Source organism: Dryobates pubescens, chromosome 14, assembly GCF_014839835.1.
Source record: "Dryobates pubescens isolate bDryPub1 chromosome 14, bDryPub1.pri, whole genome shotgun sequence".
Lineage (NCBI taxonomy): Eukaryota > Metazoa > Chordata > Aves > Piciformes > Picidae > Dryobates > Dryobates pubescens.
Window position 1 is genome coordinate 3,861,438 of NC_071625.1, and position 231,117 is coordinate 4,092,554.

At 52.6% G+C, this 231,117-nt stretch overlaps 16 protein-coding genes across 17 annotated transcripts; 6 read left to right on the forward strand and 10 right to left on the reverse strand.

Annotated features, from left to right (window-relative positions):
* Nucleotides 1-8,408: 8,408 nt before the first annotated feature.
* On the reverse strand, nt 8,409-23,493 carry MAL2 (mal, T cell differentiation protein 2). The gene is made up of 4 exons (XM_054167440.1): nt 23,234-23,493; nt 20,514-20,684; nt 13,345-13,503; nt 8,409-8,848 (listed from the first exon to the last, which is right to left on the reverse strand). Exons 1-4 carry the CDS (start codon nt 23,366-23,368, stop codon nt 8,777-8,779), a joined length of 537 nt encoding a protein of 178 aa, XP_054023415.1. The 5' UTR covers nt 23,369-23,493; the 3' UTR covers nt 8,409-8,776.
* Nucleotides 23,494-40,641: 17,148 nt separating this feature from the next.
* On the reverse strand, nt 40,642-57,381 carry COLEC10 (collectin subfamily member 10). The gene is made up of 6 exons (XM_009901010.2): nt 57,123-57,381; nt 49,583-49,654; nt 48,109-48,180; nt 44,623-44,676; nt 43,207-43,302; nt 40,642-41,153 (listed from the first exon to the last, which is right to left on the reverse strand). Exons 1-6 carry the CDS (start codon nt 57,265-57,267, stop codon nt 40,762-40,764), a joined length of 831 nt encoding a protein of 276 aa, XP_009899312.1. The 5' UTR covers nt 57,268-57,381; the 3' UTR covers nt 40,642-40,761.
* A 7,956-nt stretch (nt 57,382-65,337) lies between these two features.
* On the reverse strand, nt 65,338-65,728 carry LOC128897797 (feather beta keratin-like). The gene has a single exon (XM_054167331.1). It carries the CDS (start codon nt 65,705-65,707, stop codon nt 65,384-65,386), a length of 324 nt encoding a protein of 107 aa, XP_054023306.1. The 5' UTR covers nt 65,708-65,728; the 3' UTR covers nt 65,338-65,383.
* Nucleotides 65,729-68,991: 3,263 nt separating this feature from the next.
* On the reverse strand, nt 68,992-69,354 carry LOC128897795 (feather beta keratin-like). The gene has a single exon (XM_054167327.1). The coding sequence runs from the start codon at nt 69,331-69,333 to the stop codon at nt 69,016-69,018; it is 318 nt and encodes a 105-aa protein (XP_054023302.1). The 5' UTR covers nt 69,334-69,354; the 3' UTR covers nt 68,992-69,015.
* Nucleotides 69,355-71,730: 2,376 nt separating this feature from the next.
* Nucleotides 71,731-72,099, reverse strand: LOC128897793 (feather beta keratin-like). The gene has a single exon (XM_054167322.1). The coding sequence runs from the start codon at nt 72,070-72,072 to the stop codon at nt 71,755-71,757; it is 318 nt and encodes a 105-aa protein (XP_054023297.1). The 5' UTR covers nt 72,073-72,099; the 3' UTR covers nt 71,731-71,754.
* A 2,633-nt stretch (nt 72,100-74,732) lies between these two features.
* LOC128897794 (feather beta keratin-like) lies at nt 74,733-75,129 on the reverse strand. Its single transcript, XM_054167324.1, has one exon. The coding sequence runs from the start codon at nt 75,106-75,108 to the stop codon at nt 74,791-74,793; it is 318 nt and encodes a 105-aa protein (XP_054023299.1). The 5' UTR covers nt 75,109-75,129; the 3' UTR covers nt 74,733-74,790.
* A 2,346-nt stretch (nt 75,130-77,475) lies between these two features.
* LOC128897792 (feather beta keratin-like) lies at nt 77,476-77,878 on the reverse strand. The gene has a single exon (XM_054167321.1). It carries the CDS (start codon nt 77,849-77,851, stop codon nt 77,534-77,536), a length of 318 nt encoding a protein of 105 aa, XP_054023296.1. The 5' UTR covers nt 77,852-77,878; the 3' UTR covers nt 77,476-77,533.
* Nucleotides 77,879-79,096: 1,218 nt separating this feature from the next.
* LOC128897796 (feather beta keratin-like) lies at nt 79,097-79,498 on the forward strand. The gene has a single exon (XM_054167328.1). It carries the CDS (start codon nt 79,124-79,126, stop codon nt 79,439-79,441), a length of 318 nt encoding a protein of 105 aa, XP_054023303.1. The 5' UTR covers nt 79,097-79,123; the 3' UTR covers nt 79,442-79,498.
* Nucleotides 79,499-83,360: 3,862 nt separating this feature from the next.
* ARHGAP39 (Rho GTPase activating protein 39) lies at nt 83,361-179,587 on the forward strand. Its single transcript, XM_054167201.1, has 11 exons — nt 83,361-83,507; nt 152,722-153,153; nt 165,118-165,198; nt 166,372-167,779; nt 169,577-170,138; nt 173,631-173,723; nt 175,460-175,533; nt 176,507-176,706; nt 177,150-177,241; nt 177,328-177,497; nt 178,279-179,587. Exons 1-11 carry the CDS (start codon nt 83,497-83,499, stop codon nt 178,471-178,473), a joined length of 3,318 nt encoding a protein of 1,105 aa, XP_054023176.1. The 5' UTR covers nt 83,361-83,496; the 3' UTR covers nt 178,474-179,587.
* Nucleotides 179,588-182,402: 2,815 nt separating this feature from the next.
* On the forward strand, nt 182,403-184,276 carry C14H8orf82 (chromosome 14 C8orf82 homolog). The gene is made up of 3 exons (XM_009901020.2): nt 182,403-182,564; nt 182,727-182,775; nt 183,705-184,276. The coding sequence occupies exons 1-3, from the start codon at nt 182,424-182,426 to the stop codon at nt 184,184-184,186; spliced, it is 672 nt and encodes a 223-aa protein (XP_009899322.2). The 5' UTR covers nt 182,403-182,423; the 3' UTR covers nt 184,187-184,276.
* Nucleotides 184,277-185,009: 733 nt separating this feature from the next.
* Nucleotides 185,010-187,467, reverse strand: LRRC14 (leucine rich repeat containing 14). The gene is made up of 3 exons (XM_054167329.1): nt 187,070-187,467; nt 186,246-186,875; nt 185,010-185,632 (listed from the first exon to the last, which is right to left on the reverse strand). The coding sequence occupies exons 1-3, from the start codon at nt 187,390-187,392 to the stop codon at nt 185,059-185,061; spliced, it is 1,527 nt and encodes a 508-aa protein (XP_054023304.1). The 5' UTR covers nt 187,393-187,467; the 3' UTR covers nt 185,010-185,058.
* Nucleotides 187,468-188,193: 726 nt separating this feature from the next.
* Nucleotides 188,194-199,843, forward strand: RECQL4 (RecQ like helicase 4). Its single transcript, XM_054167529.1, has 24 exons — nt 188,194-188,328; nt 189,087-189,120; nt 189,333-189,442; nt 190,231-190,374; nt 190,945-191,630; nt 192,536-192,635; nt 193,051-193,168; nt 193,259-193,390; nt 194,099-194,221; nt 194,294-194,386; nt 194,483-194,619; nt 194,718-194,801; nt 194,890-195,078; nt 195,888-196,070; nt 196,271-196,460; nt 197,137-197,405; nt 197,505-197,642; nt 198,011-198,143; nt 198,384-198,513; nt 198,623-198,795; nt 198,968-199,154; nt 199,260-199,402; nt 199,505-199,609; nt 199,698-199,843. The coding sequence occupies exons 1-24, from the start codon at nt 188,236-188,238 to the stop codon at nt 199,817-199,819; spliced, it is 3,816 nt and encodes a 1,271-aa protein (XP_054023504.1). The 5' UTR covers nt 188,194-188,235; the 3' UTR covers nt 199,820-199,843.
* Nucleotides 199,844-201,292: 1,449 nt separating this feature from the next.
* Nucleotides 201,293-206,785, forward strand: LOC104300699 (uncharacterized). Its single transcript, XM_054167531.1, has 11 exons — nt 201,293-201,377; nt 201,476-201,761; nt 202,169-202,350; nt 202,401-202,686; nt 203,215-203,375; nt 203,598-203,883; nt 204,420-204,580; nt 204,655-204,940; nt 205,121-205,281; nt 205,654-205,939; nt 206,530-206,785. The coding sequence occupies exons 1-11, from the start codon at nt 201,293-201,295 to the stop codon at nt 206,681-206,683; spliced, it is 2,334 nt and encodes a 777-aa protein (XP_054023506.1). The 3' UTR covers nt 206,684-206,785.
* LOC128897788 (alanine aminotransferase 1-like) lies at nt 206,736-209,585 on the reverse strand. Its single transcript, XM_054167221.1, has 7 exons — nt 209,323-209,585; nt 209,057-209,136; nt 208,845-208,981; nt 208,591-208,762; nt 207,850-208,002; nt 207,391-207,503; nt 206,736-206,928 (listed from the first exon to the last, which is right to left on the reverse strand). Exons 1-7 carry the CDS (start codon nt 209,558-209,560, stop codon nt 206,838-206,840), a joined length of 984 nt encoding a protein of 327 aa, XP_054023196.1. The 5' UTR covers nt 209,561-209,585; the 3' UTR covers nt 206,736-206,837.
* Nucleotides 209,586-212,518: 2,933 nt separating this feature from the next.
* LOC128897810 (alanine aminotransferase 1-like) lies at nt 212,519-218,725 on the forward strand. The gene is made up of 12 exons (XM_054167532.1): nt 212,519-212,841; nt 213,605-213,694; nt 213,867-213,975; nt 214,181-214,314; nt 215,065-215,308; nt 216,455-216,534; nt 216,602-216,735; nt 216,815-216,986; nt 217,137-217,196; nt 217,540-217,707; nt 218,057-218,169; nt 218,538-218,725. Exons 1-12 carry the CDS (start codon nt 212,668-212,670, stop codon nt 218,626-218,628), a joined length of 1,569 nt encoding a protein of 522 aa, XP_054023507.1. The 5' UTR covers nt 212,519-212,667; the 3' UTR covers nt 218,629-218,725.
* An 8-nt stretch (nt 218,726-218,733) lies between these two features.
* On the reverse strand, nt 218,734-226,404 carry LOC104300691 (alanine aminotransferase 2). Of its 2 annotated transcripts, XM_054167341.1 has the most exons (12): nt 226,298-226,404; nt 226,024-226,222; nt 223,771-223,860; nt 223,570-223,678; nt 223,338-223,468; nt 222,275-222,518; nt 221,728-221,807; nt 221,510-221,646; nt 220,815-220,989; nt 220,073-220,228; nt 219,531-219,643; nt 218,734-219,128 (listed from the first exon to the last, which is right to left on the reverse strand). In XM_054167341.1, the coding sequence occupies exons 2-12, from the start codon at nt 226,201-226,203 to the stop codon at nt 219,038-219,040; spliced, it is 1,506 nt and encodes a 501-aa protein (XP_054023316.1). In that variant the 5' UTR covers nt 226,204-226,222; nt 226,298-226,404; the 3' UTR covers nt 218,734-219,037. The 2 variants fall into 2 exon arrangements, with proteins under 2 accessions (XP_054023316.1, XP_054023317.1); XM_054167342.1 differs by lacking the exon at nt 226,298-226,404 and having other exon boundaries at nt 226,024-226,244.
* Nucleotides 226,405-231,117: the final 4,713 nt, after the last annotated feature.

The window sequence follows — 231,117 nt, forward strand, 5'->3', positions numbered from 1 at the left end:
AGGATAAGTGTAACTAGAGAACTAAGCCTAAATAGTCTAATTGTAAGGAGGTTTTTAAACTGCCCATGAAGGCTAATTCTGGCAAGCATTTAAAACCTTGCCCTTTTCCTCTAAATATCTCTCTATCCCAGATGGAGAAGCCCTTTCAAAGGCCCCCACTTCCCCTTTTCCCCTCCCGATCTGGAACTGATTGCCCCAAACGGCACTTTCCCCTTGCAGGCGTCGGTACAGCCCCGCGCGTTGCTATGGACGCCGCGCACACGGCCCTGGGTAGCGCGTTGTGCTCACTGCTGCCGCCGTGTGGGCATGGGGAGGAACTGCTCTGCTTTTGGTGGCTGCAGGGCAGTAGATGGAATGGAATGGAACGGAATGGAACGGAACGGAACGGAATGGAATGGAATGGAATGGAATGGAATGGAATGGAATGGAATGGGATGGAATGGAGTGGAGTGGAATGGGATGGAATGGAATGGGATGGGATGGGATGGGATGGGATGGGATGGGATGGGATGGGATGGGATGGAGTGGAGTGGAGTGGAGTGGAGTGGAGTGGAGTGGAGTGGAATGGAATGGAATGGAGTGGAGTGGAGTGGAGTAGAATGGAATGGAATACAATAGAATAGAATCAACCAGGCTGGAAAAGACCTTTGAGTCCGACCTATCATCCAACGCTATCTAAGCAACTAAAGCAGACTGGTGCCTTACTTTATGTTCCACAGCTCTTGGCCAACCAGGAACCACAGGGGAAGGGGCAATGAGTGGAAGATGAAGCATAGGAAGTTCCATGGAAACACAAGGAATTTTTTTTTCCCTGTAAGGGTGATGGAACACTGGAACTTGCTGCCCAGAGAGGTTGTGGATCTCCCTCTCTGGAGATACTCAAAACCTGCCTGGATGCGTTCCTTTGTGACCTGGTATAGGTGATCCTGCTCTGGCAGGAGGGTTGGACTGGATGATCTTTTGAAGTCCCTTCCAGCCCCTGACATTCTGTGATTCTATGATCAGTGTCTCTTTGGCCCTTTGGCCGTGGAAGCAAGCAGAGCTGCTTTTCAGAGGGGGGTGGCTGCTTTTGAGCTGGTGACATATTGAAACCCAAACGCTCTGCGTCATACGCCTAGAGGGAAAGAAGAGCATGAGCTTCCATTATTCCAGAGTGCTTGCAAAATATATTTGGAAAGGTGAGCAGAGTGTTATTTAAGCCAAGGGAGCCAGGGCTGCTTGTTCTGTCCTGTCTTCCAACACTGCTGGAGTGCTTCTGAGAGTAAAAGGCAGGGTGTGAGTGCTAGTAGAAAACTCTGCTGGTACAGCGGTGTGTACACTCCGAGTAGCTGTGGGCAGCATCAGCAGTGTTTCCACAGACGAGGACGAGGGATTCAAACACAGCAGAGGAGAAGACACAGCTGAGGGTTTCTGAGGGTATTTAGAGCCCTTTGTGAGAGACGATGAAGCTGTATCCATCTCCTCCTTCCGGCGTGCAGGTGCGCAGGAGCGGTCGGGAAAGGCTGGGCTGGGCGGGAGGGGCCGAGCGCAGGGACTGCGGGGAAATGCAGTCCCCGGCCGGTGACCGGCGGCCGTGGAGCGCATTGCCCGCGGAGCAGCGCGCCGGACCGGCCGCCACAGCCCCGCTCCCCGGCCCGTGCCGGCGCCCTGGGCACGCCGGAGCCCCTATGAGCCATGGGGTTTGGCTTTGCGGCCCCCGCTGAGCGTGAGAGAGAGTGAGAACTGTAGAGATTGCTTTAAACATGCAGGAAAAAAGGTGTTAACTTCAGCTCTCAGAAGCTCTACTAACACTCCTGTCCTTACCTTGATCTCTCCTTCCCAGGTTTGTCTCTGACAACTTTTATCGAAGACCCCAGAGAATGGGAGCAGTATTTGTTGGAGTGGATGTAAATCCTTCAAACACTGATAGCTTTGAAGTAGTTTATTGCTGTCTGACCGTCCAGTGGTCAGATCAACTCTGCCTCTCAACCTCTCTGGAGCATCTGAAGTATCTGAGGAAAATGGGCTGAGCAACATGGTCAAAAATAGGGATGTGCATGTAAGTCTGGGTACTGGTAGCTTGGCACTCCATGCTCAGATCAGACCCTCTAAGTTTTCAGTTGTAGATGCAGCTCCTGGATGTCTCTACATTTTCCCCAAAGATTCCTTCTTTTCATAACCAAACAAACAGAACTTTAGGAATCAGAGCCTGAGCTGGCTCTTAAGAGCTGTAGGTGTTCTGGCTCCGTCTCTACCCAAAGATACACTGCTATATGGCTGGCTCAGGTTACAGTTAGAAGCTGCGGTAGTTTGAGCTGATGCCAAGGAATTTGTAATACCATTTGTTCCAAAGGTTGGGTCTGTTCAGTGATGAGGGAAAATTCTGCTCTTACTCCCATTAGTGACATTCCTCACTGGCAACTGCACCTCAAAAGAAATTGCATTGATATAACTGAAAGAAAAATGTGGCCTCTTGTCCATTGTGAAATTTCTCTCTGAAGGAGCTCTGGCTTTTGCTAAGAGCACTTGCACCAGGGAAGGCTCAGGCTTGTTTGAAACTTTCATTATCAAACCTATTTAATTCTTCTTGCAAGTCATGGTCTGAACCTTGGACTGGGCCCAGGAATAGCTGTCACTGCAGTGGGTGGATCAGACTTGTCTTAAACTCAGATTACATCCCTGTCCAAGCGCTCCTCCTTCCTATATGCAGCTCATCCAGGGCCCATGGTGACTGGAGCCAGGGAATGCACAGGAAGAGAACTACTCCTGCCTGCTCTTAATGCTGGTATCGCGTTGGGAAGTGGACCTGGGAAGTGGAGAACGTTTCCCCTTCTCCTCTCTTCTGGGTTTTGACTTCAGGCCTCTGGTGATGATTCACCTCGTTCTTATTTCAACAGCCCAAGGCTCTAAGCTGGCCCTACAGGTTCTCCAGAGCTTCAGATCTCAGGCCAAGGTATTTCCACTTTGAAAAACAAGCGTATTAAAGAGTCCCAGTTCTGGATTCAATGTCAGATCTTACACAGGGGAAAATGTGACCAAGTAGTAAAGTCTTAATCTTCTTTTCTAATCAGTAGGCCTCTCGCTTTGTTTCCCCATTTGCCACAATTTTGTGTGTTACCTTGGTGGAACCATGTGAGACTATTTGTGTCCTTTGGTGCTACTGAACAGTGAATCACATCCCAATACACCACATGGGTTTCTGGGTTATCCAGCCTGCACAGACCATGCTGCACCTCCCTGCTTCCCTTTCAAAACCAGGGGAAAGGCAGGGAGAAGATGCTCATTCAGGTCTTAATGTGGCATAAGGCTGTGACCCAGTTGGGGTGCTCTGGGAATACTTCCACATCATGCAGTTTGGGAATAGTACAACCTGTGATACCATCACAGTATCAATTCACACTAAAGTCCATTTTTCACTTGAAATGTAATCACAAAAGGAAAATGGCTATGGTCCTTGTGTGGGACAACAAAGAGGCAGTGTGTTGTTTATAGAAACAAAACACTTTTTGCCTCATTAGTTTCTCTCATAAAGCTTACTGAACCTAAATCAACATCTGTTACACAGTTGTATTAAAAGCCAATCGTTCATGAGCACTGCAAGTAGAACTGCCCAAGCATGTAATCAGATCACTAGGAAGCCCTGGCACCTTTGGACAGGGCAACAGGGCTGTGTGAGGTCCTGACTCTGCAGCAGGAGGAGGGCAGAAGGGACGCTTTTCTCTACAAGGAAGCCCTTGGGGCTCGTTCTGCTCTGCTGTTTATTGTGCCATGCCACTGGTCCAGTGACAAAGGCCACACTTTGCTGAGACAGCCAGGAAAAATTGTTTGGATGAGATCAGCATCTCCAATAGTTCCTTTTAAAAGTACCACTAATGCTGCAATTGTGTGTGGATCCACGGGGCTCAGTCCTTGCACAGGAGCCTCTCTGGAGCCAGGCAGAAGAAGTCTGACAGTGCACATGCTGGACTGAAGTGTGTGAATATTTTCTCCACAATCTTCAGAACCCTTACAGATTTCTTGTAATAATCCCACAGCAAGAAAGCTGTTAAAACCACACCTAGACATAATCAGACTTGATCATTGTGTTCCCTTGAAAAGTAGCTTGACAAGTCTGTTGCCAAAACTTAGCTCAGGTTTCTGAACTGAAAGGTGCTGTGTCCTGGCAGGCTTAAAGCAGGTCAAGAATTTAGGGCTTGAACATGTTGTATAGGAGGAAGCAGATGAAGCCTGCAGATTCCTGAGGACCTTGTCCCTCCTTCAGGATGCAGGAGGTAGATCAGCACCTCAAACAGGAACTCTCTGTCACCTATTTACAAATGAATAATCGAAATTCAAGATCACTGCACCCAGAAATTAGGCTGTTTGATCTAGGAACTGCCACTGTGGCATGTTAAACCTCCCTTTGACTCATAACCCTTCACAACCAACCATTCTACCTTTTAACCCTAACTCATTGCCAGAGTAACACCATCAGGACAGAGAGACAGGTCACATACAATCAACTTTGCACTGCTTCCCCTTGCCCACAGCTGGCAGCAGTAAGGGCTGCTGGGCAGGGAAGGCACTGACCTTTCACCAGAGAAACCAGGCTTCACCACAGATCTCCCATGCAAGGCCTTTGGCAAACAAGTTGCTGCAGGGTCTGTGTGTGTGAGTTTTCCACACAGAAATAAGAATGGCAGTTCTCTTTCAAGGGGCACCCTGTGGATAAATGCAGTAAAATCTGAGCTGCTCAGGCTAGGAAGAGGTTTAGATAAGCACTGTACTGGACTGAAAGTTAACCTGGAGGGAGAGAAGGGAACAGTCATGCTGAACTCAACTAATAAAAAATGAAATAGAATACTTTCCCTTGCTGTTTACTGATCTAATACATCAGATTTGCTTCTTCTGATAATGGTTTTCTTTGTGTCTCAATGAGGACCCATGTCTCATGACCAACTGGACAAATTACAGCTAGGGAAGACACACCAAGCTCTCACTTTCAAGTTCTCTTCTGTCAAGACTGAAAAGAGCAATGTCCTATTTGCATCTCAGATTGAGAACTTGTGGTTCATCATTATCCACAGACAGGACCCAAGAAGCCTTTCCATATGGCTTGGCAAAGGAGTATGAAGTGCATCAGGTCACTAGTGTTCAGAGACCGGTTTCAGAGGACAGAAATGAAACCAGCTCTCAGACTTTTAGGCCCTCAACTGTATTTTTTTCCAATTCAGTGGGGCAAATGGTGACTGCAGACACCACGATTTGAAGTTACAAAGCACAATCAAAAATACAATGATTAGAGGGAGGGCAGTGGGAAGCTGTATTGACACCTGGCTTTAGAAGCTAAAGAAAAGGAGGCACTCTTCCACTGCTTTTTCTTCTGCTTCCTCCAAAGGGCAGAGGTCTGTGTCATCTCTGACTCTCTCACCTTTTACAGCTATGATTTACAGCTGCATTTCAAGGCAGGACTTCACAGCAGTGTAACTTTACTCACATCAGGAGATATAACCAAGGTAGGCAGCCAGAGAAAGGATGAGAATCCAAACAGACTAATCCCTTACCTGCCTCAATAATGACTGAAGGACCTGTGGCACTTTGAGCTATTTCCAGGCATTCAGCAAGACAGAAGCAGAGCCAGGGCTTCTGCAAGGCACTTGCCATGCATATTTTCTGAGCAAGCTGTAGCAAAGTTTTCGCTTTCTAAACTGTCCTTTAGCTTTCTAAACTGTCCTCGTTTCTCTTTAGTAATGAGTTACAAACTGTTGATTGCACTTTTTGAAGGGAAGTCTCCTTGGAGAGGTGATTTACTGGCAGCTACTACACAGCAGGACCCAACATGAGGGATTTTCTAAGTAGGGACCTGCATGGTATCTTAGAAATTCCTGCACTGCAGCTTCACTCAAATTGAGATCTCTGATAAAAAAGCTACTTGGAATCTGTGGCCTCATTCCTTCCACCTTAAATTCATTAAGTTACTTCTCTATGTCCTCCTCTACTCCTTCCATAGGTCTGAGCTTGTGTTCTTCAAGGTCATAGGCTCAGGGGAATTTTTGTACAGGGCAGAATGAGATTGATTTGAAGCAGCCTGCATGCAGCACCTATAGTACCTATCACAAGGACTGCACGTTGTTCCCATATCAGTACCTGCACACAGACATCCCAGCATGCACATACCACTTCTGAGTCACACACAGCTTTCCAGCTCCCTGGATGAAGTAATACAAATCCAAACACTGCCTTTTTTTACCCTTTTCTTTCCCTGTTGGAAGAATGTAGCTGCTTATTCTGGCATGTCCTTCCTTAGATCTTCCTCCATGGACAGCAAAATTCCTTGCATAGTAAGAGAATGTTTCCATGCTTTCACTCCTTTTTAGCTATGAAAGCCATTTTTCACTGCTGCAGTTTGTAGCTTTATCTCTTCTCTGCCTTTTGTTTGTCTTTGATACTTCAGAGGGAAACTTTGGCCTTTCCTCGCTGCACAAACATTTTCCATGCCATGCTAGCCACACTCTGCTGCCTGCACTTAAGTAGCTTAAGAGCCTTGAACAGCACCCATCAGTCATCATCTTTACACCTTGGCTTTGAACTCAGAGGTTAGAGACAAATTCCAGCTAAACTTGAACAGCTTTTTAATTGACACCAAGTGTGGGATTCATACTCTGTAGGCTTAACTAGGCAAAGAGTTAAGTTCTTTCCCCCATCATCCCAGCTGGCTGCAGAGATTAGCTGGGACATGCACAGTCTGTGGTGTGCACTGCACATCCAGGTTGCAGGAGAAACCACACCAAAGATCAGCACCCATCTGCAATGTTGTTGCAGCTGACTGTACTCTTTTCCTCTTTCATGTTCATGCTGTGTCACAAAACCAGCATCTTCTCATGAAATCTTAGCCTTAATTCTATATGCCTAGCACCAGGTCAAAGTTCCCAGGTAGTTTCTTGCCTTTATGAAGCCAGAATTAATAACCAGACTACTGCCATAAATATATTAAGTAACTTTAATGCTGCTTAGCATAAGTCTTTGTTATATACTTTCCTCCATATGCTCCAGTGCATTTCATACAATATGAAGCAGTTTTAAAGGTATATAGCTCTAGACAAAATGTTCATAAAACAAGTTTCAATGCAAATAGAGAATCAGGCTGGGGGAAGGAAAATCAGCCAGAGTACAAAATCTTTGGAAGATAAGACTTTCAGCAAACAAGATAGAGGAAAACATCCATTGTGGTAGCTCAGGATGCCCAAGAGGTTCCAGGAGTCAGAAGGGCTGCCACTCACTGCTATGTCATCCACAAGAACCTGTCCTGGGTCAGCAGGGACTGCAGGGCACTACTGATGGTGGGTGGCTCTCAGTGATCCTTGTACCTGACAAGGTTGGTAAAGCAACCTTCACAGCAGGCACCCTTGTTGGCTCAAGGAGTTGGCCTGGGAATGAAGAAAGTCCTGCCTTCCCTAACCCAAGCATCACTCATCTCTGCAGAATCCTCAGGTGCACTGACAAGATGTGGTGAGCAAGATGATTTACCAGTGACAGGGAGCCTTTATTCTCCCAGGTTATTAATTATGGCACTATTCACAAGAGCAGAAATGATTTGCTAGCATTATTTCAAAAGACCCAAACATTTCATCACCTGCACAACAGCAGGAGTGCTGGGGAGCACAGCACAATGCCATCATGTTGTTTTCTTACACTGGTTTTTCTATACATCATTTTGCATCTCATTATTCCATGGAGATATGCAAGGGAGGCTGAATTAAACTTCATTCATGCCAAAAGCAAATGCTGTAGTGGGTGGCCGACTTTGCATTCCACTGCTTTCAGCAAGATGTTGCACAGGCATCTGTCCAAACAAAAACACCTTTACAGCACCGCAGGCTGAGAATGCAACAAATAACAAGCTGCAAGAATGGAGGTCAGACATTATTCACCGCTGGGTAACATTCCATTCAAATGATAATGACTCACATCAGAAGTAACAAATGCAGCAGGTGAGGTTAACAAAAATCAAAGCTCCACTCCACCAAAGTGAAAGGGTGCACAAAGAGTCTGGTTAAAAATACACCATCTATATACACACACACAACACAAATGCACTGCTCTGGTTTTGCACTATAAATAGATCTGATTAAGCTGAACACCTAAAACTAATGAGCTGCTGACTGACAGTCCCAAACAGTTTCCACCTACTAAGGGAAACAGTCAGCTGTAAGGATCAGCTGACCACAGCTGGATATGGCTATAGAAGAGTATCAAAAGATTTCACTGGATGGCTATTAAAAATATTTTCTCTGTACACCAAAGTTAACAATATATATATATATATACTAAGCTGGTATGATGAAGTCAGCTTGGGCTTTGATCATGCAAGGAGCAGCACAAAGAAAACCCATGACTCTACAAGGAGCCTCAAGGCTCTAGCTGTACCTGTGTGGAATGCACTGTAAGGCTCAACGACTTGACAAGATGGGTGCTTTTTAGCTGCCTATGCTCTTAACATGTTGGTTGAGCTTCCATTTCCTTCCTCTTCTGATTTAACACAAAGAATTCTGTGATCTGCTAATGACACAGCTGTTCATCCCTGTGCCCTGTGGAGCATCCTTCCAATGAGTACACAGTAAGGTAAAAAAAAAAATCAGGAAACAAAGAGATGGAAACTTCTGTTAAGGAGATCCTGGTCAGGGGTTATTTGCAATTCAGCACTTTTCAAACAGATTTTAAGCAAAGTCTCTTTTGGAATTAGATTACAGTAAAACAGACAAGTAGCACTTAATTGGATCTGAAGTGGAACACTCAGCCATTAACCTCTCTTCAACTGCTATAGCCTCCATCTCCTCAAGGCCAGGGCTGTGCTGCAGCCATAACAAATAGCTGTTGCAAAGGCAAAAATCTAGAGGAGAAGGAAAAAGAAAAACAAAAGTGAATCACAGATTAGAGTATTCTACTTTTGGGTTTTTTTTCCCTCATCTAAACAAATACAGGAACACAAATCATTCAGAAGTTACCTCCCCCCAGCCCAAATGCTTAAGGTAAAGATAGCTTTGGGATCTTCTGACATTTTAGAATGGAATGGAATGGAATGGAATGGAATGGAATGGAATGGAATGGAATGGAATGGAATAGACCAGACCAGGTTGGAAGAGACCTCTAAGATCATCACATCCAACCTATCAACCCATCCAACCCACCTAACCAACTAAGCCATGGCACCAAGCACCCCATCAAGTCTCCTCCTGAACCCCTCCAGTGATGGTGACTCCACCACCTCCCCAGGCAGCCCATTCCAATGGGCAATCACTCTTTCTGTATAGAACTTCATCCTAACATCCAGCCTAAACCTCCCCTGGCGCAGCCTGAGACTGTGTCCTCTTGTTCTGGTGCTGGCTGCCTGGGAGAAGAGACCAACCTCTGCCTGTCTACAACCTCCCTTCAGATAGTTGTAGAGATCAAGAAGGTCTCCCCTGAGTCTCCTCCTCTCCAGGCTAAGCAACCCCAGCTCTCTCAGCCTCTCCTCACAGGGCTGTGTTCCAAACCCCTCACCAACTTTGTTGCTCTTCTCTGGACTCGTTCCAGCAAGTCAACATCCTTCCTAAACTGAGGGGCCCAGAACTGGACACAGGACTCAAGGTGTGGCCTAACCAGTGCAGTGTCCAGGGGCAGAATGACCTCCCTGCTCCTGCTGGCCACACTGTTCCTGATGCAGGCCAGGATGCCATTGGCCCTCCTGGATGCCTGGGCACACTGTAGACTCATGTTCAGCCTACCATCCACCAGCACCCCCAGGTCCCTCTCTGTCTGGCTGCTTTCCAGCCACTCTGGCCCCAGCCTGTAGCTCTGCATGGGGTTGCTGTGGCCAATGTGCAACCCAGCACTTGGATGTGTTCAATCTCATGCCCTTGGCCTCTGCCCATCTCCAGCCTGTCCAGGTCCCTCTGCAGAGCCTCTCTATCCTCCAGCAGATCAACTCCTGCCCCCAGCTTGGAGTCATCAGCAAATCTACTGCTGATGGACTCGATGCCCTCCTCCAGATCATCAATGAAGATGTTAAAGAGCACAGGGCCCAGCACTGATCCTTGGGGCACACCTCTGGTGCCAGGCTGCCAGCTGGCTGTGGCACCATTTTCTCACAAACCTCTCTGTTATAACCCCATGTTACTGCTTTGCATGCACTTGCCTGAAACACAATATGGAACAGAATGTCTGTGTAAGTTATGGACAAAGTAATCCTGTGTGTATGCACACCATGTGGTTCAGGGTTATCTAGACTGATCAAACATTAATCTCAGCTTCATTTCCAAGTGAATGCCTTTACCAGCAGACAACTCAGAAGCCATTGCTGTACACAGAGCTCTTTTACTTGCAGAAACAGAGACTGCTTCAAATGCAGGCTCCTTGACCAGATAGCCAGCCATCAGATCAACTTCCTGAGACATGCCAGAAGCTGTTACTGCTCAAGAAGTGGACTGAATAGATTTGAACTGAAGGTCATGACACAGGAAACTTGAATGTAAACCAGAAGGAAGAAATGAGAAACTGAACTGCTGAAAAAACCCACTATGGATTGTGTCTCAGAACTGAAACCCATTTAAAGTGAAGATACACATTTGGAATCACAGTATACAAAAGTAAATTTTAGATGGCAGCAATGTTTTATTTTCCCCTAAGTGTGGCCTTCCAGGATCTGAAGGGGGCTCCAAGAAAGCTGGGAAGGGACTTTTGAGGGTGTCAGGGAGTGACAGGACTGGGGGGGGGATGGAGCAAAACTAGAAATGGGTAGATTCAGATTGGATGTTAGGAAGAAGTTGTTCCCCATGAGGGTGGTGAGAGCCTGGCACAGGTTGCCCAGGGAGGTGGTGGAAGCCTCATCCCTGGAGGTTTTTGCAGCCAGGCTGGATGTGGCTGTGAGCAACCTGATCTAGTGTGAGGTGTCCCTGGCCATGGCAGGGGGGTTGGAACTGGCTGATCCTTGAGGTCCCTTCCAACCCTGACAATTCTATGATTCTAGGTAGATTATGGGGCCACTTGAATGAAGTGTTTCACAGGATTACAGTTCTTTTTCCCAGTGTCCTGACTTCCTAATTATATACATTTGGAAAAAGTGCAAAGCCACTACAGTCTGATTATCTGATTTACCATTTCCCAGCATCTCTTCATCAAAAATACTGAGGCAAATTACAAAAGAGCTTCCTCCTGCCCCATTTTAGGCCCCTGAAGAACTGAATTCTGTGGGAAAACAGAATGGAAGGGCAAAATGGTCTCTGGAGAGTCCTCAGTATCCTGTCTGTTGTCAGACAGAATGACTGCAGTGACCATATATTCACAGGGCTCTAAACACATTGAACATGGATTGAAGAGTTACACTTAAGGGTAGAACCTGTGACACCTGCTTAGTATAAAGCCCTTCCTTAATTCAAGCACAGCTGTGACACACTACCACTGTCCTTGTGCCATGTGGCCATGCATATGGGAGCAGATGTGCCTCAGTGTGGTACTGGCAAGTGGATAATGGTGAGGCACTCTGCACTTGGAGACTTGTGCCCACCTCACTGCTTCAGAGATTTACCTGCCAAAGCAAAAGGCTCTTCCTTTGTATTCTCCTCTTGCAGAGACAACATGAATCTTACACCTTACATTCACCTGTTTTTTTTTACCTTAAGCTGAGCTGCAGGTGTTTATATTGTGCAAACTGTATGGCCTGTTTAGTTTTAAGGAGACCTGATACCCACAGAAGGTTTCAGGAGCTCCATAAATATATTCCCTTCTGTAAGGTATGCTCTGGATGGTACCAAAAAAACATCAGAGCAGCAGTTTCATTTAAGTTATGCCTACTGGCACACCTCTGCTTGCCCTTCAGGAGGCCAGCCAGGGAGAAAGATAGAGCCTGGCATATTTTCTGACTCAGCTATGCCCACCCACATCACCAGATACAGTGATTCAGTGGTGATGCAACTACAGTGAGAAAAATGCAGCCTGAGTTTAGGCCTATCAAGAAAAGTGCTCTAATCCTTGCCATAAGTGACAGCAAGGTCCCTTACACATAACTTTTATGCCTGATATAGTAAGCACACATTTAGAGCTTCACAAGGAGATAGGCCAAGGTTTTTTTGCCCCCATGGTATGTTCAGGGCTATCTAAATGGTACCAAAAAAGCAACTTGAGAGTTTGAGCACAGGCATGAAATTCACACCTGAAGCTTTGATGAAGGCCCAGTTGCTATCTTTTTCTTCCAATAACCAACAGTGCTTTTAAAAAGTATCTCCTCTAAACATTATAAGCTGTGGTGATCTTGTGTTTAAAAGCACTACAGTGAAGAGTACCAACTCAGTACCTATCACATGAGCATACTCCAGTATTTTTTGCATGTCACTGCTACAGACACTATTAGCTGCTCTTCTCTTCTCTCACAGCTCCTCCTCCTATTCCAGCTTGCTATTAAGTTCCCAAGTTGAAGTTAAGTTCCAAGTTGTGTGGTGCAGCAGACAGGCTGGAAGGAAGGGATGCCATCCAGAGGGACCTGGACAGGCTGGAGAGGTGGGCACAAGCCAACCTCATGAGGTTCAACAAGACCAAGGGCAGGGTCCTGCATCTGGGTTGAGGCAATCCCAGGCACTAATGTAGGCTGGGCAGGGACTGGCTGGCAAGCAGCCCTGAGAGACTTGGGGGTGCTGGTGGACAAGAAGTTCAACATGAGCTCTCAGTGTGCACTTGCAGCCTGGAAAGCCAATCAGATCCTGGGCTGCAGCAAGAGAAGTGTGGCCAGCAGGTCAAGGGAGGTGATTCTCCCCCTCTACTCAGCTCTGGTGAGACCCCACCTGGAGTACTGCATCCAGTTCTGGAGCCTCTATTACAAGAGGGATCTGGAGGTGCTGGAAGGTGTCCAGAGAAGGGCCATGAGGATGAGCAGAGGGCTGGAGCACCTCTCCTATGAGGACAGACTGAAGGAGTTGGGGCTGTTCAGTCTGCAGAAGAGAAGGCTCCAAGGTGACCTAATTGTGGCCTTCCAGTATCTGAAGGGGGCTACAAGAAGGCTGGGGAGGGACTGCTCAGGATATCAGGTAGGGATAGGACTAGGGGGAATGGAATGAAGCTGGAGGTGGGGAGATTCAGGCTGAAGGTGAGGAGGAAGTTCTTCCTCATGAGAGTGGTGAAGCCCTGGAATGGGTTGTCCAGGGAGGTGGTTGAGGCCCCAGCCCTGAAGGTGTTTAAGGCCAGGCTGGCTGAGGCTCTGGCCAGCCTGATCTAGCGTGGGGTGTCCCTGCCTGTGGCAGGGGGGTTGGAGCTAGATGATCCTTGTGGTCCTTTCCAACCCTGACTATGATACCATGCTAGTACTATGAATGGTTGGCTACAGGGGGTTTACAACAGCCTGCTGTCTGGCATACATACCGAGGCTGCTATGCTGATGTTATATTCATGGTCAGACAGAATCTTCTCTTGAGCAGTAGAATTGAATTTGCGAGGAAAGTGATGCAGAGATGTGGTTGCTGCTTGCAGCAGGAAAGCTCCAAAGTAACAGACAAAAGTAGTCCCATGGAAAAGAAAGTCCTGAAAAGCAAGTAACAGCATCAGTCAGGGCTGCAATACATTTCTAATCCTTCTAGTCCAGGTACAAAGGAAACATTAATGGAGCACTGATAATAGCTTTAGATGAGCAGTGTCAAATCCGTCTGAGCGTTTAAGCTGGATGTGTTTTCACAGCTGCCTGCAATCACAAGCAACCCACTAACATAATTAGTGATAAAGGGCAACTCTCCCTTGCCCCAAACCTTGTATTCTTTCAAATCAACACATGCACACATGTAAATCTGCATGTACATATGCTGACCTTTAAACAAGGTCCCACATTAAAGCTTGTTAGAGTTTACAGAGCTCTCCCTTCAAGTGGCTTAGATGAAAAAGAAGAGATATACAGGCTAACTTCATCACAATTTAATCAGTACAACACAAGCCTGCCAAATGCCTTCTCAGCTATAATATAAGCTCCAGAAGTTCCCCCTCCATGCCTGAATTTTGCTTCTGTAGATGCCCAGAAACACCTTGGCCTTGACACAACTGAAGAGTACTTCCCAATGCAGTAAGAATCCAAGAACTGAGGCATTTCCTCAGCTCTCTCTGACTGGGCTCTACCCACAATACAATCAATTGGGATTACTTCATCATACTGTGGAAAAAAATGCCTGAGACTTGAGAGGATTTATTTCAAACATGCTTCTCTAGGTGATTCCATTCTCTGTGGTGACTGCTAGCTGAACACAGGGTTTAAACATCTTACACTCATTCCTGGATTCCATTAGTAGAGCAGATGAAAAAGCAGCTCTTGTGCCTGAATCTCTTAGTGAGCTGCATTTCAGAGTCACGTTCCACATGTTCCAATAAAGTTGTAAAAGGTCTAAAATGTTCTTCCAACATCTTCCCTTGTCAAGCCTGCAAAGCTGGCATCTGCACTGCACTCAGTTCCTTCATCTATCACAGTATCACAGTATCACCAAGGTTGGAAGAGACCTCAAAGATCATCGAGTCCAACCTGTCACCACAGACCTCATGACTAGACCATGGCACCAAGTGCCACATCCAATCCCCTCTTGAACCCCTCCAGGGATGGTGACTCCACCACCTCCCTGGGCAGCACATTCCAATGGCTAACAACTCTCTCTGTGAAGAACTTTCTCCTCACCTCCAGCCTAAACTTCCCCTGGTGCAGCTTGAGACTGTGTCTTGTTCTGGTGCTGGTTGCCTGAGAGAAGAGACCAACTCCCTCCTGGTTACAACCACCCTTTAGGTAGTTGTAGAGAGCAAGAAGGTCTCCCCTGAGCCTCCTCCTCTCCAGGCTAAACAATCCCAGCTCCCTCAGCCTCTCCTCGTAGGGCTGTGCTCAAGGCCTTTCACCAGCCTCACTGCCCTTCTCCAGACACGTTCATGCTCTTTGTGCCTACACCTATGCAGCTCTGCAAAAGCCATGGACACAAGTTTTAAAACAATACAAAAGTACATGCATGCTTTTTTGATGCTACCCACATTATGCAGTCTGTCTCCAGCACTAATGAACTCTTTATGCACTTTAAATTCTTCCCAGTGCAACGGACTATCAGGACGCCAAGAGTGAGAACCCAGGCTGCTCCATGTGCAAGGCCATCACAACAGCAGACAGCATGCACATGCACTGGCAATTACTGTGCAGCATCCTCACCAGCTGCCATGGTTTGAGTTAGAACAGAGCTAGTTCTGTTCAGTGATGTTACTTTTCAGCTCAGTCTCTTCTAAGGAACTGCCCTTTCTGAAATCAACAGCATGTTTTCACAGACAGCATCTGCTTCTAGCAGTGATAAGGCTCGATGCTTCCAAGTTTGGCATGCAGACCTACATCACTGCTAAATCTTGTGTTCCATTCTGGAGGTGCAGGAAGTGAAAGGCCACACCTGCAGGGAGAAGTGGATGGGACAGGTGACCCTGAACTGATCAGCAAGGGATAGTTGATACAAAGCTGAGAGATCACAAGGTCAAGTTCTCTTCTTCAATAGCTGGTGTCCAAGGAGGACTCCATCTGTCCTGCCTTTGATCTTGATCCACTTCCTGAGTCTGCTTCCAGAACTCAGCTCCTGAAGCAAGCTCTCAGTCCAGTCTGGGAATTCCCCAGGGCCTGCTACAGCATCAGCAATGACAGTGACTACATGTCATCAGGCAGGCTGGGTTTGATACTGGTTTTGTATATATTTATGTGCATTTCCTTTTATTGTCATTATTTTCATTAAAACTGTTCTCTTTTTCTAGTCAGTCTCTCACTTACTCCCTTTCCCTTCCTAAGGGAAGGGAGAGGGGTTGACAGAGAGTATTTGTCACCTGTTTAGTGGCTGTGTCAGCCTAACCCCTCTCTGGTATCAAAGAGAGGATGTGCTGCACTTCCCTGTTTAGAGAATTGCTGCTTTTTGTTGAAATAGTTTTATTTTCAAGCTCCTGAGTTGTTCCACATTTGCCAGCAGCTAAAGCTACTCAAATCACACCTAGGCAGTTTTGACATATTACAGTATCATCTGCTACTACAATTTCCCATTCCACTTGGATCAGGAAATAATTTTAGCTTAATTAGGAATCATTTGAGGTTAGGTATTAATGACTGCTAATTACTGGGAACCCAGGGTTTGGCAAAACAGCTGCAGTAGTTCTGAGCATCTGGTTTTCCATCCTGCCTGGGTGGTTGGTTTTGTCTTCCTCTTGGAGTACTACCAGGAGGCTCCACTGACATCAGCAGAACTAAGATAAAGGGGTAGAGGGTGGCTCTCTGAGCTACCTGGATAGCTTCTATGTGCTAAGGTTGCTAGATCTCAAGCTTTAGGTGTTCAGACACATTCCCCAAGTCTCAAGCCCTGCTGTAGCATCTGTACTGCACAGAAAAAAGATAGTAGGGACCTACTCCAGCATGAGAGTGCTAAAGCACTGGGGAAGGGGAGGCCTTTCTTCCCACCACTTACTGTTGTGGCTTCCTCCTGCTCCCTCAAGCTGGCAGACAGACACATACACCTTCCATGCTACCACCTACGTGCCACGTCAGACCACGCACAGGCACGCGTTCCATGTGAGACCAACACTGAGCCCCCTGTGGCAGCCTGACAGAGTGTTTCATAGCACAGGGTTCCAGCAACTCAGAAGATCTGTGTGAGCCCACAGGTAATCAAGGACATGCATTGTTCTTGGCCTGCTAAATACCAGGAGCACCAACTTCATGCTTTTGACATCATTGCTCATCAAGGAGCACAAATAGCTCTGTGAGGAAGACAGTGCTGACTGCATACAGGAGAGGGATACTCAGTGGACAAACTCTTTCATTTCCTTCATTCTCCTGCCAAGCCCTTCATTTGTTTCTCCTGGCAGCAATTATGGTGAAGCTACATAGCATCAGTAAGGTTTCACATTTGTGTGGTTAGGGTTTCTGTGACCAAAAGCCCCAGGATTTTATGAGAGTGTGCTCTTTGTCTAGCAGGAGCTGCCAGCACGGTGTCTAACTCTCCCTTGCCTGCACGCTTGAAACCTCATGCGCTGCCAGATCCGTACGCCGTGTTCGTTCAAGCCACAGAGTGTGCTGTGAGTCAGGCTGTGACACTATTTGTCATGCTATCTGGTTTAATACAGAAGATCCATAGTTTCCCTCATCTTGTCACTGTGCAGCATCTCATCTGTGAAAGGTTTGTACTGGTATCAGTGGAGCTACTTATGACATAAGGTGCTCCTGAATGCAGGGCTGTCAGAATGCCTTGCTGTTTTTCAAGCTTCACATATAAACTCCTGGAGTTGTAAACTACATTTGTTCATGAACATCTCTGTGAAGCCATAGAGCTCCAGTATAACTAAGCCATGACTCTTTCCATTTTTAACCTGATCAAATGAACTGTAGCTTCTGAGACCTACTATAAATGTACTGTGTCCAGTTCTGGGGCCCTCGGTTCAAGAGAGATGTTGAGGTACTGGAATGTGTCCAGAGAAGGGCAAGGAAACTGGTGAGGGGCCTGGAACACAAGCCCTATGAGGAAAGGTTGGGGGAGCTGGAGTTGTTTAGCCTGGAGAAAAGGAGGCTGTCTGTAACTACCTGAAGGGAGGTTGTAGCCAGGTGGAGGGCGGTCTGTTCTCCCAGGCAACCAGGAACAGAACGAGGGGACACAGTCTCAAGTTGTGCAGGGGAGGTTCAAGCTGGATGTTAGGAAGGAATTCTTCACAGAGAGAGTGATTTGCCATTGGAATGTGCTGCCCCAGGGGGTGGTGGTGTTGCCATCCCTGGAGATCTTCAAGAAAAGCCTGGATGAGGCACTTAGTGCCATGGTCTAGTTGATTGGATAGGGCTGGCTGATAGGTTGGACTGGATGATCTTGGAGGTCTCTTCCAACTTGGTTGATTCTATGATTCTATGTGGTTGCTGTGTATTTCATAGAATCAGTCAGGTTGGAAAAGACCTCAGAGATCACCCAGTCCAATCTATCTATCTAAATACATGCAACCTTAACCAAACAGGTACACCCTATTATTATGTAGTAATAAAAAAACAGTTTTAGTGTTTCTGGTGTTATTTATTTGCAACAGAAGGTTAAAAAAAAAAGTCCTTATGAAGTGCTGCTCATGAGTGTAGTGCCAACAAATTTCAGAACCCCTGGGTACCTGAAAACAGTGCTCAGAGTGATTGTCCTGGTTTGGGCTTGAATAAAGTTAGTTTTCTTCCCACCAGCTGGTACAGTCTGCAGTTAGGCTTTAGAATGAAAATACTGTTGGTAACACACTGATGTTTTACTTGCTGCTGAGCAGTGCTTTTATCAGGTCAAGGACTTTTCAGCTTTTCATGCTGCCCTGCCAGTGGAGGCTGGGGGTGCACAAGAAGCTGGAACAGGCCACAAGCAGGACAGCTGACTCAAACAAGCATCACGCCCAGTATATAAAGCAGGGGGAGGGTGCACAGGGGCAGTGTGGCTTGAGGACTGGCTGCTTATTGGCCAGCAGTTGCTAGTAGTATTATTATTATCCCTTCCTCTACTAAACTCTCTTTATCTCAACCCCTAAGTTTCACTTTTTTTTAACCCCCAGTTCTCACCCACATCCCATTTTGGTGGGGGAGAGTAAGAGAGCAGCTGTGTGGTGCTTAATTGCTGGCTAGGGTTAAACCACAACACGAGCTGTGTGGTGGTGTTTTTCTTGACAGCTGGAGAGGGCTGCCAGCTACCATGTTAGAGATAAAATTATTCACTCTGCATTTTATTTTTATCATTATTATTATTATTATTATTACTACTACTATTGTTGTTGTTGATTTAGTTATGCCAGCTTTTCAGATTACATTACAGAGTCCCCACAGGTGTAGCTTCTATGCAAGTCCTGCAGCAATTTCCTGAAGATTTTTCATTCATGTATCACATACAAAGGGACAAAATTAACAGCACAACACACTTAAACTATTGTTATAAATGAGTATTTGTATGGCATTTCCAATCTGTAAAAGGCTACACCCTCAGCCAGCAGCTCCTACACAGATGCATGGTTGTAAATGGGCAAATAGTTTCAATGAAACCCAGGACACTATTAATTTACTTAAGTTATGCACAGGCTCAAGAGCTTTGTTGCATCATAACTTGCAATGATGTTGCAGCATAACCCCCTGTAAAGGTCTCTGTAATTGTAACTCACGATGAGTCTGATTAGTGCCTGTATTGTGCTGGCAAGCTGATACTATGTATGTGCATTTAAAGTGCTAGAGCTTGTTCGAAGAGAATCCAGTCTGCTACCACTGACAGGCTTTAAAGGTATCAATTAGAGCTCCAAACTCAGGAAGCTCTCTCATTTGCTTTGAAGACTTTCTGTTTTAAGGTCTCTCATTTGCTTTGAAGACTTTTTGTTTTAAGGGTCTGTCTGTGAATACCTTGAACAGAAAAATAACCACAGATGTTGATACTGAAGCACACGATTCCAGCTACGGTAAGAAGAATGTCAATACGAAAACTAAGCCACGTAGGAGGAAGGTAGCGGTGAGAAGCAGCTACTAGCAGCCAAACTTTTAATACTTGAGAAGTTCTAGTCTTTTCAGATGATGTTTTTGGCACTCCCATTCCACTCATGGTTTTGTCACCTCTTATTATTCATTTCCATTGACATAAGAGAGAGGGATGCCATCTTATGCTTAACTACTTGAGCACCAAAACCTCAAGTAATAAAAGAGTGCATAAATCAGCAGCCAATGACCTGAGGTAGCCATATGGTTGGTAGAAAGTGGGGCCAACAGCTCCCCTGGATAGGCAGTTACAGTGTGAGAACTACTGGCACAAGCCATAACAATCCATTACAGCAAGAAACAAGTCTTATCTTCACAATGAAGAAACGCTGAGAAGAGTGTAATGATACATCAAGTCTCACCAGGCTTCCTCCAAAGTAAACACTGTCTCCTAAAAGGATGTTAAGCTCTATCATACTGCAGGTTATGCTCTCTTTGACTACCTAAGGTCAGTTGCCCGTGATGCCCTTCCTTCTTTAAGGAATAGACCCAAAAGTCAGCAGAAGGCTTTCTTAGGAGCTGAAGGAAACTTTTAGTGGAGTCTGTGCTATCACAAGCCACCATATCACACAATGTGTTCACAAATATTAACACTTCCTTTACACTATTAGATGCATCTCTACCCTTCATTACTCACAGGGTGTTACTACCACCTCTCTAACAGTCAGAAAATATTGTCTGATTTCCAGTCCACAATAATTTCTGGCCACTTAAACCAATCTGTGGTCATGCTTTGTTAAGCTAGCCTTCTTCCTGCTGCTCAGGCATTTTATGTGCTCAAACAAGGAAAAGAATACTCCTTCCATCAGTTTCAAAAGCTAGGCTCTTTCAGCCTCCATCAAAAAGCAGGTCCTGTATTTTTTCCTTCATCCTTGTAGCCCTGCTCTTCCATTTTTTCCAGTTCTGAATTCTGTTTTAGCTGAAAGTTTTTCAAGACACAGGGCCAGGCACTAAGGCTTAGGATCAGTACATCCCATGAAACGATCTTCACTTTACAAAACAAAGGGAATCCTTACATAAAGGGGGAAAATCTTACCGTCTGGTTCCAGTTGACAGCAATCCTATTTGCATAACCAAAGAGGAACACACACAGGAACACAATGGACAGGAACCACGAAGTCACCGCTACAAACATTACCCATCCCTGCAGCAGCGGCAGGGGAATTCGTGTAGCAGCCACCAAAATCCAGACCAGAGTTCCAAACAGCTGCAAGTAAAAGAGTAGTGATGATGAGCTGAGAAATGACTTTTATTCAGTCCATTCTGCCTAAGAACAAATATCACATATCAACGTGTCCTCAGGTTGTGATAGGACTAGGGGGAATGGAATGAAGCTGGAAGTGGGGAGATTCATGCTGGAGGTGAGGAGGAAGTTCTTCCCCATGAGAGTGGTGAAGCCCTGGAATGGGTTGTCCAGGGAGGTGGTTGAGGCCCCAGCCCTGGAGGTGTTTAAGCCCAGGCTGGATGAGGCTCTGGCCAGCCTGACCTAGGGTGGGGTGTCCCTGCCCACGGCAGGGGAGTTGGAACTAGATAATCCTTGTGGTCCCTTCCAACCCTGACTGATACTATGATACTACACTACTACTTTCAGGAACTGAGAGGAAACACTTCAAAAGCACTCAGAGAACCCAAGGGTTCTCAGACACGATAGGAACTAACAGGCAGCAAAGATAAAGCCATTCTGAAGTTCCTAAAAGATCTTAAAACAGTCCTGAAAATGGGATTTACAAATCCAGGTGTCATGCATGCCGCTGCTGAAAATGCCACCTTAACTCTCATTTTAAGGGAACTACCAGAAACGTGAAACTGTGTGTCACACACAAACATATACAAATGTATATGTACTTCAGCTAGCATGAGAAGGATGTACACCATGCTTGGATTCAATCTCATACTGTTTAGCTTTTTTTGTCCTAATCAGGTGGGATACCAAAAGAAAACAACCTGCACCATCTATTTTTTTTTTCAATTAGTTTGTAATAAAAAGATGGAAAAAAGCCTCATTAAGCAATAAAATAAAAGAGAAAGAACCCAGGATAAGGTGAGTTGTAAATTGAGTCGTTAATGACCAGGAAAACACACAGCTTTCCAGGATTGTCAGGGCCAAGGGAAGAATTCAGCACTGCCAATACCAGGTCTCCTCCAACCTTAGTGATACTGTGCTTTTAAGACTTCTCTGGTTTAATCAGCCTGTGGAAGAGTACTGTTTCTCCCTGCAAATCCTGCCTCTTTAAAATAGAATAACTGGAGAAAAAAATCACACTTGCCATCTGAAATATGTTAATTATGGCAAGATTGAACTTCATAATCCGACCTGCTGTGCAGTGACAGTAACAATCAATTCCCAAGCAGGTTTCTGCTCTCCTGGTTTAAGTCCTACAGATTTACAGCTCCAGAGCTCACATTTTCGCAATCAAAGAACTTTCTTTTGAATCAAGGTTGGAGGAGAGATACCTTTCAAAAGATGACTACCATAAAATTAGTTGGTTCCTCTGTCATGTCACATTGCAGCAGCACATATGTAAAGATGCACTGCTAGTCTCTGTCCAAAGCTCCCAAGGATTTAAGCACTAGCCTTAGAGTTGTTCTCTAGGGTTCTTTTTTCAGCTAATGTGAAGAACCAATCTTTCTCTACTTCCACAAGCCTGGAGGTGCGAGTCTGTACCTCAGTGACCTTATAGTGATGGGCAATGGGGAAGCAGAAGGGACAGCACAAAACATCTCTTAAACTAAAAGCAGAGACACATGAAGTGTTTTCAGTATTCTGAATGTGCAACCTTTCAGCCTTCTTTTGGAAACCCTTGGAGAGGTTTCTACCCTCAGCACCCACTGTTGTGTTATTTCCCTTGTGCTATTTCCACTTCAGCACGGCTGTCAGATGCATGATAGGGTTGGCCAACCTCTTAACAGTGATCCTTTTGCCCCTCCTGACTGGGGCCCCGATTTTAGTGCCGGGATTCGTGCTCTGAGCTCGTTGCTCAGGTGCGATTTTACAGCTTGCAGACTAGGATCCATTTCACAGACTGGGATCCAAACAGCATTCTGCTCCAACCCCAGGGTAAACAACAACAACCAAAATCAAACGAGTTCTGGCAAGGCTTGTTGTTGATTTGCTGTTTATTTTCTCCCTTGTACTGAAGGGTCCCCGCGGCTCTGTGGACCCTCATTACTTAGCCTTAGCTCAAAGGACCTCAGCCCTGTCTGCATCGGCAAGGTCTCACACGCACATGAAACTAAACACACTCGTGGGAGTTTGCATGGAACCTGTAGCATGCACACGGTGGCGGCTTGGGTATGGGGCTCAAAATCCTCGACAGCTCAAACAGCCCCTGCGAAACCCCTCTCCACAGGCCTCCCGGTACCGCATGAACCAGGGCCGGGGAAAGTCCCGTGCCGCCGGCGGATCCTGACGATCGAACGTGCCAGGGCAGGCTGGAGGAAGCTAAGACGGGTCCTGCTGCCCTTCCCCGCATAGCCTCGCGTCCCAGACCCCAGCCCCGGGGCCAGAGCGGGGCAGCCGGCGACTCCCCCCCGCCGCAGCCTCGGCCGCCCGCACCTTCCCCACTCAAAATGGCAGGTGAGGAGCGCGGGCGACGCGGGGCTGCCGCTCGGCGATCCCCGGGCACAGGCACGTCCCCTCTGGCTCCGGGCACCGCCGCTTAGGGGGAAAGGAGACGGGCGCAGGGCAGCGGGGTGCTGAAGGGAGGGAAAAGCGCGGGAAGGCCGGTGGATGCCCGCCTCCCGCCCCGCACTCACGATTTCCAGGAAGATGACGGCTCCCGAGTAGGTGCGCAGGATCTCCAGGCCGGAGGGCAAAGTAACTCGGGGGGGCGGGAAGTAGGCAGCGGGGTTGGGAGGCGGCGGCATGGACGAGGATTCCCTGGGCAACATGTTGCTGTGCGCTGCGGCTGCTGCTACCGCTGCCAAAGGCGGCGGGGACGGCCGAGCGGCAGCTAGGTGGGCGACGAGGAGGAGGAGGTGAAGGAGGGAACAGGTGCGGGCAGCGCTGTACGCACCGCCCCAGCTCCCTCCCTCATGCCCGCCCCAGTGCCGGGCCCGCCCCACCTCGCCTCGCCCGGACTTGGGTGGACATCCCCGGGGTGCCAGGGACTGGATCCGCGCCGTTTCACCACGCCCGGCCGTGCCCCCGCGCCGCCCCGAACGGAGGCCATGGCGGTGCGGGCGGCCGGGAGCGCTTTGTTCCGGGCGAGGCTGTGCCCGCTGCTGGGGTGGGCTGGGGGGGTGCCGCGCTTTGGCCTCCCGAGTCCCCGGAGGAGCCGCGCCGCGCCCCGCCGGTGCCTTGCGGCTTCCCCGGGGCGCGGTGAGTGTGTGCACTGGAGCGCAGCGCTTCACGGTCACAGGTCCTGAGTCAGATCCAGCCCGGGTTCAGGGCGTTGTTTCCTAATGCCAGTTTGAAAAAGATTGTTAATTACTTTCTGGTTACAGATATTCGATGCTTTAAAATGACGAAGTTGCACCTTCCCACCCCCCCACCCCGGAACCTACTAGGTTGCCCATTCAAGATACTGAAAACATTATATAAATATGTATATATATATATTTTCGTTCATATATATATATATATATATATATATATATATATATTCGTTCATGCTGACTCAATCACGCACAACTACTTAAACAGCGTTTGATGTGAAAGTTTTGGGTAGGTGAAGGTCTAAATATGTGTTCATGACGCCCCTTAAAATGCATTTTCACAGAATCACAGAATGCTAGGGGTTGGAAGGAACCTCCACAGATCAGCAGGTCCAACCTCCCTGCAGGATCACCTAGGGCAAGCCACACAGGAACACGTCCAGGCTGACTTGGAAAGTCTCCAGAAAAGTCTCCACAACCTCTCTGGGCAGGCTGTTCCAGTGCTCCATCACCCTCAACGGTAAAGAAGTTTCTCCCCATGTTGTCACACTTCTTAGTACAAATATTTCTCCCAAATGAGGGATCTGGCATCAGCCAGCTTTTTTATTATTATTATTTCTCCTTGTATGGCTTAGGATGGAGTGGCTTGTCACTGGCATGATGTAGCACTCTTTCACCCAGTGTTAACCCAGGCAGTGTGGCATGGTGGTTAACCTCAATCTGTGATGTTAGATTACATTTTAAGAAGGTTTCATGCAAGTGTCTGCAGCTGCTCCAGAGATTGAACCAGCTAGGGTGTTTGTGTTGCTTTGTTGGGGTTTTTTGAGATGCATGATGTTTCTCAGTTGTGCATTCACGCTGACAGGCAATGCCTCAGCCTGAGATGCATGTCTTCCTCACCTCAATCCAAACTCTTAGGTGGGGAGCAGTTGGCTCCTTTAAACACAACTTATCCATGCTTCCAGCATACCTAGTACATAAATAGGGTTGGCACACTTCTAAAATGCAGTACTAGCCACTTAGCTCTGAAATCATGGCTGCTAAAGGAGGAAGAAGCAATAATTTGTATTCTTTCTTGTGCTCTCTCCCCATCCTGACAACCTTCATGGCCCGATGCTTCTTGCACTCTTAAGAAGTGGAAGTTAAAAGATTGAATCTCCATTAGGCTAAGGAAGACACTGAGCCTGGCCTTCCTCTTTTCTGAGTACTATACCCCATTGGTTATCAGGTAAGATAATATTCCTCCTTTAGACCATTTTTTTTTAAAGTGAATTTTGTGTGCCATCTGTTTATCTTCAGGAAAGGGCTCCAGGCTTTGGAGGCACGTGTCTACAGGTCCTTATCTGAATGTGCTGTGGATTCAGCCTTGTGCCTGATTAGGTGTAGGTGGTTTGCTCTTGAGGTTGCATTCTGGAGACCGTATGTTCAATTCATTTCACAGTCTGGCCCTAAATCTGTGGAGACTGTGCTGTGGAGGGAGAAATCTGAGTGGGTGGAAAACTGGATTGATCAGTTTATGATTTGGAACAAGACATGTGATTCTCCTCACCTTATACAGAGGAAGTGCAACTGACACTTGGTCGTAACATTCCCAGTTTTGTTATTCAGCCACAGAATAACTTTCTGTAAGCTCCAACAGCAAGGAACTTTAGTGATGATTATATAATGTGTGCAGTCATTCTTTTCTTGCCTGTAAATACCATTCATTCTAACCTGCATATTCCTTTCAGCACAGAGTTCCTTGAAACTGAATAGCTTTTCACCACGAAGTCTGAATGTCACTGTTTGGTACAGATAATGCACCACAGATTTGGGGCTGTTCTTCTTTCCCCCTTAAATCCTAATCATTTAACTGCAAGTAGCTGTTTAAATTAATATTACTGTGTTTGAGCAGGATGTGCTGCAGTGCCATATATACTGATTCCTGTAGTGTTTGGGTCTTTAAAAACCTGGGTTCTTCAAGAGATTAGTAATGGGATTGCATATTTAGGTTTCCATGGCAAAACCACGTTTGTGTTGGACTGCTTTTAATAGCATTTTTATGTAACTAATTGCATCTTTGCATGTTACATCTTGGCTGCTTTAAGTGCACCACTCAACAGGAAGCAGAATTACACTGATTCACTGTACCTAGGAAGGTCTGGCTATACAACCAAAAGGTCTAAAAACTTCTCTTAAGTAACTGTTACAGAATCACAGAATTTCAGGGGCTGGAAGGGACCTCAAAAGCTCATCCAGTCCAACTCCCCTGCCAGAGCAGGATCACCTACACCAGATTACACAGGAATGCATCCAGGTGGGTTCTGAATATCCCCAGAGAGGAAGACTCCACAACCTCCCTGGGCAGCCTGTCCCAGTGCTCTGTCACCCTCACAGGGAAAAAATTTTTCCTCATATTTACATGAAACTTCCTATGCCTCAGCTTCCACCCATTGCCCCTTGTGCTGTCATTGGGCACCACTGAGCAGAGCCTGGCTCCAGCCTCTCAGCACTCACCCTTTACATATTTATAACCATTGATGAGGTCACCTCTCAGTCTCCTCTTCTCCAAGCTAAAGAGCCCTCAGCTCTCTCAGTCTCTCCTCATATGGAAGATGTTCCACTCCCTTCATCATCCTCGTGGCTCTGTGCTGGACTCTCTCAAGCAGCTCACTGCCTTTCTTGAACTGAGGGGCCCAGAACTGGACACAATAGTCCAGATGTGGCCTCACCAGCACAGAGTAGAGGGGAAGGAGAAACCTCTCTTGACCTACTGGTCACACCCCTTCTAATCCACCCCAGAATTGCATTGGCCTTCCTGGCCACCAGAGCACATTGCTGGCTCATGGTCAACCTGCCATCCATCAGGACCCCCAGGTCCCTTTCACCTTCACTGCTCTCCAGCAGGGCCATCCCCAACCTATACTGGTGTACGGAGTTGTTCCATCCCAGGTGCAAGACTCTACACTTGCCCTTGTTGAACTTCATCAGGTTTCTCCCTGCCCAGCAATCCAGCCTGTCCAAGTCTTGCTGAACGGCAGCACAACCTTCTGTTACATAAAGTCCAGACTCTTTCCCCTTTGTGTTCTCATGCTTATGATAGCCTAATGTAAAGTTGATATGGTCACAGCAGTGTAAAACCACTTGCTGTCACTTTTAGATGATGAAAATTGTCGATGATTTGAGTGCCAAGTTTAGTGATGTATTATGTGCATATCTTTAATTCATATATAGAAATCAAAGTATCTGGTGCACTAATTCTCCCCCTGATGCTCTAATTCTCCCCCTCCCCCAAGTGGCCAACCATTAGAAAAAGACTTTGAAAATCTGTGGTTGACTATTAAGCATCACATTTAAGCTTTAGGCATTAGAAAAGATAAATTAATGGGGTTGAGGGGTGAAAAACAAACAACCTGTAGAAATACATCATGCCAAAATGACTTACACAGCAAGATTCAGGCTACCTTTTGTGAGGTATGGCATGACACTTCTGGAAGAGCTGTGTATTGTTAAGGATACTGGAGTAACAGGTGAAAGGAGTGTCAATAGGAGAATTCAGGGTTCTTGGCACCTTATCTGAGTGCATTATCAGAAGCACCTCTGGTGCTGGCAGCAGATGTAACTCTGCTAATCCTGCATCTCATCTTGATGTGTGCTTAAGGGTCATCTGCCAGTATGGCCAAAGGTGTGGATACTTTAAACCCAGCAAATGACAGCCACGTGGCTCAGTTTACACACAGGTAGATCTGCATAAACAGATCTCAAGCTGGAGTGGAACTGAGGTCTTGGGTACAGGTTGGACTTGATGATCTGTGAGGTCTTTTCCAACCTTATTGGTTCTATGATTGAGGGTTTTCTGATGGTATAAGGACCTGCTGCTTTCTTCCACTCACTTTTTGATCTGGAGGATGCCCTCTTTTAGATTTGAAAAGCTGGGGTTTTTTTCTTAAGGAAGAATGCAGACTCTCTTAATCTTACAGTTATATATCAAAAATAGAGAGCTCAAGGTTAATGGTATAAAATGTAGACTTTTTGGTTTGTGGGTGAGTTCATTTAATGTGCTCCTGGAAATTTCACACAGGATACTGATCTCATACTGGTGCAAAGTCAGGAGTCGTTCCCCTTTAGCCAGTGAAATTAAACAGGTCTAAAACTGGTTTGCATGAGGTAAATGATAAGGAAACCCTTTAGTGTCATTTGCATAGTGTGTTTGCTCAGTGGTAACAGAACTTCAGTGTCATGGTTGGACCAGTGCATACTATGAATTAGTGTGCAAATACCACCGCATAGTTGAGGTATCGTGGGAGGCAGTGTGACAGCTCCTAAGAATGCCAACATTTAATTTGTTTGACTTGGTGGCACTGAGTTCCCTAGTGCTGTAGTGTGATGTGCTGTCACAGGGCCAATTCTCCTTTCATTTACACTGAGAAATTCCTCTTAGATGTTTGAGGGTGCAGAAAGTGTAAAAATGTGAAATCTCATCACAGCAGAGAGGAGGATCCTGAGCTCCTATGGAATGGGAAGCTGGGTGGCTGGATAAAGAGGGGCATGACAGAGCAGGGCAAAGTTTCCAAGCAGAAAAATGTTTTGAGATGTCAATGTGATACTCTTGGCATAGGTGAGCCAGCAGAAGGGAAAAAGGGTTTCATGGATTGCCCCCAGCAGGGCATGGGAACTTTTGGAGGTGCAAACTGGAGCATGACGTTCTGGTAGGTGAAGGATGACTAAATGGCACTGGTTGGTTGAAACAGAACTGCCCAGGGAAACCAGTAGACAACAGCAACAGTACTTCAAAGTTTTTTATCCTCTGTCCTCATCCTGCTGCATGATGTAAAAGAGGAACAGTTCAGCTGGTGGCAGGGGAACCTGAATTCAGCAGCATGTGCTGCTTAAGTGCTGCTGATGCAGGATGCAGCACAGTGCTGTGCCATTAACACTGCTGGTACCTTGGGGCTCTTCTCACTTTGTCATCAGTCACAGATTGATGTACTAATCTTTAATCATACCATGTTGGCCTCCAATCTTACCTGTCATTACTCAGGAGTATGTATCTATTGTTTTGGTGAGCTATTAGCACTGACACAGAGTCACTTTTTTCGCTCAGTTGCAGTTTGTTTGCTTTTTGGAGACTGTTTTATAGAGCTAAAAGGCCAATAGGAGGCAAAGGATAATTAAGCAAAAGACACTGGTGGCTTCAGTTTGTGATGAATGAATTCAGGAAGGAGAAGCAAGAAGACATATTAAAAGATGCTTCTATAAAAAAGCTCTGTAGTGTTTTGAAAGGGATTTAAAAGGCTGCTACAAAAGGAATTAACCTACAGATTTGAAAGCACTCTGAGTTTCTTCAGTTGCAATGAAAAGGATTTATCACAGTGTTAGAATGTATACACATAATTAGGCCTTATCTGATGACTGTTAGTGGGATGGTAAAGAGCTATTTGAATGGTTAAGATTATAGATGAAAGGACATTATGATGATTTTTCTTTTAGATTAGAAATGCTGCTGCAACCTCCAGAAGCCTTCACATGGACTGGGCCATGTGTGAGGTGTCCCTGCCCATGGCAGAGGGGTTGGAACTAGATGATCCTTGAGGTCCCTTCCAACCCTAACAATTCTGTGAGTCTGCACCTCCAGATGCTGGGTGCTGCTGTGCTCATGTTTAGAGAACAATCAATCAGTCACTGTGATCTGTTTTACTGAAAGAATATTGATTTTGATTATGAAATTCAAATTCTTCATAGAGAGGTGTTTGAATGTGTTTGTCTACAGCTGAAAGGAAATTAGGAGCTGAAGTGCATTTTCTTGACTGAAGCTTGCCATGGTTTACATCCTGCTCTCAACAGAGATTAATGGGTCACAACACATCAGCATTTGTCTCATTTTATTACCTAAAGTAAACACAAATAGATGTTCTGTAACCTTGAACTTTAGATTGTAGGTTGCATGTTAACTCTTGTCTTGTGGGGAAGTGGCTGGAGGAATCTCAGCTGCAAATGCACCGAACTGACAAGTATTTATAGTTAGGGAATTACAGGATCACAAGATGTTAGGGGTTGGAAAGGACCTCCAACAAGTCCAACCCCTCTGCCAGAGCAGCACCACAGAATCCAGCACAGGTCACACAGGAACACATCCAGACAGGGCTGGAAAGGCTCCAGAGGAGACTCCACAACCTTTCTGGGCAGCCTGTTCCAGTGCTCTGTGACCTTAGAGTGAAGAAATTCTTCCTCATGTTGAGGTGGAACCTCCTGTGCTGTAGTTTGTATCCATTGTCCCTTGTCCTATCCACTACTGTGGATCTGTTTCTTCTATCTCAGCTACTCAATTCCTGCCCAGCCCCAGGTTCTTTCACAATGTTTTGGTAAGTTGAAGCATTCGATCAGGTAGGTTTTGATTCATAAGAAAGCAAACAGGTTTCAGGGATTTTTTCCTTTCTTTCACAAATCCTAAACCAGTCAAACTGCATTCCTGTTAGCCTGGCATTCTTCATGAAGTAAATATCACACACAGTACCTGTGCAATTTCTAGCTAGAAAACAACCTGTGGTTCCACCAGCATCCTTTAACTTATGAATCATTAAGGAAGGTGGAGTGGTTTGTGCTGTCCTCACCCTGAGATGTGCTCTACTAAGATGTGGTTTAGGCTGTGAAAAATAAGTTAAAGACCAACTATCTCACTTTCCCTTTGTGATTTGCAATATGACAACCACAGAATTTACTGGCAAAGATAATGAATATTTTTATTCACTCACAGCTGCTAAGAGTTGCTTGTATTCATTAGTGTCTGACATTGTGCTTTGTTTCCTGACGTCTTCCCACTTCATCTGCATGTTCCTTCTATATAGTGAATGTTTTCTTCCTCCACAGTAAATAACTCCTCACAGTGGACTTGCACATTGTTCTCAGAGATGGTGGATGAGGAGAGAGAAAGGGACAACAAACTAGCTACCCAGAAAATGCTGTCATTTATCTGCAAGTATACTCCAAACAGCAGCCTCCATACACCTTTAAACAGAATCCCTCTCCTACTCCCGAATCTGACTCTGAATGGGATCTTATGTTCACATATTTTTCTGAGTCTTTACAGTCTGTCACAGTGCATTTCAAATACTTGCCTGGCCACTTCTGCCTACCAGTAATTTTGTGGAGCTGTTCAAGTAGTTAAAACTTAAATCCCCAGGTATTTGGAGGAAGGATGAATGCCTGGGCAGAAAACACAGGCCATTAATTTTGCATAATAGCAAAAGAATAAATAGGTCACTATTCTGTGCTTTATTTGACTAATAGGATAGTCTAATTGCTGTGTAGTTAGAGTTTACAGGGTACTTCAAAGATATAATTTGTTGTTCAGGACTAATGTTGCATTCATACACTTCTACATCTAGCTGTGCTTGGAAAGAAGGAATTAAACCGCACCTGAAGTCATTTTGGGGTTCTGGTGCACAGTGAAAGAAACCAGGGTGGGATTCAGCTAACCAACTGCCTCTGTGTATCTCTGAGCTTCCTGGGTAGACCCCCCACCTGGCTAGACCCCCCACTACAAACAAAAAACCCCCAGCCCCATTTGAGGAACAATTTGTTTCATGCTACAGTAGGTGTCTGAAAATGGATCATATGAATCCTATGTGTCTGCTTCTCAGCTGCAGAGCACATTTTTGGTGTCTGGGCCTGATACAGACATTTACCTTGCAGGTAACTAAAGCTGGGTGAGAGGAACAAACTAGTTCAGTGTTTTCTACAGTGATTCTGTGTGAAATGTAAAGGCTGCTTAAAATGGGTGAGATCAAAGCCTGAGCTGATGGGTTGAGGGGACTAACTGACTCAATGTAACGTAAAGGGGCTGTGCGTGCCCTGTGCACACATACTCAGTTCCAAGCATGTGTCACCTAGTGAATGGACAATGTTATGCTCTTTCCTTTGCTCTCAAAGTCTCCCTTTTCTTTCCTGTCAATGTCTAGCACAGTAAGTTCCTAGAGCAAACCCATCCATGCCTGAAGCTGTATCAGCCTGCCTTAACTTCCTTCCAGACAGTTCTGTGCTTCTCAGCCTCTCATAGGGTCAGCAATACAAGTGGTATCTCTGAGGCTGAGTCACAGTCTTATGTGGTCTGTGGTAAGGTGCATGCAAGTTAAATATAAGACCCTTCTTCTTTCCAGGATCTGTGGCAGACACAAAGCTCTCCCCAGCTTCCCACACACCAAACTGATTGTCTTCTGCCAAGTGTGTTTCCAGCCCCCCCAGAAGCATTTGTTCAGGTATCAGTGGAATCCACATCTACCCACATTCTGAGTGCCCAGTACTGAATGGTACACTTTGCCTCAGACATAAAAAACATCTTTTCTTCCAGGGGTATCTCAGCATATCTCAGGCTCTCTCTTCTTGGTGAAATCTTCATTTTCAGATTTTTGCTAAACTTATTAGCAAAAATGAAGACAATTCCTTTCTCAGGGTAGGATTGCTTTGTGTTCCTACAAGGCTTTCCGAAGCTCCTTGCCCCACAATTGGTCTTCCAAGTGGACCGATGCAGGACTGTGCTTCTGTGGTGGTCTTTAAAAGCTTTTACAAATCTCTTCACTATTTCCCATTTTTTGCTGACCATACAAGCCCTAATTTCCAGCTTTTCCAGGAAGCCTCACCTCCATTAGAATAGAAACTAGCTAGTACTCTCATCCATGCACAGGGAAAATTAACCTACCTGCCATGACCCAAAGGAGATGAATATAGGGACTGATGATAGCATATGCAGTGTGACATCTCTGAGTTACAAATCAGATCCTTGTATGTTGGGAGAAACCATGGTCTGAATCCTCAGAAGGTAATGAAATATAAGCAATTAGAACAATTAGAGAGGATAAGCAGTGTTGCCTATCTTTGTTCCATAACTTTCCCTCCTCTGCTTCTCAAACTCTCATGACTACTTTGATAGTTTTGATGCAGAGTTCTTCTGATGTTATGTTATGTTGTGTTGTGTTGTGTTATGTTGTGTTATGTTGTGTTAGAGAATAGAATAGAATAGAATAGAATAGAGTAGAATAGAGTAGAATAGAGTAGAATAGAATAGACCAGTTTGGAAGAGACCTTCAAGATCATTGCGTCCAACCTATTAACCAATCCAACACCACCTAATCAACTAAACCGTGCAACCCAGCACCCTATCAAGTCTCCTCCTGAACACCTCTAGTGATGGTGACTCCACCACCTCCCCAGGCAGCCCATTCCAATGGGCAATCACTCTCTCTGTGTAAAACTTCCTCTTAACCTCCAGCCTAAACCTCCCCTGGCGCAGCCTGAGACTGTGTCCTCTTGTTCTGGTACTGGCTGCCTGGGAGAAGAGACCAACTCCCACCTGGCTACAACCTCCCTTCAGGTAGTTGTAGAGAGCAAGAAGGTCACCCCTGAGTCTCCTCCTCTCCAGGCTAAGCAACCCCAGCTCCCTCAGTCTCTCCTCATAGGGCTGTTTTCCAAACCCTTCACCAACTTTGTTGCCCTTCTCTGGACACCTTCCAGCAGGTCAACCTCCTTCCTAAACTGAGGGGCCCAGAACTGGACACAGGACTTGAGGTGCAGCCTAACCAGTGCAGTGTCCAGGGGCAGAATGACCTCCCTGCTCTTGCTGGCCACACTGTTCCTGATGCAGGCCAGGATGCCATTGGCCCTCTTAGCTGCCTGGGCACACTGCAGGCTCATGTTCAGCCTACCATCAACCAGTTAGGTTATGTTACATTATGTTACGTTGTGTTACGTTGTGTTGTGTTCTGTTCTGTTCTGTTATGTTATGGTTATTATCTTATTTTCTCTTTTATGAGAGTCATTTAGTGGCACTGGCATGCACTGTCACTACCACCTGTCACACACTGTCCTGTCCAAGAAGAAAACAGTGCAGTGAAATCATAAACATTCCTTGCTTTAACCTTAATGGGTTCACTGGTATGTATCTACACTGGAAAATGTTTGTATCTGAGAATGCAGGACTGGGGAAAAAGAAGAGTGCCTTTTGCATGCTTTTACTTGCCCTTGGTTTTGCAGAAAATGCCTTTCTGCTTCTTAGGTGCTCTTTCTGTTGCAAGGGCCTCTCTCTTGCATCTTTCAACATGCAGAAAGCTCTGGGATTCCTGAGCTGTGTAAGTGAGACTTCTTTTTGGAGCTACTGACAGCCTTTTCAATTTCCTCTGACAAGCTCTAAAGCAGTTTCAAGACCTAGAAACTGGCTCTGAGTGCAAAATAAATGCCTCAGTTCACATGCTGAGCATCCGCCAACTCTGTATTCACATTTTGCTGCAGCTTTACTTCATTTCCCACTAACTGACTGATATCATTGTTACTCCTTCCCCCTCCACATGGTAGGATGCCACTGATACAAAGACTTCTATTGTGTAGGGTTGGGAAAATTAGCATCTCTTGCTCTAGACAATTCACTGCTGAGAGGTTAACAGGATAGCAAAGGCTTGAAACATCTGGTAAGGTGGGGGGGGAAATGCACAGGGAATTAATGACTGAAATCTGTTTCCAAGAAGATATGTTGCTAATTACACAAAACTCTCCATGGCCAGGAGATGTCTGCAATGGGAAGACCAAAGTAATAACTGGCATCTGGCTACTTTAAATGAGTTATACTTGTTTTGTAAAGAATAGAATAGAATAGAATAGAATAGAATAGAATAGAATAGAATAGAATAGAATAGAATAGACCAGGTTGGAAGAGACCTTCAAGATCATTGCATCCAACCTATCATCCAACACCACCTAATCAACTAAACCATGCAACCAAGCAGCCTATCAAGTCTCCTCCTGAACACCTCCAATGATGGTGACTCCACCACCTCCCCAGGCAGCCCATTCCACATGAGCAAAGACAAATGCTATGAAACATGAGATGTATATACTGAAATTGCATTGCATGAGAAGGTCATGGCTCTGCAGATGCAGCCATGCTCTCCTACATCATACCAACAAGGAGCTACAGCCCCTTTACTGCCCCAACATCTGCAGATCTGCACTTGATTAGGCACAGGACTTCCATGAGATTTAAGCGTACATATAGCACTGAGGATGTTAAGGGATACAGGACTCGGAAATGCACAGGATCCAGCCAGAGAGCTTGGTGTAATTAGGGCCTATGCTTTGGTAGGCTGCCACTGCTGTCTGCAGAACAGTGTGATGCAAGTTCCTGGTCCTACCCACCCAATGAAAATTCAACTCTTCCACCTTGTGTTGAAATGCATTTCCAGGCCAGGAGCAGGTGGAGCCCCAGGGCTGCAGTCAGATGCACTGCAACGCAGCAGGTAGGTAGAGAATTCTTCTACCATTTGCTGTTCTCCCTTACCACTCAAGGATAAAGCAAGTCAGGTTAAACTATTGCTTTAATCCTGCTCATTCTTTCTTACACCTGACTCAAAGAAAAGAGAGGCAAAAAAGAAGTGACACATGACTCAGGGAAAAGAAAGGCAAAGTGACAATCCATGTCTTTTGTTACCTCTGCAAACATATCCAAACAAGACAATCCAGAGCAATGCCTTCCAAACAGTCACAAATTAATCCCTCACTCTGTGACACATTTACAGCTTTTGTCATCACACCCCGTGTCAAACTGCATCTCTTAATAACCATTTGAGCCAGCTGAACTCCAAATGAAATGTACTGTTTAAGGCTGTATGTGGAACTGAATGGATGCCTATATATTCTTGTGGCTGTGGTTAAGAATGTGGCACTCCATTGCTCTAGGTGATAATCATGGAATCATAGAATCAGTCAGGGTTGGAAGGGACCACAAGGATCATCTAGTTCCAACCCCCCTGCCATGGGCAGGGACAACCCACACTAGATCAGGCTGGCCAGAGCCTCATCCAGCCTGGCCTTAAACACCTCCAGGGATGGGGCCTCAACCACCTCCCTGGACAACCCATTCCAGGGCTTCACCACTCTCATGGGGAAGAACTTCCTCCTCACCTCCAGTCTGAATCTCCCCACCTCCAGCTTCATTCCATTCCCCCTAGTCCTATCACTACCTGATATCTTGAGAAGTCCCTCCCCAGCCTTCTTGTAGGCCCCCTTCAGATACTGGAAGGCCACAATTAGGTCACCTCGGAGCCTTCTCTTCTCCAGACTGAACAGCCCCAACTCCTTCAGTCTGTCCTCACAGGAGAGGTGCTCCAGCCCTCTGCTCATCCTCGTGGCCCTTCTCTGGACACCTTCCAGCACCTCCAGATCCCTCTTGTAATAGGGGCTCCAGAACTGGAGGCAGTACTCCAGGTGGGGTCTCACCAGAGCTGAATATAATAATAATAATGCTGGGGGGGGTTAATTTCAGGTGACTGAACAGATTAAAGGCCACAAAGTGTTTCTTGTGAGACTGAAAGTTTTGAAGACTTTTTTTGTTTTAATGGGATATATTGATTCTGTGGTAATTTGTGTTAGGAATAGTTTTACAAGCATTTTATTTACCATGCATATCTGTATCTTATGTCCATTCTGCACCTGAAGAGAGAAGGAGTTAATGTTTGCACTGAGTAAGGTGGCTGTCTTGAGAATACAAGAGACCTTAAAAAACTGGCTCTCCAAGAGCAGGGACAGCACTGTAGTTACTCTTGCTATTGAGGTAGCAAGATCTTAGGCAGCTGTCTTGCACAGCTGTATGTCTGCAAGCAGATGTATCAGTAGACTGGTGTGCCTAACCAGGGAGCTTGGTGGAGTTCCAGTGCAAAAAGACACACTAGAAGAGATGGAAGCAGGGATAGGCTACAGTGCTAGAATCTAGAAACATTGCTTGAGTATGGAGGGGTAGCTTCAGGAGATAGAAAGTTTAAATGCAGTTGAGACTTGCATGGGAAATGCACTTGAGACTTGCATGGGAATGATAACAAAAAGAGCTTCTACTGGAATCTTAGTGTAGAAAGACTGAGGCAGGAAAATGTGGGACCATTGCACATGGAGGAGGTGATACAGTGACAGCAGGAGCAGATAAAGCTGAGGTATTAAATGGTTTCTTTGCCTTCTTTACCAACAAGATCTCCTCATTACTCTGTGCTTAGGCCAAGGGCTCAGAGAGAGCAACCAGGAGCAGCTGAGGGTTGAGTCAGGGATCACTTGAGTGAGTTTGACTGGAAGTGTCCATAGACCACATCCAAAGTGCTGAAAAAAACTGATGGATGTCTCTGCAAGGCCACTCTGTTACCTTTGAAAAGTTATGCAGATCCTGGAAGGTGCCTGGTGATTTGAAATAGGTGAACATTGCAGCCTTCAAAAAGGTCAAAACGACAGTCTAGGGAGCTGTGAGCTAACCAGCATCACTTCCAACCTTTGCTTTGCAGAAACCCAGCACAAGTTCCTCAGTGCTTCCCTCAACCATACAGCCAGTGATTGCAACAGTCATTCCTTCTATCCATGGAGCATGCTCCAGGATTACTTGTAACTCAGGGTCTCCAAAAAGAACCCAAAGACCAGAGCTTCCATTTAGACACGATTTTGTACATGAAGAAGTGTGTCTGGCCCAGCCTCAGGCAAAGCTTGATCCTGCAGCTAAGTGTTGCTCCTCTTTTACTTTCTCCCAGCTCTGAGTCTCCTCCTGAAGAACAGGAAAATGGCCTGCTCATGAGGATTGTAGCATGAGGGGCTTGGAACACAAGCCCTATGAGGAGAGACTGAGGGAGCTGGGATTGATTAGCCTGGAGAAGAGGAGACTCAGGGGTGACTTCTTTGCTCTCTACAACTACCTTAAGGGGTGGTTGTAGACAGGCAGAAGTTGGTCTCTTCTCCCAGGCAGCCAGCACCAGAACAAGAGGACACAGTCTCAGGCTTCACCGGGGGAGGTTTAGGCTGGAGGTTAGGAGGAAGTTTTACACAGAGAGAGTGATTGCCCATTGGAATGGGCTGGCTGAGGAGGTGGTGGAGTCCATCACTGGAGGTGTTCAGGAGGAGACTTGATAGGATGCTTGGTTGCATGGTTTAGTTGATTAGGTGGTGTTGGATGATAGGTTGGACACGATGATCTTGAAGGTCTCTTCCAATCTGGTCTGGTCTGGTCTATGCTATGCTATGCTATGCTATGCTATGCTATGCTATTCTACTCTACTCTATTCTATTCTACTCTATTCTATTCTATTCTATTCTGGACACTTCTGTGTTTTGTCAACCAGGGTTTCAAAGTTTGGGCCTCCAGTCTGGCAAGGATATTTTGGTGACTTTTTGGGTCAGAAGTAAAGATGAGTTGTGAAGAGGATATGGGTGCAATTATGCCTACCCACAGGGATGTTTTACTGTGCCACTTCTGCGTGACTAGTTAGAGCTGACCTGCTGGGGGTGAGACTGGCAGCCCTGGGCTTGAACTTCTAAAAGGCATTACTTTTTCCCAAGAAACTCTAGCTTGAATTAGCTGTAAATTCTTTTTGGTTACCCATTAATGATTCTAAACACAAAGTGCTTAGCTTTATGAATTTATTCCTGTGGCTCCTAAAAAGTGTGTCTCTGCTTAATTTGGGGGAATATCAATACCTAGGGATCATAGAATAGAATCATAGAATCAATAAGGTTGGAAAAGACCTCAGAGATCATCAAGTCCAACCTGTCGCCCAAGACCTCATGACCACTAAACCATGGCACCAAGTGCCACATCCAGTCCCCTCTCGAACACATCTTGAAGGGATTCAAGATGAGTTATGTTGTGCTTAGCGAGCTTGTTAGCCAAATATTCTCACAGCATAATAGAGGAGCAATGATCAAAACAAAACAAAACTGTGGTCCCACAGAGGAAGGGTGGAGGGTGTATATTTACACAGGTAATTACTGCTGGTAGCAACATGTGGTTTTCTGGAGGAACAAATGGCAGAGAAACTGGATTACAAGGGTGGTGCTGAGTCACAGAGCCTCCTGTGATGCTCCTGCATTTGTTGGTCAGAGATGAGCTTGGAGTCAAACTAACAAGCCAGTAAATGGCTTGGAAATTCCTGTTGAGGGTGAGGTTGAGGGAGTATGACTGTTGTGGGGTTGCTATTGTAGTGCTGTACACCGCAGCAGAAGGAGGACTCTGAGCTGACCCGCTGCAAAAGTAGCTGGTTGCCTGTCCATCTCTTCATATATCAAGAGCAGAAGACTACATGCAACTGGTGAGCAGCAGGGTACATTACTGCCCTGTGCCTAGTATCTAGCATTCCTCTTAGCCTCCAGATACTGTTCCTTCACGTTTCATGTCAAGTGGGAAAGAAAATCTACAGACTGCCATTGCAGAGGCCATCTTTCCTCAGCTCTGCTGGGAGAAAAGGTGAGCCATGACTGAAAACAGGCACGCTTCTGGGGGCAAAATTCTTGTTGTGTCTTCAGAAAAGATCCCCTCCAGTATTGCCAAATAAATGAGAAGGTGATCCATTGTGGGCATACTGACAGGGACAAAATGAGTAGCCAGGCACTGCCTGCAAAGCCTTCACACTTACTGTTCATCACTTGTGAAGAGTGCTGCTAAGTTGCTCAACCACAGCTGAACCTGGCTTCTTGGGGTTTAATAAAGCCTGATCTATTGCTGCTTCCTGTGTTGCAAGGGCACAGGTGATTTTAGCATTAGACATGAAACACCACTGGCTGCTGAGCTAGGGAGCTAACAGCTGATTGCAGGGATGTGTCAAACCAGCAATGTACTTTGGCACATCTGATACTACCGTGTGCCTGCTTACAGCCTACAGCAGTGGTGTTGCTTCCTTTGCAGTGTTCTCTTTGTACTAGACTTCCCTATGCCTTTCACAGATTTTGGGGCACATCAGAGGCTAGAACTGCTCCCTTTCTTCTCAGGTTACCTACAAGCTGAGCAGGCTTGCATGCAGAAGTGTCATTTCTAAGTTAATTCATTACACCTCAGACCACCCTGATGGAAGCAAAGATGGTTCCAATATGGTTGGAAGCAAAGACAAACAGCACACACCACTCCCCCCCCCAATATCAGGCAATATAATTGTGCAGCCAAATTAAGGAGAGTATAACAACTTCTACTCTCAGTGTGAAATTGGCCCTGCTTTGCATGGAAGATTCAACCAGATAACCTCCAGAGATCCATTCCAACTTAAATTACTCTATGATTGTAACAAAAGAAGGACTTTTTCCAGAGAAACTGCAAATCTGTTCTTCCAGCTCTGAAGTCACCAGGGAAATTACTGAGACTCCCTGTGCAGGGCAAAGAGGAGTAAAGATCACACGCTTTCCCTCCGTGGACTTTGGGAAGCATATCAGTAGTTAATGTGCCATCAAGTTTACTGTTTCTGGAACTAGTGAAATCACATTCACCTCTGCATGCTTCATATTTGTCACTAAATTACACATGGAAATGCCCACCTGTAATTGCACACAGAAATGGCATAAAAGATCCCAGCTGGCTGGATACCAGCTGGGATTGTTTAGCATGGAGAAGAGAAGGATCAGGGGTGACCTCATTGCCCTCTACAACTACCTGAAAGGTGGTTGTAGACAGGAAGGGGTTGGTCTCTTCTCCCAGGCAACCAGCACCAGAACAAGAGGACACAGTCTCAAGCTGTGCCAGGGGAGGTTTAGACTCGAGGTGAGGAAAAAGTTCTTCACTGAGCGAGTCGTTCGTCATTGGGATGTGCTGCCCAGGGAGGTGGTGGAGTCACCGTCCCTGGAGGTGTTCAAGGGGAGATTGGACGTGGCACTTGGTGCCATGGTCTAGTCGTGAGGTCTGTCGGGACAGGTTGGACTTGATGATCCTTGGGGTCTCTTCCAACCTTAGTTATACTGTGATACTGTGATACTGTGATACCCCCTGCAGGCCTCTGCTGCCTTTATGGTCAAAGCCATCCTAACAGTAGTTGCTTAACCCAGTGAGGTGAAGGCAGGATTGAGCCCTGTCCCTGGTTGTCTGCTCTCCCTTTGGTGCATGAATGAAGAGGGATTATGGTATGTACAGGAGGTGCCAGGCACACTCTGCAGGGCTTTCATTTCCTCCTCTTCAGGAATTCACAGACAAAGTAGATGGTGACCTGGCACTCAGAGTCATTCCACTCTCCTGTGCTGAGCATCTCCACACAGTCCTCGCGGCCAGCTGGGTCGTGAGGCTCCCCTGCCTTCCAGTGGCTGTAGTTCTGCAGTGGGCTGTTGTCTGCATACACAAACTGTCCTTCTTTTTCCATGTCATTCAGCCCAATGAAGGCTCGGAAGAGGCCACTGCTGGAGATGTAGTCAGCAAGCAGGGTGTTGGTCGCCTCGTCTTTAGGCATGGCCAGTGTTCCTCCTCTGTCCCTGCAGTGAAGCAAGGCTTCTCTGTAATTCTTCTCTTCTTTCACAATGTAATAGAATTTCTCATCTGTCTCTCTGATACCTGCTATAACTTTAAAGGGAAAGGAAAAAAGAAAAGCTTAATGGCATGTCAACAGATCATAGAATCATAGAATCAATAAGGTTGGAAAAGACCTCAAAGATCATCAAGTCCAACCTGTCACCCAAGACCTCATGACTACTAAACCATGGCACCAAGTGCCACATCCAATCCCCTTTTGAACACCTCCAGGGATGGTGACTCTACCACCTCCCTGGGCAGTCCATTCCAACAGCTAACAACTCACTCTGTGAAGAACTTTCTCCTCACCTCCAGCCTAAACTTCCCCTGGCACAGCTTGAGACTGAAGGTGCTTCTGTTCCAGTACCACAATTAGATTAATTTTGCATCAGAATTCTTAAAAGGGGTGCTTGGTGCCATGGTTTGGTTGATTAGATAGTGCTGGATGGTAGGTTGGACTCAATGATCTCAAAGGTATTTTCCAACCTGGTTAATTCTATTCTATTCTATTCTATTCTATTCTATTCTATTCTATTCTATTCTATTCTATTCTATTCTATTCTATTCTATTCCATTCCATTCCATTCCATTCCATTCCCTTCCATTCCATTCCATTCCATTCCCCACCACTGAACTCACAGTGAGTGATGGAGTTGTGACAGAGGCTGATGCCACTAAGGGGACTAACAAGCACCTTGCACATATTAGAAGAAGAACTGTTCAGTCCTGATTGGCATGTGCCTCTTGTGGCATGTTTTCCTTCGTGGATATCCAGTACTAATCAAATTAAAGCATGCTACGTGGTCAAATGGCAGTGTCTGACTCTGCACCACCCCTGATGCTTTGCATATTGTGGAATACAGACTGTGAAAGAGTGCCCTGGGATACAAACACAGGGCTATAGGTAACTTTTCAGCCTCTTTCCATGGAGAGGAAAATCCATGTGACTGCTAAAATAAGGTATTTAAAATACAACCTTCAGAGCTGCTGTAGCCACTAAGTGACTGACTGGGAAGAAAACTTGGGCTGCTCAGCAGCTTTAAAAGGCAAACTTCTCCTAGTGAATTCTAGTGAGTTAAGCAGTGCCAAAGAGCATGCCTGAGCAGCTGGAAGTTGATTCTCCCTTCTGGTGGATTGCTGGAATGGTCCAGTCCAGAGCTTTGGCCTGGAGCAACTAACACTCTCCCACACAATTCAGGAGTTACTCCAGGCACAGTTGTGGCATTCAGGTTCATAGGATTTGTGATAATAGACGAATGCTGTTCTGCACTGGTTGCCCACAGTGCCAGAGAACCATCTCATACACATCTAATTTAATGATACAGAAGCAGTGGTGGAGCCTTCTCAAAGCCTCTGCTTTGCCAGGGAATGTGCTCCCATCCTTTTGGTGGGGCAGTTTGCACTGTTTGCCTGACAGCCTGCAGATGTGACTTCTTGTAACCAGTGTCTTTGAGTGCTGGTCCTTTGTTACAGGATTATGATGCTTGCAGAGGGGGGCACTAGGAGTAACATGCCTGCAGCCTTCCTGTTCAGCAAGGAGATCAAGAGGTTCCTGTTGCTTTTCCTGCCTTTCTGCAGCAGATTGGCACAAACTTTTTGCTTTCACTGCCTGAGTGGCTGCTAAGCCTGAGCAGATTGGCAGTGCAGAAGTGGTCCTAACTTGGTGAAATCTGCAGACTTACTGCTGATGGACTCAATCCCATCATCCAGATCATCAATAAAGATATTGAACAGGATGGGGCCCAGCACTGATCCCTGGGGGACACCACTAGTGACTGGCTGCCAACTGGATGTGGTACCATTCACCACCACTCTCTGGGCCTGGCCCTTCAGCCAGCTCTTGACCCATTTCAGAGTGAATCTGTCCAAGCCACGAGCTGCCAGCTTCTCCAGGACTTTGTTGTGGCAGATGGTGCCAAAGGCTTTGCTGAAGTCCAGGTAGACTACATCCACAGCCTTGCCCACATCCCCACATGTCTGTATGTTTTTGGAATGGGACCCTCTCCCTGGCTCATCTATGAATATTGCCACAGAGAGGCAGTGGTGGGAAAGAGCAGTGCTACAGGAGCCAAAGAGAGCCCCTGGAATCCATCAGGATCCTTACCATTCTTGACGAATTTGATGGAGGCGTTGAGACGAGCGACGTTGAGATTCAGCTGTCCGACAACTCTGCGGTACCTCCCACAGTCACACACTGTCCCTGGTGCAATACAAAGGATGGAGGGTTTGTCTGTTTAGAAGCATGGGAGTGGGTGGAGGGTCATCTGTAGCCCACTTCCAAACCTTCTGAAGACTTGGCCTCCACTTGTGGAGTCTTAGTTATACTGTGATACTGTCTAGTCATGAGGTCTGTGGAGACAGGTTGGACTCGATGATCCTCGAGGTCTCTTCCAACCTTACTGTGATATTGTCTCACCCTGCAAGCTGGCCATACTGCCACTGATCAGAGCATGTTCCCATGCCAACTGACTTAAGGATCTCTGCTTTTGAAAATGCAGAGAGAAGAATGTGCCATCTTCTTTCCACCCATATATGTATGGGATTTGCACATCCTCTGTCCCTCTCGTTATCAACTCCATCTAGCTGTAGAGGTGTGGCTTGTCACGGTGGTTACTACTGCGTTATATCTGAATGCTAAAGATCTACCTTTGTGTCTATAAACAGCACAGGTTCCTCAGCCTTCTAGCAGAAACAACATCATCCATGAAATGGGGAACTGCAGGCTTCCCAGGGAAGGAGCTGCAGTGAGCATGCACAGAGGTGGGATTGGCAACACTTGTGAATGGCTGCACAGGGTTGTAGTACAGCAGAAATAGTCAATACCAGCTGAAATAACTGATAACTTTCAAGCACTGAGGTCTCAGTTGTATTTTTGTTGGCAAACTGAAATTTGGCTTGGTATAGGTTTTGGTTCTTCCTCTGTTATTCTCAGGAAGAAAATAAGTTGTCAGTGCTTTCCCCGTAAGAACCAAACTATGAGATCTCATAGGAATGAACACAACTGTACATTCAAAGTGGGCAAATATTTGACTGTAGCAGGACAGAGATGAACTTTCTGGGCCTGCAGATCCCAGTTCTCCTCCTGTAAGCAAATGCATTGTGTTCATTTACCAACAGATTATGCTTTGTCTAAAATCACTCAGGTTTTTTTCCATTGGCATGCTCCAATTAAGAAGCTCTTAAAGGATATCATTCCTTTGGTATTCAGAAACTAGCTTCCAGCATAAATATACTGCTGGCCTGTCTATGTGTTAGTTTCCATGCTATCAAACACTGCCCATCAATTTAGATATCTCTTCTCCATGCTTTGTGTATCTCTTTATTTTCATAGGAGTCAGTCATGCCCCTGCCCAGGCCTTCATTTTGCTAAACAAAACCTTTTCGGTCTCTTCCTATTTGTTTCATCTATTCTCAGATGTTTTCATGGGCCTCAAAATGTTATGAAACTCCAGACAAACCAACCCTGAAGTCAAAGACCCAGCAGATGTGACCATTTTGCAGAGAGGGATACATAGCATACCTGCTTTCCCCTTTTTTCCAGAAACCCCTGATAAGCCTTTGGCTCCTTTGTCACCTGAATAAAGAGGAAAACATATTCTCAGATCTCAGATTCTCAGACAGTGCCCATGTAAGAGAAGTGTATATGAAAAACCTCTTCAATGATATATTACTGGTGTGTGTTGGGATAGGAAGCCCTGATGTAGTGTACTGACAGATGTGCCAAGTCAAACAAACCATGATTAATTCTGGGGTATGGAAATCAGGAGAGCCCTTTAATAGCTAACTCACTGATAAGATAGGCATCTTGTGTGCTGCTGGTTCCTGGTACTACTTACTTTAAATAACCACTGCAAAATGATCCTGAGAGGCTGGAGGCACTCAAGAAATCTGCAAAAGGCAAGACCTGAGTTCACTCAATGCCTCACAGAACAGAGCCCTTCCCTGGGTTCAGTAGCTTCAGGATGGGCTGAGGCACCCAATGAGGCTGCTGTGCACTCAAGTCACTGATGGGCTGAGGCACCCAATGAGGCTGCTGTGCACTCAAGTCACTGATGGAATGAGGCACCCAATGAGGCTGCTGTGCACTCAAGTCACTGATGGAATGAGGCACCCAATGAGGCTGCTGTGCACTCAAGTCACTGATGGAATGAGGCACCCAATGAGGCTGCTGTGCACTCAAGTCACTGATGGAATGAGGCACCCAATGAGGCTGCTGTGCACTCAAGTCACTGATGGAATGAGGCACCCAATGAGGCTGCTGTGCACTCAAGTCACTGATGGAATGAGGCACCCAATGAGGCTGCTGTGCACTCAAGTCACTGATGGGCTGAGGCACCCAATGAGGCTGTTGTGCACTCAAGTCACTGATGGGCTGAGGCACCCAATGAGGCTGCTGTGCACTCAAGTCACTGATGGGCTGAGGCACCCAATGAGGCTGCTGTGCACTCAAGTCACTGATGGGCTGAGGCACCCAATGAGGCTGCTGTGCACTCAAGTCACTGAATTCAGGTGCAGCAGATGATGTGCAGGCAGCACTTAGCACCTGCACAAAATGAGGTCAGTGAGGATCGGTGTTTCCTTTCAGATGTAGTTCATGGAAATGTGATTTCATCCAACTGCTTTTGTCCTCTTCAGTAAATCATGAAAGTGATAGAAATAGTCCCACAAATGCTGTGCAACTGTGTAAGTGGAGATGACTACCTCTTGAGAAAATCTCAGCTGTAATTTAGATCAGGAACAGCTGAACTTTATCTGAAATTCAGGTCAGCTCTTCTTTTGTGAGGTAAAGCCTCCCTCAGTCAAAAATACTACTACTTGCTCTGCCTTGCTGATGGCTATGATTTGTTGTGCCTTTGCCTTTATGTGGTGGGGGTTTTAAAAGGAAATGGGGAGTTGTCAGTCAGTTTAATTAGCGTTGCTCGGCGCTGCCCAGGTACAAGCTGCCTTTTCAGGGTTGCTTCATTAAGAACTTGAATGTTTAATGGTATATTTAAACAGTGACTTAGTGACCTTTGCTTCTTCAAATAAAGAAGCTAAGGAAAACTAGAAGGGGAGAATGAGTTGTGCATTGAGATTGAGAGAGAGCTTGAGTTAAAGGCTCAGAGCATTGCTTCACTTACAGATAAAGATAAGCAATTTGTGGGATTCTTGAATCCTAGCCTCCTTTGGTGACTGAAGACATCTCAGAATCATAAAATCAGTCAGGGTTGGAAGGGGACCACAAAGATCATCCAGTTCCAACCTCCCTGCCATGGGCAGGGACACCTCACACTAGATCAGGCTGGCCAGAGCCTCATCCAGCCTGGGCTTAAACACCTCCAGGGACAGGGCCTCAACCACCTCCCTGGACAACCCATTCCAGGGCTTCACCACTCTCATGGGGAAGAACTTCCTCCTCATGTCTGGGCTGAATCTCCCCACCTCCAGCTTCATTCCATTCCCCCTAGTCTTATCACTACCTGATATCCTAAGAAGTCCCTCCCCAGCCTTCTTTTAGGCCCCCTTCAGACACTGCAAGGCCACAATAAGGTCACCTCAGAGCTTTCTTTTCTCCAGACTGAACAGCCCCAACTCCTTCAGTCTGTCCTCATAGGAGAGGTGCTCCAACCCTCTGCTCATCCTCTTGGGAGATAACTATTTGTGTTTCCAGTTGTCTAGGTACTTCTGAAAATTCATCCCTCAGGGCAAATTCTTTTGTTGTTCTCTGATATTGAGGCTGGCTAGAGGCCATTCAAGGTTTATTCAAAGCATTGGCTTTGGGAGAGATTGTTCCACCCACTCACCCATACACCTGGGTTAATGTGCTGGTAGAGACCACAGAGTTCCCCTGGGCATGACAGAGTCTCTGCTCAGCTTTCAAGGCAGGTTTCCTTATGGCAGGTGGCAGATGTAATATTCCTTCTTAAGTATCTCTCTAGGAACACCAGAAAGGAATGCCACTTCTCAGATGACTAGAGCATCATGTAATGAAATGACTGCCCAGGCAGACTTGGAGCCTACTTTGATTTGCAAGTAGTTGTTGTCCCTGGTTATGTGAGGCCTTTCTTAAAGCTCCTAAAATCTTCTCCTTGCCAAGCTGTCCTGTGCATTGTTTGGTCATGTGTCCCACAGCAGTGCTGGTGACAAGGTGTGGCATCCATCTGGAGTGTGTCCAGAGAAGGGCAACAAAGTTGGTGAGGGGCTTGGAACACAAGCCCTGTGAGGAGAGACTGAGGGAGCTGGGGTTGCTTAGCCTGGAGGAGGCTCAGTGGTGACCTTATTGCTCTCTACAACTACCTGAAGGGAGGTTGTAGACAGGCATAGGTTGGTCTCTTCTCCCAGGCAACCAATACCAGAACAAGAGGACACAGTCTCAGGCTGTGCCAGGGGAGGTTTAGGCTGGAGGTTAGGAGGAAGTTTTACACAGAGAGAGTGATTGCCCATTGGAATGGGCTGCCTGGGGAGGTGGTGGAGTCACCATCACTGGAGGTGTTCAGGAGGAGACTTGATAAAGTGCTTGGTTGCATGGTTTAGTTGATTAGGTGGTGTTGGATGATAGGTTGGACACGATGATCTTGAAGGTCTCTTCCAACCTGGTCTGGTCTATTCTATTCTATTCTATTCTATTCTTAGCAGCAGCAGAATATTGCTTTAGGCCCTCGGTGTCCAAAGCAGAGGCAAAAATTCGGCTTTCTCCTTTAGAGCATTCAGAGGATTCTCTTAACAAGGGCTGGAATTTCTCCCTGCCTCTTTCACAGTCAAAGAGGATTGATTGCTGAATTCATAAGGCAAATCATTTTAGCCAAGTTAATCAGATATATTGCATGTGGGAAATAACCCAAGAATATCTCCTTTAGGTCTCCTCACCAATCTCTGTGCAGGACTTTCTTTGGAGAGCATTGGTCACACATGTTATTTGACATTACTCCATACCTGGAACTCTCACAAAACACATATTTACCTTCAGGGGGCAAAAAAAAAATCCCCAACCAAACAAACCCAACAAAATTCCCAGAGCAGAGCTTACCCTTTCCACCGATTGGGCCAATTTTCCCAAGCATTCCCTGGTCACCAACATCCCCTACAGGTCCTTCATTTCCTAAGAGCAGAAATGAAGAGGAAAAGAGTGTAGATGGTTTCTGTGATTTCTTTCCCAAGGCACCATTTAGGGCTCCACTGCCACTGTTTCTCCTGTGTGGCCAGCCCACATGTGCCAAAGTCAAACCAAGTGGAGCCCCAGGGACGGTGCAGGTCTCTGCTACTGTAGAACACAACAGTAGGACATTGAAAGGCACCTTAGTAGAACTGCCTGTTCAAAAGCCCAGAAACTGCTTGTGAGTATTCAAATATTGATTTTAGTTCACAACCAAGCCAGGCTGAAGCAGGGTGTTTGGTTGTTGGGTTTTTTTTCCCTCCACCCCAGACAAAAGCTTTTCCTTCTTCCTTGAGGTAAAGTCCTCCAGACTTTGCTGGAGTCCTTCTTGAAGCAGGACTGCATTAGGGAGATAGTAGTTTTGCTGTATCTGTATCAGAGCACCAAAATAATGATGCCTTTTAAACTGATTAGTACTTAGAGTAGGCAAACAACTCTGACACCATCACATCTGGTGCCTCCAAATCTCTGCCCAGCTCACACTGCAGATGTAGGATATGCCTCTGTTTTCTTTTTGGCAAAACAGGCAACTGAGACCAAATTTTGTTGAGCATCTGGATGAGACTCTTGAACATGTCCAGAGAGGGGCAACAAGGCTGGGCAGAGGCTTCAAGCACAAGCTCTGCAAGGAGAGACTAAGGGAGCTGGGGTTGCTTAGCCTGGAGAAGAGGAGGCTCAGGGGAGACCTCATTGCTCTCTACAACTACCTGAAGAAGGGGTGTAGCCAGGAGGGGTTTGGCCTCTTCTGCCAGGCAACCATCACCAGAACAAGAGGACACAGTCTCAAACTGCTCCAGAGGAAGTTTAGGCTGGAGGTGAGGAGAAAGTTCTTCACTGAGAGAGTCGTTGGCCATTGGAATGTGCTGCCCAGGGAGGTGGTGGAGTCTCCATCCCTGGAGGTGTTCAAGAGGGGATTGGATGTGGCACTTGAAGCCATGGTTCAGTAGTCATGAGTCTTGGGTGATAGGTTGGACTTGATGACCTCTGAGGTCTTTTCCAACCTTATTGATTCTATACCCTCAAAATAAGATCAGAGTAATCCTTCTGATTTCACATACATTGAGTCCTGTGGATTGTCCTCATGACAGCCCCTTGGGAGAGCAGCAGTGAATGTGCAGGTTTCTTGCACACCTCTTTAAATGTATTGCCATATGTAGCTGCCTGTCTTATGTGTCAGTAGGAATTCCACCTCGCTCTCCAAGTATTGTTAGGTTAACTGATTAATGTTTGACAGGATTGTGAAATCCACTGGTGCAGCAGGAATGAAAAGCATGATGATATGCACCAGTACAGTGGTGTGTAGTGATAGTCATATAGCAGTAAGAGCCAACAAGCAAGCCAGAAATACCTTTTAGTCCTTTTGGTCCAAGCTTTCCTTGTTTGCCTACTTCTCCTCTATCTCCCTTTTCGCCTTCATCCCCTTCCAAAGAAACAAAATAAAGCATCATGTTACATTTTGCTCAGTGCAGTAAGTGGAACTATACACACTTAGAAAGTAAAGTTCACAGGGTTGGTTGGTTGTTTTCCTTACTAATTTATTTCTTATTGAAGGCACAGCAGCCATGGGAGAAATGTCCAGAGAGTGGCTTAGGAATCTAACCACCATTAGGAAAAGCTAAGCACTTTCCCTTTCAGAGACACTACTCCAACATGAGTATTCTACAACAGTAATTTCTCCTCCTACCTTTAAGCCTTAGTAGCTATAAAGCAGATAAGTGAGTTAATCTTTCTGTGTTGGGAAACCTGCACACACAGGGAAGAACTGCCAGGGGAGGCAGCAGGAATTGTTAATTGTTCCTGGTGACTGAGTGTTCAAGGTGTGCAGATCCTTTCGGAGTGAGAGCAACTCAAATGTGTTGCAGCTGACCTAGCCACAGCCCTTAGCACTTGGGGTGACAGAAGTTGGGCCTGCAGTTTTTGACATTTGGATGTTGACATCACAATCATGCTTTGCAATTACTCCCGTGCTTTCCTTTGAAAGTGGCACAGCCAGGGGACTTGTGAGAGGTACAATCACAGCATTTAGTGCAGCACTGAAGAGATTTCTCCAAATGAGATTAAGACCCTATTGCAGAGGTTCCTATTTGGTACAGTGGAAATACTCTTACTGTGGTTAAGAGAAGCCTCTCCCTGAGCAGTTTGCTGTCTAAAGGAGTAAGACAGCAATTAGTAGGCAGCAGTGTTACTTCTTTCCTCAGGTAGCATGCAATTTCTGTCCACATTATGCAGTGGAATGGAAGTACAAGTGGAGCTGATTATCTTCTCCTTAGTTTTGATCCAAATCCCAAGAACATCTTTCCTTTTCCTTTTCCTTTTCCTTTTCCTTTTCCTTTTCCTTTTCCTTTTCCTTTTCCTTTTCCTTTTCCTTTTCCTTTTCCTTTTCCTTTTATTCTTCCTTTTCCTTTTCCTTTTCCTTTTCCTTTTCCTTTTCCTTTTCCTTTTCCTTTTCCTTTTCCTTTTCCTTTTCCTTTTCCGTTTCCTTCTTCCTTTTCCTTTTCCTTTTATTTTTCTTTTTTCCTTCTTTTTTCCTTTTCCTTTTCCTTTCCCTTTCCCTTTCCCTTTTCCTTTTCCTTTTCTCCTGCGCGGGCAATGACAACCCCTGCACCAAATGACCAGCAGTGAGTGCAGGCAGTGATCTCAAGGGTTTGGGCAGGACCATGAACTCCTGGATTCTGCTCCCCTCTTGTGGTGTCTCTGTGATCTGCAGCCAGGTAGGAGGCATTGTGAGCGCTTGGTTGGCTTCTCTTCGGGCAGCCGTCGTGCTGGCTTTCTCTCTAATTTATAATCAGCATCTTTCCCCCTTTCCTCTGGGGCTTAACGTGGACAGGCCACCCCACTCTTTAGCCACTTTTTGTGGCTAGAAAACTGAACCTAACTCTCGCCAGTACTCTGGACGAGGTTTGGGGATTTTGTACTACTGTGCTTTGTGCAATGTGAGTTTTCTTACAGGAAAGAAACCCATTCTGATACCTGGTCTCACATGCTTGTAGTTTATACCTAGAGTTTACACTCTTCTTCGTGCTGCTTTTACTTGGGGCAATGCCACACTGAATTTTAACCTAATCAGTTGATTGTCACCTTAAAACTGTGCTTGCAAGTATGCCAGATGAAGCACTGCACTGGCTTCTGAAGCATGGGTGAAGTACTTGGAGCCAGTATCTGAAACAAGACCATTTCTCATCCTTGTTAGTATTCCCTCAGGATGATAAATTTCTTCTGTGTCATGGATTTTAAAACACCAGACAATTAAGCTGAACACATGAAACTAGAGGACACAGTCTCAAGCTGTGCCAGGGGAGGTTTAGACTGGATGTTAGGAAGAAATTCTTCATAGAGTGATTGGCCATTGGAATGGGCTGCCCAGGGAGGTGGTGGAGGTGTTTAGGAGACTGGATGGGGTGCTTGGTGCCATGGTTTAGTTGATTAGATAGTGCTGGATGATGGGTTGGACATGATGATCTCAAAGGTCTCTTCCAACCTGGTCTGGTCTATTCTATTCTATTCTATTCTATTCTATTCTATTCTATTCTATTCTACTCTTCCAGGTTGTCATTGTGTGAGACAGAAGGACAGCAGAAGCTGTGAGCAGTAAATTACTTGCAGCCATTGAAAAATTGGAATTGTAATTGAAAGGGAACCCCAGTCCTTCCTTTCCCTACAAAGAAACTGAGGAAAATGTTGGAGTTGTATAAAACAGCAGGAGTTTTAGGCCCTTGAAAGGCTGTCTGCCTGCTTAGCAGCTTCACTAAATAACACAATGTTGTGAGGTTATGTTTGGTGTTTAATAAAGCATTTGACAGTCTCCCACAGCATCCTCCTGGAGAAACTGGCTGCTCCTGGCTTGGATGGGTGGACACTTCATTGGGTTCAAGACTGGCTGGATGGTCAGGCCCAAAGACTGGTGGTGAATGCAGTTAAGTCCAGCTGGCAGGCGGTCACAAGTGGTGTTCCCCAGGGCTCAGTATTTGGGCCAGTTCTCTTGAATATCTTTATCAATGATCTGAACAAGGGGATTGAGTGCACCCTGAGGTGCAGATGACACTAAACTAGGAGGAAGTGTTGATTTGCTTGGGGGAGGAAGGCTCTACAGAAGCACCATGACAGGCTGGATTGGTAGGCCAATGCCAATTGCATGAGATTCAACAAGGCCAAGTGCTGGGTCCTGCACTTGGGTCACAACAACCTCAAGCAATGCTACGGGCTTGAGGAATAATGGCTGGAAAGGTGGCAGCAGAGAAAGACCTGGAGGTGTTGACTGGCAGGCAGATGAACATGATCCAGCAGTGTGCTCAGCTGGCCAAGATGACCAGCAGCATCCTGGCCTGTATCAGAATCTGTGATTCTATGATTTAACTAGTAAGAATTTGCTGACCTTTAAATTGCTTCAGATTTCCTGCTGAGTCTTCAGTAGTCAATTTATCAGGTTTTTATTCACAAATAGAGGAAGTTTTCAGGCTCAATAGTGGATACTCCATGCTTTACCACCACCCCTGTGGGATTAGCACACACCACAGCCTCATGTACCTTCTTACACCCATACCAAGGACATGCTCACCCTTCCATATGACAGAAACACAACTCTTGCACCATTGTCCTCCTACATCAGATGCTCTGGATCAAAAAAAGTCCACCACCAGCCAAAAAGTCCTTGAAACACTGTGAGGGCATGAGTGATGTGCTGTGAGGAGGGGAAGGGTGGTTAACCATGATTAGTCTGGGCACGGCCTCACTGCTTGTTTTGGACGCACTCAGCATTTCTAGGCACAGGCAGCATCCCACCGCAAGGGCTTTGGATGGAATCTGCTATGTGGTTTTACCCTTCAATCATGCAAGACAATGCTCTGCTGAGTTCCATGTTTCATGCTCAACAGTCCCACCTGAGGTGGCATAAGGACCCTCCTCTCCTCCACAGAGTATGAAGAACACAGGTGGTGTATGCCTGCCCCGAGTGCTAAACTAAAGGGATAACAAGATGTGCAGCGTTCTGAAGCCTCGAGCCTGCAGGAGCCACTCAATGCCCTGCCCTCTGAAGAGCCACGCAGAGAGCCCAGAACTGGCTCTCAGCATAACTCAGTCTGCAGCCTAGGGACACCGAGTGACCCTGACCGTGCAGTGAACCTGCGCGGCACTCGCACATGCACAATCTCTGTGAGAGGTTTTGTCGGCAGAGGGAGTCGCAGGCTCCCGGCAGTAAGCAAACACAGCCCCGTTTGTCTTTCCAGTGGGAGAGCACGTCACAGCCGCGTCAATGGAAAGCCTCAAGATTTCCTCCAATTCCACTCTCTTAGATCCTTACAAAATTTCTCATAGCAGTGGGAATTCCTGCTTTCAACCTTGGCTAGTGAGGACAGGATTTCTTGACATCTTCTGCCTGTCTGACATGATGTCCTCTTCCCTGCCCTTTCTCCTGGCTTCAGTCCCCAGCCTGCATGCCTCGCTCCCCTCTGCCTGGTGTTGAAGGAATTCCACTCACTGAACGGAGGAATATCAATACAGCAAATGGAAGCCATTTGTAGGAGTGAGCTGGACCAGTTCAGTGAGAAGTCTGACAAGTAAACAGCTGAGCCAGCACAAGGTGAAGGTTAGACCTGGGAAGGAGTAAGATTTTGACAGATGAGTGCAGAGGTGGTGTGCAGCTGCACCTGTAGTCACTCTCCCAGGGCTCCTACAGCAACATTCAGGGCTTCCACAGATTCCATATCCAGATTCAAGTTCTTAAGCTTGTCTGGTTTCACCCAGCTCCAAATTAGACAAGGGGGGCCCTTTGCTGGTGAAACAGAGAGAACCTTCAAGAACAAACTCGATTTTCTGCCTTCCATTTATAACCACCCACCAACTTCAGTGGGAATACTCTCTTCAGTGGCATTGCATGGGCCAGACCCAAGCCATCAGCAGGCTTTCTGGTTGGTTTTTTGTTTTGTTTGCCAGCTCTTGCTTTTCTCCTATTCTTTTTTCCCCTTTATTCTGGAGTGCTTGCTTAGAAAATCTCTTTGCATCATTCTTTACAGACTTCATCCTTTCTTTGCCTGCACTAGTGAAGGAAAAACAGCAGACAGATGGAGGCGATTGCCAGGCGTCTGGCTTGCATCACGCAAAGCCACCAGAGGTCAGAGTTAAACTCCCATTCGTTTCTATTGTTGAGCCGTTTAATTCAGGCTGACTTCTACCATTGCAAGAGAAAAGCTTACAGGACATTTACTGCAGGTCTGTTCCTGAGAGACTGCATCCTTCCAGGGTATTTTTTAGCTCTTGGTGTTACACACAATTGCCTCTGGTTTTGCCCAATGCTATTTGGGAACTGGAGGAATTGTCACAACCAGTTCAAAGACTTTCCTGACAAGCAGACTGGAATTACCCTGTCTTTTCATCCCATCACTCAGAACTTCTCCTGTGACATCTCAGGTACCAGCACAACACAGAGTTGAAAGGGAAGAATTTTCCTTGCATGAAGTAACTTGAACAAGTGACACTTGGCCTGTACAAGAAGTGGCCATTTTTCACAACACTAATGACCCTTTTGAGCAGGTGATTTTCATAGTGAGCATGCAGGGAGCTCAGGTCCTTGCTCCTGTAGCAGTTACAAATGCCTAGGTTATGAAGTGGGTAATGCAACCTTCACTAGTGCAAGAACTACCTTTTAATTCCTTGCAATTCTAGTTCCTTTGGCCCATTAGAAGCCCCTGCATCACATGGAAGGAGGAAGTTGCCACAACAAGAATGTAGCCTCTGGTCACAGAGCTAAACACCTCTGCCTTGTGGGACCACTGCTGTGTTCTACCATAGCCAAAAAAATGTGGAGGAGATGAAAATAAGGGGGTGAAATTTGTGCAGGGTTGGTCAAAACCCCTTTTGGGATAGAATTAGACAAAGAGGCACAGCAGATGTGGCACAGACATTTTACAGCAGCAAAAGTCAGAGGCTTCTCCATTGTTAGGGTTAAAGTTTGAGCATCAGTGTGTTGCCTGTGGCTATGAGGTGGTTAGCCTGGGTGTCCTGCTCTGAGTCTGTAGACTTAAGAAGGATAGAGGAAAACTGGCAACAGGATAGACTTTCTTATGCCATATTAGGTCAGGATGCTTCATCCTTGACTGCAAGGGATGCCTGAGGGTTAGCAGGATGGTTCAAACCCCCAGCCTCCTCAGTCTTGAATTGCCCAGCTGACCGCCATTCAAAACAACCAGTGCCACTGAGAGCTATTGCAACTGTCCTGGATGAGCTCAGCTCTGGTGGGGAACTGAAATTAGTCTATAGGATCATATCACATTGATGGCAAAATGTATTTGATGACCTTCAAGGGAGGTGAGCCAGTAATTTGGAGGTGATTTAATTGATTCTCCTTTTACCAGTCATGGATCAAGGGCATGGTAGTCTAATTTTCAAGTGGTGGTGGTGACCATGACAATATACTGTTTGGCACCTCGTTTGCCTTGGTGTCAGCCAGCAACCAGCAGGATGAGTGCTAGTAATGACTGGAGGTGTTCAGGAGGAGACTTGATAGGGTGCTTGGTTGTATGGTTTAGTTGGTTGGGTGGTGTTGGATGATAGATTGGACACGATGATCTTGAAGATCTCTTCCAACCTGGTCTATTCTATTCTATTCTATTCTATTCTATTCTATTCTATTCTATTCTATTCTAAATCCTGACTTTTGCAGTATCACCTTTGCAAAGAACCATAATATCTAACCTCTAAGTGCTCCATATACAAGCTAGACCACAGAAAGCAGCTGGACTCCCAGCTGCCTTGTGCTGCCACCAGACCACCTCATAAGCCTTGTGACTTGTTAAACACAATTCTGTCAAACTTTGCTCCCCAGCCTGCCATTATTCAGATGCTAACTAAACAAACTCCCACCAGCTCCCTTGGGGATCATGACAGCTGTCTGCATTTGTGCTGTGGCAGCAAAAGTTTAACCTTGGACTGTAATCATAAAGGAATTAACTTGCTGTTTAAAACGGTCCTTTAAGTAACATGCATTTGAACAATCCATCATAAGAACAAATGAGCTTTGTAGCAGTGCTTTTGACTTGATAATCTTGTTCTTTTCCTGCTTCAAATTGAAATCAGTTGCATTTTTTTTCCTCTCAGTCTGTAGCCTATAGAAAAATACAATGAATTGCTAAAAAGAAAGCAATAGCTCAGACTGCAATAGCTGTAGTGTGTGGAATGGATATGTTAGATCTGTCACTGCAAGATAGATTTGGATGCCAGGGACCTCATTTTTGACTGATACACCCTCCAGGCAATCCCACTGACGTTTTCTGTGTTTCACAAAAAGTAAGTTAATGCAGAAAATTGGGTTTCAGGTATTTGCAAAGGGGTTTGAAGATAAAAGACTTGCACATGCCGGAGCTGATCGAGTTCATGTTGAACTAAACATCCTGCTTAGTTCAGCAAGAGCTGCTGGATCAGGTCTGATGAATGCAGCAGAGCTGTGTTTGTAAGTAAACATTTGGAAATGATGACAGTTCAGTCATTTGAACCATTGTGTGTCTCTCCCCTACCTGTAGGTGCAAGGCGACCCGTTAGCAGTTTGCAATAGGTGCCTGCTTTTAGACCCAAGTCACTCAGATTGTGGCTGTTAGCTGCACGGGTTGTGTGATGAATAGAAGTAAAAGAAGATGTACATGGTGCAAAAGGACAGCCCTAGCTTGTATGAGACTATGTGACACAGTTCCTGAAGCTGAAGAAAAGCCATTTCAAGTCTCCTTGCTCATCACTATCCCCATCACAGTTCCACTTTCCTAGGTGTTCGTACAGTCTGCAGTAATTCACATCACGCACTCCCATACACTCCCAGCCCCTGCCACAAGCCCTCCACATCTCTATTTTAAAAAGTCAGCCTTTACCAGTCCTGGTCTCAGCATTAGCAGCCTGATTTTTCTCACCTTTTGGTCCAGGTAAGATTGTGTGTGTCGAGCAGAGATCTGTTGTAGGTCGATTGCCAACATCGAACCCAAAAATCTGAGCTTGGAAGATAAAAATCACTACCAGGGTCCCGGATTTCCTTAGCTGTTCTTTCTTGCTGCTCATCCTTGCAGAATCTCAGGAAATGCCTTTCGTTGTTACAGTCTTAACAAATGCAGCTGACTTAAAAATAAATGCTCCTCTGACTGAGGCAGTGCAAAGATTGGGAGCCACGTGCAAGCACAGCTAAATAAAGGGAAGAAAAGAGTTCAGCAGTGCTGTAGTTATTTCTGTCCTGCACATTATCCAGGGTATTTACTTAACACTGACAGCTGTTTACTCCAATTTATCTCCTATCTGTGAGATGCTTAGCTGCTTTTGCCATGGAAAACTTCTTCAATATATGGGAATATCTCTATTGTCATTCCCCCCACCCCTTTCCCCACTGACTCTTCACACACAGCTTTTAACTTGCTCAAGAGACATCGAGTCTCTCGTATCCAAGTGAGGTCCTCATTGTATCCAAGTGAGATCTAATTAGTTATAGGATAGTTGTGGCAAGTTGTGTGCTGGCAGAGTAATGCAGACTCCACAGAACATTTGGAGAGAGTTTTCCATAAAAGCTCTCCTCTGAGGAGACTTTGTGACAATGCCAGGGACAATCTGCCAGTCTGCTGTGGGTAGAAGTCACTGCTGCCATTTCACCTCTTTTGGGTGTCACACATACATAGGAGCAAATGAAGAGCTCGTGTTATCAAGGGGTGTTTGAGCCCAAAAGCCACCAATGATGTTTTGATGTTTACCAGTTACTCCACAACACTTACTTCAAAGCCCAGATTGTGCCACTAGGCACAGCACGGAGCTACAGAGAGGATGAGCTTGAATGACTGCAGTATCTCCTCCCATGTCACCTTTCTCTAGCACTGGGAGAGGCCATATATCAGGACAGGGATATAGCACAGGTCCAACCAGAATGTCTTCTTCAGGTTGTGCAGGAAGCTGCTGGTGGTTCAAATCTCCATGAAGGAGCACTCAGGTTTTCAGCTGGGTGCTGGGACTGGGAAACCAGATATCATAGGGTCTCTTGGATGAAGAAAGGTAGTGTGCAGAACAGCTGCATATTCTCTTGGAAGGAACTGTGGCAGATCCATCCATGTGCAATCCATTCCTAGGAGGAAACCTCCAGATTTCTTGTAGGGAGAGCACAGTAACCAAAGACAGCAGACTGTTTGAGGTAGCCTGGCAGGGAAAAAAAGGGGAGGTGAGTATCTGTAATCTTTCCAGGAATTGTGTTGAATTCTGGTACCTCACACAACAAAGGAGACAGCTACTCAAAAAGCTGAACTATACTTTGGAACTGCCTAGTGTCTGAGGGCATGTTTGTTTTCCATACTAGGCAAAAAAATGTGTTTCCTACGCTAATAACATTTCAGATGCTTTCCTCATTATTTAAGAATATTAGTTCCTTAGTCCTACAATCTTTCAGCCTTTTGGTAGACAGAAGAAGTAGCAGCACCAATGTGAAAGTGAATACCTTTTCTTAAAGGCTGAAGGAGGGCTTTGATTTCAAGCTTTCATCTGGGATGAACTATTGGCCAAAGTCCCAAGAGGGGTCAAGACATTCCTCTCCCTCCCTTTCTCTAGCCTGGTCACAGACTGTCCCACTTTCCAAAGCACTTTTCTGTTTTGTTGAAGTGTATACAGTACTTTTCAGAAATAAGCAGTGGTCTCTGTCCTAAAGATGCCATCTAACAAACACCCTCAAACGTGGCCTTCATAGCAGATATGCCACAGCTAGAGGGGGAGGAAGGAAAAAGCTGGATTACAGATGGATAGTGGTACCAGGAATAAACTTGTTCCTCTGTGATTTGTATTGGGCACTGTGCCTATGACTTGTACACTCTGAATCTGGTTTATTTATCTTTTTCTTCTCATCACTTTCCATTTTGTGAGCAGAAAGTCAATGTAGGAGCAAGAATAGAGAGCATAGGAGGGGGAAGCTAGCTTCGGAGGAGGCATTTTGGGAAGGGTTGCCAAACTGATGTCAGTGATGCTATCTGCTCCACAGTACTGAGAGACTTACAGTGACTTCTTTGTTATTTATCAGGGATAAGGAGGGGTAAATGTGAGAGAGGAAACCATTTGTTTAACCACTTCATTACTGACCAGGACTAAGCAGGGAGCATATTTTTCCTGATACTACTATTGCTGTGGTAATTTACAAGCATTCTAATTCCACACTGGAAAATAATTTAAGACCCTGCTTCTATGGTTTTTTTGCTTCCTTTTTTTTTTTCCCCTTTGCTCCACGACAGACACAAACCCCCTAAACACACTGAGAAATGAAGTTTAATATATGTTTAAGCCCAGGCTGGATGAGGCTCTGGCCAGCCTGATCTAGTGTGAGGTGTCCCTGCCCATGGCAGGGGGGTTGGAACTAGATGATCCTTGTGGTCCCTTCCAACCCTGACTGATTCTATGATACTATATCCAAGAATCTGGTAATGAAGGCACTTACTTAACATGTAAGAGATCCAGATTCAAATTCTTTCTCTACCTAAATTAAACCAGTGTTTGCACTGGAGCCTTAAGGTTGTATTGCCTTATTATAAGGCTGTTTGCTAATAAATTATGTCTTTCAGAATGTTGGACCAAAAAAACATGTCCTGGAGCTAGGAAACCTGCCTTAACCATCAAAACTGATACACTTGCACAAAAAGCTTGGGTTTGGGCAAATTGGTATTTAGCAAACCAATTTCACTGAAAACTCTTCAAGCAGCTTCCTTGCTGATGGAGATTTAGCAAGGTGCAGTGCCTGTTGTGCAGTTAATTCTCATGGAATCAGGCTTAGGAAAATGGCTGTAGGCAAGAGAGAAAAACAAACCAGGTACTGTTGTCCAGACATAAAAGGCACACAACAACTATTTCCTGAGGCATGAATGGTTTGCATGGAAACCCTGAGAATACACAAAAGACAATCCTGAGAGATTCTGTTCCTTTGAGATAAGCACTAATAAGGTAAGCTTCACCTCTTTGGACTCCCAAGTGCTTCATTGGTAATCGATGTTGCCCTCACTTACTTACTCTTCAGACTTTGGCAGTTGAGTGTCAGCAGACTGTAAGGAGTACAGGCCACATGCTGAAAGAGTGTTCAGCAAAATGTGGCCCAGATATGCAGCCAATTTTAATACTTTGTAGAGTCCCAGATCCTGTGGTTGGACTCCAGGTTAATACTTCCTGCTTATAACCATGGGCTGATTCAGCCAGAACTGCTGAGCGTCCACTGGCATCCTTTCTAACCCCAATTTACTATTTAGGAGAACTTTCCTCTTCAGTACTTTACTGTACTGAATCAATCTGGAGCCATCAGAAAAAGAAGAAGAAAAAAGCAGTACAAGAATTGTCCACTTCTGGAGCCTAGATGGTTTCAGTTCTCCAGGTATCAGAGGTCACGGTGATTTGGAGTGTTTCATCCTATTGTGCTGGGTACATTAATCACAATGGCAAAGCAGCAGAGGAAAAGCAGTAATGTGGTTTGCCAAGTGTAGGGAGGAAAGTAGTTCTAGAGCTGTCTGTGTCCAGTTCTGAGCCCCTCAGTTTAAGAAGGACATCGAGACACTGGAACGTGGCCAGAGAAGGGCAGTGAGGCTGGGGAGAGACTTTGAGCACAGCCCTGTGAGGAGAGACTGAGGGAGCTGGGGTTGTTTAGCCTGGAGAAGAGGAGGCTCAGGGGAGACCTCATTGCTCTCTACAACTACCTGAAGGGGGGGTGTAGCCAGGAGGGGGTTGTCTCTTCTCTCAGACAACCAGCACCAGAACAAGGGGACACAGTCTCAAGCTGCACCAGGGGAAGTTTAGGCTGGAGGTGAGGAGAAAGTTCTTCACAGAGAGAGTTGTTAGCCATTGGAATGTGCTGCCCAGGGAGGTGGTGGAGTCACCATCCCTGGAGGTGTTCAAGAGGGGATTGGATGTGGCACTTGGTGCCATGGTCTAGTCATGAGGTCTGTGGTGACAGGTTGGGCTTGATGGTCTTTGAGGTCTCTTCCAGCCTTGGTGATACTGTGAAATGTGATTTTGGGGTTTGACGCCATGCAGTGATTACTGGAGACTCTAAACACAGTCCTTACAGTTGTTGTTCCTCTGAGTTAGATATAAATAATGGCTAGACCTTGACGTGCCTGCAAATAACTGACCAAAAACCCCCCAACAAACCACATTCCCCAAAATCTCCTTGTTTCTACATTCTGTAAACAGCTTGTAGGACTCTCATGATCTTAAGTAATTCTTGTTGGCTATTTGAGTGGCTTAATCAGCCCCAGCAGTGTAGAAATATATGTTCTCCTGTCAATTATGATCTCCCTGGCTTCCTGCTAGTGAGTCTGACTCTTGGTTGAGTTAGGGTACCTTGAGGGAAGGGTTTGAGCATCTGACACAGAGATGGTGCTCTAGGAGAACCTTAGGTCAGCTTTAGAGCTTTAAACCCCTTTTTGACTTACTGTACCCCTCCTTTCCTGCTCCTGTGCCCTCAGTTCTGAGCCCTTAAACACAAAAGCTGACCCAGATTCCAGATGGAATTATCTGCTGCAAAGCAGGAGGGATTTGGAGACAGCTGGTGTCCAGGGAGCAGAGTGGCTGGTCAGCACCAGAATCTGAGGAGCTTGAGCTGCAGACCACAGGTTCAGAGAGCTGCTGGACACATCGTGAGGTGCAGTACTCAACCCTGTATCCCATTGTTCAGCAGACCTCAGTTGTGTGTAACTCCCACTCTGCATTTGCAACTATTTCTAGCTTTTTGCTTTGCAAGAGCAGAGCAGCTTAGCCTGAATGTGTTACAAGCACTTTGATTGTGAGCCTTCAGCTTTCAGTTCTGCTGCAGACGCTTTTGACGCTTTCCTGAGAGGCCTGAGACGGATACCTATTGCTGTTGGCTTCCATGCCATCATTTGGAGAAGCTGTCCAAAAGAGTAAGGCATTCACATGTGTATTCAGAGATGTGATAGAAAGTGAAATCCTCAGTGTGGTTTGTAATTGTGTTTATCTAAGTGCAGCCTCTTCCTGTGTCAGAGCAGATTTTTTGCAAACCAGAGGGCAATGATTCAGTTCCAGGGGAAGGCTGACAAAATAAACCACGGCTTCTGCTGACCTGATGCAGAGCTGAACAGTGTCCTACCCTGGGAAAATATTTCCTGCTTCATTTTCATAAATATTTATGTAATTCCTTCTGGGAAACATGTCTTCTTCAGAAAACTGAACATGCTGCTCCCTGACACAAATTTAACTGTTTGTTTACACATGAGAGCTTGTGGGCATGCATCCAGCCTCAGACTTCTGCATTCTTATCTCAGGCATTTCTGTCTTTTAGAGTTCTCCTTCACCCTCCTCCTAGAGATCACAGAGCTTAGTTCTGCCATTGGAATGTGAACATCCCTGATACTCTTTGGAGAGTTGTTATTTGGGGCTGCTGAAATAGGGAATAATGTTCTGCCTGGAATCACACTTCTCCCCTGCTTAGTTGTGTTCTTCCCCATTCCAGTTTGAGGTTCCTCTCTAAAAAAAACCCCATAATAATCATCTAAATAATTAAACAGAGGGTAGCAGAGCTAATGAAATGCTTTATGTTTAGAAACAGCCTAAACACACTGCTGTGAACCAAAATAGAACTGTTGTGCAGTCTTTTGAGCTTGCTTTCTAAGTTTGTAGTGGGGCCTAGCAGCAAAGTTGTGTACAAGTTGCCCCAGGAGAATAGGTAAACTCTCTCTGTGACAGACTGGTAAAGGCTGATCCTTCTCTCTGGAACTTCTGATAGCAGAGCAAAACAGTCACTGATCTTGCAGTACAAATGGACAGAATCTTGCACAAAGCCTTTCATTTGTGCAAAGCTGAGCCTTCCTTACCAACACACTCACAACCCTCCCATGAAGTGGTGAACTGTGTGCCATGCTCTGGCACATGCTCTGTGTGATGGGTGGAAGACATAGAGGAGACAGCAGACACTAAGCTTGTGCCACGGGTAAAGCATGGGAATGAGTAAGTTGCACCTAGGTGATGTGCTGATTTTATATGAAACCTGTTTGTCATGCAGAGCAGTGATAAACCTTCAGAGCACAAGCTCTGTCAGTCCTACACACAGTCCTACACACTCCTGATCACAGTATCACCAAGGTTGGAAGAGACCTCAAAGATCATCGAGTCCAACCTGTCACCCAAGACCTCGTGACTGATGCCAGCATTCATCTGCTGTGCCTTATATTACCCATTTGACCTTCTTGTTGAACACATGTATTTATAGATTATATACATTTAGAATTGTTTAGTTTCTCTATTTTTCCTTCTTTTTCAAACTCTGCTGCACATTTTCCAAACAGAGCCAGAGCCAAACAGCTTTTAGCACTTCCTTCAGCACTTTGCAAAAGAAAAGCCAACAAGCTAGGAGGCAGCTGGAAGATTTATGATCTTATCCAGCAAAAGGGGAAGGCAAGGGTGCAAAGAAGATGAGAGAGAGGTCTTGGTCACTGCCTGAACCCTGCTACTACACTTGCACCACATAGTGGACTCTCTCTTACCTCCTGAGTTATTTCCTTGGTGTTTGAGGATGCAGAGTGTTGTATAATGTATGTGGTAACGCTGATTTCACACCTGTGTGGGTGCCTTTCTGCCAGACTGTTTGCTAGTGAAGGGGATGCAGGGTGATGGTGGTAGTGTATTTTCTTCTTGACAGCCTAAAAGCAAAGGAAAAGAACCCTTCACTTGGTCTGTGCTCAGGAAGCTGTTTGTTTGGATTTCTGTTCAACATACTAATGAATTAGACTTTTTGTTACTCCAAGTTTTGTGTGATGAAGGAAAATTAAAAATTGAAGCTATTTTCTGCCCAACTCTGATTATTGCTGGGAGCTCTGGAGCTTTTGAACTCTGCTTTGGAAACTGGCAGGCTGAATTCCAGTCCCTACTTCCTATGCCTGTCTCTGAATTGTGAATATTGGCTTAGTTATATAATGTAGTGCCATTATGGCTGGGGTTCAGTTTAGCAGTACTTTAACATGCAAAGTGAAGCACTAGCACAGACTGCATAAAAGGGCTGCTGTGACTTCTGTCATTTGGACTAATTCACATCACTTGGAACTACTGCTGAGCCATTCCTGGCAAGGAAAAAAAATACAGCCACAGGGCTTATAAAAAAGCTTCTGCATAGTAATTACTTTGCCATTGATAGGAACTGTTTGGAACCACTGAGTTTGCAGTGGTTTTTCCCTAAGGCAAGGTTCCCCCAGACTTCAAATTTTTGTTTGCCTCATCCCCACACAAGAGGTGACACTTTCTTGAATGCTTTGCTTTGCAGTCTACTGGAATGGAATGGAATGGAATGGAATGGAATGGAATGGAATGGAATGGAATGGAATAGAATAGAATAGAATAGACCAGGTTGGAAGAGACCTTCAAGATCATCGTGTCCAACCTATCACCCAACACCACCTAATCAACTAAACCATGGCACCAAGCACCCTATCAAGTCTCCTCCTGAACACCTCCAGTGATGGTGACTCCACCACCTGCCCAGGCAGCACATTCCAATGGGCAATCACTATGTAGAACTTCTTCCTAACATCCAGCCTAAACCTCCCCTGGCCTTTTGAGAAGCCTGGTGTACAAGAGTCCCTTTGGAGTCAGACATGAGGGTCAAAAGTGCCCAGAAGGGTGAGCAACCTTTACGTTGGAAGTCCTGGGGATTCAAGAGCAGACTGTCCCCATGTTCCTAAAGGGAGGCAGGCTCTGAAGAAGAGCAGCCTGGCTCAACAGAGAAAATGAGACTTAGCCAGGCTCAGGTGCAGCTGAGCCTGTGTGCAGCTCTGGTGTTTCTCCCTGGTGGGCAGCATGCAGCATGTGGCTGCAGAGCCCAGGCCCTGGTGCTGGGGGCTTCCTGCCAAGGGTTGGGCAGTGCCCATGAGCCCAGGTGAGCATTACCAGGCTGTTTGTCAGGCAAACAGTGCTGGATGATGAAGGGCGGTGGGAAGGAGTGGTGTGGGACTGGGTGTCAGAGGCTTGGGAGAAGAAATTCAGAGGAGGCATCCGGGTCAGGTCTGCAGGGGAAGTTTATTGAGGGCAAAGCAGAGGGCAGAGGCAGGAGCAGCAAGGGCCAGGAAGGGAGGCGGTGTGAGGGGCAAGCAGGGCGAGCATGGGGCCAGGGGCTCGTGCTGCAGGAGCTGTTGCAGGCTGTGTGTGGTGTCAGGGGGGGTGTGCAGGGCCCTCAGCAGAGGTAGCCGCCTCTTGCGGCGCCGCAGCCATAGCCCAGGCCAGCCAAGCCGTAGCCGTAGCCGTAGCCGTAGCCGAAGGCGCCGGAGGAGATGGGCTGTCCCTGGGCGTTGAGCTCGGTGCCCAGGGCAGCCCCTGAGGAGGATCCGACGGCGGTGCTCTGGGGGAAGGAGGTGAGGATGGGTCCTGGCAGGGTGACCAGCACGGGGGAAGGCTGGATGAAGACGCGGGAGTCCTGGCACTGCCTGACGCAGGGCTCGTTGCAGCTGTTGGCCAGCGGGGTGGGTCCGCAGGGGCGGCAGCGGTCGTAGCAGGCCATGGGTGCGGGGTGGAGGGGCCCTGGAAGAGAGAGAGGGTGTGGAGGGAGCGCAGGGGCTCGGGGCTGTGAGAGAGGGGGGCTCGTAGGGGCAGGAGCAGGAGGCTGAGGGGCTGGAGGCTGACCTGGTGGAGGGAGCAGAGCGCAGGAGAAGGCGTCAGGAGGCGTCTGTGAGGGAGAGAGGCGCTGGGCCGGCTTTATGCTGGCAGGGCTGGCAGCAGAGCTGAGCCCAGCCCAGCAGAGGTGGGGTGTCAGCAGTGAGCTCACGGCGTGGCACTGGGGTGCTGTGGTTTGTGGCTGCCTTGTGGCCAGGGGGTCTCATTTCCTGGCGGCCCTGCAATGGCTCCTCTGGCCCTGTTGGCTGTGAGCAAAGAGGGAGCTGTGTGTCAGCTGGAGCCTGGAGGCCATCCTGGGCACAGCAGTTCCTCAATGGTGGAGCCTTCTGTTCTGAGAGGAGTAAGCTGTGCAGTCAGCAGCTCTGCCACCCTGCATTTTGGGAGGATAGATTTTGACCTTTAGATGAGCCTGTAAGGCAGAGTCCCTTTGTAGACAGCCCTGAACTAGTGGAGGCTCAAGAGCATCTGCCTGCATCTGCCATGAGAGTAGCAGGTGGGAAGTAGAGCAACCTGCCTGAACAGAGAGCTTCATCTGGACCTCGGCAAGAAAAAAAGAGTTTATCTGCTTTGGATTATGGGGCAGGCAACTCAGGAGGACTCCAAGGCTGTTGTGAAGTTCTGCAGGGACAAAGTGAGACGTAGGCAGTCTCAGGTGCAGCTGAGCCTGTGTGCAGCTCTGGTGTTTCTCCCTGGTGGGCAGCGTGCAGCATGTGGCTGCAGAGCCCAGGCCCTGGTGCTGGAGGCATCCTGCCAAGGGTTGGGGCAATGGCCACGAGCCCAGGTGAGCATTTCCAGGCTGTTTGCCAGGCAAGCAGTGCTGGATGCTGAGGAGGATGAAGGGAGGTGGGAAGGAGTGGTGTGGGACTGGGTGTGGGCAGGAATGCTGAGGGAGCTGACTGCTGACCTTGGGAGGACACTGTGCCTGAGCTTGGGATGGCCATGGTGCCTTGGGGCAATTCTTGAGGACTTGAAGAGTGCTCATAGCTCTTGTCTTTTGAAGATGAGTCTTGAGGTTTCAGGGCCAAATGGATGGTGAGCCTGACCTTGTTGTCAGGACAGAGGATGGAATTGTTCATGCAGACAAGCACTGCCAGCCTCTGGAGGACAAAAAGGTGATGGGGAGTGCCTGGTAGGAACTTACAAAGAAGAAGAAATCAGGTTTGAGCAACCATTGTGTCTGCTGCATTGGAGTGACTCATTGTTTGGAAGAGGAGAAACCAAGGTTGATGTTGACCTTGAGTTACAATCAAGCCTTTGATGCTGCCTCCATTGCATGCCCCTGGACAGTCCCTCATGTGGGGGGTGTGTCAGGGTCCAGTGAGGTGACTGGAAAGCAGTTGAAGGTCTGGGCCTGGAGGTTTGTGATGAGTGGCCCAAAGTCCAGTTGAGGAGAGCTGCCAGCAGGCTGTGGGAGGTGATCTTATTCTCTCTGCAGCACTGGTGAGACTCCCATATGCCACAGGAGCGTTTCCAGCTACTTAGAGTAGCCCTGCCAAAGGGGTTAGCCACAAGAGGTATGAATGTGACATTGGCAAGGTGCCCCTGAAGTGAGGTCATGGAAGGGTCTCCTGTTCCTGACTACATGGAAGGAACACAACAAGGGACATGGAGCTGGAGATGATTTAGGATGATTCCCACAGAGAGCAGAGACACAAAAGCTACTGCAGAGCCTCCTGCTGAGTCATGAGGTTCCAAGGGCACCTCCTTGCTCTCGAAACTCCTGATGGTGCTCAGGTGCTGCTAGAGACACTCCTAGTCCCCAACTTGGCCAAGGGGTGATGCCTAATGGAAGGGATACAAAGGTTAAGGGAGAGCCTGCCCTTGAGGTTCAGAATGGAGCCTCCTGCTTCTGAACTTCTCAGGAGACCTGGTGGGACTGGATGCAAATGGAGTCCCAAGCCAAGTCAGTGCTTTAGGTCTGCTGGAATCAATGGTGAGGGAAAGGAACCGCTCCCTTGGGACTGGTGTTTGGAGTACCAGAAGGTGATGGCCTGTGGTCAGTGCATTTCTGTTGTGGCCACCATTCACGTCAGGTGATTCTGAGATCTTGGAGGGCCAGGATCCAGGCAGCAGCAGTTGCAGGAACAATTGGGGAGTCTCTCCCATCCCCATCAGCAGGACAAGATTGTCCCAGAGGTGCCACCTCAGTGCACTTGCAGCCAGAACCAGAAGACAATGTTGGGTGGCCCTGCCAGAGCAGTGTGGCCCACTGGATCTGCACCAGCAGAGCTGTGTGGAGTCCTGTGTGCAGCTGAGCACTCCCCCGTGGCAGGAGGCCACAGACTCAGCAGAGGGAGTCAGTGCAGGGCCACAAGGCACTGAAGGGACTGGAGAGTCCTTCCTGTGAGGGGAAGCTAAGAGAGCTGGGAGGCTTTTCAGGCAGGAGGAAAGGCCACGCAGGGCAGATGCCATCAATGTGTCTAAAGTGCCTGATGGGAGGGCATGGCAAGAGAGCAGCCAGACTGTGCCCATGAGTGCACATGGACAGGCATGCAGAAAGCTGTCATGAGATGCCATTGCCTTGGCAGACAAGGCAACAGCTTTCCAGTGTGAGGGTGGCACCAGCTGTATAGGGAGGGGTTGGGGAATCCATCCTGGAGATACTGAAAACCTAACTGGAGATGGTCAAGGATGGCCTTCTTGAGCTGGGCCTGACTGAGCACTTGAGCCTGTAGGAGATCTGCAGAGGCAGGAAGTCTGCTAAAGATTCTGTTTGGTGTAATGGGCAGGGAGTGGTGCTGGGGAGGAGTTGGTGAGGAGTGTGGTGCCATGGGGAGCTTCTGAGAGAGGTGCTGGCAGAAGGGCCTTGGTGTGTCCAAGCCTGGCTTTGACCATGGGAGTGGTTACAGTTATGCTGAGGAAGCCTCCCTCTGCTACTCTCTGTTGTTGTTGCTGGGGCTCTAGTATATGAGAGAGATCATGTGGCCCTTTCCTACCCACCCCCATGGGCTCTTGAGCCCAGACACTGTCCCCTGTGAGGCTATCAGAGCTTGGGAGAAGAAATTCAGAGGAGGCATCCGGGTCAGGTCTGCAGGAGAAGTTTATTGAGGGCAAAGCAGAGGGCAGAGGCAGGAGCAGCAAGGGCCAGGAAGGGAGGCGGTGTGAGGGGCAAGCAGGGCGAGCATGAGGCCAGGGGCTCGTGCTGCAGGAGCTGTTGCAGGCTGTGTGTGGTGTCAGGGGGGGTGTGCAGGGCCCTCAGCAGAGGTAGCCGCCTCTTGCGGCGCCGCAGCCATAGCCCAGGCCAGCCAAGCCGTAGCCGTAGCCGTAGCCGAAGGCGCCGGAGGAGATGGGCTGTCCCTGGGCGTTGAGCTCGGTGCCCAGGGCAGCCCCTGAGGAGGATCCGACGGCGGTGCTCTGGGGGAAGGAGGTGAGGATGGGTCCTGGCAGGGTGACCAGCACGGGGGAAGGCTGGATGAAGACGCGGGAGTCCTGGCACTGCCTGACGCAGGGCTCGTTGCAGCTGTTGGCCAGCGGGGTGGGTCCGCAGGGGCGGCAGCGGTCGTAGCAGGCCATGGGTGCGGGGTGGAGGGGCCCTGGAAGAGAGAGAGGGTGTGGAGGGAGCGCAGGGGCTCGGGGCTGTGAGAGAGGGGGGCTCGTAGGGGCAGGAGCAGGAGGCTGAGGGGCTGGAGGCTGACCTGGTGGAGGGAGCAGAGCGCAGGAGAAGGCGTCAGGAGGCGTCTGTGAGGGAGAGAGGCGCTGGGCCGGCTTTATGCTGGCAGGGCTGGCAGCAGAGCTGAGCCCAGCCCAGCAGAGGTGGGGTGTCAGCAGTGAGCTCACGGCATGGCACTGGGGTGCTGTGGTTTGTGGCTGCCTTGTGGCCAGGGGGTCTCATTTCCTGGCGGCCCTGCAATGGCTCCTCTGGCCCTGTTGGCTGTGAGCAAGGGGGAGCTGTGTGTCAGCTGGAGCCTGGAGGCCGTCTTGGGTACCACAGTCACACAGGGATGGTGTTTTCACTTCCTAGGGAATCTGGGAGTGGCAGAGCTGGACCTCCAGTGGACAGGCCTTGCCCTCTTTAGCAGCCTGTCTGACAGAGTCTCTTGGGACTGGCTGGCAGAGTCCCTCCTGAAGAACAAAGGACTCCATGAAGGTTGGATGTGCTTCAAAAGCAACACTTGAAGGCTCTGCAGCAAGCACTTCTCTTTGTGCCTTCAGGGGAGCTGCTGCAGAAGCAGCCAGGTCTGGCTGAACAGAGTGATGGAGTGATGGAGAAAAGGAGAGTTGGTGACCTTGGGATGACAGGACAGGCGACTCAGGAGGCCTACAAAGATGGTGTGAGGCTGTGCAGGGAGAAACTGAGCAGGGCCAAAGGTCAGCTCGGACTGAATGTGGCTGCTGCTGTAAAGGCCAGTGCAAAATCCTTCTCTGCTGCCAACAGCCAAAGCAGCACTAAGGATCTGTTTCCTTTGTTGGATCTGTGGGGAAGACCGTGACCACGGATGAGGAAGCGGCTGAGGCACTTGATGCCTTCCTTGCCTCAGGCTGTAACCATAGAGCAGTTGTCCTGTGGGTACCCAGCTCCTGGAGCTGGAAGACAGGGATGGGAGCAGAATGAATCCCCCAGAGTTGAAGAGGAAATGCTCAGTACCCTCCTGACACAGTCAGACACACACAAGTCTGTAGGACCTCCTGGAGTGCCCCCCAGGGGACTCCTGAGAGAGCTGGCAGCAGTTCTCTCCAAGCCACTCTCCATCATTTCTCAGCACTTCACAGTGACTGAGCAGGTCCCAGCTGACGGAGGTGAATAAATGTGGTGCCCACGTGGAAGAAGGGCTGGGCTGAGCATCTGGGGAGCTACAGGGCTGTTGGTCTGACCCTGGATCCGTGGAAGGTCATGCAGCAGATCATCTTGAGTGCCGTCACTCAGCACACACTGCACAACTGCCAATCCGGCTCGCTCAGCAAGGCTCTCTGAAAGCCAAGTGCTGCCTGCCTGACCTGATCTCCTTGTGTGACAGGGTGGCCCAGGTCGTGGATGAGGGAGAAGCTTTGGATGTCCTCTACCTAGGCTTTAGTCAACTCTTAGCCACTGTGTCCACAGGACTCTCCTGGAGGACGTGGCTGCTGCTCCTGGATTGGGCAGAAGTACTCTGAGCGGGGTAAAGAAATGGCTGTGTGGCTGGGGTGAGTGAGTGGTGGAGAGTGGAGCTCAATGCAGTTGGTGGCCAGACTCAAGAGGTGTTGTGCAGGGCTGAGTGCTGGGCCCTGCTGTCATTAACCTCTTTTCTTGCTGTTCAGGAGAAGAGGATCAAGGCACCCTCCTTCAGTGCGCAGATGACACCATGTGGGCAGAGTGTGGACATGCTGATGGTAGGGAGGCTCTACAGAGGGACATGGGCAGACTGGATTGGTGAGCTGAGGCCAATAGGAAGAGGTTCAAGCAGAACCTTTCTGACCTTTGTGGAGTCTGGGGCCATGGCTTAGTGCTGGGCTTGTTAGTCTTGGCTTGATGGTTGGCCTCGAGAAGAAAAAGGAACTTTTCCAACCAAAGTGACTTTGTGATTCCAGTGTCTGCTGCCCTGGCAGCTTGTGTCAGATGCCTGTGTAGAAAGAAGCTGCTGGGCATGGGTGAGCTGCTCTGTGGGCAAGGGATAGGGCATCATGGAAGCCCCTTTGGGGCTGCTAGCACTGTGTAGTTGTGCAGGACATATTGTCTAGGAGAGACCTTGTGGCCCTTTCCCACCCACCCCCATGGGCTCTTGAGCCCAGACACTGTCCCCTGTGAGGGGAGCTTGGGAGAAGAAATTCAGAGGAGGCATCCGGGTCAGGTCTGCAGGAGAAGTTTATTGAGGGCAAAGCAGAGGGCAGAGGCAGGAGCAGCAAGGGCCAGGAAGGGAGGCGGTGTGAGGGGCAAGCAGGGCGAGCATGAGGCCAGGGGCTCGTGCTGCAGGAGCTGTTGCAGGCTGTGTGTGGTGTCAGGGGGGGTGTGCAGGGCCCTCAGCAGAGGTAGCCGCCTCTTGCGGCGCCGCAGCCATAGCCCAGGCCAGCCAAGCCGTAGCCGTAGCCGTAGCCGAAGGCGCCGGAGGAGATGGGCTGTCCCTGGGCGTTGAGCTCGGTGCCCAGGGCAGCCCCTGAGGAGGATCCGACGGCGGTGCTCTGGGGGAAGGAGGTGAGGATGGGTCCTGGCAGGGTGACCAGCACGGGGGAAGGCTGGATGAAGACGCGGGAGTCCTGGCACTGCCTGACGCAGGGCTCGTTGCAGCTGTTGGCCAGCGGGGTGGGTCCGCAGGGGCGGCAGCGGTCGTAGCAGGCCATGGGTGCGGGGTGGAGGGGCCCTGGAAGAGAGAGAGGGTGTGGAGGGAGCGCAGGGGCTCGGGGCTGTGAGAGAGGGGGGCTCGTAGGGGCAGGAGCAGGAGGCTGAGGGGCTGGAGGCTGACCTGGTGGAGGGAGCAGAGCGCAGGAGAAGGCGTCAGGAGGCGTCTGTGAGGGAGAGAGGCGCTGGGCCGGCTTTATGCTGGCAGGGCTGGCAGCAGAGCTGAGCCCAGCCCAGCAGAGGTGGGGTGTCAGCAGTGAGCTCACGGCGTGGCACTGGGGTGCTGTGGTTTGTGGCTGCCTTGTGGCCAGGGGGTCTCATTTCCTGGCGGCCCTGCAATGGCTCCTCTGGCCCTGTTGGCTGTGAGCAAAGAGGGAGCTGTGTGTCAGCTGGAGCCTGGAGGCCGTCTTGGGCACAGCAGTTCCTCAATGGTGGAGCCTTCTGTTCTGAGAGGAGTAAGCTGTGAGGTCAGCAGCTCTGCCACCCTGCACTTTCAGAACACAGATGATGGCCTTGTGAGGAGCCTGGTGTACAAGAGTCCCTTTGGAGTCAGACATGAGGGTCAAAAGTGCCCAGAAGGGCGAGCAACCTTTACGTTGGAAGTGCTGGAGATTCAAGAGCAGACTGTCCCCATGTTCCTAAAGGGAAGCAGGCTCTGAAGAAGAGCAGCCTGGCTCAACAGGGAAACTGAGACTTAGCCAGGCTCAGGTGTAGCTGAGCCTGTGTGCTGCTCTGGTGTTTCTCCCTGGTGGGCAGCGTGCAGCATGTGGCTGCAGAGCCCAGGGCCTGGTGCTGGAGGCATCCTGCCAAGGGTTGGGGCAATGGCCATGAGCCCAGGTGAGCATTTCCAGGCTGTTTGTCTGGCAAGCAGTGCTGGATGCTGAGGAGGATGAAGGGAGGTGGGAAGGAGTGGTGTGGGACTGGGTGTGGGCAGGAATGCTGAGGGAGCTGACTGCTGACCTTGGGAGGACACTGTGCCTGAGCTTGGGATGGCCATGGTGCCTTGGAGCTGTTCCTGAGGAGTTTGAGACATCTCAGAGCCCTCCTGTGTTTGAGGCTTCAGTAGGAAGATCTGAGAGGTCAGACCCTGGCGAGGCTGACGTTGTCTCTAGGGCAGGTTCTCCAGAAAATCCTCCTGGCAAGCTCTGCCAGGCTCCTGAAATCCCAGAAGGGGATGGGCAGTTGTCAGCCTGGATTCTAGAAGGGAAGCTGTCCTTGGCCATCCTCCACGTGTTCTGCGTTGAACTGAGTGGCTCTGTGGATGGGCAGAGAGTTGTGGCTGATGTTGCACTCTGTAAAGCTGTGACCCTTGCTGCAGTGCATGCTCCTACAGAAGCTGGCCAGGAGCATGCTGTGTAAGTGGCCACTGAGGTGGACTGCAGAGTGCTTAAGCTCTGGGCCCTGAGGCTTCTGATGAGTGCCCCAAAATCTGGCTGGGGAAGTCTCAAGTGGTGGAGCCCAGAACTCGTATCCATGGGGCCCACTGTTGGCCATCCTCCTCCATCCCCTGGGTAATGTGAAAGAGTGGCCAGCAGCCAGGTGGCAGCAGGTGGTGGCCATGTGGGGAGGCTAAAGAGGAAGACTGAGCTTGACTGCAGGCCTGACAGCGTCACCCCTGTGCCCAGCAACACCAGGGAGAAGATCTTCCTGGAGACTGTGGCAGGATGGGCAGAGGACAGAGAGGTGCTCAGTGACAACCAGCATGGCTTCAAGAAGGTCTCAGTGTGCCTTCTGCAAGAGGGTTGGAGTGCTGGTGGGTAAGGGCAGAGCACCTGATGTCGGCTACCTGGACGTGTGCAAAGCGTTTGTCAGTGTCCTGCACAACAGCCAAGTCTCTTGCTGGACTTGCTGGGTGGAGAGGTTGGTGGATAAGGAATAGTCTGGATGGCCACTCAAAGAGTTGTGGTCCAAGGTTTGATGTACAAGTGGAGGCCGGTAACGAGTGGTGTCCCTCAGAGGGGCAGCTTGGGAGCAGGATTAATTAAGGTCTTTGTTGGTGACATGGGATCCAGGCACCCTCAGCAAGTCTGTGGATGACAGCAAGCTGTGTGGTGTGGCTGACAGGCTGGAGGGACGAGATGCTGCATGAGCAGCAGGTCAAGGGAGGTGATGCTCCATGGTTACTCAACTGTACTGAGACCTCAGCTGTACTGTGGGATTGAGCTGTGGGGCCCCCAGGCCAGGAAGGACATGGAGGTGTTGGAGTGGATCGAGAGGAGGCCAAGAAGATGAGGCCAAGCAGAGAGTTGTGTTTGTCCAGCCTGGCTTGTGGGAAGAGATTCAGCCCAGTGTCCCTGGAGCAGGCTGAACTCATTGGAAGGGAGTGCAGGAGAGTGCTTGAAGGCTGCGAGCAAGTGGTGGACTTGTGGCCCATTTGGGAAGAGTCCAGGTGCTAGACTGAGTGTCTAGCAGTGATAATGGTCACTCCTTCCTATGAGAGCTCTTGTGGCCCTTTCCCACCCACCCCCATGGGCTCTTGAGCCCAGACACTGTCCCCTGTGAGGCTGTCAGAGGCTTGGGAGAAGAAATTCAGAGGAGGCATCCGGGTCAGGTCTGCAGGAGAAGTTTATTGAGGGCAAAGCAGAGGGCAGAGGCAGGAGCAGCAAGGGCCAGGAAGGGAGGCGGTGTGAGGGGCAAGCAGGGCGAGCATGAGGCCAGGGGCTCGTGCTGCAGGAGCTGTTGCAGGCTGTGTGTGGTGTCAGGGGGGGTGTGCAGGGCCCTCAGCAGAGGTAGCCGCCTCTTGCGGCGCCGCAGCCATAGCCCAGGCCAGCCAAGCCGTAGCCGTAGCCGTAGCCGAAGGCGCCGGAGGAGATGGGCTGTCCCTGGGCGTTGAGCTCGGTGCCCAGGGCAGCCCCTGAGGAGGATCCGACGGCGGTGCTCTGGGGGAAGGAGGTGAGGATGGGTCCTGGCAGGGTGACCAGCACGGGGGAAGGCTGGATGAAGACGCGGGAGTCCTGGCACTGCCTGACGCAGGGCTCGTTGCAGCTGTTGGCCAGCGGGGTGGGTCCGCAGGGGCGGCAGCGGTCGTAGCAGGCCATGGGTGCGGGGTGGAGGGGCCCTGGAAGAGAGAGAGGGTGTGGAGGGAGCGCAGGGGCTCGGGGCTGTGAGAGAGGGGGGCTCGTAGGGGCAGGAGCAGGAGGCTGAGGGGCTGGAGGCTGACCTGGTGGAGGGAGCAGAGCGCAGGAGAAGGCGTCAGGAGGCGTCTGTGAGGGAGAGAGGCGCTGGGCCGGCTTTATGCTGGCAGGGCTGGCAGCAGAGCTGAGCCCAGCCCAGCAGAGGTGGGGTGTCAGCAGTGAGCTCACGGCGTGGCACTGGGGTGCTGTGGTTTGTGGCTGCCTTGTGGCCAGGGGGTCTCATTTCCTGGCGGCCCTGCAATGGCTCCTCTGGTCCTGTTGGCTGTGAGCAAAGAGGGAGCTGTGTGTCAGCTGGAGCCTGGAGGCCGTCTTGGGTACCACAGTCACACAGGGATGATGTTTTCACTTCCTAGGGAATTTGGGAGTGGCAGAGCTGGACCTCCAGTGGACGGGCCTTGCCCTCTTTAGCAGCCTGTCTGACAGAGTCTCTTGGGACTGGCTGGCAGAGTCCCTCCTGAAGAACAAAGGACTCCATGAAGGTTGGATGTGCTTCAAAAACAACACTTGAAGGCTCTGCAGCAAGCACTTCTCTTTGTGCCTTCAGGGGAGCTGCCGCAGAAGCAGCCAGGTCTGGCTGAACAGAGTGATGGAGTGATGGAGAAAAGGAGAGTTGGTGACCTTGGGATGACAGGACAGGCGACTCAGGAGGCCTACAAAGATGGTGTGAGGCTGTGCAGGGAGAAACTGAGCAGGGCCAAAGGTCAGCTCGGACTGAATGTGGCTGCTGCTGTAAAGGCCAGTGCAAAATCCTTCTCTGCTGCCAACAGCCAAAGCAGCACTAAGGATCTGTTTCCTTTGTTGGATCTGTGGGGAAGACCGTGACCACGGATGAGGAAGCGGCTGAGGCACTTGATGCCTTCCTTGCCTCAGGCTGTAACCATAGAGCAGTTGTCCTGTGGGTACCCAGCTCCTGGAGCTGGAAGACAGGGATGGGAGCAGAATGACTCCCCCAGAGTTGAAGAGGAAATGCTCAGTACCCTCCTGACACAGTCAGACACACACAAGTCTGTAGGACCTCCTGGAGTGCCCCCCAGGGGACTCCTGACAGAGCTGGCAGCAGTTCTCTCCAAGCCACTCTCCATCATTTCTCAGCACTTCACAGTGACTGAGCAGGTCCCAGCTGACTGGAGGTGAATAAATGTGGTGCCCACGTGGAAGAAGGGCTGGGCTGAGCATCTGGGGAGCTACAGGGCTGTTGGTCTGACCCTGGATCCGTGGAAGGTCATGCAGCAGATCATCTTGAGTGCCGTCACTCAGCACACACTGCACAACTGCCAATCCGGCTCGCTCAGCAAGGCTCTCTGAAAGCCAAGTGCTGCCTGCCTGACCTGATCTCCTTGTGTGACAGGGTGGCCCAGTTAGTGGATGAGGGAGAAGCTTTGGATGTCCTCTACCTAGGCTTTAGTCAACTCTTAGCCACTGTGTCCACAGGACTCTCCTGGAGGACGTGGCTGCTGCTCCTGGCTTGGGCAGAAGTACTCTGCGCGGGGTAAAGAAATGGCTGTGTGGCTGGGGTGAGTGAGTGGTGGAGAGTGGAGCTCAATGCAGTTGGTGGCCAGACTCAAGAGGTGTTGTGCAGGGCTGAGTGCTGGGGCCTGCTCTCTTTAACCTCTTTTCTTGCTGTTCAGGAGAAGAGGATCAAGGCACCCTCCTTCAGTGTGCAGATGACACCATGTGGGCAGAGTGTGGACATGCTGATGGTAGGGAGGCTCTACAGAGGGACATGGGCAGACTGGATTGGTGAGCTGAGGCCAATGGGAAGAGGTTCAAGCAGAACCTTTCTGACCTTTGTGGAGTCTGGGGCCATGGCTTAGTGCTGGGCTTGTTAGTCTTGGCTTGATGGTTGGCCTCGAGAAGAAAAAGGAACTTTTCCAACCAAAGTGACTTTGTGATTCCAGTGTCTACTGCCCTGGCAGCTTGTGTCAGATGCCTGTATAGAAGCTGCTGGGCATGGGTGAGCTGCTCTGTGGGCAAGGGATAGGGCATCATGGAAGCCCCTTTGGGGCTGCTAGCACTGTGTAGTTGTGCAGGACATATTGTCTAGGAGAGACCTTGTGGCCCTTTCCCACCCACCCCCGTGGGCTCTTGAGCCCAGACACTGTCCCCTGTGAGGCTGTCAGAGGCTTGGGAGAAGAAATTCAGAGGAGGCATCCGGGTCAGGTCTGCAGGAGAAGTTTATTGAGGGCAAAGCAGAGGGCAGAGGCAGGAGCAGCAAGGGCCAGGAAGGGAGGCGGTGTGAGGGGCAAGCAGGGCGAGCATGAGGCCAGGGGCTCGTGCTGCAGGAGCTGTTGCAGGCTGTGTGTGGTGTCAGGGGGGGTGTGCAGGGCCCTCAGCAGAGGTAGCCGCCTCTTGCGGCGCCGCAGCCATAGCCCAGGCCAGCCAAGCCGTAGCCGTAGCCGTAGCCGAAGGCGCCGGAGGAGATGGGCTGTCCCTGGGCGTTGAGCTCGGTGCCCAGGGCAGCCCCTGAGGAGGATCCGACGGCGGTGCTCTGGGGGAAGGAGGTGAGGATGGGTCCTGGCAGGGTGACCAGCACGGGGGAAGGCTGGATGAAGACGCGGGAGTCCTGGCACTGCCTGACGCAGGGCTCGTTGCAGCTGTTGGCCAGCGGGGTGGGTCCGCAGGGGCGGCAGCGGTCGTAGCAGGCCATGGGTGCGGGGTGGAGGGGCCCTGGAAGAGAGAGAGGGTGTGGAGGGAGCGCAGGGGCTCGGGGCTGTGAGAGAGGGGGGCTCGTAGGGGCAGGAGCAGGAGGCTGAGGGGCTGGAGGCTGACCTGGTGGAGGGAGCAGAGCGCAGGAGAAGGCGTCAGGAGGCGTCTGTGAGGGAGAGAGGCGCTGGGCCGGCTTTATGCTGGCAGGGCTGGCAGCAGAGCTGAGCCCAGCCCAGCAGAGGTGGGGTGTCAGCAGTGAGCTCACGGCGTGGCACTGGGGTGCTGTGGTTTGTGGCTGCCTTGTGGCCAGGGGGTCTCATTTCCTGGCGGCCCTGCAATGGCTCCTCTGGCCCTGTTGGCTGTGAGCAAAGAGGGAGCTGTGTGTCAGCTGGAGCCTGGAGGCCGTCTTGGGCACAGCAGTTCCTCAATGGTGGAGCCTTCTGTTCTGAGAGCAGTATGCTGTGAGGTCAGCAGGTCTGCCACCCTGGAGTTGCAGAGGGCACACTTGGCCTTGTTTAGTAACCTGCTTGACAAAGTATCTTGGGGGCCATCCTGAAGGGCACAGGAGTCCAGGATGACCAGGCATGAGGAGACATTCTTCAAGCAGGACCTCTTGGTGGCTCAGCAGCAGGTCATAGAGTCACAGAATCAGAGAATTGTTTTGATTGGAAAGGACATCTAAGAGCATCAATTCCAACCACTGACCTAGCCCCACCATGGGCATTAAATCACATCCCAAAGTGCCATGTGCACAGGTTTCTTGAACACTTCCTGGAGAAAAAGAAGGCATTGGGAAGGGGAAGGCTGGCAGCACAGAGACCTTTGGCTGAAGCTCTTGCACCATCCCTGTGTGATTGCTGTACCCAAGACGGCCTCCAAGCTCCAGCTGACACACAGCTCCCTCTTTGCTCACAGCCAACAGGGCCAGAGGAGCCATTGCAGGGCCGCCAGGAAATGAGACCCCCTGGCCACAAGGCAGCCACAAACCACAGCACCCCAGTGCCACGCCGTGAGCTCACTGCTGACACCCCACCTCTGCTGGGCTGGGCTCAGCTCTGCTGCCAGCCCTGCCAGCATAAAGCCGGCCCAGCGCCTCTCTCCCTCACAGACGCCTCCTGACGCCTTCTCCTGCGCTCTGCTCCCTCCACCAGGTCAGCCTCCAGCCCCTCAGCCTCCTGCTCCTGCCCCTACGAGCCCCCCTCTCTCACAGCCCCGAGCCCCTGCGCTCCCTCCACACCCTCTCTCTCTTCCAGGGCCCCTCCACCCCGCACCCATGGCCTGCTACGACCGCTGCCGCCCCTGCGGACCCACCCCGCTGGCCAACAGCTGCAACGAGCCCTGCGTCAGGCAGTGCCAGGACTCCCGCGTCTTCATCCAGCCTTCCCCCGTGCTGGTCACCCTGCCAGGACCCATCCTCACCTCCTTCCCCCAGAGCACCGCCGTCGGATCCTCCTCAGGGGCTGCCCTGGGCACCGAGCTCAACGCCCAGGGACAGCCCATCTCCTCCGGCGCCTTCGGCTACGGCTACGGCTACGGCTTGGCTGGCCTGGGCTATGGCTGCGGCGCCGCAAGAGGCGGCTACCTCTGCTGAGGGCCCTGCACACCCCCCCTGACACCACACACAGCCTGCAACAGCTCCTGCAGCACGAGCCCCTGGCCTCATGCTCGCCCTGCTTGCCCCTCACACCGCCTCCCTTCCTGGCCCTTGCTGCTCCTGCCTCTGCCCTCTGCTTTGCCCTCAATAAACTTCTCCTGCAGACCAGACCCGGATGCCTCCTCTGAATTACTTTTCAAGGCCTGGGCTCACCAGGCCTTTGCAGTGGATCAAAAAGGTCCACAAGAGCTCTCCTCAGAAATATGCTACCACAACACCCCACAGTGGTACCTTGGGAGTGTCAGGATTTTGACACAGCCCCAGCAGTGCCTCACAGAAAGGCTCCAACACAACAACTTTCCTCTGCAATGCCTCTGGCCACGTCTCTCTACAGGCTACCTAGCTGAACACCAGCCTTGATTTGGAACCTTCAGGTCATGCAGGGCTGGGTCCTTACTGGGCCATCTGCCTGGCCAGTGTCATTCCACCCGGGTGATTGTCCCTGAGCCATGCTCTTACCTTCCTATGGCATCCTCAACTCATCCCCTGGGGAGAAGCCTCAGGACACCATCTCTTTCTTCACTGCAGGGTCTGGACTAGCTTACTTTTTGCTGCAAGGTCTCTAGAGCACTTGTGAGTGGTCTCCAAGCAACCATCTCTCTGATCTGAGGTCACACAGAAAGCCCCCTCTCTAAGGTCAGCTGCCTGCTTAGTGTGGGCTCCCTGAGGTCTTTAGGACCAGAAGCAGGAGCAGGCCCTTGGCCCTGCTTGGCTGGGCTGGTGAAGCTCCTGTGGGGCTGCGTGGCCACAAAGGTAGCAGTTTGGGCACATTCCCCTCTGCCACCCTTTTAGCTCTCTGCCTTCTCAGCCTGGGCACTTAAACCTTGACCTCTGGCCACTGAAGATCTTTGGTTGCTCCCCCACTTGCTTATCACCAAGGAAAAGGACCTAGAGACGTTGCTCAATATCCAGCTGGAGATGAGCCAGCTTGTGCTCAGGTTGCCAAGGCAGACTCCAGCCTCCTGGCTTGGATCAGCAAGAGTGTCACCAGCAGGACCAGGACAGTGACCATGCCCTGACACCATGGGGCACTGTGAAGGCCACACCTCCCATCCTCTGTTCACTTTTCAGGCCACTCACTCCCAGAAGGACACTGAGGTGCTGGAGCAGGTTCAGAAAAGGGCGATGAAGCTGGTGAGGGGTTTGGAGCACAAGTCTGGTGAGGAGCAGCTGGGGGACCTGGGCTTGTTCAGTCTGGAAAATGGGAGGCTGAGGGAAGACCTTTGAATGTGTGCAAGTCTCAGAAAGGAGGTTGGAGACTGGTAGAGGTTGGTCTCTTCTCCCAAGGAACAAGGCATAGGGCAAGAGCAAATGGCCTCAATTTGCACCAGGGGAGCTTTAAGTTGGATATGAGGAAGAATTTCTTAATGGAAAGGGTTATTGAGCCCTGGAGCAGGCTGTCCAGGGCTGGAGGGATGGGGAAGCTGTGCAGATGTGGTGCCAAGGGACATGTTTTAGTGGTGGCCTTGGCACCACAAGGATGCTGCTTCTGAGTGCTTCTTGGCGGCGAGAAACTATCCTGGTCGCCAGGTTAGAGGTGGACAAAGCTGTCCCTGGGCTTGCCTTCAAGGTCATGTCCATTAATTCATGCCCCAGCAACCCCTGGGGGATCCCAGAACATCTCAGCACAATGCAACACCATGTTTGACACAGATGTGGGAAATCTAAAGGAGGTGGAGCTGTCAAGGTTGATGCTGCTGCAGCTTTTCAGACCTGCCTTCATGGAAGGTTCCTTCTCTTGTTTAATCATTGAGAGATCATTGAAGTCTGTATATAGCTTGTGAAAATGAAAACATAATAGTCTTCTGTTTCCATGGCAACAGAGACAGCAGATATTCATAGGCTTGAGATTTTGGCATCTTGCCTTCATCACAAGACAAAGCAAATTGCTTCAAGGTTCTCAGAAAACAAGACACAGAGTTGAAGGTAGGCCTTGGTCTGGAAGAGACAAGCAGAGAACAATGCCTGCTCTCAGAACTCAGGTCTGTGAGCTTCAGTGAGCTCCAGGTTAGGGAGCTGAGGTTCTGTAACTGGTTTTCCTGCCTGGATAGCTGTCTGTGACTGATGGAGTTGGCATCATCTAGAAGAGGACCATTCTGGGACTGAGGATATGTCTCTGCCATTCTCCCCCACACAGAATAATCAAATGGGTTCAGAGGGACCTTAAAGGTCATCCAGTCCAACCCCTCTGCAGTCAGCAGGGATATCCCCACCTAAAACAAGTTGCTCATAGCCCCAAACAAACAGACCTGGAATGGTTCCAGCAATGGAGCATCTACCTGCTCTCTGGGCAACCTGGGCCAGGGTCTCACCACCCTCACAGTGAAGAATTTCACTTTTGTATCTCATCAAAATCTTGGGTTTAGTTTGAAAACATCACCCCTGATCCTATCTCTGCACTCCCAATCAAGTCCCTCCCCAATCTTCCTGTAGCCCCCTTTAAGTCCTAAGTGGCCACCAGAAAGTCTCCCTGGACCCTTCCCCAGGCGTAACAATCTCAACTCTCTCAGCCTGGCCTTACACCACAGGGGTTCCAGCCCTTGGATCATCTCCATGTCCTCCTCTGGCCCAGCTCTGACAAGCCCATTTCTCTCCTCTGGTGAGGACTCCAGAACTGGATGAAGGGCTCCAGGTGGGATCTCAGGGTGGTTTTCCAAGCAAGGGTGGTGTAGGACATTGCAATTACATATGGACAGTCAGGTCCCTGCAGTTACTTTCCTTGACCTCGGGAAAGCTGAGAGAATCATCAACTGGGTTGGGTTGGAAGGGATCTTTGCAGGCCATCTAGTGCAACTCCCCTGCTGTCAGCAGGGACATCTGCAGCCAGAGGGGGCTGCTCAGAGCCCCAAACAATCTGACTTGGAATGGTTCCAGGGATGGGGCATCTCCCACCACACTTACGCCTGCATGCATGCACATGCAGCCACGAACATAGTGTGCACACACGTGCAGACGTGCATACAGATGTGCCCTGTGCGCATGCCTGTACTGGCCATGCACATGTGGACAGCTGTCTGCAGCATGTGTGCACTGCCCATGCACACACATGCAGCCTACACACATGCACTGCCCATGCACACACATGCAGCCTTCACGCACATACATGTACTGCCCATGCACACATGCATGCGTCTCGTACTCCCCCTAGACAACAGACAGAACGTAAGTTAATGTTGGTTGCACATGCGTACGGCAATCTTCGTTGCACATGCGTACGGCGCTTTACGCACACCCTCCTCTACGCATGCGTGCGGTGCCCTCCGTGTGCTAAGCGTACGTTAGCGTTCGGTACGCCTACGTAACGCGATGTACGCACACGCGTTCGGTACGCATACGTACCTCACTCTCTTTATATAGCGTGCAGCGTAGATGTTAACCTTCCCTACGCATGCGTAACGCGCCTTTCCATTCCATGCTGCTTCCCCTACGCACGCGCACCGCACTCTCTGTACGCAAGCGTACAGAGCGTACGTCAAGCTCGCTATACGCTTGCCTACAGCGGTTACGTAACACCCTCGACTTACGTTTGCGTATTCCCTCCCCCCCCTCCCCCCCCCCCCCCCCCCCCCGCTATTCCATGCGCATGCGCACTATGCGCTCACAGCCGAACTACCGCTCCCATCAGTCTAACGAGGAGGGGGTGGACCTTAAGGCGGGGCTTAAAATGAATAGGCGTGTTCCTTTGCCGGTTCCGCCCCCTCCTTAGTTCCCTATTGGTTGAGCCGCCTTCGTCGCCGGGTGACGGCGGGACGCGGTGCGCGCGCGGGGAGGGGTTCGAGGGGGGGGAGGGGGGTGGGGGTGTGCGCGAGCGTCGGGCTCGAGTCAGCGGCGGGAGCGGCCGCGGGGTTCAAGTCGTGAGGTTGCGCGGGGGGGGTGGTGGTGGTTTTGGATCGATTAATCGATTATTGAAAGGGGGAATGCAGCGATGATCACCATGGGAGATCTAACCGGGCTTGGGATCACCGCCTACGAGCGGTAGGACCGGCGGGAACATGGCGGAGAGGTAAGAACCGGCATCGGGGGGGGGGTGGGAATTGAGGTTTCGGGGGGGGGGCTGAGGCCTGCAAGGGGCTGCACCTCCAGTTCGAAGCGGCCTAGACCGCCCTCAGCGGCACCGGGGGGGGACGGGGGGCTGTGCCCCCCCCGTGGGAGCTGAGGGGGTGGTCTAGGCTGCTTTCTCTAGCCCTTGGGGGACTTTGCCTTCCCGCTCCCTTATAGCTGATCCCTGTAGCGATTTACAGGGGTGTCACCCCCGCTTTGGGGTGTTTGTGACCCCCTACCCCTCACCTTCAGGTGTTTCCATGCCCCTCTTGGAGGAGGGAGATGTTTCCTTCTCTTTCTTTTGCCTTCTGGGTGCTTAGGGGGGGTTAGAATTTTATGAGGGGGGGTGTCAGCAGCGCCCTGGATTCTTCTTGGGCTGTTCATGGGGGGAGACTTGCATCTGGACCCCACCCTGCGCTCTCTGGGTGGGTATGGGGGAATGTGAGTCTCACCCCCCAGTCTCTTTTTTGGTGCATGAGGAGGGGGCTGGATGCAGGAAGGGGGGGGGAGGGAGGAGGGATCCCGACCCGAAAGGATCCCAACCCCACCCTGCTTTCCAAGGGGGTATTGGTAAAAGGGAGGCTGGATTCTACCCTGCTGCTTATGGAGGGGTTGGATCCCACCTTCTTCCTTCTGAAGGGGTTGTATCCCACCCTTCTCTCCCCCTTCTCTCTATGGAAGGGGTTTTGAAGGGGCTGGATCCCACCTTGCTCCTTATGGAAGGCGTTCTGGAGGGGCTGGATCCCACCCTGCTGCCTACGAAAGGGGTTCTGGAGAGGCTGGGTGCATCCTGTACCCTACAGAGGGTCTGGATTCCCCTGTTCTCGTTATGGAATGGGTTCTGGAGGGGCTGGATCCCACCTTGCTCCCCTTGAAGGGGTGATGAAGGAGCCGGATCCTCCCCTGGTTCCCATGGAGAGGGGTGCTGGATTCTATCTTGCTCCCTGCGGAGGGGCTGGGTCCCCTCCTGAGCCCTGTGGGGGGGTTCTGAAGGGGGCTGGATCTATTGGGGAGGTTTTGGAGGGGGCTGGATCCCCTCCTGTGCCCTTTGGATGCCGTAGGGAGGAGGTTTTGGATCGGGATGGATCCCACCCGGCGCGGGGCGGCAGGCATGGGAGGTGTTTTTAGGGAGGGGTAAGGTGTGGCAGGGCGAATGGGGGGGTTCCTTGTTGGGGGGAGCACGGCAAGGTGGTGCTGGGGTGGGTGTGGATGCAGGGATGCGGTGGGAAAGGGGTGCGGGCAGGGCTGGGGGGGGCTGCAGGGGCTGGCGATGGGGGGAGGGGGGCTGCTGCAGGATGCGCAGAGATTTGGGGGAGGTTCAGTGGTTGAGTTGAGGTGGTTTGTGCTGGGGTGGGAGGGTATTTTATCTCTCTCATGCACTGGTTGGGGTTTTGGGTGGGATTTTTCATCCTTCCTACCCCCCCCCCACCTCGTCGCTGCGCTGCTCCTGCTGCTTTCCCCCAGCCCCGCATTTTCCAGCTGCAGAAAAAAACCCTGCAGGATTTTGGGGCTCCAGCTGCAAAAGAAAATGCAGGATTTGGGGGACACACACACACACAAAACGTTTATTTCTTTATCCACATCCCCCCCACTTCCTTGGCCGTCTTTAAGGTTTTTAATCAACCCTTGAGTGACCTCTACAGAGAAACCCGCAGCTGCTGTGCCTCTGGTCCCTCACCTGCCACACGCAGCTGGGTGAGCTTCAGGGGTGGGGTGAGGTGGGGGGGGGACAGAGGGAAAAAAAAAGCTGGTTTAGATTTTCAGCCCCAAATGAATGAAGTGAGAAGCTCGTGGGGGAGCTTTCAGCGACCTGCAAGCAGCAGGTGGCTTGGGTAGGGCCGTGGTGAGCAAAATGTGACGCTGCGCTTCGTGCCAGCAGGATGGTGGCCATGCTGTTGCCCTCCATGCATGCTGGCTTGATCTTCTCCATGGGTGGAGGTTGATTTCCACCACAGGGGGTGGGCTGATCTCCATCACAGAGGGAGGTTTGGTCTCCTCCCGGGTGGTGGGGTGATGTCCACCATGGGTGGTGGGTTGATTGCATGAAATACCTCCCCTAGGTGGTATCTGCAGCTGAATGTTCATCTAACCACATGATCCATCAAAACAAGGTGACTGAACCTTGCTGCAGAGCTGGTCTCCTGCATCTGAAAGCTGATTTGTGTGCTGTGAGGAAGGGGAGAGTGGAGGAACCAACACCCTCACAGTTTGCCATCATCAGGCTGCTGCAAAACTCTCTCTGCTGACTTTGGAGGAGAGGGGGGTATGACAAAAGGTGGTGGTTAGTGCTTGGAGATGTGGATTGCTCCAGGATCTTGGTTTGTGCTTGTGAGCTGTGAGCTTCTGTTGATGAAGAAATGCCTCTGGTAGCTCTGTTAGTGAAGATTGCTCTGGGGGAAGGGCTAAGGGATGGAGTTAGAGCTGGATGCAAACCCTGGCTGGGTGACTGGAACCAGGGAGTGGTGAGGAATGGAGTTGCCTCCAGTTGGTGGTCAGTCGCCAGTGGTGTTCTCCAGAGTGGCTGGGAACTGCCTGTTGGGAAAGGACCTGAGGTTGGTGACAGTGGCTGGAGATGAGCCCAAGTGTGAGAAGGCCACCAGCAGCCTGGGTTGGACCTGAAATAGTGTGGCCAGCAGGAGCAGGGCAGGGATGGTTTCCCTGGACTGGGCACTGTTGAGACCACACCTTGAGTCCTGGGTTCAGTTTTGGGCCCCTCATGCCAAGAAGGACATTGAGGGACTGGAGCAGTTCCACAGAAGTGCAACAAAGCTTGGGAAGGGGCTGGAGAACAGGTCTGGAGGGGAGCAGCTGGAGGGCCTGGAGTTGTTGAGCCTGGAGCAGAGGAGACTGAGGGGAGACCTTTTGGCTCTCTACAACTCCCTGAAAGGAGGTTGGAGCCAAGTGGGGGTCAGTTTCTTCTCCCAAGGAACAAGGGATAAGACAAGAGGAAATGGCCTCAAGTTGCTCCAGGCTGGATTTAGGCTGGACATGAGGAATAATTTCTTCATGGAAAGGGTTGTCCAGGCCTGCTCCAGGCTACTCAGGGCAGTGGTGGAGTCATCCCTGGAGGCATTTGATAGCTGTGGTGCTGAGGGCCATGGTTTAGTGGTGCCCTGGCAGTGCTGGGTTAGTGGTTGGACTCCATGATCTTGGAGGTCTTTGCAACCTCAATGGTTCTCTGATTCTATGATATTTCTTCCCCCTGCTTGAGATGGGGGAAGAGAAGAAAACTCAGAATGTCCAGTGTCATTACCCTTCCTCCAAACATCTCCTGTGAGGTTTTGTAGACCACTGCCCAGCAGTAACTTCTTTTCTGCTCATTGACAGCTATATTCCCAGCCTCAAATTTACCTCCAAGATGGAATTTGAGTCTCTGATGGCAGCACCACCTCATTCCACCAGTACCTGGGGTGGCTTTCAAGTCTAAATGACTCTTGAGTCTTAATCCCAACCACTTGAATTGGGTTTGAGTTGGAGAGAGAATTTCCACGCTCTTCCTTTGGGAAAAAAGGCAGATGTTGAGGCCCCTCCATCTCTGGGCAAGTCCAAAGGAGCTGCTGACAGGGTACTTCCCACCCAGATCTATTTTTCCCTCTCTGCAGATCAAGACAAACCAAGGTCTGGCTTGTCTGTAAGCCAGATGTCTTCAGCTAGCTCTCATCTAAAGGAGCTGGAGCTGAAGTTCAAAGGAGCTTTGAGGCATCAAGATTCCTCAGTAGCTTAAAAAGAGGGGAGGGACCAAATGTCCTCTGCTCCTGGTCTCATTAATGTTGCTGAGAAGAAGGGGCCCAAGCAGCTCTCACAGCTGATTCGCCTTTAACTTGGTTCGAGGAACCTCTGACTGCAATTCCAGCTCTACCTTCCATGGCTTAAATTAGGTCATTAGCCATCCTAGCAAGAGAAGCAGAAATGCCACCATGTCCTGTCACCTGCAGCTCCCAGGGAGCAAGAGAGAGAAGATGCAGCCAGTTGGCCAAGAGCCCAGAAGAAGCATCACAGATATTTGTAGCTTGCAGCTGAATCAAAGGTGGGTGAGGAGATGCAGGAGAATCGAGCAGGGTAAATCAGTTGCCAACTGTGCCTGTGTCAGGAGGAGAGGGTCCCACTGTAGGATTGATTGTTGGTTGGTGGGAACAGGGAGGGGTCAGAGAATCAGCAGTTAGGTTGGAAAAAAAGACCTTTAAGATGATCAAGTCCAAGCTGGAACTGGAAGGAGACCTCTCAGATCTGGACTGTTAAAGGTTAGCACCATTGTTGCCTTTCACAAAGGGTTTTCCTGAACTCCATGACAATGAGCAGCTGCTTGGTGGATCCAGGAGGTTGGTCTTGATGTTAGGTGTCTTGTTTCTGGGGGGGTGCACAGTTTTCATCTTGGGTTTTGGGATTCTTTTTGGGGAGTGCCCACTTTTTACCTTGATTTTTGTTGCTGCTGCTGTGTTGTTGCTACAGGAACCACTTTCTGCTCTGCTTGCAACCACAAAGTGGCTTTTGTGGTTAGTCTTTGATGGCTGCTGGTGCTGTGAAACTTAGCAGTGAGGTTGGACATAGTCTAGCAGCTTTATTAGTGAAGATATGTTAATGTATGCTAATGGGCTTGGCAGCAGAGGAGCAATGAGAGGATAGAGGTCATGTGGATGGGCTGATTTAAACCTTCTACCTCATTCCTCTTGACCTGTGTTGGGTGTTTTGGACCAGGGGTGGTGGGTTCTGACTCCGTGAGGGCTGAGATGGCATCACCTTGAAGCAGGATTAAAGGACCTGCTGGTTGAGAAGAGTGCTGGGCTGGAGAAGCTGCTGGTTTCCAGACACTTAAATGGTGTAATCAAACCCCAGATCTTCTCTGAAACAACAACAATGAAACAAATCTCGATGGGTTTTGTGGAAAATTAATCATTTTCTGGGTGCTTCTGGAAAGCTGGGGAGATAAGATGAACTCATGCATGGTCAGATGGCATCAGGCCTCCTGGGCTTGTGCTGTCCCAAGGGCAGCCAGCACAGTGCCACCGATGCTCGCTCGGGTGCCTGCTGGTTTGTGGAGCTGCTCCTTCAGCTTTTTAATGGTGACAGAACCTGGGGAAATCTGGGACAATCCCAGCAGCCCATCTGTGACAGCCTCCATGTTCTTCTAAGCCTGGTTCTTTAGGGCTTTCAGCAGCCGCAAGCTGCCTCATTGCCAGTGGTTGTGATGTCTATAACTCCTCTCTCCACTGGGACTTGGAGACTCTTAATCCACTCATAGGAGGACTGCAGGCTGGTTTGGGTTGAAAGAGACCTTAAAGGTCATCTAGTGGAACCCCCATGAAGTGAGGATGTACATCTTCAACTACAGCAGGTTGCCCAGAGCACCAGGTCCCACTTTACCTGAAATGGTTAGGTGAATCCACAGTTCTGCTCCTGGATTCAGAGGTGACCTACTTTGGTCATGATCAAGTCTTTATGCTCCATCTGCTCCCCCCACCACAGGGGAGTTATCACCCAGGGAAATCAGTGAGACACTGGAACAGGTTGTCTGGGGTGGTCATGGGTGCCCCCTGGCTGGAGAGGTGTTCAAGGCCAGGTTGGATGAGGCCTTGAGCAACCTGGTCTAGTGGAAGTTGTCCCCACCATGAGAGGGGGGGTGGAACTAGATGATCTTTAAGGTCCCTTCCAATCCAAACCATTCTGTGGTTCTATGAAATGATTGTTGACTTGGCATCTTGAGCTGTAAAAATATGCAGCATGTTGGTGTAGGCAACTTCGCTCCCCAGCAAGGAGCAGCTTCTTAAATCCCTCTGCCAGCAATGTCCTCTGGTAGCTGCTGCTTCTTCAGGTCAACTGACTTGACCATTACTTCTCCTCTGACTCCTCAGTCTGCATTTAGGCTGGTGAAGGTGAAGGGCAAGTTCTTCTGGATGAGTTTCTAGGTAAGCTGTAATCTGGAGGGAAGAGATCTTGTCTCCTCAGTCGGTGTCCTGGTTAAAGACCGGTTTGGGCGAGACTCAAGTCCTCAAACCCTTCTGACAACCATATTGAGACCAAAGACTTGTGGTCAGAAGTTCCTCTTCTGCAAGATGAAGGTTTTAACAGCTCACCTGTTGTAGCTTAAGGAAAAACACTGAAGTCTCTAGCCAATAACCTTTAAACAGAAGCCCACAACCCAAAACAAAACCATCAAGTAACCAAGAGGTCTTTGGGGACTGGGCTGAATCCAGGAGTTAAACTGATGTAGAAACCAGCTGAAGGTTTGCCATGGAAGAGGTTGGCTTTGGGGGATGGATCAGAACACCTCAGCTCTGGGGGGTTTAGGGTCAGCTTGGAGCCACTCTCCATGTACAGAAGTACCTCTATGGTGGTTTGGTTGGGCCGTGTTGGTCCTAGATCTGCAAGAGCTTCATCTTGAAGGTCTCTTCCAACCTGGTTTATTCTATTCTATCCTATTCTGGCCACTGATAGAGATGACTACAAACATTAGGGTGATCTTTTTGTTCAAAAGTGTGACTGATTTTTCAGAATGATTCCTTCTCCCTGTCTTCTGGAGCTCTTCCCTTCTGCTTTTTTGCTTCACTGCTTATTTCCTTACATGCTCTAGATAACGCATTGAGCCCAGACCTCTCCTCGTCCCTTCTCAGCGTCTTCTCCCAACCAAACATTTTCTGCTGGAATATTTATTATCCTTTTGCCTCTTTCCAACAAATCCAAGCTGTTGCCAAGATGCAAGTGAGGGATAAATGTCCTCCAGGTGCTGAGGGGAAGAAGTGGAGCATTCCCTTGACAGCATCTGCTTTGTGCCCTTGGAATTAGCTCTTACTCCTTAAATTCCTCCCAGCAACATCCCCTCAGCCCTGAGAAGCAGATTTTCCCCCATTTATCACCACTTGGAAGAACCATGAGGCCTTGAGCAATCTGGGTTAGTGGAAGGTGTTCCTGCCTGTGGCCTGGGGTTGGAACTAAATCATCTGTAATGTCCCTTCCAACCCAAACCATCCTATGAATCTATGAACCATATTCTCCAGGTGCCTCTTACCTCTAAGTCCTTGCCCATTCCTGTTTCTCTAACCTTAAGATAATCGCAGCAAGAGGCTGGGACCAGACTCATGTCAGTGGTGCCCAGTGACAGGACAAGTGACAATGGACACATACTGGAACCCAGGAGGTTCCATCAGCAGAAACCTTGTCAGATGTCCTTATTGCTGCTGGCATGGCTCCTACCCTTTGAGCACACTCACAAGCACCAAATCCTGACGGATGGATGCCAATTTTTAGGGAGCCAAATCCATCACTCTGGCTTTTGGTGCCATCCCAGCTGATGGCCAGGTGACAAAGAGGCTCTGAAATGGCATCAAAGTCTTTTTATGAGGCTGTTAATGTATTTTTAAACAATACATGGGAAGGAGAGGTGGGAAGGGATGGTGAGGTCTCATCAGCTGTGATGTGCAGTTATCCATGGGTGACATTTCAAGAGCAGAAACCTTTCTTACTGCAGTGAAGGACATGGAAGCTTTTGATGGTTGATTAACAGCTCATCAAAGCTGTGGTCAATGAGGCCTGAAATAGGCTGTCAGAAGGAGAAGGTTTTGCTGCTTGGATTTTCTAGCCAGGGTGAGCCTGGAAGGGCTTTTCTTCCTGGACTGAACCTAGACTGGAAGTTCTGCTTCTGGTGTGCAGCAGAGCTTTTGGACTTCTGGTTGATGTTTGAAGTTGTTGACTTTTTAAAACACAGTTTGAATATGAAGAAAGGCCTTATGGAGGTGGAAGTGGTGGAGCATTGATACTACCTGGGCTTGAATGGGATGTGGAGGAAGGTTGCATGAGTGTTTGCTGGTGTCATGGCCACCGGTCTTGGATCTTAGAATCCCAGACTGGTTTGGGTTGGAAAGGACCCTTGAAGGTCAGCTAGTCCACTGCCCCACTGAAGTCAGTAAGGATGTCTGCAACTAGAGCAGGTTGCCCAGAACCTCAAACAGCCTGACCTGGAATGGTTCCAGGGATGGGGCAGCTACCACATCTCTGGGAAACCTGGGCCAGGGTCTCACCACCCTGGCATAACAAATTTCTTCCATCTCTCCAGTCTAAATCTCCCTCCTCGAGTTTCAAACCATCACCTATTGTCCTGTCACAGCAGACCCTGCTAAGAACTCTGGTCTCCAGCTCTTCTGCAGTCCTGGAAGGCCACCAGAAGGTCTCCCTGCAGCTTTCTCCAGGCTGAACAACCTCACCACAGTTCCCATTCTACAGCTGGAAAGAGAGGATACCTCGATGTGGTGCAGTAACACCAGAGCCTGGGGTCTTAGCTCTCTGGGCCATGACATGGTTTGACCATAGAGTATCCTTCCTCTTTACCATCAAAAAGATCTCTGAGCTCTTTGTTGGTGTAGCCTCCACATGCCAGCTCTGCTGTCTGCTGCCTGTGGTGGCTGGGCTTCCTCTTCCAGGGTGGTGACATTTCTCTGTCTGCCTCATTGCATTTTTATTGATCTTCCCTCTTCACTCTGTGCTTGAATCTAAATGACTTCCACGGGCAGCGTGTGTGGCAGCCCAAGCTCCCCACCAGGCAGAAATGGTCCTGACTCTGCAAACTGAACCTGCAGGTTTGTGATTTTCATTGATCTGCCCACAGAGATTCTTGCAAGGCTGAGAGAACTTCCCATACAGTTCATAGATTCATAGTTTGTGTTAGAAGGGACCCTGGAGTGTATCTAGTTCCACTAGACCAGGTTGCTCAAGGCTTCATCCAAGATCATCAAGTCATAAAAGCATGGAATCATCAAATTGTTTGGGTTGGGAAAGGTCTTTAAGATCATCAAGCCCAACCATTGATCTGGTACTGCCAGGTCACCACCAATCCATATCCCTCAGCACTGCATCTCCACAGCTTTTAAACTGCCCCCACTAGGGATGGGAACTCCACCACTGCCCTGGGCAGCCTGGGACAGGCCTTGACAGCCCTTTTGGGTATATTCAAAGAATCCTAGAATCCCAGCTTGGAAAGGACCTCAAGGATCACCTGCTCCAACCTTTCTTGGCACAAGCACAGTCTAGGGAAGATGGCCCAGCACCGTGTCAAGTGGAATCTTCAAAGTGTCCAATGTTGGAGACTCCTCCACCTCCCTGGGGATCATTCTAATGGATTGTGCTTGCTTTGAAAAATTGTCCTCTAGTGTCCAACTGGAATGTCCCCAGGAGTAACTTGTGCCCATCACCCCTGGTCTTTTCCATCTGCTTCCTTGTCAAAAGGGAGTCTCCATCCTCTTTGTAGCCACCCTTTAAATCCTGGAACATGGTGATGAGGTCCCACATAAGCCACTTTTCTCTAGGCTGAGCAAACCCAGCCTTTCCTCACCTGGCACCTTCCAGTCCTTGGATCACTTTGGCAGCCCTTCTGTGGACCCTTTTCCAGCCTGTCCACATCTTCCCCTGGACACCTTCTAACTGCGCTGTCTCTACCTTGTCCACATCTTATCTGGACTCTCTTCCAGCCTGTCCATATCTTCTCTGTACCCTCTCCACGTTGTCCACATCTTTTTTTGTGGTGGTCTTGCTTCCTTTTGTCATGCTGGGACTGGTTTTGGTGTCCATCTGCCAAGTTACTCACGTTAAGGGTTGCATCTGAAGCTGACCAAGCCCACAGGCGAGGCTTCAGAGGACCCAGGGGTGTATCATCAGCTTCACTGGTCAGTAAGCTGACTCCTAAGTCCTTTTGGAGTCCTGAAGTTGCCTTTCTAGATGCTGCTCTGCTTCATAAGCTTCTTTCCTGCCTTTAATCTAACCTGGACATCTGTGAGTCTCCATCCCCTCAAAGACAGAGAGAGAAGGAGGTCCTGTAGAGCCTTCTCCACATGCCATTGTGGTGGCTGAGGCTTTAGAAAGCCCTTCTAGAACAAACCCACAAAGGCCTCTTGCTCCAGCAATGTTGAATGTGGTCAGGAACATCTGGGAAGAGTTAGGGAGTGAAAAAGAGAACCCACCAGGCAGAAGAATCAATCTTTGGAGCAGAAGGCTTGAGGGATGTCTGTGCAAGCATCTCCAGCCAGATCAGTGGGCTTGTGGTGAGGATTAGCATTTGGGTGAAAGGAGCATGGAGAAGGAAAACCCAAAGTTTTTCCTTCCAAAAGTGGTGGTATTGGGGTAAACAGAGCATGGAGAAGGTTGGTTGTTGAGGCTGCTGGACTCCCATTCCCTGTCACCTAACCAAGTGTGACCTCTGTGACTTGCTGCTTGGGGGTTTGTTGGAGTTGAGGTCATGTTTCAGCCCTTGGTGGAGTTAATTCCATGTGGAGAAGAGAGCAAGTTGACTCTTCATGGTCTCCAGCACTCCATGTGGGTATCACAAAAAGGGAGCCATGGGCAGAAGAGCAAGAAGTCCTCAAGTAGCTGCCTTGGGCTTCTGGTGGTTGGCTCTCAAAGACATACAAAGTGCTAGCAGCTGAACACCAAAAGGAGCCATTCCTAGTTTTCCTTCCCAAGGCAGGAAGGAGTCTGAGGGCTGAGTGATTTGAAACCCTTTGTTGAGAAGAGAAGGCTCTGGGGAAACCTTCTGGTAGCCTTTCAGGACTTCAAGGAGCTGATCAGAAAGATAGGGAGAGACTTTTTAGCAGGACCTGTTGTGACAGGACAAGGGTGATGGCTTGGAACTAAAAGAGGGGATTCAGACTGGAGAGAAGGGAGAAATTTTACAGACTCTCAGGTTGGAAGGGACCTCAAGGATCATCCCCTCCAACCTTCCTTGGGAAAGCCATGGTCTAGATAAGTTGGCCCAGTACCCTGACCAGGTCATGAGCCCCTGGCCCAGGTTGCCCAAAGAGGTAGTAGATACCTGGAACCAATCCAGGTCAGGTTGGGTTGGGCTCTGAGCAGCCTTCTCTAGTTGCAGATGCCCCTGCTGACTGCAGGGGGCTGGACTAGGTGACATGGTTTTAGTGGTGACTTGGCAGTGCTGGGTTATGGTTGGACTTGATGATCTTTAAGGTTTCTTCCATCCCAAACAATTCCGTGACTCTATGCTACAAGCTCATTTCAAAGCTAAGTAGACTCATCTTAAGGTTTGTCCCTCCCTGTTCTAGGTCTCACCACTAGGACTTGAATTCAGTTCCTTTTTTTGTGCCCTTTCACAGAAATGAAAGGCACAGAATCACCAAAATAGGGAAAAGGGAGGCTGGAGCAGTGGGATTTCAAATGCCACTGCCATGAACAGATGTCCTGGGGTTGGTTTCATCCTGGAAGCGCTTGTGAGCTTGGAAAAGGGACCCACAGGGGCTACTGGGGGAGACAAATCTGCACAACGAAGTAATTAAAGGTTATCAGTGAGTCACTGATCTCCTTCCACCCACACAGCTGTGATCCAAGGCTTCATTTCTCTTCATAATGCATTTCAGACCATCCTGCGTGGCTGCAATCATGGAGTCATGGAATCATTTTGGTTGGAAATGGCCTTTAAGATCATGGAGTCCAGCCATTCACCCAGCACTGCCAGGTCATCACCAAACCATGTCCCTTAGCACCACATCTCCATGGCTTTGAAACCCCTCCAGGGATGGGGACTCCACCACTGCCCTGGCCAGCCTGGGGCAGGCCTGCACAACCCTTTCCATGAAGAAATTGTTCCTCATGTCCAATCTAAACCTCCCCTGGTATAACTTGAGGTCATTTCCTCTTGTCCTATTGTTTGTGCCTTGGAGAAGAGACCAACACTCCACCTAGCTCCAACCTCCTATCAGGGAATTAGAGCCAAAAGGTCTCCCCTCAGCCACCTTTTCTCTAGGTTGAACAGTGTCAGTTCCCTCAGCTGCTTGTCTCAAGACCTGTTCCCCAGACCCTTCACCAGCTGTGTTGCTCTTCCTTGAACCCTCATTTAACCTTTGGGGTTATCCTGTCACTCTTCAGATCCCACCCCAGGCAGGGCCTTTGACCTTGGTGTGCAGTCATCTCAAGGATGTGACACTGAAATGAAGACTATCTGGGGTCAGTTCTAGGTGACTGGCATGAAACTACTGTGAGGGATGTGTCTGAGAAGTCATGTTTAGGCCTGAGCTCAGGTGTGAGACTAGGAGGGAAAGGAGCTGAGATTGGATGGTGGATACCAAGCTGGAGCAAACGTTCACTAGCCCAATCGGCTGTCTGCTAACAGTGGACCTTGTCTTCATCTTCTGTGCTCCTGGGAGATGGGTATGTAGCATTCATAGCTCTGGGTCCATGACTTCATGGAGCTGCAAAGGATTTTGTGAGGGGTGGTAGAGCTTTTGAGGACAGAATGGTAGTTGGTGACCCTAATGTCTCCATAACCAAGCTCTTTGAATCATGAATCATGTTTTGGGTTGGAAGGGACCTTTAAAGGTCATCTTGGCAAACCCCCCTGCAGTCAGCAGGGACATCTTCAGCTAGATCAGATCCTGGCTGTGTTGGGAGCACATGAACTTAAATGTCTTTGAGGTCAGTATTTCCTAAGGGTTTAAATATCTGGATCTTAAATAGTGCCAAGTAGCCTGGAGTTTCCCATTCCCTGAATGATGCTCTTCTCCTGCAGTTTGCTGAACCATAATTGTCATCTTCTGGGAGCAGATTCTGGGAAGATCTTTGTCCTGGAGCTATGCAAAGGCTGATTATCTCCTGTTTGTTCAAGGAAGCTTTTGTGGGAGGCAGAGGCATGGCTCCCTCCAGGAGGGAGAAGACCTTCCTTTCCTCATTAGCTCTTGTATAGAATCCCAGCATGTTGGGTGTTGGAAGTGACCTCTGGAGAACATCTACTGCAACTCTCCTGCTAAAGCAGGGTAACCCACAGCAGGTTGCCCAGGATCAAAGTGTCCTGGTGGGTCTGGAATCTTTCCAGAGAAGGAGACTCTACAATCTCTGAGCAGCCTGCTCCAGGGCTCCAGCACCCTCAAAGAGAAAAAAATTTCTCCTCCTGTTCAGATAGAACCTCCTAGGTTCTAGTTTGTGCCCAGTGCCCCTTTATCCTGTCACTGGGCACCACTGAGAAGAGCCCAGCCCCATCCCTTTGCCCCCCACCCTTCAGCTCTTGCTGAGCATTGAGAAGATTCCCTCTCAAGCTGCTCTTCTCCAGGCTCAACAGCCCCAGGGCTCTCAGCCTTTCCTCCTCACAGAGAAGCTCCAGGCCCCTCAGCAGCTTTGTAGTCTTCACTGAACTCTCTCCAGCAGTTCCCTGTCTCTGTCAAACTGGGGAGCCTAGAACTGGACCCAGGACTCCAGCTGTGGCCTCCCTGGGGCAGAGTAGAGAGGGAGAAGAACCTCCCTCAACCTGCTGGTCCCACTCTTCCTCACACACCCCAGGACACCATTGGCCATGAGGACACATTGCTGGCTCGTGGTGAACTTGTTCCTCACCATCACTCCCAGGTCCTTCTCTTTGGAGCTGCTTTCCAGCAGGTCACCCCTCACCTGTACTGGTGCAGGGGGGTGTTCCACCCCAGCTGCAGGACTGGGAATAAGAACCAGGGCAAGGTGGTGTCTCAGGGACAAGGTGAAGTCTCAGGAGGACAGGTTTGATTGTCAAAGAAGACATGTGAGTGAAAAACATCATAACCATGGTGTTAATAGAGAAGGACATCAGCTGGGAAGAAGAAAAATGGATGTGAAGGAGAGAGAGGATGCTCCAGGCAGCACGTCGGAGTTGCGTGCGGTGAGAGTAGTGCAGAAGCTCTTTGACAGTGATGAGGAATGAAGTGGGGAGCAGGCTGAGGAGACAGGGAAGTTCCAAGCAGTTGGGATGAGGCCTTGAGCAACCAGGTCTAGTGGAAGGTGTCCTTGCTCATGGCAGGAGGGTTGGAACTAGATGATCTGAAAGGTCCCTTCCAGTCTAGCCTTGAGCACCTCCAGGGCAGGGGCATCTGTGACCTTCCTGGACACTCTCACACCTGCCTCTAGTGCCTGAAGAAGCATGTGGCCAGCCCTGCATTTGGGGAGGAACAACCCTCTGCACCAGTCGAGGTGAGGGGTGACCTGCTGGTTAGCAGCACCAAGAAGAAGGACCTGGGAGTGCTGGTGAGGAACAAGTTCACCAGGAGACAGCAATGTGCCCTCATGGCCAATGGTGTCTTGGGGGTGCAGGAAGAAGAGTGTGGCCAGTGGGTGGAGGAGGGTTCTCCTCTACTCTGGTGAGACTGCATCTGGAGTCCTGTGTCTACTTTTGGTCTCCCCAGTTCAAGAGAGACAAGGAACTACTGGAGAGAGGCCAGTGGAGACTCTGAAAAGGCTGAGAGCCCTGGGGCTGTTCAGGCTGGAGAAGAGCAGCCTGAGAGGGGATCTTCTCAATGCTCAGCAAGAGCTAAAGGGGAGGGGGCAAGAGGCTGGGGCCAGACTCTTGTCAGCGGTACCCAGTGACAGGATGAAGGGCAATGTGCAAACTGGAATCCAGGAGGTTCCATCAAGAACAACCTCTTGGCTTGGAGAGTTCTGAGCCCTGGAGCAGGCTGTCCAGAGAGTTGTGAAGTGGCCTTCTCTGGGGAGCTTCTAAACCTAGCTGGACATGGTGATCCTGGGCAGCCTGCTGTGGGTGACCCTCTTTCAGCAGAGGGGTGGGACTAGATGGTCTCCAGAGGTGCCTTCCAACTCCCAAGATGCTGGGAGTGTGGGATTCCCTGGTTTACCTCGCTGGGTGCTGGTGCCAGTCATCAGCCTGAGCAGCCATCCATGGCAGAGGTGTGCAAGGTAAACCCCTTGATGTTGCAGAATTTTTCTTCCTCTTTCTCCTTCTCATCTTCCCTCAGTTTTAGCTGCCCTGGAGGCCACGTGAGGGTGGCTTTGAAAGCCATGGGTCATTGGTTTTCAGATTGGCAGGCGAGCTTCCTTCCAGCTCTGCTGTGTCTCTGAGCAGTCAGTGTCTGGAAAAGGCAGGAGTGAGCAGGGTGGACACGCGGGGTGAAGCGGTCGCTAGTACCGCGCACGGTGAAGCTCGGAGCTGTGTCTGAGGCGCCCTTGATGTGTGGCCAGTGTCTCGGGTGCTTCCCACTGCTCCTTCGGGATTTGTAGCCCAGTCAGCTGGAATAGTCTTTTGTCAGGACTGGAAGATGCTGTGTTCAGCTGAGCTAGGACTGACAGCTTATCTGGCTTTTGGCAGAGCTCTTCTGCTTGCTTCGGGTGCTACCGCACCCGGAGCCACATCTCCAGCTCTGGAGCGACATGGATGTATTGGAGCAGGTCCAGAGGAGGCCACAATAATGATTCAAGTGCTGGAAAGCCTTCTGCTGTGAGGACAGGTTGAGAGAGTTGGGGTTGTTCAGCCTGGAGAAGAGAAGGCTCCAGGAGACATTCTGGTGGCCTTTCAGGACTTAAAGGGGGGGGCTAAAGATGGGGAGGGGCTTTTTATCAGGTCCTGGACAGGACAAGGGATGATGGTTTGAACCTGAAAGAGGGAGATTTAAACTGGAGAGAAGGGAGAGATTTGTTACAGTGAGGGTGGGTGGTGAGATGCTGGGAGAGGTTGTTCAGAGAGGTGGGAGATGCCCCATCCCTGGAGCTATTCCAGGTCAGGTTGTTCAGGGCCCTGAGCAACCTGCTCTGGTTGCAGATGTCCCTGCTCACCATGGGGCAGTTGGTCTAGATGATGTTTTAAGGTCCCTTCCAACCCCAACTGTTCAATGATTGTTTGTCTCCTGTATCATGGGTTGGAAGGACCTGCAAAACTCATCTAGTCCACCCCCCTGCAGTGAGCAGGGACATCTGCAACTAGAGCAGGTTGCTCAGAGCCTGTGACAGTTTTAGGATGCTATCACAGAGCCCCACACAACCTGACCTGGAATGGTTCCAGGGATGAGGTATCGACCATCAGTCTGGGCAACATGGACAGTGTCTCAGCACCCCCAGCATAAAAGATGTCTTCCTTGGATCTAATCTAGTTAATTTGATTATTTTTCTAAGTGATAACCTTCTTTGGGGGCCTCCACATTAGATAACCCTTGTTTCAAACACCTCAGAGCCAAACCCATGGTCTTTGTGTAGCCAACATCAAGCTGACTGTTGGTGTTCTCCATAGGCACTGAGCTAAACTCACTTCAGTTAATTGGAGAACATCCAGTGCAGCTCAGACTTTGGAAGTTCTGGTGGTTTTTGTTGGTAAATGTTCTGCTGAACTATGCAAGAGGTCTATGCAAAGAGCACTTTGATATTGCCAGTTGAGCATGGCTTGAAACCTTTTGCCATGCAAGACAGGCAAACCAAGTTCTGAGGACAAGGAGGACAACGTCTCGTTGATGCCTAAATACCACCAGTCATCCCCCAAGCTCCAGCAGAGCTTGTGGTGAGATGGTTAATCCTGAAAGACAACCAGCAGCCAAGGTTGCCTTCAAGTCTGAGTGATGATTTGACTAATTCTGTGCTGCTCTGCTGGAGGGGATCTAACCAGGGAGCAAATTGCAGGGTTGGCTGATCCTGCAGACCGGACCTTATCTTGCCGGTGGTGGCGAAGGGACCTGTTTGGCTTTGTCATCGTAGAGCAAGCTCCTCAAGTGGTTTTTGGTTGGTTGGTGGGTTTTAGGGTGGAATTAGTGGATTAAAGGCTTTGCCATGAGGCTGAGGCACACAAGAGCTGCTGCTTTAAGTCTCTCCTCTCCAAAGCTGCAGCACCACGCGTGGGCTTCTCTGTCAGCAACGTGCCGCCACTTTTGTTGAGCCGCCAGAAGCTTGTTGGGCTTCTTTGAGTTGCCTCACTCAAGAGCTTTTCCCCGTGACTCAACCACCATGTAGTAGCATCCAGCATGAGTCACCCATAATCACCTTCAAACCAGCTGGTTCTGCCCAAATTCTGGTGTCACCCTGAAAAATGTCACTGGTTTGTGTCCTTTTAACCTGCTTACCTCCTTCTGGCTTTTCAAAGGGAATCTCTCCCTTCCCTCTGCCCTATTTCCACTTGGCTGACTCCATCCCAAGGATTACATGGAGAGAAGAGAGGCTTTTTTTGCTCTCCCGCAGGGGCAGGAGGTTGATTTGCTGCCGGAAAGCATCGCTGGGATAATCAAACTTCACAGGTTCTTTGTTCCAGGCAGAGCTATTCTTGGAAGAGGAGGCTGCTGTCAATTGCTGAGGAGGCTGACAAAGGACTGGGAAGGTTTGAATAAAAAAGGGAGCAGCTTCAGAAGAATGATTTGGTAGCCTGCAAGTTCTAGAATCATTGAATTGTTTGGGTTGGAAAAGACCTCTGAGAGCGTTGAGTCCAACCATTGGCCTAAGACCACCATGGGCATTAAACCACTTCCCAAAGTGCCCTGGCCACACCTCCATGGACAGTGAGGTTTGGGTCCTTTGTTGGTCCTGTGTAGGCACAGATCATTTAGGTTGGAGGAGACCTTTAAGATCATGCAGTCCAACCATTAACCCAGCACTGCTAGGTCTCCACTAAACCATGTCCCTTAGCACCACATCTCTGCTACTTTGAAACCCCACCCTGGGGTGGGGACTCCACCACTGCCCTGGGCAGCCTGGGACAGGCTTTGACAAACCTTTCTGCAAACAAATTATTCCTCATGTCCCACTTAAACCTCCCCTAGGGCAGCTTAAGGCCATTTCCTCTTGTCCTATCACCTATTCCTTGGGAAAAGACACCAACCCCAACCTGGCTCCAACCTCCTTTCAGGGAGCTGTAGAGAGCCAGAATATCTCCCTTCAGCCTCCTTTTCTCCAGGCTCAACAACTCCAGTTCCCTCAGCCCCTTCTCTTGTTCTCCAGACTCTTCACCAGCTTTGTTCCTTTTCTCTGGATGTACTCCAGCACTTCAATATCCTTCTTGGAATGAGGGCTCCAAAACTGAACCCAGAACTCAAGGTATGTCCTCACCAATGCCCAGTCCAGGGGGACAATCCCTGCCCTGATCCTGCTGGCCATGCTCCTGCTGATCCTTCTTGAGAATTTTTTTTTCTTAGGACACAATACAACCAAGAACTTCTCCTAGCACCCAGGAAGCAAATGTCTGGTGCTGCAAATAACCAACCCCTGTCCTAATTGTTAGCAGTCCTTGGCCCTGTTGTGCCAAAACTTCTGGAACAGGTGACAACTTCCATTCCAGAAATCCTTTCCATGACATCTTCCCTATTTCTCCAGTCCAGAACTCCAGATCTTCAAAGATGTGAATGGTGGCAGAAACTCCTGCAGTTCAGTAGTAGCTTCTCTCCTTTTTTGCTCTCTGGAATGGTGGAGCTTGGCCTTCTGCACCTTTGAGCATTTCTTTTGGGGCATTTCACTCTGAGAAGGACATTGAGGTGCTGGGGCAATGAAGCTGGTGAAGGGCCTGGAGAGCAAGAGAAGGGGCTGAGGGAATTGGAGTTGTTGAGCCTGGAAAGGAGGAGGTTGAGGGGACACCTCTTTGCTCTCGAGATCTGCCTGTAAGGAGCTTGGAGCTGGGTGGGGGCTGGTCTCTTCTCCCTAGTATCAGGTGAGAGGATGAGAAAAATTGGCCTCAACTTGCACCAGGGTTAGGTTTAGGTTGGAGATTGGGAAACAATTCTGCAGTGAAAGAGTGGCCAGGCCCTGGAACAGGCTGCCCAGGGAGGTGGTAGAGTCAAGGACCCTGCAGGCGTTCAAGACGCTTGTGGACATGGCACTCTGGGACGTGGTTTAATGGCCATGGTGGTGTTAGGTTGATTGTTGGACTCAATAATCTCAGAGAGCTTTTCCACCCAAAAGAATCCTGTGATTTTAGCATCCTATAACATGTGCCTCCTTCATAGAACCAAGGTGAGCAGCACTAGCTTGACTTCAGGATCTTCTTTCCAACTCGATATGCTGTTCTGAGCCATCTTAACACGGTGCAGTAGCTTAAAAAGCATCTTTGAGTCCTGAAGACTTAAAAATAGCTAATTAAATGTCTTAGGCAGCACGAGGATCCTGACTTGACTGGTACTGCAGGTACTGCCAGGACGAGCCTGGGTGATCCCACCACAGTCTCTCGCAGTCTGGCTTCCAGTCTGTGACTCCTAACCACAAAGCCCAAAGTTTCAAGTCAGCTTCTCCATCTCTGCTGGCTCCAGAAGATTTCTTCCCCCTTGCAACTCTTCCTGGCTTGCCAGCACAGCACTCATTACCTGCTCTTGCACTGAGTAACAAGCAATTAACCGTGCTGCCAGCTCTTTGGTGGCTTCCAGGGCACCAACTATTAAGTGGTAGAAGACCAATTCCTATTTAGACTTGTCTCCTTGAACCAGTCAGCTCATCATCCTCCTTTACTGGGCACATGCTGTAAATATTCATCAAATCCCAGACTGGTTTGGGTTGGAATAACCATAAATATCCAATCCCCTGCAGTCATCAGGGGCATCTCCAACCAGAGCAGATTGCTCAGAGCCCCAGCCAGCATGACCTGGGATGGGGCATCCACCACCTGGCCAGGCAGCCTGGGGCAGGTGCTCATCAGCCTCATTGTAATAAAATTCTTCCTTGGATCTCATCTGAATCTCCCTCTTCTAGTCTGAAACCATCACCCCTCACCCTATCACCACATTCCCTGATCAAGTTCCCTCTCCAGCTTTCTTATAGACCCCCTTTAAGTCTTGAAAGACCACCAGAAGGTCTCCCTGGAGCCTCCTCTTCTCCAGGCTGAACAACACTAACTCCCTCAGCCTGCACTCGCACCTGGGGACTTCCAACCCTTGCATCATCTTTGTGTCCTCCTCTGGCCCCACTCCAACAGGTCCATGTTTCTCCTGTGCTGAGGACTCCAGCACTGCAGGTGAGGTCTCAGCAGAATGGAGTAGAAGAGGGTCTTCATGAAACACCACCTTATTTTGCAGCCCAGGAGCCTCTGTCTTTCTCCCCTGTGATCAGCCTTGTAGCTTTCCTTCTCCTCCCACCACTTTTTGGTTGTTCTCTGCTCAAGCTCTTTTCCATCTCACTGCAGGTGCTTGAATGTTGCTCTTCACTTTGCTCTTGGCACCCAAGCTGCCGTTTCTACTGCTCTCTGAGCTTGGTTTGTCTCCAACTGTTGAGTTCCTGCTACACTCAACACTTTTTGTCATCTTCTCCTGCCTTTCCACCCCCACTGGTCTCACTACCATTCCTTTGGCATCCTGTAGGGAAAAGATGGTTTTGTGCTTGAAGATCTCGTGGAGTCTTTGATGGTTGCACAAGCAAAGTTCTTTAGATCTTTTTTGTACTGCTAGTGCCTTGCTGTGTCTTTCAGGTGGCTTATTGTTGCTCCAGCTCTGCTGATTCCTGGTGGGAATCAACCATCCTGCTGGGAGACTCCTGCTAACAACTAATCTCTGTGCAAAAACCCAAACCATTGATTTCTGGCTGTTTTGGTGGGTGAGAGGAGCTGCTGGAGCACTCTGAGCTGTAAATGAGGCTGGAATGAAAATCCAGAGTGTGGGATTTGGAGAAGCATGGTGAAGACAGAAGCTAGGTGAGGAGCATCTTGTGATCTTCATCCAAGCTATGATAAAATGGGTCTTGGTGGTGTCAGGTTGTGGTTGAATGCTAAAATCTTTGATTGCTGTGAGCTTGTTCCCTCAAGAGTGGGAGGGTGTTTTGGAGCTCTGCTGGGTGAGGTGTCTTCAAGGTGGGGATTTTGATGGCTTTGTCTTAACTGTGAGTCTATAGGTGTCTGTTTGTGGTAGGGTAGAAGATGAAGGTTCCTAGATCTCTTCAAAACATTTTTTTTGTAAGGCTGCTGAACATCTCTTCCCCCATTGGAATGGCTCCCAGTGACTCCTGTCCATAGATGTCCATCCCATTTGCCTTGGAGAAAAAAACACTGCCATCATCTTTCCATGGGGGAATTTACCATCTGAGGAGAGTTTGGAAAGGAGGAGCAGGTTGGAGCAGACTTTGGTCATCCAGCTCCTTGTTTAAGATGAAGGTTCCATCTCTGCATGAAGGGTGGTTGATGGGCAGCCTGGGAAACCCAAATAGATTGTGATGGAGCAGGGAATGAAGGTTGGTGTAGGCTGGTATGGAGTTGCTTTGAGTCTTGAAGGTGGCAGGAATGGGTTCTTGCATTGAGCAGTGAAGATGAGTTGCCTGTTTGCTTCTGGCTCATGTTTGGAGTGTCTCTAGTGAACTACAAGCTGAGAGGAATAAGCTGGGCAGAAGGTGAGGAGTGAGCTGGTGTGTAGAAGGTGACCTGAGAGGTCTATGCAAGCTTCAGAGGTGAGCCTGTGTGAACCTCATGAGTTTAAACAAGACCAAGTGCAAGGTCTTGAACATGGGTTGGGGCAGCCCCAAGCACAAATCCAGGCTGGGGATGAAGGGCTGGAGAGCAGCCATGTGGAGAAGGACTTGGGAGTGGTAGTGGGTGAAAAGCTGGAGATGAGCTGACACTGAGCGCTGCCAGACCAGAGCCAGCCCTGTCCTGGGCTGATCCCCAGCAGTGTGGGCAGCAGGTGGAGGGAGGGGATTCTGTCCCTCTGCTGCACTCTGCTGAGACCCCACCTGCAGTGCTGGGGCCAGCTCCTCAGCACAGGAGAGATCTGTTGGAGAAGGGCCAGATGGGACCACAACAATGATGGGAGGGGTAGAGCACCTCTGCTGTGAGGCCAGACTGAGACAGGTGGGGTTGTTCATCCCAGAGAAGAGAAGGCTCCAGGGAGACCTGGTTGCCTTTCAGGACTTCAAGGGGGCTCCAGGAGAGCTGTGGAGGAACTTTGATCAAGGAGTGTGGTGATAGGAAAAGCGTTGATGGTTTCAGACTGAAAGAGGAAGATTTAGATGAGATGTCAGGAAGAAATTCTGCACCGCGAGGGTGCTGGGACCCTGGCCCAAGTTGCCCAGAGAGGTGGTAGGTGCCCCATTGCTGGAACCATTCCAGGTCAGGATGTTTGGTGCTCTGAGCAACCTGCTGTAGTTGCAGATGTTCATGCAGAAGGCAGGGGAATTGGACTAGATGACCTTTCAGGTCCCTCCCAGCCCAGAGCGCTGGGTGGTTGTTTGGGGTGGGTTCAGTGGGCTCATCCCTGTCGTCTCCTCAGCTGGTTTTTGGGGAGCACACCAACCCTTCACCACCACAGGTCCTGGTAGGAATCTCAGTGATGCATAATTCTTAGGTGACTTCTGAGTGAAATGCCTGCAGCAGGATTTAAAGCTCTAAAGCAAAACCTGTCTTAGGAAGAGCCTGGTGGGCAGGTAGCTTCCAAAGCTAATAAAGGCTGTGAAGGAGTTCTCTGGCTGCTGGCAATTAACTCCCCGCTAATGAGGAAATTGCTTGTTACTTCCCTCGTGATTGCAGAGGGAGGGCTCCTGGTGCAGCCCCCCTCCTGCTGCAGCCATTTTCTGAGCATCTTCACAATCCAGTTATGCAGGGAAGAAAAAAACCAGCACCCAGGATAATAAACTGTGCAGATCCGAAGGAGACAGCTTGCTGCCTTCGGCTGCCTCCCTCAGCAGATGCCAGCCCAGCAGCCCTGCTATGCAAGCTTCATTCTTTGGCGTTTCAGCCTTTCCCCCTCCATAAATCCTCGTCTCCTTGCTGAAATTTTGTTGGTCAAGCATCAAAACAGGCTGCCCAGAGAGGTGGTGGAGTCACCAGTCCTGAGGGGTTCTAAAGAGATGTAGGCATTTTAGAACCACTGAAGTTGGAAGAGACCTCTGAGCTCATCAAAGGTTGCCCAGGGAGGTTGTGGATGCCCCCTCCCTGCAGGTGTTCAAGGCTAGGTTGGATGAGGCCTTGAGCAGCCTGGGCTAGTGGAAGGTGTCCCTGTCCATGGCAGGAGGGGTGGAACTCAGTGACCTTTAAGGTCCCTTCCATCCTGAACCTAGAGGTCACAATTCCACCACATGGCACTTCAGGACATGGTTTCATGATCATGGTGGTGTTGGATCAGCATTTGGACTTGATGATCTTTGAGATCCTTTCCAACCTTAATGACTCCATGACATATTGCTCTGCTGGGTGCTTCTGACCATCCAAAGGACTTCCTGCTGTAGGCAAGTACCCAGCTGTCTGCTGGCCACCTTGAACTTTGAATCATAGAATTCTTTGGTTTGGAAAAGACCACTAAGATCATCCAGTCCAACCACCAACTTAAGATCACCATGGCCATCAGACCATGTCCCAGAGTGCCAGCTTGTGAAGACCTTGAGGTGTTAGGGTCCAAAGGCAACCTACAAAGCAACAGGAGCAGAGGGGGAGAGGGAGGAATGTGGAGACAATGAACTCGGCTCTAGGGGAGGCTGCCTGAAAGGAAAGCTGCTGCTTGTCTGACTGTGGAGTTCTTCATCCAAATCTGAATTTTCAAAGGTTTCTAAGCAACCTCCTGCAGCCATGTGTGGTTTGTCTTGGCATCATCCCAGCATCTCTCTCTCTTCCTTTTGGGTTGTCACCAGCCAGGAAGCTTCCTGCTGACTCGGAGCGGTAGGGGATGGCCATCACCGTCCCTCCGCTTCCGAAACCTCCTGCCTGCTGCTGACCAGCAGCTCTGCAGGACAGTGCTGAGGAGGAGGCTTCAAACCCTTCTGAGATCACGTGTTTGGGCAGAACCCCTTGACCTTGTGAATGAAAGGAAGTGCAATCCCACCACTGCTGCTCTCAGCTTGGGGACATCTTGCTCCCATCCCAGCCAGATTTGGCCAGTGGCCATGGTGGCTCCTAGTGCAGTCTGAGCTGCTCTGCTGTGGTCTTTTAGCTGATGTGCCTTTTTTGTTGTTGTTTTTGTTTGTTTGTATCCTGCTTCTCCTGGGCATAAAACCTCAAACTGTCTCCAGAGTCCAAAGTGTTGAGCATTTAGATGTTAATGTCACCACTTTGCACTTTCCTTCTTGCTAGCCTGGTGCAAACCCTGAAGAAAGGCTGAGAGAGCTGAGATTGTTCAGCCTGGAGAAGGCTCCAGGGAGACCTTCTGGTGGCCTTTCAGTATTTACAGAGGTGGATTGGAATACTGGAGACAGACAGTTTTAGCAGGGCCTGTTGTGACAGGACAAAGGGTGATGGTTTGAACTACAAGAGGGAGATTTGGACTGAAGAGAGGGAAGAAATGTTTTACAATGAAGGTGGTGAGACCCTGGCACTGTGGTCACTGGAAGGTGGCCACATTCCTTCTCTCCAGTTTTGATATTACCTAAGAAGATTACTTAAGAAACCAAGCTGAGAACCAGTGCAGGACTTAGGTCCATGTCCTCAGTCTCATGAATTGTCTTTGTATGGCCCTGCACTCAGTAGGACACAAGATGACCTTCTGAAGAGTGGCTGAACTCCTGCAGTTGCTGCTCAGAAGTGGGAAAGCGACAACATTGCACAGTTTAGCTGCTGGAGTCTGTGACTTTAAAGGTTTTCTCCAACCTAAAGGGTTCCAGGATTCTGTAATTTCACATCTAGGCAGGGTCACCTTTCTAAGAAACCACACAAGCCATGTGCACTTAGAAACCTCCTCAGCCTTGTGTACAGCATTAGCAGAGCTAGTGAAGCAGCTTCACTGTAACAGGCAAAAATTCATCCTCAGAAGAAGTGCTGTCCAGACAACAACGGGTCTTGAAGATCCTTTAAGGTCAGATTTCACAGAATCCCAGACTGGGATGGGCTGGAAGGGACCTCTAAAGGCCATCTGTCCCAATGCCCCTGCAGTCAGCAGGGACATCTACAGCTAGAGCAGGTTGCTCAGAGCCCCAAACAACCTGACCTGGAATGGTTCCAGGGATGAGGCATCTCCCACCTCTCTGGGTAGCCTAGACCAGGGTCTCACCACCCTCAGCATCCAACATTTCTTCCTTCTCTGTAGTCTTCCAGTCTAAAACCATCACCTCCTGTCCTGTCACAGCAGGTCCTGCTAAAAAGTCTGTCCCTAGCTTTCCTGTAGTCCCCTTTAGAGTCCTGAAAGGTCACCAGAAGGTCTCCCCTGGAGCCTCCTTTCTTTTCCAAGCTGAACAACCCCAAGTATTTCACCTTTCCTTCATCCTCATGATGATGTGACCTAGCTCTCCCTTGGTAGCTGTCATGGCAACTGTAAAGGTCACCATCTTCAGAACTAACATTTAAGATAACAATTTTCTGCCATGGGCAAACAAGTGTCTGCTTGGTTTGAAGCTTGGGACAAGAAGTCTGGTCTGGATTGTCTGAGCTCTCCTTCAACCTCTAAGACTCCAGGTCTTCGAGGTTGGAGGTTGTTCAGCTGTCCTCACATCCTGCTGACTGATTAGTAGGAGATAATTCAAATGACTCTTCAACAGCCTGTAGTTCTCTCTTGTGTGCATTTGCTGCTGGGGACACAGCAGAAGAGGAAGAAGCCCTGGAGAAGAGGTCTAGTTGTTTAGCCTGGAGAAGAGGAGGCCTCTGAAGGGTGGCTGTAGCCAGGTGGGGTTGGTCTCTTCTCCTAGGCAACCAGCAACAGAACAAGAGGACACAGTCTCAAGCTGTGCAGGGGTGAGTTTAGGCTTGATCTTAGGAAGTTCTTCACAGAAAGAGTTATTGCCTGTTGGAATGGGCTGCCCAGGGAGGTGGTGGGGTCAGCATCCCTGGAGGTGTTTAAGAAAAGCCTTAGTGCCATGGTCTAGCTGATTAGTTAAGGTTGGGTGATCGGTTGGACTTGATGATCTTGGAGGTCTCTTCCAACCTGTTTGATTCTGTGATTGATTCTGTGGTGAAGTGAGGCCTCCTGGATTTGGCTGCTTGTCTTCATGACTTTCAAGCTTGGCACAGTCAGAGCTCAGTGAGTTGTGATGCTTCATTAGCTCTGGAGCAGCACAACCTCCCTACCCAGTAACCTGTAGGGCAGGTTTTCACCAAAATGACCAAGGAATGGTCACCAAACTACTTAACAGACCTGGAGTATGGTTGGAACTTCTTTGCCTTGGTGATGGCCAATGCTGCTGGCAGGGACAGGGCAGCTGTGAGGGCACTTATGATGATGGTGAATGGGATGCTAGAGCTCCTGGATTCTGGTACTTGTTCATGATGTGGAAGGATGGTGCAGGTGGAAAATAACAGACAAAACCTGTTAATGTTCTGGTGAGCTGGGGTGAGAAGGGGCTTCTGGGGAGGAAGAGGACATAGGGAGGAAGGAAGATCATGAGGCTGCTCTTCTCTCAGCCAGCATTTGTTGGCTTGAAGTGACCATGGGAAAGTTGCAGTTCTGGGTGAAGTATCTTCTGAAGTAATGCTGGAGGAGACCTTTGCTGATTCTTTTGGCAATGGCAGAAGTCTTTCTCGGGGACTTCTCCATCCTGAGGGGTTCTCCTCGGTTTTAAGGGAAAACCCAACTGCTGGAGCTGGTTCTGTGCACAAAACACCTGATGGCTGGTGTGCTCCCAGCTGCAGAGTCCAGAAGTTGCATCTCCACTTTGATCCTTCCCCCAGTCCCTTTTTATGAATCACAGAATCCATTTGGTTGGAAGAGACCTTTAAGATCATGGAGTCCAACCATTAACCCAGCACTGCCAGGTCACAGCTTAAACCATGTTCCTCAGCACCACATCTACACTGCTGTGAAACCCCTCCAGGGATGGGGACTCCACCACTGCCCTGGGCAGCCTGGGACAGGCCTGCACAACCCTTTCCATGGAAAAAATTGTTCCTCATGTCCAACCTAAACCTGCCCTGGGGAAACTTGAGGCCATTTGATCTTGTCCTGTGGATGGTTCCTCAGAAGAGACCGACCCCAACCTGGCTTCAGCCTCCTTTCAGGGAATTGCAGAGAGCCAGAAGGTCTGCCCTCAGCCTCCTTTTCTCCAGGCTGCACAATCCCATTCCTCAGCTGCTCCTCACATGACTTGTGCTCTAAGAGCTACAGAACCAACCCTGAAGTCTGATTTAATTAAACAGAATTAGCAATTAGCAGCCCAAAGCCCTAATTAAGAAGGATTTTCAGTAATCCCTCAGAGTAAGCAAGGTGTCCCTCCTGCCCATGGGCTGGACCTTACTGCCCTCCCTGTTTGGAGAGGCATTTGGAAATGCTGTTGTGTGAAGCACTTGTGTCTCTTTCTGCCTAAGGACTTGCTTTCAACAGGCTGGGGGAGCATGGTGGAGTCATCTGCTGGCTTCCAAGTCGATACATCTTCAGGATTTTGGTTTGGTTGGGGCTTGGGTCACCTTTTATTTGGTGTAGGTGAAATAAACTGTGCTTTACTGGACTTAAATCCCCACCTTCAGCCCAGATAACTCACTTGGTGCCTGGGAAGCGGTCAGTGAGCTTCAAAAGACCAGCTGATGTTGCTCCCAAGATGAACTTCATGAATATTTCAGATGTAATGTTTTCCCTGCTGTCCTACACTTTCTCAGAAGCAAGCAGACAAGTGACCTCCCTGCCCTGACAGTCCTTGGAGATGAATCTTGCCTTTGTCTTCCTGCTTTCCTTTCCTCCTGACATATATCACACAGCATGGAGATACAGAAGCTTAACGCTGCGTGGCAACCAACCAACCCTGGCAGGACTGGAATGGAGGTGGGACACTGAAAACTTCACCACTACCTCTCTGTCCAGCCCTGGGGCTGCTCTGCTGGGGTTGGTAATCTACTAAGAGCTCAACATCTTGCAAAATGAAATGGAGAACCTTTGCTTGAAAGCGCAGCAAGAACATGAGGCTGCTCTTCTAATGTGGGTGACCTCTTCTTTAGTAGCCTCTAATAGTTCTTTGGTTCTGCACATTGGCCACAGCAACCCCAGGCAGTGCTACAGGCTGGGCTCAGAGGGGCTGAGAGCAGCCAGGCAGAGAGGGACCTGGAAGTACTGGTGGATGGTAGGCTGAACATGAGCCTGCAGTGTGCCCTGGCAGCCAGGAGGGCCATTAGCATCCTGGCCTGCATCAAGAACAGTGTGGCCAGCAGGAGCAGGGAGGTCATTCTGCCCCTGGACACTGCACTGGTTAGGCCACACCTTGAGTCCTGTGTCCAGTTCTGGGCTCCTCAGTTTAGGAAGGAGGTTGAGTTGCTGGAAGGTGTCCAGAGAAGGGCAACGAAGTTGGTGAGGGGTTTGGAACACAGCCCTGTGAGGAGAGGCTGAGGGAGCTGGGATTGCTTAGCCTGGAGAAGAGGAGACTCAGGGGAGACTTTCTTGCTCTCTACAACTATCTGAAGGGAGGTTGTAGCCAGCTTGGGGTTGGTCTCTTCTCCCAGGCAGCCAGCACCAGAACAGGAAGACACAGTCTCAAGCTGAGACGGGGGAGGTTCAGGCTGGAGGTTAGGAAGAAATTCTACACAGAAAGAGAGATTTGCCATTGGAATGTGCTGCCCAGGGAGGTGGGGGAGTCACCATCATTAGAGGTGTTCAGGAGGAGACTTGATGGGGTGCTTGGTGCCATGGGTTAGTTGTTTAGGTGGGTTGGATTGGTTGATGGGTTGGACACGATGATCTTGAAGGTCTCTTCCAACCTGGTTTATTCTAGTCTATTCTATTTTTAAACTTGTATCTCCCCCAGAAAACACAGCTCAATTCTTCAGCAGCTTCACATTTGGAGAGACTAATCCTTTGAGGAACTCAGATCTTCACCAGAAAATGCAATCTAATTCTTCAGTGGCTTCTAGTTCTTTGTGGAGCTTCGTTCTTTGAGGAGCTCCTATCTGTCTCCACCAGAAACTGCACTCCAAATGCAGTCCAAATTTCAGCAGCATCTAATTTTTCTTAGAAACTGATTCTGTGAGGCACTTTTATCCTCAGCAGAAAATGCAGCCCAATTCTTCAGCAGCTTCTCACTCTTTTTCAGAGGCTGATTCTTCAGCAGCTTGTCTCTCCCAGCAGCTTGGACAGGAGTTATGATGGGGTGCTGCAGGAAGAATGAAGCAAGGAGTTCTCTGAGGAGCTCACATCTCCACCCGAAAGTGCATCCAAATGCTTTGGTACCTTCTGATTCTCTTTAGATCTTGATCCTTGAAGAGCTTCTATCCTTACCAGGAGCTGCAGTCCAGTTCTAGGGTAGCTTCTAATTTTTGGAGACTAATCCTTTGAGGAGCTCATCTCTCCAGCAGCAAAGGCAATCTAATTCTTTCTAGAGCTTCATTCTTCGAGGCCTTCCTACCTCCAACGTCTTGGCCCAGGAGTTGACGAGGAGCCTCTCAGGAGGAGTTAAGCAATGAGATCTTCATGAATATGTAGTCCCAGACGTATGAGGATGGGAAGGAAGCCTTTAAGCTGCTTTTCTGACAATATGAGCATGAATCACTGGGGTTTCTGTCTTCTGTGAGTAATGCTGTGGTGCTGCTTGCAGGGAGACTTTCACAACCCACCCATGCCCTGCCGCCTGCGTGGAAAAACATCTCGGGAGTAGCATCTCTGGGCTGTGCCTCCAGAAGGTTTAAAATAAACCCCAAAAGTGTTGACATCCTCATGTGGTTTCTAAAAATAGGAGCTCAGGGTCACACCATAGTTCAAGTCTTCTCCTTGGCATCACAGTTTTGCTGGGAGCCAAGAGGGTGAAGCCGAAGGAACGTGTTTGAGAAAGGATTTGTCATCCGCAAGCTGTTGTGGTTGCCATGACCTGTGAGGAAACTCCTCAGGTTGGAAATCTGCTTTGTGCTTCATAAGCATGTCTAAAGGAGTGGGTCACTGCTGACCTGGACAAGCTGGCAGAGATGGGTGGAGAGGAACAGAGACATCATCAAGTTCCACAAGGGCAAGTGTGGAGTCCTGCACCTGGGGAGGAACAGGCCCCTGCACCAGTACAGGTGAGGGGTGACCTGGGAGTGCTGGTGGGGAGCAAGTTGCCCATGAGCCAGCAATGTGCCCTCATGGCCAAGAAGGCCAATGGTCTTCTGGGGCATATGAAGAAGAGTGTGGCCAGCAGATGGAGGGAAGTTCTCCTCCCAGTCTACTCCGCCCTTGTGAGGACACAGCTGACTGGGTCCAATTCTGGGCTCCCCACTTCAGGAGAGACAGGGAACTACTGGAGAGAGTCCACTGGAGGGTGGGAAGATGGTGAGGGCCCTGGAGCTTCTCTGTGAGGAGGAAAGGCTGAGAGACGTGGGGCTGTTGAGCCTGGAGAAGAGCAGCCTGAGGGCACCTTCTTCACATTTGGCAAGAACTAAAGGGTAGGGGGCAAGAGTCTGGAGCCAGACTTGTCAGTGGTGTCCAGTGACAGGACAAAGAGCACCAGGCATAAAACTGGAAGCCGGGAGCAACCTCTTGACTTGGGGGGTTCAGAGCTCTGGAGCAGGCTGCCCAGAGAGGTTGTGGAGTCTGCTCCTCTGGGCAGCTTCCAAACCCACATGGACATGGTGATCCTGGGCAAGCTGCTGGTGGTGCCCCTGCTTTAGCAGGGGGGTTGGCCTGACTGATCTCCAGAGGTCCCTTGCAATCCCTGCTGTGATGGAATTCCATGAGACCTGAGTGAGAATCTCCCAAGAAACAAAAAAGCAGAGCAGCACTGAGGGAATTTGAAGCTAACAAGAGGCAGGTTGTCCCTGCTGGTGGAGCTGGGTGAAATCAGAGAAACAAAGGTCTGGGTGAGTTTGTCTCAAAATAAAGAGGTGATGCCAAGCAACAGCAGTAACCCTACCCCACGAGCGCCCCAGGTCCAGCTCTCCTTTATAGAAGTGGCATTTCCCAGCTGGCAGATGGATGAAACCACACCAGCTTCCTTGGATGTTTGCTGGTGTGGTGATGATTAACAGCCATGGGCGACATGAGGGAGGGGACAAAAGAGCTTCCTGAATATTTGATGCCTTTGCCTCTCAACATTTCAGTTATTTAGAATGGAAAAGGTTAAGTGGAGATCAAAAACTCCCCAGGGGAAGTGGGCTTGAGGAAGCCACATCACTTGAGAGACTTTCCAGCCTCTCCAGGAGGCGCCACCGAAAGGTTAACATTTGCAGCTCAAATGTTAGCTGCGATCTCGCTTGAGCAAGCAGCTCCCAACCCAGCTCCAGCTCAGAAACCTTTGCTCAGATGAGATGCAAAGGGCTTGAAGGGCACCGAAGCAGAAACTTGTTGAAGGCTGTGTGAGCTCTTTCCTCATGCCTGTGGAACGGCTCCGTCGGGCAGCCCGGGCCCGGAGCGCGAGGTGGCGGGTGCGGACAAGAGGGGCATTGACGGAGCGGCTGCTCAGCCAGATGGGCTCAGCCGGCTGGACAATGGGCTTTTCATTTCCTGCGCCCCAGAGCCGCGCGGAATCCAGGGCGGCTCTGCAGAGAGGGAGGCTGGTGGTGCTGGAAGGAGCTGCTGGGGTGGGAGGCTCCTTGGTGGAGTGAGCGGCCCAGAGGGGGACGACAGAAAGCGGATCGAGGCTGGCTCCGGAGCGCGAGATGGCTGTGGAAGGGAGAATCAATGTCCTGGCTGGAAGGTTGAGGTGGAGTCTAGAGGGGTCATAGATCGACACACTCATAGAATGGGGTGGGGTGGGAGGGACCTCAAATGTCCTCTAGCTCCAACCACCCTGCCATGGGCAGGGACACCTTCTGCTAGACCGAGTTACTCAAGGCCTTATCCAACCTGACCTTGAACATCTCCAGGGAGGGGACACCCGTGACCTCCCTGGGCACCCTGTGACTCGCAGGATGTCAGGTTGGAAGGGCCCTTAAGAGCCATCTTGTCCCACCTTTCTTGAGAAAAGCATGGTCAAGAAGGGAAAACTAGGAGGACCACTGGTGTGGCCCAGCAGATTGCATCCCATCTCGGCCAGCACACTGGTAGAATCCATGTTTTGGAAGTGCTGGATTTGCTCAGCACCCATCTGAGTGCTCAAACTGCTGTCTCGGCGTTTCTTAACCTTCCTTCTTGTTTCCATTTCTGTGAAGAACATCAGCGCCTTGGAGAGGCCACGTGGACACTTGAGTTAATGATTTCCACAACAGCCCAAGCTAGGGGTGACCCTCAGGATCTGTGTGAGCCAGGAAGATGCTGGAGTGGAAAAAAATATTTAAGGTAGCAGGGAGAATGTATCTGAAACGTTTGATGGCTGCTCCTCTGGGGTGAGCTCCTCAGAAGGGCTGTTCCTTGTACTAAAGTTACCTGGAAATGAAAGGGTTAAAAGGCAACAGGGTTTTGGGGTGGATTCTTTCCCTTTTTTCTCTCTTTTGTAGACATTAATTCATAAGTTGCTGCTGTTTAAGCCCATCTCTGAGGGTGGTAGAACATTGGAACAGATTGCCCAGGAATGTGGTGGAGGCCCTATGCCTGGAGGGGATTGCTGGGGCTCTGAGCAACGTGATCTAGTTGGGGATGTCCCTGCTGACTGCACGGGGCTTGCGCTAGATGACTTCTAGAGGTCTTTTCAAACCCCAAACATGCTGTGGTCTGCTCTTCATGCTTGCACATCTGGTGGTGGTTTTTCCTTTGGTGACCCCTCTAGAGCAGACCTACAGTAGAGTGTGTGAGCACATGTGCAACGGGGGCATGCTGCAGCCTGCTTTGCTTGGAACCATAGAATGCTTGGGTTGGTAGAAGCCTTTAAAGGTCATCTAGTCCAACCCCTCTGCAGTCAGCAGGGACAGCTACAACTACAGCAGGTTGCTCAGAGCCCCAGACAACCTGTCCTGGAATGGTTCCAGCAATGGGGCATCTTCTGCCTCTCTGGGCAACCTTGGCCAGGGTCTCACCACCCTCATCATAACAAATTTCCTCCTTTTCTCCAGCCTAAATCTCCCTCTTCTAGTTTGAAACCATCACCCCTTGTCCTGTCACAACAGGTGCTGCTAAGAAGGTTGGCCCCTTGTAAAACTGGTTGTGCCTTTAAATTGGAAGTAGAGTTTTATCCTGCTCTGTAGGATCTACTCCCTAATTTCTTGGGGTGTCCAAAACACTTGGACACCATTGAGGTAAAAATCAAACAACTGCTTGACTTTGAGGTTTCAGAGGCCTGGAGCAGGCTGCCAGAGACATTGTGAAGTCTCCTCTGGGGAGACACCAAACCCACCTGGACGCTGGGATCCTGGGCAACCAGCTCTAGGTGACCCTGCTTTAGTAGGGAGTTTGGACTGGATGATCACCAAAGGTCCCTTCCAGCCCTCACCATGGTGAGATTCTGTGAAGCACTTTATTTTCAGCATCCACCTGCCCCTGGAGATGCCTGAAATTATCTAGGGACTTCCAACAGATTTTTGACTTTAAAAATCTAACTCCTGCTTCAGGGCTGAGGGCCTTGCTGTCCCCAGGAGCACGTGGTCCTGCCTCTCAGATCTTCATTGAGCAGAAAGCTGCAGCTCCTCAGAAGAGGAGGGAGGAGGTTTGAAGGGAATAACACATCAAAGATCTCAGGCTGCAATAGGAATTGTCAGGAGCTGGGATTGATTTATGGCACTGCAGGGCTCTTGTCAGAAACAAAATTCAGAGGGAGAGCAGAAGTGGTTCAAAGGGACTGTTTGTTCCCAAAGTGTGGGGCTGGAGGTAGTGTCCATTTGAATGCAGTAATGCCCCTGGTGTGGTAAAGCCACACCTCAAGTGCTGGGTCCAGAGAAGGGCAGCAAAGCTGATGAATGGTCTGGAGAACAAAGAGAAGGTTCTGGAGAACATGTGAGGAGCAGCAGCGGGACTTGGGATTGTTCAGCCTGGAGAAAAGGAGGCTGAGGGGAGAACTTCTGGCTCTCTGCAACTCCCTGAGAGGAGGTTGGAGACAGGTGGGGTTTGGTCTCTTCTCTCTCATAACAAATTATAAGATGAGAGCAAATGGCCTCAAATTGTGCCAGGGGAGCTTTAGTTTCAACGTGAGGAATATTTTCTTCCCCAAAAGGGTTGTCAAGGCTTGGCCTAGGCTGCCCAGGGCAGTGCTGGAGTCCTCATGCCTGGAGGGCTTTCAAAACTGTGGGATGTGGTGCCAAGAGAGGTGTCTTAGTGGTGACCTGTCAGTGTTGGGCTGATGGGTAGACTTGATGAGCTTAGAGATTTCTTCCAACCAAAGCAGTTCTCTGCTTCTGTGATTCTTTGGGGCTGTCTTCTGCAGCCTACTCACACCCATGGCCATTTCCAGACCAGCTTTGCATGTTCAGTTGTTGCTCTTCAAAGCCAATGGGTGAACTCCAGGGATTCCCAAAAGATACCCTGAGTCACTTATGGAATCCCAGACTGGTTTGGGTTGGAAAAGACCTTTAAAGGTCCTGTAGTCCAACCCCACTGCAGTCAGCAGGGACAACTGCAGCTAGAGCAGGTTGCTCAGAACCCCAACCAACCTGTTCTGGAATGGTTCCAGCAATGGGGCAGCTACCACTTCTCTGGGCAACTTGGGCCAGGGTCTCAGCACCCTCAGTGTCAAACATTTCTGCCTTCTCTCTAGTGTAAATCTCCCTCTTTTAGTTTCAAACCATCACCCCTTGTCCTGTCACAGCAGGTCCTGCTCAAAAGTCTGTGCCCAGCTTTTCTGTAGTCCTGTTTAAGTCCTGAAAGGCCTTCAGAAGTTCCCCCTGGAGCCTCTGTCTTCCTCAGGCTGAACAGCTCCAACTCTCTCAACTCTTCAGTGTTGCCACTTTGCCTCATCAGGTCCAAGGTCTTAAGTGGAGGTGATCTGCTTTTAAAGGGGGAAGCAGAAGAGCAGCACTGAAGAAGCCAGTTGAATTGGAATGTTCTCCTGAAGTGTGCTCAGCTCCACGTGACAATGAAGTAATTGGCTCGGAGGCAGGTGATGTTTTGAGTTGCTAATGAAGTGCATTGTGGAGCTGCAGGTGGTGGAGCTGGAATATTGTTGTCTGCCTCAGGAATCATCTTGGGTTGTTATTCAGAACATTCAGAGAGCTGCAGTGCAAGGTGGTTGCTGTTAACCCTGTCGGTGATGGAGGTGTCTGGGTTTGGAGTTCAGTGGAGCACATCTAGGACACAGAGCAGATAGGTCCTGCTCTGGAGAATTTCTGGTTTGAATAGAGAGGTCAAAAAGGGGAAATAATGTAGGCAAAACAGTGAGCTTAGGTGTAATTATTGTGTCTCCTGGGCTGTTTGTCTTGGTAGATCTACCTGAAGGAAGGTGGAAATCTGCTTGGCCTTGGTAGAGCTACCTGAAGGAAGCAGACATGATAGGAGAAAGGGATTGGTGTGGGCAGAAGCCTAATCAAAGCAGCAGGCAGTTCTCTAAAGCCAAAGGCAAGACTCTAGAGGCAGTTCTTGTGGCTGGTCCACTGGCTGGAGTTCCTGGGTGGCTTTTCTCGTGTCAGAAAGCTCTGCAGTACTGTGTGGAAGAGCAGGGAGGACATGCTGTGTGTGACAGATGCATGGCTGGAGATGGTACCTGCTGGGAATAGATGTGGTCCCCATAGTGTTAAAGATGCAGGGGGATGAAGCCATAGTCAGAGTTGAGAGCATGCTGGAGCAAACCTGAAGGCCAGAGTCCTGCATGTGCTGGCTGGGAAGGTGTTGAGGATTTGTCACTTTGGGTCCATGGTCACAGCAAGAGCAAGTTTTGGAAGCAAGCTCCCAACTGTTTTGTGTCTCTTCTTGTCTCAGAATCATAGACTGGTTTGGGTTAGCAGGATCCTTAAAGATCAGCTGGTCCAACCCCCCTGCCATGAACACCTCCCACTGAACCAGGTTGCTCAAAGCCTCATCCAGTTTGGCCTTCAACACTTGCAGGCATGGGGCATCTACCACCTCTTTAGGCAACCTGCTCCAGTGTCTTACCACCCTCACAGTGAAGAGCATCCTCCTTAGATCTAACCTAAACCTACCCTCCTTTGGAGTGGTCAGCCTACAAACCTGTCCCTCTTTAACTGAGTTGAAGATGCTCCTGCTCTTTCCTGCTGGTTTTCTGTCTCCTGGATGAGTGTCCTATGACAGCTTTGACTTTGAGCTCCTCCTAATTCACACTGAACCTTTGGTTTTAGTTTGAAAGACCTTAGCAGTTGAGTTTCCAACATGAGGGTGATGGGAGGGTGGATATCATTGCTCTACAGGTATGGAAATGAAGTAGGGAGTGCCTGGAGTTCACCCAAGCCCGTGGCAGAACTTTGGCTAGATGCCTGGTGCAAGGCCTTGACTTGGCTGCAAAACTCATCCTGCTGCCATGTAATCATTGCTGTGGAGATGGTTATCATCTAAAAGCCAACATCTGATGAGAAAATCATGGTCTGAGATCCCAGGTTCTAGACAGAGCTTCATGGAACTCTTCTTTCCCAGAGCTTCCTTCACTGAAGTGGGGGTTTGGGTGGAAGTTTTCTCCATGTGTCCTTTCCCAGTGTCAGTTCTCCAGCAGATCTCTTGTAGAAATAGACTTGGGACAAGTGGTTACTGGAGCTTCCAGTTCCCACCTTGATCCTTATCAGAGCACACCAGCTGCCAGCCAGAGGTGGTTTGTCCTTTCTTTCCAGGGATTTAGGACAGCAGAACACATCTCTGCCTTCTGCTGAAACTGCCACCATGCTTGTGCTGGCCTTGGACTAGCTGAGGACTTGCTGAGCCACTAGCAAATGGGATTGTGTGGCTTTAGCTCTTCTTGTCTCTTCATTAAAGCTGGAACTGGGACTTGGGTCCTGCCTGGCAGCTTTTGGGTTGATGATGATTGATGGGGACAAGCTTTTGAGCAGGGCCTGTTGGGCCAGGACAAGGGCTGATGGTTTGAAACTAAAGAGGGTGATTTAGATGAGATCCAACGAAGACATTTGTTATGAAGGTGGTGAGACTCAGGCCCAGGCTGCCCAGAGAGGTGGGAAATGCCCCATCCCTGGAACCAGTCCAGCTCAGATTGTTTGGGACTTTGAGCAGCCTGCTCTGGTAGGAGATGTCCCTGCTGACTGCAGGGGGGCTGGACTTGATGACCTTCAAAGGTCCCTTCCAACCCAAACTGTTCCATGGTTCTGTGTCTGAGGCTGTGACTCAAGGAAGCAGTGTCAGCCACACTTCTGCCTCCAAACTCACACACCTTGGTTTCCATCTCTTGGAGGACAGCTGTGTGGAGGTAAGATGGTTCCTCTCTAGACTAAGAAAGCCAGCTCAGCCCCCTGGTCAGGCAAGCAAGCAGGAGGTCTCCTGAAGGTAGGAGTGTTCTGGGCACAACTGGCAGCTTGGGCTGACCTTAGCATTGAAAGAAATCACCAGCTGAGGCGTTGTCCTGCTGAAAGCAGGAAGATCACCCTGGTGCCACTTCTGACCACGCATCACTAGCTGCAAGTGGCAGCTCTTCTGCTATTTCAACAGCTCCTGGAGCTATCAGGGATTCAGATCTCTGTGGGGGGGTTGCAGTGCCCTGATTTTGTCCTCCAGCTTTGGTCTGCCAATCCCTAGAGGAGCTGGTTTGAACACAGAGACAGGTGCTCAGCACAAAAACTCTGATGCCATCAAGCTTGTTTTGACCTTTTCTTTGATCCACAGCATCCCAAGTGGCATCATAGGATGGGGAATAGTTGTGCCACCAGCAAGTCAGACCTTTCATAGCTGGGATCTCTACTTTCCTACCCAGTGTCCCTCTCAGCACAATGTTCACCCTTTTTTCCTGGTTTCCTTCTTTTTTCCCCATTAATCTCTGATTTAACCCTGATTGAAATTGGAGATTAGGAAGTTCTTTGCTGTGATGGTGGTGGACCACTAGGACAGGTTGCCCAAGGAGTGGTGGAAGCCCCATCCCTTGATGGGGCTCTGAGCAACCTGATCTAGCTGGGGATGTCCCTGCTTACTGCAGGGGGGTTTGACTAGATGACCTTTCAAGGTCCCTTCCAAAGCAGAGCATGCTGTGATTTCTGGTGGATATTTCCAGCAGCACTCTGCTCACCTGGCTGCTGGCCAGCTGGGTGATGGCTGTACCTGGAGAGCAGAAGGAACTTTGACACCTCTCAGACCCAAATCTGTGTGAGATGCTTTGGATTTGAAAGCAGAGGTTACTCTGCAGATGTCTTCTCTGGCAGCCAGGCAGAGCTATGAAATACTGGAGGAGATCTCAATGAATGGAGAGATGGGATGAAGGTCAACGAGGACTCAGGTGCAGGCTCAGCTGTGCTGAAGTATTTTAGTCTGCAGTTAAGTGGGTCAGTATGGTGACCCTGGGCACTTAGATGGTGACTCCTGATGGAAATTAAACATGAGACCATTGATTAACTGCTCTTCTTGGCCTCATTTTCCATCTCCAAGTGATGGCAAGCCCTGAGAGCCCCAGATTTTGATTCATTCTTGGTGTGTCCTGGGTAGATGGAGGTCCCGGGTGGTTGGTGGAGCATTTGCATCCACAGCAGTGTGGGCAGCAGGTGGAGGGAGAGGATTCTGCCCTTCTGCTCCACTCTGCTGAAACCCCACCTGCAATGCTGGGACCAGCTCTGGAGTCCTCAGCACAGGAGAGGCATGGACCTGTTGGAGTGGAGCCAGGGGAGACCACAGAGATGATGAGAAGCTGGAGCAGCTCTGCTGTGAGCCTAGGCTGAGAGTTGAGATGCAGCTTTGACAGGCAAATGGGTCAGAGAAATGCTGCAGAACATCTCAATTTGAGTGGGAAGACACAGGAGGGAGGTGAACAGGGACAAACAGAGGTGCTTCAACAAGACTCTGCTCTCCTCCCTGGAGATCTTGCCTCCTTCTAATCAGATGCCTGCTGAGAAGCTGCTTTCCTCCAGTCAACTTCATCACGCGCTGCTGCCCTTGGCTTGAGGATTTGGATCCTCTCATCTCTCTCTTTTCTGTGTGCTCAGAAAGAAAAGAGCAGGAAATTGCTAAGTGCTGGGCCCCCCCCATCCTTGCAGAAGCTTTTTTGGTGTCTTCATAGCTTGAGCTTCTGGGGTGAAGGATGGTCCTTCAGGATGAATACCGCTAAAAGGCTGCAAATATAGCAACGTTCATCAGAGGCGAAGTCAGCTGTCGGTGGCTGATTACAGAGATGGCAGGGAGCTTGGAATCTGTCAGCTGCATTCAGGAGTGGAGAAAGTGGCTTGGGAAAATGTCCCTGTTAACCCCACCCCCAAGAAAAATCCCTCAAAGGCTAATTTTTTGTGAGGCCTGGCCCATGCTGATGTTCTGGTGGCCATATGGTGCCCTTCTTGGGAAGGATCACACAGAATCCCAGCAGGGTGGGGGTTTGGAAGGGACCTCTGGAGAGATCATCTGCTCCAGCAGGGTCACCCACAGCAGGTTGCCCAGGATCACAAGAGCCAGGTGGCTTTGGAAGCTGTCCAGAGAAGGAGACTCTGCACTCTCTCTGGGCAGCCTGCTCCAGGGCTCTGAACCCTCCAAGCCAAGAGGTTTCTCCTCATGGGAACCTCCTGGCTTCCAGTTTGTGCCTGTTGCCAGACACCAGTGAGAAGAGTCTGGCCCCAGCCTCTTGCCCTGCACCCTTTAGCTCTTGCTGAGCATTGATCAGATCCCCTCTCAGGCTGCTCTTCTCCAGGCTCACCAGCTCCTGGGCTCTCAGCCTTTCTTCTTCACAGAGACGCTCCAGACCCCTCGGCATCTTCGCAGCCTCCATTAGACTCTGCCCAGCAGTTCCCTGTCTCTCTTGAACTGGGGAGCCCAGAATTGGACCTAGATCTCCAGAAGCAAGGAGGTGCTGGTGCTCCCTAGCAGGGTAAGAAGTGCATCAAGTTGCTGGAAGGCAGCATGTTCCCACCAAAACTCCACTGCTGGCCAGTGGCCACTTCCCTGGTCCCCTTCCCTCGGCAGAGGGGCAGATTTGTTACTCATCCTTCAGCTCTCCAAGCACCAGGGTACTGGGTGGTCACTGTGGCTCATCCTAGACCCCCTGAGGTTGAATGAGTTCTTCCAGGTGGACTTATCAAGGCAACCATCCCAGAGAGCACAATGCCTATGATTGTGTCAATCATTTTGATTGACTTTCTTGACCCTCTTTATTCAAACTGTAAGTTCTTTAGAGCAGGAGCCATCTACTGCTCTGCAAGGTCTTAGATGTGCTACTAGACCCCATGAAGGTGGGTGGAGAGGATGGAGATAAGAAGCACCACATAAGGTCCAGCTGATGTATGATGGACACAACTAGGAGCTGGTGATCTCCAAGATGTTGCTTTAAGTGTTTCTCAGGAGGTTCCTGGGTCTCAGCTCACTGATGGCTATTTCACAACTTAGTGTCTTTGCCCAAGTTATGGAATCATAGACTGGGTTGGGTGGGAGAGACCTTTGTGATCACCTAGTGCAGCCCATCCTGCTACCTTTGGGGTCACCTTCCTCTAGACCAGCTTGCTTAGAGGCCCATCCAACCTGGCCTTGAACACCTCCAGGGGTGGAGTATCTGGAACACCTCCCAGGCCAACTTGTTCCAGTGTCTCACCACCCTCACAACGAAGATCTTCTTCCTTACTTCCTTCATGTTGATTTTTCCATCAGCCAACACCCCCAGGTCCTTCACAGGCCTGCTCTCAACCCACTCATCGCCCAGCTTGCATTGGTGCTTGTCCCCCCTGCCCTTGTTGGCTCAAGCCACCCCAGCCTTGAGGTGGTGAAAGGGGTTGAGGGTGGGAATTCCTTCCCAGCTCCACTTCAGCCTTGAGTGGAACAAGATGAGAAAAATCAGATGACAGTTGACCTTTCTGAGAGGAGCAGTGAATCTGGCCAGCCTGAGCTGACTTTGCCCATCAGAGGAGGCTTTGTCCCTCAGCTGTGGTGCTCTTGGGGTTTACCTCATAGGCTGTCTTCAGCACAGAGAGACTGCAGGCCACTTCTGTGACCTTCAGCTGGAGGATTTTCTGACTGTCTCCTGATCTCCTGTGCCGCAGGGAGCGTTGTTGGATGGATGAATAAACCATGGCCAGCAGCTTCAGAAGCTCTTCTGAGCAATGTTCAGGCAGCAAAGCCTTCTCCAGACGAACTTCAGCGTCTCCATTGCTCCTCAGCAATTAGCAGGTGCCAGCAGAGGACACAATCCCCTGCAGCAGCCGTTGGCCAAGCCGTGGGCAGACTCCTTGCCCCCAGAGCTTTTGCGTTTCCTAGAGGGCTGACGAAGGCTGACCACGAGTCGGAGCTGGGTGCTGAAATCCTCCCCCTTGGGTGGGTTCTTCACCCCCTGAAAGTGCCCCCAGTGGCCATCAAGCAGATGCTGGGTGCAGTGACCTTTGCAAACCGCGGGAGCGTGGCGGTGTGGCTGCCCTGCAGAACAGGGTCGCTCTGTCCCGGCGCCGTGTGGGCACCGGCGCCCAGCTGCGGCTTTGTCCCTGCCAGGGAGCTCTGACCCCGGAGCCGAATGCCATCGCTGCGTGGGCACAAAGGGACCCTTTCACCCGAGGAAGAGAAGCATCCAGGGTGTGGGACAAGTAGGAGAGGTAGGAACAGCAAGCTCCCAGCCTTGGCCACGGCGTTTGGTGCAGATGAGGTGGAGCAAAAGTGAATCACGCTGCTGGGAGAAAGTTGGCTTAGCTCTGTGTTTGGCAGGAGGCTCTCCGGAGGTCCTGCAGCTTTCTGGTGGGAACAGGTTTCGTTTTGCACACGTCCAGTGCTGCTCTTTAGAATCACAGGATGGTGGGGCTTGGGAGAGACCTCTGGAGATCATCTAGGCCAGCCTCCCTGCTAAGGAAGGGTCACCTAGGGCAGGGGTTAGTTATTTGGACTGGATTATCATCAGAGGTTCCTTCCAACTGCAAATGTCCTGTCCTCTGAAAAGTACTTCTCCTGGGGCAACTTGAAGCCAATTCTTCTTGTCCTGACACTTGTTCCTTGAGAGAAGAGACCAACCCCCACCCAGCTCCAACCTCCTCTCAGGGAGCTGTGGAGAGCCAGAAGTTCTCCCCTCAGCCTCCTTTTCTCCAGGCTGAACAAGCCCAGATCCCTCAGCTGCTCCTCACAAGTTCTTCAGACCCCTCTCCTTCTCCAGACTCTTCACCAGCCTCGTTGCCCATCCTTGGACCCACTCCAGCCCCTCAATGTCCCTGGAGTGAGTGGCCCAGAATGCAACAGTGTCCTGTCTTGTCCTATCCTAGTCTTGTCTACTTGATTTTTACCTCCCTCTGATGCCTGTGGAGCACCTGAGCTCTTGTTTCACCCTGGAGAAGCCTTAGAAGCAACTCTCCTTCCTCCCTGGTGCAGACAGCCTGATATCTTCTTGGCAGGAAGATCCAAAGCCCTGCTGAATGGTTGGGCTGCAGGCATTCAAGAAATGTGTGGACATGGCACTTCAGGACATGGTTTAATGGGCATGGTGGTGTTGGGTTGATGGTTAGGTTTGGTGATCTTGGAGGTCTTCTCCAACCAAAACAATTCCATGATTCTGTGATCTTAACAGTCTCTTTCAACCCAAATGATATGAGGATTATTTGAGGCCTCTGCCCTTGGCCCTGTGGAGGTTAGCCTGAACCAAGGTAGTCAAGAGAAACTGGAAGCTGGGCACTGATGCCAGTCTCTGCCATGCTGGGTGGAAAAATATTCATCCAGCCTTTGCTGCTGGTCCTTTTTTAGGACCTCTCACCTCATCTACAAACCTCCCTTTGACAACCACCAGCACACGCCAGGAACTTTGTTTGCTTTGGCTTTTGGTCAGTTGAATGAGGGATTTGGGGGATTAAAACCCCAAATACTGCTAATTGTCTTCTCAAACCATCCCTGGGCTGCTCTGCTGAGGACTTTGTGCAATTCCCTCCTCTCTGGTGCTTCCCAGTTGTCTTAAATCATTAAAAAGAGAGGAAAAAGCCCCAAACCAGAGCAGAGCTTCTTCAAGCTCCTGCCAAGTAGGTCAAGCTCTTCCCAAGGGTAGGGTTTGGGAAACAGGAGATGTTATTCAGAGAGACTTTCTCCAAGTTGTTTGGTGAGCTGAAGACAGCTGGAAGCTGCAGTGTGGTTTCAGGCATTGGTTCAAGACTCGTTTTCAAATGGTGATAAAAATTGTTTGGTGTGAGCAGAGCTCCCAGGAAAAGGAATCTTGGCAAACCCTGGGATTCTGGGATGCAGGAGGAGCTGCAGGGTCTGAAAGAGGCCAAAAGACAGAAAGGAGACAAAATGGGACAAACCCAACTCCTTGTGTTTTCAGCTGTTGAAAATGAACCAGGAGCCAGCCATGTGCCCTCATGGCCACGAAGGCCAATGGTCTCCTGGGGTGCCTGTGGCCAGCAGGTCAAGGGAGGTTCTGCTCCCCTTCTGCTCTGCCCTGGTGAAGAAACAGCTAGAGGACTGGATCCAGCTCTGGGCCCCAAGGTTCAAGAGAGACAGGGAACCACTGTCTCCAGTGGAGGCTCCAAAGCTGCTGAGGGGCCTGGAGCTTCTCTCTGAGGAGGAAAAGCTGAGAGACCTGGGTCTGTTTAGCCTGCAGAAGAGCAGCCTGAGAGGGAATCTTCTCAATGCTCAGCAAGAGATCAAAGGCCTGTGGGGGGTAAGAGGATGGGGCAAGGCTCTTGCCAGTGGTGCCCAGTGACAGGACAAGGGACAGGACAAACTGGAACCCAGGAGGTTCCATGAGGAGAAACCTCTTGACTTGAGGGTGCTGGAACACTGGAACCAGTGTTCCAATGCTGCCAACCAGTGCTGCCCAGAGAGCTTGTGGAGTCTTCCTCTCTGGAGAGATTCCAAAGCCTCCTGGACATTGTGACCCTCAGCAACCTGCTCTAGGTGGCCCTAGCAGAGGAGTTGGACTAGATGACCTCCAGAGGTCCCTTCCAACCCTCACCATGCTGGAATTCTGTGATCTCCAATGAGAGCAGGTTGCTCAGAGCCCTGTCCAAGCTGACTTGGAATGGTTCCAGGGATGGGGCATCTGCCACCTCTCTGGGCAACCTGGGCTGGGGTCTCATCACCCTGAGCATGAACAGTTTCTTCCTTGTCTCCAGTCTGAATCTCTCCTTTTTGAGCTTCAAACCATCACCCGTTGTCCTGTCATTATCAGTCCTGCTGAAATGACAATTAGAGTGGACTGGATGGAAGAGGAAGAGGGCAGCTGGGTTGCCAGGAGGTTGGCAGCCATTGTTGGGTCTAACAGGGACAAAGTGGGGGTGAGTTAGGCTGGACAGATGTCCTTAAGTGGAAAGGGGGGGGGGAAAGCAGTGGATTTTAAAGAGCAGCTGTCAGAGTGTGGTGGTTACCAGGCCACCACAGCGTCCACCAGGCTGATATTAACATCTCAGGAGGCTTCTGATGTGAATAAAAGAGCCTTTTCCAGCAGTCCTAAAGCAAGCAGCAGAAAAGAAGTCATTTCTGGGATGAAATGAAGCCAAAAGAATTCTCTCCCTCTGCTGTAATTTTCCTTCAACATGAAGCTCAGAAGCTCTCAGGATAAAATGGGTACTGGGGACATGTTTTAGGTGGAAAGCAGCAGCCAGAAGAAGAATGTGGAGCATTAAAAATGGATTAGGTCATGTCAGTTCTTGACTGCTTGCCTGAGACACATTAAATATGTAGGATTGAAAGCCCAGATCTTCTGCTGATTACACCTCAGCTCCTCCTGGCCTTCTCCAAACTGCTGCTGCTTGTACACAATGGGGTTTTACCCTGTCCTGATGGCAGGCTCTGGCTTGGCAGAAGGGACCTCTTCTATCAGGTCTCCTTTTCTCCTTCTTTTCCAATCACAGCCTATTCTTCATCCCCTTTGCAACCATCCCCTGCATCTTCCAGTTCAGAAATAATCTATGGCAAGGTCAAACTTCCACTTTCTTCCTAATTTGCTTTTTGTGGTCTGAAATAAGAGGGATCTGAGGCAGGTTCCTGTTGTCCTAAAGCACTGGGATTAGGGGATCTGTAAGTGGGAAGTGACTTGTGTGGTTACTGGGTGGGATCCTCCTGGTTTTAACGGCTCAGGTGAAGTTCTTGCAGGCTCTGGTGAGATTCTTGCAGCCTCTGCTCAGGTTCTTGTAGCCTCTGGTGAGGTTCTTACAGCTGGCACACTGGGAGTGGGGTCTGAAATGAGTAGATTGGAAACTTGAGTCATAGAATCACTGAACTGTTTTGATTGGAAGAGACCTTTAAGATCATGGAGTCCAGCTGTTAACCCAGCACTGCCAAGCCCACTGCTAAACCATGGCCCTCAGCACCACATCTCCAGGGCTTGGAAACCCCTCCAGGGATGAGGACTCCACCACTGCCCTGGGCAGCCTGGGCCAGGTTCTGACAGCCCTTTCCATGAAGAAATTGTTCCTCATGCCTAACCTAAACCTCCCCCAGGGCAACTTGAGGCCATTTAATCTTTGTCCCATCACTTGGGAGAAGAGACCAACCCCCACCTGGTTCCAACCTCCTTTCAGGGAGTTGTAGAAAGCCAGGTCTCCCCTCCTTTGCTCCAGGCCCCTCAGCCACTCCTTACAAGTTCTCCTGAGCCTTCACCAACTCTGTTGCCCTTCTCTGGATGTGCTCCAGATCCTTTCTGTAACCCCAGCAGAAGCAGCACCTCCTTGTTTCTCCATCTCAGCCTCACGTATTTAGGAGCCCAACTAATTAAGACTCTTCTGAAAGAGTCGTCTGGCTCCAGCAAACAGCTTCTCTGTGGCTCCTGCTCTTGCAAAATGCCAGGGAGGCTGGGATGGGAGGGCAGTGCCATCACCCACACATCTTTGGAGAAGAGGGCTTGCTGCCAGGTCCTCTGGAGACAGCCTGCCCACTGGAACAGCCTGCCCGGGGCAGTGGTGGAGTCACCATCCCTGGAGGTATTTAAATGGCATGTGGACCTGGTGCTTGGGGACATGGTTGAGAGGTGATCTTGCAGTGCTGGGTTGAAGGTTGGACTGGATGATCTTGAAGGTCTCTTCCAACCAAAGGTATTCTGTGATTCTGTGATGTGCTTTGGCAGCCCCATCTGCAGAGCACCCCAAAGCAGACCTTTTGAGTAGAAGTGCAATCAGCTGAAGTGAAGGCGGTCTCCCCTGAAGCCTTGTCTCCTGAGGAGCCTGGAGGACTGCTGTGAGACAGAGGATAAAGGGATGAGAGGACTTCTCTGTGGAAGGAGGTGAGCATGAAGCTCAGAATTCATAGAGTCTTAGAATGGTTTGGGTGTGAAGGACCCTTTAAAGGTCACCTAGTCCAACTCCCCTGCAGTCAGCAGGGACACCTTGAACTAGAGCAGGTTGCTCAGAGCCCCAAACAACCTGACCTGGAGTGGGCCCAGCAGTGGGGCAGCTACCACCTCTCTGGGCAGTGTGGGCCAGGGTCTCAGCACCCTCAGTGTCAAACATTTCTGCCTTCTCTCTAGTGTAAATCTCCCTCTTTCAGTTTCAAACCATCACCCCTTGTCCTGTCACAACAGGTCCTGCTAAAATGATTGTCCCCAGCTTTTCTGTAGCCCCCTGAAGCCCAGAAAGGCCACCAGAAGGTCTCCCCAGAGCCTTCCCTTCCCCATGCTGTACAGCCCCAGCTCTCTCAGCCTGTCCTCACAGCAGAGATGTTCCAAGCCTCAATACTACAACCTTAACATTGCTGGTAGCAGGCTTGCCATGAGGATGGGTTTGTGGAGGTGACCTTCTCCACCGAGCTCAGTCACACCTCCAGCTGTGAGAGCTTGGATGATAAAGCATCCCACCGAAACTCTTCTCCTCTGGGGTTTGGAGCAGTGCCTTTGGGGCAGGACAAGTTGAAACCTGGCTCCACTCTACTGGTAGCCACAGCAGGCTGCAAGTCACCAACTTCTCTCTTTGAAGCTGTCAGCAGCCAAGCCATTGAGGAGAGCAGGGAGGGAGGGAGGGGACAGCCAGAGCCTCTTTCTGGGCAGATGGAGATCTGTCAGCAGTTTTGACAGCAGAAGCTTGATGGGCTTCTGGACTGAGATCACTGCCACGCTTCAGGGCTGCCTGCTGTTGCTGCAGCTCTGCTTTCCACGGGGGGGTTCAATTAGCTTCACAGTTTGGCTCTTTGGGCTGATGGTGTCGAACAGGCTCCTTCCCTCAGCTCCCTCCCCACCGAACGCTCATGCTCAGGTAACCAACTGCTTCATAGAGCCAAAAGTGAGCTCAAGAGGTGGTTGAGGACTTGGCAGCGTTGGGTTTGTGTTTGACCTCGATGATCTCAAAGGTCTTTTTCAACCTAAATGAGTGGATGAGGCTGTGACTATTGAGATGGAGCTGGCAGAAGAACAGCTGTGCCCTTTATCCCTCTTTTCCACCCTCGCTTGCTGTGGCCACATGGAACCACTCCAGAGGGCTTGGAGGAACACTGCTGGCTCTGTTCTCCACCCCTGTCCTGCACAGACAGCAGATGAGGTCAAGGTCCATGGCCTGTGTGAGTGCAGGATGGTCTGGAGGCACCAAGCCACACAAGCTTGGTGATCTTGGAGTCTTTTCCAACCTTCATGGTTCTGTTCAGGTGAGGGGGTGACCTTCTGGAAAGCAGCTCCAAAGAGAAGGACCAGAGAAGTTGCCCATGAGCCAGCAATGTGACTTCCTGGCCAAGAAGACCACTGACCTCCTGTGGCACATGAAGAAGAGTGTGGCCATCAGGTGGAGGGATGTTCTTCTCCCACTCTAACTGCCCTGGTGGGGACACAGATGGAGAACTGGATCCAGTTCTGGGCTCCCCGCTTCAGGAGAGACAGGGAACTACCGGAGCAAGTCCAGTGGAGGGTGGGAAGATGCTGAGGGGCCTGGAGCAGCTCTGTGAGGGGGAAAGGCTGAGAGCCCTGGGGCTGGTGAGCCTGGAGAAGAGCAGCCTGAGAGGGGATCTGATCAATGCTCAGCAAGAGCTGAAGGGTGGGGGGCCAGAGGCTGGGGCTGAGGCTGGCTCTTCTCAGTGGTGCCTAGTGACAGGACAAGGGCAGCTTGGTCTAGGTGACCCTGCTTTAGCAGAGGGGTTGGCCTGGATAACCTGCAGAGGTGCCTTCCAGCCCCCACCAGTCTATGTTTCTAAGCCCCACCACACCTGATCTGCTGAGAAAGCCTGTCCAGCTCTGGAGCAGCCTAAAACCTCAAGAGCTGCCCCAGGTCCTCCTGAGCATTGCTCAATCTGCTCTATCCTAATTTATGCTAATAAGCTGAGCTTTCATCTCATCTCCAAGCTCTTCCACCACCGGGCTTGAGTGTGTGTCACCGTCTGGGCCCTGTCCCCCTTTGCTCTGGGTGGAAATACCTTCTCAGCAAGCTGCAGGAGGAGGAGAAGGGGGAGAGGGGGGTCTGTGCTCTTCATTTCAACGCCATTGGGGTTTTTGTACTCTAATCAGGAGGGGTTTGATGGCCTAATTAAAGCCAGGGACTTAATAATGGGTCTGCTGCGGCGCGGAGAATCCACAGGCAGAGTCCAAGGCAAACTTTGGAGACCAAAGAGCTTCTTGTGGGCGCTTCAATCGATGGTAATTAGGGGTGTGGTGCTTCAGGAATATTAATTAGCCTCATGGGTGAGGCTGGGGAGGCAGAAAAATGCTGCTGCTGCTCCCTCCACCTCGGTTCCTCATGGAGCTGAGCTGCTGAGCTAAGCATGGGGACAATGAGCAAGGTTTGGTAGGTGACCTTCTCCAATATTTGCTTAAAAACAAATCAACCAACCAAAATGAACCACTTGGAGGAGCTGGGTGTCAGGTGGATGGGCTCAGGCTCTTCTCAGAGGTGCCCACTGATAGGACAAGGTGCACTAGTCACAAACTGGAAGCCAAGAGGTCCCATCAGGAGCAACCTCTTGGCTTGGAGGGTTCAGAGCCCTGGAGCAGGCTGCCCAGAGAGGTGGTGGAGTTTCCTTCTTTGGAGAGATTCCAAACCCACCTGGATATTGGGATCCTGGCCCACCTGCTTTAGCCAAGAGGGTTGGACTAGATGATCTCCAGAGGTCCCTTCCAATCCCCACCAGTCTGTGATACTTTACTGGCTGGTTTCATCGAATTTCCATCACTTCCATCCTTCTCCTTGGGGTAAGGGTTGATGGTTTCTTGGCAATAAGAGATGCAAGAGGACATGTAGCAAGTGTTGACAAAGGGGTTGGTTCATCTGAGCACTGTGGCTGGTATCTACAGGTGGACAAGTGTCCTGCCAGAGCATTCCCTTGTCTGCCAGCGGGATTGGGAGCCTAGGAGACGCCTGTTCTGTCCACAGCAGGCAGGTTAAGAGCTTCTCTTGCCACAGCCCTGAGGACAGGCTGAAGGCATCTCCATATCCTTGGAATATCTAAATTAGATCTAAATTACCCTGGGAATCCTGCAAGGCTTCTTCTGGGTGGGTAATGAGGCAGGAAGCCATCAGTTAACAAGCCCTTTCCAAGTGAAAGAGGGAGATTAGACTAGAGAGAAGTTCCCCACTGGGAGGGTGGTGAGACACTTGTCCAGGTTGCCCAGAGAGGTGGTAGATGCCCCATCCTTGGAAACATTCCAGGTCAGGTTGGATGAGGCTCTGAGCAACTTGATCCAGATGAGGATGGGACAGTCCTTAGCAAGACCTGTTGAGGCAGGACAAGAGGTGATGCTTCAAACAAAAAGGGGGAGATTTAGACTGGATCCGAGGAAGAAATTCTTCACTTAGAGGGTGGTGGGACACCACTAGGGACACCACCCAGGTTGCTCAGAGAGGTGGGAGATGCCCCATCCCTGCAACCATTCCAAGTCAGGTTGGCTGGGGCTTTGAGCACCCTGCTCTAGTTGAAGATGTTCCTGCTGTCTGCAGGGTGGTTGGACTGGATGACCTTAAAAGGTCTCTTCCAAGCCAAAGCATTCTGTGATTCTTTGGTTTTCTCTTTCTAGTTGCTTGGGGGTGCAGGTGGTCAAAAGCTGCTCAGATCTTTGGTGAAGAAACCCAACTGGCAGCAGGCTTGTTTTCTGTCAGGTGACAGCTGGAGCAGAAGAATGGGTTTGAAGGTTCAAAAGAGAAGGCTGCAGCAATTAAAACCAGTTGGAGGTAGGAGGAAAATAGCTGCAGTAATGACAGGAGCGAAGGTGGTGATCAGGAGGAAGATGATGGGGCAGAGTTATCAATTAAACAGTGACTCAGGAGATCAAAATGACCAAGGGACACCTGAGTGCTGAGCTTGTGGATGGCCAAAGTGTGCAAAACTGGTTCTTAGCCTTGGTAAGAGCCTATTATTTGATGCAAGAGATGCACCTGGTGGTCTTGATGACAGTGCGGACGAGCTCGGTTTTCTTCTGATGCAATTAAAATCATGGCATCATTGAACGGGTTGGGCTGGAAAGGACCTTAAAGGGCATCTAGTCCAACCCTGCTGCAGTCTGGTGGACAACCAGATCCAGATGTTGAGTCTATTTTGGGGTCTGATTTTAGCATGATCAGATCTTTTTCTCCCTAAAAAAAAGAAAGGAAACCCTTCCCTTGCAGCAGCAAAATTCCCACTTTGAAATGGAACCCAGCTCGGGGAGGTCTGAGGAGCTGGGAGATCTAACAGGTCACACCAAGAGATGAGGCTTGAGTTCTCAGCTGTGGCACGTGAGAGGGCTTTTTGTGCACTATTCATCTCCCTGGCAGCTGCTCTCTGTGCTCCTCTGAGATCTGCTTAACCCAGTTTCTCCTCCTGCAGCATCCGCAGCGGCGCGCTGGATTTCGGTCTGCTGCACGCTGCGGTGGCTTCGTTGTGGGACTGGTGAGGAGCAGTGGAAGGGAACCAAGGGACATGAATCACAAAATTATTGAATGGCTTGGCTTGGAAAGGACTTTGAAAGGTCACCTAGTCCAAACTTTCTGCCATGGGCAGGAACATCTTCAGCTTGAGCAGGCTGCTCAAAGACCAGTCCAAGCCGAGCTGGTTCCAGGGGTGGTGCATCTAGCACCTCTCTGGGCAACCTGCCCCAGGCTCCCATTGCCCTTGTCATAATTTCTCCCTTCTAGTCTAAATCTCCCTCTTTTACTTTAACCCCCTCTCCCCTTGTCCTATCACAACATCCCACTCCTTCTTACAGACCCCCTTTAAGTTCAGGAAGGCCACCAGAAGGTCTCCCTGAAACCTTCTCTTCTGCAGGCTGAACAGCCCCGATGCTCCCAGCACGTTCTCACGGCAGAGGTGATCCATCACTCTGATCATCTTGTATCATGGGACAGACCTCCTGCTGCCACCATGGCCTTCCTTTGCTTGCTGGCTTCTCTCCTAGGTCTGAATTGGACTGCAACATCTGCTGGGCAGCTTGAGCTTGGACCTCTGCCTTGGCTGAGCTGTGCATAGTGGCTTCAGTCTATTCAGGCAAGGTCCTGTGAGGGTTGATGTGCATCAAGCTGAAGGAACACCGACAATGGGTTGGTCTCTTTCCGTTTGCATTTGTTGACTGCTGGAGTGTTAGAGGACAGTCTTGGTGGGCCATAGTGCCCTGAGAACCCCCAGGGCTGTAGAAAGCAGTCTCAGTGGAGTATGAAAGCTCCATGGGAATGGGAAGAGGACTTGTACTGCCTCAAGACATGTGGAGATCCCTTAATAGGTCCATTCTGAAGTACTTAGTGCTAATGTCCCACTAATTGGGAGAAGTGGAGAACAGGAGGTGGTTCCTCCCAAGGTTCTCCATGAACTCCATGCATTGTCCCTGCAGAGGATTCTTTCCCACTTCTGGTTCCAACCTTGGGATCACAGGAATAATGATCATGTTTTAGCCAACATGCACTTAGATCTTTGCTCTCCTGCCCCCTTCTCCAGAACTTACTGGTTTGCATCCATCTTCTTGGATGGTACACAACTGGAACATGCAACTTGTGGGGTGGATAACCTAAAAACCCCTGAGGGACAACTTGAAAGGCTTGTTACTCCTTGGAGTCTTCTTGCTTCTCAAGTATTTGATGAGCTGCATCTCCATGAAGCTGCTGCTCTGCAGTAAGTGGTTGTGAGGAGAAGACTCCTGGGCTTGGCTCTTTTCACCCTTTAGTAGCTAAAGGACCATCATGAGATGTCCTCTGGCTTTGTGTTGCCTTTCCTGGCAGGAAACTATGCCAAACATACTTGCTATGTACTTCAGCTTTCTCTGGTTGCTTCTAATGTGTTGCTCTGTGTCCCTTTCTTTGCCACGAAAGAAACAGCTGCGGAGCACATGGTGTCAGGAGCACCCCCAGTCACTGCTGCCTTCAAGGCATCTCAGATACTTGCTGCCACCTGACAGAACTGGAGAGAATTCACCAGTTTGGTAGAGTAAACTGTGTACACACCCCAAAGATGTGGAGATGTCTTAGGTGTAGGTCCATGGGTGTCTGAGCAACCTGCTCTAGTTGCAGATGTCCCTGCTGTCTGCAGGGGGGTGGACTTGATGACACTGGATGACCTTCAAAGGTCCTTTCCAACCCAAACCATTTGCCTTTGAATTCATTCTGGAGGGGATGTTTATTTCACAGAGATGAATGGACTTTCCTTGGCCATGTAGCTGATGAACACAAGAGTATGACCCTGGTCAGGTCTTCAGTAGGCTTTCTGCCTTCTATGGAGTGGCTTAACCACAAAAGGCATAGGGAAGTGGAGACAAAAAGGAAGCCATTCACATGTGGTTGCACAATGAAGCTGCAAAAGACTGGGGATTAAACAAGGAGAGAGCTGGAAGCTCACCAGGGCATGAGAGCTCCCATGGTCCAAAGACTCCAGAGATTCCTCTGCAAACACTGGTGACCAGGACCATAGCATGACCATGACCATAGCATGACCATGACTCAGCACTGCCACTTCAAAGGCTCCTTCCCATTTCATGCCTTCTGCCTGGACCAGGTTGCCTAGGGAAGGGGTAGATGCCTCATCCTTGGAGACATTAAAGATAAGGTCTGCAACTGTAGAGCAACCTGCTCTGTTTGAAGATCATAAACTCATAGAGTGGTAGGGTTTGGGAGGGGGCTCTGGAGATCAAGTCCAACCCCCTGCCAAAGTAGTATCACTTAGGGCAGGTCATACAGGAATGCATCCAGATGGCTCTTGAAAGTCTCTGGAGAAGAAGACTCCACCTAAGACATCCCTTCTGAGTGCAGGGGGTTTGGCCTGGATGACCTTTGAAGGACTCCCCCAGCTCAAACCCTTCTGAGATTCTATGAACTTGATGCCCAGGTTCCAAATTAGTTCCTGCAGTTGTAGGACTGGGACAAATGCTCTTCTCTGTCTTCATATCCCTCCAGAAGTGGGTTAAAGACCAGGATCTGAGTGTGGTGCAGCTCCAGCAGCATCTATCAGAGCAATTACTTGGCTAATTGTAGTCAGATGTGTAATTAAATGGATGAAGGTAATTAAGAGTTGTTATCATTAATAGCTTAACATGATAACATGTCCTGCCACGGGGCTCTTTTTGTCTGAGCCCTCACTGTAGCAAATCAGGGCCCACCAAAGATGGTGCTGATGGTTGTAGAGGCAGCATGACATCGTTTTCCAGCAATTTCCTCCTACAGAAGGAGCAGAACTCCCATCTTTGAGGGTGCTGCAGCCCTGGAGCAGGCTGCACAGAGAGGTTGTGGAGTCTCCTCTGGAGAGATTCCAAACCCTCCTGAACATTGTGATCCTGGGCAGCTTGCTCTGTGTGACCCTGCTGGAGCAGGGGGGGTGGACTAGGTTATCTTTGTGATGGCCTGCCTTTTGAGGGGATGGGTTTCATCATGGACTGGATGAAGAAAGGCTGAAAGAGTTGGGGTTGTTCAGCCTGGAGAAGGCTCCAGAGAGACCTTCTTGTGGCCTTTTGGTACTTACAGGGGACCTAGAAGAAAGCTGGAGGCAAACCTTTGACAGGGCCTGTTGGGGCAGGACAAGGGGTGATGGTTTGGGACTAAAAAAGGGAGATTTAGGTGAGATCCAAGGAAGATGTTTGTTCTGATAAAGGTAGTGAGACTCTGGACTCCCAGAGGTGGGAGATGCCTCCATCCCTGGAACAGTTATTCCAGGTCAGGCTGGTTGGGGCTCTGAGCAACCTGCTGGAGTTGCTTATATCCCTGGGGACTGCAGGGGCCCTTCCTAACCCAAAACATGCAATGATTTCACAATAAAACAGTCCTCCTCCACCTGCCTGCTAAAGAAGGCTTCCTCCAACCTGCCCCTGAATGTTCCTGTGAAGGGGGCACCTGCCACACAGGTAAGATAGCTCATTAGATGTGCTCCAGCCAGCCTGACCTCGAATGTTCCCATGAACGGGGGGCATCTACCACCCAGTTAGAAACCTCATTAGGTTTGCTTCATCCAGCCTAACCTTCAATATTTGCAGAAGTGGGGCCTCTACCACCTCTCTGGTCATCCTGTATCACAGGAGATGTGACCAGAAGGAAGGACATGCTGCCATGGGCCACCACAGAGCTGATCTGGGGGGCTCAGATGGTGTAGGCATCATTTTTTCGCTCGGTAGCATCTGGGGAACATTCTTCTCCAAGGGTTCCCAGCAGCAGGCAGAGCTGGCAGCATAAGAAGAGCTTTGAATAGCTGGAGCTGAATGAGGAACTGGGGAGGTTGGAGGACTTTGTGTTTCTTCTCCTTTGTTTTAAGACCAAATTAGCAGCCAGCCCCTCTTTTATTTCCACACAGGGCTGGAGCTCCTCTAGAATTTGGAGGAGGAGGAACAAAAGCGAAGCTGCCAGCAAGATGTGGTTTTGGAAGCAGTATGTGGCTGCTGACAAATGGTCTTAGTAGTTCTGAGAATGTTCAACCCACCTTCAGACCCTGGAGATCAGGATTTAATGGGGGGGTTCAGCTCTTTTCTCCCTCCTTGGGAATAATGCAGTGAGTCCTCAGGAGAAGTTTTGATCCTTGGAGCTGTCAAACGTGAAGTAGCTGAGATGCCCTCTTGATTCAGGCTGTGCTTTGGAGTTGGAGGAACAGAAAATCTCCATAAATGGCAGAAAGAGCTGGGATGGAGAGCACAGCTGGTACCAAAGACCAGCTTTGCTGCTCACTGGAGGAAGCTGCAGACACCTTCTTGGGTCTGGAGGTTTCGTGGATGGAGTGGGGCCTGAGGAGGCCACAGAATGATCAAGGGGTTGGAAGCCCTCTGCTGTGAGGACAGGCTGAGAGAGCTGGGGTTGCTCAGCCTGGAGAAGAGAAGGCTTCAGGGAGACCTTCTGGTGGCCTTGCAGAACTTGAAGGGGGTCTATAGGAAAGGTGGGGATGGTCTTCATAGCAGAACCTGTCATGACAGGACAAGGGGTGATGGTTTGAAGCTAAAAGAAAGAGATTTAGACTGGAACTGAGGAAATTCTTCGTCATGAGGGTGCTGAGCCCCTGGCCCATGTTGCCCAGAGAGGTGGGAGGTGCCTCACTGCTGGAACCATTCCAGGTCAGGTTGTCTGGGGCTCTGAGCACCCTGCTGTAGTTGCAGATGTCTCTGCTGGCTGCAGATGACCTCTAAAAGTCCCTTCCAACCCAAACCATTCCCTGTGATAGCTACAGGGTCTCATCCAACCCTCTGTGGTGCTGGGTGGTGGCCATGGCAGCTCTTCTCCAGGTGGCCATCCACTTGAAGCCCTGGAGAAGTGAGGGGAGGGGAAAGAGGACAATCTCTTTGGCAACAGCAGAGGACATCTCTAACGGACTCGTGGCCACAGAGTGCTCGGTGGAAGGAGAAAGAAGGGCAAGGGGTGGAACCAAAAGCCAAAAGCATGCTAGAGCTGTTGAGTGCTTGGTGCACACCACATGTGGTGCCATCTTCTTGTCTTCCAAGGCACCATGATGTCACTGCTGGGTTCTTTTTTCTTCCTTGGCTCTCTGCTGGAGTGGGCTGGGAGAACATTTCCACATATGGACAGCTTTGGATCGTGGAGGTCTCTGCAGTACTGCTGGTTCTCAGCAAATATAGCAGGGAAAAGGTACCTGTGGTGCTTGCAACAGAAGAGAAATGAGCTCTTGGAGATCTTCAGGCTTCCATGAGGAGCATCAGACCAGGCTGCCCCCTGCCCCAGACAGCCCAGCCTGGCTGAACAGATGGTGCTGCAGCTCACCTCGGGAGAGTTGTCCTGACCATTGGCTAATTGGTAGGAGGGAGAACCTCTTCCTCCCGAGGACCAGATGGGTCTGCAAATCTTTTAGAGGGCATCACAGAATCATGAAGGTTGGAAAAGACCTCCAAGATCCTTGGGTCCAACCATTAACCCAGCACTGCCAGGGCACCACTAAACCATGGCCCTAAGCTCCACATCTCCATGGCTTTGAAACCCTTCCAGGGGTGGGGACTCCACCACTGCCCTGGGCAGCCTGGACCAGGCCTGAACAAGCCTTAAGGGACAGAAATTGTTCCCCATGGCCAACCTGAACCTGCCCTGGGGTAACTTGAGGCCAATTCCTCTTGTGCTATTACATGTTCCTTGGGAGAAGAGACTGACCCCCGTGTGGCTCCAGCCTCTTTTCAGGGAGTTTCAGAGAGCTGGAAGGTCTCCCCTCAGCCTTCTTCTTTCCAGGCTGAACAGCCCCAGGTCTCTTATCTCGGCTCAGATGGTCTCTTCTCCCTGTCTGGGCTCTTCTGCCTTGCCCAGAACAGATGGTCTTGGTTTGGGGGTTTTCCTTCTACTGCTGCCTTAATTCTAGCTGGTGTAATGATGACATGGAGGAGAAACTCATCTGCTCCAAGGGCCTCCTTGATGATCATGACACTTATGCAGGAGGATCTTAATCTCAATCTTGATCTTGATCATGAAATGCAAAGTTGTGGATGCCCCTCCCTGGAGGTGTTCAAGGCCAGACTGGGTGAGGCCTTGACCAGCCTGGTCTAGCTGAAGATGTCCCTCCCCACGGCGGGGAGGTTGGTCCTTTCTAACCCAAACCATCCTATGAAGCTATGATCTACATCCCCTCGAGAGCAGGAATGGTCCTGAGGGAGAGCAGGGCAAGGGATGATGTGCAGAATTATTGTGGTGCTGAGGGACATGGTTTAGTGGTGGTGGCTGGGTAGTTGTGGTGGGATTGGGAGCTCCAGGTGGGCACTGGGACTTGGTAACCTCAAAGGTCTCTTCCAGCCCCAACATTTCCATGATCCTATGGCTGGATGCTCTGGGGCAGACCCATCTGTATTGTAGGTGGTGAGATGCCTTGTGGGGGGAGATGGGGAGCAAGCTGCTTTCCTCACTGGCTCCTAACTCCTGCTGGCAGCCCAAGTGACAGATCTGACAGCAAGCGTGCGGCGCGGGGGGCTCCTCGCTGCCGGGGTGACACACGGCCGGCGCTCGGCACCCGCCGCAGCTCCCGCCCCCGGCGCCCGCTGCCCAGCCCCTGCCTGAGCTTGGGGAACGGCCCAGGGAGGGAAGGGCATCGTGGAATGGGCTGGGGGGGAAGCAACCTTTAAAGGTCATCTCTCTCTGCAGAGGGTGGAGGGGTTTTGTGGTGGGGCAGCAGCAAACATCTCCTTGCTGCTCTGTTTGGGTGGAAGCACATAGAGTCCCGGCACGGTGCGGCGTGGAGGCTGTCCGGTCAGCCCCCCTGCTCCAGCAGCGTCACCCACAGCAGGCTGCCCAAGCAGCTTTGGTATCTCTCCAGAGAGGAAAACACCACAACCTCTCTGAGCAGCCTGGCCCAGGGCTCTGAACCCTCTGAGCAAAGCTCTTCCTTTGCTGTCTGGAGCAACCATCTTGGTGCTTTGAAGCTCTTGATGTTTTCCAGCCTTATCTCCCAGTCCTATAAATAGCTCTGCCAGGAAGAGCAGGGGGAGCATGCTGCTCCCAGCCGTTCTCCTCCTATCAGAGCATGACCAAGAGGTTATCTGATACGTAGGTGTGAGCAGGCTCTTGCTGGTGATCTCCACCATCCTTCAGAAAGGTCATCTTGTCTTACAGCCTCTAATTGTTCCCTCCTCGCCGGCTCGGACGGGGGATTTACAGGAGGTGGCAACTGCAACAGTTAAGCGGCGTCCTGAGAACAAGGAATGGCTTGTTTTCATCCCAGGGTTGGCATGAGTCATCCCAAATCACCATCCTTCCTCCTCCTCCTCCTTCTCCTCCCCTCCATCCCTGCCATTGTCCCCAGCCCAGCCGCCATGGGAAATCAAATGATGTCAGGACCACGACAGGTGGCTGCTTCTTGGCCTCGAAGCAGAGCGAGTCACCTGCTCGTGGAGCAGCTGCTGCTTCCAGCCTTGCTCCTCCACCACCACTGAGGCTCATGTGGGAGTGAGGACAAGGTTCTTCTTGTAAAACCACCCCCAAGAGCACGCTCAGTGTTTGGAGGGCAGGTGCTTGAGCCCAGTGCAGTTGTGCCAATGGATAATCTCCCTCTGGAGAGCCCATGGGGTGGAGTCCTGCTGTTCTTGGGGTGGCAGCTCTGGTGTTTGTCTCCTTGGCCTCACTGGTGTCCAGTTCTGTAAGTATTTATCAAGTGGGAGAAAACAACCTTTCCAGACCCCCTCATGGTGCCAGGTAGAGCTGGAGATGAAATTACTGAGGATTATTCCTTTTTCTGCAGATGTTCTTCTCTTTCTCCAAGTAAGAATGTTCATGGAAGGAAAATTGAGCCCCAGGGGCCAACCTGGTTCATCCCAGCCTGGAGTGAGATGTTTAAGGATTTGTGTCTCCCATGACATCCTCCCAGAGAAGGCTGGGAAGTGCAGGCGAGATGAGTGCACAGTGAGGTGGATAAGAACTGGCTGAAAGGCAGAGCCCAGAGGATTGTGATCAACAGTGCAAGGTCCAGTTGGAGGCCTGGAGCTTGTGGTGTTCCCCAGGGATGAGAGCTGGGGCCTGTCTTGTCCAGCTTCTTCACCAATGACCTTATGAGGGGATGTTGTGGAGTCTCAGCCAGGGTGCTGATGATACCTCCCAGCTGGGAGGAGTGGCTGACACCCCACCAGGCTGTGCTGCCATTCAGTGAGGCCTGGACAGATGGGGGAGAGGAACCTCATGAAGTTCAACCAGGGCAAATGTAGGGACCTGCACCTGGGGAGGAACAGCTCCCTGCACCAGTACAGGTGAGGGTGACCTGCTGGAGAGCAGCCTCAGGGAGAAGGAACTGGGGCTGATGGTGAGTAACAAGTTCACCATCAGCCAGCAATGTGCCCATCTGTCCGTGAAGTCCAATGGTCTTCTGGGGGGCATAGAAGAAGAGTGTGGCCATCAGGTGGAGGGAGACTCTTCTGCCCCTTTACTCTGGCCTTGTGAGGCCACAGCTGGAGTAAATTGTTTGCCATAAAGCCATGGAATCATAGAATCACTTTGGATGTAGAGAAGGTCTCCTGTCAGCCTTCTTTTCTCCAGGCTGAACAACCCCAGCTCCCTCAGCTGCCTCTCACCAGGCCTGTTCTCCAGACCCTTCACCAGTTTCCTTGCCCTTCTCTGGAGAAGCTCCTCTCCTTCAGGACTGGGTCAGACTGAAATGAGAGCTCCATCAAAATGAAGATCTTTCTTAATCAAGGAGTTAAAAACAGTTCAGTCCCAGGAGAAGCTGCCTTGGAGATGTGGTGAGGAGGGTTGGGAGTCCGTGGTTATATTTGCCCTGAAGCAGGTTTTGGGGTTTTATTCCTCCCTGGATAAACAACTTTCAGCTGTAGGAGAGCAGATCTTGTAGGGTGAAGAAAACAGGAGAGAACCAACACATCACAAAGCAGGAACATCTCAGCTTCAGCTTTGGAGCACATCATAGTGGAGTACACTGATAAAAACTGTGCAAAACTCAAACCTTGGAAAGGACCCATCTTCAAGTCAGCTCTGCCTCAGGAGTCCCTCTGCCAGGGCAGAGGCATGGTGGGCTCATGGCCATGGAGAATTTGGTGGTCACAGCTCATTAATGAACTTCTTGCCAATATTTGTCTGGACTCTGCTGGCTGGGAGCTGGGCAGGGAGGTGTCTGATGTCCACCTCCTGTTGGTTGTTTCTACCATCTCAGTGTTGAAACAGGAGTTCCTGGGATTTGCTGAGTTCCTTTTGTAGGAGACATTTTGGAGGTTAGGGAAGCTTGTTTGGGAGGCTAGGGAAGCTTGTTTGGGAGGCTAGGGAAGCTTGTTTGGGAGGCTAGGGAGGCTTTTCCACCTCCATTTCTGATCCCTCCTGATTCTTCCTGGCCCGCTGCAGGTTTTCGCTTGTTCACAGACTTCCGGCAAGTGGCTTAGCAGTTCAAAGTTCAAAGCTGCCCAACTCCTGTTCCACGCTTCCAGCATTGGAAGGATATTATTGCTATTAATAAGCCATTAATCATCTTTCCTCAGAAGATTTTGATTCCAAAAACAGCAGAAGATTTTTTTTCTCCTTAAGGAGCATTAGAGTTGCTGTTGGCAAGCCCAAATGCTTAGGGGATCTTCAGCTGGCTTCTGCAGGAGCTTCAGCACTCCGAATTTGGGTTTGTGAGTACAACAGTGAGGCTCAAGTTGTACTAATGTCTAGACCTGAGCTGAGGAGACACAGATGGCATCTTCTTCCAGTGCCAGCACAGAGGAAGCCACCATCCGAAACAATCCGTTTTCAAGGTGGAAGCCATCTGCTGCATTCACCCAGCACCCGCCTTGGGCCCACCTTGGAGGCTGAGTGAGATCCACCCTAGCAAATCAACTCTGTATGGCCCCAAACTGCCCTGCAAACCCCAGAGCTGGGGCATCTCTGAGGGGCTAAGGTGTGAGACAAGGTCTGGCTGGAAAGACATTGTTTGGGTCTAGTCTGGCTAGAGAGCCACGTGGTCTTCAAAGCAAAAGCCCTGGCTACTTATCACAGAATCACAGGAGGGCTTGGGTTGGAAGGGACTTTAAAAGGTTATCTGCAGTCAGCAGGGACATCTGCAACTACAGCAGGTTGCTCAGAGCCCCAAACAGCCTGACCTGGAATGATTCCAGGGATGGGGCAGCTATCACCTCTCTGGGCAACTTGGGCCAGAGCCCCAGCGTCCTTCCGGGGAAGAATTTCTTCCGTAGCTCCAGTGTAAATCTCCATCTTGTAGTTTGCAACCACCACCCCTTTTCCCATAACAACAGGCCCTGATCAAGGTCTCCCCAGCTTTCCTGTAGACCCTTTAAGTAGTGAAAGGCCACCAGAAGGTCTCCCTGAAGCCTTCTCTTCTGCAGGCTGGACAACATCAAGGGAAGGAATAAACAGGACAGAGAGGGCATCGCGGGGCAAGTCCACCAAGAGGTTGCATGCTTGTGCTGTTGCATGTGTCTGCTAGAGCTGGGGAATGGGGACCAGGACAATCTGCAGTGTAGAAGCCCCAGAGGAGCCTAAAACACAGCCACAGACTACTTGAGATCAGCAGAGATGTTGCTGAAAATCCAGTTTCGTGTTCTACCTGAAAAGTAAGAGGACAAGGAAATGATTAGTCCAGAGAGGTTGTGGAGCCTCCTTCTCTGGAGGGCTTCCAAACCCGCCTGGACACTGGGATCCTGGACAGTCTGCTGTGGGTCAAACTGCTGGAGCAGAGGGGTTGCACTGGGTGAGCTCCAGAGGTTCCCTTCCAACCCCCAGCACGGTGGGATTCTGTGAGATGGAGCTGATGATCTCCAGAGGTTGCTTCCAACCCCCTAGTGGGACTCTGGGACTGGACATTTTTCTTCAGTGCTGTGGCTTCCTCTGGAGTTCTCAGTGGGTTACAAAAGACAACTCAGGGAAATGACTTCTCCTGGCACATAATTCCACTGCGGAATGTGCTCAGTGGCGCAGCCAAGCCCATAAATAAGTTCAGAGGAGAAGCAGACAAGTTCAGGGAGGATGACCTCCATCAGTAGCTCTTAAGCAGTATGCTCCAAGGTTGGGAAGTCCCCAGAAGCAGCAAGGTCCCAGGGGTGGGGGTGGGTGGGTTGAAGGATCACCCTGCTCCGCTCCGGATGGTTTTTTCCCCTTCCCAAGGAATTCTTGGCTGTGGAGAGCAGAGTTAGAGTCATGCAAAGCATTTCTGCCCACTCCCACCTCTGGCATGGTGACATCTCTTCTGGCCAAAGGACACAGGGATGAAGCACCAGCTCAGACATTAAAAACCTCCACAGTTTCAAAGGGCAGAGAGGATGGGATGGATCTAATTTCTTTCCTTATCAGAAGACGCTTTCTGGCTCCCAATCCCAGCTTCACAGCTCTGGGTTATCTCCTGCAAGAATGAAAAGCTGCCAGAAAGCTGGTAACACAAAGCAGCCCCAGATGAATCAAGGATCTTCATGAAAGGTTGACTTCAAGCCCCTCAAAGCAGCTCAAGCATTTTAGCTGGAGGCTTTGTGAGATCCTCCATCTCTCCCAGCTAATAACGTTCTTAAGCTTGGCAGCTTCACCCAGCCAAGCTGGAGGGGTCAAGGACTTGAGGGTATCAACCTAGAAGAAGTTTTGTTTGAAAGGAAAATGAGAACCAGAAGGACTTAAATTGTCTCTTTGCTGAGGGCTGAAAAGCTCAGCCCATGTGGTGTCCTGGAGTCATTAAGGTTGGAAAAAACCTCTAAGATCATCGAGTCCAACCATTAACCCAACACTGCCAGGTCACCACCAAACCCTGTCCCTCAGTGCCACAGCTACATGGCAGGGATGGGGACTTCACCACTGCCCTGGGCCAGGCCTTGACAGCCCTTTCCATGAAGAAATTGATCCTCATGTCCAACCTAAACCTCCTCTGGGGCAACCTCTTGTCCTATTGCTTGCTCCTTGGGAAAAGAGACAGCCTGCCAGGGAGCTGTAGAGAGCCTCAGCCTCTGTTTCTCCAGGCTGAACACCCTCAGCTCCCTCAGCTGCTCCTCACCAGACCTGTTCTCCAGACCCTTCACCAGCTTTGTTGCCCTTCTCTGGAGAAGCTCCTGTCTTTCAGGACTGGGTCAAACTGCAATGAGAGCTCCATCAAAATGAAGATTTTTCCTAATCAAGGAGTTAAGAAAATTTCAGTCCCAGGAAAGGGCCTTGGAGATGTGGTGAGGAGGGTTGGGACTGAGCAGCTGCCACCATCCTTACCATCAAACCAAGTCCCAAAGTATGGGAGAGGTTCAGCTGGTTGAATCATTTGTGGACACAGTCCAGACAAAGAGAGCTGGAGGGTGCCATGAGATGAGGTGGAGAGGGAAAGAGTTCCAGCAGAAGGGGCCAGGGTGTGCAGGACCCCCAGCCATGCAGCCAGGATCTTCTCCAGGATGCTAAGGTTGGATCCTCAAAGCAACCATGCATTGTGGTGGAGGCCCCATCCCTGGAGACATTGTAGGTCAGGCTGGATGGGGCTCTGAGCAACCTGATCTAGGTGGGGATGTCCCTGCTGACTGCAAGGGGGTTGGACTACAGGTCCCTTCCAGTGCATTCTGTTATTCTCTGATTGCTCTGTGAGGAACCTTCCATCTGCTCAAGGTGCTTCAAAGAGGTTGTGGATGTCCCATCCCTGGAAGTGTTCAAGGTCAGGTTGGACAAGGCTCTGAGCACCTTGATCTAGTGGACAATGTCCCTGCTTACTGCATGGGATGGGTTGGTCCAACCTAAACTGTGCTCTGATTCCTTTGGGAACCTGCCTGACCCTCAGCACCATCTCACCACTAAGCCATGGAGACCCTAACCTCATGACCAGACCCTCCTTAGAGTTCATCTTCTCTGTGAGATCTTCAGGCTTTATTTTCTGATGTTTTGGTTTGATGGGGTTGGTTCCTTCAGTGTTATCCTTAAGTAAGAAAGATTTTAAGGTGGGAACTCTTCTCTTTGTCTTCAGCCTGCCTGCTGTGGCCTTCTTTTTGGTGGCTTTTCTCTCTCCTCTTTGGCCATTTCCTTCTAGGTTCCTTTCTTGGCCCTTTACCTTTTTTTCACCATCTCCATTTTTGTGTAGTTTCAGTGGGAACAAGGACAAAGGTGGAATTGGGACCTACCTAGTGGGACGTGTGCGGAGAGAAGGTGAAGTTCAGGAGGCTCCTTGGCTTCATCCCACAAGTCTTATGTTACAACATGATGTTGTTAGATGCTGATTTATCTGCTCCTGAGGGCAAAAAGGCTGGGAAACCTCCATGGGAGCGTCTGTGAGCAGAAATACTGGTGAGGCAACCTCCTGTGGACTGTTCCTCAGATTTCTGGTGGTGAATCTCATCCCAAAATGCAGGGATTTGGATTATCAGTGGAAGTGGAGCGGTGCAGCAGGGATGAGGTTTCTGGCTTGGGAGGCCTGAGATGGATCCTCCTGTGGAACCATTCCAGGTCAGGTTGGACAGTGCTCTGAACAACCTCAGTCATAGAATTTTGGGGGTTGAAAGGGACCTTAAAGGACATCAGGTTCCACCCCCCCTGCCATGAACAGGGACACCTTCTACTAGACCAAGTTGCTCAAGGCTTCATCCAGTCTAGGTGAGGATGGCCCTGCTGACTGCAGGGGGGTTGGACTACATGACCCCTTCCAACCCAAACCATTCTGTGAGCATCAGATATCCCTCTTAGGTCAGTTCCTGGTAGAGTCACCTCATGGGGATCAGAGGCAGGTGGACATTCTTCTCCCCTGTGCATGAAGTAAACCTTGAAGAAATAGCAGCCCTTGGGTTTGTCCCTTCTGCCTTTCAGAAGATTGTTCTTGCCTGATTAAGGAGGACTCCCTTTGTGGCTTGAGGAGGTCTTTGCACAGAAGCAAAGGCCCTACCAGGTCTCTGCAGTTCCCACAGTGGCTGTCATATGAATATTTAAAAGCAGGTTGTCCAGGTATCTGCTTCTGAAGGAAAGAAGGAAGGTGGGAAGAGAAGGAGTTCCATCATCCAGCTGGCAGAGAGAGCTGGCAGGTTTCACCCTATGCAAAACCACTCCTCCATGGTTTGGCTTCCAGAAGTGCTTGAGAAGAACCTGGGCTAGCTGGGAGCAGGGAGCTCAGGAGCTTTCTCAGAAAGTCTTTCCAGTGAAGTGCCTGAAGCCATGGTGGATCTAAGGACACGTTGTCCCGGTTCTACCAGCGCCAGGAATTACTCCGGGGGTGTAATTTAGGCTGCAAATTACTCCTGAGTTGCAAATCTGATCTTCATATCTCCACCTGCCTGATGACTTGAGGGAAGTTTCAGGCAGACATGGTTGGGTTGGTCATGCTGTGATGTCCCTATGTGTGTCTGTAGCTCCTCTAGAGCAGCTCTGTGGGCTGGAGTGTCTAAACCAGCATCTCCCAAACCTGGAGTACTGGTGTTGAGTGGAAGGGTGGTTGAGGTCTCTTCCAACCTTAGTGATACTGTGATCTGCAGCATCCTGCTAAATGCACAGAATCACAGAATTCCAGCTTGGTGGGGGTGGAAGGGACTCTGAGCATCATCCAGTCCAACCCTCCTGCTCCAGCAGGGTCATCCACAGCAGGTTGCTCAGGATCACAATGTCCAGGTGGGTTTGGAATCTCTCCAGAGAAGGAGACTCCACAACCTCTCTGGGCAGCCTGCTCCAGGGCTTCAGCACCCTCACACCAAAGAAGTTTCTCCTGATGGAACCTTGTGGGTTCCAGTCTGTGCCCATTGTCCTGTCCTTCAGCACCACTGGGAAGTTTGGCCCCAGCCTCTTGCCCCCCACCCTTTAGCTTTTGCTGAGCATTGATCAGGTCCCCTCTCAGGCTGCTCTTCTCCAGGCTCACCAGCCCCAGGTCCCTCAGCCTTTCCTCCTCACAGAAATACTCCAGGCCCCTCAGCATCTTCATGGCCCTCTCCAATAGTTCCCTGTCTCTCTTGAACTGGGGAGCCCAGAACTGGACCCAGGACTCCAGCTGTGACCTCACTAGGACAGAGTAGAGAGGGAGGAGAACCTCTCTGGTGAAGCAGGGGCAGACATGCTGCCCTGTGGGCACAACCAAGTCCTCTGGACACCCATCAGCTCCTCCCCTTGATCTGTAACTCCATAAACACTCCAAATCTTTGATCTGGATCTTTAAGGATCTGGAAAGAAATCCACCACGTGACAGCCAGCAGCTCTTCATCCCCTGCTCAGCAACAGCTATTTTAGGACACCAGGAGAAAGCCAAAGCACTCTGCTCCGTTCCGACAGGGATCCGCAGCAATGTCAGCAGAGGAGAAAGTGCTGAGGAAGCAGAGACCCAGCTCTGAAGCCACCCTAGGAGATAATAAAACTCTTCCATCAAAGCCAATCAGTTGAACTTGGGGTTGAGTCTGCTCATCCCTTTCAAAGACACTGAAAAAGGGCAGGAGCTGCTGCGGGAGGCAAGGAGCCGTCGGCTGCGTCTCTTCACGCCGTGCTGGGTTGATGGGGACGGGATGTGACTTCGGGTGCAATGTCAGGAGAAGGTTGGATGTGGTGTAACTCCTGCAGTGCTGGTCAACAGCAGGGTTTTTAGCAGGATGAGACTGCCAGGAGAAGTTCATCGTCTTGAAGGTGGATTTAAGGGTAGTGGGGTGTCTGGTTCTGTGGTGGGAGAGCAGGGCTTGGTCCTTCTAGTGGAAGAAGGTTTAGGTTGGACACGAGGAACAGTTTCTTACTGGAACAGGCTGCCCAGGGAGGTGGTGGAGTCACCATCCCTAGAGATGGGCAAAAAACATGGCACTTTGGGAACATGATTTACTGGCTATGGTGCTCTTGGGGCGATGGTTGGACTTGACCTTAGAAGCTCTTCCAGCCATAATGATTCTATGGAAAAGAGAAACAAAAAGTCCATTTGAGAGGGGTCATCAGGGAAATGGTGCAGAGCTGAGCTTGTGGCTTCCAGGGTTGATGAGCAACAAGACATTTTGTACACTGAGGGTGGTGAGACTCTGGCCCAGGCTGCCCAAAGAGGTGGGAGATGCCCCATTGCTTGGAACCGTTCCAGGCCAAGTTTGTGTGGGGCTCTGAGCAACCTGCTCTAGTTCCAGATGTCCCTGCTGACTGCAGGGGGGTTGAACTAGATGACCTTTGAAGGTCCCTCCTAGCCCAATCCAGTCCAAGATCCTCAGAAGCTTTAGCTCTGGGTAAAGCTGATGCTGCTTCATCCTCCTTGTCCCACTTTGCTGCTTCTTGGAGTTAAAAAAGCCTCCACCTTCCTCCTCCTCAAGGGAAGATCTTTGCTGTTTCTTTCTGACCGAGACGCCAGCTGAATCGATGAGAGCTGCTGACCTCATTATGCTCTGACACAGAAAAGGTGCTTGCTCAGCACTTCTCCACTATCAATAAATTCCAGCTCCTTTTAAGTGGAAAATGCTTGGAAATCCAATCTTCTGCTCTTGGTGGTGTTAATTGCCCTCGTGTCAAGAGTGAGACGCTGCTTGGTGCCCTGTGAGGACCTTTGCTAGGTCAGGAGTTGGTCTCTTGCACGGAGTGTGGAGCTCAACACCGAATCACAGGATCCTTTGGGTTGGAAGAGACCTTTAAGGTCATCAAGTCCAAGCACTAACCCAGCACTGCCAGGGCACCACCAAACCATGTCCCTCAGCACCACATCTACATGGCTTTGAAACTCCTCCAGGGTTGGGGACTCCACCACTGCCCTGGGCAGCCTGGGCCAGGCCTGCACAACCCCTTCCATTGAAAAAATTGTTCCTCATGTTCACCCTAGACCTGCCCTGGGGCAACTTGAGGCCATTTCCTCTTGTCCTATCACTTGTTCCTTGAAAGAAGAGACCAACCCCCACCTGGCTCCAGCCTCCTTGCAGGGAGTTGTAGAATGCCAGAAGGGCTGCCCTCTGCCTCCTTTTCTCCAGGCTGCACAAGCCCAGTTCCCTGAGCTGCTCCTCACCAGGTTTGTTCTCCAGACCCTTCTCCTTCTCTGGAGACTTTCAAAACCTGCCTGGTTGAGTTCCTGTGTGAGCTGCCCTGGCTGATCCTGCTTTGGCAGCAGGGTTGGACTCGATGATCTCTGGAGGTCCCTTCCAACCCCTAACATTCTGTGATTCTCCAGACCCTTCCCCAGCTTTGTTGCCCTTCTCTGGACATGCTCCAGCCCCTCTATGTCCTTCTTGGAGTGAGAGGTCCAAATCTGACTCCATGACTCAAGGTGTGACCCTCCCCAGTACCCCCAGTCCAGGGAAACAGTCTATGCTCTACTCCTGCACCTCAATACCAAAGCAGGGAGCAGAAGAATGAAGTTTAAGCTTCGTTCCATCCCCCCCATTCCCTGCTGAGCTCCAAACTGGGCAACCATCAGGACAGCACTGAAGATTTGCTGGTGAACACATTGCCTCAGCTCCCTCAGAAACACAACAAAGGGGTTTATTGAAATCATAAAGCAGTCAAGGGAGCTTAGGGATGGGAAAGAGGATTAGGAGAAGGTCCTAATCCCAAAAGAACAGACAATTGAAGTGATTTTTTTTTAGATTACCCCAAACACTGCAGGTGTCACCTTCTGCTCAGCTGGGGACAACCCCAGGCTTAGAGGCAGCCACATCTTAGCCAAATGCTTCTTTCTGGGGGGGTGGGTTGATGTGAAAACCATTGAAGGGAGCTTGGATTTCACCACAGTTTCTTCCTTGGGGTCTGTCCTCCTCTGCTTGTGGGGTTCGAAAGGGAAAGAAAGAGATGAGAAGAAGAAACAAAGCCCCCAGGGCCCTAAGTGGAGCTTATCAAACCAGGTGGCACTTCAAAGTGACACGTTCAGTGAGTCAGAGAAGCGATGGATGGCATCTCCCTGCCTTTCTGCCAGGAGTGAGTCCTCCAGGGGTGGTTCAGAAATGTCCAATTTGCTCAAGTGTTAGCAAGGAAAAAAAGCCTCTGGCAGCTGGAGCTGCTGGTGGCCTGGCCCCAAGCTCTCTAGTGAGTTCAGCTCCTCTTTCAAGTCGATTTAGGTTGGATGTGAGGAACAATTTCTTCATGGAAAGGGTTGTCAAGGCCTGGCCCAGGCTGCCCAGGACAGTGACAGAGTCCTCATCCCTGGAGGGCTTTCAAAGCTGTGTAGTTGTGGTGCTGAGGGTCATGGTTTGGTGGTGCCCTGGCAGTGTTGGGCTAATGGTTGGGCTCCATAATCTCAAAGGTCTCTTCCAACCCAAAAAACAGTTCCATGGAATGGAACAAAAATAGAAATGGGGAGTTTCAGATTGGATGTTAGGAAGAAGTTCTGGAGCATGGGGGTGCTGAGACACTGGCACAGGTTGCCCAGGGAGGTGGTGGAAGCCTCATCCCTGGAGGTTTTTAAGGCCAGGCTGGATGTGGCTCTGAGCCACCTAATCTAGTGTGAGGTGTCCCTGCCCATGGCAGGGGGGTTGGAACAGGAGGATCCTTGAGGTCCCTTCCAACCCTGACAATTCTGTGATTCTATACTGCAGCCACCAAGGTCATGCTCTGAGGAGTCCAGGTTCTAAGATGTGGAGGGTTCAAAAGGGAAGCCATGAGCTGCAGCGGTGTGACTGTGGCTGTATGTTTCTAGCTGGCTTCTGGACCTGCTGAATTCTTCTGGGAGCTGAAAAAACCCAGGGATGGGTTTGGAGATACTTTATTTAGTGTCGGTAGTGCTACAGGACACAGGGCAGTGGTGGAGTCGCCATCCCTGGAGGTATCACAGTATCACAGTATAGCTAAGGTTGGAAGAGACCCCGAGGATCATCGAGTCCAGCCTGTCACCACAGACCTCATGACTAGACCATGGCACCAAGTGCCACGTCCAATCCCCTCTTGAACACCTCCAGGGATGGGGACTCCACCACCTCCCTGGGCAGCACATCCCAGTGGCGAACGACTCGCTCAGTGAAGAATTTAAACAGTGTGTGGACCTGCTGCTTAGGGAATGGCTTAGTGGCGACCTTGCAGTGCTGGGTCAGCGGCTGGGCTGGAGGATCTTGAAGGTCTCTTCCAAGCAGAGCTGTTCTGTGATTCTTTGACCCAGCGTCAATGGGGAGGCAGAAAGAGTTTGCTGTCCCCAGCCACGCTTCCCTCCTTCCCCATCCTGCACTGCAAGCACTGACTCAGGGAGTGGTTTGGGTTGGATGGAACCTTCCAGGCTGATCTGGCTGAGGTCTCTCTCTCTGTGCTTGCCGTCCTGCAGGCTGGAATGGGTGGAAATCATCGAGCCTCGAACTCGGGAGCGCATGTACGCCAACCTCATCACCGGGGAGTGCGTCTGGGACCCCCCGGCTGGGGTGAGGATCAAACGCACCAACGAGAACCAGTGGTGGGAGCTCTTTGACCCCAACACCTCCCGCTTCTACTACTACAATGCCACCACCCAGAGGACCGTGTGGCACCGGCCGCAGAACTGCGACATCATCCCCCTGGCCAAACTGCAGACCCTGAAGCAGAACACAGAGTCGCCGCGGGCTTCCACGGAGAACAGCCCCGGCAGGAGCAGCAATGTCAGCAGGGAGGGCAGCACCAGCTCCTCCTTGGAGCAGGAGCTGGAGGGCAGCGAGAAGGTCCAGGAGCAGAGGTCGAGTCGCCAGCCAAGCCAGTACGCCGTGGTCAAAGAGGAAACGGAAAGGTAAGAGCGAGGCTGGTCCTGCTGGCACGTGGGGCTGAACTTGGTGAGGGGTTGGTGCAGTGAAATGCATGGCATTCAACACATCCAAGGGCTGGGGGCTGCACTTTGGCCACAGCAACCCCATGCAGACCTACAGGCTGGGGTCAGAGTGGCTGGAGAGCAGCCAAACAGAAAGAGACCTGGGGGTGCTGATTGACAGCCGCATAAACATGAGCCAGCAGTGTGCCCAGGTGGCCAAGGCCAATGGCATCCTGGCCTGCATCAGGAACAATGTGGCCAGCAGGAGCAGGGAGGTCATTGTGCCCCTGGACTCAGCACTGGTTAGGCCACACCTTGAGTCCTGTGTCCAGTTCTGGGCCCCTCAGTTTAAGAAGGACATTGAGACACTTGAACGTGTCCAGAGAAGGGCAACGAGGCTGGGGAGAGGCCTTGAGCACAGCCCTGTGAGGAGAGGCTGAGGGAGCTGGGGTTGTTTAGCCTGCAGAAGAGGAGGCTCAAGGGTGACCTCATTGCTCTCTACAACTACCTGAAGGGAGGTTGTAGCCAGGTGGGGGTTGGTCTCTTCTCCCAGGCAACCAGCACCAGAACAAGAGGACACAGTCTCAAGCTGCACCAGGGGAAGTTTAGGCTGGAGGTGAGGAGAAAGTTCTTCCCAGAGAGAGTCATTCGCCATTGGAATGTGCTGCCCAGGGAGGTGGTGGAGTCACCGTGCCTGGAGGTGTTCAAGAGGGGATTGGATGTGGCACTTGGTGCCATGGTCTAGTCATGAGGTCTGTGGTGACAGGTTGGACTTGATGATCTTTGAGGTCTCTTCCAACCTTGGTGATACTGTGATACTGTGATGCTGTGAAATGGTGAGTTGAGACAGGCTGGTGGGCTTCCAGGGCGGTGGAAGAGCCAAGACCAGAGGTTTTTCTCCTGCAGAGATGTTTTGTTTTGTGGGTGGCTCATGGCTCTCTGCACCAAGCTGGGTTTGTTCATCCACAAACTATCACCAGAGGAAGAGCACAAGTGTCTGTGGTTGTCCGTGTGAAGGACAGCTTAGATGCTTCCTCTGGAAAGATCCATTAGAGAAACCTTTCCTGTCTTCTGAGCCATGTGGGTGTAGAGCGTGGCGTTGATTGAAATGATCTGCTGGATAAGATCTCCCCACCAAAGCAGGGTGATTCATGCTGCAGCCATGAGCTTGTCCCACTGGTCTGTGGAGCTCCTCACAGGGGTGCTTTGTCTTGGAAAGGAGAAGCTTCCGATGAACAGCGAGTTAGTGCTGCGTTTCTACGGTCCAGCAGCACATGGACGGCACTCTGAGATGTCTCCATTGCTGCTCTGTGCCTTTTGCTTCACACTCTGATGGCTTTCAAGCCACAAACCAGGTGGTTCATGACCTAAATCTGTTTGTAGTCTCCTAAGTGGTGTCTCCTATCAAGGTTACCAACCCACCGGTGTCACCAGTGAGCAAGCAGCAGCTCAGCTTCCGCTCACAACCAGCTGGTGCGCAGAAACCGTGGCCAGGTGATCTCACGGGCATGTAGGATGGGAACAGGAACTCCCAGCTCTGCAAGTGCTTTCATGTGGCACCTCAAGATGCCTCTGGCCCAAGAGGGTAGGCTTTATCTGCTTGAGCTCTTGGAAGGTCCTCTGATAAGATCTGTGAGTGTGGAGCTGGCACCTCCCAAGGCAGGTGGGGTACGGGGAGCCGGACGGTTTTGATGTTCCATCACAAGGATGCTGGCAGAGCTGGGTGGTGCTCTCTGTGGGCAGACAGGGGTGGGCATGTCTAGATGAGTCTGTTGGCCCAACAAGAAAGCTGGAGAGGACCTTCCACAAGTGATAGGGCAAGAGGCAGTGGCTTTAAAATAAAAGAGAGAGGATTTAGATTCAATGTTGGGAAGAAATTCTTCACCATGAAGCTGGGGAGACACTTTGTCTAGAGACATGGTAGGTGCCCCATCCCATAGAATCAGCAGGTTGGAAGGGACACTCAAAGGTTGTCTTCTCCAACCCCCATGCAGGGAGCAGAGACATCTCCAAATAGATCAGGTCACTCAGGGCCCCATCAAGTTTGACCTTGGATGTCTCTAGGTGTCCAAAGCCAGGTTGGTTTAGGCCATGAGCAACCTGATCTAGTTGAAGATGTCCCTGCTCATGGCAGGTGTGTTGGACTAGATGAACTTTAAAGGTCCCTTCCAACCCAAACTATCCTCCACCATCTCAGCATCCTTCTTGGAGTAAGGGACTCAAAACTGAACCCAATATTTGAGGTGAGGCCTCAGCATTGCCCAGTACAGGGAGACACTCACCACCCTAGTCCTCAATCCCAGCAGCTCTCTCCATGAGGGAGCTCTTCCTGCAGAAGCAATGTCTTCCCCACCAGAAATGGGATGGTCTTTGCTGCTGGAAGGGAAGATGCTGTGTGCTGGAAGGGCAGATGTGGTTGAACTTAAGAGATGTGACAATTCCAACAGGGATGGGGTGGGTGGGAAGCTTCAGAAACATCAATGCTGTGCTGCATCCATGTGGAATAGGTGTGGAGGTGGGTGGAAGTATCTGCCAGGCATGCTGTGATGGGATGGTTGCTCCACAGCTCCATCATTAGAGGACCAGAGGAGGTCTTATCCAGCTGGGATTTTCATAGTGAAGCACATGAAGGAGAAGGACTTCCTTATGTTGGACAAGCTTGCAGGGATGCAGAGGTTCCATCTCCAGCAGTGGCTGGTCCTCAGGCCTGGGACAGATGAGGCCAAATAGGAGCTGTGGAAATTAAAAATTGATTTTTGATGGTGGCAATCAAAGGCTGCAGAGGGCAGGGGCAGGTCAGGCCTCTGCCTCGAGCTTCTTGGCTTTCAGGGTGTCTCTGAAGTTCACTGCTAGCTTCTGACCATGAGCACAAGCTGAAAAATTAAATAGTTCTGTTCAGTGCTCTTCTTCTGAACCTGTCCAAGGTTTGAAACCTTGGAAAGCTGCTTCAGGTGATGAGCATCACAGCACAGTGTGACAGTTTCACACACACACAAACCAGGAGCTTCTGCTGGGGCTTGTGATACCTAAACCCATGAGGACTTCTGCAGAAGGAGAAGTGGTGAGGGTTGGAAGGGACCTCTGGAGATTGTCCACTCCAACCCCCTGCTAAAGTAAGCTCACCCACAGCACACTGTCCTGGATGACAATATCCAGGTGGGTTTGGAATCTTTCCAGAGAAGGAGACTCCACCACCTCTCTGGGCAACCTGATCCAGGGCTCTGAACCCTTAAAGCCAAGAGGTTTCTCCTTGTGGAACTTCCTGAGTTCTGGTTAGTGCCCACTGCCCCTTGTCCTGTCACTGGGCACCACGGAGAAGAGCCCAGCCCCATCCTCTTGCTCTCTTTAGCTCTTGCTAAGCATTGATCAGGTCCCCTCTTAGCCTGCTCTTCTCCAAGCTAAGCAGCCTCAGGTCACTCAACCTTCTCAGCATCTCCCCAGCCTCCACTGGACTCTTTCCAGTAGTTCCCAGTCTCTCTTGAACTGAGGAGTCCAGAACTGGACCCAGATCTTCAGCTGTGTCCTCACTTGGGCAGAGTAGAGAGTGAGGAGAACCTCCCTCACCCTCCTGGCCACACTTTTCTTTGTACACCCCAGGAGACCATTGGACTTCTTGGCCACAAGGCCACTCTGCTGGCTCATGGGCAGGGAGGACAATTAAAAAGGATGGGTTTTCAGTTCTTGGTTGTTCCTCATAGAAGAACCAAGGCTGGGAGGGAGCTCTGGAGATCATCTGGTGGAACCTTGTGCTCCAGGGACATAACATTGAGTCTTACAGTGGTTCTTGGCTGAATTTTTCCATCCTGAACATATCTGGTCTTAAAAGGGAGGTCAAGAGAAGTGGGCAAGCCTTGACCAACTCTTCCTTTCCACCTCCAAACACCATCTCTTTGGTTGTTTGCACTCAGGAGGTGCCCCACACCCTAAGACTGAAGAACCATGTTTGCTAGGAAATGGTGGAGGCTGCTCCCAGTCTATTCCTCATGGTGTTAAGACAGTGGTGGCCCAAGCTGGGGCTGGTCCCATCACACATGTGCAGATGGAGGGTGCACCCATGGGGAACGTGCTGTTGCCAAGAGCTTGGGTCTCCCTGGGCTTGTTTGACGCTGCTGTGGTGAGGTGAGGTTTGCACTGAGCTATAATTAGCAGCTGGATCTATCTCTGGAGATCGTGGTGGGAAGTGCTGTTGTATTGTCTCAACTCAGTGAGTATCTGCTCCTTTGGGATCTCAGCAGCAGGCTTGTCTTGGTGATCAGCAAAAGTAGAGAGCTTCCCAGCAGGAAGTTCTTACTTATGCTGTCTCACCCTCATCTTATCTTTACATGGTGAGAGGCCCTCCTCCTTGGAACTCCATGTCACCCATGGAGGGCTTGGCTGTACCCAGTGGGCAGCATCTCTAGCCCTGCTTCATGAGGGAGAGCTGGCACATGGAAGCTTCACAGAATCCCAGGATGGTAGGGGTTGGAATGGGCCTCTGCAGATCATCTAGTCCAACCCTTCTGTTCCAGCAGGGGCACCCACCCCAGGTTGCCCAGGGTCACATTGTCCAGGTGGGAGTCTCCAGAGATGGAGACTCCACAACCTCTCTGGGCAGCCTGCTCCAGGGTTCCAGCGTCCTCAACAGCAAGGAAGTTTCTCCTTCTGTTTAGGTGGAACGTTTTGGATTCCAATTTGGGGCCAGTGTCCCTTGTCCTGTCACTGGGCACCACTGAGAAGAGCCTGGCCCTATCTCTTGCCCCCCACCCTTTAGACATTGATCAACACTGAGTCCTGGAAGCCAAACCTCAGGCTTGGTCTTTTGGGGGGACATTCAGAGTGATGGAAGGCTGAAGATAAACCTTCAGCCCATCTCTGCTGCAGAGCTTTGTTAGAAGAATGTCTAAGGTCTCCTCTTGACAATTCTCCAGCTCAGATACTCCTGAAGAGTTGAGGTTGTTTTGGAGGCTTGTTTTGGAGGCTTGTTTTGGAGCACAGATCCTGTGAGGAGCAGCTAAGGAACCTGGGGCTGGAGAAAAGGAGGCTCTGGGGAGACCTTTGGCTCCTGGAGAGGAGGCTGGAGCAAGCTGAGGAGTGAGCTGTCTTGTCCCAGGTGATGGGACAAGAGGAAATAGCCTCAAGTTGTGCCAGGTGAGGTTTAGGTTGGACATGAGGAACAATTTCTTCATAGAAAGGGTTCTGAGACACTGGCCCAGGCTGCCCAGGGCAGTGGTAGAGTCCCCATCCCTGGAGGGACTGAGAAGCTGTGTAGATGTGGTGCTCAGGGCCATGGTTTAGTACTGGGTTAATGGTTGGACTTGATGATCTTAAAGGTCTCTTCCAAGCAAAATATGATTCTCTGATTCCTGTTCCCATCTCCAGATAGCCCCTTTCAAGCAGCTGAACCCACCCAGCTGAGTTGCTCTGAGGGTGTTTCGGTGCTTTAATGGTTGCCAGACATCCCCCACCAGAGTCACACTCTTCTGCTGCTTCCATCAGCCCTTCAGTTACGTGAACCTTGTCAGATGTCATGCAGGGGAGGGCACTAATTGGAACCATCAGGGTTCACATGGGCCACAGCACGGGAGGCTGGGTGGGAATGGGCTGGCAGACTGTAATTAAAGCCAAGAGCCCTCTGCAGGAAATCACTTAGCAGGTCAGGCATCCTCCTGGCGGCGCCTCCGCACGCTGCGCGCAGAGCTTGCGCTCAGAGCCGCTGCTCCCAGACCCTCCCCTTCCAACAGCTTCTCTCAGCTTATCTCTGCCATCAGCTTAGCTGAGGTCCTTCCCACCCATGCCACAACCAAAGCCCAGCACTCCTTCTCTCCACACAAGATTCTCATCTGCTGATGCTTGGCATCACCATCAACTGAGGCTGGCTTTGTGAGTCCCTCTGTGGAGACGTTCAAGGCCAGCCTTGATGAGGCCTTGGGCAGCCTGGGCTAGTGGAAGGTGTCCCTGCCCATGGCAGGAAGTTGGAACTAGATGATCTTCGAGGTCCCTTCCAACCCAAGCCATTCCATAAATCTAGTTGTCCAAATGGTCAAAGAGCCAACTGAGTTGGGCTGGAGGATTGTTGGTAGGTCCCTTCCAACAGAAACAGTCTGTTCCATGCATGACTTCCTTTGCCTTTCTCATGGTACCTCAAAGCAGGTCTTGAGGCTCACAGAACCCATGGGGTTAACCAACGTTCCTGCCGCTGGCTATCCATGTGGATGCTGCGTGAGTGACCCCTTGTGATCACCTGCTGTAGCTTGCCAACAGTTGTCCCCTCCTCTGAAGTATGGAGAGAGGATTTAATAGTTTCACAGATGCTTCTGCTCACCTCCTTAGGAGAAACTCAAGTGTTGAACCACTGCTGGGTGGGCTATGTGATTGGTGGTGGGTCTTCTGCCCAAGGGTCTAGAGAAATTAATGGAATCACTGAACTCTTTTGTTTGGAAAGGGCCTTCAAAGGGCATCTAGTCCAGCACCCCTGTAGTTAGGAGTCTTGATCCTAGCTGACTCCCAGAAACTCATCTTGTGACCTTGGTGTGTATCAAGCTGACACCAAGATGGGTGGGAGTGTTGATCTGCTTGAGGTTAGGGAGGCTCTACAGCAGGGCTGGGCCAGGCAGGATCAATGGACCAAGGCCAATGGGATAGGGTTCAAGAGGGCCAAGTGTTGGATCCTGTACTTGGGTCACAACAACCTCATGAATGCTCCAGGCTGGGGGCAGAGAGGCTAGGAACTGCCTGGTGGGAAAGGACCTGTTCAACAGTGGCTGGAGATGAGCCAGAGTGTGCCCAGGTGGCCAAGAAGGCCAGCATCATCCTGGCTTGGATCAGCAAGAGTGTGACCAGCAGGACCAGGAAGGGATTGTCCCCTGATGAACCATGAATCATGGGTTCCATTTTGGACCACACTCTCCAAGAAGGACATTGAGGGGCTGGAGCACGCCCAGAGAAGGGCAGCAAAGGAGGAAGGTCTGGAGAAGTTGTGAGGGACCTGGGGTTGTTCAGCCTGGAGAAACAGAGGTTAGAGGCAGGTGGGAGACCTTCTGGCTCTCTACAGCTCCCTGAAGGGAGGTTGGAGCCAGGTGGAGGTTGGTCTCTTCTCTCAAGGAACAAGTTGCAGGACAAGAGGAAACAGCCTCAAGCTGTCCCAGGGGAGGTTTAGGTTGGACATGAGGAACAATTTCTTCATGGAAAGGGTTGTCAAGGCCTGGCCCAGGCTGCCCAGGGCAGTGATGGAGTCCCCATCCAAGGAGGGGCTTCAGAGCCGTGAAGATGTGGTGCTGAGTGCCGTGGTTTGGCGATGGACCTGGCAGTGCTGGGTTAACGGTTGGACTCCATGACTGTAAAGATCCCTTCCCACCAAAACACTTCCACAATTCCATGAGCTGAAATCAGGAGCTGTTCCTTTCTAACATCCTCTCCTGTGATTCCCCACTGCCTGCTGTTGGGCAGGACCCTGGGATTAGGCCATGCTCATCTACTGCAGCTTACGTAGGCGGTGAGACCCAAAATACAGGTTACGTAAGCGGCAAGAAAACCCATCCCTGGCCTTGGAGGAGCAGCCTGGCTGTAATTAAGAGTATGAGGACCCTGGGGGCCGATGATTACGGCAGAGGATTAAGGAGCTGGGATTTCATTTCTATTCCTGGGCCTGCCACCCAGCTCCTGCTATTTCTGTCCAACCACTTTCCCTTCTTTCTGAGACACCGGAGCAGGTCTCCTCTCCAGCCTGAGGTGAAAGGAGCTCACCTCCTGTGCCAGGAGGAGAACAGCAAACTTCATCTACAGGGGTTTAGTTTATTAGAGACTTCCTGTTCTGCCAGAGGCTCCTGTGCTGAAGATGCCAGAAGGAAACTTGGGAGCATGGAATCACCTGCCCCAGTACACTGCACTGGTTAGGCCACACCTTGAGTACTGTGTCCAGTCCTGGGCCCCTCAGTTTAGGAAGGAGGTTGACTTGCTGGAGCGTGTCCAGAAAAGGGCAAAGCTGGGGAGGGGTCTGGAACACAAGCCCTATGAGGAGAGGCTGAGGGAGCTGGGGTTGCTTAGCCTGGAGAAGAGGAGACTCAGGGATGACCTTATTGCTCTTTACAACTACCTGAAGGGAGGCTGTAGACAGGTGGGGGTTGATCTCTTCTCCCAGGCACCCAGCACCAGAACAAGAGGACACAGTCTCAAGCTGTGCCAGGGGAGGTTTAGGCTGGATGTTAGGAAGAAGTTCTCTACAGAGAGAGTGATTGCACATTGGAATGTGCTGCCCAGGGAGGTGGTGGAGTCAGCATCACTGGAGGTGTTTAGGAGGAGACTTGATGGGGTGCTTGGTGCCATGGTTTAGTTGATCAGGTGGTGCTGGATGATAGGTTGGATGCAATGATCTTGAAGGTCTCTTCCAGCCTGGTTTATTCTATTCTAGAGAATGGTTTTCACAGAGCCATAGAATTGTTTTGGTTGGAAAAGACTTCCAAGACCATCGAGTCCACCCATCGACCTTACACCACCATGGCCATTAAACCACACCCTGAAGTGCCACTTTGGTTGGAAATGATCTTTAGGATGACCAAATACAACCCTTAACACTCCCGTGTCCACCACCTAACTTAACAGACCCAAGTCCACCACCCCTAACTCGTCACTCCCGAGTCCACCACTATACCATGTCACTTGTCTCTCTCCTTGAGCCTTTAGAATCCCCACTTTAGAGTATTAATGGGGGAAAAAAACCAACCACCACCTACAGAATGTCCTCCACTCCAGCTGGGAGAAGCTCCATGCTGGAAGAAGGCTTACACTGGGGAAAAATGCAAATGCTGCCAGCTTCAAGTGAGGCTGGAGGTGAAAGGCAGCTCCCAATGTGCTACTCCTCCAGGCCATAGAATCATAGAATGTTTTGGGTTGCAAGGACCTTCAAAGGTCCTGTAGTACAAGCCTCCTGCAGTCAGAGGTGAGAGAGGTGGTAGATACTCCATCTCTGGAACCATTCCAGGTCAAGTTGTTTGGGGCTCTGAGCAGCCTGCTCTAGACTCTTCCCAGTGGTGCCCAGTGACAGGACAAGGGGCACCAGGCACAAAGTGGAAGCCAGGAGGTTTCATCAGCAGAAACTTGTCTTGAAAGAAAACAGAGTCCCAGAGCAGGCTGCCCAGAGAGGCTGTGGAGTCTCCTTCGCTGGAGAGATTCCAAACCCACCTGGGCAGCCTGCTGTGGGTGACCCTGCTTTAGCAGTGGGGCTGCACTGGGTGATCTCCAGACATCCCTTCCAACCCCCACCGTGCAGGAATTGTGTGTCACATCCTCCACACCAGCTGGTTGGAGGAGGTGAGCAGCAATTCTCCCCTCTCATCCAACTTCCATTTCCTTGCCTTCATCTCGAGGGGCTCCATTTCCCCTCAGCAGTAATTAGCCCTGTTCCACACCAGCTCATCATCATTTGGACAGTCTCCACCGAGGATGGAGGTGATGGCTGAGCGGTTCCACCCCATGGAGATGCAGGACAGCAAAGATTTGGCCTGGAGTCAACATCAATGCCCAGCAGCAGCGTGGTGGAAGCAAATCGTGGCATCTCTACAGGGATCTGTGGGTGGTTGCACAGCCCCAGGGGTGGCCAAGCTGGCTGCTCTTGCTTTTCCAAGACAAGGGTGTCATTAAAAGTCACTTGCTGAGATTTCAGCATGAATGAAGAGCTGATGGAAGCAGCAGGCATGGAGCTGGCTGGAGACCCAAGAGTAGGCTTGCCAGCTATTGAATATTTAAGCAGAAATCTTGTCAGATTCCTGTGGCCAAGCTTCTCGGGGAGCGGTTGTCCTCTGCCCTTCACCTGCCACCCCAAGAAGCTGCTGCTTTTAAGCCAAGGTTTTATGACTTCTCTTTGGCAAAGGTCAAACCTACAGCATCCTGGGAGGAAAAGGAAGACATGCTTTAGGTGATTAGGTGGTGTTGGGTGATAGGTTGGACACGATGATCTTGAAGGTCCCTTCCAGCCTGCTCTATTCTATTCTATTCTATTTTAACAATGAGGTTGGTGAGACCCTGACCCAGGTTGCCCAGAGGTGGGAGATGCCCCATCCTTGGAACTATTTCTGGTCATGTTGTGTGGGGCTCTGAGCAACCTGTTCTGATTGAAGGTGTCCCTGCTGACTGCAGGGGAGCTGGACTAGGTGGCCTTTAAAGGTCTGTGCCAGCCCAAAGGAGGTAACCTGTGCCCTGAAGGAACCATGGAATATAACGTTGGAAGGGACCTCAAGGATCATCTGGACTAAACTTTCTTGGCACAGGCACAGTCTAGACAAGATGGTCCAGCATCATGACATGTTGGAGCAAGTCCAGAGGAGGCCACAAAGATGATCTGAGGGCTAAGTGCCCTCTGCTGTGAGGCCAAGGTGAGAGAATTGGGATTGTTCGGCTTGGAGAAGAGAAGGCTCCAGGGGGACCTTCTGGTGGCCTTCCAGGGCTTCAGGGGGGCTACAGGAAGATAGGGAGAGCCTTCATCGGGGACTGAGGTGCTAGGACAAGGGGAGATGGGTTTAAACCAGAAGAGGGAGATTTAGATCAGATAAGAGGAAGAAATTAGCAACTTTAAGGGTGGTGAGACCCTTGCCCAGGCTCCCCAGGGCAGTGGTGCAGTCCCCATCCCTGGAGGGCTTTCAAAGCAGGGTAGATGTGGTGCTGAGGGCTGCGGTTCCGTGGTGACCTGGCAGTGCTGGGTTAATGGTTGGACTCCACGATCTTAAGACCTTTTCCAACCCAAACAATCCTCTGATTCTATGATCTTGGAGCCACAGCAGCTGGTGCCTTCCTGTTCAGAAGACACCTGGTGTCATAGAGTGGGAGGAGGAGGAGGAGAAATTCTCTTTTGTGTGCACTCAAGAGGAAAAGGGGATTAAGCTCCTCACCACAGCCATAATTTGAGGGCTCAGAAGTCTCATTAGCTTTGACAGGAGCTTAATTTGATTGCCCTTCGCTGGAGCACAATTTTGGTGGCCAATCCTATTAAGAAGATTTGTTTCTTTCCCAGTTTTCTTCTTCTGAAGCCAACATCTGGTCTGAATTTTATGAACCTGAACCTCTTCAAGTGCACAGTGGGGGGAGATTTTAGTGCTCTTCCCTCCCAAAACTCCTCAAACCCACCTTACTTCTCCACATTTGCTGTTCTCTTCCAAGGTGTGGCAAGTGTCTCCTGATTTCTTCCATGCTTCCTCTTTTTAGCTCATCTCCACCATGAAGGCCAAAAATTAGACCTTTTTTCTGTGCTCATCAAGCAAATATGGACCAGAACAAACAATAATGGAAGGTGTTGTCCTTAGATGAAGATTAATTCGTGGTTCCATCTCTTGTTGGAAGGTCTTGGCATGGATCTAGATTGCTGGCCAAGCATGATGGCAAAGTGAACATGGAGCAAGGGTGGGTTTGCTCTTCTAGGAGAGACTTTAAGCTGGTGGTGGCCCAAGAGGTAATGTCTAGATGTTGTCCTGCACCTTTATCCATGTTTCTCCAATCATGTAAGGTGTTTCTTGGAGTAGGTTGGTAGCTGTTGGTGCTGTGACCTTCTCCATCTCCTGGGAGTATGCTCAGAAGTAACCAACTGCAACATGGTAGATAAGAATGTGCCCCCAAAAGGCTTTTCTGGGGCTTGTCTCCTCTGAGAGGCACAAGAAATCACTCTTGTGACCCATAGGTCGTGTTTGAGGCATGAGGAAGGGCTGCACATGGAAAGGACCATGAGTGGGACAAAACCATCCATCCAAGATGGATCTACCCAGGCATGTCTCCAGCTGCTCCTCAGAGCTAGGAGTGGTTTAGGGACAGTGTGGTGTTTAGAGAGGTTCAAATTAAGCTGGAGAACACAGCCATGGAGGGCTTGGTCGTCATTCATCTCTGTGGCTGCATCTTCATGAATCCTCAAGTGAAGGAGATGATTAAGGGCATGGACAGATGGTAGCCACCACTGGTAACCCTTTGTTCACTGTTGCTGTGTTGCAGCTCATCGCCCTCTGGAGTGTTTGAGAAAGACTACGACATCTATCGGGACTACACTGCAGAAGGTCAACTCCTCCACTACAGGTAGCCAACATTTCCCTCCAACAGCAGGGCTGGGGGCTTTGATGTGGCCTTGGTGGTGAGCTGGGGGTGTGGGACCCTGGGCAGTGAGAACATGGGTGTTTCCTTCATAGTCTTCTAGTCCTCCTCCCCATCTCCTTCCCTTTGTGGTCTGTGGGGTTTAGGTTTACTGCCACCTTTAGAGAAACCCAAAGATGTATTTGGGTGGTTCTTTGAAGAAGGGACCTTTGGGTAGACCAGGAGAAAATGGTAGGGCAAGAGGAAAAGGTAGGACACAAAGAAATGGTAGGACAAGAGGAGATGGTAAGACAAGAAGAAATGGGAGGACAAGAGGAGGTGAGAGGACAAGAGTTGCTGGCCTTGGGTCCCACCAACCCCAGGAAGACTCCAGGCTGGGGCAGAGTGACTGGAAACCACCTGGTGGGAAAGACCCTGAGGGGTTGGTGGCAGTAGCTAGAGAGGAGGCAGTGTGTGCCCAGGTGGCCACAAAGGCCACCAGCAGCCTGGAGTGGAGCAGCCCCAGTGTGGCCAGCAGGAGCTGGGATGGTCCCCCTGGATTGGGGGCACTGGGGAGGCCACACCTTGAGTCTTGGATCAGGTCTGGACCCCTGACTCCAAGTAGGACCTTGAGAGGCTGCAGGTGTTCAGAGAAAGGCAAGGGATCTGGGGAAGGGTCTGGAGAACTTGTGAGGAGCAGCTGAGGGACCTGGGGTTGTTCAGCCTGGGTCAAAGGAGGCTGAGGGGAGACCTGGCTCTTTATGACTCCCTGAAAGAAGGTTGGGGCCAGGTGAAGCTGAGATCTCTTGTCCCAGGCATTGGGCCAAGAGGAACTGGCCTCATGTTGCCCTAGAGGAGGTTTATGTTGGACATGAGGAACAATTTCTTCCCCCAAAGGGTTGTCAAGGCCTGGCCCAGGCTGCCCAGGGCAGTGGTGGAATCCCCATCCCTGGAAGGGTTTCAAAGCTGTGGAGATGGGGTGCTGAGGGACATGGCTCGGTGGTGCCCTGGCAGTGCTGGCTCACTGCTTGAACTTAATGGTCTCAAATTCTCTTCCAACCTGAGCAGTTCCATGACTCCATGCATGGTTCTGCTGCTGCCGAGGGTCTCGGAGGGGTTCCGGGCCAGCAGTACAGGGGTGTCTGTCCGTCCCTCACTAGCCGCCGTTTGTCCCCTCAGGACGTCCTCGCTGCGGTGGAACGCCGGCACCAAGGAGCGGATGCTGATCAAGGTGACAGATCGCGAGCCCAGCTTCCTGCTGCACCAGGGCAACGGCTACGCGCCCGAGAACCCGCCGGGCACCCGCTCTCGGCGGCCCTCCGGGGGCCAGCAGTCACCCAACCTCCAAACCTTCACCCCGGAGGCCGACAACTCTGTGTTCTTCCCAGAGAGGAAACCATCACCCTTCCTGAAGAGAGCTGAGCACGTTGGGAGCTGCTCGCCCCTCCTTGGCCGAGGAGACACCTTCTGCTCTCCTCTGCAAACCCAACACCGCAAACACTCCAGCGAGTCCCAGCCCTCCTCTCCCCGCTATGCCTACGAGCCTCCCCTCTACGAAGAACCTCCCATGGAGTACCAAGCTCCCATCTATGATGAACCCCCCGTGGACATGCAGTATGAAGCCAGTGGAAGCTACAAAGCTGGTTCGCCACAGAAGTCACCCATCAGGAAGCCTCATCCTTTCCTCCAGTCACCCAAACAAAGCTCCAACTCCCCCTACCAACAGCTGGTCCTCACCAAACAGAAATGTCCCGACCGCTTCATGAGCTTGGAGTACAGCCCCGCCGGCAAGGAGTACGTCAGGCAGTTGGTCTACGTTGAGCAATCAGGTTCTAGCCCCAAGATGAAGGCGGGTTTGAGGCACAAATATTCTCCCAACCCCATCGGTGGGTCCTACTCACTTCAACATAGCCCTTGTCTGGTCCGTGACCAACGTCTGGAGATCAAATCTGGTGACTACAGCAGCATGGAAGGGCCTGATTTCTGCCCTGGTTCTACAAGTGGCCAAGTGACCCAGGCTGAGGACTCCATGTCATGGTCCAGCCAGCAGGACACTTTGTCCTCCACTGGTTACTCGCCCTCCACCAGAAAGAGGAAAAGCCGGAAGCCTTCCTTGTCTCATGAACCCAACGCCGCCTCCACCGACGGCTCGGGGGACCGGGAGGTGTTGGGGGAGCAAATGTTGGGTGAAGAACGAGCTGCCCCGGCACCCAACAGGTCACCCATGAACCGTACCGAGAGCAAAGCGGTGGAGGCGGAGGCAGCACGGGGCTTCCCCGAGCCCTTCTTGGCCCAAGCTCGCCTGGCTTGGGAAGCCCAACAAGCTCACTACCACATGAAGCAACGGAGCAGCTGGGACTCCCAGAAGGATGGGTCGGGCTATGAGAGCGATGGTGCCCTCCCTTTGCCCATGCCAGGTCCCGTGGTGAGAGCCTTCAGTGAGGACGAGGCGTTGGCACAGCAGGAGAACAAGCACTGGAAGAGAAACACCTTTGAGAAGTTGGGTTTCCCTCAGATCCTGCTGGAGAAGAGCGTTTCCGTCCAAACCAACCTGGCTTCACCTGAGCCCTACCTGCATCCATCTCAGGTAATATCCTCAGAAGGTGTCTTCAGCACTGGGGGGCTTCACCACCAACATGGTATACTCCACCAGGTTGGGGTAGACCACACCATTTGACTTCACCATCCTTCTTAAAGCTCCTCCTTCTGGTAAAGCTGGTTTAAACCTCCAGCAGATCAAACAGGATGGTCCTCGTGGTAATCCCACACCAGGTTGGGGTAGGACCACACCATGTGGTAGCCTTCTCTTCTCCAGGCTGAACAACCCCAACTCTCTTAGCTTGACCTCACAGCAGAGGGGTTCCAGCCCTCACGTCATCTTCATGGCCTCCTCTGGACCTGCTCCAACAGGTCCATGTCTTGTGATGGAACAACATGCACATTTCTCATGCATTGCAGGAGCCACCAACCTCCTCCTGGGTATGTGGTCACTGAACAACCATGCTCTGGGGAGAAGGGGTTAACTAGGGGGAGTTGGTGTCTCCTCATCAGTACCTGAAGCCACTTGTCCTTTGCTTGGTGGAAGAAGCCACCAGCTTCTCCTGTCCATGACTGCAAAGTCTGAGGGACCAGGCAAAGGGTGTCCACCAAAGCAGCTTCTGGGTGGCTTCACTTATTCAACCACTGGTCTCCTCCCTCCTGATGCCACCAGTGCTATGACCCACCTTGGCCTTTGGTGCCCAGATGGGTCCACTTGCCCATGAGTCAGGGATTGAGGAGCAGCTCCTTGGAGAGGACATAGCTTTTGGTGTGAGCACGGGCTCACTCTTGAAGCTCTGATGGTTGGTTAGTTAGCTAGTTTGTTGGTTGGGTTGGTGGGTGGTTGGTCAGCTGATTGGTTAGTTAGTTGGTTAGCTAGTTTGTTGGTTGGGTTGGTGGGTGGTTGGTCAGCTGATTGGTTGGTTAGTTGGTTAGCTAGTTTGTTGGTTGGGTTGGTGGGTGGGTGGTCAGCTGCTTGCTTTCTTTGTTGGTTGGGTGGTTTGTTGGTTAGTCAGTTGATTGGTTGGTTGCTTGCTTTCGTGGTTGGGTGGTTTGTTGGTTGGTCAGTTGATTGGTTGGTTGCTTTTGTTGGTTGGATGGTTTGTTGGTTGGTCAGTTGATTGGTTGTTGCTTGCTTTCTTGGTTGGGTGGTTTGTTGGTTGGTCAGTTGATTGGTTGTTGCTTGCTTTCTTGGTTGGGTGGTTTGTTGGTTGGTCAGCTGATTGGTTGTTGCTTGCTTTCTTGGTTGGGTGGTTTGTTGGTTGGTCAGTTGATTGGTTGTTGCTTGCTTTCTTGGTTGGGTGGTTTGTTGGTTGGTCAGTTGATTGGTTGTTGCTTGCTTTCTTGGTTGGGTGGTTTGTTGGTTGGTCAGTTGATTGGTTGTTGCTTGCTTTCTTGGTTGGGTGGTTTGTTGGTTGGTCAGTTGATTGGTTGCTTGCTTGCTTTCTTGGTTGGGTGGTTTGTTGGTTGGTCAGTTGATTGGTTGGTTGCTTTTGTTGGTTGAGTGGTTTGTTGGTTGGTCAGTTGATTGGCTGGTTGCTTGCTTTCTTGGTTGGGTGGTTTGTTGGTTGGTCAGCTGATTGGTTGTTGCTCGCTTTCTTGGTTGGGTGGTTTGTTGGTCAGTCGGTTGATTGCTTGGTCAGTCTGTTGGTCAGTCGGTTGATTGCTTGGTCAGTCTGTTGGTCAGTCGGTTGATTGCTTGGTCAGTCTGTTGGTCAGTCGGTTGATTGCTTGGTCAGTCTGTTGGTCAGTCAGTTGATTGCTTGGTCAGTCTGTTGGTGAGTCAGTTGATTGCTTGGCTTGGCAGCCAGCACTGACACTGACTTGCCTGGATGTTGTCTCCTAGTCGGAGGACCTCGGTGCTTGCGCCCAGTTCGAGAGCAGCAGACAGACCAGGAACATGATGCCTAGTGCCAGCTGTGTCTTCCCCACCTTCAACCTACGGAAGCCCTCCTCAGAGACGGACATTGAGAACTGGGCCTCCAAGCACTTCAACAAGCACACCCAGGGGCTCTTCCGTAGGAAGGTGTCCATAGCCAACATGCTGGCCTGGAGCAGCGAGTCCATCAAGAAGCCCATGATCATGACCAACGACCGGAACGTCAAGAAGGAAGCTTGTGAGATCTTTAAACTGATTCAGATGTACATGGGGGACCGGCGGGCCAAGACGGACCAGCTCAACGTGGCCTTGGAGATCGCCACCAAAGGCTGGAGCATGCAGGGGCTGAGAGATGAGCTCTACATCCAGCTGTGCCGGCAGACCACCGAGAACTTCCGTTATGAGAGCCTGGCCAGGGGCTGGGAGCTCATGGCCATTTGTCTGGCTTTTTTCCCACCCACTCCCAAATTCCATTCCTACCTTGAAGGATACATTTACAGGCACATGGATCCAGTGAATGACACCAAAGGTAAGACAGAAACCACTGCCTGGTGGCTTTGACTTCTGCTGACCTTCCAACCCATATTATTATTTTGCTCTTTTCCTCCTCACCTTCCTGAGTCTCCTTACTGAAAGGTGGGGAGGAACTCATCCAACCAGCCTCCAGGAGGTGCCACCAGCCCAGTGGTGCCTTCACCACCAGCTTTTCCTCCCTAGCACATGGAAGTCCAGTGTGAAACAACACAAAATGAGCTTTGATGCCTTTCCTGCAGGCTCAGTGTCATCTTGGCTCTGGGTGGCCATAAGCAGGAGGTCCTTGCACTTCTCCTGGCCTCTGAGTCCTCTGTGGGTTGGGCTCTATGGAATAAAAATGGGAACTGGAGGTGGTAACTGGATGAACCTCAGGTCCAGCAGCTCCAGGATGATCCCTTCTGACCCAAATCATTCCATGGTTCTATGATTTCATGATTGTCATAATCTCCAGAAGCTTATTCTGGATTCTCAAGTAGCTTTGGATCAAAACAAGCCCCATGATGGAAGGAGAACCAGCTTGATCCCCAGCTTCCAAGATGGTTTTTAGTCATGGTGGATAGAAGAGACATAAATTTGGGCTGTTTGACCCATTGTAGGAGCTCCTCTCCTGGGCTGGACCATCCCCACTTCTTAACTGCTGGTGCCATTTCATGGGACCTGGTCTGGCAGAGGCACAGGGATGGTCAGTATCTACCCTGAGTCTGCCTGCTGGCCACCCACAGCCCAGCAGGAGGGTTGGGCATGCCTGAGTTGCATGGGTTGGTGGCATCTCACCGTGTGTGGATGATGCAGACATGGAGATCCACAAGGGCCTCTGTTTGCATTGTTGGTCAAGCAGCTTCAGGAGATGGAGCTTGAACTGCTCTGGTTGGTTTTGGGTGCCTTTTGGCTCCTCATGCACCAGGTGTGGACATGTGGAGCTACGGTGCTTCTGCTCAGCTTGAAGAATAGAGATTAATACAATTGACATGTCCATGTGTAAAGCTGTGGGGTGGTGGAGGAAGTCACAACGTGGCTGGATGTCCCAACATCCCCTGGCGTGGTGACATCTCGCAGTGGGTGGTGGGTAAAGCAGAGATGGAGGTCCAGGAGGTCACAGGTTTCCACCATTGTCTGAGAAGCCTCAGAAGAACCGCTCTGGTTGCTTTTGGGTGCCCTTTGGCTCCTCGTGAATCAGATATGGAGGACATGTGGAGCCACGGTGGATCTGCCCAGCTTGGGGAACAGAGGAGATGAACCCAAGCGAGGTGTCCAGGTGGGGTGGCTGAGGACTCCTTGGGCAGCAGCAGAGGTGTGGAGCTCACACTGGATTTAGCACATCGGTGAAGAACCTGAGGTGAGGAACAGGAGAAGAAGGTCCCAGCAGCAGAGAGGTCCTGCGGCCAGCTCCACCCCAGCAGTGCCCCCAGCTCGGCCCCGCTGGTTCCGTTGTTTCCATCCCATTTGTCTCCGTTTTCCTGCGGTTTGGCCCCGGGTTTGCCGCTGGCACTGGTGGGCAGCGATGCCTGGGGTGGCAACTGGGCCCAGCCACCTGCAGCCTTCATTGCCACCTTCAGTTCCAGTTTGGGTTCCATCGATTGTCTGTTTGCAGTTTCGTTTGCCTTTGGTTGTACCACTGCAGCTTCAGTTGCAGTTGGATCTTCCTTTTGCTGTTACTCTTTTTTCCCGTTTCTCATTTTATTCTCTGTGGTTTTTCCTTTGCCTTCAGTTTCACTTCCGCTTTTGTCTTCATTCCTTTGTAGTTCCAGTTTTGTTTTCATTTCCCTTTGTGTCCTTTCAGTTCTGTTCTCAGGGCCTTGTTTGATGACTTTGTGTTGTTCCAGGTTTATCCTCCTTTGGTTTGATGTTGTTGGAGCTGTGTTTTCCCTTTGCCATTCATTTCGGCTCCAGTTTGAGTTTAGTTGTCGGTCGTTTCAGTTTTACTTTCAGGGTGTGTGTATTCATTTTTCTCATTTCAGTTTGATTTCCAGATTTTATTGTTTTATTTTCACTTTTCATTTCTTGTTTGGTTTTTTTTTTTCATTTGCTTTTCTTTCAGCTTTATTTTCTCTTCTCTTTTCAAGTATTTTTCTTGCCATTTTTATTGTCATTTATTGCTATTTGGTGTCAAATTTATTTTCAGCTTTTATTTGGCTTTTTTTTCTTTTCAGATTTATTTTCATTTCTTTTTTTCTGTTGTTTTATTTAATTTTGTATTCTTTATCATCCAGGAGTCTCAATTTTTGTTTTAGTTTATTTGTGTTTTCAGCTTTGGTTTCCTTCATATTTTATTGCATTTCAGTTTTATTTTCAATTTTTATTTCCCTTTATTTTTATTCTCAAGTTCAGTTTCGTTTCTTTTTATTTGTAGTTTCAGTTTCATTAAGCTTTAGTTTATTTCAGTTTTCAGTTTCATTTTCCATTTTTCTTTTCCTTTATGTTTTCCAGTTTTAGCTTCTTTTCCTTTTATTTCCTGCTTTAGTGTCATTTATTTTTTTCACTTTCATTTTTATTTAGTTTTATGGCCTCCATTTATTTCCCATTTCAATTTTATTTTGCCAGTTTTAGTTTCATTTCTTTTTGCTTCTGTATTTATTTCCATTCATCTTTAGTTCATTGTCCATTTTATTTTCTGTTTTATTTTTATCTCCTCTTTTAATTTAATTTCTTTTTAATATTTTATTTCTATTTTATTTCATTTCTATTAAATTTCTATTAAATTTCTATTTTATTTAATTTCTATTTAATATTTCTTTCTATTTTCTATTTTTTTGAGTTTAAGGGGTTTTTTTTACTTCTTTAGTTTCTTTTATTTCAGTTTTATTTCCATTTTCATTTCACTTTATCTATTCAGTTTTGGTGATCTTTCAGCTTCGTTTTCCTTTTCCTAGTTTATTTTCCTTTCCTTCTATTTTTAATTTTACTTTGATTTTATCCTGATTTTTTTACTTGTTCAGTTTATTCTTTGTATTGTTGGGTTTATTTCTTTTTACAGAGGTTTATTTTATTTGGGTTTATTGCAAATTTCCTTTCTCATTGCTATTTGATTCAATTTTTGGTTTTCTTTAATTCCCCTTTTATTATTTCAAATTTAATTTTTATTTTAACTTTTTCTTAATTTTTTAATCTATTTAATTTTCATCTTCTTTTCACTGCTATTCAATATCTTTATTTTTAGTTTATTATTGATTTCCTTGTTAGTTTCCATTTTAGTTTATCCTCTTCTTGACTATTTCCACCTTTATTTACATTTCTTTTTTTGCTTTTCCATTTTCATTTTCATTTCCTTTTTTATTTTTATTTCCTGTACAATTTTTATCTCCTTTTGGGTTTTATTTCCATTTCCATTGTTCCCCCCCCCCCAGTTTATCCCCCGTGTATTTGATGTCCTCCCCCAGCCGTTTGTTTCCGTTTTGATTGCCATTGTAATTTCTGTTTCCATTTCCACCCCTGCCGTTGCCGTTCTGTTCCCGTTCCGTTCCCGCTCTTCCCGTCGCTCCCGCCCCAGTTTTCCGGCACATTCAAGAGCTCCTTGCCAGGACCCACCAGAAGAAGCCAAAATTGAGAAAGAAACCGCGAGCCCCCAGCCCGCAGCACCAGGGTAGGGCCACCACCCCCACCCCGACACCCAAACGCCCCAAAACAACCCCCCACGTCACCCCAAACACTCCAAACGGACCCCAAAACACCACAAAATTAACCCAGAATTGCTCAAAACAACCCCAAAGACATCCAAACTAACCCTAACACCCCCCAAAAACCCTGAAATAACTCCAGCTAACCCCAGACACCCCCAAATCACCCAGCTTCATCCACAACCACCCCAAAACGTCCCAAACTCCAAGGTATCCTAAAACATCACAAAATGCTCCGGAATAACTAAAACTAACCCCAAAATACTCCCCAATAATCCCAGAACACTTCAAAACAACCCCAAAATGCCTCAAACCAACCCCAAACCAGCCCCAGATCACCCAAACTAACCCCAGAACACTCTAGAATCCCCCTGTACTGGTAGGTTGGTGTCTCGCCACTTGAAGGCCCTCAGAAGCTGCCCCAGGTTCTCCTCAGTGACCCCAAGGTGGACACTCATGGTCCTCAGCACCCAGCCACCACCACTGGGGTGTGGACACCCAGGATCAGCCCCTTTCCTGGCATGCCTCAGGGGCAAAGGCTCCATGTCCCAGCTGGAACCATGAGGTTTCCACCACACGATGAGGAACCTCCTGGTGATGGTAGGGCTAGGAGCTGGAGCTGGAGAGGTGGAGGACCTCAAGAAATGGCTTCAGCAGTGTCTGCCAGTCATGGTCATTGGTCAGTATCTTCATCAACAACACAGAGGCTGGGAGCAAGTGTCCTATCAGCATGTTTGGAGGTGACACCAAGCTGAGTGGTGGGATTGACCCACCCTGAGGGACCTGGACAAGGTAGAGAAGTGGGGCCCAAGTGAAATTCATGAGATTCAACCAGGCCAAGGGCAAGGTCCAGCACCTGGGTCAGGGCAACCCCCATCATCATATGGGCTGGGAGATGAAGGTTGGAAGAGAGAAGGACCTGGAGACACCAGGAGGTGACAAATGGGACATGAGCCAGCAAGGTGAGCTCACCGCCCAAGAAAACAACCATCTCCTGGGCTGCATCCTAAGATCTGATCTAGTTGAAGATGTCCCTGCTCACTGCAGGTGGGTTGGACTAGATGACCTTCAGAGGTCCCTTCCATCCCAAACCAGTCTATGAGTGGGCACCAGATTTGAGGTCACCCAGACCTGGACATCCCCCATCTTCTGGGGTGGTCCAGAAGGTACCACCAGGTCCTTGGGGCTCTTGGCCGCAGGATGTTGGAGCATCTGCCTTGGGATGAGACTGCTGGCAGCATGAGGATGCTCCAAGGGTTCAAAGTGGCATCTCCTAGTTGAAGAACAATCAGGGGGAGGGGGCAGATGGTGAGGAGAGGGGTGAAGGTGGAAGTGGTGGCATCAGGAGGAGAAGCTGGAAGGTGGAGGGGAGGTGAAGATGGAAACATGGCCCCAAAAGCTGGGACATCCCTGCACAAGGCCACCAAAGAGGATGGAACAAAGGTGACTCCAGGGCTCTACATTTGGTGGATAGGAGGACATGGCTTCTCCAGGCTCCTGAGACTCTTGAGGAGCAAGTTGAGTTGTGAGGGATAATCCCTAGAAGGGTCCCAGGGGCAGGGGGACACCTTGTCCTTCTCAAAACCCTTCCCAAGGAGCTTCACCTTCATGGCAGGGGACAGACCACCACCAAGACCACTCATGACCTCTGCAAGACTAACCCTGTGATAACTTCATGACCTCTTCCTTCTTTCTCTTCCAGGGGTGGCCATCAGCACTTACGCCAAGTACTGCTACAACAAGCTGCAGAAGGCAGCTCTGACAGGAGCCAAGAAGGTATGGTCCAACCCTTGGGCTTGGAGAGGATGGCCACCCCACCAGCCAGGACCACCACAGGGGCTGCTGGGCTTTAGGGATGGGGTCTGGAGGAGGAGGGGTGAAGCTGGAGAGCAGTAGAAAGTGCAGCAGCTTGGGCTAGGTCTGTGGTGAGGGTGTTCTGGGCATCTCCAAGGTGGTTTGGTCATCACTGCAGGACCTCTGGGGACCTTCTAAGGACCTTCTCTATCCCACCATATATATCCATTGTGTCTGTCTCCTCTCCGTGCAACCATCCACTTCATCCATGTCTTCTCCATCCCACCACACCTGTCCACTGTGGCCATCTCTTCTCCACGTCACCACACATTCACTGTGGCCATCTCTTCTTTTCCATCCCACCACACACATCTGCTCCATCCATCTATTCTCCATTCCACCATGTACATGTCCACTGTGTCCAACTCTTCTCCATCCCACCACACAGATCTGCTCCATCCATCCCTTATCCATCCTGCCATAGCCAACCATGTATCCTGCGTGGTGGGGAGTGCCCTCCTGTGGCCAAACCACCTGCTCCACCAGAGAAGGAACCCAGAGGTGCTGGTGCCACCACTTCAACCACACTGCTTCTGATGTCCAGAAGCATCCCAGAGCCATGGGTTTTCCTCCTCCCTACACAGTTTATTGGTGTAGATGCTCCAGTGTGGCCATGGTCCCATAGCAGAGCATGGAGGTCCCACCAAGCACAATGGAAAGAGTCTCCAGGTCTGGAATCAAGATGGTGGGTGGAGGCACCTTCCCACCAGACCCTCACTGGAGACCTTGGCCAAGTTGGTTGGAGTTCACCCATAGCTCCATCTATCGTCACACCACGGGTTTGAGCTCTGCAGCTTGGCCATGGGGGTGCTGGGAATTGAGCAAGACTTTCACGTGGCTGTGAGGACACCAACCACATCTCCTGATGGCTGAGGTGACCTCTCCTCTCTCCCAGGGCTTGAAGAAACCCAACATCGAGGAGATCCGTCACGCCAAGAACGCCGTCTTCAACCCTTCCATGTTCGGTAGCTCGCTGCAGGACATCATCTCCATGCAGAAGGAGCGGTACCCTGACCGGCAGCTGCCCTGGGTGCAGACCCGCCTCTCCGAGGAGGTCCTGGCCCTCAACGGGGACCAGACCGAGGGCATCTTCAGGTAAAGCCATCTCCAGCTGCAAGGAGATCCCCCCAAGATGGTGACAACCTGCATGGAGGAAACCATAAGGAGTCACTTTGTTATGGGGCAGTTGGCCACTTCCCTATGTCTCCAGGAGTGTCTTTCTCCTCCTGTGGGCCAGAGAGAAGCCAATCAACTTCTCCTTGCTCCAAGGCCGTGAGAACTTGCCCACAGCAAGGTCATGCCCATTTTCTGGTGCCCACCAGAGTAATCTTTTCCTTGGGGTCTCCACACAGCCCCTAGCCCTACAACGCTTCCAGATGTCCCTATGGGGCAACAACCATGTCCCAACATGGCTCCATCCCCACCTGATGTCCCCTCTTGGCTTTCCTTGAGCCCCACTTGCACCAAGGAGAACCTCAAAACCCTGCAGGTGGGTCCCCATCTCTCAGTTGGGGACCAAGATCTCCTCCCTTCTGCAGAGTCCCTGGTGACATCGACGAGGTCAACGCTCTCAAGCTTCAGGTGGACCAATGGAAGATCCCCACCGGCTTGGAGGACCCCCACGTTCCTGGTAGGACCTTGGAGATCTCGTATGGGGGTGCAAGATCAGGTGCCTCATCCAGCAGGTCTCACATCTCCTCATCTTCTCCACTCCAGCCTCTCTGCTGAAGCTGTGGTACCGGGAGCTGGAGGAACCTCTGATCCCTCACGAGTTCTACGAGCAGTGCATCACCCACTACGAGAACCCCGAGGCGGCCATCGCGGTTGTCCACTCTCTGCCCAGGATCAACAAGATGGTGCTGTGCTACCTCATCCGCTTCCTACAGGTACCACCAGCACCTCCCCGGCTCCCTGGGGCCACCTCCCACTCCAGGTGCTTCTCTTGAGGTAGTTTTAGGTTCCTCAAGGTGCCCCCTATCTCCAAGAAGGCCAAGGGCATCCTGGCCTGCATCAGGAATAGTGTGGCCAGCAGGAGCAGGGAGGTCATTGTGCCCCTGGACTCTGCACTGGTTAGGCCACACCTTGAGTCCTGTGTCCAGTTCTGGACCCCTCAGTTTAGGAAGGACATTGAGACACTTGAACGTGTCCAGAGAAGTGCAACGAGGCTGGGGAGAGGCCTTGAGCACAGCCCTGAGAGGAGAGGCTGAGGGAGCTGGGGTTGTTTAGCCTGGAGAAGAGGAGGCTCAGGGGTGACCTCATTGCTCTTTACAACTACCTGAAAGGTGGTTGCAGCCAGGAAGGGGTTGGTCTCTTCTGTCTAGCAACCAGCACCAGAACAGGAGGACACAGTCTTAAGCTGCACCAGGGGAAGTTTAGGCTGGAGGTGAGGAGAAAGTTCTTCACCAAGAGAGTCATTCATCATTGGAATGTGCTGCCCAGGGAGGTGGTGGAGTCCCCATCCCTGGAGGGGTTCAAGAGGGGATTGGACGTGGCACTTGGTGCCATGGTCTAGTCACGAGGTCAGCGGTGACAGGTTGGACTCGATGATCTGTGAGGCCTCTTCCAGCCTTGGTAACTGTGGTGCTGTGATCCCATCCGCGAATCGGGAGGTCTGCTCGGTTTCTCCACCCACCTCCTCAGCCCTCCCCTTGCTCCTCCCATGCCCAGGTGTTTGTGCAGCCAGCCAACGTGGCCGTCACCAAGATGGACGTCAATAACCTGGCCATGGTGATGGCCCCCAACTGCCTGCGCTGCCAGTCGGACGACCCGCGGATCATCTTCGAGAACACGCGCAAGGAGATGTCCTTCATCCGCGTCCTCATCCAGCACCTCGACACCAGCTTCATGGAGGGCGTCCTATAGCAGCCGCCGCCCACCGGCCCCGCCCTGCCCCGCCCAGGAGTCCTCTCCCCTCCGACCCCAGCTGGGTTGAGGAGCGCAGAACCTGTGCTCCTCCAGGTTCCGCAAGGACCCCGCAGGAGGGTGCCAGGTGGCTCGTGCCCATCTCCATCCCCATCCAACTTGTCCTACGGCAGGACATGGGACGGTTCCTGAAGCCCCATGGTGACCTTCTGGCCATCTCACTGCCCGCCTCTTCGGAGGGACTGGCCGCTGGGGAGGTCTCCAGGGATAGCAGCATCCCCCTCGGGGATGGCTGATGTCTCCGGCCTGGGTGTCCCGTGTGGCTGTGGGTGGCGGCGGGTGACAATGTGGAGGACCAGGGAGGTTGGAAGAAGATGGAGGAGGAGACCCATCCAATGGGACCACGTCCCCGTCAACAGGAGCTCCACTATCTCCATTGGGGTTGGGTCTCTGGCTGAGAGCAGAGCTGTGGGGCAGCCGTGGGGCAGGGAGGACATCCAGGGCCAGGAGAAGACATCAGTGCTGAGCTGAGTTGGTGTCGAGTGCTTGGAGAACATGGGACATCATGCACCAGAGAGTCCCAGTGCCAGGAGAGACCCAGCCCCAGCTGGGGGCATCTGATGGTGGAGCTGGGTGCTCCAAGGGGTGGGTGCTGGGGGGCACCTTAGGGAGTTGTGGTTGTCCCAATCCAGGGTTGGTTGTCCACCATGGGGTGCTGGAGGAGCTGGGCAGGGACCCATCTCACCGTGTGTTGGCACCACCAGACCTGTCTCAGAACCCATCAGGTCTGCTTGGCCTTGCTGGACTCATCACAGGACACATCATCTGCTCCTGGCCTTTAAAGACCCATCCTGACACCCATCATCTCTGCATGGCCCTGCTGGACTCATCTCGATGGCCGTCATCTTCATTTGCTCCTGCCAGACCCATCTTGGCTCCCATCATCTCCTCTTGCTCCTCCTGGACCTATCTTGGTGCCCATTATCTCTGTTTGACCTTGCTGGGCCCATCTTGGTGCCTGTCATCTCCTGCTCCTGGTCAACCCATCTTGGGTCATCATTTCCTGCTCCTCCTGGACCCATCTTGGTGCCCACCCTCCTGCTCCTAGCCAGCCCATCATCTTGTTCTCCTGGACCAATGTTGGCACCCAACTCAGCACCCATCTCCAGATCCTGAACCCACCTTGGCACTCATCATCTCCTGGTCCTGCCCAACATCTTGGAGCCCCTCATCTCTGCTTGACTCTTCTGGGCCCATCTTGGTGCCCTTCATCTCATTCTCCTGGCCAACTCATCTTGGCATTCATCAACTCCTTGTCCTCCTGGACACATCTCAGTCCCCATCATCTTCTCCAGGTCCTGTCCAATCTGTCGTGGCACTCATTTCCTCCAGGTCCTGCCCAACCAATCTTGGAGCCCCTCATCTGTGCTTGACCCTACTGGACCCATCTTGGGTCATGTCCCATCATCTCCTCCTGGTCCTGTCCAACCCACACTGGCACCCATCTCCTCCTGCTCTTGGTCTGCCCATCATCTCCTGATCTTCTTAAACCCATCCTGGGGCCCATCATCTCCTCCAGGTCCTGTTCAAATCCACCTTGGCACACATCTCTTTCTGCTCCTGGTTAACTTGTCATATCCTGGGCCTCTTAGACCCATCTTGGTACCCATCATCTCCTCCAGGAGCTGCTCAGCCCATCTTGGTACTCATCTCCTCCTGCTCCTGGCCCACCCATCATCTCCTGGTCTTCTTAGACACATCTTGGCACCCATCATTGGGTCCTCCTGGACCTACCTTGGCACCCATCGTCATCTCCTGCTCCTCCTGCACCACCCACCTGACCTCCTCCCATTCTCTCCCATTCCCACCACTGGAACCCCCCCATACCCCATCTAGGAGGTGTCCCCCACCCCACAGATGCCCCCCAAGTGCCTTCAGGGCCAAGTGGGACCATGGTGGGCACCCATTGGGCAGGTGGGTGGCACCTGCTGCATAGGCACCCATCAGAGGATCGAGATCTATAGGAGTTATTAATTAGGACCCCCCCTAATTAAGCAATTTGGCAGGGGGGAATGTCCCCAAAGTGGGGATCTCCAGGATGGGGAGGTCCCTGGAATAGGGGGTCCTCAGGGTTGGGGGTCACCAGAGCATAAGCACTTGGGGGGGGGGGGCACCCAAGATGAAGGGGGGGAGTGTCTCCAGGGCGGTCCCCAGAGGGAAAAGTCCCTGGGAGGGGGAGAGGGATTGGGGGCCACCCCAAATTGGGAGTCTCCAAGATGGGGGGGTCCCCAAAGATGGGGGAGTCACCAGAATGGGTGGTCCTCAGGATTGGGGGGTACCAGAGCAGAAGCACCCCAGGGTACCCAAGATGGTGGGGTGCAGTCTCCAGGGTGGTCCCAAGAACCCTGGGTCTGAGGGGGAGGGGGTCCCTAGAGTTGTGGGGGTGGGGTGCAGGTTCATCCCCAGGGGGCTGTCTCCAGAAGGGGGAGTCCCTAAGGTTGCAGCACCCAAAGTAGGGGTCCCCAAGGTGTGAGGGGAGAGGAGTCCCCAAGGTGAGGGTCCCCCAGGTAGGAGCACCCCAGGGCTGGGGGGGTCACCCAAGGTGGAGGATGTCCACAAATGGGGGTACCCCCAGAAAGGGGGGTGGTCCCCAGAGTTCGGAGGGGTCACCCAACGCTACCTCCCAGCTCTGCTCACTGCCAGGGGATGGGGGGGACACAAAAAACACGGTGCCAGGGGGGTTCCTACTCCCCCCCCCCCCCAATTTCCAGTTAAGAAACACTCATTGATTCCCCCCAGCCCCCGTTTTAGTCCCTTTTTGCCCCATTTTGGGTTTATTTATTGTTTTAAAAGGCAGAAAAAATTCTATAAGGGACAAAAAACATCCCTCGGCCCCCCAAGATCCCACCCCGGGGGGCTGGGGGCGTGGCTTACGGGGAGGGGGGACCCTTCTGATTGGGGGCTGTATAGAAGACCCGCCCACCCCTCCCTAACCCCTCCCAAACCCACCAATCCCGGCGTGTGAATAAAGCAACGTATGGAGACGAGCCGTGGAGAGCAGCGCGTTCACTCTGCAGCAGAATGAGGGCTGGGAAGGTGGGGGCTCTGTAGGGGCATATATGGGTCACACCCCACTATGGAAGCCCGCCAGGCCATACATCCCCTACGGGGGTCTGTAGAACCCCCAGCCTGGCCATACATCCCCTGTGGGGGTCTGTAGAACCCCCAGCCTGGCCAGTGCATCCCCTGTGGGGGTCTGTAGAACCCCCAGCCTGGCCAGTGCATCCCCTGTGGGGGTCTGTAGAACCCCCAGCCTGGCCAGTGCATCCCCTGTGGGGGTCTGTAGAACCCCCAGCCTGGCCATTGCATCTCCTACGGGGGTCTGTAGAACCCCCAGCCTGGCCAGTGCATCCCCTGTGGGGGTCTGTAGAACCCCCAGCCTGGCCATTGCATCTCCTACGGGGGTCTGTAGAACCCCCAGCCTGGCCAGTGCATCCCCTACGGGGGTCTGTAGAACCCCCAGCCTGGCCATACATCCCCTGTGGGGGTCTGTAGAACCCCCAGCCTGGCCATTGCATCCCCTGTGGGGGTCTGTAGAACCCCCAGCCTGGCCATTGCATCCCCTGTGGGGGTCTGTAGAACCCCCAGCCTGGCCAGTGCATCCCCTGTGGGGGTCTGTAGCGCCCCCAGTCTGGCCATCACATCCCCTATAGGGGGATATATGGGCAACCACACGCACCCATAGACCCCCGCATGCCACAAGGGATTGTGGTTGTCTATAGGGGCACTGGATCCCTGCAGGGGATGTGTCTATAGGGGGCTCTGAGTGTCTATAGTCCCTGGGTGTCTACAGGGGGCTCTGGGTTTCGGCGGGCAACAGGTTCCAGCCGGAGCGGTCCGTCAGGGCACCACTTCCGGCGTGACTTCCGGTCCCCAGGCCCGCTACCACCATGGCAATAGCAGCGGCGCGTTACTTTCGCCTCCTTCCTAGGGCCTACGGGACGGCGGGGCCCGGGCTGGCTTACCAACAAGGACAGAGCCCGGAGCCACGGATCCGGGAGTATTTTTACTACATCGATCATCAGGGGCAGGTACCGCAACCCGAACAGCCCCGGGGCGGGCCTGGGCCCGGCCTTCCGCCCGGCCTTCCGCCCCGCGGCCTCCCGGTGCCGGAGCCGGGGGGGTCCTCGGAAGGGAAGAACCGGCTTCTGGCCGTAATGGGGTTTTGAGGGGTCTTTGCTCATTTCTTGCAGCTTTTCCTGGATGACACCAAAGTGAAGAATTTCATCACTTGCTTCAAAGGTAGAACAGCTCCCCCAGAATGACCCCAAATCGCTGATTTCCCTGCCACGGGTTTGTTCCTCCTGAGCCTTAATGGGGCTGCTGCTGTTAAGCGAGGAGTGAGCACTAGCGGAGATAGGATCCCTAATGAGGGTCTCATCTTTAATCGGGATGTAAGCCTTAATTAGAGTCTCATCCTCAGTCAAGGTCTAAGCCTTAATTAGGGTCTGATCCTTATCAGGATTAAAGCCTTCATTGGGGTCTCATCTTTAATTGGGGTCCCAGCCTTAATCCTATTGTGATACTTGACTGGGAGCTGATCCTTAACTGCAGGTTGATTGTGAGGATCCTTTATGATGCTTAATTAGTCTTATTCTTAATTGGCATCTTACCTTTAGTGAGAATATAATTGAGATCTCAGGACCCAATCCTTAATTGGGGTTTGATCCTTAACTGGGGTCTGATCTTTAACTGAGATCCAGTCTTTAATCAGGATCTGATCCTGAACTGAGATCTCAGGATCCAAACCTTAATTGGGATTTGATTCTTAATTGGATTTGATTCTTAATGTGGGTCTGATCCTCAGCTGAGATCCAGCATTAATTAGGATCTCATCCTTAATTTGGTCTGGTTTTAATTGTTCCTTAACTGGGGACTGTTGCATCACCAAATGACTCCCTAAAATGGGCCCCCACCACCACCCAACCCCCCAAACTATGTCCCATCACCAAGTAATCTCCCAGCATGGCATCCCACCACTGTAAGACCACCCCAACATGGCATCCCAGCACCAGATAACCCCCTAAAGTGGGGTCCCATCACCAAACAATGCCCTGAATGATGTCCCCCCCTCACCAAGCCCCCCTTCCCCACTGGGGTTGAATTGCCCCTGGGTGGGGCAGTTGGTGGGGCAGGTTGGTGAGGTGCCTCCACCCATCTCTCCCCTGCAGATGTGGCCTTCCTCAGCTTTTTCTTCAAGCGGCTGGAGCCCAACCGCAGCGGGCGCTACGAGAGCCACTTCCCCTTCCTGTCGCGCTGCGGCCGCGAGCGCAACTTCCTGCGCTGCGAGGACCGGCCCCTGGTCTTCACCCAGCTCCTGCCCGGCCCCAGCGCCAGCCAGCTCCTCTCCTACTGCGGCGGCGGCCAGAGCCTGGCGGTGCCCTTCCAGCCGCAGAGCCTGGCGATGGCACCGGGGAACGGGCGGCTCTACCACCCGGCACCGGCCAGAGCGGGCGGCGTGGGCCTGGTGCGGTCAGCGCTGGCGGTGGAGTGGAGCTCCTGTTTCCAGTATGAGCGGGGCCCTGAGCAGCCCCCAACGCATTTCAACTGGGAGGGGCAGCGGTACCGGCTCACCGGGGAGCTGCTGCCACTGTTGGGTGCCGATGGAGATGAGGAGACACCGGCTGTGCCCCTGGCACCGCGGCAGGGATGAGGTGGGGGCATCCCAAACGTCACCGGCAGCTTTGTGGTGAGGGGTGGTGGAGATTGGCACTGGGTCACGATGGAAGGGATGGTGGGTGCCACCATGGAAGGTGCCACCATGATGAGGTGGGTTCTGCCATGGTAGGTGCCACAGTGGTGGGGAGGTTGCTGGCATGATGGGTGTCACAGTGGTGAGGTGGGTGCCATGATGGTGGGAAGGGTACTGCCATCATGGTTGCCACAATGGCGGTATGGTGCTGGCACAGTGGATACCACCAAGGTGGGCCAGGTACTGCTCTGGTAGGTGAGATGATGGTTGAGTGCTACCGTGGTGGGGTGGATAGTGCCCTGATGAGGTGGGCACTGCCCTGGTGGGTGTTATGATGATGGGGTGGGTGCTGCTGTGGTGGGTGCCATGATGGTGGGTGGATGCTGCCATAGTGGGTGCCACCACAGTGCTGTGAGTGCTGCCATGGCACCATGGGTGCCACCACAGTGACCATAACCCCCATTAAAGACTCACTGAATTCCCCCTTGGCCGAGCTTTGTCATTTCCTCGACACCAAGAACTCCCCCGGATGTGGGGTACAGGAGGGGTTTGGGGGTGCCAAGGCAGCAGCATGGCATTCCCATGGGGTCTGCCCCTTCGCATCACCGTGGTCACCACATCACCTCCTGCCTGGTGGGAACTTTATTAACCAGAGTCCTTGTGCTGCTGAGCCAGGGTCACTGCTTGGCACACCGTGGCCTCAACCTGCAGCGAGGCACTGCCAGGGGAATCCGCGCCAGCAACAGTGAGATAGTGCAAAAGAGCACCAGGAGGAGGAGGGAGACAGCAAAGATAGGGAAGGCAAGACACACGGGGACGCCGCCGTCACCAAGCTACAAGTCAAAGTAGTCCAGGGCCCCGTGCCGAGGCAGGCTGGTGGTCCAGACAGCATCAGCTCTACCAAGCTTCACCAGCAGCTTGCAGAACTCGGCCTTGGCCGCGGTGAAACGCGCCCTGTCCACCGCGTCCTCGAAGAACCAGCCAGAGCCCGAGGGGGGCCGCAGGTGGTTGGTGATGTAGCAGTCCATGGGGTAGGGGTAGATGACGAGGCGAAGGTAGGGGAGCACCGTGGTCTTCTCCAGCAGGACTTTGAGCGCTGGCGTGGAGAAGAGGTTGCCAAAAAGCCCCAAGCACCGCAGCTGGGAACAACGGCAAATCGCCGGCAGCAGCTCGTCCAGCTGGGAGTCTGTCAGCCGGCATTCCATCAGGTCCAAGTGGAGAAGCGAGGCTGAGATGGTCTCCAGGAGCTGCCGCAGAGGTTGGAGCAGAGCTTCGGTGAAATCGTGGCCGCTCAGGTCCAGCTTCCGCAGCGCCGGAGCGTGGAGGCTCTGCCGAAGGTAGTTGAGGTCCTCGGGAAGCAGGGAACAAAAAGCCAGCTCCAGGCTTTCCAGGGGAGTCTGCAGGTCACTGCCAGGGTGAGAAGGTGCCGTGAGCTCACGCCAAAGGTGGCACAGACCCACCAATGGATTAAACCTCATCGTGGGGGTGATGCCCAGATTGCCACCCGTGTCGCTCCCCACCACGGCTCAGAAAGAGCAAGGTGAGGACCAGCTCCTCCAAAAGCCCGAGAAGGTGCCATAAGCTCACACCAAAGCTGGCACCGTGCTGGGATGGACCCACTGATAGATAAACCTCACGATGGAGATGATCCCCAGATTGCCAAAGGCAAATCCACCTGGGTCCCATCCCACCACAGCATGGAAACAGCAAGTTGAGGACCAAACCTTAATCGAGAAGGAGCTGTGAGCTCACACCAAAGATGGCACCACACTAGCATGGACCTACTAATGGATTAAACCTCATCATGAGAATGATTCCCTCATCATGGCGTGAAAGAGTGGTCAGGCATTGGAACAGGTTATCCAGGGAGATGGTGGAGTCACCATCCCTGGAGGTGTTCAAGAAACGTGGCTGTGGAACTTGGGGCCATGGTGGTGTTGGGTTGAAGGCTGGACTCTTAGAGGCCTTTCCCAACCAAGATGACTCTATGAAAAAAGGACCAACTCCACCAAAACCTTACCTGAGAAGGTACTGGAGGTTCCCTGAAAGCCTGGAAGACCCAAAGTTGAGCTCCTTGAGCCTCAACAAACTCCCCAGCTGGCCAGCGAGCCGCCGGAGGCTGGCATCCGTCCCCGACACGAACCTCCGCACATCAACGTTGCTGTAGGGCAGGCGAAGGCTGAGGAGGTTGGGGAACCTGGTGAGGTGTGGCAAGACCACGCAGAGGCCGGAGAGCCCCAGGTTGTTGAAGCGGAGATCGATGCGCCGCACGCCACAGGCGTCCAGGCAATCCAGCAGGGTCACGGTGCTGCCCACAGACAGCTCCTCGGCGTGGAAGTCCCTGCACCTGAGGCGCAGCAGGCAGGTGGCGTTGGCCTGGAGAGCATCTCGCAGCACAGCGAAGGACGTGCTGTTGACGAAGAGGTCTGTGCGGATCTCCACGCCGAAGGGCTGTGGAGCCTCCAAAGCTCCCGAGGGACCTTTCCAACGTTTGGAGCCGTGTTTCAGGTGCTCGTTTTGGTGTTTGGAGACCTCCAGACAAGCTTTGGCTAAAGCCACAGTGCTAGACCACAGGCTCATCCCTTCTGGGCCACCACGGGCTTCGTCATCCGGCAGATCCATCATGTCCAGCACCCGCAGGCAGCACCGCCTCTCGCTGAACAAGAAACCGGTGAGACGGGGGCAACCATCAGCCTCCCCCAGGCCCAAGGCAGGGTGAGGGTATTGGGTTTGCTTTCCCCCCGGCCTCACCAACCCACCGTCTTCCCACCACCAGCGCACCCCCATATCCCTCAGGAGGAAGAAAATGTCTCCTGCCCATCCTGGCAAGAGTTTGGCACCCACCTTGCACCACGATCAGGCTCCTCCAATGTCTGGTGGAGATGTGCCACAACGGCCAAGATGGTAGCTTGGACACAAAGCTTCCTTGGTACCCCTTTGGGGTGGTGCTGAAGGTGATGGTCAAGGTTAGCCAATAACCGCTGGAAGCTGAGGACTGGGAAGGGCCAAACGGCCACCAAATCCCGCACCACCAAGGTCCGGCTGTCCAAGAAGGCAGCGCTGAAGAGGACAGGGTAGAGCTCGTTGGGGAGGGTGCTGAGGGTACGGCGGAAATCGGACTCGTAGCTCACCAAGCGGCGCGCGCAGAGGAACACCAAGGAGTCCATGCTGGCACCTGGCAATGAGGTGGGGAGGACACAAGTTGCTGGTGAGGTTGGGAGGGAAGCCTTGCTCGGGTTGTGGGGTGGCCTTACGGTAAAAAACCCGTCTCGTGGTAACCCCTCAGCCAAGACATCCACACACCAAAGGGACCCATGGCAGGAGGGTAGAGACCCCCAACAAAGGGGCAGGATCCCTAACCAAACCTGTCCCTCCCATTATGGGGACACCCAACACCTCTATAATCCAGTTCCCCCCCATCACTGGGCCCCCCTAGCCCAGCTACCCCCTTACAGGGACACACCTCTCCCCCCTCCCCCCACCCCCCCCCCAACGCAGCTCCCCTCATTTCAGGGACCCTCCAAACCCAGTTCTCCCCGTACTCCCCTAACCCGGTTCTTACCATCGCAGGTACGCCCCACAGCCCCTCTAACCCACTTCCCCCCGTGACAATCGCGACGATCCCCCCCTCCCCCCAAGATGGAGATTCCCCCCCCTCCCCCCAAGATGGAGATCCCGACCTCACTCACTCCCGGCCGCTCCTAGGTTAGTCCCCTCCCCGCCGCACTTCCGGGACTACGCGATAGCTCCTCATCCCCTCTCTGTACCAATCAGAGAGCGCCATCCCCAATGGAGGCGGGCTTGACTCCGTCCCTCCCTGATGCTGGCGCTTCTCACCCTCTCATTGGCTCCGGACGTTATCCGTCAGAATTTCCCCTCTTTCCATTGGCTGAAGTGCGGCGGGAGCGGGAAGTTCGCTCTCTCGCCGCCCTGAGGCCCGGCCCCTTGAGCCTCCGTGTCCGGGGGGCTCCCGGTCCCTGAGACCCCAGAGAGCCGGCCCCGGGCTCGTTATGGCTGCCATGGAGCGGCAGCAGGAAGTAAAGGCCCTGCTGAAGCGGTGGGAAGCGGATTTCTTCCGGGAGCGGCAGAGGAAGCCCAGCCAGGTGGGGAGGGAAGGGGCTGAGCCCTTCCCGTGCTGGTGGTGGGCTCTGGGCTGCCGCCGGGTGGACTGGGGGAAGCCTCAGGGGTGGTTCTGCCCCTTCACTGGGATCCCAGTATGGTCCCTGCCTCTGCCGCGACGTTAAAGCGCAGAGAGGGTCCCAGGCAGCTCTGACCGCAGCTCTGCAGGGTTTTCCGTAGGGCTTTTCCATAAGGCAATTCCCTAAGGCTCTTCCATAAGTCACTTCCAGCATGAGCAGCAGCACCAAGGCGATCATCATCCCCCTGTGCTGGGGCACTGGTGAGGCCACACTCCAAGAGTACTGGGATCGGGTTTGTGTTCCTCGCTCCCGAAAGGACACCGAGGGGACGGAGCAGGCCCAGAGGAGGGCAGTGAAGCTGGTGGAGGGCATGGGGAACCTGGAGAAGGGTCTGGAGTACGAGGAGAAGGGTCTGGAGAACACCTGAGGAGACGCTGAGGGAACTGGAGGGGTTTGATCTGGAGCAAAGGAGGCTGAGGAGAGACCTTCTGGCTTTCTACAACTCCCTGAAAGGAGGTTGGAGCCAGGCAGGTGGTTTTAACTGATGGGACAAGGAAATGGCCTGGAGTTGCTCCAGGAAAGGTTTAGGTTGGATTGAAGGACAGTTCCTTCATGGAAAGGTTTGTCCTGGAGGGTTCTTAAAGCCATGGAGATGTGGTGCTGAGGGCCATGGTTTGGTGCTGGACTTGGCACCCTTGGGTCAAGGATTCTTCTCCTTGCAGGCTGACGTTGAGGAGGCTCCAGAGGACATCAGACGTGAGTGTCACCCCTGCCCCCGCCCAGAAAAATCTTTTGGGGTCCTAGGTGAAGCTGTGGGTGCTTTTGGGTGGGGGCCACCCCTTGTCCCAACCCAAACCCTCACCACAGAGGGGGGTTTGACATCACGGGGAGGTTCTCTGGGGATACGTCTGGGTGGGAGCTGCTGTGGTTCCCCAGTAAGGACCAGAATGTCCCCAAAATCACCCCAGGACTCTACAAGGAGTACAAGACACTGAAACAGCAGAAAGAGGAGATGGATCCAAGCAGGATCAGCTCTCCCAGCCCCCAGGAACATCAGGAGACTCCAGCCATGGAGAAGGTGCCAGAGGAATCCCCTTTTTGGGCTTTGGGATTTGTCTCCAGTAGCATCAAACCCCCTGAGATCCACCCTGCACTGGAGGCCTGGAGGGGAAAAGTTGGGATTTAGCAGGTTTGGGGGTAGAAAAGTTGGGATTGTGCTGGCTGGGGGTTGGAGAAGTTTGGATTTAGTAGGCTCTGGGATGGCAAGGTTTGGATTTAACAGGTTTGGGGTTGGAGAAGTTTTGGATTCAGAAAGATTTGGGATGGAAAATTTTGGATTTAGCAGGTTTTAGGATTTAAAAGTTCCTATCTAACAGTTTGGATTTAGCAGGGTTGGGGAGGAAAATGTTTGGATTTAGGGAGTTTGAGGATTTTAAAGTTTGGGCTTAATAGGTTTGGGGATTTTAAATCTTGGATTTAATATTTTTTGGGGGGGGGGGGATGAAAAAGTTTGGATGGCCTAAAGTTGGGGGTTTGAACGTTTGGATTTATCAGGTTTGGGGCCACACAGGTTCAGATTTAGCAGGTTTGGAGATGTAAAAGTTTAGCTTTAACAGGTTTGGGGATGAAAATGTTCCAGGTGGGCAGGTTTGGGGATGAAGAGGCTCAAATTCAACAGATTTTTGGGATGCAAAGGTTTGGATGGAACAGATTTGGGGGGTGGGTTGAAAAGGGTTTGGGGATGCAGGGGGTCAAATTTGTCAGGTTTGGGGATGCAAAGGTTTACATTTCAGCTGCTTGGGGAGTGAAAAGTTGGCATTTCCCAGATGCTGGGGTTGAATTTCAGGGTCTGAGGTCTCGTTCCAGGTGCCAGACTCTGGGTTTTGGGGTGCACACCTGAACCGCCAGCCCAGAGCCCCCAGGCCCAGCCGCCACGCCCGCGCCGTGCCCAAAGCCTCTGCCCAGTTCTATGGCATGAGGCTGAAATCCAACCTGGCAGCTGCTGGCAAGGTCAGGGATGGGTGGGACGAGCTTCCCCTCAAGCTTCCCCTCACCCTTTTTGTCCCCTCTCCTGCCAGAGACCCTCAAAATCATTCCCCTACTGCCCAAGCACCCCAGAATTGTTCTCCTCTTGCCAGAGACCCCCAAAAGTGCAATCCCACCTCTCCAGAGCTACTCAGAATCTCATCCCCCTCCTGCCCAAGCCCCTCAAAATTATTATTCTCCTGCCAGAGACCCCAAAAATTGCAACCCCCCTCCTCACCAGAGCCACTCAAAATCTCAGCTTCTTGCTGGAGCCCCCACATTGTTCCCCTCCTGCCCAAGCCCCTTGAAGTTTCCCCCCATTGCCAGATCTCCCCCCCCAAATCTCATCCCTCTTCTGTCAGACCCCCCCCCAATCATTCCTCTCCAGAGCCCCCCAGCACCTCATCCCTGTCCTACCAGAGTCCCCCCTCACTCTTAACCAGGGCTGTGGAGCACTCCCAAACCCCAGTGCAGGTCCCATCTGCTTTTGGATGTGGGGTGAGGAGCTTTGGAGGACAATCTGACCCACATCTCTCTTTCCTCCATGCCCACCAGGAGACACCTCTGACCCCAAGGAGGACCCCAGTTCCCAGGAGGACCCCAACTGTCTCCAAACTTCAGCCAGATTTGGGGACAAGTGACAAGGCCCCACCCCTGGTGCCTTCACAGAGCGAGGAAGATGAGCCAGGAGACCTTGTCCTTCCTCCCTCAGTGTCGGGGCTGGCCCCCATCATACTCACAGCAGGTTTAACACCCCCCCAGACACCCCCTCCCAGTAAATTCCAGCACCTGAAGCAGACAGTGGCACAGAGACTGGGCTCACTGGATCCTGCCTGGCTGCAGAGGTGCCAGGGGACACTTGGTGACAAAGGCACAGCGCTGGGGGACACGTTGGCGCAGGGAGAAACCAAACAGGCCCCCTGGAAGCAGGATGAAGGTGGTGGGGGAGTGATGATGGGAGACTCCACGGGGAAAAGGCCACGGGGAGATGGTGGAGACGGCGTGGTGGCACCGGCAAAGCTCCGGAGATGCTGCCAAAGCTCAACCGAGGCAGCGTTTGCTGCTGCCAAGGAGCTGAAGCAAAGCGAGGAGGAGGAGGAGGTGGTGGAGGAGCGTGTAGCAAGCCAAATGGAGAGCAAGAAGGTGCCATACCCCTCAGAGAACATCCTGGGGGAGATAGAGGAGGAGGGGGAGAAGAAGAAGAAGAAGCCCAGAGTCACCTGTGGAGCCAGTGTTGCCAGGTAGGTGCTAAAGAGCCAGCTGCTTTCTCCCTGGATCCTGCTTTGGTGTTATTTGGGGTGGGAAGGAATACATCTGGGATGGTTTTCAGCCCAATTTTCTTATTTGTCGTCATTTGTGAGGCTCCTTGTTGAGCCCTGAGGCTCCTTGTTGTCTTTGGTGGCATTTTGGGGGTGAAACATGGAGATTCTGCCCCTCAAAGCCATTCTGTGGATGCTGGATGAGGTTTGAGCACCTTTGGTTGGGAGATGACATTAAATTGGATGGGAGTGTTGAGCTGCTGCGGGGCGAGAAGGGTCTACAGAGGGATCTGCTCAGGGAAGGGTTGTCCAGGCTTAGCCCAGGCTCTACAGAGGGATCTGGTCAGGGAAGGGTTGTCCAGGCTTAGCCCAGGCTCTACAGAGGGATCTGGTCATGGAGGGGTTGTCCAGGCTTAGCCCAGGCTCTACAGAGGGATCTGGTCATGGAGGGGTTGTCCAGGCTTAGCCCAGGCTCTACAGAGGGATCTGGTCAGGGAAGGGTTGTCCAGGCTTAGCCCAGGCTCTACAGAGGGATCTGGTCAGGGAAGGGTTGTCCAGGCTTAGCCCAGGCTCTACAGAGGGATCTGCTCAGGGAAGGGTTGTCCAGGCTTAGCCCAGGCTCTACAGAGGGATCTGGTCATGGAGGGGTTGTCCAGGCTTAGCCCAGGCTCTACAGAGGGATCTGGTCAGGGAAGGGTTGTCCAGGCTTAGCCCAGGCTGCCCTGGGCAGCAGTGGAGTCCCCATCCCTGGAGGGGTGTCAGAGCCACGGAGGTGTGGTGCCGAGGGCCATGGTTCAGTGGCCGTGGTGGGGCTGGGTTGATGGTTGGACTCAAGGACCCCAGAGGTCATTTCCCACCCAGGCCACGCTCAGCTCCTCTCTCCCCAGAGCCCCTCGGCTGAGCCGCGGCAACTTCGTGCGGCTCAACCTGAAGAGCAGATCCCACGTCCGCGGCTTCGCCCTGCGCGGGCAGCGGCTGCGCAGGCAGGTGAGGGCCCGGCCCCGCCCAGAGGGCCTTTTGCTTCCCACTTATGGGACTTTGTTCTCCTTTCCTTCCCTTGGTTTCACCTTGGTTTCACCTTCATTGTCCTCTATGTAAACCTCACTTCCCTTTATTTTCTCTTTTTCCTGTGATTTCTCTTGGCTTTCTTTAAACTTCCCACTGATTTCGCCCCTCCGCTTCCCTCCTTGGCTTCCCTGTGACTGCCTTAGCTTTCCCCCCCTTGGTTTTCCCTTTGCCTTTTTCCCCTGGATTTTTTCTTTGATTTTTTTCCTTGTTTCCCCCCCCACACACCACCTTTTTCCCTTGCCCTTTCGCTTGCCTTTTCCCCTTGGATTTTCTCTCGATTTCCCATCAATTTCCTCTCAATTTTTCCCTCATTTCCCTGCCTCTTCCCTCGCAGGCCCAGAAGCAGAAGTGGCAGAGGAAGTGGAGCAGCTCTGCAGCCCTGGGCCGCAGCTCCGACCTCTGCTTCCGCTGCGGCGGTGCCGGCCACTGGGCCTCAGCCTGCCCAGGGCGAGGTGAGGAATAGCTGGGAGCAGGGAGAGCATCCTGTGGGGAGCCCTGCTGGGCTGGTGGATTTGAGGAGGGCTGTGATTCCGCCCTGGCAGGGATGACTCCCCATGTGCTGCCGGTGGAGAGCAACCACAGTGGTGAAAAGGAAGAGGAGGAAGAAGAGCCTCCACTTCCCACGCTGGAGGAGGTGGCTCGTCGGACCAACAGCGTCTGCCCAGAGCTCTCTGGTGAGGCCTGACCTGCTCTGGGAACCTTTCCCTATCCCTGTGGGAAGGTTGTGCTCCCAGGAAGTCTGCTTTGGGTTCCTTTTGGACCATTTTGCCCCTTTGGGGGTCTTTTTTAGGTCCTGTTGGACCATTTTATCCCCTTTCAGGCCACTCTGGACTCCATTTGTGGTTTTTATGCCTTTTGGGCCATTTTATCCCTTTTTTTGGCCATTCTGGGCTCTTTTTGATTGCTTTTCAGGCTATTTTGAACTCCTTTCAGACCAACTTAACTCCTTCTGGGCCAATTCAGCTCTTTTTAGATGACTTTCAGCCCACTTGATCCTTTTTTGGACCATTCTAAGCTGACTTCTGGCCGTTTTAGACTCCTTTTCGGATGTTTTGGGACACTTCGTTCACCTTTTGGGCCATTTTGGGCTCCTTTTGGGGTGCTTTTGGGCCATTTGGGGTCTTTCTGGGGCCCTTTTATCTTTCCTTGGCTAATTTAGGCTCCTTTTGGGTGCCTTTGAGGTCACTTTGGCTCCTTTTAGGCCATTTGATCCCTTTCTGGGCCATTTTGGGATCCTTTTGGGCCATTTTATCCCTTTTTTGGTCATTCTGGGCTCCTTTTAGGTGTTTTTTTGGCCATTTTGGACTCTTTTTGGGCCGTTCTGGAACAGGGTGGGAATTGCTGCCTGTGGATCCCAACTTTTCCACCTTCATCCCTGGCAGAGAGTGGAAGCAGCGGGATGAGTTTGGAGATACAAACTTACCTGGATGTGAGGAGACCAACGTATGAGCCACCTGCTCCCCCTGCACCTGTGGGGCCCCTCTATGAGCCAGGGACCATCCAAGGTGAGGCCAAGGGGCTTTGTCCCCTCACATCCCCTCTTGTCCCACCCCTACATCATATCTTTGTCCTCACAGAGACCCCAGCTGAGGTGATCAAGGCTCTGAATGCCCTGGGCTACAGCTCCTTCCGTCCAGGCCAGGAGGTAGCCATCATGAGGATCCTCTCAGGTGGGTTTGGTGTCCCCCCCATCTCCATGGAGTTCAGGATCCCTGAGAGGCAGCTGGATTGTCCCCAGGTGATGTTTCCAACCCTTGTTCTATCAGGTCTGTCCACACTGGTGGTGTTATCAACGGGGATGGGGAAGTCCTTGTGCTACCAGCTCCCTGCTTACCTCTACCACAAGCGCTCCAAATGCATCACCTTGGTTGTCTCCCCACTGGTGTCCCTCATGGATGACCAGGTACCACTTGATTATCCCAGTTTTCCCAGTCCAGCCACTTCTGGCTACACCCCATATGGGGAGGTGGTCACCAGAGACTGCTGTGGCTTCTCTTCCAGGTCTCAGGGTTGCCACCATGCCTGAAAGCTGCCTGTGTCCACTCCAACATGGCCAAATCCCAACGGGAAGCGGTGATGGAGAAGGTGAGAGCTCTGGAATCTCCAGGGGAGAACCAGGGAGATGGTCCTGGTGCTGCCATACCCCTGATCCCGGTGTTCCTGGCTCCCACAGGTGAGGCAGGGTGAGGTGCAGGTGCTGCTGCTCTCTCCTGAAGCCCTGGTTGGTGGATCAGGATCAGGATCAAGCTACCTCCCCTCTGCTGACCGCTTGCCCCCCGTAGCCTTCGCCTGCATCGATGAAGCTCACTGCTTGTCCCAGTGGTCCCACAACTTCCGGCCCAGTTACCTGAGGCTCTGCAAGGTGTGAGAGGTGGTGCAATCCCCGTCCAGAGGAACCCCAAATGCCCCAAAAGGCACCTAAAAGCAGCCCAAAATGGCCCAAACAAGCCCAAAATGGATAAAATGACTCAACAGGAGCACAAAAGGGAATGAAATAGCCTGAAAAGGAGCCCAAAAGGTGCCTAAAAGGAGTCCAGAATGGCCCAAAAAGGGATTAAATGGCTCAAAAGGAGCCTAAAATGAGCCCAGAATGGCCCCAAGAGGGATAAAATAGCCTCAAAGGAACCTAAAATGGCACAAAAGGGAATGGAGTGGCCTGAAAAGAGTCCAAAATGGCCCAAGAGTAGCCCAAAATAACCCAAAAAGAGATAAAATGTCCCAAAATGAGCCAAAAATAGCCCCTAAACAGATAAAATGGCCCCAAAGGAGGCCTAAATGCCCTAAAAGGGAATAAAATAGCCCAAATAGGAGCCCAAAATGAGCTCAAATGGGGATAAAATGGCCTAAAGGGAGCCTAACTTGGCCCAAAAGGAGTTCAAAATGGACCAAAAGGAGCCCAAAATGGTCTAAAAGCAGCAGAAAATGGCCACAAAGGTGAATAAAAAAGAGGTCAAAGTGGCCTGAAAGGACCCTAAATTTTCCCCAAAGGTGCTTAACTTCTGCCCAGGTTACCCAAAAGGAGCCAAAATGACCCTGAAATGCCCCAGAAGGCAGCTAAAAGGAGCCTGAAAGGGGCCAAAAGGAGCCCAAAATGCCCCCAAAGAGCTCAGATGGCCCAGAAGGAGCCCAGCCTGGCCCAGAGGGTCACCCTTTTCCCCCTCCTCCCGGCAGGTGCTGCGGGGCCGCCTGGGCGTGCGCTGCTTCCTGGGGCTGACTGCCACTGCCACGCTGGGCACGGCGCGGGACGTGGCCCAGCACCTGGGCATCCCGCCCCAGGAGGGCATCCCGCTGCGCTCCGCTGCCGTGCCCCACAACCTCCGCCTCTCTGTCTCCATGGACAGGGACAGGGACCAGGTGAGGTGCAAGGATGGAGATGGACGGGCCACGGCGTTTAGGGTTGGAGAAGGGCTGGAAGATGAGGGGAGGGGGCTGGAGCCAGAAGTTCTGGAGAGCACTGGGGATTTGTTGCTGCACTACTGAACTCAGAGTGGATCTTGTAGGACAGAAGATCCCAGCCCTTTGGGGGCAACCTTCAGCCCTTTCTCTGCCCACAGGCCCTCATCTCCCTGCTGCAAGGGGAGCGTTTTGGGGACCTCAACTCCATCATCGTCTACTGCACACGGCGGGAAGAGACAGTTCGGATTGCAGCACTCATCAGGACCTGCCTCCAGGGAACGGCGCTCAGGGAACCCACTGGAGCCAGGGAGCCAGCCCAGGGTGGTGCTGGGAGGAAGAAAGTGAAGGGTGAGTGCCCAAAACGAGCCCAGATTACTCCAAAAGGAGCTAAAACAGCCCAGAAGGCAACCAAAGTTACCTGAAATGAGCCCAAAATGGCCTCAAAGGAGATAAAACAGTCCCACAAAAGTCTGTAAGTAGCCTGAAATTAGCTTAAAAGGGTCCAAAAGGAGCTCAGATGGTCTGAAGTGATCCCAAAGTGTTCTGAAAGTAGCCCAAAATGGCCCGGAAGGAGACCAAAAGGAGAACAAAATGACCTGAAATGAGCCCTACATGGCCCAGAAGGCACCAAAATGGTCCAAAATTAGCCCAACATGACCCAAAAGTAGCCTGAAATGAGTTCAAAGTGGTCCAAAAGGAGCTAAATTGAGCCCAAAATGTTCTGAAAGTAGCCTAAAATGTCCCAAAAGGAGCCCCAAATGGCCCAGAAGGAGATGAAATGGTCCAAAAAGTAGCCTGAAATGGTCTGAAAGGATCAAAAAATGGCCTGTAATGAGTCTAAAATGGCCCAAAAGGAGCCCAAAATTGCCTGGAAGGAGCCCAAAATGAGCTGAAATGTTCCAAAAGGAACCCAAAATGCTCCAAAAGAAGCCCAAAATGTCCTGGAAGGCCCCAACGTGTCCCCAGACCACCCCAAAATCCCAACTTCTGCCCCATCCCACCCTCTCTTCCCACCTCTTCCCAGCCAGGAGCCTGCATCCCACCTGGTTGGCCGACTCTTACCACGCCGGCTTGTCCGCTGCGGAGCGTCGCCGCGTCCAGAAGAACTTCATGAGCGGCCACCTCCGCGTGGTGGTGGCCACGGTGGCTTTTGGCATGGGCTTGGACAAAGCTGACGTCCGCGGTGTCGTCCACTACAACATGCCCCAGAACTTCGAGAGCTACGTCCAGGAGATCGGAAGAGCCGGCCGGGACGGACAACCTGCTCATTGCCACCTCTTCCTGGATCCAGAGGTACCACCAGCAGGAGGGGGGTACCTGGGAGGGAGGTCTCCTGCATTTTGAGGAGGTTTCTCCGAGGGTTTGGAGGTCTCCTCATTGTTGTCTCACCAGGGTGGGGATCTCCACGAACTGCGGCGTCATATTTATGGTGACACGTTGGATTTCTTCACCGTCAAGAAGCTGGTGGGGAAGGTTTTTGCTCCTTGCAAGTGCCTGGAGCTGTACCAGAAAAGGCAGGAGATCATGAAGGTGAGGAAGAAGGGATGAAGACTTCTTCTTCCAAGGGCAAAGGGCTGGAGGTGAAGGAGGAGAAGGGCTTGGAGGTGGAGGAGGAGAAGGGCTTGGAGGTGGAGGAGGAAAAGGGCTTGGAGGTGGAGGAGGAGAAGGGCTTGGAGGTGGAGGAGGAGAAGGGCTTGGAGGTGGAGGAGGAGGAGGGCTTGGAGGTGGAGGAAGAGAAGGGCTTGGAGGTGGAGGAGGAGAAGGGCTTGGAGGTGGAGGAGGAGAAGGGCTTGGAGGTGGAAGAGGAGTTCTCTGGAGGACAAGAAGGGACTGGAGCTGAAGGAGGCAGGAGTGTGCCCATTCTCTCACTTGATGATGTCACACCATGCCCCTGGCAGGACAAGGAGATGGAGGACTCCAAGCTGACCATGAAGGAAGAGGAGAAGAACATTGACCAACGGATCTGCTACATGCACGAACGCACCGTCCCCATCCACCAAACCGTGGAGTCCTTGGACGTACGGGAGGAAGGTGAGGAGGAGGAACCAGCTTCACATCATGGTGGCTTGATGGGTACCAGATCATGGTGGGTGATGAGTCCTTGGTGGGTGATGGGTCTTTGGTGTCACAGGGTCTTGGTGGGCACTGGGTGTTGGTGGCTGATGGGCCTTGGTAGGCAATAGAGCTTGGTGGGTGATGGCTCTTGGAGGGAGACCCTTGGAGACTCCCATGGGACTGAAGATCCCTCCACATCTCCCGGCCCTCCTCCAGGAATTGAGACCCTCCTGTGCTACCTGGAGCTTCACCCACGGCGCTGGTTGGAGCTCCTGCATCCCACCTACTCCCGGTGCCGGCTGCAGTGCTACGGCGGCTCGCGGCAGCTGCGGGACGTGGCGCAGAGGTTGGAACCCCGCCACCTGTGGCACCACCCCCATCTGCAGCAGGTGGGATCCAGAACGTGTCTCCAAGCTGTGGTGATGGTGGATTTCTTGGTATCTTCTGTCCCTCAGCTCTCCACCTGTTGCCGTGTTCCTGGCTCGGGAGCGGCTGGAAGGGAGGGAGTGGAGCCATGGAAGCTCCTTGGAGTTTGATGTGGTCACCTTGAGTGACTCCATGGGCTGGGAGGTGGCCTTGGTGAAACGAGACCTGCGGCAGCTCCAGTGGGACCAGCGGCTGCAGAGAGGTACCTCTGGTGGGCAGCGGGGGCTTGGTGGGCACCCGGGCTTGGAGGGCAATGGATCTTGGTGTCATGGGGTCTTGGTGGGTGCCAGATCATGGTGGCACCAGATCATGGTGGGTGTTTCTGTTGCCACATCTCATTGAGCACCACCTCAACCAGCTCTTGGTGCCTTCAGGAGGTAGCAAGAATGGGAAAAGTGGGGTCCTGGTGGAGTTTGATGACCTCTCCTTCCACTTCCGTGCCTATGGTGACCTCAGCACTGATGAGCTGGACTCTGTCTGTGAGTTCCTCCACCAGCGGGTGGTGGCCAGGGAGAAGACAGCTCTTGGCCAGCTCCGTGCCTGCTTCCGAGCCTTCCGGAGGTAAGGGAAGACCAAAACCTCTGCAGCCCCATCTGTGGTGGCCCCACCCTCCCATGCCCCCCAGTCTGATACTGGGAAGGGCAAAAGGTTGACACCAGGGCACAGTGTGGCCTTCCAGACCTGGGGGCCTCACACTGAGGAGGAGGAGGAGGAGAGAAGCTCTCGGTTGAAGGCTCTGCTCAGCAACTACTTTGAGAAGGAACCTGATGGCTGTGAGGAGGAGGAGGAGGAAGAGGTGAAAGATCTTGGTGACCCTCAGGTGAGCAAATCTTTAACTGGGGAGCTGTGGATGAGTTTGGGATGAGGAAGAAGAGGGTGGTGACCTCGCAGTGTCCTCTCCTGGCAGCTAGAGGGGCAGGAGGCCCAAGTCCGGGCAGACATCCGCCACTTCCTGGCCATCCGCCCCGAGGAGAAGTTCTCCGGCAGAGCCATCGCCAGGATCTTTCATGGCATTGGTGAGCAACCTTTAGGGGAGGTCAGGTTGAGCTTCATCTCCACCACCTTCCAGACTTCTCCTAACTGGCAACTGTCCACCCCCTACAGGCAGCCCCTGTTTCCCTGCCCAAGTTTTTGGCCGAGACCGACGCTTCTGGAGGAAACATCTCACCTTTGACTTCCACCGCCTCGCCCGCTTGGCCACGGAGGAGATCTTGGCCAGCAGGTGACTCATCCTGGGGTACCACATCCTTGAGGTGCCACTGAGATCTTGGCCAGCAGGTGACACAGCCTGGGGTACCACATCCTTGAGGTGCCACTGAGGAGATCTTGGCCAGCAGGTGACTCATCCTGGGGTACCACATCCTTGAGGTGCCACTGAGATCTTGGCCAGCAGGTGACTCATCCTGGGGTACCACATCCTTGAGGTGCCACTGAGGAGATCTTGGCCAGCAGGTGACACATCCTGGAGCCACCACATCTTTAATATGCCACCTTTGACTTCCACTGCCTCATCCCCTTGGCCACCATGGAGATCTTGGCCAGCAGGTGGCACATACTGGGGCCACCATATCCTTAAGTGCCACCAGGGATGTCACCATGGGCCTTCCACCAGCTGAAGATCACATTTTGGTGGGACCAGAGACTATTTTAAAGCTGAGAAATGTGGTGTGACCAGTTTTGGGTTCATTTATGGTGCCCTCAACCACCTTCTTGACCTTGGTGGGGTTTCAGTCTGGATTTGATCAAGGAATTAATAAAAAGCCCCAAATTCACCCCAGTTCTGCCTCCCTTTTGCTTCCTGTGCTCATGGAGGATCTCAAGGACCGTGGTGGTTGGTGGATCCATCACCATGAAGGTCTTGAGGTCCCTGTTGTCACTTCACCTAGCCAGCTGTGACCACGCTGGGTGCCACGATGGCTTTTGGCACCCTGCCTGCTGGGCGGGACCTCCTTGTGGGGGACCTTCTCCCCATGGTGTGGGACCTTTTCCTGGTGGTGGGACCTTCACCTTGCCCATGGGCAGGGAGCCAAACTTGGGTGCTCTTCCCCCATCACCCAACTGTTGAGCTCCAGTGAGGCTGAAGCCCTGTTCCCACCACCCAAACCAGCCTGTTTTTCAGCACCAGCAACGCTTGGCCAACCAGAACCCATCCCAGCAGGGCTGGAAGCTGCTTTCTAAGTGGAGAACTTCACGCCCCGGCACTGGGACGCAGCGACCTTCACCAGCGTGGTGTCAGGATGGTGGTTTGAGAAGGTCACACCGTGGTAGCACCCAACACACCTTGCCAGAACCAGTTAATGTTTAAACTGGTGGAGCTGGGAGCCAGTTCTGGGTGCTGAGGGACACCAGTGCCACGCAGCTTCCTCCATCCCTCCTCCTCTTCAAACCCCTGGGGACCTTCTCCTTGTGGTTGGGACCTTCTCCTCGTGGCAGAACCTTCCTTCTCCTTGTGGTGGGACCTTCCTTCCCCTTGTGGTTGGGACCTTCCTCCTCCTTGTACTTGGGACCTTCCTTCTTGTGGTTGGGACCATCCTTCTCCCTGTGGTAGGACCTTCCTCCTCCTCATGCTTGGCACCTTCTTTCTCCCTGTCGTTGGGACCATCCTTCACCTCATGGTTGGAACATTCTCCTCGTGGTTGGAGCCTTCTCTTCACGGTTTGGATCTTCCTGGTGGTCCTCAACCACAGCCCCACTGCACCATGGCCCTGCCATGGCTTCTGCTTCTCTTCAGCAAGGTCCTGGCGCAAGATTCAGCCTCCCAAAGCTGCCTCCTCCCTCCAGTTGGTGAGTCCCACAACCCTTCCACCTCTCCAGGGATGACTCCTGGTGGGGTCAGTCCTCATCAGGACACTTTGGTGATGGGTCTCACCCTACTTTGGCAGCCTTCAACGCAGCCTTGGGGCGACCAGCCAGCCAGTCCTCGGTCTTCCCCAACCTCAGCATTGCTGCCAACGCAGTGGACGGCAACCGGGACGGCGTCTGGCACCACGGCTCCTGTGCCAGGACCCTGGTGGAACCAGAGCCCTGGTGGAGCGTGGACCTGGGTGGGCAGCGCACGGTGGCTGCCGTGCTGGTGAAGAACCGGCAGGACTGCTGCTGGCAGCGCCTGAGGGGAGCCCAGGTCCACGTCGGGGATGCGCCGGCAGAGCGGGGAAGGCACAACCCCATGTGAGCCACAACCAAGGAGGGGCTGGGGATATCCTGAGCTCCATCTCTTTCTTCCTGGCACCCCAAAATGGGGAAGGTTGGGTGGGCATCGCTGGTGCCATCGTCTCCTGAGCTCTATCTTTTCCTTCTTAGAACCAAATGAGGTCGTTTGGTGTGGGCATCACCAGTGCCACCACCTCCTGAGCTGTATCTCTTCCTTCCTGGCACCAAATGGGCATTCAACACTGCCACCATCTGATGCCCATCTCTTGATCCCCAAAACTAAACTGGGTGTTTCTGGGGCTGGTATCACCAGTGCCACTACCTCCTGAGCTCCACTTCTTCCTCCTCACCACCAAACTGGAGAGGTTTGGGTGCACATCAGTGGTGCCACCACCTCCTGACCCACACCCCTTCCTCTCTGGCAGCTGTGGCACCATCACAGACGCTGGCCCTGGTTCCCTCAGCACCGTTTGCTGCCAGGGGCTCCGCGGTCGCTTTGTCACCGTGCTGCTGCCGGGCCAGGTGGACGCCTTGGTGCTGTGTGAGGTGGAAGTGATCCTTCAGGGCTGCCTTCCCTTGCCTGGAGGTGAGGAGCTCACCAGGGAGGGTTTGGTGAGGTGCTAACTGCAACCACCAACCTCTTTATGGTGATTCCAGCCCTCAATGTGGCTCTTGGCCACGCCGTGGCTCAGTCCTCCACCATCAATGCTGGAAGCTTGGCTGCCAATGCCGTGGATGGCAATAGTGATGCCAACTGGGACCATGGCTCCTGCTCCCACACTAAGAAGGAACCAGAACCATGGTGGAGGGTGGACCTGGGCCAGCGGCACCTCGTCTCTGCCGTCACCATCACCAACCGCCGTGACTGCTGCTGGGAGAGTCTCCTTGGTGCCCAGGTCCACGTTGGTGACTCCTTGGCTGACCGTGGCAAGCGCAACCCTGTGTGAGTGGGGTCCCCAGTGATGTCCCTCCCCCACCCTGAGCATGGCAAATGGGGGCTTTGAGGTGGGCACCACCACTGCCACCACCACCTGAGCTCCATTTCTTTCTCCTGGTACCAAATGGGGCTGTTGGAGGTTGGCATCACTAGTGCCACCACTTCCTTAGCCTTCCAAACACTGGACAGGGAGGTTTTGAAGTTGGCATCACCAGTGCCACCATCTTCTGAGCCTCAGCTCTTCCTCATCAGCAGTTTAATTACCAAATGGGGCATGTTTTGGGTGGGCATCACCAGTGCCATCACCTCCCAAGACCCTTTTCTTCCCTCCCAGCACCAAATGGGGCTGTTTGATCACCATCTACCCAGCTCCATCTCTTCCTTCCCAGCACCAAACTGGGAAGTTTTGGTTTGGCAGCACCAGTGCCACCACCTCCTGAGCCTCATTTCTTCCTCTTGGTACCAAACTGGGGACTTTGGGTGGACATCACTGGTGCCAGCACCTCCTGAGCCTCACCTCTTCTTCCCTGGCAGCTGTGGCACCATCCTGGACACGGGGCCGGGTTCCACCAGCACCATCTGCTGCAACGGGCTGCCAGGTCGCTACGTCACCATCATCATTCCCGGCCGTGAGGATGCCCTCGTCCTCTGCGAGGTGGAAGTGACAACACGGAGCTGTGTCCCTCCACCTGGCGGTAAGGACCCCACATCCCCCCGCTGGAAAAGAGCTGGTACGTGCCGGCTAGCCACCGGTGCGTGCCAGGCAGGCAGCGGTGAGCGCCGACCTCACCGAGCCCCTCAGAGGTGATTTGATTCTTGGGAACACAGTGGGACACGGGGTGGGGATGTCCCCAGGCTGGTGGCACAGGTGGCCACTGGTGGCGAGGAAGATGCCATCATCCCATGGCATCTCCCAGCCCAAAACTTGGCCCTGCGGCGCCCGGCGGCACAATCCTCCAGCAGTGGCGGCGCCGGCGGCGCCATCAACGCCGTGGACGGGACCCGGGACGGGCGCTGGCAGCACGGGTCCTGCTCCCAAACCCAACTGCAAGAGGAGCCCTGGTGGAGGGTGGACCTCGGGCAGCGCCGCGCCGTGGCCGCCGTGGTGGTGAGGAACCGCCTGGACTGCTGCTGGCACCGGCTGAAGGGCGCCCAGGTCCACGTCGGCGACTCCCTCGCTGGCCACGGCACCAACAACGCCCTGTGAGTGCCACCGCGCCCGGCTGCTGGGCACTCGGCTGCTGGGCACTCGGCTGCTCTGACAGCCTCAGCCTGACAGCCTCATTTCCCCCGCCCTTTTGTCTCCCCCCTCCTTTTCCCCCCCCTCCTTTTTCCCCCCTCCTTTTTCCCCCCTCCTTTTTCCCCCCTCCTTTTCCCCCCCTCCTTTTCCCCCCCTCCTTTTCCCCCCCTCCTTTTCCCCCCCTCCTTTTCCCCCCCTCCTTTTCCCCCCCTCCTTTTCCCCCCCCTCCTTTTCCCCCCCCTCCTTTTCCCCCCCCTCCTTTTCCCCCCCTCCTTTTCCCCCCCTCCTTTTCCCCCCCTCCTTTTCCCCCCCTCCTTTTCCCCCCCTCCTTTTCCCCCCCTCCTTTTCCCCCCCTCCTTTTCCCCCCCTCCTTTTCCCCCCCTCCTTTTCCCCCCCTCCTTTTCCCCCCCTCCTTTTTCCCCCCTCCTTTTTTCCCCCCTATCCTTCCTCCTATTTTCCCCCTTTTTCACCCCCTCCTTCTCCTTCCCCCCTCTCGCAGCTGTGGCACCATCACGGACACCGGCCCCGGTTCCACCAGCACCGTTTGCTGCCGTGGCCTTCGCGGTCGCTACGTCACCATCACGGTGCCAGACCGAGAGGAGCAGCTCAGCCTCTGCGAGGTGGAGGTGCTGGAGGAAGGCTGCAGCGTGCTGCCGGGAGGTGAGCGCCGCCGCCGCCGCGACGCCGGCACGGTGGCTTTCGGCGGCACCACCACCTTCACCCAATCCCCGCAGCCCAGAACGTGGCCTTGGGCCGTCCGGCCACGCAGTCCTCGCTACTGGACCCCGGTAGCGGTGCCAGGAAGGCCGTGGACGGGAACCGGGACGGCGACTGGGAGCACGGCTCCTGCGCGCACACGGCAGAGGAGCCCGAGCCCTGGTGGCAGGTGGACCTCGGCCGCAGCCACAGAGTCTACGCCGTGCTGGTGCAGAACCGCCACGACTGCTGCTGGCACCGCCTCAAGGGTGCCCAGGTCCACGTGGGCGATTCGCTGGTCGACCACGGCCGCCGCAACCCTGTGTGAGCACCACCCCCGGCCCCGCCAGCGCCTCCCGCTCTGGGACCGCGCTGGCACAGCCTCATCCTCCTCATCTCTCTCCCCATCTTCCCTTCTGTCCTTCCTGCCTGCCTTCCTGCTTCTTCCTCTCTCCTTCCTCTCCCCCTTCCTCTTTTCCCCTCTCTCCTCTTCCTCCCTGGCAGCTGCGGCACCATCACAGATGCCAGCCCCGGTTCCCTCAGCACCGTCTGCTGCCAGGGGCTCCGCGGTCGCTTTGTCACCGTGGTGCTGCCGGGCCGGGTGGACGCCTTGGTGCTGTGTGAAGTGGAGGTGATCCGGCAGAGCTGCATCCCGCTGCCAGGAGGTGAGACCCACCACAGCCCACCACAAGCCAAAACCCCACCAAACCTCCACTGCAATCCCACCCCACCTCAACCAAACCTCCACCAAACACAGCTCCTCCCAAACCCCACCATGACCAAAACTCCACCACAACCCCACTAAATCTCACAACCACACACCAGAGCCCTACCACAACCCAACCAGCACTGCACCACACTCCCACCAGCATTCCACCAAACCAAACCTCCACCCAAATTCCACCCCTACCTCCACTCAAACCCAGTCTCCACCTCAGCCTCCACCCAACCTTCATCCAAACCTCCACCCAACCCCAACCTCCACCTAACCTCCATCCCATGACCCACCAACCCTCCCCACCCCATGCTTTTGGCAGCTCCCAACGTGGCACGGGACCAACGGGCAACTCAATCCTCCACCTCCACCAGCTCCGGTGTGGCCACCAAGGCAGTGGATGGCAACCGGGACGGCGTCTGGCACCACGGCTCCTGCAGCCACACGCGGCGAGAGCAGGAGCCCTGGTGGAGCGTGGACCTGGGCGCCCGGCACGCGGTGGCCACCGTGGTGGTGAAGAACCGGCAGGACTGCTGCTGGCAGCGCCTGAGGGGAGCCCAGGTCCACGTCGGGGACGCGGCGGCAGAGCGGGGCAAGGACAACCCCATGTGAGCCACAGCCGGGGGGTTTGGGGTGGGCATCACTGGTGCCACCATCTCCCCAGCTTCATCTCTTCATGCCCAGCACCAAATCTGGGCATTTTGGGGTGGGCATCACTGGTGCCACCATCTCCCCAGCTTCATCTCTTCATCCCCAGCACCAAATCTGGGCATTTTGGGGTGGGCATCACCAGTGCCACCATCTCCCCAGCTTCATCTCTTCATCCCCAGCACCAAATCTGGGCATTTTGGGGTGGGCATCACTGGTGCCACCATCTCCCCAGCTTCATCTCTTCATCCCCAGCACCAAATCTGGGCATTTTGGGGTGGGCATCGCCGGTGCCACCATCTCCCCAGCTTCATCTCTTCATGCCCAGCACCAAATCTGGGCATTTTGGGGTGGGCATCACCAGTGCCACCATCTCCTCAGCTTCACCTCTTCCATCCCCATGACCAAAAGGGGAGGGTTTGGGATGGGCATCACTGGTGCTGTCCTGTCATGAGCTCTATCTCTTCATCCTCATAACCAAAAGGGGGCATTTGTGGTAGGCATCACCACGGCCACCATCTCCTGACCCCCACCTCTTTCTCCCTGGCAGCTGTGGCATCATCACAGACACCAGTCCAGGTTCTCTCACCACCCTCTGCTGCCACGGGCTGCCCGGCCGCTACGTCACCATCACCATCCCCGGGCGGGAGGAGGCCTTGGCACTGTGTGAGGTTGAGGTCTACGGTGTCTTGCCCGAGCTCTGAGGGTTTGTGGTGGGGATGAGAGACAGGTGCTGTGTCCCCAGAGCCACCCCATGGTGGCCACCACAATAAACACCACTCTAGCCACCAGTTGTGATGTCCTTAGGTTCCCACCAGCATGGTTATGGTCATGATGTCATGGTGGTAGGGCATGGATTCAGGAGAAGGCTTGGATGAAGGTGGCATGGAAATGGGTGAGGGCCAAAAGAACACTCTTCAGCGTAGCAGCTGGTGGCAGAAGTGACACCCTGGGGTGGGGGGACACCAAAAGGCAAGTGGGCACCAAGCCCCAGCTGGCCTCCAAAATGCAACCTGTCACCAAAACCCAACTGGGCCACCAACACCCAACTGGCCATCAAGACCCAACTGTCCCAACCTGCTTGACCCAACCCAACCTCCCAGCTCCATCCAGTCCCCTTCACCAACCCCAAACCCAGTGCCAAGCAGTACCATCCAGCCCCCAAACGTCCAACCTCCAACCTTAACCTCCCACTTCCAACCAGTTCCCAACCTCCCAGCCCCACCCAGACCTCCACCCACCCCCTCCCACCACCCAACCCAATCCATCTCTCACCATCCCATGAGCCCTGGGCACATCCCACCCACAACCCAGCCCCAAAACATCAACCCCAAGGGCCACCCACAATCATCCTCACCACCCTCCCACCACCTCTCCCCCAGCTCCCAGTCCCCAGCCCCCCTGCACCTACACCACGTGCTGGGTGCCCTCGGGCTGCCCGAACTCGCTCCCCGGGGCCAGCAGCACCCCGGTGGCCTCCAGCAGCTGCTGGCAGAAGAAGACATCAGGCTCCAGGCCCAGCTCCTGGGGACAAGGGGCAGGAAGGGCACCCTCAGACAGGGCTGGTGGCACCTCTGCCCACCATCCCCTCTCTCCCTGCGTGTCTCCAGGACACCAAAGCTTCCATGGTGTCCATAGCCCTGGAGAGCCTCCATGGCCCCAGGCTGTCTCCTGGCCCCAGGAGGGCCCACACCACTTCCACAGTGTCCCATGTCATGAGCTGGCTCCTGGCCCCAAGGTGCCTTATGCTCTGGGGTGTCCCACCTCCCCATGGTGTCCCATCTCCATGGTACCCCACATGTCCCCCAAGCCCCCCAGCCACGCCTGTGCCCCCCAGGCTGTGGTCCCCCCATGTCCCCGCGGGGCTCACCTGGGCCTGGCGCAGGGCGCGGGGCGGCAGCCGGAGCCGGGGGCAGGCGCGGGCACCGCCCTGGCCGGGCTGGCAGCGGAGGGACCCTTGGGCCAGCACCTCCTGCAGCAGCTGCCACTGCTGGGCCAGGTGATGGCACAGCCTCTGCCGCTGCTGAGGGGAACTGGGTCAGCTGGGGGGGCATGGGGAGGGACTGGGGGGAGATGGAGATGGAGCTGGGAAGGGCATGGAGATGGAGGTGGGGATAGGATGGAGATGGTCATGGGGGTATAGATGGTGATGTGGTGGGATCAAGATGGGGATGTGGAAAAACAGGCTGGGAAAGAGATGAGATGGAGATTGGGATGGGATGGAGATGGGATGGGGATGAAGATGTGGGGATGGAATAGGGATAGAGATGGAGCAGGGATGGGATGAATGGGGATGGAGGTGGCCTTGGAGGTAGAGATGAAAAGGTGATGGAAAGAACTGGGATGAGGATGGAGACGGAATAGGATGAGGATGGAATGGAGATGGTCATGGGGTGGAGATGGGGTGGGATTGGAATAGGATGAAGCAGGTTGAGGTGGGATGAGGTAGTGCTGGAGGTGGGATGCATGAACTGGGACTGGATGGGGGTGGGATGGAGATAGGGGGCGGTGGGATGGAATGGTGATGATCATGGTGCAGAGTTGGAGATGGAATGGGATAGAAGATGAATAGAGATAGAAATGAAGATGGAACCCCTGTACCATCTCCCACCTCCTCCAGGGCCTGCTGGATGGGATCCCCTTTATCAGGAGGCCCCATGAGGATGTCCAGCAGGATCCTTCCCAGGACACAGGGCCGGGGGATGGACTGTGCCAGCTGGAAGGGTCTCACCACAGCCTGCTCCACGTTCACCAGCTCCAGGAACCCCACACGGAAACCACTCCTGGTGGGGTAGGACATGGACTTTCTTCTCATCCCACTTCACCACCCACCAGCCCAAGCACATCTCTGGTCCCACCACTCACTCGCCAGCAATGCTCTTGGAGAGGGAGTAGAAGGAGATGATCTGGATGGTGGAGGAGAAGGGGGCACCCATCTCCCACAGCACCCTCTTGAACGACACGAAGGGGTGGTCGGGATTGAAGGCTCGGTCCTGCTGCCCCTGTGGCACCCAGAGGTCAGGAGAAGAGAAGGTGAAGGCCAAGGCCACCCCCCAGCACCCAGCACCAGCACCCACCTCATCTGCCAGCAGCAGGAGCTTCTCCTCGGCCACCAGCTGGATGATGTCCACCATGTTCTGCCGGCTCAGCACATGCCCTGCCAGAGGACACACCCTGGTGTCCTCCCATCCACGCTTGTGGAACCCACTGGTGTCCCCCCAGTCACACCTGAGGAGGTCCCTGCTGTCTCACATCCACACGAGGAGGAGGAGCCAACTGCTGTCCCCACAGTCACCTGTGAGGAACCCACTGCTGTCCCTGCACCCACACGTGGCAAACTCACCTGTGGGGTCCCCAGGGTTGACCACGCAGAGCACCTTGGGGTGGCACCTGGCCCGTGCCCGCCGCAGCTCCTGCCTCACCATGCCCACGTCCACAGCCCAGCCCTGCTCCTCGGCCAGTGGGTAGGGCACGGCCACCGCCCCTGCCAGCCCCGCGGCCCTGGCATGGACTGGGGGACCTGGCACTGGCACCAGCACCCCGGTGGGACACGCAGAGGTCACATCCACCAACAGTGACATCACGAACTGGGGTAAGGGATGGAGGTGAACTTGCAGGTGTCCACCATGATGAGTTGCTGAGTTCCACCATGGGGGTGAGCTGGTGGAGGTATCCACCACGGGGATGAGCTGGTGGAGCATTCACCATGGGGATGAGCTGGTGGAGGTAACCACCATGGGGATGAGCTGGTGGAGGGTTCACTGTGGGGATGAGCTGGTGGAGGGTTCACTCTGGGGATGAGCTGGTGGAGGGTTGACTGTGGGGATGAGCTGGTGGAGGTATCCACCATGGGGATGAGCTGGTGGAGGGTTCACCATGGGGATGAGCTGGTGGAGGGTTCACTGTGGGGATGAGCTGGTGGAGGTATCCACCGTGGGGATGAGCTGGTGGAGGTATCCACCATGGGGATGAGCTGGTGGAGGGTTCACTCTGGGGATGAGCTGGTGGAGGGTTCACCGTGGGGATGAGCTGGTGGAGGGTTCACCATGGGGATGAGCTGGTGGAGGGTTCACCATGGGGATGAGCTGGTGGAGGGTTCACTGTGGGGATGAGCTGGTGGAGGTATCCACCGTGGGGATGAGCTGGTGGAGGTATCCACCATGGGGATGAGCTGGTGGAGGGTTCCACCATGGGGATGCACTGGTTGTTGCACTGTGACAAGCTGGTAGGTTGCACCATGGGGTTGAGTTGGGAGAGGTGTCCACTATGGGGACGAGGTGATGGGTTGTACCATGACGAAATGGGGAGCTCTAGCATGAGAATGACCTGCTGGGGGTTCCACCATGGGGATGAGCTGGCAGGGAGCTGGTCTCACGGGGCCGCGGTGCTCACCGGGAGCATGCTGGAGGTGCCGTTGGTGAGGACGATGCTGTGGGGGTCGCTGGGGACGCCATCATCACGGCGCTGGAGGAACTGCGCCACCCGCCTTGGGACAGCCACTGCGCGGTGCTCGTGGTTGTAACCGCCTGGGCACAGGGACGGCGGCACTGACGGGCGCCCCCCAGACGCCACGGGACCACCCCGTGGCCCCCATCCCGTGATGGTCTCACCACGGATGGGACACCTCAGTGGGGTTGGCAGTGGGCACCATGTGGGGTTGGGTATCCAGCAGGTTGTGGTGTGGTACCCCGTGGGACCAGGCACCCCACAGCTCTGACTGGATACCCCATGGACCATACTGGGCACCCTGTGGGCACCCTGTGGGACTGGGCACACCATAACTCATCCTGGGCACCCCACAGCTCTCATACTGAGCACCCTGTAGGCATCCTGTGGGACTGGACACCCCATAGCTCACACTGGGCACTCCATGCGCACCCCACAGCTCATGCTGGGCACCCCATGGACCATACTTGGGCACCCTGTGTGACTGGGCACCCCATGGACACCCCACGACCCCTACTGGGCACCCCAGTAGCCATGCCAGGTCCTACCAATGTTGCCGGCTTCCATCTCCTGCAGGATTCTCCGTGCCCGGCACCGGGCACCCTCGGGCACCGCAGGGTCCTCCAGCAGCGCAGGGTAGGTGCAGGCGGCTGCAATCTGGGTGACAGGGACCTGGGCTGGCACCAGGCTGGGCACACGGTGGCGCTTCGTCGGTGCTAACTCCGGTGCCCAGCAGTACCTGGCGTAGGATGGTCACTGGTGCCAGTCCCATAGCGTGAGCGTCGTCACTGCTGCCGTCCAGGGGGCCGTCGGGCACTGGGGGTGGCACCGGTGGAACGGCTGGCACCGGTGTCCCCGGCGTCCTCTCGGCCATGGCTGTTCCCGTGGGCAAGTGCCAGGGGGTGGGAAAGGGGCGGGGAACCGGGAGGGGAATGGGGAAATGAAGGAGGGAAACTGGGAGGGGAATAGGGAGAGGGAGGAGGGAAATTGGGAGGAAATAGGGAAATGAGGAGGGGAAGTGGAGAGGAATGGGGAGGGGTACCGGGAGGGCAAGAGGGAAATGCGGCTCGGAACTGGGAGGGTTAGGGGGTGGGTAATGGGGACGGTGACTGGGAGGGCAAGAGGGGAAGGGGGCGGGGAAGAGGGAGGGTTCGAGGGGGGTATAACCGGGGGGCAGGGTGGAAGCCAATCCTGTCTGAGGAGCAGCCGCAGCCTGGGCTGGACCGAGGGCAGCGGCAGGTGGAACGGGCGGCTGCCTCCTGCCCCTCTGCTGTGGTGAGACTCCAGGAGAGCTTCATGCAGCTCTGAGGTCCTCAGCACAGGAGCGACAGGGACCTGCTGGAGAAGGTCCAGAGGAGGCCACGGAGATGGTCAGAGGGTGGAAGGACTCTACTGTGAGGCCAGGCTGAGAGAGTTGGGGTTGGAGAAGAGAAGGTTCCAGGGAGACCTTCTGGTGGCTTTCCAGGACTTCAAGGGGGCTCCAGAAAGATGGGGAGGGACTTGGTCAAGGAGTGTGGTGATAGGACCGGGGCTGATGGCTTCAAGCCGGAGAAAGGGACATGGAGACTGAGCTGAGGAGGAAATCCTGCCCTGGGAGGGTGTGGGGACCCTGGCCCAGGCTGCCCAGGGAGGTGGGAGGTGGCCCAGCCCTGGCACCACCCCAGGTCAGCTTGGCTGGGGCTGTGAGCAACCTGCTGTGGCTGGAGATGTCCCTGGGTAGGACCTGACGGACTTTGAAGGTCCCTCACAAGCAGTCTGAGGTCCTAGGAGTGGGGGTGGAGAGCTGGGGGGGAGCTGGGAGGGGCAGAGGCAATGGAGCAGGGCGCTGGGAGGGGAACAGGACCATGGGGCGGGGGAGTGGGTGGGTTAGGGGGCAGGTAACGAGCCAGAAACTGGGAGGGGAGTAGGGAAATGGTGCAGGGGAGTGGGGAGCTGGGGTGGGGAACTGGGGAGGACACTGAGGTAGGCAGGGGGTATAACGGGCCCCAGTAAGAGGGGGGCACCAGGCTGGGCAATAGGGCTGGAGCTGAGCTAATGGGAGGCACTGGGTGGATACTGGTGTGGGTGGAGATCACCTCCCTCATGTCCCCCACTCCCAGTGGTGTCCCCATGTCACCCTGCACGGACCAGGCACCTTTGTACCAGGTGCCCCCCGTACTACCCAGTCTGGCCACACACCACCAAGCTCCTAACCATTAACCAGAGCCACCTCCCCCAGTTGTCCAATGAGCCACATTGACCCATGGCCACCACCCAAATTCCAGCTCCTGGCCCGGCCATGGCGGCAGTTGGCACCTCAGGAGATGCCAGTGGCTCCCCCCCAGCTCTGCTGAACCCCAGGAGATGGCACCCACCCCTGTCCCCACTGCAGACTCTGCTGGAGCAGGCCACCACCATCGAGGAGGAGCTGGCCCAGGTGAGACCACCACAGGACCTCCAAGGGCACCCATGGCCATCCAGGGGTCACCATGGCCACCCAGAGCTCTGTGGGACCCCACAGGTCCCCACAGTCCCCCATGGCCACCTCTGGCCACCAAGAGCCCCATGAGACCCACAGACACCCAAGGTTAACCATGGTAATCCACATGACCCCCATGGCCCACCATCATCCCACCAGCCCAGGGCTCCCCACAACCACTCAGGGGTGCCCACGGTCACACAAGCCTCCATGGGAGCTCCTTCAGAGTCCTAAGGGTCACCATGACCACCCACATGGTCACTCAGAGCTTCATGGGGACCCCCAGACCACCATGGTCACAGGCTTACATGTGCAGCCATGGTCCTACACTCCACAACCACGCAGGGGTCCCCAGTGGCCACCTGTGGTCCCAGAACTCCACAGGTCCCTATGGTCACCTGTGGCTCTAGAGCTCTAAAAGGTCCTTATGGCTACCCAGGGCTCCCACAGGTCTTCATGGTCACCCACAGACTCCAAACCCCATGGGTCTCCATGCCTATGCATAGTACCAGATCCCCCCTGAGCCCCATGTCCACCCATGGCCCACCCAGACCCTCACAGGTCCCCATGGCCAACCAGAATCCTGCCATGGGGTCCTCCCTCCATCATGGGGTCCTCTCCAAACCCTTCATCTCTGTCACCTGGGATTTTGGGGGAGAGGAGAGGGGGGCATAGTGGGATGGGAGATAGTATCCCCACTGAGCCCCCTCCTGTCCCCCAGGGCCAGGACAAGCCCTTCACTGAGGTCATCTGCTGCTATTCTGGGGACGCAGCTGCCACCGGCCACCAGCCCCTCACCATCCTCCAGCAGGTAACTGAGCCCCACCTGACCCATGCTGGGTGTCCCCCAAGCCAGACATGGGGCACAGCTGGACACAGCACCCCCCTCCAGCACCCTGGGGATGGGTGGTAGGACCAGATCTTGGCCCCTCCCTGGCGTCAGTGAGGGGTTGTGACCATGGGTGGTGGCTGGCTCCATGTAGGTGGCTGCCATCTGTGCCTACCCCACGCTGCTGGGTGCTGAGGACATGCCAAGGGAGGCCAAGCGCCGTGCAGGCCAGATCCTGCAGCACCTGCAGGGTGGTAGCCCAGGTATGGTGGAGGTGGACATGTCATGTGGGGGGCAACCAGCCCTGTGGATGGCATGGGGGAGGACACTGGATTCCCCATCCCCATCGCATGTCAGCTCACCTCCATCCCATCTCCAGCCTCATCCCATCCCCATCCTATGTCCATCTCCACCCCATGGCCATCTTCATCCCAGTCCCAGTTCATCACATCCCATCTCCACCCCCAGGAGCCTACAATCTGGAGTATGTCACCGACAGGGTGGCCCCAACAGTGGCACAGTACCTGGCACGGAGGGATGGAGGCGTCCCCAGCGACCCCTGCTGCATCTTCCCCTGCAGTGGCACCGCGGCTGCCCTGGTGGTGAGTGTGGCACTGGGATGTGGTGGTGGCACCTCCATGACCATAAGAACACCAATGACCTACCTACCTGTCTGTAGGTTGCACATGATGGTGGCAACTCCATGGCCATGAGGATACCCAAGACCCTCTAGCCATGGTGGTGAGCCTGGCACTGGGAGATGGTGGTGGCATCTTTATGGCCATAGGGACACCAAGGACTTTCCAGCCATGGTGATGAGTCTGGCATGAGGAGCTGGTGGTGGCACCTCCATGGCCATGTGGACACCATAGAGACACAGAGGATCCTCCAGCCATGGTGATGAGCCTGGCACAGGGATACGATAGTGGCACCTCCATAGCTATAGGGACACCAAGGACCTTCTAGCCATGGTGTTGGGCCTGGCACTGAGATATTATGGTGGCACCTCCATGGCCATGAGGTCACCAAGGATCTTCTGGCCATGGTGATGAGCCTGGCACAATGACCTGGTGATGACACCTCCATGGCCATGCAGCCACCTAGGGACACAGTGGATTCTCCAATCATGGTGATGAACATGGCACTGGCACATGATGGTGGCAACTCCATGGCCATGAGGATACCAAAGACCTTCTAGCCATGGTGGTGAGCCTGGCACTGGGAGGTGGTGGTGGCATCTTCATGGCCATAGGGACACCAAGGACTTTCCAGCCGTGGTGATACTGGTGGTGCCACCTCCATGGCCATGAGGCCACCAAGGACCTTCTAGCTGCAGTGGCTCTTCCTGGCAGGACACCATGTCACTGTTGGTGGATGTGACCTCAGCGTGTCCCACCGGGGTGCTGGTGCCAGTGCCAGGTCCCCCAGTCCATGCCAGGGCCGCGGGGCTGGCAGGGGCGGTGGCCGTGCCCTACCCACTGGCCGAGGAGCAGGGCTGGGCTGTGGACGTGGGCATGGTGAGGCAGGAGCTGCGGCGGGCACGGGCCAGGTGCCACCCCAAGGTGCTCTGCGTGGTCAACCCTGGGGACCCCACAGGTGAGTTTGCCACGTGTGGGTGCAGGGACAGCAGTGGGTTCCTCACAGGTGACTGTGGGGACAGCAGGGAGCTCCTCACAGGTCACTGTGGGGACAGCAGGGAGCTCCTCACAGGTGACTGTGGGGACAGCAGTGGGTTCCTCACAGGTGACTATGGGGACAGCAGGGAGCTCCTCACAGGTGACTGTGGGGACAGCAGTGGGTTCCTCACAGGTGACTGTGGGGACAGCAGGGAGCTCCTCACAGGTGACTGTGGGGACAGCAGTGGGTTCCTCACAGGTGACTGTGGGGACAGCAGGGAGCTCCTCACAGGTGACTGTGGGGACAGCAGTGGGTTCCTCACAGGTGACTGTGGGGACAGCAGGGAGCTCCTCACAGGTGACTGTGGGGACAGCAGTGGGTTCCTCACAGGTGACTGTGGGGACAGCAGTGGGTTCCTCACAGGTGACTGTGGGGACAGCAGGGAGCTCCTCACAGGTGACTGTGGGGACAGCAGTGGGTTCCTCACAGGTGACTGGGGGGTCAGCAGTGGGTTCCTCACAGGTGACTGGGGGGTCAGCAGTGGGTTCCTCACAGGTCACTGTGGGGACAGCAGGGAGCTCCTCACAGGTGACTGTGGGGACAGCAGGGAGTTTCTGATGTGTGGATCATAGAATCATAGAGTTGTTAGGGTTGGAAGGGAGCTCAAGGCTCAGCCAGTTCCAACCCCGCTGCCATGACCAGGGACACCTCACACCACAGCAGGTTGCTCACAGCCACATCCAGCCTGGCCTTGAAAACCTCCAGGGGTGAGGCTTCCACCACCTCCCTGGGCACCTCCTGGGGAAGAACTTCTTCCTCACATCCAATCTGAATCTACCCATTCTGTTTGTTCCATCCCCCCCAGTCCTATCACTCCCTGACACCCTCAAAAGTCCCTCCCCAGCTTTCTTGTAGCCCCCTTCAGATAGATGGGGGACAGCATTTGGCTCCTCATGTCTGGATGGGGGGGACACCAGTGAAGCTCCTCGTGGGTGACTGGGGGGACACCAGAGAGTTTCTCATGTCTGGATGGGGGACAGCATTTGGCTCCTGGTGTGTGGCTGGGGGGCCTCCAGTGAAGCTCCTCATGTGGATGGGAGGACACCAGGGTGTGTCCTCTGGCAGGGCATGTGCTGAGCCGGCAGAACATGGTGGACATCATCCAGCTGGTGGCCGAGGAGAAGCTCCTGCTGCTGGCAGATGAGGTGGGTGCTGGGTGGGGGAGTGGCCCTGGCATCCACCTTATCTTCTCCTGACCTGTGGGTGCTGCAGACGGAGCAGGACCGAGCCTTCGATCCCGACCGCCCCTTCGTGTCGTTCAAGAGGGTGCTGTGGGAGATGGGTGCCCCCTTCTCCTCCACCATCCAGATCATCTCCTTCTACTCCCTCTCCAAGGCACTTGGGGGGTGAGTCTGGATCTCCCCAACCCCTCCAGACCTTCCAGAACCTCCTCTTTCATGTGGCTCCGTTCATCTCCACCTCCAGAGGTGGTTTCCGAGCAGGTTTCTTCGAGCTGGTGAACATTGACCCAAGTGTCCTCAAGGGCTTCTACACCTGGGGGCTGTCTGTCTACCCCTGCATCGTGGGCCAGGTGATGCTGGAGACAGCCCTGGACCTTCCACTGCCCACCGAGGCTTCCTACCCTGACTGGGAGGAGGTAGGTGACACTGGGCCCCTCTGGGTGCCGCTGAGAGCTGTGGGACCTGCGGGTGGCAGGAGGTGGTGGTCCAAGTGGTGCCCCTAGCATTCTATGATTCTGTGATCTCCATCCCCATCCCATCTCCAACTCTACCCCATGCCCATCTAGTCCCCATTCATCCATTCCTTCCCATCCCATTTATCTCACCTTCATCCTCATCTCATTTCAGTTCCATTCCATGACCATCCCAACCCCAGCTCCATTTCCTTCTCTATTCTCATTCCATCCCATCTCCATCTCCTCTCCTCTTCCAGTGGCACCCCAGCCCATCTCCATCTCTACCTCCATGACCATCTCCATCCCCTCACAGTTCATCTCCATCCCCTCACAGCTCATCGCTATCTGCTCTTCATCTCCATCTGTTACCTCCATGGCCATCTTCATCCCCAGCCTGTCTCCATCCCATCTCCATCTCCACCTCCATGCCATCCCTCCTCCACCTCCCTCTCCCATCTCCATTCCCATCCCATCTCCACCTCCCCCCAGTCCCTCCCCATGCCCCCCCAGCTGACCCAGTTCCCCTCAGCAGCGGCAGAGGCTGTGCCATCACCTGGCCCAGCAGTGGCAGCTGCTGCAGGAGGTGCTGGCCCAAGGGTCCCTCCGCTGCCAGCCCGGCCAGGGCGGTGCCCGCGCCTGCCCCCGGCTCCGGCTGCCGCCCCGCGCCCTGCGCCAGGCCCAGGTGAGCCCCGCGGGGACATGGGGGGACCACAGCCTGGGGGGGCACAGGCGTGGCTGGGGGGCTTGGGGGACATGTGGGGTACCATGGAGATGGGACACCATGGGGAGGTGGGACACCCCAGAGCATAAGGCACCTTGGGGCCAGGAGCCAGCTCATGACATGGGACACTGTGGAAGTGGTTTGGGCCCTCCTGGGGCCAGGAGACAGCCTGGGGCCATGGAGGCTCTCCAGGGCTATGGACACCATGGAAGCTTTGGGATGTCCTGGAGACACGCAGGGAGAGAGGGGATGGTGGGCAGAGGTGCCACCAGCCCTGTCTGAGGGTGCCCTTCCTGCCCCTTGTCCCCAGGAGCTGGGCCTGGAGCCCGATGTCTTCTTCTGCCAGCAGCTGCTGGAGGCCACCGGGGTGCTGCTGGCCCCGGGGAGCGAGTTCGGGCAGCCCGAGGGCACCCAGCACGTGGTGTAGGTGCAGGGGGGCTGGGGACTGGGAGCTGGGGGTGGGAGGGGGTGGGTGGAGGTCTGGGTGGGGCTGGGAGGTTGGGTTGGGTCAAGGAGGTTAGGACAGTTGGGTCTTGGCCACATGGGCGTTGGTGGACAGTGGGTGTCTTGGTGACCAGCTGGGTCTTGGGGGCCCATTGGGTTTTGGGTCTGGCTGTGTCTTGGGGGCCCAGTTAGTCTTGAAGGCTAAGTTGGAGCATGAGGAAGTCCCTACTGGGAGGACTAGGGGGCAGAAGGTGTTGAGGACCTCAGGGTTTGGCCAACAGTGGGTGGTTGGGGGGACAACAGACCTGGGGTAGGAGAAACCATGTCCTCCCCTTGCCCACCCCCAGGGTGTCACTGCTGCCATCGGCCACCACGCTGGTGCAGGTTCTTCTGGCCCTCACCCACTTCTATGCCACCTTCATCCAAGACTTCTCCTGAGGAGGGGGTGAGCCACCCCAGCCCTGTGTCACCCCTCAGTCCTATTAAAGCCTGTAGATGCCACCATGCCCCTTGATGGATCCATGTCACAAGTCTGGGGGGGGTGTCTCAACCCAGCCCTGGTGGGGCAGAAGAAGATGCCCGTGGGTGGTCAAGCAGGATGGTCACTAACCTTTTATTGCTGGAGTGAACGCTGGGGGTTCCCCCCAAACACTTGCTGTCTCCTGAGGGAACTTAGGGCCAGCAGGGTGGGGGGACACCAGCCCCAGGACAGGAGGAGTCCTCATGTCCCACCCAAAAGGCATGAAGAGGTTGAAGGCACTTGAAGACCACCAAGAACATCCCGGGGCAGGGGTCCAGCCGGTAGCACCCAGGGCTTGGTGGGGGTGCTGGGGGAGTGATGTTGGTGTTAGGAGAACTCCTTGACAAACTTGGTGTAGAAGCTGCTGAGCTTCTCCAGCAGGACCTTGAGCTTCTCAGTAGGTGGCAGGATGGTCATCCTAGGGGTACAGGAAGGGAGTAGAACCAGGGTTGGGTGGGGGGACAGCACCTGGAGCCCCATCTCTCCATCTGTGGCCATAAACAAGTCCCTCACCACCTTACACCCAACCCACCCACGGAGCACACAAGCCCCTCTCCCTGCTCCACCAGACCTTGGACCCTCCTTCCCCAGCTGAAGGCAAAGGTCTTGGAGGTGGGAGTCCACCTCCCTATCTCCATCTGGGACCTACAAGAAGTTTCTCACCGTCCTTCACTCAACCCATGCAGACCTGAGTCCCCTGTGTTCCTCCAGACCTTACACCCTTCCCCCCTCCCCAGCTGAGCACAAAGCTGTTGGGGTTGGTGCCCAGCCCCATATCTCCATCTGGGATGCTCAACCCCACCCCTGCCCTAGCACCCACCGGAAGTGGAAGGTGCCCTCTTGCTGCCCGAAGCCGCTGCCTGGCACCACGCAGATCCCTGTCTCCTCCAGCAGCTTCATGCAGAAGAACATGTCTGGGGCTTGGCCCTGCTCCTGCAGTAGGGGCCTGGGCTCAGCACCACCACCAGCTGACCTGGGTGGCTTCTCTGGAGCTCGGACCCAGGGGTGGGGCTGGGCTCAGCATCACAGGGCACGGAGGACATCATGGATCACCTGCTGGGACTCATCTTGGGCAACATTATGGACACCAGGACGGGTCTTGGCCAGCCCCACAGCACCCAGGACTCATCTTGAGCAGCCCCCATGGCCACCAGGACGGATCCCACCCAATCCCAGGGACACGAGGGACGGATCCCACCCAACCCAGTGGCCCCCAGGGACGACAGCCACCAAGCCCCACAGCCCCTGGGACAGATCTTACCCAACCTGTGGGCCCAAGGAACGGCTCCCATCAACCCCCTGTCCCCCAGGATGGATCCCACCCGCCAGCAGGTGCCCCGGGGGGCGGCAGGGCAGGGGCACCTTGGCGGCGGCGCAGGCGCGGGGCGGGAGGTGGATGCGGGGGAAGGAGTACATGGCGCCCTGCACCGGGTTGCAGGAGATCCCGGGGGTGCGGTTGAAGATCTCCTGGGTCAGCTGTGCCTTGTGGGCCAGGTTGCCAAGCACCTCCTTCTTCTCCTGCCAGGACATCCAGGCTGGGGACACTGCCAGCCCCAGCACTTCCCAGCCTCCCCCTCACCCCATCCCATTCAGTGTCGTCCCAACACTATCCCTATCTGCACTTCATCCCCATCCCAACTGTCCTCGTCTTCATCCCATTCCCAGCTCCATCCCATTCCCATCTCATCTTCATCTCCATCCCATCCCTCCTCATCCTCATCCCATTCCCATCCCAATCTCCACTCTCATGTCCCTCCCATCCCAACCATCCCCATCTCCATCCTCATCCCATCTTCATTCCCATCCTGGCCCATCTCATACTCATCTTCATCCTACCCAATCTCATCCCAGTTCATCTCATCCCTTCTCTATCCCCATCCTCATCTTCACCCCCTCCACATCTCCATCCCCATCCTCATCTTCATCCCATCTCCCTCCCCAGCCTCATCCCATCTTCATTCCCATCCTGGCCCAATCTCATCCTACTTCATCTCATTCCATCTCTATCCCCATCCTCAGCTTCATCCCCTCCACATCTCCGTTTCCCATCCCAGTTCATCTCATCTCCAGCCTCATCCCATCCCCATCCCATCCCCATTCTCACAGCCATGAAGAGTTCATATGATGGCTCCCCAGGTTGTGGTGGATCAACGACGGCGTCCAGCAGGATCTGCCCTGGCACTGGTGGACACAACCTCACTGACACCAACTTGGACAGCTGCTGGTGGACCTCAGGGTCCATGTTCACCACCTCCACATAGCCACCACGGAATCCACACCTGGCATGGACATGGCCCATGGTGGTACCAACCACAACCCATGGGGTGGGAGGATGTGGGTGGGACCCTGTGAGTGGAGACCCACAGACAGACAAGAAACTGCCAGGCTGTGGTATCTTAAGTCCTCTGAGACCCACACGGCTGTGGCATCACTATCTCCACCCCTAGGATCCATGGGGCCATGGCATCACCATCCCCAATCCATGGTGAGACCCATGGGGTGGTGTCATCATCACCTTCACCCTAAGGGATCCATAGGGTTGGAGTATCTGTCAGGGGGCTATGGCATCATCTCCTCCATGGTATGCAACCCATCAGGTGGTGGCATCACCACCCATAGGGCCACAGCATCACCATCTCCACCCCATGAAGTGGTGCCATCACCATCCTTGCACCAACCCTTGGACCCATGGCTCAGGTGATCTCCATCCCCATGGCAGCTCTGTGGCAGCATGAGAAACTGTGAGACCATGGCCACCCACCCCTGAGGTGACAGAGTCAAGGACAAAGTGGGACTCACTCTCCCATGAAGCCCTTGGAGATGGAGTGGAAGGACGCCAGCTCCACCGCCTCTCTGTATGGTGGCCCCATCTCAAACAGGACCTTCTTGAAGGAGTGGAAAGCTGAGCCCTCGGCATAGATGTTGTCCTGGTAGACCTGGGTGGTGGGAGAGGACAGTGAGGAGTCACCTAAGGGATCACCCCGAGGGTTGGGGGACACCCTATGGGTGCTCCTCACCTCGTCAGCCATCAGGAAGAGCTTCTCCTCATAGGCAAACTTGATGACATCCTCGATGCACTGGCGGCTCTGGACCTGCCCTGAGGGACATGGTGGTGTGGGACAATGTGTGGCTGCCACTGGCAGCTCCAGTTCCCATACTGGTGTGATTCTGGGGGAGCCCCACTTTGGGGGCTGGGTTTGGGAGGGTTCCCAGTAGAGCACTTGGAGGTCCAGTCCCAGCACTGGGTGGGACTGGCTGGGCATTGGGGGTCCTAGCAAGTTACTGGAGGGGTCCAGTCCAACCTTGGGGTTCCAATTCCAGTCTTGGATCTCACCCCATCCCAGGTGTCCCACCCCAGGTGTCCCCATCCCAGGTGTCCCATCCCAACCCGGCTGTCCCAGTCCCATTCCACGTGCCCCAGTCCAGTCTTGGGGTCCCAGCCCAGTCTCAAAGTCGCAGTCCAAGCCCAGGGTCCCATTTCCAGCCCCCAGGTCCCATCCCAACCCGGCCACCTCCACCCCAGCCTGGGCGTCCCTCCGCGCGGCGGGGGCCGGGGGCAGGTACCGGTGGGGTTGCCGGGGTTGATGATGCAGAGGACGCGGGGGCAGCAGCGGCGCCGGCCCTCGGTCACCGCGCGGCGCAGCTCCGCCACGTCCAAGGCCCAGCACTTGTCCTCGGCCAGGTAGTAGTTGAGCTGGACAGCGCTGAGCTCGGCGATGGCTGCCGAGTACAGGGGGTACTGAGGGATGGGCACCAGCACCCCCGTCCGGGTCGGACCTTCCCCGGCCACCAGCAGCTTCAGGATGCTCTGCGGGGCGAAGGCGGCACAGAGACGGCATGAGGAACGTGGGGGGAGAGGGTGGGGCGGGGTTAGAGAGGGCTTGAGTGCGGGGAGATGGTCAGTGAGGGGTGGGGTGAGGGGGAGGTGGAGCTGATGGGCATGGGGACAGGGTGGTGGCATGGAAGGGAGAGGGAGGTCATGGGGACGTGGTGTGGAGTGGAGACATCGTGGGGATGTGGTTGGTGAGGGCATGGGATGGTGTGGAGATGAAGGTCATGGGGACCAGGGTGGTGTGGGCATGGGGACAATGAGGGGGACAGTGGTGGCATGGGGTGGTGTGGAGATGGAGGGCATGGGCACCGCAACATGGGGATGGTATGGGCATGAGGGTGCCAAGGTCATGGGGACAACATGGGAACCCCGTTGGTGTGGGGACAAGGACACTGTGGGCATGGGGACAGGGATGATGGGGGCATTGGGATGGCATGGGGACAGCGTGGCCATGGGGACAGGGACAGTACAGGGAGCAGGGAGCTGGTGCAGGCCCCACAGAGGTGTGGGGACAACAGGGAGGAGGTGTGGGGCCACCATGGAGGCATGGTGACACCCAAGAGGAATGGGGACACCAAGGAGACATGGGGATACCAAGGAGGAATGGGGACGCCAAGGACACATTGTCCCCAACACCATCCCCTCATCCTTTTGGCGCTGCCAAGTCCATGGGGCTGGTGCCAACCATGGCACAAAGGTCCCTTTGTGGGCTCCCAGCGTGGGAACGAGCCCAGGGTTGGTGGCAGGCAGCCCAGGGGAGGCTGGTGACAAGGAGGAGGGGGGATGTCACCGCACCACGATGGCATCGCTGGCGCCGGTGGACAGGAAGATGTCCTGGGCCTTGGCGGCGACGCCGTCGCGGCGCTCGATGAACTTGGCCACATGCCCCCGCACCAGCTCGATGCCAGGGCTGGCGCTGTAGGAACCTGGGCAGAGGGGACAGGAGGGAGGTGACATGGAATGCAAAGAGCTGTCCCCCAAGGCGTCCCTTTGGGGCCCCCTTCTGCGTCCCCGGAGTGTCACCCACCGGCGCTTTGGCCGCCGCAAGCTGCCAGCAGGCGCCGGGCGCGAGCTTTGGCGTCCTCGGGGATGTTGGGGCTGGCCAGGAGCTCCGGGTACAGACACAGGGCTGCCACCTAGGGGGCGGTGGCACCTGCTTAGTGGTGCCTCGAGCGTTAGGGTGGCACCTCAGAGGTGGCAGCGAGGGCCGCGGGCCCGCCCCCGGTACCTGGCGGAGGAAGGTGATGGGCTTCTGCCCCATGGCGTGGGCGTCACCGATGTTGGCTTTGATGACCTCGGTGAAGGGCTTGGGGACACCCTGCGGGGACAGGGAAAGCGGTGGGGACATGGGGACAGGGGTGAGGGCACGGGGGGACAGGGGCAAAGATGAGGCAGGAATGGAGACAGGGTCAAAAAGAGGATGGGGACAAGGATGGGGTATGGGGACAGGGACAAGGATGGGGAGAGGAACAGGGACATGGGTCAGGGACATGGGTCAGGGACATGGGTCAGGGACAGGGACCAAGGGATGGAGACAGGGGCTGCAGACAAGGACAGGAAATGGGGACAGGGACAGGGATGGGGACAGGGACAGGCATTAGGATTAGGACAAAGACAGCGACAGGGATGGGGACAGCGACGTGATGAAGGACAGGGATGGGCACAAAGAGGGGGTCTGGGACAGTGGTGGGGACAAGGGACAAGGACAGGGTCAGGGCACGGAGACAGGGACAGGGGACTGAGATGGGGACAGGGACAAGGATGGAGAACAGGGTCAGGGCAGAGGACAGGGATGGGGATGGGGACAGGGACAAAGTCAGAATAGGGACAAGGACATAGATGGTGACAGAGACAGGGGTCAGGATCCAGCCCCCCTCAAACCCGGCGATGCCAGCACTGTGTGGGGGTGGCACCTCCAATGACACCACCCTCGCGTCCTCTGGTCTGGGGTGGCTGTGACAGGGAGACTCTGGGGACAGCTGGGACACTGGGGACACCAGGAGACATGGGGATCCTGGGGAGCCCAGGGATAGCTGTGACAGGGGGGCGCTGGAGGCCTCAGGGGTAGGTGGCACAGGGTGACACTGAGGCCATCAGGCACACTGGGGACCCAGGGCTCCCAGCTCTGAGGTGACTGTGGTCACCTCCCACCCGGCCCTGGACACTGGCCACCGCCACAGGACTCTGTCCCTGCCTGGCACCATGTGTCACCCTGTCACCTGCTGCCACCGCTGCCGCTGCTGCCACCCCTGTCACCTGCCCAGAGGTGCCCGAGCCGGGCTGGGGGTGCACCCGATGTGGGGGGGACACACACCTGGAGGCACCAGTGGGGGTCCCACAGCACCTTGAGGTGACGCAGGTGTCCCCGAGGGTGTTCCCCAGGGTGACCCCACCCCCGTGGGTGTCACTGGTGTCCCCAGGGCTGGGTGCCAGGGACAGGGAGTGCCCGGATGAGGCTGGCACTTTGCCTCGGGGGCGGTGCTGGAGGGGTGCTGGGACACGCCCCTGTCCCCCACGGGACACCTCTAAGGGACACTCCCACCCATGGGACCACCCCCAGCACCCAAGGGACCCCCTAAGGGACTCCATCATCCATGGCACCCCTGCTAGCACCCAAGGGACCCCCAAAAGACTCCCTCACCCATGAGACCTCCCCCAGCACCCAAAAGACCCCTCCCAGCACTCAGATGACACCCGTGGGACCTCCCCCAAGGGACCCCCCACCCATACGACCCCCCCAGCATCCGTGCCCCGCCCCCCCCCCAGGGTGACACGGCCACTGAAAGGACCCTGCCAGCACCCACGGGACCCCGCCCCCATCAGGCACTCTGCCCCCAGCACCCATATGACACCCACGGCACACCCCAAGGGACCCCTCCAGAAGCCAGGGAACCCCCCCCCACGGAACCCCTCCACCCATGGCACACCCCCCCAAGGGCCACCCCCGCCATGGGGACCCCCCAAGCGACTCCCCCCAGCACCCATGGGTCCCATGTGGCCGTGGGAAGGTGACAGGTGGGTGCAGAGACACGAGGTGGGGGGACTTGGAGACAGGAGAGGGGGGCAGTGGATGCCCTGGGGGGGTCCCCAGCTTGGGGGGGCCCTAGGGAGGGTCTCCGTTAATGATTTGGCGGGGGGGGTGTCTCTGGGTCTGGGGGTGTCCCAGGGTCTGGGGGTGTCCCAGTTCGGCTCTGGGGTGTTCCCGCTCTGGGAGAGCTCGGCAGTGAGGGTCCCGGTTTAAGGGAGGGGGCTCCGAGGTCTGAGGGTACCCTGAGGGGGGTCTCGATTTTGGGGGTGGCCTGGGGGCCTCCGGGACTCCCCATTAGTTTGGGGGGAGGGGGCTCCGGCTGTGTGGCCGCCCCGGGAGTGGGTGTCCCAGTTTGGCACTGGGGTTTGCCCAGCCTGGGGGTGCCCGGCAGCGCGTGCCCCGGTCTGGGGGGGGGTCCTGGGACGGGGGGTGCCGGGGGGCAGGGGCGGTTACCTGCCGCAGGTCCTGCTCCAGCTGCAGCGCCCGGGTGACGATGGGGCCCCGCACGGCGTACTCCACCAGCCGGATCGCGGGGTTCATGGTGCCAAGCGTCAGGATCCGACCCCCCTGGGTGCCCCCAGCTCTGCCCGCTTGGGCCCGCTGCTGCGAGCCCGCTGCCGCCGCCATCGCCATGGATCTTCTCTTCGGGATTCTGGGGGGCCGGAGACTTTGCAGCGCCCGCATCACAACCCCCCCGCCCCCCCCGCCGAAAGGAACCGCGGAGCACCGGGCACCGATTGGGCACGGAAGGGGCAGAGCGATACCAACACCCCCACGCACACCCCGCTCGCATGGCACCGCCCCGGGCAACGGGCACCGGCACCGGGAACGCCCCGGGGGCATCGGGGCAATGGGAACTAAGACCGGTACCGGCACCGAGCGCTGGCACCGGGGGCAACGGAGGCAACGGGTGATGGGCACCAGAACCAGTGCCAGTTACTGGCACCAGCACTGGGAATTGGCACTGGGAAGCGGGACCAGATACTGGCACCAGTATTGGGTACTGAGTACTGGCGCTGAGCATTTGGCACCGGGACAATGGGCACGGGATCAACTGGCACAGGAACTGGTACCAAGTACTGGCACTGAGACCTGGTGGAACCAGCATCGGGTAGTGGCAGCAGTATCAGGCACTGGCACCGGCTACCAGGACCGGGTACCAACGCCACTGTTGGGTACTGGCACCGGGTACCAGCACTGAGACAACGGGCACGGGGGCAATGGGCACTGGAACCAGTACTGGGTACTGGCACCAGAGCCCAAGTGCTGGCACCGAGACAATGGCCGCTGAGGGCTGGCATTGGGACAGCAGACACTGGGGGCAAAGGGCACTGGGACCTGTACTAGGTACTGGCACTGGGACCTGGCACAAAGAACCAGCACTGTGTACTGGCACCAGGGGCTGGCACCAGTAACAGGTACCAGCACCAGCAGTGGGTACCAGCACAATGGGACCAGGGGTCTGGTACCAGGACAGGGCACCAGGGGCAATGGGGACAATGCACAACGGGCACTGGCACCAGTACTGGGAACTGGCACCAAGACCAGGCACTGGACCCTAGAAAATGGGTACGGGTGGCTGGCACCAGGATAAGGGACTGGAACTGGGCACTGGCACCAGGACAGGGACCACAGAGCTGCGGGCAGTGGGTACCGGGTACTGGCATTGGTATTGAGTACTGGCACCGAGACAAGAGTCACCAGGGGCTGGCACCAGCACCGGGTACTGGTACTGGGTACTGAGCACTGGCACCAGGACAACTGGCACCAGGGGCTGCTAGCACTGGGAGCAGGACTGGGCACCGGGGCTGCACCGGGCACTGGGGTAACAGACACGGGGGCTGGCACCAGCAGCAGGTCCCGAGTGCTGGCACCGGCCACTGGCACTGGGCAGCGGCTCCTGGGAGCTGGCACCAGGCAGCAGGTCCCGGGACTGGGCATGGGCAGCTGTCGCCCCCCTGCCACCTCTGGCAGCTTCAGTCCCGAGGGTGTACCCTGGGGGACCCCCACGGAGTGTCCTACATGGGGTACATGGGGACCTGAGACGGGGGGACAGGAGGCACGGGGGGACAGAAGGACACAGGAGGCACCGAGGGACAGGGGGACAGGAGACACGGGGGGACAGGAGACACGGGGGGACAGGGGGACACAGGAGGCACGGGGGGACAGGGGGACAGGAGACACGGGGGTACAGGGGGACACAGGAGGCACCGGGGGACAGGGGGACAGGAGACACGGGGGGACAGGGGGACATGGGACACGGGGGGACAGGGGGACACAGGAGGCACCGGGGGACAGGGGGACAGGAGACACGGGGGGACAGGAGACACGGGGGGACAGGGGGACAGGAGACACGGGGGGACAGGGGGACACAGGAGGCACAACATGGGGACGTGTTGGACCTGAGACAGGACACGGGGACAGGGGACATGAGGGACATGGGGATGTGGGGCCACACGGGACACGGGTCCCACGGGGCTTGATGACGTGGGGACATGGGGGACACAGGGGACTGGCGCCACGAGACGCGGGGGTCCTGGGGACATGGGCGTGACCCACGACAGCCCCCTGGCGGTGGTGGTGGTGAACGAGACGTGGGACTGGGACCCATGGAGACAAGTGTAGCGAGGTCGGGGGGACACACAGCCCCCCAGACCCCCATATTAGCCCCACATCTACCCCATAGCCTGTTCCATAGGCCCTATATCTGCCCCACACCTGTCTCACAGACCCCATCTCTGCCCCACACATCTCATAATTGTCCCATCTCTGCCCCACAGCTGCCCCATACCTGCCCAGCAGGTCCAATACCTGCCCCAGCTGCCCCCAGCTCCATAGCTGCCCCCCACGTCCCACACCTGCCCCATTGATCCAATACCTGCCCCACCTGCCCCATACCTGCCCCACTGATCCAATACCTGCCCCAGCTGCCCAACAGGTCCAATACCTGCCCCAGCTGCCCCATACCTGCCCCACAGGTCCAATACCTGCCCCATCTGCCCCATACCTGCCCAACAGGTCCAATACCTGCCCCAGCTGCCCCATAGCTGCCCCACTGATCCAATACCTGCCCCAGCTGCCCCATACCTGCCCAACAGGTCCAATACATGCCCCAGCTGCCCCATACCTGCCCCACTGATCCAATGCCTGCCCCAGCTGCCCATAGCTGCCCAACAGGTCCAGTACCTGCCCCAGCTGCCCCATAGCTGCCCCACAGGTCCAATACCTGCCCCAGCAGCCCCATACCTGCCCCACAGGTCCAATACCTGCCCCAGCTGCCCCATAGCTGCCCCACTGATCCAATACCTGCCCCAGCTGCCCCATACCTGCCCAACAGGTCCAATACATGCCCCAGCTGTCCCATACCTGCCCCACTGATCCAATGCCTGCCCCAGCTGCCCATAGCTGCCCAACAGGTCCAATACCTGCCCCAGCTGCCCCATAGCTGCCCCACAGGTCCAATACCTGCCCCAGCAGCCCCATACCTGCCCCACTGATCCAATACCTGCCCCAGCTGCCCCATAGCTGCCCAACAGGTCCAATACCTGCCCCAGCTGCCCCATAGCTGCCCCATAGCTGCCCCACTGATCCAATACCTGCCCCAGCTGCCCCATAGCTGCCCAACAGGTCCAATACCTGCCCCAGCTGCCCCATAGCTGCCCCACTGATCCAATGCCTGCCCCACAGCTGTCCCATACCTGCCCAGCAGGTCCAATACCTGCTCCATGGCTGCCCCCCAGGTGCCCCCCGGCCCCACTGACCCGCTGTTTCGCGGCGCCTCCGCTGCGCCCCCTAACGGCAGCAACGGTCACTGCGTGGGGCCACGCTCCGAACCAATCAGCAAGAAACGGTTGGCCTGGCTCCGCCTACCTAGCGCTGATTGGCTGGTGCTGCTTGGGGGCGGGGCGTCGCAGCGGACTGCGGGGCGGTGGGGCACGAACGGCCCCATAGGGAGCCCTGCTGCGGGGAACCCCATAGAGAGCTTTGCTATAGGGTGCCCCATACAGAGCCCCCCGTGAGGGGTGCCCCATAGAGAGCTTGGCCATAGGGTGGCCCTCTGAGAGCCCCTGCCGTGGGGTGCCACACAGAGGCCACCACTGGGGGGTGTCCCCCGCTTTTCCTCCCAGAGAGCTGGGGGTCCCAGCCCCATGAGTTCAATTCCAGTCTGCTGTGGGTCCCAGCCCCACACATTCCTCCCCAGCAGGCCATGGGTCCCAGCCCCACACAACTCCTTCCAGCATGCTATGAGTCCCAGCTCCGTAAGTTCACTGCCACTCCCCTGTAGGTCCCAGCCCCACATGTTCTCTTCCAGGCTGTTATGGGTCCAGCCCCATACAGTCACTCCCACAGAGCTGTGGCTCCCAGTCCCAAGAGCTCCCTCCCAGCATTCTGAGCCTCCCAGCCCTACATCTTCTCTTCTAGGCCACTCTTTGTTCCAGCCCCATAAGTTCACATCCAGGCTTCTGTGAGTCCTCAGCCCCACATCTTATGGCCTCCCACAGCTCCCAGCCCCACACATTCCAGCCTCCTGTCCCCTTCCAGTCTCCTGTGGATCCACAACACTTACAGGTCCCAGCCCCATAGATGTTCTTCCAGCCTCCTGCAGTCCCAGCCCCACATGTTGTCTTCCAGGCTGTTATGGGTCCAGCCCACACATTCCCTCCCAGCCCCATATCTATGGGGCAGCACCCTCCTTATCTCCCCCCCCCAGCCCTTCAACCACCACCACCACAACCCCTCCCTTCCCTCCCCGCCACTGCCACAACCTCATTTCCCAGCCCCACAGCGCTATGGGACTGAGCCCCCTAACTGCCCCCTTGCCCTCTGCCCCACACCTGCTCACCTCCTTCCGTGGGGCAGGGATCTATGGGGCAGGGACACAGCAACAACAACCCTGTGACCTTTAAACCACGGAGCAGCAGCTGCCACCTCCCTAAATAACTGCAGGCGGCAGCTGCCGGTGCTGCCCCAGGCTCAGCACCACTCCTGTGGGGCAGAGACCCCAACAAGGGGCACCCATGGGTGCTTGGGGGGGGGGGTGGGAGGGGCACCTACGGGTGCTGGGAGGGGGCCAAAATAGTGCTGGTTTGGTTTTGCAGTGCAGTGAAAGATGAGGAGGCAGCAGCCATGGGGAAAGAGGCACTTTTTGGGGTGAAAAAGGCCAAGAGAGGCCAAAATTTCAGGGGAAGAGGGCACCCGTGGGTGCTAGAGGGTGGGGGAGTCACCCTTGGGTGCTATGGAGGGGTGGGAGTCACCTATGGGTGCTCAGAGGGGGGTCAAAATGGGGCTGGTTTGTTTTTGACCCAGAGTGAAAGAAGACAAAGAGGAGGTGATGGTGAAAGAGGCCAAAAATGTAAGGGGTGGGAGTACCCACGGTTGCTATAGGGGTGCAGGGGCACCCATGGGTGCTGGGAGGGGGCCAAAATGGGGCTGGTTTAGTTTCACAGCACAGGGAAAGATGAGGAGGAACCAATGGTGAAAGAGGCCCATTTTGGGGTGGAAAAGGCCAATAGATGCCAAAAACTGGGGGGTAAGGAGACATCTATG

Excerpts from the sequence above, each read along its gene's own strand:
- COLEC10 (XM_009901010.2), bottom strand. The coding sequence starts at position 57,267 with ATGAGCAGCAAGAAAGAACAGCTAAGGAAATCCGGGACCCTGGTAGTG. Across the intron at positions 48,181-49,582 it reads TGGACCAAAAGGACTAAAAG|GAAATGAAGGACCTGTAGGG; the intron begins GTATTTCTGGCT and ends TTCTGCTCTTAG. Across the intron at positions 43,303-44,622 it reads TGGAAAAAAGGGGAAAGCAG|GGACAGTGTGTGACTGTGGG; the intron begins GTATGCTATGTA and ends GTATTGCACCAG.
- LRRC14 (XM_054167329.1), bottom strand. The coding sequence starts at position 187,392 with ATGGACTCCTTGGTGTTCCTCTGCGCGCGCCGCTTGGTGAGCTACGAG. Across the intron at positions 186,876-187,069 it reads GAGCCTGATCGTGGTGCAAG|GCGGTGCTGCCTGCGGGTGC; the intron begins GTGGGTGCCAAA and ends GTTCAGCGAGAG. Across the intron at positions 185,633-186,245 it reads AACCTCCAGTACCTTCTCAG|TGACCTGCAGACTCCCCTGG; the intron begins GTAAGGTTTTGG and ends TCACCCTGGCAG.
- LOC128897797 (XM_054167331.1), bottom strand. The coding sequence starts at position 65,707 with ATGGCCTGCTACGACCGCTGCCGCCCCTGCGGACCCACCCCGCTGGCC.
- LOC128897792 (XM_054167321.1), bottom strand. The coding sequence starts at position 77,851 with ATGGCCTGCTACGACCGCTGCCGCCCCTGCGGACCCACCCCGCTGGCC.
- ARHGAP39 (XM_054167201.1), top strand. Across the intron at positions 165,199-166,371 it reads GGTCAACTCCTCCACTACAG|GACGTCCTCGCTGCGGTGGA; the intron begins GTAGCCAACATT and ends TTGTCCCCTCAG. Across the intron at positions 175,534-176,506 it reads CTCTGACAGGAGCCAAGAAG|GGCTTGAAGAAACCCAACAT; the intron begins GTATGGTCCAAC and ends CCTCTCTCCCAG.
- C14H8orf82 (XM_009901020.2), top strand. The coding sequence starts at position 182,424 with ATGGCAATAGCAGCGGCGCGTTACTTTCGCCTCCTTCCTAGGGCCTAC. Across the intron at positions 182,565-182,726 it reads ACATCGATCATCAGGGGCAG|CTTTTCCTGGATGACACCAA; the intron begins GTACCGCAACCC and ends CATTTCTTGCAG. Across the intron at positions 182,776-183,704 it reads TTTCATCACTTGCTTCAAAG|ATGTGGCCTTCCTCAGCTTT; the intron begins GTAGAACAGCTC and ends TCTCCCCTGCAG.
- LOC128897810 (XM_054167532.1), top strand. The coding sequence starts at position 212,668 with ATGGCCACCACCCAAATTCCAGCTCCTGGCCCGGCCATGGCGGCAGTT. Across the intron at positions 216,535-216,601 it reads TCCTGCTGCTGGCAGATGAG|ACGGAGCAGGACCGAGCCTT; the intron begins GTGGGTGCTGGG and ends TGGGTGCTGCAG. Across the intron at positions 217,708-218,056 it reads GCGCCCTGCGCCAGGCCCAG|GAGCTGGGCCTGGAGCCCGA; the intron begins GTGAGCCCCGCG and ends CCTTGTCCCCAG.
- LOC128897788 (XM_054167221.1), bottom strand. The coding sequence starts at position 209,560 with ATGTCACTGTTGGTGGATGTGACCTCTGCGTGTCCCACCGGGGTGCTG. Across the intron at positions 209,137-209,322 it reads CAACCCTGGGGACCCCACAG|GGCATGTGCTGAGCCGGCAG; the intron begins GTGAGTTTGCCA and ends GTCCTCTGGCAG. Across the intron at positions 206,929-207,390 it reads GAGGGCACCCAGCACGTGGT|GGTGTCACTTCTGCCACCAG; the intron begins GTAGGTGCAGGG and ends CCCCCACCCCAG.
- LOC104300699 (XM_054167531.1), top strand. The coding sequence starts at position 201,293 with ATGGCCCTGCCATGGCTTCTGCTTCTCTTCAGCAAGGTCCTGGCGCAA. Across the intron at positions 201,762-202,168 it reads CGGGGAAGGCACAACCCCAT|CTGTGGCACCATCACAGACG; the intron begins GTGAGCCACAAC and ends CCTCTCTGGCAG. Across the intron at positions 204,941-205,120 it reads CACGGCCGCCGCAACCCTGT|CTGCGGCACCATCACAGATG; the intron begins GTGAGCACCACC and ends CCTCCCTGGCAG.
- LOC128897794 (XM_054167324.1), bottom strand. The coding sequence starts at position 75,108 with ATGGCCTGCTACGACCGCTGCCGCCCCTGCGGACCCACCCCGCTGGCC.
- LOC104300691 (XM_054167341.1), bottom strand. The coding sequence starts at position 226,203 with ATGGCGATGGCGGCGGCAGCGGGCTCGCAGCAGCGGGCCCAAGCGGGC. Across the intron at positions 223,679-223,770 it reads CCATCACCTTCCTCCGCCAG|GTGGCAGCCCTGTGTCTGTA; the intron begins GTACCGGGGGCG and ends ACCGCCCCCTAG. Across the intron at positions 219,129-219,530 it reads GAGGGCACCTTCCACTTCCG|GATGACCATCCTGCCACCTA; the intron begins GTGGGTGCTAGG and ends CTGTACCCCTAG.
- LOC128897796 (XM_054167328.1), top strand. The coding sequence starts at position 79,124 with ATGGCCTGCTACGACCGCTGCCGCCCCTGCGGACCCACCCCGCTGGCC.
- LOC128897795 (XM_054167327.1), bottom strand. The coding sequence starts at position 69,333 with ATGGCCTGCTACGACCGCTGCCGCCCCTGCGGACCCACCCCGCTGGCC.
- MAL2 (XM_054167440.1), bottom strand. The coding sequence starts at position 23,368 with ATGTTGCCCAGGGAATCCTCGTCCATGCCGCCGCCTCCCAACCCCGCT. Across the intron at positions 13,504-20,513 it reads CTGTCAACTGGAACCAGACG|GACTTTCTTTTCCATGGGAC; the intron begins GTAAGATTTTCC and ends CTTGCTTTTCAG. Across the intron at positions 8,849-13,344 it reads ACATCAGCATAGCAGCCTCG|ATTTTTGCCTTTGCAACAGC; the intron begins GTATGTATGCCA and ends CTTCTCCTCTAG.
- LOC128897793 (XM_054167322.1), bottom strand. The coding sequence starts at position 72,072 with ATGGCCTGCTACGACCGCTGCCGCCCCTGCGGACCCACCCCGCTGGCC.
- RECQL4 (XM_054167529.1), top strand. The coding sequence starts at position 188,236 with ATGGCTGCCATGGAGCGGCAGCAGGAAGTAAAGGCCCTGCTGAAGCGG. Across the intron at positions 198,514-198,622 it reads CTGCGGGACGTGGCGCAGAG|CTCTCCACCTGTTGCCGTGT; the intron begins GTTGGAACCCCG and ends TCTGTCCCTCAG. Across the intron at positions 198,796-198,967 it reads GGACCAGCGGCTGCAGAGAG|GAGGTAGCAAGAATGGGAAA; the intron begins GTACCTCTGGTG and ends TGGTGCCTTCAG.